At 40.9% G+C, this 288,358-nt stretch overlaps 8 protein-coding genes and 1 long non-coding RNA gene across 11 annotated transcripts in view; 3 read left to right on the top strand and 6 right to left on the bottom strand.

Moving 5' to 3' along the window:
- igsf9a (immunoglobulin superfamily, member 9a) overlaps positions 1 to 44,267 on the bottom strand; it is an 80,866-nt gene extending 36,599 nt beyond the window's left edge. Inside the window, 7 exon segments of the mRNA XM_039780455.1 lie at positions 2,034 to 2,175; positions 5,394 to 5,505; positions 7,702 to 7,850; positions 10,978 to 11,124; positions 32,251 to 32,451; positions 32,611 to 32,705; positions 44,005 to 44,267. Of these exon segments, the coding sequence (XP_039636389.1) occupies positions 2,034 to 2,175; positions 5,394 to 5,505; positions 7,702 to 7,850; positions 10,978 to 11,124; positions 32,251 to 32,451; positions 32,611 to 32,671 (812 nt within the window). The 5' untranslated portion in view covers positions 32,672 to 32,705; positions 44,005 to 44,267.
- A 1,105-nt stretch (positions 44,268 to 45,372) lies between these two features.
- tmem230a (transmembrane protein 230a) lies at positions 45,373 to 58,747 on the bottom strand. Its single transcript, XM_039780670.1, is given in 5 exon segments — positions 45,373 to 46,866; positions 51,861 to 51,892; positions 51,895 to 51,982; positions 52,640 to 52,751; positions 58,605 to 58,747. Coding segments are annotated over 4 exon segments (363 nt in total). The 5' UTR covers positions 52,742 to 52,751; positions 58,605 to 58,747; the 3' UTR covers positions 45,373 to 46,725.
- Positions 58,748 to 72,545: 13,798 nt separating this feature from the next.
- adra1ab (adrenoceptor alpha 1Ab) lies at positions 72,546 to 89,195 on the top strand. The gene is made up of 4 exons (XM_039778871.1): positions 72,546 to 72,666; positions 74,318 to 74,434; positions 78,058 to 79,328; positions 87,585 to 89,195. The coding sequence occupies exons 3-4, from the start codon at positions 78,410 to 78,412 to the stop codon at positions 88,055 to 88,057; spliced, it is 1,392 nt and encodes a 463-aa protein (XP_039634805.1). The 5' UTR covers positions 72,546 to 72,666; positions 74,318 to 74,434; positions 78,058 to 78,409; the 3' UTR covers positions 88,058 to 89,195.
- An 11,309-nt stretch (positions 89,196 to 100,504) lies between these two features.
- LOC120545915 lies at positions 100,505 to 102,766 on the top strand. The gene is made up of 3 exons (XR_005636756.1): positions 100,505 to 100,600; positions 100,725 to 100,784; positions 102,063 to 102,766. It is a non-coding gene; the product is annotated as an uncharacterized LOC120545915 (long non-coding RNA).
- A 33,474-nt stretch (positions 102,767 to 136,240) lies between these two features.
- Positions 136,241 to 173,603, bottom strand: dpysl2b (dihydropyrimidinase like 2b). 2 transcript variants are annotated; one of them, XM_039779780.1, is made up of 14 exons: positions 172,880 to 173,603; positions 158,957 to 159,045; positions 156,197 to 156,381; positions 152,213 to 152,377; positions 151,812 to 151,873; positions 148,999 to 149,079; positions 148,599 to 148,667; positions 145,901 to 146,021; positions 145,436 to 145,592; positions 145,167 to 145,308; positions 144,605 to 144,775; positions 139,827 to 140,006; positions 139,368 to 139,539; positions 136,241 to 136,969 (listed from the first exon to the last, which is right to left on the bottom strand). In XM_039779780.1, the coding sequence occupies exons 1-14, from the start codon at positions 173,153 to 173,155 to the stop codon at positions 136,878 to 136,880; spliced, it is 1,962 nt and encodes a 653-aa protein (XP_039635714.1). In that variant the 5' UTR covers positions 173,156 to 173,603; the 3' UTR covers positions 136,241 to 136,877. The 2 variants fall into 2 exon arrangements, with proteins under 2 accessions (XP_039635714.1, XP_039635715.1); XM_039779781.1 differs by lacking the exon at positions 172,880 to 173,603 and adding an exon at positions 169,783 to 170,104.
- Positions 173,604 to 186,988: 13,385 nt separating this feature from the next.
- bnip3lb (BCL2 interacting protein 3 like b) lies at positions 186,989 to 200,974 on the bottom strand. Its single transcript, XM_039779908.1, has 6 exons — positions 200,658 to 200,974; positions 196,480 to 196,711; positions 191,239 to 191,317; positions 190,651 to 190,754; positions 189,546 to 189,695; positions 186,989 to 188,056 (listed from the first exon to the last, which is right to left on the bottom strand). Exons 1-6 carry the CDS (start codon positions 200,713 to 200,715, stop codon positions 188,008 to 188,010), a joined length of 672 nt encoding a protein of 223 aa, XP_039635842.1. The 5' UTR covers positions 200,716 to 200,974; the 3' UTR covers positions 186,989 to 188,007.
- Positions 200,975 to 201,610: 636 nt separating this feature from the next.
- On the bottom strand, positions 201,611 to 240,394 carry LOC120545852 (serine/threonine-protein phosphatase 2A 55 kDa regulatory subunit B alpha isoform-like). The gene is made up of 14 exons (XM_039780473.1): positions 240,278 to 240,394; positions 228,969 to 229,037; positions 220,847 to 220,926; positions 219,794 to 219,922; positions 219,068 to 219,118; positions 214,850 to 214,939; positions 214,381 to 214,546; positions 213,626 to 213,738; positions 210,095 to 210,272; positions 209,214 to 209,378; positions 205,197 to 205,366; positions 203,534 to 203,625; positions 203,338 to 203,361; positions 201,611 to 203,266 (listed from the first exon to the last, which is right to left on the bottom strand). Exons 1-14 carry the CDS (start codon positions 240,330 to 240,332, stop codon positions 203,023 to 203,025), a joined length of 1,626 nt encoding a protein of 541 aa, XP_039636407.1. The 5' UTR covers positions 240,333 to 240,394; the 3' UTR covers positions 201,611 to 203,022.
- Positions 240,395 to 241,908: 1,514 nt separating this feature from the next.
- Positions 241,909 to 267,224, top strand: gsna (gelsolin a). 2 transcript variants are annotated; one of them, XM_039779917.1, is made up of 16 exons: positions 241,909 to 242,065; positions 250,307 to 250,507; positions 252,594 to 252,748; positions 253,097 to 253,258; positions 253,816 to 253,965; positions 254,043 to 254,132; positions 254,898 to 255,030; positions 255,705 to 256,009; positions 258,602 to 258,735; positions 259,307 to 259,397; positions 261,987 to 262,157; positions 262,880 to 263,054; positions 265,069 to 265,190; positions 265,708 to 265,785; positions 265,891 to 265,951; positions 266,368 to 267,224. In XM_039779917.1, the coding sequence occupies exons 2-16, from the start codon at positions 250,312 to 250,314 to the stop codon at positions 266,535 to 266,537; spliced, it is 2,193 nt and encodes a 730-aa protein (XP_039635851.1). In that variant the 5' UTR covers positions 241,909 to 242,065; positions 250,307 to 250,311; the 3' UTR covers positions 266,538 to 267,224. The 2 variants fall into 2 exon arrangements, with proteins under 2 accessions (XP_039635851.1, XP_039635852.1); XM_039779918.1 differs by having other exon boundaries at positions 241,911 to 242,065; positions 250,304 to 250,507.
- A 3,153-nt stretch (positions 267,225 to 270,377) lies between these two features.
- stom (stomatin) lies at positions 270,378 to 281,105 on the bottom strand. Its single transcript, XM_039780748.1, has 7 exons — positions 280,926 to 281,105; positions 279,524 to 279,633; positions 279,227 to 279,299; positions 275,895 to 275,977; positions 275,455 to 275,658; positions 271,750 to 271,884; positions 270,378 to 270,597 (listed from the first exon to the last, which is right to left on the bottom strand). The coding sequence occupies exons 1-7, from the start codon at positions 280,996 to 280,998 to the stop codon at positions 270,409 to 270,411; spliced, it is 867 nt and encodes a 288-aa protein (XP_039636682.1). The 5' UTR covers positions 280,999 to 281,105; the 3' UTR covers positions 270,378 to 270,408.
- Positions 281,106 to 288,358: the final 7,253 nt, after the last annotated feature.

Raw genomic sequence — 288,358 nt, 5'->3', positions numbered from 1 at the left:
TAGATGTGTGCTGGCCTGTAAAATGAATTCTGTGAAGCCAAAGGTTAACTTCAGGTTACTAGAGAAATTATAATTTACATCACTCATTGTTCATGTGGATTAATGCAGTTCATGCTGACGTCCATTTAAATCAGCCGTCTCCACCCCTGCTCCTGGAGAGCTACTGCCCTGCATGTTTATCGTTCCCTCTCTACTCAAACACACCTGATCCTAATTATCACTCGTTATCGAGCCCTTGATGAGCTTCAGCTGCTTGTTAATCAGCAGATCATTCAAATCAGGTGTGTTCGAGTAGGGAGAGGGCAGTAGTTCCCCTGTATAGGGTTGGCTAAGGTTGGATTTTTACAATTCCGATGCTGAACCGGTACTTTTAAAACGATTCCGATTCCTAAACAGATTCTTGAAAAACTGAAAAATGACATCAAAGAAAGGCTTTTACATCCGTTTTGGTGAGCCCAGAGGGAAAATATGGCATTTCAAAAGAAGCCTACATTTACGGTAGCTCGCCAACGGTAGACTACAGAGAAAGTGTGATATTTTTACGTCCGTTTCGGAGCGACAGAGGGAAAATATTTCAGTCGACACATTAAGTGGAACCGAAATGAGGAACCGAAATTTGCGTTCTAATCCGGTCCGATTCCTACCGGTTGCGTAGGAATCAGTTCCATAGTAGAACCAGGTTTCGGTACCCAACCCTACCCCTGTAAATGTCTTACTTGTACCTAGTTGTACTGTGGCAACCAAAGCAGAATTCATCATAGACACTCCCAGGACACACACACACACACACACACACACACACACACACACACACACACACACACACACACACACACACACACACACACACACACACACACACACACACACACACACACACACACACCTCCGTCTTTGTGAATAACAAAAACACATGGAGTGCTGTGTATTTCTCCAGGGAGCCATCTTTGCATTGCAGTAGCATCAGTAATCAAGCTTTTACATTTTCTTGCTAGGTGTGGCCATTTTATTGCAAGCTAAAAGTGAGTTAGCAAACACAGCTGAGAGAAAATAAATCATGCATGGAGGGAACATGCGAAGAACAACATGAGTATGAAGAGTTTCATGAAGAAATTCACTGTAGCTGACTATTTCATACCTGAGGTGCACGTGTTTTGACTGCGTAATGAATTATTGAGTAATAATAACGTCGAAAATTGATGGTTTTGGACTCAAATTACTGGTGCTGCCTGAAAAAGGTCTTTGACTGAAAGCTCGCTAAAGGATTTCTGCACATATTTGAGAGTGCGGATGCTTTTCCATTGACTCAAATGAATGTACATTGGGTTACTCCAGCTAATGCAGAGCAGAGTCTCCAAATTGGCCCTCAGTCACCAAAGTTGTATTCAGAATGTAGCAACACGTGTGCAAGACCTGAAGCAAAGCAGGTATTGCACCTGTTTTTTTTTTTTTTTATAACGTCTCTTCACTTAATCCGTAATAGTTTAGAAGCACATCAAATATGACATGTAAAAATAATTCAGTGAACCGGCACATGAGTGCATCCGAGACAGGCTTTTAAGAAATGTCTAACTAAGAGCCGTGAGGAGGGAGATTTTAGTTTCTATTGATAAGGAAGCAGATTCTAGCGTGTGTGGACATGAAGTACATTTTAGTCTCTATAGATCTCATCTGTGGTACAGCCTTGACGAACAAAATGTGGAGAAAAAATGTTTTATCTGTGTATTCACCTTTAATCTCACTGAATCTTACTGAATGCCGTTTATTTATTTCACATTTCCCGCAGTGTTGATTTGATTTTTTTTTTTTTTGTCTCTGTACCATTTTGTTTTGCAATCTTCCATTAAAGCTCAAAGCCAGATTTTAACAGAGATGTAACAGCCACTCCTGTGCTCCTCCAACTTTAAAAAAGAAGCCCCACAAAAGGTACCGTTCTCAATCATTTTTCGCTCCACCTGCTGAAATGCACTGCATAAAACATCAAAGGGGTGAAAATGGACTGCTCAGGAACAAAGAGTAACGATTGCACTCACTCTATGTGATGGACGTTCTCTCCACCTTTCTGCCACACATAGGTCATGTTGGGGGGGTCAGCCACCGCCTGGCACTGGAGAAGTGCATTCTGGGACTTGTTGAGAGACGTGCTTTTGGGAGGGACGACGATAACAGGCGGACCTAGTGGGAGGCAGGTTACAAAAGGACATGGGTCACAAAAATTTACAAAAACAGCTGCAATCTATCGATTATTTTTTTAATCATTCGGTCTCTAAAATGTCAAAAATAATAGCTGAAATATTTCTCTAAAAGCCCTTTATCTGAAACACTGTTGCAGTTCAGAAAGCATCCGGAGCAATCACTATTTTACATGCAGAGAACACCGTATTTTCCGTGCAACAGATGGTCACTCACTCAAAAACATTTCACTCGTGTCAGAACTAAATAACCTTATTTTTGAGCGCATTACTGCCTTCACAATGTTAGTCCCATTATCGTTGCTTCAGTCTAATGTCTGAGGAACTGGCTCAGTGTGGCAGAAAACACTAAAATTGTTTTTCTTTGTCATTTCTGGTTGAGACTTCAACACCGTAAACCCAATAATAGAGTCCAATATCTTCTACACGCAACTGAATATAAACGATTTTACCTTGCCCCTACTGCATATATTATATGCAGTTAACAGAAATGGGGCTCATGGCCATTTAGCCATCAAGAAGAAATAGGAAGAAGATCTTGGTGAGAGCTGGGGAAAGATGTTGAAAGGCTCGCAATCCATTCTTACAAACACAAGACATTAATTCATCCAGCTTAATCTCTAACATCGTACTCATTAAATGGATGGTAAATGGACTAAATGTGATTTTATAGACTCCCGAGCACTCGCATCCACCCATTCGCGCACATTTATGCACGGATGGCAGATGTTGGCGTGTAAACCTGCTCATCAGGAGCCAGCGGTTAGGGGTTCAGCGTTTGGCCTTAAGGACACGTTGGAACTCTCTCTGGAAGAGCCGGGGCTCAAACCATGAACCTTGCGATTGCTATACCACCGCTGTGTGAAATGTGATGGAAGCCAGACTTTCGCGTTCAGACTGCCTGCGTCGGCTGTCTGACAAAAACGCAGGTCTTTAGGTCAGGTATTTATTTAAGATAATTTTTAGGCCTTCATTTTCACAGGACAGATGAAGACATGAAAGAGGAGAGAGAGAGAGAGAGAGAGAGAGGGGGAATGACATGCAGCAAAAGACCGCAGGTCGGAGTCGAACCCGCAGCCGCTGCTGTCGAGGAGTAAACCTCTATATATGTGCGCCTGCTCTACCAACTGAGCTAACCCGGCCACAGGTCTTTCAATTCATTTTGAATGAGGGTAGAGACAGACTCAACTTTTGGACTAATGCAACCCCACAACATGGTGTGGTGGCCAATCATGTAACCGGCGAATCAGATATCTCTCTCTCTCTCTCTCTCTCTCTCTCTCTCTCTCTCTCTCTCTCTCTCTCTCTCTCTCTCTCTCTCTCTCTCTCTCTCTCTCTCTCTCTCTCTCTCTCTCTCTCTCTCTCTCTCTCTCTCTCTCTCTCTCTCTCTCTCTCTCTCTCTCTCTCTCTAAAAGGAAGCTGCCTTCAAGTGCTGTCGAAAATGTCGAAATCTATAAACGATTTCTACTTGTGCTTTCTTGGGGGGGGGGGGTAAATCGCCAGATAGCTGTTTGGTGTGAATGCCATGTTACCCGCCACACAGGTAAATGCGATAAGTCGCACTGAAGCTTGAGGATGAACACATTCTGAAAATTCACTTGTTATAAGTTCTTGTGGCTTTTAAATAAGCCAAAATGAAAAAAAAAAAAAAATATAACTGGGAAACATCTATGTTTGAAAGGTTATGATGATTCTGTGCAATAATTTTGCACGTGAGGATGTACACAATGAGCATGTTGATACATGAGCGTTGGGAGCAACACAAACCGAGGAAGCCAGTGCCTCACTGGGTTAGGCAACAAGAAAAAGCACACTGTGTGAGACAATGAGCTGTGGATGTGAAAATTGCACACCGTGTTGAGAATCCGGATTTTCATTTGACAATACTTGCAACGGAGAAAAGCTGTCAAAGAAAACCTTTTCAAAAACAAAACAAAGAAAATAATAATGTAGTAATATGACACTTTCCTTGAGTCTGTGCTGTCAAATAAACCAATGTAATCTCCTTGGAAACTAATCGCATACAGCTACTACAACGTGGTGCTAAAATGTATCTCTTCCCTCTAGCGTGCCAAACACAAACACGTGTGCTATTTGCAAAGAGCTAATAAAGGCGCCGTGACATACATACCACATGTCCCATGTATAAATAACCACATGATCTCCGCAGCAGTTGTTACGGATTCGATTTATAACCTTAAAAAAAAAATGCTGGATGGATACATGCATGACTGACAGTTTAGAGGTTACTTAAGGCTTTTAGGCCGACTTCATCCAGATCAGCTATTAGTCTCCTGTAATCCATACATGTGGCAACGCTGCACATAAACACAGCCAAAGCTCGGATAATGTGACTAAGACTGAACAGTATTAAAAGGCAGTATGTGCTCATGATGATTATTATTTAAAATGCCACCGCTGCCATTCCAAAATGAAGTGAAACCACAGGGAGACATTATGCCAAAAACAAAAAATAAGTCCCCATGCGCCACGCTGCTGGTTCTCCGAGGAACATCAACAGTAGGTGTAAGAGTAGGAGTACAGGAAGAATACAGAAATAAATTCCACAATGTATTATGCAGTGCTGTGTCGGTGTAATCCTATGATACACAGTAGCATATTTACATGTTCTACATGTATTTGTCCTTACATTGGAGAGTTACCTTTGTAAATCTGTAGCCTGAAACCTTCTGGGAATCTGTCCATTTTGAAAACATTACAACTCATGTTATATATTTTTGACCTCATACCTCAAGAGAAATCTTTTTTTTTTTTTTTTTATTCAAACAGGAACATTTTTAGAAAATTTGTGCCAGATATATTTCATTTCACGCAGCTACAATAGCCTGACAAGCTCAAAAAAATTGTCACGTCTCTGAAACGCAGCCTTCAAATCGAGAAAAAAAACACAAGGCTATATCACGACAAAGAAACTCCCAAAATTCCCAGAGGAAGTCCTGTTTGATATCATGATAGCAATATTAGCTACACAGGCACAGAATAAGAGTTCAATTCAGTTTGAGTTTCTGTTACCACTCTGTCAAATGATGCAATAACGAGAAACAGAAATGTAAATTTCGGTGGCTCCCAGCCAGTCAGGCACACAGACATCACAGAGGCTGAAAGAACTGGCACACAGTCACGCAAAAAGAGACAAACAGACAGACCGAAATACAGACAGACAGAAAGACAGAAACTGACCTTTGATCTTCACTTTGGTTACGCGGGTCACGTTTCCCTCAGAATTGGAAGCGTGGCAGGTGTACTGTCCTGCTGACTGCATGCTCACTGCTCGCAGAGATAACGCTCCTTCCTGGTAAATATATGTCGGATCAAGTGAGAGGTGAATGGATGCAAATAATACATAGAGATCAATAGATAGGTATAGAATATATAGACAGACAGGTGCACATACAGTATACCGTACATGTAATAGATACAGAGTGGTAGATAAATAGATGTGGAATGTAACTCCTAAACTAAAGTACAATTTCAAAGTACTTGTACTACTACAGTTACATATTCATTTGCAGATTAAGATTTTAAATGTTTATTGTTACAGATTAAACCACTGTTTTCTGACGTTTTGAGGTCGTGGCCCCTTATGAAACGCAGTTTGTAGTTGGGGGTTCTTGTCACATTTCAGATTTCTATGAGTCGTTACTGTAGCAGTTCCACTGATTTCCACTCTACACTTTATTTAAATAACTGTTCAAGTTATTCAATATTTCAAAAAAAAAAAAAAAAAATAAATGATCAAAATTTTTAAAAACACTTTTTTCAATTGCTTGGATACAATACACATAAACCTAAGATCATTTGTGCATTTAACAAAAATCACCTGTTCAATTTGACACAACTTAACATCAAAGTACTACTATTTCAAAAGGCAATTCACACATTACATTTCAGATGATTGTCTATTCATTTCATTACAATCATCTAACTATCAATTGATACAACTGCTCAAAATGATAAGTAACTGTTGCATTACTCTTAATGCATAGTTGTATGGAAACAGACAAACAATATACCATGTTTAGATCATGAAAGTTTCAAGATAACGAGATTCATTGTCACCAATTAGCGTGGAGCATGAACCAATTAGACTACATTATCTATGGATGTAATATTTCATCATTCTTTACTGTAATGTACTACTGTTTCTATGGTCCCATGTACCACCTTTTCAGACTATTTACAGTATTGACAGTACTGCACTGTATCGATGCAGGCCCTTGGAACTGCTTGTCCAATTCTGCCAACTCATTACTGATGATTATATCTATCTATCTATCTATCTATCTATCTATCTATCTATCTATCTATCTATCTATCTATCTATCTATCTATCCATTTATATCACCTATTTTGTACTACAATATTTAATGATTGTACGAACAATGACACAGTGAATCTATGGGTAGCTTGTGTGTGGGTGATCTAAATTAACGTTTCAATGGTATTTCACAATCGATTAGTTTTTTGAACCAATGATTGTGCAAGTGCAAGATTTATTTAAAGATATGAATGCACAATGCAATGTTTTGAACATTTGACAGTCTGTGTTACAAGTGATGACTGTTTTGAGTTTTGTGGTAGGTAGGTAGGTAGCAAAGCCCGTCTACAGAAATCCTTTCCACTCCCTATTCAGCCCCATTGTACAGAGTTTGGTTGCAGTTCCAGAGTTCTACTGGGGGTGATCGCAGGCGAGTGCAAAATGAATGGGACTCTATGGAGCTAGACGGCTAAATCTGTCTCTTTCGCCTGACTGTCGAGAAATCTCAGATTGTAGTTTTTGCAAGTTCAACATGGATTATAGGTTGAAAATTGAATAAACGAGTACTAATGTCCGTTGGATTTCTTACAGGTTACGTCGTTGTTGCCCACAACACGCTAGCATTCTGCTAATGAATGCTGATTGGTCAGTGAAGGACTGATTACGACCAGAGATCCCGCTTGACGACATCTGAAGCGGAACCAGCATGTCAGAGTGAATATTTCGGCGTGGCCTTTAAAACATTAGCAATCGCCTTGTTGCACGTGTACTGACAGTGAGAGCCTAACCTGTCAGCTGTGCTGTCGATGCCTCGCGAGAGAAAAAGGAAGCGACTCAGAGCTTGCCGTAAAGCAGCATCTCCGGCCGTATGACGTGTAGGACGTCTGTACTGACATTTTAAAAAGGCTTTTTAGAACAAAAAAAGCCACTTTTAAACACAAATGTAACAACCAGCAGTGTGTATTATCTTAGCCTCCCCTTCCGAATGCAACATTGAAATTACCGGACAAAAAAGGTTATCCTGAGAAAAGTGGATTTTGAGGGGTATAGCTCCATAGAGTCCCATTCATTGTGAGCACCCCAAGTGGAACTCTGGTGTGGAGAGACAGAGAGAGACAGAGACACAGACACAGAAGAAAAAAAAAAAAAAAAAAAAAAAAAAAAAAAAAAAAAAAAAAAAAAAGAGAGAGAGAGAGAGAGAGACAGACACACACAATTGTATAAACATACCTGATAATTTATTCTTTGAATTACACTGCCATCTTTTAGCCAGGTGATGGTTGGAGTAGGGTTGCCATTAGCAACACAGGCAAGAGAGAGGTGACTTCCAACCAGAGCCTCCATTACAGCAGGCGGGGCTTGTGTGAAGGTGGGTGGAGCTATGGAACAAAACCTTAAGGTAAACATTTAACTCAAAATGCATCTATTCCATATCTATATATGGAGGAAACTACCTACAGGGTAAGATACACAACACACAAGTTTCTAGAACAATACACCTAACTAAAAAAAAAAAAAAAAATGTGGTTCTTGAAATAGAGGTCAATTTAGGTGAATAAGATCTGATGTCAGATATGGACACGGTCTACAGCAAAAGAGAAATCTAAAGCAAGATCCACACAGTCTTCAAAGCAGCAGCAATAAGAGAACAACTGCAAAGAGAAAAGCCAGACTGCCAGACAATAAGTCTTTTGTCTCCCTCGTCACATTTCTTTTTTAGCAACTTATACGCAGTATGACAGCAGCTCGGCCTTGTTTGTTAAACAGCATCAGCCTGTGTTCAGTTTACTGACACCAAGTTCCATTGTTATTTTACATACCGCGGTGAAAATGTCACTTACGCTGTTTTTTAGATCTGCTAGCATGAATGTTTTGCTGCCACTTAAAGTCTCAGATCCCATCAGAGCACATACAGACAGCCTTTTCTTTTGACGTCTAACTCCAAACATAAACTTGCAACTTCATCATTTTATTACAATTTCCTGGGACTCATACCCTTATTGTACTTTTGTAAAATAAATATCCAGAGAACTTTAGAGGATTACAGGTTGAGAGGTTTGTTTATTGTCTGTACACAGGAGGGACCTGGCGAAACTCTGGTCTATAATTAGAAAAAGACCTGCCAAATAGCCATTTACTCTCTCTAGTCCCTGATAAATGAGCTTTTGCATGTAAACAGAACTGGTTCTTTGAGCTCTGTATTTCCAGCCTGTGGAGGCCACTGACTATGCCTTATGTTGAGGTACAACAGTGCGAACAACAGCATGTGAAGAGCGTACCTGCAGGGTACGTCAGTGATGTTACATCCAAGGCCTCAAGTACACAGTCATCATCTATTATAATTCTTATCTCTAGACCGGCTCTGTGACTAAATCTGGGAAAGTGTCTCGCCTCGCTTTGATCTGCAGCGTGCACTGATACTTTGTTCTGTATGTCTGTGCGTAGAGTCATGGCAAAGGTTTTCCCAAATACGGATGAACTTCAAAGCACAAAAGAATAATGATTCGTATTTCATACTTAGATTTATTATTCAAAACCATCAATATGTATAATGATAACTCTAGTGTGTGAAGAAAGTCACAAGTTATCCAAATCCCCTGATCTGTTTAGAAAGTTTGACAAAAAAAAAAAACAGTTTAGAAATAGAGGTTTTTGAAAAAGTTTAAGTTTAAAACAAGGGTTAGGCAAGGCTATAAATATAGCAAACAGGCAGTGCTTTACAGGTAAAATGTAATGGAAGACAAGATGTGGGGAAGATGGTATGGAGGAGTTTTAGTTCAATAAGTTAACGGCATAATGAGGCTGAAAAACAGAACATCCGCATGTATTGAGAACACAGAGATTTGCATTATTTGGCCCAGATATGGACAGTTGCTAAAATCATGTCATTGTATAGGAAGTGACAAACTGAAATATAGGATCTTACTACATGATAACTGGATCAGAGTCTTGCACGGGTCCAGTTTTGCTAAAACCCACACCCACCCAAACCCTTTAAAGCCCAGTACTAGAACAGGCCTGTTACCCTCAATCATCTCAAAGTCAAATTTGGACCCGACCTGTTAATATAAGTATCGCGGCCGGACCAGTCACCCGTGAAGTTTTTGAAGCAGCGCAAACTGACACAAAGATAACTGATTTGGCGGTGATCATCTGTCCGCTAATCTCAACCAACTGCCCCGTTGCTATCAGTCCGCTGCATGCTCAGCACCGGAATGATGTTTTATCAAAACGTCCTCCACATATTTTGTCACTCTGTGTAATTTAGTTGTTGGATCAGGCGGAAGCTGCTGAGCATCCAAACTGCCACCAATGTCAATCAAGTCTTGTGCCAGTTTGTTTGAGAATAATAATAAACAATCATTTTTATTTCTGAATTCTTCAGAAAAAACAAAACATATTTTTGTTGTCACCTGCTGCCCGCAGGCATTTAGTCATGTCATTTAGGCATTTACTCATGCTCGTGATATTATATGAATATATATATATTTTTTACCAGCGGGTACTTGACCCTGTGCTGGACTCTGAACTGGACAATAAAGACTTTTAAGGAGTCTTGCCATCATCACAAAGGGGCCCGTGAAAGACCTACAGATAACGCTAACTAAACCCCACTTTCCTTTCTAGAAAGTGGGAAGAACACAACGTTGTGTGTGAGCTGCCGATGACTCAGCAGGTGTTGAAATAACACTACATGTATGAAACGGATAGCAGCGTAGGCTACAGCGCTATGACGTGCTTTAGCCAGTGGCGCACATTAGGAGCCGACAGTGGGTCTCCTAGCAACACCGGGCCTTAAGTGTCAGTCAAGCGACTGCCATGGGAAACACCCACCCAGAGGCTTGCAGCTTAGACAATGTTTCCACAAATACATATAGAAAATGTATTATATTCTTTTGAAAGATGGAAAATGTCAGTATATTTATAGTTTATATTTCCTTACACCAAAATAGAGGAGAATTCAAGTTTCATTTACACGTAAAGGGCCCATTCGATAACATTTTTGAACCTATAAATTACAAGTATATTTAATTGAAAGGTGCGACCGAATACAAATTAAGCATTTCTTTTCTAAAAAGGCCTTGTTTTTGCCAAACTTCTCATATAATAAATTTTGTCTAGAAACAAGCAGCCGTTTTTTATACTTTGTGTTACAGACATATTTCAGTTTGTAGCAAAAGGTATTGAGGTTCAATACCCAGCCCTATACACATGCCTACTTGAGGCTGGCCTTTCTCTGTTGTTTGTAGTTGAATTACCACTGAAGAGTAAGTGATCAATTCTGACTTCCTGCGTTTTGATTGGCACAGGCAATGGCCATCTTCTATATCCAGACCAAATGTGATTTATTGTTCCAACAGGTTTCGTGCTTTGTTTACATTGGGATCCTTGATTTTGTCCTATGAAGCAAGAGAAAAAACAACACCCACGCATGCATGCACGCACGCACGCAAACACCCACCCACACACACGCGTGCACACACACACACACACACACACCCTCACCGGTTACAGAAAGCTGAGTCCAGGTGCCATTTTGCAGCTCATCCGTGGGTTCATCCAGTAAGAGGATTCGACACTCGTACAAGCCCTGGTCACCCAGCTGCAGGTCGCCCAGCCTCAGGTCAGTGATTCGTACCAGAGACACCCGCCCTGCAAAAACACAGTGCAGGTAAACAGGTGAGGGGACAGGCGTGAAGGCCACGAGACAGACCAACTGCACATGATGATGATTTCACTTGTCATCTCCTAAGCCTGGGCTGTGTGAATCTTCGTTATACTGGAAAAGAACACGGTCCTCAAACGTGCCTGAAGGTTTGTCGCACACACAAACACCTAGCGCATGCGCGCACACACACACACACACACACGAAATGTGATCTCCTGGTTGCCAGGTGACGGCTCCCTCGAGCTGAAGCGCAGCTCGCAGCATCAACTCTTTATCTGTCCCAGTCTGCAGCCCACATCTTTCTGCTGTCCTTCGAGTTTTTCAAACTTTATCAGACAGGCAATTGTGCAGCGACCTAACAGCACGGAACAGCCTGGCTGAAGAGAAACTGTCAATGAAAGCATTATTGAGGGCACACAATCTTCTCTCTGCACCATCCCAGAAATAAAAACAGGAAGACGGCAAACACAGTGCAGCGTGGAAGCCTCAGTGCCACTGGGATGACGGGATGTGTGGCGATGGTAATTATTAACAGAGGCTCTGATTTCTGGTGACTGTGGCAGGGTGGGACAGTCAAAACGAACCAGGAAGTTGGAGTTAGGTATGTTGGCAGCGATAACACACCTTATTTACTTTCCAAGCTGCCAAAGGGGACTAAATCCACAGGGGAGAAGAGGGAAGGGAGGGTTAAAGTAGAGCTAAAAACACATCAGCAAACATTCGGGGGGGGATTAGTGCATTTCAAAATCCAAACTTTGACCCCTGGCAGTTCCCCCCCCCTCCCCCTCCCCTTCTCATGTTTACTGGCTCAGTGTGATATAGGTCAGTATAGCACCTCAGAAAAAAAGGTTGTGCTGAGGCAGGGATGGTGTGGAAAACGTGACTGGGAGTCGTCTGATAAAGAAGGGTGGAGGTGAACTACAGAGCAGGACCCAACGCCATAACTGCTGCCACATGAAAAATGCATGATTGCGAGTGGCTTGAATGCGATGTATATTGAGTGGGAGAGGGAGAGCAGAGAAAGAAACAGGGAAATTTAGATTATGTATCTGTCTACGTCTCTGTGTTTGCGCTGTGCATGCCTAAGAGTGTAGAAACAAGTGCATACATGCATTCAACACATGCTTCGCCGTGTTCCTCGGTGTTCAAACAACTCACGATTGTAGTTAACTTATGCAAATGTAGCTTTGAATTGTTGCTGTAAGTAAAACACTGTTTCCCTATTCTCTTTCAATCCAAACTCACTCCTAGTCAAAAATCATAAAAATAGAGCGGTAGTTCTTGGAATAATTTATATTTTTTCCCTTAATCAATTAATCAAATTGCTCCTAACGATCACAAACACAATGTAATCATTCAAAACCATTATTTTGCACATTTGGCAAGTAAACTCTTATTTGATCTTGTGTTCTGAATGAAAAAAGAAAGTTCAAAACGGGAAAGTATTAAAGGTAAATTTCACAGTTCAAGGTGTTTTCACTTTTGATTTGTTTAACCGTTTCACTTTTTTTAAGTTCAATAAATGCAACATCTTTCAAAAAGTCAATGAATAATCGTGTTAAATAATCGTGATTATTATTTTTCTTTCCATAATCGAGCAGCCCTATGTTGTATGTTGTTTTTGTTTGCAATATTGATTGTAATGTATTGCAGAATTTGTTGCAGCACTGCAAATGGTATTACTAACTAGTATTGTATTTCCATTTATGTATTTAGTTGATTTTAAATTCACCCTTGTATCGTTTATTTCCACATATCATTTGCACATCAGTGTTGGACCTCACAACCTCTGCAAAACAAGTGGAGGCTTTAATAGCAGCATGTTAATGGCCATGGTTTTGTAATGAGGTGGTTTTAGCCAAATAGTGTATTTGTATTTAATAAAACTGATCTGAGGACCCCTGTAGAAATAGTTATTGCCATTGAGAGTTTAAATACAAAACAATTACTCTCCTACGCTTGATTTTCTCCAACCTAAGTTATCAAACACCCTAACAGATGTGCTGCTTCAAAATGTTGTAAAATAACAAAAAGCTCTGCTGAAACAGAGACTAGAACCGTTCCATATATGATGACGCAGGTAACCAAATAGGGGTGAAAAACATACCGACAATAGGTAGAAGATAGAAGCCCCACCCCCACCAATAACACACTCCTCCTCTGCCACTCACTTTTGGAACAGTCCACGCTAAACAATATAATTTAATTCTCACACACACACATCCACATTGACACACACACACACACACACACACACACACCCACATTGACACACACACACACACACACATCCCCCACACACACACATCCCCCCAACAACACACACACACATCCCCACACACACACACACATCCCCACACACACACACACACACACACACACAAAAAGGCGTTGTACCTCAATACACTCTCAGGTGACAGAGAAACACAAAACCATTCAGCGCTGAGACGAAATACAACTCTTTACAAATGAAAAGCTTCAGTCTGCAGACTCTGCTGGTTTTGAAGTATATTAGAATATTAAATGCGGGGGTCATCATCTTCCTTTCAAAAAGAAAATTAAAACTAATCTGCATTCAACTGAAATGTGAATTTCTAACCTGTGTGTGAAGTCATTTGACAGCATTTTGAAAGGAGATCCTTTACTGAATCTTTGAAAAACACATCTTAAAACTAATTTTGGGTATAAAAAAGAAAGCTGTCACCCATTCTGCGTTGATAAAAGGTTTATTGTACTAAATTACCCAGAAGTCTTAGAATGCACAGGAAGTGAACAGTGTTTGGCACGACGAGTGGGTAGCCTACATGTGTTGACGAGGCTGTTAAAGTAATAAAGAGTTCTCATAAGTAAGCATGCTGCCGCGCCCAGTTTGTCGTACATAAGGAACAAACGTAACATGGTGTCAGAAGAGGGATTGTCGCTGCAAGAAGAAGCGGAGTTCTTAGCAAAAGAGGCTAACGCTAGCAACGGGTGATCGCTCATCAAGCGGAGAGAAAAAAAACATGGATAAGCTAAGTCGACCGACACCTATGCAGCTAACGGGAAATCTGGCTGACAACTGGAAAAGGTTTAAGCAGAGATTCAACATATATATGGCTCTAAGTGGATGTGGTGAGGAAGACGACAAGATAAAAGGGTCAATCTTTCTGCACGTCATAGGTGAGGATGCGATAGATAGATAGATAGATAGATAGATAGATAGATAGATAGATAGATAGATAGATAGATAGATAGATAGATAGATAGATAGATAGATTTTAGGTTTTGATCAGTATTTAGCTAAGCTGCACACGCTGAGTAAGACGTGAATTTGGAAATTTGAGAGACTCGCTAATCAGAGATAAAATCGTCTGTGGCATAGCTGATAATGGACCCAGAGAAAGACTACTGCAGGAGCAAGACCTGTCATTAAACAAAACAGTGCAGAGCAGCAGAAACCACATGTGCTCAAGCCAAGGAGTCGTGCAAGGAAGAGACAGTAGTGCATGCTACAAAGACAGGAGAACACAGCGGGAACATATTTTCAGTTGGGGGTGCTGACAAATTTTCGAGAGTGGCATTTTCAGCCAAAGTCCACCACCACACACCACACTATCCATCACAACGCTCCACAAGCGGAAAAACAAAAACAAGAATGAAATCCAAAATCCAAGACAGGGCAAAACTAGACACGGGTAACGCAGGATATAGGGACAAAGCTACGAAGAAATCCAAAATGCGCTTTCGTGCCATGTTATACGCATGCTAACTTGTGTACGGTTGACCCGACGGGAAAGTTTCCACAACTATCTTCACTCATGAATGACTGTCAGAGGCGCGCGGCTCACCTCGCTCTTGGCAAAATTGGCAGATTCATTCTGATCCAATTATGCGTTTATCCCTTACCAACCAAATTTTTAAATCAAATGACATGTTATTGTAATGAAAGGGAATAGGTTAATATAAATAATCAATTCATTAAAATAAATGTATGCAATTTTTTAATTATGGTTGTAGTTTGTCTACCTTTCGCTAAGGGGGTGCTGCAGCACAATCCGCACACCCTAGTTCCCGCGGCCATGGGAGAACAGCGCTTTAAACGCCCAAATAAATACAAGTCACAAAGAGAGACTAAAACAGACTTTATGTGTGGAAATGTGATTGCCACAAACCAAGGTCGTGTCCAGCATATGTCCAGCAGTGTCATACCTGCGGGAAAAATAACCACTTCTCAAAATGCTGCAAAGCGGAGGCCTTTAAGAAAAAGAAGGTGCATGCAGTTGAAGAGGAACCTGAGGAGCCCTTTGTGGATGCTGTGCATATAAATGAGGCTAAAAAAGGAAGAATGGATAGTGCCATTGACTGTTAACAGGACTATCATCCCATTCAAACTGGACACGGGATCCTCTGTGGATGAGTATAAGAAACACTCACAGTGAAGAGCAAAATATTCCCTGTGAAAACAAAAGTGAGTGGCTACACAGGAGAAAAAGTGCCAGTCAAAGGAGGCTGGCATTGCAACATTCCAAATAAAGAAATGCTGTGGATAGTTGATATGATTTACGAGCCAATATTGGGATTACAAGCATGCGAACGGCTGAACCTTGTAAAATGACTTTTTGCAGTCTCATCCCAACCTGCTAACGATCACGATTCACTCATGAAGGAATACAGTGACTGTTTCTACCAGGGGAGGACAAAATACAAGTTGAGGAGAATGTGACTCCAGTAGTTCATCAATGCAGAAAAATACCATTCAAGCTGAGGGGAAAACTCACAGAGGAGTTTAATAGAATGGAGAAATTAGGAGTGATAAAGAAAATCAATGAACCTACAGCATGGGTACTGGTACTGGTCGCTGTGGAAAAGCCCAACGGAAAGCTGAGAACCTGTTTGGATCCAAGGGATCTAAACAAAGCAGTCAAGCGGGAACACTTTAAGTTGCCGACAAGGGACGAGATCATGGCACAGTTTGGTGGAGCCAAGTGGTTTAGTAAACTGGACGCGTCGTCAGGGTTCTGGCAAATGAAACTAGACGAGGAGGGCTCAATGCTATGTACTTTCAACACGCCGGAGGGAAGTACAGGTTTTTACGTCTACCATACGGGATCCTATCAGCGCCAGAAGTCTACCACAAGAAAATACGCATGATCTTTGAACACATACCAGGGGCCACATTTATAAAACCTGTTACACAAGAAAAAGTTGCGTAAAAGTCAGGATTTATAAAGAATTTCCAATGCGTAAAAATGTGCCCAGTTTTCCGCAACCTATTGACCACACGTGTGATCGTGCGCAACGCTCCCACGGTTTTGTAGACTGCATTTTAGTGACCTCCAACGGTAACACCAAATATCACATGGATAAAGTACTCTGGATACATAGCACACAGCCTGCATGTGAGCACACTGTTATTTTTCGTAACAATCAATTAGGTCTATCCATGAATTATAACAATGGATATTTATATCCAACAAATAAATCTATGTATTTGTGGTGTTCGGGTCTGTGGGACCAGTTTTCAATGTTTGCTAAAAGAAACATTATGCTATTTATTATTTATTCTACCTAAAACTCATTGGCCTTGGCTCATTTTCTGTGAAGAACATAAAAAATAACTTATTTTCAATGACTGCACGAGGTACACCCCCCGCCCTCCCCCCTACACATAACTATTACATATGAGGTGTTCGGGTCTACTGGACCCGAGTGTAATAATTGTAGGTGCTATGAAACTTAACTGTGTCCTCCTCCTAACTGGGCCTGCTGTGTGTGTGTGTGTGTGTGTGTGTGTGTGTGTGTGTGTGTGTGTGTGTGTGTGTGTGTGTGTGTGTGTGTGTGTGTGTTGTCTTTCTGCACCTGCTATTCCCACACAGTAACAAAATTGTTACATTTCAAAAAAAATCGTGTTTCTATATTATTTTTTTTTTTTTTTTTTATAATTGAATCTCCTCGTTTTCTCACAAAAAACGAAAATGATCATATGACCATAAATGTGATCTCACAGGGGTAAATGGCAAATATGAACCATAAATGACGTATATATATATATCATTGGTAATTGAGCTAAATCTAAAAAAGTATTAAGGCCGTGTAAAAAAAAATGAACACCACATCGATCTCACAATCACTGAATGGTGTTTTTTCCCCATTTTTCCGTTTCATGATTGGTCATCAGGGGCTCCTTTACAAGGCTGCTATTCATGGATTGATTAACATGGACCTTATTAGGACAAATATGGGACGACCTTGGGAGGAGCGTGAGGCTCGTGCACGACCGCATAAGGTTAACGCACGTTCAAATTTATAACGAGAAGAGTGCGTACCGGTGTGCGCCGCAGGTGTTATGAATCAGAATTTTGTTTTTGCATACGAAAATTCTGACTTTTTAGCAGCCGAAATCTTTCAGAATAGAATCCACGCAGAGTTTTATGAATGAGGCCCCAGGAGGGTCGAAACCATGATGGATGACATCATTGTATTGGGGTCCAGTCGAGAAGAACATGATGAGCCACTGAGACAGGTGCTCGACCTGACACGGCAAGTAAACTTAAAAGTTAAACAAAGACAAGTGCCTGTTTGGAGTGAAGTCATTGACATTTGTGGGGGATGTAGTCTCTGAGGCAGGGATTAGTCCAGACCCAAGGAAAACGTCAGCCATCGAGAACATGGAATGTCCCAAAAATAAGGATGATGTCAGAAGGTTTCTAGGTATGGTCACTTACCTTGCAAAGTTCATACCTCAGCTGTCAACAATCAGCGCCACTCAGATGTCTCCTAGAGGAAAAAAAACTGAATGGCCATGGTCACATGAACAGGAAGACCGTTTTAAAAATCAGATGTGCTTATGTGCTTAAGTTTTATGACCCAGAAAAGAGCACACGGATATCAGCTGACGCGTCACAGTATGGACTAGGGGCAGTATGGCTACAGCTGCATGACAAAGACTGGCAACCTGTTGCCTACGCGTACAGAGTCTTGACATCAGCTGAGACAAGATACGCTCAAATCGAGAAAGAGCTATTAGCCAGCACTCTACGGATGTGAAAGATTCCAACAGTATGTATATGGTCAAGCTTTTTAGAGGTGGAAACAGACCATAAGCCCCTGGTGGCAATCATGTCAAAGCCACTCAACGACTGTCCTAGGAGGATACAACGCATGATGATAAGGCTGCAAAAATACAACGTGAATATGACCTACACACCAGGCAAGTACATGTTCGCTGCAGACACGCTTTCTTGTGCAGTTGACAAAAATGACAGTGCAGATGAAACGACACAAATTCAGGCTTATGTGGACAGGATAGTTTCCTCCCTTCCTGTTTCTGAAGAGAGAACAGAGCAGATCAGGAAAGAGACAGAGACTGATCAGACCATGAGAACACTAAAAGAGACAATACAAAGAGGATGGCCTGAACAAAGACAAACATGTCCAGCTGCAATACAGGACTACTGGATGTGTAGAACAGAACTCACTGTTGTGGATGGCATCATATTCAAAGGGAACAAGTTTGTCATTCCACCTGCAATGCGACAGGAAATTTTACTAAAGATACATGAAGGACATTTGGGAGAAGAAAAATGCAAACGGAGGGCACGCAAAGTCATGTATTGGCCAAGAATAAACACAGATATTAGCCGTACTACAGCTTCTTGTGAAATAGGTCTCACATACAGACCCAAAGTAGTCCCAAATGAACTGATAATGGACCACAGTTTTCAAGCTGTGAGTTTGATGCATTCACTAAAGAGTGGGGTTTTCGCCACAACACGTCAAGCCCAAACTACCCCAGGTCAAATGGACTTGCAGAGAGTGCAGTTAAGATCATCAAAGGACTAATTAAAATTTTTTTTTTAAAAAGTACACAACGGAAAAGAGGATTTTCACAAGTTTATTGATCTACTGGGCACACCACTGCAAAATGGCCTGTCACCAGCCCAGATGTTGATGGGACGTCGCATTCGCACTAATCTGCCCATGCACGACAACCTGCTAAAACCAAAAGGGAACAGTCAAGGTGACACAAGCAAAAGAAAAGGAGAAAGTAAAACAGAAAGAAAGGCATGACAAAAGTGCAAAACACCTGCCGTACCTGAAGCCAGGGGGACAGAGTCCCCCTTCTGGACTACTTGACAGGAATGTGGACACAGCAGGGACTTGTACAGCAGGAGGTTGCACCTTGTTCTTACCTCATCCAGACAGATCGCGGAGCGGCCTCGCGTGGACATCCGTCTACAAACTAACAGCTCAGAGACTGACACACAGCTACCAGAGGTGACAAACAAAGTAACAAGGACTGTCAAAGTTCCCTGAATACCACTGACCCTGGTCAAACTGTCCCCAGTTCACCAGCTGTGAAACACAGACCCAGCAGGATGGTTAAACCACCTGAGAGACTGATAGAAACCTGCTGGAAAAAAAAAAAAAAAAAGTATCTTACTGTAGTTATGGCAGTATAATTAATGTTTGGTTATGAATATTTTATATTGAGAAAACCAAGTTTGATGCTAATGGTTAAGCTAAAGAAGAAATGAAACAAATGTGGTTTATTTGTTGTTTCGTGGTAATGCACTAAACAGATCTTATTTTTTTATGAATTTGTTTAGAAAGAAAATGCTTTACTTTTAAGAAGGAAGGGAGATGTGTTGATAAAGGTTTATTGTACTACATTACCCAGAAGTCTTAGCATGCACAGGAAGCGAACGGTGTTTGGCGCGACGAGGCTGTTAATGTAATAAAGAGTTCTCATAAGTAAGCATGCTGCCGCGCCCAGTTTGTCGTACATAAGGAACAAACGTAACACATTCGTTGCCTACAAAGCAGCTCTAGACTTTATACTTGACATCACTAGTGTCAGACTTCTGACTCTCTGGTTTCGAGAGAGTAACTCAAGTTCACAAATACTGATTAAACTTTCCTAGGCCATGGAAATAACATATTGGAATTCTTAATTTAGGTGGTGTTCCTTGGTAACTACTGTTTTTTTTAACCTGGATATTGACTGATGGGAACAACAATCTTTGACATTGGTCCAGTATTAAGCGAGATCGCTGCTGTTGGCAACGGCGAAACAAGCTACGATTCAAGGTAATAGGGCAATCGTGCAGCTTGTATTTACCTTCACAAAAGTGCCCGTTTTGCCGCCGACAGGCTCAGATTAATATTCTAAGTGTCTGACAACATTATGGAAAGGATTTCTAAGGAGGTTGACCTTTCTGTTAAAGCGTAAGATCCTTTTTTTAAACATAAAAACATCCTCGAAAATTGCGTTTGCTAAAGCCACCAGACTCCACTGCAAAATATACACAGGGTATATACAGAAATCCTGGAGATAAATGCAATACCTTTTAATAACATTTTTAATACCTTCTCAATATTTTTTAAAACCAACACGCCATTGAGTTGCAGGTTTATACGGCAACACATTTCTAACCATTTAACAGAGAAAAAAATAAAAAAAAATAAAATAAAATACACCCTCTAGGCCAGTGTTTCTCAAATGGGGGGTACGTGTCCCCCTATAGGGGTACTTTGGACGACTGCAGGGGGTACGTGAGATATTTCACAAAATGTTTAATAGTTACAAGGCTGTTGTCCAGAACATTGTTCCTCTTTATGTAGACTTTTTTTTTTCCTACCAGAAATGTGACATTTGTGTCGCCTTCTTTGGACCTAATCTTGCCTTCCTTCCTTCTACTTTTTACAAGTTTCTCGCTTTTTTCTTCTTATGTCACTGTTTTTGAAGTTTTTGATACCATTTTGATCTATTCTTGCCTTACTTACTTCCTTCTTTGTACCATCTTTTTCCAAGTTTTTGTCTCTTTTTCTCATATAAATGTTTGTTTTTTTAATTACAAGGCTGTTTGGTAAATCTATCGCTGACATCGCTGTACTGTTCCTGTTTATATACACTTTTTTTCTACCGAAAATGATCAGCGCTGGTCAGGGGTTACTTGGCTTAAAGAAACAATTCCAAAGGGGTACATTATTGAAAAAAGTTTGAGAACCACTGCTCTAGGCCAATAGAACAACGCAGATAGGGAAAGTCAACAGAATAGATTAGACTCACTGACTTTGGATACATCTTGCAACCCTAACCCATCTTGCATTCATTTCACCTTTAGAATAAAATTAATAGATTAAATAAAATGATAAATTAAAGCAGTTCAAAGAAACAAGCATTCACTGATGCCATTATAACCACTTAAAACTAACTGAACCTTCTTCTGTATGTACAGACACGCAAATAATACACATAGAAAATATTCCATGAGGCAAGTGAAATACAAGAAAACAGACATACAGACACGCATGTCATTCTAACCATTTGAAACTAAATGAACCTGTGATCTCATGGTAAGTGCTTCAATTGAAGTGCTTTTTCTTCCCCACTAGGGGTGCATACCGCTCAAAACCAACATGAAAAACGTAGCTAATGTTCATTCAACGTTCTGTTTTGTTGTTAAACTGTGTGTAAAATGAGCGGTGACTTTAATCACCGGTTTCAGGTAACGGCACCGTCTATTTGCTGGATGGTTTTAAGCCAACGGTCAGTAGCTAACGTTAGCAGATAAGCCCATTGACAGCGACATTATTGTTCATATTTTGGCACAATCAATGTTTCTGACCGTAGTAGTAGTGGTAATAGTGACTGAAAGTGTGATGTGAGATGCTAAAAAGAATCTACACGCTGGTTTCAGGTAACGTTACTTTTTGACGTTCAACACCCCCACCCCCGCTACTGAAAACAATTCTAGAGGAAACACTGTCAACCATCACAGCATCTACATCGAGAGCTAGGAGTAGATAGATTTTTTCAGAACTTGTTCAAATAAATTATTTACGTAAAAGCAATGACACTTCCACACTGTTAGGAGAATGCACTGATATCGGTAACACTTTTACTGTCCCTATACAATATTTTCTTACCATGCTGAGATGCCACCTGCTTGCCCTGGAGGAATGTTTGCACTATACTCCTCATCTGTGCGATGCACCACTCAGGATCTCTGTTCATCTGTGCGGGATACAAACAACTTGAAAACAAAGAAGAGCTGCTGCTGCTGGCTAACAGTGGTCTTTGGAATCGGCTTTGGCCGCAACTCTGGAAGACTTGGAGTTAAGCTTTTCTTTGAGAAAAGAACAAAGAACGGCACTGAAGTCATTCTTTAAAAAGACAGATGTGCCCGGAGTTTTGCCGACCCGATACGGCAAAAGTTGAATCTATTAACTAGCTCCGCTATCTTCTTCGTTGCTCTGCCTGGTTGTAGCGTGCAGAGGGAATTTGAAAGATCCCGCCCCTCGGATTGAGCCCTACCAATGGGGAGTTCACAGACCCAACATCTTGATGTGGGTCTGGCTTGGCAGGCTAAAATAAGTTATCACCCGATGTGAGATAGGATATAATATCAAACTAACTTTACAAGATCAACTTAAATAGACATAATAAAACAAATAGACCACTCATAGTTTGCAAAAAAATCATACGGATACCTTTTAATACCTTTTAATGGCCTTAATTTTTACTAATTTGATTAACTACCTTTTTAATACTTAAAACCGCGCGGACACCCTGTATACAGTCATTTTAGCATCATAAAATATACTTCATTCAAAGTCGAAAAAACTAAATAAAACTATGAAAAGCCGTTTTGGGTTGTCTTTCCACTTTTCCAACCACCACAACTCTAGTTTTGGTTGATATAAACACACAGTTTAACGATTTACATGTGAATTAAAAAAAAAAAAAAAGGTTTTAAAAAGGTCTCTCTCTGTAGTGATGTTGTCAGACACTTAGATCAATAATCTCAGCCTTTTAGTGGCAAAAACAGCACTTTGGGCACATTGCAGCCCGGTCTTTGGCTGCCGGTCACAGCTTTCATGCTTTCAAGATTGTTGTTCCCATCAGTCACTTAGACACAAAAACATAGGAAAGTAGGGTCCAGGTTGAAAAAAACGGTAGTCACCCTTTAATGTTGTTAATTACTCTGTACCGCTTCCATTTCTATGTTATTAGCGCTTTACTAGTGCTGTCTTTACTAGATTGTATTCCTGTATTTGGGTTTTCTATTGTCCATTTTATGTAAAAACACTGAGAATTGTGAAGCGGATCATGCTTTGATGTGCAAAACTACTTATACACTAAATGACAAACAGAATCAACTATTCTTTTGAAATGAAAACAGGTTCGTGATGCTGCATAAAGCTCACTGAGAAGCAGGCCCCTCTAATGGCAAAAGGAACACTGTATTTTTTTCCTCAGTTTTATTCAGAGTGAATGATGCACGTGCCAGAGATATTGATTTCCTTTCTCCCAAAATGGATATGTAACAATTTGGAAATTAAGTCTTTTTAAGTGACAAAAAAATCTTTTGGAGAACCATCTAGAAAGTGACTTGTTCGGTTTGGACAGGGCTCTGTATGGAAAATGATTTCAATTCAATACCTCTTTGTGCGACACCGACGTTTATGTCCCTGGGAATGGGATATCCACGGGCAGGAAGCCCACATCGTCTCCGAGCGATGTCGTCAGTGCATGGCAAGACGCACGGAGGCATTCAGGTTTCGGTTAGAAAAAGGAAGCAGATAAGGTTTCACTCCTCGCTGCTTGTTGCTTTATCAAGCCCCCCGCTGTGTGGTGGTGATCCAATTTGAACGGAGAGCAAAAGCTACTCGCTTCTGTAACGTAACACGAGCGATCCAAATGCAAATGCTCATGTTTGTCCATGTGGGAAAGGAAGCATATCAGCCATGTTAACGGTGTGTAATGTGTTACGAACGCACACACCCTCTGCTCGTGCTGATTGTGATGGGATGTGCATGGGCAGAGCTTGCAAACAGCGCCTTTATACAGCTGTATTTACGTTTTTTTACAGAGTCAGCAGCTGTATGTGTTGAGGGACTTTCGGTCCTGTTCACAGAGCAGACACTAATCCTTTGATCTTTACCGTTCTATTACAACAAATACGTGTAAACCCTTTTAGCTCTTAACACTCCCAAAGGAACAATCTAATGGATCTCACACTGTCAAACACAAAGCACATTAATGGATGAAGTGGCCTGAAATCAGAAAAGTTTGATTTTTATCCTTTTAAAAAAAAAAAAGGTGACAAAGAGGGAGGACGGGATGAAAAAAAAGAAAAAAAGAAGAGCCTCCACATAGTGAATCACTTGGTTAACTTGGGCAGCCATAAGAATCACGACAGCTTAACAACAGTGGGACTCTGGGACCTAAAGCCAAACGGTTAAGACACCCGAGAACATTCGTAGCCCGAGGAGGTGAAATCCACACCGCTCGATCCATCTCTAAAGGGTGAGTTTCCCATGCTGCACCTGTTACTCCCACACCAGCCAGTACCTGCGAGAAATGCCGAGCGCAGCATCAGATTGGACGAAGCAACTTTTTCAAATCCTTTTGTATCCGTTGAAGAACAGCAGCTTTCGGTTTGTCACCGGAGAGGCATGTGATTAGCATACCTGTCCTTTTCAAACTAGGTGCTTTTTCGGTGCAGGATGCTTTACGGTTGAGTGAAGTGTACAAGAAGTGCATTCACAGGCCAAAGGGTAGGCAAATTTTTGTTTGTTTTTTAACCACGAGCATATTGCCCCGCTGCTTCTGAAACTTACAGTGTAATGAAGTGTGACATCAGTGTATGTTGAAGGATCGTCTTCACAGTCCGTGACAAAAGGCTACTGACTTTTATGAGCCCGGGCTGGAATTAAAGCCTGCCCTGCTCACACTTACGATAATTCATCAGCCAAGGTTCACCCTGACTTTATTGCTATGTAAATGTCTGTATCGTATTTCCTGCTCGAGTTGGGTGAGGGAGTGGCATTCCACTCAAATGAGAAAGACGAACCTTGGCTCAGCTGAAAGCAATTTTGGATCCTTAGACAAACACATACCTTAATGGAATGATTACTGCTATTTACTGTATGTCAGTATAACCAATGAATCTGCGATACCAAAACGTTTTCTAAATTGTACTCCTATAGTGGCCTTAAGGATAAAGCTGGGAATAATCTATACTTTCATTATTGTCAACAGATCCTAAAAGCAACAATGAATTGACACTGTCATGAACACATGACACTGTCATAAACACATGACACTGTCATAACACATGAACCCTAACTTGTCATGACAAAAACCGCATGACACTTAATGACAGAAGCGCCATGTCATAAACGTTTATGACTTGTTTATGTTTATGACCCGTTCATGACAGGGTCATGTCACTGTTATGTAGATACTTTCAAGCAAAGTGTAACTCGCATTTTCTATTTAGTCAAAGTCTGATATAGGTTTTTCCTTTGTGCCATAGAGCGCCATTGTTGATCAAAAACTATTAAAAATGTGTTAATGAGCCACACTGTTGCAGCGCAGCTAAAAGTAAACTCTAACAAACAGACATTACTTCTGTTTAAAAGGTGCTCTTAACTGTTTTTTAGGCTACAACATTTTTTGTCACATACAGCAAACATCTCCTCACTATCCGCGAGCTGCCGGTCCCCTGAACACACTGTCCCGTAGACAGTGAAATAGTGGGTTGTAAAAGCTAAATTGGTTAATGTTTTAGTTTAAATGTCAGACAAAAAAAAATAAAAAATACAATAGCCCATTTTGAGTTCCCAGAGCCCAAGGTGAAGTCTTTTCATTGCTTATTTTGGCATGAATAACAGTTAAAAAGGCAAAGGCAATCACTTTATAATGATAGGAGATTGAGAAAAGTTCCAAATTTAATTTAGAAATGTGTAGTATTTTTTATTTCGTAAATTACCTGCCGATCGACAAATGGGTTTTCCCCACTTTTATTTTCCATAATAGGGATAGTTTGGATCTTTTGGTTGTTTAGGTATTATTAGTATCATTACCTACAGTAGATGGCGGTTGGCACACCTTCATTTAGGCTATAGGCCTACAATGTTTACACTGGATGAAATATTTCAACCTCCATCAAATCAAAAGTATTCTAGAATTCTTTAGCATCACTGAATACAGATTTCCCCAAACTTCAGCCTGACATATTTGGTCTTTGGAAACTTTGGGATCTCCACTAGAATTTAAAATCAAGCTCCGTGGGCTTGGGCAATGTTTAGCTGCGCAGCATGCATTTGTAATCACGCATGATGCAATAGTGGATAAGTAGGACTTCTAAAGGTTAAAAGTTTAATTGTTGTATTGTTAAATGAAACGTTGAACCTACAGATATTCAACTTGCTGAAAAAAAGACTAAGTGGTAGGGAGCTGTCTGCTCTCACCTGAATATAAAAAGAGTAGGAATTTGTTTCACTCTTTGAAGTGGTATCAATATGACTGCTGGGTTTATTTCTAAAACTGCATTTTAGTCAAAACCCTACATGGCGCTCCAGCAGATATTCCAATAGCCTTTGGAAAGGTCGATAGGTTGAGTTTCTCTTCAGGGAGCTCCATGGAAAATAAAAACGCCTCTGGAAAAAAGGAAGATCTGAGCCACCCAGACATGCTTTCCTTTTGTCCACAGTAGTCCCATTGTTTGTGACTTTAAAAAGGATAACAGGAGCTACACAAAAGGTATTCCTGGTCTATTGAGGAACCTTTCCCCCACAGACTCTTTGTTCTTGGAGCTGTGGGCAGAAAGTGCACAAAAGATGATGATGCAATGCGAGAGTATTAGGTCCTTTAAAAGTAGCTCCCACTTGAAAGGGCATTAAGGTGTGGTACTGAATATACTCTGTGTCCCATATACTGGTTACATTCTTTCACAGGAAGAAACTGGGACTGAAGCATGGCGTAACCATCTCATTCAGATCGTTTTCAACCTTACTAATTTCTGTTATAATGACGACCGATTTTGGTTTAAAAGAAAAAGAAAAAAACTGCTTCACTCTCAGTTTTGGTTTGCAATAAAATTGAAGAGCCAAAAACGTATTAAAGCACAATGAGACCTGCACCAAGATTTGCATACATGGTGGCTTTAAGATCTGTTACTTTTATTATTGTGGGGTATTTAGCAAAGTTTTAGATGATCTACTAGACTAAGAGTCTACAACCTTGATATTGGCTCCCTGAAGCTGTATTTTGGCAGAGTGATGCTTTGAGCTAAATGCTAACTTAAGCATGCTAACATGCCAACAATGAATTATTTAGGCCTATTGAAACTGAAGGAATTATTATTTTCTGCAAATGAATCGCCTTTTTGAGGGGCTTACCATACGGTCGCATCAATTCTGGTGAAAAATGTATGTATTTTAAGGGTTTTGGGAATAGGTGCACAGAAATGGCTCGCTAGCGCCCCCTGCAAAATTAAAGCAATTGAGCCCCTGCAGTACGTTTAACGTAGACTCACGAAACTTGGGACGCATATGAAGCATGTCAAGACGTACAAAAAACGTCATTGGAGCCATACCCTAAACCCAACAGAAAGTCTGCCATTTTTAAGTGAAAGTTCAAAATTAGTGCGATTTTGGCCATTTCCACATCGTACTTTAACAAACTCCTCCTAGAGATTTCATCTGATCAACTTCAAATTTAGTCTGTGCCATCTTAAGACATTAAAGATGAAAAGTTATTAAAAAGAAAAACGGTGTGGGTGTGGCGCTCATTATGAGTGTTTAGCGATGAACGAGAAAGGGGCTGAAACTACAGTGTACATTGTCATATCTGCTTGAAATTTCCCACAATCAACAAGGGTCCAGGCCTGAGCACATATACAGGCCAATACTGACTTCTGGTCATAGCGACCCCCCCCGCTGGCAACAGGAAATCAGCCTTATGACAAACCTCATCCGATTTACATGAAACTTAGAATGTGTGGTCTACTTGTGATACTGAGCCGGCCCCTATACTTTAACCATGCCCATATACTCAGACCACGCCCCCTTTTATGGCTTTTGAACCATTTAAAGTAGAGTCTTGGTATCATTGACGATCATTGCCGACGTTGTACTATGCCTTTTTCTAAAACCAGATTGGATGTTAGATAAAACATTATTACTGTTAAAGCGCCCATATTTTACTCATTTTCAGGTTCATAATTGTATTTTAAGGTTGTACCAGAATAGGTTTACATGGTTTAATTTTCAAAAAACACCATATCTTTGTTGTACTGCACAGCTCTCTCTCACTGCTGTAGATGCTCTTTTCACCTGTTTTCTGTTTTAGCTACAGAGTGAGACCTCTTTTCATCTTCTTCTTCTGTACTATCTTTGATTGCACTCGCACATGCTCAGTAGTTCAGATGTAGATCATGTCAGCTAGCTAACTCTAGAGACAGTAAAAGAAAGCCTGTTTCTCCAACTTCAGTCAGTTACAAGGCAGGATTAGCTGGGAGACTTCTAAATGAGGGCGCACATGTAAGTAGTTCTTTTGTAGATTATGGTGAACTTGTGTGTGTTGTAGCAGTGCTTTGCTATTGAGAACGAGTACCATGCTAGTGTTAGCATTAGCGTTAGCATGCTAATGCTAACGCTACGAGCTAACGGTTGCGGTTAGCCAGCTCATTTCGGATTGTGACGTCACAGTCCGAGCCGATTTTGAACAGCTCACCAGGAGACTGAAGGCAGGACACATTCAGAAACCGTATCTCACTCAAAACAGCATGGATGGATTTTTTTCAAAGTTTGTATGTGTGTGGAAGCACCAGAGACACAAAAGAACACCCAAAATACCAGAAAAAGTGTTTTTTTCATAATATGGGCGCAAAAAAAAAAATCCTTTAATTGATCACTGACAAGGGATTCTAGAACCTTGACCAGGATAGACAGTTTAAAAGTATGTAGTTATTTAAGATAGAAGGGTCATCACCTTTTAGCAGGGGAACCACAAAGGCTGATTTCCAAATTAGTTAAAGGCACGGCAATACAATTTGCTGCTAGCTTTAAAAAGTAGGGATCCAGTTTATCAGGGCCTGCATATTTAGTTGTGTCCAAATGCTTGAGGGCTTTATTTACGTCTGAAACTCTAATAGGACTGAAACTAAAAGACTGACTAGTCTCAACTGTAGAGGAACACTCATGTTGAGGATTGAATGACTCAAATAAAAATCCTGATGCTATGAAATGTTCATTGAAACAATCAAGAATTTTGGCCTTGTCAGTAACTTTTTGAGAGTCTATCACAATGCTAGAAAGAAGCTCCTGGCCTTTATTGTTTTCTGATGATTTGATAGTTCTCCAAACTTTTGATGGATTATTCAGGTTATGAGTGATTTAAGAAAGAAAATGATCAGCTTTGGCTTTTCTAATTTTGAGAGTACATGCATTGCGCAGTTGCCTGAAGACCAGCCAACCAGAGTTCTGATTCGATTTTCTGGCTTTTGCCCATGCCACGTTGCGCTCACGGAGGATCATTTTTGAAATTAAACCTTTTACCGACCTCAGTCCGTGAGGCAATGATGTCTGTGACATCAAGTTACGTCGTCATTTATACCTCATGCTGAGGTAAATAAAAAAGTCATACATTTTGAGAGTCATTGACAACCAACCTATTCTGTCGTTAAGGTGCGAGAATGTGTTGTGCCTTACACATAAAAGAATGATCCCAGTCACTTCCACACAGGGAGGCATAGCGCCTATTAATGAAACACTGGTATTGGATCAGTACTCTGTATCGGCAGATTCCCAAAGCCCAGGTATCGTAACGGGGTTAAAAAAGTTGGATCGGTGCATCGCCAATTGTGATACGGTTTGTAAAGTACTTCAGATATGTCTTTGGCATTTCTTTTACGCAATTATCTTGTTACTTTGCGGCCAACATTAGATATATACAGATGCCTATACAGATATATCTATGATAAGATGGCAGTTTCTGATAATATTTGCAATGCCAATGTTTCAATCAGGATCTATTTGCAAGTTAAAGTGTTAAAATCCCACTCCCCCTCACCATCTTTCCACATGACATGAACACTAGCACCAAGCTGAGTAGTGTGTAAGCAATGCATAAAAGTACAAAAAGTTTGATTAAGAATAAAATGTTATCAAGCCATATAAAAGAAAGCCCAGGTTCAACATTGCCATAATTATCCTTTACATGTAGAGCAGGCATGTCGCCCATATGCACGCAATATGCTGCTTCAGTCAATGGCAAACAATTATACTGCCCTACAAAGGCAAAGTGCAGTAACTACGCCAACACTGAAACTGAGAAAAATGGCTTCAAAGTTTTCATACAGGCCAGCCAAACATGTTGTAGGTACAATAATGTTGATACTTTTATGTAATACCTTTACAGGAAGGAAAATGTTATACATAAAAAAAAAGACCATTGATATGACCTTTGACCCTAAAAATGTAGATACTGCACTCTGCCTTTGTCTAACCTCAAGCAACTAAAACACTATTACAAAGGCAGAGTGCAGTATCTACAATTGAAATGTGTTAATCCAACTTTCTTTTTTTTCCTTATACATTTTCTTTTTTTAATTGGTTTTATGTTTTGTTTATGGATGTTTATAGGTTGAGTGTTGAAAGTGCTTGTTAGTAACCTTCATCCAGTGTATTCAAGAATAGTATTTTGTCGTAATGTCCCTGTTACATTAGTCTTAAATGATTAAATTGTCATTCTCATTATTTCCCCCAAAACATCCTTATAATTTTACACACAATCAAAATGCTGGTATTTTGGTTTGTGTTTGATTTTATGTTAATTGAAAATTAATTCATTAAATACCAAGGTTACTTATAAAACGGCACTTAAAAATTCATATACATTTAACAACATAACTCAAACAGAATAACAAGAGTGTGTGTGTGTGTGTGTTGTGTGTGTGTGTGTGTGTGTGTCAGCTAGACAACATTATAAAGCAGATGCGTTAGGCACAGTCACAGTATGCTGCCTTACTTTATATGAAAAATTGTGTTGTTGCGTGAGACGGTGTGCATATGTCCATTTCGTGTGTCACAGTCAATTTTGCGAGACATTAAAAAAAAGATGTTTTACTCTGACAACTGAAAATAGATATTGACATATTAAAAATATTATTTAGAACGTAGCCTATCTCCATATAAAAAAATACTCATAAAATTAAATGAAACTAGTGTAACCGAGCGTTTCTTATATTGTCTCACTGTTTGGGCTCTAAAATAAAGACACAAAGACGGCACGTCTCACTTAATTCAAATGCTGACAACGGTCAGAAAATACAACGCTTTTTCCACTTCCCTTTTCCCGTCAAAATAAAAGCTCTATGTTTACAACTTCCTCTTAAGCTTCAACTGAGAGATTACCTAATAAAATACATTACAATAGCGTAAGTAATGAAGACAACAAGAAACAAAACAGTTATGACAGCGTTTCCAGAGTGGATAGATGCTAACGTTACTGCCTTCAAGGGGAGCAGGTAAGCTAAAATGGTTTTATATGCTGGCGCTTCGCTAGCAAGTGCGGCAATTTATTGATTTAGGTGTTATTTGCCAGGTTAGGTGTTCATATTTTACCATGTTCCTTACCACTGTCTGGATACTTGCATTTCAAAGCTAGAGACACTATAAGTTTTCCCCGGAGTTGTTGCCATGTTTCTCTGGGTTAATGATGTTGGCTTGTTGGTGGTCTGTATCACAGGGTCACCTCGCACGGCGTTCCTATATAACAGACTCTGTGATAAGGATGCTGTGCGCGAGGCGAAGGAATTGGTAGATTTGAATGTGGCTACAGAGGCAGACCGCAGTATCTACCGCGTCAAAGTCGGGTAAACAAAGGCAGAACGCAGTAACTTCACTTACTGCGGTTTGCCTTGGTACTAGCTACCGAGTCAAAGTCGGGTAAACAAAGGCAAACCGCAGTAACTTCACTTACTGCGGGTTTTGTATTTGCTACCGAGTCAAAGTCGGGTAAACCAAGGCAGAACGCAGTAACTTCACTTACTGCGGTTTGCCCTGGTACTAGCTTGGATTTTGTAGTTACTGCAAATTTGAGATAGTGATTTCTCTGAAACGGGATACAGTTGAACCAGGAGTTTTTGTCACAAGACGTAGGGAGATGTTACAAAGCCCATTTCCACTCTAAACTCAATTTTGACCAAATATGTAGTTCACTGCGTTTTGGCTTTGTAACGCGCAGTATAGTAATCAGTGCAACAGCATGGATGCATATACCATTACAATTTTCAGTTGGATTACGTATTGTGATCCTTTCCATAGATGCTCACCCTCATATTGTGGATGGAGGCGAGGCGCGTACGATCCAAATTTGATCAGGACGGGGATGTCGAGTCCCTGTCGAACCCATTCCACCACGTGCAGGGAGGCTGAAGACACGGCAGCTGGCTCCGATGGAGGAAAACTACACTCCAACTCCACCACACCTCCGACCTTTCCAAGCACCTCTGGCCTTGCACCTTCAATAGTCACTGTTGGGTTTGTCAGACGTAAAAAGGAAAATTACTTTACTGCTATATGTGATGGGATGATTCCTTTGGACAAAAGGTGTGCACATATCATGGAAAAGTTTAGTTGAAATGAAAGTGGGATGCAAAATATCTTTCTAATCAAACGAGGGAGATACTTACAAAATAGGCAAAAAAGTGCCACCACAGTGAAAATCCGCAAATATGATCCCGCTGGCCCCATATCTGTCACTCATACAACCTGCAGCATGTTCAATCTGTTGGCAAAAGAGACACAATTGTTAGAATCACATTTTTTCCTTGGCTGCATTGCAAGAAGACAGCCATCTGTGACAGATTTTCAAACTAAAAAGGCTTCAGCGGAGCTACCGCTTCTGTCATAATTTTATAGACAGGAGGAGAGGAGCGCTTAGATTTTATACAGCTTTCCAATAACTGGAATTCATCCCATATCATTACACAAATGGCCAGAGCTGCCTCTGCTGCCAGAAAACTCTCTGGCCCTATATCCTTTTCTGAAAGTAAATGTCATGAATGTCACATAAATCTCTTGAGAGTCACGTGTGGAGCGACATCTAAGGGTTTTATTTAGAGCACATCAATGAAGACATTTGGCTGAGGCAGCCAGGAGACTCAGCACTCAAGGACAGAGATGAGCAGGGCTGGGTATCGTTCAAAAATGTTCGGTACTGGTACCGATACTTTAATAACTGTTCCTAAACAATACTTTTTTCGATACCAATTTTATAAAACAAAAAGAAATGACAACATTGTACATTATGGTACAACTCTTTTTATGTATTTTTCAGCTCCTGAAAATAAAAGCAACACAAACTTTGAAAGAAGGGACAAAAATCCTACACATTATGGCACAAACCTTTGTATTTATTTTTCAGCTCCTACTACGTGAGCTATCCCTTTTGTTTTTCCTGCGTGGTCTCTATGACGTGTAACGTTTAACAGCCAATCACAAACATTATTAGAACTTGGTAGAAGCATGCTGCATGTTTATTGGCTCACTGATGAGATTTAATCCTTAGGTATTGAAATTGAGTGTTGAATGACGAGGCATTTTTCAAAACTCGATACTTTAGAGGCATTTCGATCGGTGCCTAAAAAGTAGTGAATTCGGTACCCAGCCCTAGAGACGAGTTGAGCTGATGGTAGCAACAGGCTACACCAAAGCCCCAAGGAGTGCAACATAATGTCAAGACGCTGCGACCGATTCATCCCTGTCAAAACAACCACTGCTTCCATTTGATCAAATGTGTAAACCAGAGGAGGAAATCCACATGACAGGTCACATTTAAGATAAACACACACACAGTTAAAGAATCAATCATCACACAACTGTAGGAAATGTCTCTCTAAATTAGTAAACGCCACACATGCTGATGGGAGGTCTTGTATCCTACGGAGGGCCACAACTGCTGCTGCTGCTGCTGCTGCTGGTTAAGGTCAGATTTGACAGAAAATGGGCCGATATAAGCTCTATAGCCCCACATCAACCCAGGCTCGCTTGCTTTCGCCTATACCTAGAACATCTCATTAAGCTGAGTTAATTACACCAATGTAAAGAGCAAAGGTTAACCCGTCTACACCCTCATAAAAAGCAAACATCATGAAGTGTGCCAGATAAGAGCAAGCAACTGGCTCTCTATTCCATGTACAGTACATAAAACAATCAAACTGTGGTATGAGTTTGTGGTTCATTCACTCTGGCACAGTGGTCAAAGCAAGACTAGGTAACTTTTTCTGAACAACAACAACCACTGCAGCTACAAATGACAATAACTATCGGATGATGCCGAATGTAAAACTATCGTTAGGCATTTAGCTAAAACGCCAAACTACTGTAACAGCAGCACAAATGGAGAGGAGTCACGAAGTCAGTAAACTGACTCATGTTTGTTAGCTACATTTAGCTAGGCCTAGGGCTGCAACTAACGATTATTTCATATTATTGAATCTGTCGATAATTTTCGTTATTAAAATCGATTTGTTGTTTTTGGTCTATAAAATGTCAAAAAATTATGAAAAATGTTGCTCTGTTTTCCAAAGCCCAAGATGACAACCTCAAATGTTTTGTTTTGTCCACAACTCAAAGATAGTCAGTTGACCCTCACAGAGGTGTGAAGACAATTGAAAATATTCACATTTAAGAAGCTGTAATCAGAGAATTTTCTTAAATCATTTCTCAAACTGATTATTCAGTTTCTTAATGTATTAAATAGTTGACAACCAATAGATTAATCTATTTATCTTTGGAGCTCCACATTTAGCTAAAGCTTGCTTTAGCTAACAATACAGCTACATTTAGCTAAAGTTTGCTAACATTAGCTAACAGTGCAGCTACATTTAGCAAAGCTCGCCAACATTAGCTAACAAAACAGCTAAATTTAGCTAAAGTTTACCAACATTAGCTAGTAGCATTGAATTAAGCAACAGTGTGTTATGTTGCTTATGAATTTAATTCAAGTGCTCATATTATGCTTTTTGGCTTTTTCCCTTTCCTGTATTGTGTTATATATCTTTTTTGTGCACATTATAGGTTTACAAAGTGAAAAAACCTCCAAACAGCTCTATTGTAGTCCAGCCTTTACAAACGCGCATCACTTTGTAACACACGTTATAATGCTCGCCTAGCTGCTAGCGTAGCACGCCCTCATACTCTGCAACTGACTGGCTAACACTGCTGACCTAGCTGCTGTGCATGTGCGACTCCCAACAAAGATTGAACAGAAGTGAGATGCCTCACTCTGTAGCTAAAACAGAGTTCAACACACAGGGTGAAAAGAGGAGCTGCAGCAATGTGCAGTACAACAAAAATATGGTGTTTTTTGAAAATTAAACCATGTAAACCTATTCTGATATAACCTCTAAATACAATTATGAACCTGGAAATGAGCATAATATGAGCACTAGCAATACTGCAATGTAAAAATACTCTATTACCACTAAAAGGTGTTAGCTATAAATAATTTTACACATTTTGTTGAGCTTATCATACATTGTCTCTTCTGAAATATAACTTTAGCTACAAATGTAATAAAGTAAAAAAGTATAACATTTCCCTCTAAAATGTGTTGGACTGAAAGTGTAAAGTAGCATAAAATGAAAATATTAAGTACAAAATTGTTCTTAATAGCAGTACTTAAGTAAATGTATGTGGTTACTTGCCACCAATGCCAGTGTAGTGGAAAATAACTGTTCCTCAAGACACAGCAGGGAAGTGTTGGCAGAGATGCATCAGCTCCAATGACAGCTCATGAAATAAGAACCCCCCCCCCAAAAAAAAGACACAAATTTTCCCCTTGAGGGAAAAAAATAACTCATCCTAAGTGAAGATCTCTCTTATTAAATTACAATGAGTACAGTTTGATTGACAGCCCCTGGCTGGTGTCAGTTCTGGCTGTAAATAGTAACGTAGGTCACATTAATTTCTTGAATGCAACCTGCCACAGAGTGCAATGCCAACATTAGCACATAGAGTACAATACAATGCAGCTTTATTGTCCACCATCGTGGTAATCTGTCCTTGACTACACTCCAGCAGTATAAAATATTGCAACATAAGGACATGATACATTACAGGCAACAATAACATCACCTAAGGCAGTGGTTTTCAAAGAGCGGGTCCAGGGACCCGAGGGGTCCTTGAGGGGGTTCCAGGGGATCCTCAGCAAAAGGGGGAATCAATTATTTTCACTATAATTCCATCCATAAGTAACTCAATGACAGAATGTATGGCTATTTTTAATCACAGCATTTTATACACTTTCTGTAATGAAACATCTAAAATCAGAAGGGGGACCCTGGGACAAATCTAACAAAATGGGGGTCCATGGTCTAATTTGTGTCAGTTTTGGGGTCCTTGACGTAAAAAAAAAAAAAAGTAAACATGGGAAGGTATGAATGTCATCAAAACTCATTTACAGCCAAGTGACTACCGCTGATATGCAAACTAAACGGCACTTTATATTTTACTTTGTTGGTTTGAATTTTGGAATTCATTTTTATTGTTACTAAAAATGAAATTAAATGAAGGTTGATATATGTTGGTTTATTTTTTTGAACTTTCTTGTGCATAGTTTTTATCTATATATCTAGTTCTATAACATGGTATGCGTTTAAAACCTTTTATATACAGGATAAAAAGGTCCATTACAAATGACAAGGTTGACTTTAATATGTTGGTATGGTCCAATAATGATGTCCTTGTCATCCTTAGCGATCTCTACACTTCCCGAATATGAACAGTAAACACACCCTCATCCCGGCAGCCGCGCAGGCCGTATCTGCTCTCCCTGACCATAAGGCTTTTATGGGCTTTTTCATTTCATGGCTGGGGCAAAGTCTGAACCGGTGAAAAACAATTACGCTGGTTGTCAACAGCTGCAGTGCAATCGTTCCAACACACTCCCATGCTTCAGCAAACAGCACAGCATACACAGATTTCCCACAAAATCAAAGTAAAAGTCAAAAGCAATCCTCAATCTGCGGCACGCCGTCCCGCTGAATGCCATCCATTCCGAGCAAAACAGAATTCCATTCCCCGCCCTTCACCCCAGTGGCTCCATGCAAAGCAGCACAACAGAGAACTCATTACGTTTGAATTAGGCATCGAGGGTTTGCTGAGACTACACACAGTGGGCGTGGACAAAAGGGCAGCGCACACGCACAAACGAACACTACCTGTTGCCATGACTAAGCAGCGGCGACTCTTCCCTGTTTGGCACCTAATGAACAGATGCTCAGCATCTTCTCCTCGCTCTTCATCGACTGCCTCTTGTCTCTTGTTAACTCCGATGAATGAAGATGATATGGATTGAATACCCTGTAATGGCGTTCATCAGGTCACTGATTTAAAGAAATATAAGATAGCTACAGATGAATAAAAATGTTGTTTATCGTTTTATTGCTCTCACAAGGTGAGACTTATTTGTGCCTCTGGCGAAATAGCAAGGCAATAAAGTAGAACAACAGTGATAATAAAAAAGAAAAATGTTGTGGAGAGAAAGAGAGAAGGGAAAGTGTGGCAAACGCAAGAAGAAGAAAGATGAGAGGTGAAAGAAATCTCGTTAAGCTGCAGGACATTGTCTGCCATTAAATCTGAACCACAAACTTCACAGAGCTGCCGTACAAAGAGGCCTACACAGGTGAAACGCTCAGCCATGGTAACACAGATAGTCTCTAGACATTTCCCACAGACGTACTTTACCTTCCTCTGACATCGCATGCATACAAACAAACACAAGTGACAGCACAGCACTCGGGAAAATGTTTGAAGCTATAAGAAATGAGCCGGTAGCTCACAAAAGAAAGTGCCCTGTCCCACGCAGATTTATCAGCTGACAGAAATAGAAATGTCAGTGACAGGCATGCTGTTGAAATTCTGCGTTGTTGCCATTTTAATCTGCAGGAGGATAGAAATGGGGCCTAGCTGATTAATCGCGACCGAGGCACAGACACAGATTTATCAACAGTTCTGCCTCCTCTTACCCCGCCACACTTGAAAGCAAAAGGATAATGGACTCCTACACATTTGTTTTCTGATCAAATTCCATTTCTTTGGCGTGAGAATTTTCTTGGTCCATTTTTCTTTGTGTCTACGCTCAGAACATGTCCTTTATAATGTCCTGGGTATTGACTTAGACAGCTACAAGTACTGTATCCTTAAGGGAACGTGAAACACAGGATGCTTTGTTCAGTGGGTTAGGAAGGTTTCGAGGCTGTTTGTATCTGCCAGTAAGCTAAATTGGACCCTCTGAACGGAGTAAGAGCAAAGAGAAAAAAAAAGGGTCAAATTCCTAATGTGCTGCCACCTAAAAAGGATAGACAAAAACACATAAGAGATAACGGTCTTTTTAACTTTAAACTAACAAAATCATACACATTCCTCCAAAAGGTGATGAAAAAATAAATAAAAAAAGATACAAATTGATGCAGCAGAACCATCTTTTTACTCCACACTTTCTCCTTCCTTTGTTCCTTCTGGTGCCTACGTGATCCACAATGCAACTCAATCCCCGACTATTAACGTGCGTTCCATTTGTACTCGGAACTCTGATTTTTTTCGAGGTCAAAGTCGGAAACACGCCCCCCCCGACCTCGGATTTCCAGTCAACCAGTGGCCCGAGCTAAAAATCCAACATGGCCGCTCCGTGCATCAACAGTTGTAAAAGCTGTAGTAACATACAGTTATAAGCACTTCTGTGTCGTACACGCAGTGCTGTCCATATTCTATCTCCGGACATGTTGTTACGCTGTTTGTATGCACACAAAAAATAGCGAAATGCATTGTTATAAACTGGTATTGCTAACATGGCTAACCTGGCTAGAGCTAACGAAAACAATGAAATATGACTTGTAAATGGAACGCATTCAACTCTGGTGTGACAGCAAATGTCCATCAAAAATGTTTAAAGCCCAAGATAATGTCTTCAAATTATCTTGGTTTTGGTCTATACCAAAGATATTCAGTTTAAAAACATGTACTAGGTTCTCCAGTCAGTGTCCTTAATCAAGGCACTGGCTCAGATCTGGAGCTGGTCCCCGGGCGCTGTGATTGGCTGCCCACTGCTCCCTTGAGGGATGGGTTAAATGCAGAGAATGAATTCCGCTACATCTATGTGTATATATGACAATAAAGTACCTTTACCAGCACATATTTACTTTGGTTCCCTAAAGATTGCGACTTGAAGTCAAAAATATCAGCTCAAAAAGTGAGGTTTTACCTGTTAAAAATCTCAGAAAAATAAAAATGAGTGAGGCAGTGACATACAGGCCTTGAATGGTCTGACAGCTTAAATATTTTAGCGTTAGACATTTGCATTGAAGTCCTTTGTCTCAAATAAAAACCATATCAACACAGCTTTTAAAAAGGAAATTCAGTGATCTCAAAAACCTGCGATTGACTTGAAATTTGCTTATAAAAGACTTTGAGACTTGGCCTAGACTTACAATTCTATATTTTGATAAATCTTACCTATAAGTCCTCCATATTCAGATCATTTCCACTTGCAACACACACAGTTCCTCTTTGCCAATGTCATTTCATTAAACTTTTCGAGACCGTTCTTTCTGACAACATATTTCTGTAGTCTTTTTGTACACTAGCTCGTCGGAGCTCGTCAGAGTGCTCCGCTCACATCTGAAAAATAATTATTATTGTGATCAAGTTACTTCAAGTTCCTTTCCACAAGATGCGTACATTATTTTGTCTGGCCCCTGTGAATGTACATTTTATTTTTAAAAAGTAGATAGCTTGCACATGGCTTAGAAGAGGCCATTTTCAAATTCTAACACAAGCTTACCATCACAATAGGAACCCTCTGCGTGGCTTGGTTTTATGTGCACTTAAGACAATACAGGACAGACTGAAAAGAGAAGAGAGAGAAAAAAAAAAAAAAAAAGGAAAAATAAAGGAGGTCTCCAAGGTGTGTGGGTATTGCATCTCTACGCTCAGAGTACAAACATTAAGCATCCTTTTGTATGAATCAGAATGCAGACAGGCAAACGATGAAATATACCTTAGTCTTATACAGAAAAGAAGGGACCTCAGGGGTTAAAAGCATAGCGGGGGCAAAGTAAAAAATTAAGCAAAAACGAAGACTTCAAGTCAAGTCCACGTCGCAACTTCTTCTTTAAGCACTAAACAAGTTATTAGAAATCCTTCGCCAAAATGAATGCCACTTCTTTTTCTCTTTCTTTTTTTTTTTAAGTGTTCAAATTGGTTTAGTTTTTTGAGAGTCCCAACATATATCACAATCAATACATAACAGAGTGACAGGAAGAAAAAAAAAATAATAATAAAACTAGAAATACAATTATCAATACGACAACGTACACACAACAGGCATTTCTTTATTTATTTATTTTTTTTTTAAATGCATAAATTCATCAAAACATTACAACCACTAGGTGGCCAAAATGGCCAATACCAAATAAACGGTAGAGTGTGAGTTAATCACCATCTACAAATCGGGTATGAACATTAGATATGAACAGTAGGTATAGGGAATGACGGCATTACAATGATAGTCCATCTCAAAGTGGGAAGACATGACATTCTTAAAACGTACCAAATATTGAAGTTGATCTTATTTCAACATGTAAATTATTCCAATCTGCTGGAGCTTTAAACTTAAAAGCCCTTTTGCCAATTGTTTTCTTAACACGAGGGACAGCGAGGAAGAACTTGAGCAGAGGGCCGAACTTCTTCGTTTGAGGTAAAAAGGTACCAGATACTGTAGTAAATAAGGAGGATCATTAAAATATAGGTTGAAGCCCATGAGTGTGTCTGCAAACACTTGGAGATGGCCATTTAAGTGCATCATAAATAGACTAAGTGAATAGAATAACAAAAAGTACAGAAAAATGAATTATTTAAAATAAATGTGCATCACTTTCCATTAAATTATTAAAAATACTTCTGTTCAATTATCTGTAATTTCTGAGCCAAATGTTTTGCATGCTGCAGTCTGTTTTTTTTGTTGTTGACAGCAGCGGAGTCTTTATATCTGTCTGATAATTGGAGGTATCATCTGCTGTCTGCCTGCTGCTTTTCAACTGCCAGATGCACCTTTCCCTAAAGATGGGAAAATGCGATTGGCTGCTGTCAAATTAATTCAAAGTACATCTGGTTTAAGAAAAATTAATTGCTTTTACAACCTCATTTCATTTATTTTTTTGGTCTTGGAGAGGATATCAAATCATTCCGACTCAAAAGTCCAAGTGATGTTGACTCGAGTCCACGCCTTTGTTTAAAAAGTTACCGATTTCCAAGACAGGAGAGTGTTCAAAAACAGCTCTAACCCAATATTAGGATGGTGCTTTTCAGTGTAAAGCATTTAAAAGTTACAACCAAGTCGTTTGGTAAAGCAGAACTACATTATATTCTTTACCTTTAAAAAAAAAAAAAAAAAAAAAAAAGGCACTGAAAACTCTTTTTCTCACTCCGATCCTTCATGAACACACTCTTTTCTGACAAAGTTCTGAATTTTTGGGTTATTTCACGAGAAATACAGTATCTGTTCTTTCGCTGATGCTCTTCTCACTGGTTTGAAGTCGTTGGTGCTCATTTGGAAAGGAGTGATGTCACGCTTGCGCACCAATCAGCATTTAGCAACATTTGAATCCAAATCTGGGGCGCGTTCGGCCCAGTCAAAATGAAGCAAAAAGCGTATTTAAACCGAAATCGTAGAGCCTTGACCACAACGCACTGCCTTTTTAATACCATCAGTTTACATCCACGTCGCTGCTGATTGGATTAGGCGTGATTTATGCTTCTGTGTAAAAATCGACGACGTGGCAACGTACGTAGGTACGTGGAGCCACGAACCCTATGCCAGACCCTACGCCATAGCCTGACGTGCACCTCCCGAAAAATGTAACTACATGTCGCGGCGACACGTGTCGCTCGGCTATGGCTTGGTAGGGTTGCATTTCCCCCTACTCATTTCCTGGTTCTCCTTCTCCGTAAACAACATGAAATCAAGGAGAGCACAATGTGAATTTGCTCAGCGAGTCACTCTGGCATCGAGTGATGATGCTCATTAACTATGCCCTTGTAGCCAGGCTGCACCAATCACATCGGTGTATCTAATATAGGCAGGCCAGAGGCGAGCTAAACAGATGACGACAGTTTAATCTACCAGTTAGCTCCGCTGGTAGCGAAGCGTATGGGGCTCTGGATACGTCACCCGGTGTATTGTTGGGATTGGTCGTAGTCTTATCCAATTGCGTGCAGGGAGATTTTCAAATGCATGCTTGGTGCCGCCCCTCGAGTTGGGCCATTTTCATTACTCAATGCCAGACCCTTCCAGATCCAAAGCTAACCGCTGTCACTCTCACACACACACACACACACACACACACACACACACACACACACACACACACACACACACACACACACACACACACACACACACACACACACACACACACACACACACACACACACTACTCAAGCTTAACACGTCAGACACACCCACAAAACAGGGAAAACGTACCTCAAAGCCTGTTGCACACCGTTTCGATGAAACATGTCGCTCAACCAGGTGCGACGCACCAAATTCCGGACCCTGTACATAGGCATTCTCTACGGGCCCTTCCCTGCATCCACGACTATTCATTCTAGTAATTTTGTGGGCCCTCCTCACATACTCACAGCCTTAGTCCCCACATTCTGACAGTTGTTTTTTACATTGTTCATGCCATTACAGTTTTACAGAGACTTTTTGGGCCTAGATAATCCATCAGAGTGACCATAAGGTCTCCTTTGAATCTCCCCCCCATGAACTATAGTCTAAAGTAACACTACGACAGGCCTCGGAGTCATGAGTAATGCACTAAGACACAACATGCAAAAACACTGGTATGGGTTTAATAGTGCTTTGCCGGTCATAATTTGCATCTACTTTAGTATGACATTTAAATTGGGTTTCCTGCATCCTCTCCTTCACAATAAAGTCCTTTCCCCTTGCCTCCCCTCCGATGATGTAAACTTTATGAAAAATGTCATACTGTGAGAAACTGCACCCATCTGGCACCTTAACAGACTTAAATCAAACCAGAAGTGGAATTTAAAATGATTAAATGAACCTTGTCTGGGTGAAGTTATGAGACTGTTTCTCTCATAATCTGTGAAATAAAGAAAGACTCTGATCTCCATACAAAGTCAACAGCACAAAGAGATGAGATTTCATATTATGTCTCTGACTCTACATATCGTTGTAGTAGTAGAAATAATATCTATCTCCTTGTTCAATGTACTGAATTTAGATAAAGAAGAATATCACCTTGGACTCCTCTTTGAACCACAAACTAGTAGAATTACTGAATGGAAATGTATTTAAAATAGGCATACCTTTTATGATTTTAATAAAAATACATGAACCTGTATAGTTTGTAATCTTGCATTTTTTAAAGTCCTGAATATGATTTTAATTGAGATATTTTTGGCAACTTTTTCAAGTAACATTTCCAGACATCCACTATCATGTTTTACCAGGTATAAAGGGTTCAATAATCGGTTAAAAAAACAAAAACAAGGTAGTCACACCACTATAACCCAATTTAAACAATACAAGCCGGGGGAGAGAGAGAGAGAGAGAGAGAGAGAGAGAGAGAGAGAGAGAGAGAGAGAGACACACACACACACACACACACACACACACACACACACACACACACACACACACACACACACACAACAATATAAGCCAACAGAAGTCGTTTGAGACTGACACAGACCTATAGTCGATATTTGGAGGCTTGAACTGGTCGGGAGAAGTGACTGTTGCTGCTGAGTTCAAGCTCCACAGACTTCCTGCCAATTTCACAAGTCACATCATATTGAAAAGCTCCCATAAAACTGCATTACACATGTTTAAATGCACGCCGCCGTTCAGAGGATTAAATGGAAGTTCGCACACCCCAGTATGGGCTCAGAGCATTCACTTCTCATCCCTTCAAAGCTGCTGGAAGTCAGAAACACTTTCAAAAATATATTTTATTTTTTTTGTAATTTGTCATTTGAACTGATCCTACCTGTAGCTCGGTTAATGTCGGCGGCCGCTGTGAGATTTCCTTTCAAAAACACATCCCTCGTATGTTCCTTTCCGGGCAAACCTGTGCCTCAGTCGGCTCCGTGTGGACCTGCAGCGAGGTCACTGTGTGGCTAACTGAAAGCAGGCCTGGCCTGGAGCTTTTGTGGCGTTGCAAACTGCCTGAAATATGAGCGTTTTTTCTGTTTTTAAAAACCGCCCCGGCAACAGGTGTTCATTTCACGTACAGGTAACAGTGAAGCGTCGAGGCACTCTGCTGCTCCAGAGTCCATCCTCTCCCCCCCCTCATTCCTCCTCCCATCCCTCCCTCCTCTGGCTGCTGCTCTTATCGGGTTGTGTTCAAAAGACTCATAAAAAACACAACAACCAAAAAAGACCACATTAAACTGAAGTTACTGCCACAGCCATGTTAAGCCCTTTCATGTTAAAGCCAGTGCAGATTTAATATAATAGTTTGATGGTGCAGGCAGAGGATTAAAAAAAGGCCATTTCTTTAGCCATTAATCTCTCCCCCCCCCCCCCGATGGCACCCAGTTTAGTGGTAACCACAAGAGGGGGCCCTCTACCAGGTATCGGTGGCCAAACCAGGAAAAACAGTGTGTGTGCGTTGAACCTATGAGTCAGAATAAAAATGCATTACACACAGAGAATGATTCATTTTGTTACTTACAGAGTGAATCAGTGGCTTCTAATATTATTCATAGATGTCTTCCAAAAATACCAATGAAGTAAAGGGCTCCTAGTGTGACTTTTATACTGGTTTAACGTGGTTGATGTGTGTGTATGTGTGTGTGTGTTTTTGGCACAGTGACACAGTGTGTTTGGTACTGAGGCAATTTATTTGTGATTCCTCACACAAAAAAAAAACCTTCAGTTTGTTTTTGTAAATTATGTCAAAAATTATGCAGGAGTGATTTTTTTTCCCCTCTCAGAACAGAAACAGTTTGCTTCCCTTACTTTTTGTTCTATATTCAATTTGAACTGTTCTATAACTACATTTTTATTACTTGAGACAAATCTATTCATTCAAAATGAATTTTTCTGTACTTTTAAATCTTTGTATTTAATTTTTTTTTTTTTTTTTGGTGTGTGTTTTTTTGTCATACAGTACCGGTCAAAAGTTTGGACACGCATTCCCATTCAAGTGAATGAGAAGGCGTGTCCAAACTTTTGACTGGCACGTTATATCTTCTTTATGTAATGTGTAAGTATCATAAATGAACAAGTCCTCCAAACCTTACGACGATACGGTTGTTTGCTACGTAAATGGCTTAATTCACCATGTACTGTGTCTTCGTAGTCTGCCATCACAAAGGACTTTGCAGAGAATAAGCCTGACTGCAATCAAGAATCACAGCAACAAAACTTTTTTTTTTATTAAGCAAATGTATGTAAAAATACATCTTTCTTTTAGAATTAAAACAAATTGCATATATTGGCAAACAGCAATACTTCATACAGTAATACAGTAAGTTACACATTTCAGTCAAAAAATATAATAACTGTACTTCTACAAAGTAATCAATCTTTGGATAGTTCTGCAAATATAATCCTTGAGGAGAAAAATAGCCCCCCCGAGCTTTGCATGAAATCATATAGGCTGTGTAAGAAATTGCATACTAATATACTGCCTACTGCATACTGCATAGTGTGTATACTGCATACTGCCTACTAAATGAGACTGTCCACACTGAGGAAATGCGCAAGCAAGCTATGACTAATGTCAAACATGTGCAAAAACGTTGCAGCAAAATTACCAAACAGGTGATATTTGGATAAACCGACCACATATTGGGAATCTAAAAGGTTACTTTCTCACCTGAAGAGCAATGGGCAGTGTGAGAAAGATACTGTGTTTTGTGAACGTCAAAGCATGTAAACCTTTTCTTGTGGACCCTAAGAACACAAATAGGACGCTGAAAAAGGAGTACAATAGGACCCCTTTCAAACTTAATAAAGTGACACTATTAAGAGCTTTTAGCCTAGCTCAAACTCTCGGCCACTGCAGTCTAAAGACACGCAATGCATTGTGGGGCAGCTCAGTAAATGCACTAAGCTCACGTCTCATACTTCTCTAAATCTTGTTTAAGTAGTATACATCTGCGGACACAAAATCCACACACACACACGACTCGCTTTCACGTCATACTTAGTAAGAATAGTAAGTTAGTAGGCGATTTCAAACACAGCCATAGGCTACAGTCACAAATACAGTATTTGTTTAAGATGCACTATGAAACAGCTGTGCAACTGTGCAAGGTTCTAGCAGTAGTCAGTTAAAGGCGTCCGTGTAGTCTCCAAAAATATGTCACCACTCATCCCAGGTTTGCAATCGTTTCTTGAATGAGCCACGTGTTGCTGCACTGTTGTAGGCAAAGCAACAGGTCCTCTACTCATTAAGTTATTGGTTCATTGTTTGCAGCAGATGTATATATATATACATTTATATATATAAAGCTCTAATGTTCATCGAGCTTTTGTGTGGAGGATAATACCACACATAGCATCGAATAAACAACACAGAATCATAAAAAAAATAATCAGCAAGACTTTAAAAGTCTCTCACGGCAGAACAGCGATAAAAGGTTCGCCTGATTTGCTACATGCATTCAGAAACTCAAAGTAAACAGCAGGCACCAGTCTCAGGGTGCACAGCGTGGCAGGAGGAAGGGGATTCTCCACCAATCAGCAGCTTTCATTTGGGTCAGTCGCCGAAATCTGGGATGTCGTCGTAGGAGTAACCCCGGTAACCCTTTGCGGCGAAGTAGGCAATTCTCAAATGGTAAAATCCAGGAAGGAACACGAGTAGCCCTATGATGATGACAGGAATGGTGCGGTCTGGATGCTGAAAATATAAAAGAAAGAAGAGGAGGAAAGAGAGTTGGGGGTGAGAACCTGTGATAAGGAGCTACATGTCTACTAAAGTAGACATTTCTCTGTATTAAGGGATTTATATACGACACAAAGCTTGGGAACCACTATTTACTCACAAACATATACATCATATACATACTGGAATATTGTACTTGGTAATGAGGTGCTGGAAGAGGCATCACAGAGTCTTTAATGTACTCATCAGGCTTTAACGTGCTTGTCTCTGTCGCCCGCCAGCATCAACATAAACATGCTGCGAATGAAAAGCGTGTGTGCAGGAGGCCCACAGACATGATGACTTCATCTGTCTGAGATCTGGTTTCATGTAGATCATGAGTCATTCCACATACACGGCAGCTAACCACAGGCAGTCCTTGCCGACGCCAAGTGAAGGGTTTCATTTCACCACCAGATGGCAGTCTTGTGCACTGAGTTACTATAGCCCTCTCAATGCTCTTTTTTTTCTCCTTTATTTTTTTTTTTTTAAAGATGCAGTGCTGCATAATCCATTGCAATGTCTATCATCTTGTTGCAGTTGTCAACATTTTAAAGGTCCCATGACATGGTGCTCTTTGGATGCTTTTATATAGGCCTTAGTGGTCCCCTAATACTGTATCTAAATGTAAATGGACTGTTTTTATATGGACTGTTTTTTATTCTAGTCTTAACTACTACTCAGAGCGCTTTAACATAGTACAGGAACCATTCACCATTCACACACACACATTCAAACACTGTGGCCGAGGCTGCCGTACAAGGCGCCACCTGCTCATCAGATAAACACTCACACACATTTACACTCCGATGGCACAGCATCGGGGGCAACTCGGGGTTCAGTGTCTTGCCCAAGGACACTTCGGCATGAAACTGCAGGGCCAGGGATCGAACCACCAACCTTCCAATTGGCAGGCAACCGCTCTACCACTTAGCCACAGCCGCCCTGGCTCTTCTATCTGAAGTCTCTTTCCCGAAATTCAGCCTTGGTGCAGAATTACAGCCACTAGAGCCAGTCCCACAATGAGCTTTCCTTAGTATGTGCCATTTCTGTGTCTGTAGCTATGGACCTTTTTTCACAGCAAACATGTTGACTTGTCATAGTAGGAAAAGCCCAGCTGAAATTGATAACCTTAACGATGGCTCCATTCCATCAAGTGTCCCAGTAAGCGATTTCAGTGAGTCAGCATGTACAATACCAGGGCCTCTCCTGAGTGGAATGCAGCCATCAGTAATGGTTTTGAATACACCTGTGCTTTTCCTACTATGAGCTGTCAACATGTCTGCCGTGAAAAGGTCTATTGAGGAGGCAAGGGGGAAAAAGGTGGAGGGTGGGGGTTTGGCCTTGACCAACTGCCACTTTGCTCGTTTGAAAGCCATGATATCTCTCTCTCTCTCTCTCTCTCTCTCTCTCTCTCTCTCTCTCTCTCTCTTTCTCTTTCTCTCTCTCTCTCTCTCTCTCTCTCTCTCTCTCTCTCTCTCTCTCTCTCTCTCTCTCTCTCTCTCTTCATGGGTGGGCCAAATTCTCTGGGCGGGCAAAGCAGAGAAAGGGTAGGTAATCTTCCTCCTTATGACATCATAAGGAGAAGAATCCAGATCGGCCCATCTGAGCTTTAATTTTCTCAAAGGCAGAGCAGGATACCCAGGGCTCGGTTTACACCTATCGCCATTTCTAGCCACTGGGGGACCATAGGCAGGCTGGGGGAACGCATATTAATGTTAAAAAAACTCATAAAGTGACATTTTCATGCCATGGGACCTTTAAACATTATGTTTGTACATGTTTGATGCACGTCATTCCCCCTCTCTCTGCCCTTTCAAGTCTAAGCTGTCCTATACAAATAAAGGCCTAAAATGCCCCCCCCCCCCCAAAAAAAAAGATCAGCGATCTAATGTCTGGGACGCTTCAAGACCACGCCTAGTGTGACATGTTCTATGACGTGTTCCTTGACATTGACCAATAGGAAGGCACACATATGTAAACATGGCGAAAAGGAGAGACGCTACTGCTGCTGTCTGGTGGAGGAAAGATACACACAGTGCCCATATATAGGCTTTTTTCACGGCAGGGATCGCCCCGCTTCCCAGCATTGCACGCTAGTGGGCTAGCCGCTAGCAGTTACCTGTTTCTCTTCACTTTGACCACTGACAAGCAAAGAAAACAAGCTATACCCTCCTACAACCGCGATGGCTGCACCTGATTGGATGAACGCTGCAGGTGGGGCTCCCGGATTTCAAAACAGACCTTGGTTACAGGTTGTTTGGAAAACGATCTCTTATTTTACAAAATAATAGTACACCGAAACGTGTTTCTGAAAACATTTTAAGTGAGAAATAAGCTACGCAGTTGCTGAATCTGTATTTATTTAAACTGGCCGACAGCGGCCAGTTTAAATGATTTTCGTGAGTTTTCGAGAAGCTGCTGCTCCACCAAGGCGTCGACCTATGAACTTGCACGTGATGTTCACGACAGCACGCGATAATCCGTCTGGGGGCTGGTCGGTGTCATGCTTGTAGTGTTGCCACTCTTCTGTCCAAGACACAGCAAGAATTTTTGGCAATTTGTCTGTCTAGTCTGACATAGTGACTGTCGTGAAAGACAAAAACTTGTGTAGTCTGATCCTGGCATTAGTGGAGGTTTTTTTACAGAGCTTTCAACCTCATCCAATGGTCTTCATCAGCCAATGGAGTATGCCCAGTTGTCATCAGTAGACTGACTTTCCATAGACGACAACTGAGTAAACTCCATCCACTGATAAAGATTAGGGCTGCGTCAGAAATCGCATACTATGCACAACATACTCAATATGTTTACTATCGTTGAACGTCCTTTTGTGTTTGAAAGTAAACAGCAGTATGTATCTTTTTGGACGCGCTGAGTTGTAATTACCAAGTCACTTCCTTGCCAGTTGGAGATGTGTAACCATGGTAACCCCAGCTCTACCAGCATAACAATTCTCAAATTACTGGAAAAGGTAAACAACTGGTCTAACAGTAGCAGGTGACATTCTCTGATATTTAATATGCAGAAATGTAACACACACACACACACACACACACACACACACACACACACACACACACACACACACACACACACACACACACACACACACACACACACAAAATAAAACAATACAATTAAACAACTTTCAACCCAAAACTCTAACATACTGCTGCAATATAACCTGCCTGAATCCCACCTTTCATTTATTCATTGCCTGAACCTTGTGTAATTTGTGGTATTAGATACGCTATTTCAACTTGGCGTGGGCTAATCGGCAAGTAGACGGCACAAATACACGAATGCTGCCTTCATGTCAGATCAAATTTTCTGCAAATACAATCTGCAGACTGGAAGAAAAAAAAAACACATTCAAATTAACCTCCTACTGATAATTACAAATGTAATATATGCAGGCCCAGTTATCTCCCACATGGAGTCAAGAAGCACAAACTACAGCAGGGGATCGACCAAAAGTTGGCACTCCGAGGCATAACATATCAAAATGATTAGTTTTGTTTAAACACACACAAAGCCATTGTAGCCAGGAAAGGCAGTGCAGCAGAACACTGGCCTCAAGGCAATAAAATGTCAGGACAACAGTTAAATTACAGCTATTTAAAAAGCAGCATGTTTTATTTACCGCATGAGTTGACATTTTGGAGGATGTGTCAAAGCTAGGGCTGGGTATTACACCGCAAGACTTTTCTGGTACTGACTGAAATGTTTTTATTCCGGAAGAATAGCTGCTGCAATGCAGAAGCTAATGAGGAATTCTAATTAAACAAACCAACAAACAATGCTGTCAAGTACCGAAAGCTGGCTTTCAATTGCTTATTCTTTAATCAGATATTTCCTGATTTAAATTACAAATGTTGCCGATGTGGCCGGGTTGGGTCAGTGGGTAGAACAGGCGCACATGTACTGAGAGGTTTATGCCTCGACGCAGAGGTCCAGCGTTCGAGTCCGACCTGTGACGATTTCCTGCATGTCTTCCCCCTCTCTCCCCTCTCTCACCTAGCTGTCCTGTCAAATCAAAAGCCCCCAAAAATTATCCAAACAACAAAAAAGATTTTACGATATTTCATTGAGTCAATTTACTCGTACGGCTGCTCATCTTCAGACGACATTTAACATTTGATTTAACACTGAAATTTAAGAAGAAAAGACATGTTTGTATTCCTCAAATTAAGGTATTGTATCGGTACTGAAACTCAGGTATTGTATCGGCACTAGTATTAATACAAATGATAACCAATCTTGGTCAAAAGAGCATCAGCATCTGTAAACTGGAGGAAACCCTGTATCATTATCTGTATCATACCCTGTATTTTTTTTTTTTTTTCTAAATGAACACAGTCATCATGATAGCAAAAGCCAAAGAATGTAAGTGCCACGTTGTTATGTCACTTTCTTGCCTGGAGTTAGATGAGAAGATTGATACCACTCATAGACATGAGAGTGGTATCAATCTTCTCATCTAACGCTCAGCAAGAAAGCGAAGAAGCGTATTTTCCAACATGTCAAACTTATTCTTTAACATCAAGACACATCCAAGGTGAACTGACTTGATAAATCAAACTGCCTTCAGAGGTGTCTGGAGACACATTTTAGTTCACGTATAGGAGCGACACAAAAAGAGATGCATCTTCCAAGCAGGAATTACACTCAGAACAGAGAGGAGGCAGGCAGCTCAGACAGAAACATTTTGGTCACAAATGGATTTCCAGGAGAACAAAGCTGACGGGGTATTTACTGTCCGTTTTAAGGAAGCGAGAATGTGACACGCTTCAGCGTAAGCTCTTTGGCAATAGGAGAAGAAATTGTATTTAAGTTAATGTACAGTACTGGGGACACATTTCAACTAGTGTCCAACCATACTGACTCCAGACAACATCTGGACCTGACACCCATCTATGTATTTTGCCATTGGAACAGATTTCATTACATTAACAGACCAAACTCACCTCGACCTGTATGGTTCCTGACAGAAGAAGAGCCCGAAGATGATCAGTAAGGAGCCAATCAAAAACAGGAATATTGCCAGTGCAATCGCCTTGTATGGGACCTTTGGTGGGCTTTTCTTGAACTGTAAAGTGTTCAATTGTTGGACAAAACACAAGACATTTAGACAGGACAAGTGTATTCTTTCATATGAATATTTTTTTGATTAATCGATTAGTTCTTTGGTCTATACTGTCATGAAAACGGTGAAATATGGCGATCAGTGTTTCAGTGCCCGAGAACTAGATTATATTCACATTAAAGAAGCTAGAATCAGAGATTTGTTTTACTTTATTTTTTTTTCATAAACAAATGACTCAAACCGATTAACCAGTTATCAAAATAGTTGGCAATTCATTTAATACAATACAACAAACAACTGATCGATTAATCAATTAATCGTTGCAGTTATACTCAACATTGCACTTGAAGAAGGTACTTTATTACTGGCATAATAAATAATAGAAGTTTTTCAGTTCATATCAAAACAAAATTAGCCTGTGTTCATCCCTAAACAGAAACAGAAGGTTTATCAGACTCGCAGCTACTCATATCTCCTCTGGTATAATCCCAGAAAACGTTGGAACATTTCCAGGAAGTCATTCATTGGGCTCGGTCATTCATCTCTAATTAATTGCCTGTGGTAGGAAACATTTTCCTAATTACCAAGCTCCTGGACAACCCGTAGAGCAGCATGAGGCATCGGAGACAGGTCTGGAGAGAAATAAAGCAAGCCTCTCACCTGCAGGTCTATGTAACCGTCGTCATCAGCAGCCAGCCGAGAGTACTTGACCTTGTTGTTGGAGATTCCAGCACCTAACATGTTGCTTCTAATTGCCTGCATTAGAAGCTGTCTGAAAATAGAGACACAGAGAGTTAATTAGTTATAATATCTACACAGTAATCTTTAATTCGGTCCTGTACTCTTTACAATAAATAGTTTGACAGGTTAAGTTATAGTGACCCCGGTATAAACAGTAAGTCAAAATCTCAATCATGGTAGACAACTTATATTACCCCACAACCCTGCTTATCATTTTTATTTATTTTTTTACTACAGTACACCTTGAGACTGAGAGGTTAGTGAGAGTTTAATTTCCACAGGGTCACTTCTGCTTGAAAATGTAAAACACTGAACTAGGGCTGCACGATATGACCTAAAATATAAATCACGATTAATTGCACATTTCACCTCGATAACAATAAATGAACGATAATTAATCACGTTGTTCTAAATCATCTTTTCTGAAGCCAAAATGTTTCCAGACGACGGACACTGCAGTTTTTTTGGGGGACACAAGTTGCTCAGTTTACTTGGACCCAGTGTTTGAGTTATCCCCCATTATGCTTTCCATGCGGCTGACTGGTCACGTGACTACACACGCGGTAGAATGTTTTTAAGGAGAAAGTAGGCCTATCAACAGGAAGAAATTAGCGTCATGAGAAAAACACGTCAATAACAACTTCAGAATTTCGACGTCCAGCCCTACACTGAACCGCCCTTTTCATTCAGGGTCTGACACAACTTTCCAGCATTTGCTTTCACTGTTAAGAGAAGGCCAAGGTCACCGACTGTCTCCGTTTCAAGTGGTAATTAGTCAAATGAAATGTTTTGCAGCACACTGTCTAAGAACTTAGAGGTGAACTTTTGATCTGTTTTCCCACAAAACTTGTTTTTCTACAAAACCTGCCTAGAACTGGGACTGAATGACTACTATTTCTAGCATTTATTCCACACATGCCAGTCAATAGTTAATAAGGACAATTTATTTACTCATGGATTTAACAGATTATCACTTTGTCATCTGATGTGGCATCCACACACAAAAAGAGAAAGAAAAACATCAAAATACCACAACACTGATCTGCCCCAGAGGGACTCGGAGAAGTGGGACTACACATGTGGTCGGATCTTCCTCAAAGCCTAAGTTTTGTTTATGTTGGAGAATTGAGCTCTGCGCACACTTGCACTTGAGCCCCCCCCCCACGGGAGACTAAATCCACGAATAAAAACTGTTGTTCCCGCTTGAACAAAGAATGTAGGTGCTTTTAGAAACATTCTGTTATTTGGCTGGCAGCTGTCACTTCAACTTGCCACAGAGCCTCTCTGATGGGGAAAGCTCCAGGTTATAGATGTGAAGTTACAGCACGTACTGCCAAAAGGGAATACTGTGGATTTAGCACCAAAAACTAAAATAAAAAGGAGGAAAGTGTTGAGGAGAGCATTTCAGGATTATTCGAGAAAAAAAACATTCTCAGCTTTGAAAGAAAACTAAAACTACAAATATGTGGGTGAATATTCATTAGTATTCATCTGGATTGGTTTCAGAGGGAGAGACGGAACCTTCTGTCCAAATACATATTTTTCAAAAGAGCGTTTTGTTGATGAGCGGCATTCTTCCAAAGGATATTGCCTAATTAGTTGTTGTTGATGGTGGCAGAGAAGCACTGTCGAACAAGTTGCTCCAAAAACTCCCATAGGTGTTCTGCTTAATGTGTGCTCCTGCTACAGACCTGGATGTACTCACCGACATTGTGACACTGTACATCAGATTTTGGGAGGACGACATGCAGACGGTTTTAGTCAGCACATAAAACAACAGTAACCCTGGGTTACAGCAACACTCACGCAGCTCCATTACGCCATGGAGGAGGCCCACAGAAGTGGGGACAGGATCCTCTACAACCAAGCCAGAAACCCACTAACAAAAAGCAGAACAGAATAGCAAAGAGGAAAACCTAAAAAAAAAACTGTTTTCCGGTCAACGACCCTGTGTCATGCTCCATTCAAACGGGAAATGTAGTACAAGTAGACTTTATATTTCACAATTACTGTTTCCCGTCAGATCGTTTATAGACGTCAACGTTTCTGAACGCACTTGAAGGCAGCTTTATTTCACAGGAAAGAGAGAAAGAAAGGAGACGAGCTTGTGTTTCGTTTTTTTTACCCCCATAGTATTTAAAACATTCTTGTGGCAGCAATAAAGGCAGTGATGTTTCCGGTTTACTGTACGGGATTCTCACAGCGCATCAAACCATAGCTCAAAACACACGACAAGTCTGATCCCGGGTTACATGATTGGTCACCGCAGCATGACGTGGGGTTTCTCCAAAAATTGAGTCGGTCTCAACTTTTTGTTGCAGGCACGCTGCGGTTTTTTTGCGTGTCCCCCGTGCGGCGACCCCTGTCGCAGCCTATGCACTACCCCCACTGAAAATGAAGGGAAAGACCTTTGTGTTTTTGCCGGACCGGCCAACGTAGTCTGTGTGAATGAAGCCTCAGTGAGAGGCCTGCAGGACATCACCAACTACAGGTGACACTGAGAAGCATCAATTGCCCATCACTGTAGGTTTGATAAACCCGCATTCGCCCAACCAACTGCACCCAGTGTTCAAAAATGAACACCATTTACCAGTCAAATGCTGGTAAAATATGCAAGTGGCTGGTAGATTTGCTTCACTCACCAGCCAAAAAACAATGGTAATCCATTGGTAAACTTTGAACATCCACTAGCCATTTGGGTGGTAGACAAAACGTTAATTTTGAACCCTGACTGCACCCGCTCACCCCTTCCCCACCGCCCACTGCCCCCCAGGATCTGTGAAGAGGATGTGTGTCAGCTCTTTCAGAGGCAGAAGATCAAGAAGGCACCAGGCCTTCTTGATCCTTCTGTCACCCTCTAAAAGTCTGTGCTGACCCACTGGCCCCTATCTCCACACAGATCTCCCAACAGATCACTGGAGCTGTGTGAAGTCCCCTTCCGCTAGAAAAGCTCCACTATCATCCCGGAAAGCTTCCTCTACAGGATAAGATGACAGGTCAGTGAATGATGCAGTCAACATGGGACTGCACTACATCCTACATCATAGAGCTGGGTGATATAGAGAAAATCAAATATCACGATATGATGATCAAATACATCCATATTGATATTGTGGCAATACTGTTGGGTCGACTACTGGTGCTTTCACAAAATATTTACACAACATTTTTGATAAATAAATCATAAATAATGTGCATGTAATGACTAGGTGGGTAAAGAAAAATAATAAAATAGCTAGAACAGTCTGGTAAGTTCAGAAAATTACATCACTTTACTGTAATGTAGCCTTTAAAACCAGCAAAAGACAACACTTACAATGTATTTTGCGATATTCAAAATGTAAGACAATATCTAGCCTCATAGTTTGATATCGATATAATATCGATATTTATTGACCAGCCCTACTATAACATACAAGGGACTAGAGCTCGGCCGATAAAGGATTTTTAAGGCAGATACCGATACAAATATTTGATGATTTAAAAATCCGATGTTCGAAATATATATATATATATATATATATATATATATATATATATATATATATATATATATATATATATAGTACGTACCCAAAAGTTTGGACACACCTTCTCATTCAATGCATTTCCTTTTTTATTTTCATGACTATTGTAGGTTCTCACTGAAGGCATCAAAACTATGAATGAACACATATGGAATTATGTACTTAACAAAAAAGTGTGAAATAACTGAAAACATGTCTTATATTTTAGATTCTTCAAAGTAGCCACCCTATGCTTTTTTATTAATAAGGGAAAAAAATCCACTAATTAACACTGACAAGGTACACCTGTGAAGTGAAAACCATTTCAGGTGACTACCTCATGAAGCTCATTGAGAGAACACCAAGGGTTTGCAGAGTTATCAAAAAAAGCAAAGGGTGGCTACTTTGAAGAATCTAAAATATAAAGACATGTTTTCGGTTATTTCACACTTTTTGTATTTCATAAGTACATAATTCATAGCATGTGTTTCGATAAATTGCAATGTAAATAGTCATGAAAATAAAGAAACACATTGAATGAGAAGGTGTGCCAAACTTTTGGCCTATACACTATATATAATTATAAATTATAAATTTTATATATATATATATATATATATATATATATATATATATATATATATATATACATACATACATTGATGAAACACGCTCGTTCAGAAAACAGATTTAGTTTAATTCCAAATCCACCTAGAACATGCATCGAGACTGGTGGACTGGTATACACCTGGCTGCGTCATATACCTCAATCTTCAGGTATCAATCATTTTCATTTCGGCCATAGACACAATGTCTTTGTACTATGAATTCTTCAGGACAAGTAATAAATTCAAGAAAGGGAATATGGCCTAATTTGATCCTACGGAGTGTTACTCTGCACTTGCTTTTTGATTATAACAATTAATAAAGCAACATTTTCATATTTTCAATAGAAGATATACTGTCTCTTACATCACATTAATTATAAACTAACAGGTGGGTGAGTTTTTTTTTTCTGTCTCAGTATTGACTGTCTCTCATTTGGACTCGGTCTTGACTTGGATTTGAACCTCCTTGGACCTGGTCTTGGACTCGACAAAGGTGGACTTGACTACAGCCCTGATCAGACCAAAGGGTTTCTTTCCACAGGCCGCCACTACGACGAACACTTAATTAACAACAGTCACATAGTGTCCGAAATAATCCCATTGCCTATAACCTTTTAACCTTAATCCCTGTGCAATAACCTTGTTACTTTACAACATCCACTGTACCTGTAAACTCTATATTTAATTTGATAGTTTAAATACAGTTTTAACATGTAAATGTCATCACTGTCAGATATAAATCTGAGCATGCTGTATACACTGCATTGTCATATCTACATACCTCATAAATATAAAGCAACATGTGACATCAATCATTCCATATTTATTCCAGCACCCTTTAATGTCGTTAAATGTAACAGGTTTTCAAATGATGAATACACAATGCAAGAGTTTAGTATTTTTACACCAGAACTATACCCTTGAAACTGCATTTTTAGACCATAATGAAGACATTTATAAAATATATATATATAATTTACCACTTAATAAAACAACAAGGAGGAGGGAAGATAACCCAAACTTCGTAGGGGAAGGGGTATTTGGATTTATGACGCAGTATCATTAACTTTACAGTCTATGCGCAGCATCTAAAATCCTGCCTAGCCTGGTTCAGTTAAAACAGATTACTGCATGATTATATGGTAGTTTTTATACTTAGGACACTTAAACATTTTAGTTCAACACTGTATTCTTTGTGAATGACGTGTAATTTATTAGCATGTAGCTATGTGCCGGGGTGTTATTCTAGTTCAATTAGCTATAACGGTAACGTTACATGAATTCTGTACTTTTTATTTCCTGCAACTGTGCCATGTCTTACAGTGTCGTCACCTAGCTAATTAAGTCGTATGCTATCAAATTATCAAAAAAAAAAAGTAAACACAAAGTTTAAATTCACAAACCTCTACTTTTCTAGCTAGCTAGATTAACCCCAACCCCCTAGCTAACATGCAGGGATTTAAATCCCTGCATGTTACACGGCTATTTAACGTTACTGTCCATGATATACAAGTCGCTTCTGTGCATTAATAACATTATAGCTGAGGCTTTTGTCAGCAAACACGTAAAAATGAAGATGCTCCAGATGCTGAGGTTACTGCTTAGTTAACCTGCCTTGGTTGTTTATGTCTAGCTAATAACCACTCACAAATTACCTAATTAGCTGGAGCGTTAGCTTCTTAGAAGTTTCGCTATCAAAAGCTAGCTAGCTAACGTAGCCTGACATACTCTTGGTTTTAAACTGGTTTCTTCTCCTCGTTCCTCTCTTACCTTTACTTGAGGTATAATTAACACCGTCAATGTTATCTGGCGCAGACTGCTCCTCTACGGTGCCACATCTGTTGTTTTCATTGATGGAAATCTAATCTAGCTACGTCAACTTCCTTATTTTCGAAGATTGCGCATGCGCACAAACATCTTATCCTGTTGCTTGTCCTGTTCACAGTTCACAGGCTTCATGTCTAAATTGTCAATCCATATATTGGCTTTTTAAAGTGAACTAATGATCCAATCATACAGCGTAAAAGTATTTAAAATGTCACCTCATTAAGGGTACAGAGGTTGTATCAGCAGAATAGACTCATTTACTATTATATTATTGGTTTATTATTAGTATTGGATTATTATTGTTAGTGATAATGAAAGTCATTTATTGTTGTACCAGGTCGAAGTGGGACTTATTTTAATGAATTTATACACTGTTTACGGCAGTTTAATCTAAAACCGATAGATCCTGTCCTTGATTGTTATTGGCTGAGCCTCATTCAAAGTCTGTAAAATACTGTGTACAACAATTCTTCATGCAGTCTTATATAAAATGATACAAGTATAAATTCACAAAATTGAAACAGTTGGGTAAAGTACCTCAAACCCTTATTTAAGTACAGTAATTGAGTAAATATAGGCTACTTTGTTACATTCTACCAACAAATTGTGATTAGTTGGTTATCAAATATTTTATTCCAAAACTACAAGAATACTGCAGAAAGAAGTAGCCTACTTGTTGCAACACTGTTACATCAATGAAATAGCCAGATAACTGTAACAACTGTGAGATATGTCTTTTATCCTATAGACCAGGGGTGTCAAACTAATTTTCACTAAGGGACACACTGGAAAAAGAGAATCACACCAAGGGCCAGACATGTAGGGCCTTATCTTGCACTCAGCGCAATTGCCTTTGTACACCGACGCATGTATCATTCCTAGTTTGCACCCGACGCACAACGGACTTTTCCCTCCACAGACGCACGTCGGTAAATTAGGGAATGTATTTGCGCTCCCGGGGGCGGTTCAGCGAAAAGAGGAGGCGTGTTCCGGCGCAAACGTTCCCTGGTGCTATTTTGCAGTTTCAGAAAACAATTCCGCCACAGACCAGAAAAAACCCGGTCTAAAGTCAGTGGCGCTAGTCTAAAGTCAGTAACGCGTTATTGAGATGCTATTTTAGGGGCGCATGCTTGCCCATAATGTAGCGTGTGCACAACGCATACACTTAGCTTCTCTCATCTAAACGGATGCAGCAGTTCCCATTTTTGCAAACCATACATAAATACAAGGATAAATATTACTGAAAAAATACTAAATACTGAAAATGCGCTTCAGGTGTCTGGATAGATCAGGAGGCACTTTACAGTACAGTCCTCAAAAAGTCGCAGCATTCTTTGTGGCTTGTTGTGTTTTACATATTTCCATGAATCATGGATGTGTTGATGACATAAATGAGGAAATATTAGAGGACTTAAGGAGACGTGATGTTGAACTACGGTGGGATTGGACACTCCGGCAGAATCTGGTCCAGGAGTAATGCGCAATGCGCTCCTGGTGGAGCAGGTGGACGGAGGTGGAGTGGGGGGAGGAGGAAGGGGCACAACAGGTGCAGGTGGTGCGTTTGGAGGCCCACGCTCCATGGCTGCAGCAATCCTCTCCAGACTTGAGGAGATGCGCCTGAGAGGCCGCAGCAACATCGCCACCCGGTCAAGACGGGCATTTATTACTTTGCTCTTTTTTTTAAACATTATGGTAGTTTTTTTCCTCATTTTTGTTGTTTTTGTTCTGACTTTTTTGTGGCTTTCTCAGACATTTTTCAACTTTTTGTACATTTTTTGCTTTTCCGACATTTTTGTACTCTTTTTGTCGCATTTTTGTTGACATGAAGCCCTACAAAAGTCATCAAAAGAATTCCTTAGCAATCATAGAATTTAGCAAATCAAGCAAAACAATGATAATTTTAAACAACCTTTTTCACAGCCTGAATATGAAAACTCTCTGCTTCTGGGGGAATCTCTGAGTCTCAGAGTCGGCAAATCTGCCATATTCTGCTTGTGTCAGGTAATTGCAGCACTTTCCTGTGTTTTTGGCTTGTTGCAAAACTAGGTGGGCCAAAATGTATTGTGAACCCAAATTGATATACGGGCCAGTTCTAAATCTACAAGGGGCCTGATTTGACCCGCGGGCCTTGAGTTTGACACATGTGCTATAGACATTTGTACGCAATGCCTTTTTCTCTGTCCTTACCTTTAATTTTCCTGAACGTGTTGAGAAAGCAGCCATATCTTCTTCACCCGTTCTGCAGTGTATTACAGAACATTGACAGAGATGAGCATTTTCAGCAAAGCCCTTTTTTTTCTAAGACCCTTATCATAAACTGAAGTGTTGCATGATGTCCTAGCTTGCTGTGTGTGTTTGTCTTCAATATATGTAAGGTCACAACGATTTCAAGTCAAACAAAGGTAACTGAAGAATAAGCATCTTCACCCTCTACTCTAAATTCCAGGCATGCAGTCCTCAAAAACACTTCATCCTTGGGTTTGTCAATGCTATTTTTCTTCTGTTAAAGTTCCATTACACTCTTCTTTATTTGTACCTATACTTTTACTTTCAACTCTATTCCTCTTTGTAATCACATTCCAGGCTATTTGCTGATTGGCTCTGCAACTGTGTGGTTTCGGGGGAAATGGATGACACTGTACTTCCAGGAAAACATGACTTTGAGCTTTTTATAAAGTGGATTGCCTGCCATGACGGTCAGTCAAATTATTAGTGTTAAACCGATATGGAAATTTGAAAGCTGATACTATCACTAATGTTTTTTTGTTAAGAAGTTGCAAAGAGCTGCGATTCTCCAGAAATACATTTCTTCAGTATTCCCAGCAGATTTATCTTCTTTGGACTGTGACAACTCAATTTGTGCAAAAGAAAGGACGACTCTCTCGTCAAACCCACGCAAACTGTTTGAAGCTCTGTGATAGAAAACGCGGCAACCTACATCATCTTGTAGTAAGCCACTTCCCACCCTTGATAAGTGCATGCAGTGAATGTGCATCAGCACACAGGTATTATTTTGGGATTTTTTACCATGTTATCATGGTGTCAGCAACAACAAGCAACAATCTCCACTTGAAATTTGTTCCTTGTTAGTGGAAGTGTCAATTGAGAGTCCATCATCTTAAGTTACGGTCATTTAGATTTAATAATGCTATAAACATTTATCTATCGGATTTGGAGTGTGCAGTATGTTCCACTCAAATGATATTAACTGATGAATGTTATTAATAATGGTTGCTTCACTGCAGTTTTTGCAGACTATCAACGGCTATCAAACTATCTTCTATAGTGGGAGTAAACATCAGATAGGAAGAGGAGGAGAGTTCACACAGTTCAGGAAATCCTGATACAAAACAAAAAAAAGATAAAATAAATAATTGATCTTTCACAGACTAGCCATTAAGCTGCATCACAGACATAAGGTACTGTACATTAGTCCCTTGTTGTGTACAAAAAAATGTGATTCGGATCGGTTCTTCCTTGGCCTATGCTACACCCTTCCATGATGTTTTCATGGAAATTGGGCCAATGATCCTGCTGACAGACAATCAAACCCAAACCGAAGACATAACCTCCGTGGCGGAGGTAATAAAGTGACACCTTTAATAATAATCACTTTGGAAATAATGACATATTGCATGCCACAATCTGCTTTATGAAAATCCAAAATATATTGTAGCACTTTTAATCAGAGTGAACATCTTTTTGTTACATGGACACATCCAAATAACTCCCTCACAACCACATTCATGCCATTTTGGAAAGAAGCTGGCAGTAATAAAGACTAAAAAGTGTATAACTGGAGGGAACAGACAGTCTTTTTCTACTAATGACAGGAAAGAAGGGCCCTTTGCAGAGGACTTGCTGTGTGCAACTATGAACTCTATCATAAAAGACAACAAACTTAATACTTCACTACTTTGATCATTGTGAAAAATCCAGACAGCCATGGGCGAGTCAAGTAAAAAGAAAAATCTGTCATAACCTTTACCTCAGTGCTAACAGAATAAAATGCACGCACACTTCAAATTACTTATGAGCCACATTTCTTTCTATCAAATACTGCACCACCAGACCCATCTGAGTAATTTATGAACACTATTAAAGTCAGGGAGCCAACTAAAATTGAAGTGAACTCCTCACCAGATATAAGAGAACCCCAGGAACAAACTTTTTGTAGAACTCATGTTTGTTTTTTAGAGTTTTACAAACACCTCTGGTCAACTATATTACTATACATCGGTTTTTTAAACTTAGTCCCAAACATTCCTCATTATTCAATAGCCAGTCAGGTGCACTTAAAGGTGCTGTAGGTAGGATTGTGAAGATCCAGGAGCCAAAGAATTTGAAACTTCTCAGTCCCTCGCCCCTTTCTGCTGAAGCCCAAACGGTCTCCTAAGCCCTTCCCCCCACAAGGGAGAATGAATGCGTGTGCATGAGCAGTGATTGACATGCAGTTAGAACCCTGAGGAGGATCTGAACAGGGAGCTGTTGATTTTTGCAAATTGCACTACAGATTTTTTTTTTTAAATTACCTGCGTAATGTAGTTCTACTCAAACATAGGGTCAGTTTAAGCAAATATGAGTTTAGTTAGTTAGTTTTATAAGTCTTACCTACTGCACCTTTAATAAAATAGATACGATCAAATGTACAAAAAGTCTTGAGGTACACAGTGCACATGCAGTAAACTATCAATCAATTGCCCTATGGCACTCTAATAAAACTAAATAAACTAAAACTCTTGGTATTTATTTATTGTGTATACGCTGCTGAGTCTGGGTAACACATTTTGTTCCATGTTTTTAACATGCTTGAATGACAATAAGCTATCTGAATCGGAATAAAAAAAAAAAACTGTTTCAGTCTACGGTCATCAGAAAGTGCTGAAAGGTTCCTGCTGAAAATGAACACCAGGAGGTGCGCCTGCTACCACAGAAAATCTCCCGTGACCTGCTCCATTATATCCACAGGATGTTTACTCCTGCTGCTGCTCCAGATGTGAAATGTACACAGTGCCACGCCTGCGGTGGTCGAGCTGACCGGACATCCTGCTCACATCTACGGGCCCGAAATGTACAGTACGTGTGTTGTGTAGTTCAAATGAACGAAGAAAGACTAAATACTAGAAACTCCTCTTAGTATAACACAATGTTATTCAAAACCACTAAAATAACCATAAAGTAGAATTGACACCTCCTTAAAACAGTTTCAACAAAAATGAGATGAGACTGACTTTTAGCGTTTACCTAACGTACAACTAATAAATATGTCCCGTGCATCTCAAGAACTCGCACTTGACACTGCCCTTTCTTGGGTCATCAACAATACACAAGAGTCAAATCGATCGGAAGACAGACAGAGAGAGACCCCTTCCATTTTATTTGGAATGGAGCCACCAGAGTATTTGCATTAATCATTAGGACTTTCCTCAAGCTGGCTTAACCATGTCCCAGGCAATAATTGCATGCCATGGGCCATCTTTCCATTTCATTTCCATTTGAGTTGTTTCCTCTTCATGCCCAGACTGTTGATGTATCCATCCTGGTTGTCTATCAAGCCCAGCGGCTTTATAAGTTAAGGAAACAAAAGTGCTCATTTTAAATTCCCTTTACCTATTTCTAAGTGCATTCCATGATTAATTGGTCCCACCGTATCCATTTTCCCTAAACAGGTCCCCTGGTGTATCACAGGCATCCGCCAGCATCTCTGCAGAGCCCTGCCCAGCACAGGAAATCAAATTAGGATTGACATCATTTCTGTGAACCGCCTACCTTGCCGTGTCTACACAGGGATGGAAAACAGTGCGTCATACATTTGATGGATGTAAGTGCTCCATCAGTCTCTCTTTAAAATAATGTATCTGTGGTCTAAGAAGGCTGCGAAGGTATGCGTGGGAGTTTCCGTATCAGAGCTCAAGCTTCTCTTCCCGCCTGTGAGACAGGCAGCAGGTCAGGACAGTACACACAGGTTGCCGAGCAGGCTCGGAAAATGATAAGGCACAAGGCACCTATAGTAACACGTGTAGGATGGTTGAATTGAATCATTTTTAAAACTGCATATCATCATATTAATCCTTATTTTCTGCAACCCAATACCTTATGAGATATATTTAGTTTGATCGTTTTGACCAAAGATAACAGCACAGGGCTAACGTACAAATTCACCACATAGCGTTAGCTATACAGTAGCTGCTTGAGCAGCGTTAGAAGACTCATCTAATGATCAGTTAGCAAGTTAACGTTATGTTAGCTTAGGGTGACCAGACGTCCCGGTTTGACCGGGACAGTCCCGATTTTGAATTGCTTGTCCCGAGTCCCGACAAAAGCCTGTCGGGACGCTAAAATGTCCCGGTTTACACCAGGAGCAGCTTGAGCCGAATTTGTCGGGTCTTCAGCCCCAAATTTTTTGAGTTTAGCCCCAAATGTAACTTTGTCCAGTTTATTTTTCTGAGGTGAATAGAACGGGCAGCTACGTGCGGGGTCTGACCATCATGCCGTATTTGTTGCTATCACCTAGCAACCGTCTCTAAGTGAGGAAAGTTTTCGGAGGAATCCTAGCCAAATCAGTATAATACATTGATGCCATCAACACAAAGTTTAGGAGCGCAATACTACTGATTTAGTTTGAAGTTCCTGTGACGTGACGTTTCCAGTCTACTTTTCAGACTCAAACACACAGAGCTGAAACAGACCTGTGCGTCGCTTATGCAGGGCAGCTTCAGGTTAATGGATGCGCTCTGCTGTTGACATGCTGTGGCAGATGTGTTGCGTTTGTGCTCCGTGTATTTCTGCAGCAGTAGTTTCGGGTTTCCACCTCCGATGTAGAGCAGCGTACAGCCACTTCCCAGCTAAACTATTTGTCTCATTCAGAGACCAGAGACCCAAACGGGGCTCTGTGTCTGTCAGAAGGTCTGAGATCTACCGTATCAGCACAGCAATCACATAATGCACAGCAGACTATGGTGCAGGAAGCCTATAGATTATTTTCTGAAATATAGTGACTTTATTCTTGTAATAGCCTATTATAACTTTATTTTTCTCAAAATATCACGACTCCTCCAAATCACAGAGAACACAGATATACTGTATTTTGAATGTGCACAAAGTTCTGGACATTGCTCAAACACATCTGAAATATTACAGTCCAGAGGTTTATTAATACATTAACAACAAAAGACGCAAAACAGGAGGGAGGAGTAAATGATGCCTAGGCTACATGTGTGCTGACAGATATAATTAGAAAAGTCAATCCAAAGGAGAATAAATAGCTGAAAGCAATACAGAATGCCTGAGAGCCTTACTTCAATATATTCCATTATGTTTGGATTGTAATCTGTGTTTCTCTTTACATAAAGATATTTGCAGCATACATTGATTCAGAAAAATTTTGAAATAGCTGCATAAAAATTCACCAGAATGCAGGAAATTAAGTGTTTAATATAAATCTCACACTAAACTGAAAAAGGCTGTTGCTGCAATTTTGTTAATTTTACAGGAAAAAAACACTGTTATTATTAGATGAGGAGCCTACGATCAAAATAATTAAGTTACTGTCTGTGTCTATGTCTGACCTGGGCTGGGACATGTTCACGTTAAAAAGTGTCCCAGTTTTAGCTCCCGGAAATCTGGTCACCCTACGTTAGCTAATGTTAATTTGTTGCTATTTCATTAGAATGAAATTACATAAAGTGAATAACCCTGACTAAACGCAACGTGAATACAACTTTTATTAAACAACACTTGTCAGTGAACATGTTTTCTGCCCAAGTTCGGCTGGTTGACCATGACGACGACGACAACAAATCCCATGCTACGTCACGTCATCAAAGTCCGTCAGTTTTGTTTTTGATTTGATTGAGAGACCCCTAGCGGCCAAAAACTACATATTGTACGTGTAAAGTGGCATTGATTGAGTTTGGCCTCCAGGGGGAGCCAGGTAGTTAGAAACAAAACCAAAACAGTGAGCTAAAAGAAGCTAAAATGTCGAGTTGGGAGCGACCGCTTTCTCATTACTTTAGTCATTTGATTAAATGTTAATATAAAACTATTGATTAATGCAGATTTTTTTTTTTAAACACTTGGATGCTTTTTGCAGGCACTTGGCATTAAGTCAGAATATAATTAGCATATAATTCAGCTAACTTTTTGGATTGCTTTTGAGTGTGGCAAACAAATATCCATCCACTGCAGACAGTAGTGCAACTGCAGTATCTCTCCCGCTTCCCATAACTCTGTGTGCCGAGCTTTATTCAAGGCTGACTCACAGAAAAAGCCTCAGAGCAGTTAACCAAGAGCTCCATATGTGTTTGTCATCAGTGGCAGCCAGGATACCAGTTTGCCCTTTATAGCAATAAGCTGAACCTTGAAAAGACCAAATAAACACGGCTGTGATATTTGTGTAATGTCTCAGACATTTCTGGAATTTAGAATTTGTATAATGTTGTGGGCAGTGGCATGCCCAAGGACTTTTATATGTGCCTTGACAGAATAAAGGTTGAAAAAAACACCACATTAAGTAATACATGGAATATTTGCTAATATAAAAATGCTTTGAGAAAGCAAAGAAATCTGCATATTGTGGAGGAGTATGATAAAATCTTTATGTATCTGCTGGAGCTCGAAAACCCATGAGACATTAAGGTTTTTCGAAAAGGTGCGAAGTGCCTTCCCCAAACTTGATGTTTAGGTTCCCTGTCATTTTTGCAGTCTGCGAAGTTAGAGGTAGCCATCTTTGCTTAGCTGAGTACATTAAAAGTTTAAGTAGCTCTGGAAAGTGTTTCTGAATGTCTCGTCTCTTTTTCTCATTAATTAAATCATCCTGGATGCTGGTATTCAGCCAGCCTCGCTCCTGAATTCAAGCAGCAAACTGGATGAACAATTAGGTGCACTAATCTCACGAGGGCAAGCCTTTACCTCCCTATGAATAATTTAGCATTTAACCAGCTGAAGCTGATAATAACGAAATGTATTTCCCTCTGCCAAGCGGAGGCTGCAGCCGCGTGTGTTTGCCTTCCACTGGCAATGTAAGCAGAGCGTGGGCTTTTCACAAAATACAATCACTTACTGATGTCTGAAGCTGAATGTGAGAGGACATCAGTTGTGAGAGGATGCCCTGAGCGCTACAGTGCAGTAATGGCTCACTGAGATGCCTGTCTGCCTAAGATGAGGAGCCTGACCTTTAAAGTGAAAAGTTTTACTTTTATATATTTTTTTGTTTTTTTTTAGAAAGGTAACAACAAGACAAAAACTGCAGGCAGGAGCTGAATAGCACAATCAGAAACATTTGGGTCTGGGATAACTGACCAAGATGGACCAATTTCAGGACAACAAAGTCAAAATGTTCTGTTGTTACATGTAAGCACCAGTGTGAGTGTCCTTTTGCAAGCAACAATAATTGCACCGATCAAGGAAAGGGAATAGAAAAAAAAGAGGAAGAAAGACTTTTCTTATTGATGTGAATGTTGGGTGTGTGAGTCATTCTCTAAACGTTGAAAATAAACTGTCAAGCTGTCATTTTAGGGGAGGAACACACAACTCCTTATAGTAAACATCTGATAGAACTTCATGACCTATGCAAATGAGCAGACAGGTTCAGGGAGAGGATTTAAGACGAGCGCATCTTCCCAAATAACTGCCTTAGGTCTCTCAGATCTTCCAACTTGCAACTTGACACATACCTTATACGTATCTGGAGACCAGGTTGCTTTTATATTTAGTGGCACTTGTTTTGTAATGTTCTTACTGAGAGATTCTCTTAAGAGTCTACAGCCATAGTGGCTCTGTGAGGTTGTAGTTATAGGTGGTATAAAAAAAAAAAAAGTGGGGGAAAAAAAAAAAAGGGGAAAAAAAAAAAAAAAAAAAAAAAAAAAAAAAAAAAAAAAAAAAAAAAAAAAAAAAAAAAAAAAAAGGAAAAAAAAAAAAAAAAAAAATTTGAAAAGGAGGTGCTGCCGCACCAACAGGGGGTGCTGCAGCACCTCCAGCACCCCTACTTCCCGCGTCTAGGGGTCAGTGGTATTCAGGGAACTTTGACAGTCCTTGTTACTTGTGGCGTTTGTCACCTCTGGTAGCTGTGTGTCAGTCTCTGAGCTGTTAGTTTGTAGACGGATGTCCACGCGATTTCTCCTCAAGGCTGCTTTGCGATCTGTCTGGATGAGGTAAGAAAAAGGGGGGGAACCTCCTGCTGTACAAGTCCCTGCTGTGTCCACATTCCTGTCGAATAGTCCAGAAGGCGGACTCTGTCCCCCTGGCTTCAGGTACGGCAGGTGTTTTGCACTTTTGTCATGCCTTTCTTTCTGTTTTACTTTCTCCTTTTCTTTTGCTTGTGTCACCTTGACTGTTTGGCAGGTTGTCGTGCATGGGCAGATTAGTGCGAATGCGATGTCCCGTCAACATCTGGGCTGGTGACAGGCTCAAACTCACAGCTTGAAAACTGTGGTCCATTATCCGAAAACAGTTCATTTGGGACTCCGTGTCTCGCAAAAACATTCTTCAGAAAAGCTATGACGGCTCTGCTGGATGTGGATTTTTTTTTTCCATTGCATTCGAACAAATCCACTCCAACCTTGTAGTATGGGTACTTGGGCACCGGGTGTGGCATCAGCGGCTCTGCGTGCTGTTTGGGTCTGTATGTGAGACCTATTTCACAAGAAGCTGTAGTACGGCTAATATCTGTGTTTATTCTTGGCCAATACATGAGTCCCCCCCCCTTTTTTTTTTTTTTTTCCTTCCTTCATAGTTTCTTTACTCAAATTTCTTACTGTAGTAACATTGCCGTGTTGCGGTGGAATGACAAACTTGTTCCCTTTGAATATGATGCCATCCACAACAGTGAGTTCTGTTCTACACATCCAGTAGTCCTGTATTGCAGCTGGACATGTTTGTCTTTGTTCAGGCCATCCTCTTTGTATTGTCTCTTTTAGTGTTCTCATGGTCTGATCAGTCTCTGTCTCTTTCCTGATCTGCTCTGTTCTCTCTTCAGAAACAGGAAGGGAGGAAACTATCCTGTCCACATAAGCCTGAATTTGTGCATGTGTTGTTTCATTTTTGTCAACTGCACGAGAAAGTGCGTCTGCAGCGAACATGTACTTGCCTGGTGTGTAGGTCATATTCACGTTGTATTTTTGCAGTCTTATCATCAGGCGTTGTATCCTCATAGGACAGTCGTTGAGTGGCTTTGACATGATTGCTACCAGGGGCATATGGTCTGTTTCCACCTCAAAAAGCTTGACCATATACATACTGTTGGAATTTTTCACATCCGTAGAGTGCTGGCTAATAGCTCTTTCTCGATTTGAGCGTATCTTGTCTCAGCTGATGTCAAGGCTCTGGACGCGTAGGCAACAGGTTGCCAGTCTTTGTCATGCAGCTGTAGCCATACTGCCCCTAGTCCATACTGTGACGCGTCAGCTGATATCCGTGTGCTCTTTTCTGGGTTATAGAACTTAAGCACAGGTGAGTATTCTCTTCTGATTTTTAAAACAGTCTTCCTGTTCATGTGACCATGTCCATTCGTGGACCCTAGTCCCTCAAAACAGTCACTGTATTCCTTCATGAGTGAATCGTGATCGTTAGCAGGTTGCAATGAGACTACAAAAACTCTTTTTACAAGGTTCAGCCGTTCGCATGCTTTTAATCCCAATATTGGCTTGACAATCATATCAACAATCAACAGCATTTCTTTTATTTGCTTACCGCTGTGTTGGAATGTTGCAATGCCAGCCTCCTTTGACTGGCACTTTTTCTCCTGTGTAGCCACTCACTTTTGTTTTCACAGGGAATATTTTGCTCTATTCTAAATAGCCAAAGTTATTACAAGGGGATCACAAAGGTCTGTACAAAACTTAATAGCAATCCATCCGATAGTTTCTTTATTCAATAAATTGTCAACTTCACAGTGCCACTACAGGAAAAGTCCTGGAATCACAGAGGTCATGAGGATACACCGTCTGAACCATGAATGTCAAAATGGTATGCCAATCCGTAGATGTTGAGACATTTAAATGGATAGTTGAAAACTTTGACCTGCTTGTGGCGCTAGGTAAAAACTCAGGGGGATCACCAAAGCCTTTAGGATTCATCCTCTGGGGACCATGAATGTCTGTACAAAGTTTTATGGCAATCCATCCACAGTATATTTCAGTCTGGGACCAAAGTGGTGGACCGTGTATGCTCTTAGTCTTAATGCAGTCAGGTTGAAGTCACAGAACAATTAGCCAGCTGTGTGCTCATGCAAAGTATTTTAAAATACCAGTTGCTTCACCAAATGTACATCTACAAACTGTTGTGTTCCTCACGCGCTCTGGGGCGGTGGGACCTGTGCAGTATCCATGAGATGATTCTAAATTCTTCTTCTTTCTGTTCACTGTTCTTAAAGTCAGGAATAAACATCAGTTTACTGAATAAAGGCAACACTCAGCATTATCATCCATATGTTGATGAGCTCAACATTGAGTGCTACACCTGGCATATCTACCTCTGTTCTCTCATTTGATCAGAGGTGAAAGAACAAATCAAAGCGAGTCCATCCGTTTTTAGGCTTTAACTATTACCACTTTCTAAAATCTATGTAAATTCCACAGACTCTAAACAATAAAAAACCTTTTTACTGTATACTCAGACCGGGGTATCAAGATGGAGACCAGTCTAAGGACAACATAAGGACAGCCCCAAATGAACACTGAAAGATGAGATATAAACCCAAAGACTAGAAAAGATCCATACACTGACTGGATCAATATACACCCGGGGGGCAGCAGACTCTCTGTCATTTGAAGATGAATGCGTCGCCCTGACATTCGAGACAGAAGTGAAAAAAGAAACTCAAAGTGAACACTGCTGCCATGGCCCTCGGCGGCATCTGAGACACCTGTGGTCAGGTCACGGAGCCATGAATAACTCAACCTGAAACAGTAAACCGATAAAAGAAATAGCCAATTTGTCATCCTTGAGGTATGATGTCCTGGAACAATCCCAACCCCCGTTTAGAGTCTGCGTCCGTACAAAGTCCTGCAAACAGCGCGCTTCCAACTTTGGGGCAACAGTTTGGCCCTTTCCTATCAACATGACAATATCCCGATCACCGGAATAGTGCATTATATAGTGTGTTCACCATTTTGTAGTGGTCTTCGAATTCTCAGCGGTTAATTTAATAGTAGTAGTAGTATAGTCCACTATAAAATAGCCCAGTGCACAGCTATTTTGAGCGCATATACAATGGACCCTACATTTTACTCCCGTATACCACAATGCAACGCGGTCGTGTTTTCCCAGTGAAGAGTAGAAGCAGAAGGACTTGTTTGGTCATTTCCTACATAGTTCACTATTTAATTAACATTATAGGGAATAGTGAGCGAGTGAATGAGGGACTGGTTTCGAACACAGCTAATGTGTCCGTGCACAAAGCGAGGTTCATAAAGAAATGCTTTTCCGTGTTTGATGTGTAAGAACTTGGCTGGCCTGTGCAGAGCCCCAACCTTAACCCCATCCAACACCTTTGGGATGAAGTGGAACGCTGACTGTGAGACGCCCGACTTCAGAGTCAACCTCTCTTATGCTCCTACCCGCTACACCTACTAAAGCAGGAACTACCACAGAGGAGTAAAAAAAAAAAAAAACTTGTGATAAATTTGTGATAATTTGCTTTAACTATCAATGATTATTAATGTACAGTAAGAGCATGATAATAGCTTTGTCTCTTACCATGTCACACAGTAAATAAATGAGCAGGGAGCATGGACAACCTCTAATAAAAAAGGTGGGAGCCGCTCGGACAGGGGGGTGGGGCCTGGGAGGATGTATGTATGTGTGTGTGTGTGTGTGTGTGGGGGGGTACTCTGTGACTTTCTTTCCCACCAGAGGAGGCAGGAGGATGGCAGGCAGGAAGCAGGGACGTCAGTTGCTCTGCTCTCCTCGCTGTCTGTGGCCGACAGAATGACTGCTTTCACAGAAAATAAGCTGAACTGTTTCCCCCCCCCACTGTGCAGTGAGATGTGTGTGCGCCCTGAAAAAGGTAAGGACTTTCTTTTCTTCTCCCTTCATCCTACAGACAGGCTACTTCACTGGCTGAGTGACTTCTCATTTCCATAATGGATCGTTATGATTATTTCTGATTATTTTTAATCAGGCAGAGGATGTGGTGATTGTTTTTCTTTAATAGGCCAGTGATGAGCACGTTGTGAAAATTGCTTTATTATCACCATCAGTTTGTTATGCTTATTCATGCAGCCTATGTTCAGTAATTGTTTATTTCTTTGCCTATTTCAAAAGTATTCAAACGTGTTAAAAGTGAAAGCAACATGCTATTTGTATGAGCCATAAAACCTATATTGTATTTATAATTAAGAAAATAATAGGCTTTGCAGCCTCATTTAGATTTATTTTCAGAACATTTCACTTCAACAGGTTGGCCATCTTAATCTAAAAACAGATGGGGAATAGAGGGGTATTTTATGAATATAAAGAAAATGATGGAATGATTATAGCTGCAAATGCTCATGGTTTGAACGCTTTGGAAAATTACACATGATCATTCTCTCATATGGATCAAAGCGCAAGACTAAACACTTAACAGTCCTTTCTGCAGGGCAGTGTGCGGCTCGTGTTCAAGGTTGATAAAACATAAATATTTATTTTCATGCAGCTTTTGAATGATAACCCCCGCCAGAGAGTACAGCTTTTTAGAAATGGGGTTCATATGTACTATAATTCATCATGGTAATGCACTGCTCCAACACAAACTGTTGTATTACAGTGTTTGTACAAATAAACAATGTATGAACTCGACAGTGGGCTGCACTGTCAGCAGAATAGATCACCATGTGGAGGAGATTCATGGGTGTTCTTGAACAAGGATGTTGGATTGCACTTGCTTAATGTCGCCCAAGGGAAATTAATTGTCATCAGCATTTAAAATCCAGGAATTAGTCTTATCAATCAATCAACATTTATTTATATAGTACTTTAAAGTAACCAGCAGTTATCCAAAGTGCTTCATATCAGAAACCAAGAATAAAACACACATCATATAACATATCATACAATAAAAAGAAGGAAACATAGAAACAGTAAAATCAGAAAAGGTTACATAGAAATACGAGGGAAATTGTCACACCACTACTAGGTATTAAAAGCCATTTTAAACAGATTTTGAGTTTTGAGTTTAGACCTAAAAAGCGCTATACATCTGTAGCTTGAGTAGATTATTGCTTGAGTTGCGGAGAAATATTTTGATATATCTTATTTTATTATATCTTTTAATATGAAAAGTGATAACAGCGTGAATCTGTGAAGATTTGTTGCTTTTTTTTTCCTGTTTTACATCATTGTAAATGAACCTTTGGGGAATGGGTTTTAACTGTTTTTTGGACAAAATATGCAATTTGAAGGTGTCCACATGGGCTCTAGGAACTTGTGAATTACATACCAACCTATTACAAGTAATACTTCCGATACTGCCTAAAATGTGGATATCGGTGTATCAGTGTAGTAGTAGCAGTAGCTGCTGTTAAATCATAATAATATATACAGTATATGCTGTATATTTAACGCACTGGTATCGGATCGGTACTTAAGTTCAGGTATTGGAATCGGTATTGGGAAGGTAAGAATGGTATCAAAACATGTCTTCTATTTTTTTTACATTATTTTTTGGGGCATTTTAGGCCTTCATTACGACAGGACAGTTTAGACATGAGAGGGGGAATGACATGAAGCAAAGGGCTGCAGGAGTCGAACCCACAGCTGCTGCAACGATGACTGAGCCTCTGTATATCTACCAGGTGAGCTACCCGGGCACCCCATCAAAACATCTCCAATGAAAAGAACTGTTCCAGCCCTTTTGCACAAGAGACAGTGATAAACCAGGTGTGTTACAGAAGAGCAGGTCAGTCAAAGTGCTGCTGAAGCTTCAATCTTTTCTTCTACAACCTTGATGATGAGTGTCCCTACATATAATGAATGTATAGAGATCCGTGCAACACAAAGCAGAGACGTTTCTATACGTATCGCTGTTGGCAGTGATAGCAAACACAAACAGACATGCTGTCAAAAGAACACAAACTCCTGATCTGCTGCGTAGAGTCGCCATAGACAAAATGTGATCAGGAAGGCTAATGCTAATATTGTGCACAGACATTACCCTTGGTGATAGTAATGCTGTCCTATATGCCATGAGCTGTTCTGATTGAATATGCCCATGGTCAGGCTACATTAAGCCATTTAATATGCACCCTGATATTCTGTCTCCTAAAACAAAAGCCTAATTATTATTCCAATAGGAGATTTAATTGGCTGCCTTGCTTCAGTCGTGTAATGGCCACTCAGACTGAGCAGGCTAACGGGAAAGTTTCTTCAAGGGCAAAGCACCATCTTTCCATAAGTTCCACTTAATGCAATAAAATGAGCGGTGCACATTTGAAGTGCAGATGTAAATTGAAGTGTAATGATGCCTGCTGGTAGCTTTTAATCAAATATATTAGCTGCAGGGAATGAGAGATGTATACAGTCTCACTGTTGGGATGAGCCGCTGGTCAGCTGAAGGAAAATGCATGTAGGGATGCAACTGGTGATGGTTTTACTATAAGCCCATCACTAGTTTTTAAATGGCTTTTTTTCTGAACAACAATTCAAATGTCCAAGATATTCAAGTTACTAGAAAAATTGAGAAATAATAGAGAAAAGCAGCATATCAAAACATTTGAGGAGCTGAAATGAGAAAATATTTGGTGATCTTTCTTGATAATTGACAATAAATTATGACATCTTGATGCCCTGTTTCCTTTAGGACAGATGTAAAAGGATTTGTGATATTTTAGTTAACTCCTATACAGACTTACTCTACATTTGTAGGTCAGGGTGTGAATCTTCACTGGTCTCATGATTCCATTACAATTATCCTGTCAATGACTCGATATCCCTTTGCATCACGATGAGTCACCTCCTCAATATTATTATATATTGCTACACATGGTTTTCATCGACAAATTCAAGCTGTCGGATATACATGAACTCCCCTTTTTATTGAATCTGCTCTTTAAAAAAAAGACACTTCCTAAATGTAGCGGCTGAACACAGCAGACAAAAGGCAAAGACAAAAAAAAAAAGCAGCGACCAGAAAATCAACAAGAAACATCATTAGGCAATAATCCATTATGGTCTGTCGCTGCATCGATAAAGAATCGTCTAGGTCCACATCGCGATGCATCGATGCAATGATTAATTTCAACACCCCTACAGTTTACTCACCTGACGCGTATTAGAGGACTTTGTTTTTTTTATCTTTTTGCTTCAGTTTCATATCTGGAGAAATGCACAGGCATTACAGTTCCTCCAGATGTAGGAAGACGTGTGTCTGTTTCAGACTGCTCCTGTGCTTTGTTCAAAACACAAGCAGCTCGACAACTTTTGCATTTTGTCCGATTATCCTCCTTTCATCCTGGATGAAGAAAATTCTAAATAAAAAAAATTACGCCAAAAAACTCACAGGACGGGGCTGGCAAGGGTAGAAGGCAGTCAATAATTAAACAGATTCATAAGGTCATTTAGCACATCTTACACCACTTCATCATTTTGTCACATTGCTGCCATCGTCCTGCCCCTTCCATGCTAATACTGTACATGCATGAATGAAACATGAAGCAAAAAGACACGTGGAGGAGGTTTTGTGCTTTAAAATTAAGCTACGTTTTTGGGACGACCCCTAGCTCACCTAGTAGAGCGTGCGTCCCATGTAGGCAGAGTCCTTGACAGTGGCCAGGGTTCGAATCCAACCCGCTTAAAGGCCTAAAAGCCCCATTTTAATTTTAATAAAAATTAAAATGAAGCTAGATTTTCAGCCTCAAACAGCACATGCAAATCAAATCTTGAGGACATCCATGTGTCACCTATGTTCCAGACTTGGTGCTGTGGTTTTCAACTTCACGAAATACTTAGGCCTACATGCAGTTGTCTTTAAATAGGCCTACAGATTACACTGTATTGATACATACAGCACAGTGCTGCAGAATTTAGGAACACTGCATGACATTTTGCATGTCCCAGAGTAATGTACCTGTGTTGAATTGTTTCTACATCATTACCTCAGGTCAGTTGTAAATGTATTTCCCGCCTGACACTGTTCACAGTAATATTATAGTCCTCAAACACAGGCAGGTTAAGGAAATACACTTTTTAGATACGGTTAATCTCTTTTGCACAGGCACTTCACCACACCGAGAAATCTCATTACAACCAAAAACAAATTCCAAATATCACTGCGTTTAGCTTCAGCCATCCTGCTGAAATTTCATTTCAATTCCCCCTCTGGCTACTGATGCGGAAATCCCAGCATTGAGCGTTTAGTATATGGGTGGATTTTGTCATGTGGCGGCATGTGTGGCGAGCGAAAGCCTTTGATCCCGCACCATTATGTGACAAGCATGACCCTGCTCTGTGCAAAGGCTTTATCGCAGCTGCCTTTCCATTCTTCCTTTTTCCTCCGCCGCTGTTTATCTTGCTCAGTGACATCCCAGATCTCGCACACGTACACTCAGAGTGGTACTATCAGCAGGCTCAAGCCTTTGCCTCGGTAATATAGTGCCCTCCTCAAGGTTCAATTCCTGGCCCGTCATCCGCCATTTGAGTTAGAGCCCAGCTTGCAGACACAAGACCTTCAAGGAAGCCATCACAGGCTCCGGTTGAATGTCTGCTCTTACATTTTTTCATCTCTGCTTTCATTTATCTTTGTATTCCCTGCATGGCTGGCGGGTTTTCTCATAAGAATAATAATAATGCCATTTTTGGCCCCCCAGGATCATTATTGCCGCTGTGATGTCTTTACCCCTGTTGTTCTTGAATATGTTTCTATTTTAACACTTCCCAGCCCTACTGCTCACAAGCTTTATTATACCTCCTCACAGTAAAATCAGATTTCCCTTTAATCGACCTGTCTGGTTAAATAAAAGGTTAAAAAAAAAAATTAGATATTAGTAACGGGATGTTTTATGGTTTTCAGTTGTATGCTGGCAGAGGCAGAAAGACAAGTAGGCTGTAATGTTTTTAGGATGAAAAAGGAAATGTAAATGCCACTTAGTCCACTCAAGCACAACCCCCATTTTCTCTAATGCAGCTGTAATGAGGGGAACAAAATTTGCAAAAAGAGGGACTGTATCCTCCAAAAACTGACTACTGAGTGATATTTTTACCCTTTAATCATAACTAAGTGCGGTATGGTGATTTGTTTTTGGTGCAATTTGCAATCTACCTTTAATACGTTCTATTTTTGTGAAGTTTTGATTAGTTCCCACACTGCCACACACACATAAAGAACAGCACTTTATAGAGGTAATGAGCCTGTTGCGGGTATTTACAAAAGCCTTGGATTATGCACGTGTTCTTAATGTACTTTTCTCTCTTTTCAAAAAAGGTTTCCTGCAATGAAGCCTTTCGGCTTGGCTGAACGTCACATTGCGACTGCCACCAAAAAATATCTGTCATTTGTATTAAGATCTTCTGGGTTAAATATGACAAACTGTTGCAGTGTTTCGCTTTCTAAATATGGCATTCTGCCAAGGAACCCTGGCAGAGGCTATATGATCGGTGGAGCGTTGGCAAGACTCGCTGCATCTACAAATAAACTGGAAGAGCTTTTATCGTCTGCGTTAGGAGCAGCAGAAACAGGCAGAGGGTTGAAGCTGTAGTAATTGAGGAACAGAAGTGGCATGAATATTATCAACCTGCAAGACGCTTGCACAGCTTAATGCACCCGACCGATAGCAATGGTTCCTGCTGAGAACGCAAGTGTTTTCTCTGCAGCGGATCGCTGTCCCAACTGCAGCGCTGCCACCCACCCAGGGGTGGATGTAGCCAAGGTGGTGGTTTTGGGGATGGTGCTGCTGGTGTTTGTAGTGTTCGGGGTCCTTGGCAACATCCTGGTCATCCTGTCAGTGTTGTTCCACCACCACTGGCGCTCTGTGACACATTACTTCATTGCCAACCTGGCGGCGGCAGACCTGCTGCTCAGCGCCGCCGTCCTGCCCTTCTCCGCCACCTCCGAGGCTCTCGGCAGATGGGTGTTTGGCCGGTCCTTCTGCAGCGTTTGGGCCGCTCTGGACGTCCTCTGCTGCACCGCCTCCATCCTCAGCCTGTGTGTGATCTCTATCGACCGCTACCTGGCGGTCAGCTACCCTCTGCGCTACCCTGCCATAGCCACGGGGCGGCGAGGCCTGACAGCGGTGGCTGCTCTCTGGGGACTCTCGGCAGCTATATCCGTGGGCCCTCTGTTTGGCTGGAAGGAGCCCGACCCAGAAGACGAGACGGTGTGCCGAATCACGGAGGAGCCCGGCTATGCTTTGTTCTCGGCACTAGGATCTTTCTACATACCTCTGGCCATCATCCTGGCCATGTACTGCCGCGTGTATACCGTGGCGAAGAGAGAGACGAAAACCCTCAGGAAGGGCAGTAGTGGAGAAGGGGTTGAGACAGAGGGGGTGGTGCTTAGGATTCACAGAGGGAGTGCTCCTCAGACGGAGAAGAAGGAGGAGGACGACGACGGGACCCCGACACATAAACGCAGAACCTTTTCCCTGCCGAAGCTGCTGAAGTTCTCGAGAGAGGAGAAGGCAGCCAAGACTCTTGGCATTGTTGTCGGGTGCTTCATTCTGTGCTGGCTCCCTTTTTTCCTGGTTTTACCAATCGGTAGGTACCTCCTAACCCCTTCTGCTTTTAACGTAACATAACCCCAGTTTGTGCCTTTTAATGTATTCAAGTCACAAAGCTATGGGTCTGTTTTTTTTAATTGTTAAGTAAACACTTGCAGAAAACGACCATATAGGTCAATTGTGCGAGCAGCTCATAACGACCAATATTTACATTTGCTGTTAGATGCCGACCTCTCGTGGTTGTAGTAATTATCGCAGGAGCAACCAAGGAAGTGAGGTGACAAAAAAATGATTAAGAGAGCCAAATTCAAACAAACACATGACTTTCACTTAGAGGACCGGGGTTCGTGTCCCGTGTGAAACAAAAACTCAAGAGTCACTTTATGAAATTACTTAACATACTTTTACGGACCTTAGTTTGTGACGCAGTGATGTCTGTGATGCATTCTCCTCATTTCAGTAGTTGTACGTGACTCATTTTAAGCCAATCCCTGATGTTTTACTAACCCCAAGTATTTGTGTTGCCTAAACTTAATTAGTTCTGTTTCACAATGTGTTAAAAACAGCAGCTGTTGTTGTTGCGAGTTCAACTACTTTTAGCTCCATTTTTGGGCTCCACCAACTCCTGAGGGACAAATCTGGCTCTTTAGCTGCTAAATGCTCCACCATGTTCACCTGCTAGTCTCTTAACTTTGTAGTAGTGTACAGTACATTTTAAGAGCTTTTTGTCATTGAAAACAGTTACCTACTGTGACCAAAAACTACAGTATGAGAGCGGGGAGAGTGAACCAGAACAGAAAAGTCGTGGGCTGGACAGCTAAACAATGAGCTGAAACTTACTATAAAGCTCTTTAAATAAGAGGGGAGCTGCAGATTCAAGTGATAACATTGTCAGTGTTTCACATTGTCATTATATAAATATTGATTACAGCCGCTTAAACGAAATAAAAGACGGTAGCTGTTTTTTTTATCAGCTAAATTAATTTTAAAAGTCTAATTTTTATTCACTATTGCAGTGATGTGGAATGGTGCATCAGTATGCAATCACTGCTGGGTGTACTTATAGTTGCAATAAATTTGAAACTATCAGAAAGCGGACAGTAAAAAGGTGCTTTTCAGGCCAGGTAGAGATAAATGTACCTATGATAAAACAGCTTGTGAGTTGCAATTTAGCAGAAGAGTTCAAATCTTTTATACAATGCAGCAGCTGTAATACTTAGAAGGCCAGACCCGGCAGGCAAAAACATGCACTGGTCAATTTTGAGATTGCAGGCTGTTTTAAAGGCCATTTTCTCAAAATGACTTTTTTCCTTACTCTGAGCCAGAAATCTCCACTTCAATAGCACTTACATACACCACACTTTCCAGTTTTACTCTTATCACATATACTATAACATATCCTTTAACATTTTATTCCTACAAATATGGTGAAAATAGACTTTTTCCAGGTCATTATTTTCTGATATATGCAGTGATAAAAAGATATCCTCTGTGAAAAACTAGCATTATCTTATCCAATGTTCAGATTTGGAAATGTATGGAAAATAGCACATATTTAATTACATAATGTCTGAGTTGCATATTTGAACATAAAAACAATAAAAAAAGAAGTGTCTTAATGTAAATTATCAACTGGGGACATTACATGGTGATATCTTTTATATACAAATGTTTACCCTATTTACCAGCAGTGTCTTGCCTTAAACAGCCTACTGAGTTTTTGAAAGGCTGCCACAGATGTGTTGTATCTTTCAAAAGCTCTTTACAGTAGCTCTTTGACTTATAGGGGAGCACAGCCTAAGGGAAAATGACACAAAGAAAACCAGCCTGATCTCACAGAATTCCGTGAAATGATCACGAACTGTTAACAGCTCATTACGTGGTGGTGGCCCGGAATGTGTGAAAATTCCGTGTGGCCATCACAGAAAACAATGCCAAAGTAAAGTCAATGAGAAGATGACATAGCATTAAGAGCGACAATGCTAGCGATGAGTACGAAAGCCCAAAATTCCTCTCAGGGAGACCGGGGATCGTGTCCCGCGTGTCACGACTCCTAACCCTAACCGTCCCATTTTTCTTTTCCTAAACCCAACCCGTCCGCTGTATACGGCCGTCCCGTCCTTTTCCTAAACGCAACTTGTTGTCCCGCCCACCCACAACCTTTTCCTTGACTTAAGGGGCCGTGTTCATTTCACGGAATTCTTCCGTGGGCCCATCACGGAATTTTCGGCGACTCCGTGAAACTGCCACAGATTTTGAGTTAAGGGGAGTGTTCGTTTCACGGAATTCTGTGAGATCCAGCTGAAGAAAACCTTAAAATGATTTATCTGCTGTACAGTTTAAGGAAATAATATATTCACTGAATCTAAGAAAGGGATTAAAATTATTCAGAAATGAATTGACGTCATAATGAGAGCTTTAATGATTTCTTGTAGAGGCCTCCTTAATTCCGGAAAGTATATTAAAAAAAATGGTAATTAAAGTTTAAGCAGAAGACAAACTGAATAGAAATGAACTAATTAAGGATTAGTCTGCTATTACTAGTCAAACGTCACTGTAGATATGAGCTTCAGTTAACAATATCGGGAACTCAGAAAAAAGGTAAATGTCCACTAAGACAGATATTCTGAACTCTATCTTCAATAAATTAGACTTTCATTTTGTCAGACTGTCAAAGGCGGCGATGTTATCATGGATGTAAGAGAGGACAGAAACCGACCATTGTGAAGCCTAATCTAAAATCTTAATTGCATCTGAAAGAATTTATGGCTCAACTGAGATAAGTGAGTGCCAGTGTGTATTTAAGGTTAATAGTCTGTCAGCAGTGACCTGGCAGGTCACAGATGGCGAGATTATTTCTGAAACATGTATTTTGTTACACAAACTGTAATCTTATAGAAGCAACAATCTATTATACAGGATGGAGGAGACGTGGATGAAACAGCTTTGGATATACAGTATATTATGAGTTATCTTTGCCTCTTTTTTTGCCAGGGTGTACATTCATACCCAATGAAATGCCCAATGTTTAATCAAAATGTTGCTCTACCAATTACTGGGAGCTTGTTTTCAATTAACAGGTCTTTTAACAATTAACAACTACATATAAGTTATCACAGTTTGTCTTTAGTTAGACTTTCATGGTTACGTTATTATTTCCTGATGTTATTAAAAGTTTTACATTAGGGCTGAAACATTTAGCCAAAAGGGCTTTTACACGGAAGACGTTTCGCCCCTGTCCCAGTAGAAAAATCACAGGTGTAAATGATAAAAATTAATGAAGGGTGAATTCCATTTAACTGCCCCAGTTTCAGGGGGGTCCTGGTGTTATTCATGCTGGCTCAGGCTGTCATGACTTACTGGGACACTTGAATAGTATTGAGCCATCGTTAACGCTGTTAGTAACACCTGGGCTTTTCCTACTATGACAAGTCAAAATGTCTGCTGTGAAAAAGGCCTTTTAATCAATCATCCGTTTCTCAAATGGGAAGATTTCCTGCTTTTTACGGTTCTATATCATTGTAAATTGAATATTTTGCGGGCTTTTAGGAGAGAAACTCAAACAATGTGTGAAAATACCTGAAATGTACACAGTACGTTGAACACCACTAGGAGTCTACTCTACAGCCACTTAGCCGCTCTGTGAGGCTGTACTTGGGCACAGCAGTGCTTTGAGCTAAATGCTGATGTTAGCATGCAATCCATTTAAAGGTCCCATGGCACGAAAATTTTAAAACATTAATTTGAGTTCCCCCAGCCTGCCTATGGTCCCCCAGTGGCCTTATGATGTCATAAGGAGCAAGGTTAACTCCCCTTTCTCTGCTTTGCCCACCCAGATAATTTGGCCCACCCATGAGAAAGAGAGAGACAACATGGCTTGAAAACAAGCAAAGCATGGCAGTTGGTCAAGGCCACACCCCCACCCTCCACCTTGCCCCCCCTCTGTCCCCCTCAGTAGCATTTAAAGCTACAGACACAAATGGCACATCCTAAGTAAAGCTCATTGTGGGACTGGCTCTAGTGGCTGTAATTCCGCACCAAGTCTGAATTTTGGGAAAGAGACTTCAGATACAGTATTAGGGGACCACTAAGGTCTATATAAAAGAGACTTCAGATACAGTATTAGGGGACCACTAAGGCCTATATAAAAGCATCCAAAAAGCAACATGTCATAGGACCTTTAATACTGTAGTTGTCATGGCATTTCACTCAGAACCACAAATGTCAAACTCTTGGTGGCACTACGGGAACAGTCTGGGGATCAAAGTCATTTGGATTCATCATCTAGATGAATCAATAGCAAAATAATTGGAATTGATCCTCTGGACCCCATGGATATCTGTACCAGACTTAATGGCCATCTATCTAAAACAAAAAAAAAAAAACTTTTGTCATTATTTAACATGCTTGGTAAAACCACTAAAAGTTAAGAAGGACCGTGCATGGGGTTAAAATATGTACATCTAAGTGACACACAGGACACAAATGGGACAGAAACCCCAGGTGAAAAACTTTTGTTGTTTGACCCATCCATCACCCTAATTTGCCTCCTGATGCGGTGTTTCGGTTTTTAATACTACTCCCTGCCATTGTTGCTCTTCATACTAGGTCATCGGTTGCTCTGCCCGGTGTCTCATACAGACACTAAAGGGTGCCGAGTTGGGAGTAAGAAGGGCTATCAGGGCTAAAAATACAGACTAAGCCTTTATTATGTAGATGTAACAACCCACCTGTGGTTCAGCACAGTAGCTATTGTGATGCAAAAGCTGTGGAGGCTTAAATAATTTGTATAATGTTGCTTGATATGTTTTGTTCAATGAACACAACATCAGGCAGGACCTTTCTCCTTCCCCGCTGTACCCCAACTCTACTGCTCGAGATTCTCAGAAGGGACTTCAACAAATTCAATTACAAGCAGCCAAATAGACCAAATAAAACACTACACCGGAGTAGAATGGGCTTCTACTGTGAGATGAAATGGAATGAAGCAAACTATTGCTCTCTCCTATGAAAGCTATTATAGATAACAGGCACGAGGCTTAATGGGCTGTAATGCTAGGAGGCATCTTCAGTCACCCTGTAGCCTCCCAAGGCAGCCAGTCAGCAGAGAATAGTTATGCATTTCAATTGAGAGAGACTTTCAAGGCTCACAGCGCAGTGCTCATTCAAGCTCAGAGACAATGATAGTCTGAGATTTGCAGACTGAGGGTTTGAAAAAACATTGAATTTTGTATTTTTCCAGAGCACTTCAGATGGAAAGCCTGTTTTTCTGCTGAAGCACTTGATGGCCGCCCGCCTTTCACTGCAGCTGCACAGAATGCATACTGATTTAAAAAAAAGAATTGATGGCTGCTGCTCATCAATGGTACCATATACTATACTGTAAAGCCCCTGCTTTTGTAGAAATTGGTTTTGCACATTGATTTATGCAGTTTCCTGAAGGTGTGTAATGGGGTTGAGGTTATGGCTCTGTGCAGGCCAGTCAAGTTTTCCCCAAGAAACTAAGAAACCATTTCTTAATTTTTCCCAAGAAACTAAGAAACCATTTCTTTGTGCACCTGGCTTTGTACACCACTTGGACAAACCATAGTTACCAACTGATGCGATAGGAAACTCGAAATATAGGATAGATAGATAGATAGATAAATAGATAGATAGATAGATAGATAGATAGATAGATAGATAGATAGATAGATAGATAGATAGATAGATAGATAGATAGACAGAAACACACACAGGTGCTCATAAGTTTACATACCCATGCTAAAATTGACTAAAAAGAGGAATAAAAAAAATCATCTTTTGGAAATGTATCTTAATGCTTTAATTAAAAAAAAATTTGAAATATCCGACCTTTTAAAGGACACCAATTTTCTTTGTGAATGAATAATGGATCATAAATAAATAAATGGTCTTCCTTAAAATACAGGGGGCATAATTATACATACCCCTATGTTAAATTCCCATAGAGGCAGGCAGATTTTTATTTTTAAAGGCCAGTTATTTCATGGATCCATATATTTTCCTATTATTTTTTATATATAAAATAAATAGAACATATAATAAATAGAATATTCTCAGTTCGCATAATCCGAATGAAATCATATTTTTTAAAGTGCTTGAAGACCCAATAATCACTAAAGCATATGCCATGCAAGAGAGACAACAAAAACTAACTGAATGGTCAAAGTTGTGATATGAACATTTAAAGGGTGTGTGGATTATTCAACATGCAAGAAAACATTCCACCACTAAAAGTTGCTGTTAGCGGCCGATGATAGCCTTTGAGCTGCACAGTGAATTCAATCACTTTTTCTCAGTCTATAGCTGGCTAACTGTTAACTAGTTAAGATGACAAGGCAGCAAAACATATATTTTTTATGTGCTAGTTGACTAATATATGTAAACATGCCACCGTAGGAACTGTAGTTAAATGAACTTTAAAAACGAGCCACAATTTAACCGTCATGGGTTCGTTTTAGTACTAAACAAATAGCACTACAAATAGCGGAGGTTAGTCCCCCAGAGAGGGATGGCAGAGATAACGCAACAGACTCGCTTTTCAACTCAATCGTGTGTGAAGCGGCGTACTGTTTTGTCTGCTTTGTGCTAGCGCTGCGAGTAAACAGTAACTATGATTCCTACGTTACTGTGACCGTACAAATAGGGATGGCTGAAGTGAAACTGATGTTCCGAAGCTTTGCCGAGATCCCGAAGCGCAGATGTTTCGAAACACTGATCCGGAGCGCGATTCAAAACACTGATGTCACGTGACTACGGCTAAATGAAACACCGGAGTGTTTCACTAGTGTTTCAACAGGTGGCATGGTCCGCCAAATCAGCGTTTGATTGACAGGGTCGGGAACACACATCGCACATCAGTATTAAAGTGAAGTCAACGCACCTTGACCTCGTGGGTTTTTGTGAGATGAGTTTGATTTTGAGATAGCGGATATTTGGTGATATAGTGACATTCATAGTGCGAGTTGTTTAGTTATATTTAGGCTTACATTTAAATTTACACATTGACTGATACACTGAGACAGACAGAGTATAGACCTACATACAGTGACACATTAATAGATAGATAGATAGATAGATAGGACAGGACAGTTTATGGGAATGTTTTAATGATTGTATCCGTAAAACCCAGATTATACATAATGCTACAACTGAAGCCACAGTGGAAGTGAAAAAATACCACAACTATGCGTTTTTGCCCAGAACTCATGATCCCCTAACTTACTGGAAAGAGAGAGCAGTAATCTTTCCTCATTTGTATGTCCTTGCTAAAAAATATCTTTGCATGCCAGCAACAAGTGTCCCTTGTGAGAGGATCTTTTCAAAGGCTGGAGAAATTATCTGTAAAACACGAAGTAGGCTAAGTCCTTCCACAGCAGAGAAATAAATATTTTTGAATGAAAATCTATAAAAATGAGACATTGTGGCTTGATTTCTTTTATTAATATTCATTTTTTATGACCAAAATAGCATTATGCACAGTGAGGAGTCTGCAAGCCTTACAAGCTTCACATATTAGAAAAATTATACAATACAATAATACATTTTTTATTTTTTGAATGGCTCGTTATCAAGGTTGTTTCAGATCAACACCTGCAAGTGACCACTAGGTGTCATCGTTGAGACGGGTGTCAGTTTGTTTCGAAGCCTCGACACAATACGGCACATTTGCTTCAACTGTTTCACTGTTTCACGAAGCCTCGATCTGCCCACCACTACGTACAAACAAAAAAAATAGCGATGACTACAGACGATGAACATATGTATATGCAGGCTTACAGGAAGGCAGGCAGATACAGGTCCCAGGTTCAGGTTTCAGAAGCTCGAAAGAAAAACCACAAGGCAAAAAAATACAAAATAAACATTGCAACACTTTGATGAACTGGCTGGAAATAAATGGACATGGGCCGGTATATGAGCTGGGAGGCTAATGAGGGAATGAGATACAGGTGAGCGGGTGAGGGAAGTGGAAACAGGTGTGCGGACAGGGAAGGGCAGTCAGGTAATGGGGAAAGGGGAAAGTCCGAGGGCATCTGGTGGATGGATGGAATATGGCATTGAAGGGGCCTGAGGAATAGGGAATGTGAGAGGAGGGACAGAGAGACAGACCATTCATTTATTTAAACACTGTAAATTCAGACGATTGTTCAACCTTGATAGAGCAACCATAGCACTTTCTAGTTCCAACTGGTACTTATTAGTCTTACTAGTAGTGTACAGTAGTAGTGTCTTCCCATTCCTATATTGAGATGTTTGTGTGTGTTCTCTCTAGGATCCATCTTCCCATCCTGTAAGCCTTCTGAAACCATCTTTAAGATTACTTTCTGGATGGGTTACCTCAACAGCTGCATTAACCCCATTATCTACCCCTGCTTCAGCCGGGAGTTCAAGAAAGCCTTCCACAACGTGCTCCGTGGCCGCTGCCTGAGAACTGGGGCGCTGGCTGCCAAACCGCAAGGACACATCAGCGCCCACTCCTCCAGTCCAGTCCCACAGTCTAACACCTCTGTTCCCGCAGCCCAACACCGCGACACTGCTTCGTCATGGGGTTGCTGCAGGGCGCTGTCCACCTCCTCGTCATCTGTCTGCGGTCCAGAGGCTCAAAGTGCACAAATCCAGAGGAAGAGTCTACTAAAGGCGTGGTGTCTCTCAGCAAGTGGGACGCCGGTCCCACAGAACCCCTCCAGTCGCAAGTCAACCAAGGTTTTACGCCTTTCTCTCAGCGTTACAGGAGAGGCTGTTTGATTGTCAAGTTGATGCAACGGTGGGATTTGTATCCAATCTTGTACTTTGATTTTGCCTCGAGGAAATACTTCCAGTATGTACAATTTTGCATGAATATTTATGCTCCCCAGAGGCATCAGAGTGCAGGGCCAGCCAATAATGAGACTTGCCTCCAGAGCAGACAGAAGAGAACTCTTTTGCCTTTAGGCTTTATGTCAGTGTAAATGCCTGGAGTGTCAAACAGAACATGATTTGGGAAAGCGAATGAATATTATTGTGTCTACAAGCAACAGCCAGTACTGAGCTGCTATTGAACACAGCACCACATGTCAAAACTTTCAATAGGAGCTACTTAGAGATCAAGAAGAAAAATACTGGAGTGTGAACACACAGCAAGACACCTTTGGAAAGACAAAAGCCATTTTTGCAAGGTCAGTCGGGATCAACACATGAAAAGGAATAAAACATAATTAAAATCTAATTGAAATGACATTGTAAAATAACTCCAGAGACATGATTTCATTTTGACATTAGTGGCATTTCTGCAGATTGCACAAAAGCCCTTAATTAAGGGTGAGATACTCATAAATATTGTCATAGTAAGCATTCACTGAAAGCTCTGAGAAAGTAGAAGCTGGTGTAGGAGTGTGTGTATTACATGAGTGGCCTCTGCTCTAAAAGGGACTAAACAATCACAGGCATTGATTTTGAAATACCTGTTACAGAAAGAAAAATCCACCATCTCTTTCCATACTAAACATACATCAAATCAGCCTTTTTTCATCTAAAAAACATTTTCAGACTCCGGCCATCACTCTCTGACTCTGTGGCAGAAACCCTCATTCATGCTTTCATAACCTCCCTTTTGGACTACTGCAATGGAGTTCTGTCTGGGGTCCCCAGCAAAACCCTAGACAGGCCACCAGGGTCCTCACCCACACCAAGACCTGGCAGCACATCACCCCAACCCTCATCCACCTTCACTGGCTCCCAATTAAGTCCCGCATCACATATAAAATCCTCCGACTCACCTACAAATCCCTGACAAATCCAAATGCCCCTGGCCCCAACAGTACCTATCCGACCTCCTCCATCCATACACCCCACCCCGAAACCTGCGGTCCTCAGACACTGGCCTGCTCTCCATTCCCCACACCAGACTCTGTACCTTCGGAGACAGAGCCTTTGATGTTGCAGCCCCATCCGTAAAATGCTACATCCCTGGACATTTAAAAAAAAAGAAAACTCATGAAACACCACCTGCTTACCACAGCCTACAACCTCCTTTAGCTTAGCCACAGTAACTCTGTAAAGTGTCCTTGGGTTTCATGAATGGCGCTATATAAATAAAAGTTATTATTTAAAAAAGAAAAGAAAACTTTTCAATACAGTGCAGACCCAAACAAAAGCCCCCATTCTGCCCCTCTGAAGCTTTCAATGTTCAATTTAATTTTTTTGTCAAAGCTGTATCAAAGATGTGTTAAATCAACTTTCGATGTTTGACATAATAGCGCGTGGTGTTGTTCAATAAATGAAAAGGTGTCAGGTGGTTTTCTCTCTATTTTGCTAGTGCATTTCACCAGTTGTGTTTTCCCCGTAGAAACTAGAAAATGACAATTTCCTGATGTTTGAAACGGGTTCATAAATAAATTCAAGCAGCGCCTGTCTGATATCTTTCTTCTTCAACTCAAATCTGTATGTTGTCTTTAAAGCTGCAGTTTTTTAAAATGTTTGATCTAGGAGGCAGAAGCACTCTAGATCAAGCTGAGAGACACACAGCTCTGACATGTCATCACCTTATAAGCCTGTTATGGCTAACGTGTAAGAAAATGGTTGTCTGCTTTTGCATCCAGCAGACAGAGCAACATTATAATACAATATATCCCATTTGAGTCGTGTTTGTGTCCATGTCCAACATTCACTCTTCTTGGATCTCCACTAGCTAGCAGGCTCTTTAGCTGCTAGATTTTCCACTTTCTTCACCAGGTGCTTTATTCTTGGTGTTGGTCAGGTAGTTGGTCAGGTAGTGTAGGCTACTGTATGGACTTATCTGTGCTGTAAAACTAAAACACAGTTTCAAAAGACCAGAGGTGTCAAAAGTATTCACATTCATTACTCAAGTAGAAGTATAGATACTAGGGTTTGAAAATACTTTTGTAGAAGTTCAAGTATCAACTCAAGCTTTTTACTTAAGTAAAAGTGTAAAAGTACTGGTTTCAAAACTACTTAAAGTATAAAAGTAAAAGTAATGTAAGGCAGAGATCTTCAACAGGAGGTCCTCAGAGTCATTGCAGGGGGCCTCCAAATTGTTGTAAATTTTCTTTAAAAAGAAAAAAAAATAAAAATGCCTTAACATAATTCCAATATATTATTAGCAAATATAAATTCCCACTGATGATAGGCTTACTGGCCTATAGGTTAGGTAGTCACTAAGATATCAGCCCACAGATACAGTTAATCCTAGATTTACTGTGCCACATATGTAACATTCAAATATGATTTATAAAATCATGCCAACAATTAATATTTTAATAGCTTATGAAAAAAGGGTATGTAAGAATGCTTCAGGTTGCCCTAACAGTTATTGTAGGCCCAGTTTAATATGCAACTTAATTTCATACAATATGTAGTAGGGGTCCCTGCTACATCTCACTTTAAGTTAAGGGGTCCTTGGCTTAAAAACATTGAAGACCCCTGATGTAATGCCATTAAGGACAAAAGAAACTTAAGCGCCCCAAAACGTGGGGACAAAACCCCAATTCCACAAAAAACATTTTTCTCAAGGCCATAATGACTATAATAGCTAAGGTTATATTAAAATCATACCTGCAAACTCAGAAGGGGCGGAAAAAGGTGACACATCTCTTCTGTGTTTTTCAGACAAGGGCAGCTACAGTCTGGTGTTAGCTAGAATCCTCTCCAGTGAAATACAGACACACTTTTACACCGTTTAGCTCTCAGCATTTTAACCGTGTTCACTCCAGCTGCTAGCTAACGCTAGGCTAACGTTACCTGCTGCCAACTGTAGTGTTAACTAGCGTCCCGTGCGGCGATGTTTCCAGTCTCTAACGTCCGTTTTCAGAGCATCGCAGAGAAGCGCAGTCATTTAAGTGGCACCTAAATAAGGCAACGAAATCCGCGTTGCTATTCGGTCCGGTAGATAACGGTCGTTAAGGCAGCGGTGCCGTATTAGCACCGGGTCTGTGCAGGCGCGATTGATCGCGTACAAACCAATAGGGTGTCGGAATGGTATATGTTTATACTTCCCATCCAACCACAGTCACATTCACTCTCTCCGGATGGAGCGATCGGGATAGTTTTTTTTGTTTTGTTTTGTTTTTGAACGATGACAAGCCGGATTGAAAACAAGCCGAACTGAAATGTGAGTAACGAGGCTATTTTTAAAAATGTAGCTAAGGAGTAGAAAGTACAGATAATTGCGTGAAAATGTAAGGAGTAGAAGTAAAAACTATGCTGTAAAATAATTACTCCAGTAAAGTATAGATACCCAAAATTTATACTTAATTAAGGTAACGGAGTATTTGTACTTCCGTTACTTGACACCTCTGCAAAGACCAAAGACCTCTGTAGCACTGCAGAGGTGGTGGGTTCATCACTATGAGCGACCCCTTTCGCATTTTAACACTCATTTGAATCACTGTTGATTTAAAAAATGTTGATTAATGGAGCTTTAAATCTTGCTTTTTTAGTATCCAAGGCTATTTCTTGCCTTATGACAAAATGGAATTGCTGTGAGGTTGTTGGTATTCAATTCCCATTATGAAAAGGTAATTAACTTTGAATAAGCTGAGGCCTAGTCCACATGTACCCATTTTTGAAAACACGGTTTTTCCCTCCTTTGTTCTCAAAAAGAGCATGCCAAATCAACAGTCGGTGATAAAACTAACCCTAAAGCAATGTTGGCTATCACTCAAAGAAAAAGAAGATGTTGGCCAATCAGAAGCCTGTAGACAAAAACAACAAATTAAGAAAACATCTTCATTAATTTGACCACACGTGGCGCAGCATTTAGCAAATGCGCTGCATATACACACAACACAACCAAATACACAAACAGAAACGATGCAAAATGAAAAGCACAAAACCCCAAAACAAATGCACCAGAAAAACGCTGCATCAAGATTACACAACGGAAGTTCTCCAGCCTCTAGGGGAGCGCCAAGTGGGACATCTTGATTTTCGACCCCACGGGAGAGAGCGCTGCTGCCTTAGTTTACAGACTCTGCTGAGTGGGGATCACCTGTGACCTGAGCCATTAAACTAGAGACACACCCACCAAACGAGAGAAAAGATATCTTAAACATAAACTTAATATTTACAGTCTGTGATCTCAAAGCAGTTGCACAACGTTTCCCAACGGTGAGATTGAACGTGCCCCAGCTATCCTTTTTTTTCTCTCTCTCTCTCTCTCTCTCTCTCTCTTTCTCTCTCTCTCTCTCTCCCAGTGGGGTCGAAAATGCAAGCTGTCCCACTTAGCGCTCCCCCTAGAGGCCTGGAGAACTTCCGTTGTGTAATCTGGATGCAGCGTTTTTTGTGTTGCATTTGTTTTCGGGGTTTGTGTGCTTTTCTTTTTGCATCGTTTCTATATTTGCAGCGCGATTGTGTAATTGGTTGTGTTGTGTGTATTTGCAGCGCGTTTGCTAAATGCTGCGCATGTGTTGTCAAATGAATGAAGATGTTCTCTTAATTTGCTTGTGTTTTGTCTATTTGCATGTGTTTCATTAAGTTGCAGTGCGTTTGCCCCTGTCGGCCTCCGTACTTTTGTAACGCTTTATAAACGCGCGCTTTATAAATCTCAAACATGCTTTACTCAAGTTGCACGCACCCTTTACGAAAGCAGTACATGCGCTTTAAATAAGTCGCAAATGCGCCCGCTGCTGCCAGTTACGTCCACAGAATGATCCAGCCTGTTCTTCGAAACTCCTCTTCAGAGAGTCTTTTGTTCATAGAACAAGTGAAAAAAGTTAAGGTGACAATATTAAAATAATTTGACTGTTTTTTTAATAGGCCTATTCCTTAGCATGAGAGGAAATAACCTTTCCTAACTTCTAATGCACACTGAAAGCAAAACATACTGTACAAGAAAATGCTAATCCTAATCTTCTATTACCTGTTAATAGTGAATGAGGGCTGCATCAATCATAGAAATCATCTTAAGAGTTCAGTACTCATCACACTGATTGTGTGTTTGTGTGTGTGTGCATAGTTATATTTACAGTATTTCAACCAAGGCTTTCAGAGCAACATGTACATTTCTTCTGAGCATGCGTATGATTGTAGTCTCGCATTGCCAGACCTTTCTCCAAAGTGCTGTGGAGGAGAGTCTGGCAAGTCCACACAGCATTGGCATTTCTTTAAACCAATCACAATCGTGAATCTTGAGAGCCACAGTGCTTCTGCAAAATAGCCTCAATAGAAGGAACTGGTTTTGATGGAACATGCACCTATGGTCTAGCTAGCTGTCTGGATTTACCCTGCAGAGATCTGAGGAGAAATTAACAGTTGTCATCATAAATCCACCGGAGTTTAGAATGCTAACACAAAGAAAGCGGAAGGTAACAGACAATTGGCGAAAGGAGTGAAATCCGGCGGAATTTTTGGCGGCAACAGAGCAATCCCGGAAGTGGAACGTCGTCGATAGAGACTAGTATGATTGTGTCTCAGAATGTGCTCTGGAGCAGACCGCAGAAGCCTGTGGGATGTTTGTCATGGCAACAGAAGCTTTGGTGTGTTAAGCAGAAGTTGGAGTAGCAACACACCTCCAGAAAATTGTCAATAAAGTGTCACAACATCCCTCAACAAATAAACCTTACATTTTATATGACCTGTAGATGCTTCTAATCTTGTATGACACTTACTGTACACTGTTGTAATAACCAACGCTGATCAACATATCTATATTCAGTCAATATTATCAGTTCATGAGTCAGCCCAGCAGGCCGAGGGCATGCTTTTCACTGAAAAACGGTTGCTCCAGTACCTTCTGTATCTTGGTCTTCATTGCAGTGGGGATAATGGCAGGAGAGACAAACTGGAAAGATGGGGCAGTTCTGCTGGGGTAAACACAACAGCAGCAGTGGTGGAAGACATACTGTACTCAAATACTTTACTTCAATAAAAGTAGCAATATCACAGTGTGGAAATGTTGTTGTTGTTGGAGGTAAAAGTCCAGCATTCAAATTTGACTTAGTACAAAGATACTTAAGTATTTGGATCAAAATATACTTTACTTTAAGTACTAAAGGTCCAAGTACTCCTTATGCAGAATGGCCCATTTAAGAATAATGTACACTCACCTAAAGGATTATTAGGAACACCTGTAAGATTTCTCGTTAATGCAATTATCTAATCAACCAATCACATGGCAACTGCTTCAATGCATTTAGGGGTGTTGTCCAGGTCTAGACAATCTCCTGAACTCCAAACTGAATGTCGGAATGAGAACAAAAGGTGATCTAAGCAACTTTTAGCGTGGCATGGTTGTTGGTGCCAAACGGGCTGGTCTGAGTATTTCACAATCTGCTCAGTTACTGGGATTTTCACGCACAACCATTTCTAGGGTTTACAAAGAATGGTCTGAAAAAGTAAAAACATCCAGTATGCGGTAGTCCTGTGGGCGAAAATGTCTTGTTGATGCTAGAGGTCAGAGCAGAATGGGCTGAGTGATTCAAGCTGATAGAAGATCAACTTTGACTCATATAACCACTCGTTACAACCGAGGTATGCAGCAAAGCATTTGTGAAGCCACAACACGCACAACCTTGAGGCGGATGGGCTACACCAGCAGAAGACTCCACCGCGTACCACGGGTGAGTCTACAATTTGCACAAGCTCACCAAAATTGGACAGTTGAAGACTATAAAAATGTTGCCTGGTCTGATGAGTCTCGATTTCTGTTGAGACATTCAGATGGTAAAGATAGAATTTCGCGTAAACAGAATGAGAACATGGATCCGTCATGCCTTGTTACCACTGTGCAGGCTGGTGGTGGTGGTGTAATGGTGAGGGGAATGTTGTCATGGGTCACTTTAGGCCCCTTAGTACCAACTGGGCATCGTTTAAATGCCACAGCCTACCTGAGCATTGTTTCTGACCATGTCCATCCCTTTATGACCACCATGGACCCATCCTCTGATGGCTACTTCCAGCAGGATAATGCACCATGTCACAAAGCTCGAATCATTTCAAACTGGTTTCTTGAACATGACAATGAGTTCACTGTACTAAAATGGCCCCCACAGTCACCACATTTCAACCCAATAGAACATCTTTGGGATGTGGTGCAACGGCAGCTTTGTGCCCTGGATGTGCATCCTACAAATCTCCATCAACTCGAAGATATGGGCCAATACTTCTAAAGAATGCTTCCAGCACCTTGTTGAATCAATGCCACGAAGAATTAAGGCAGTTCTGGAGGCGAAAGGGGGTCAAACATGGTCTTAGTAGGGTGTTCCTAATAATCCTTTAGATAAAGATCGTTAGATAGATAATTAGATAATTATTGATGCATTAATGTGCAAACATCACTGTTGCAGCTGGTGAAGGCAGGGCTAATTGTAACACACACACACACACACACGTATATATACATACACAAAATATATATTATACTGTATAATATAAACAGTAAACATTTAAATGGTCTTTGAAATGTGGTTTTTGGATATTTGAATTTGTCTGCTGAAAGCTTGGGAAACTACCTATTTAATGTTGTAAGCTATATACTGCATGTCGTATTTGTTGTTTTTGCTACTTTAAAACTATTAAAGGTCCCATGGCATGAAAATTTCACTTTATGAGGTTTTTTAACATTAATATGAGTTCCCCCAGCCTGCCTATGGTCCCCCAGTGGCTAGAAATGGTGATAGGTGTAAACCGAGCCCTGGGTATCCTGCTCTGCCTTTGAGAAAATGAAAGCTCAGATGGACCAATCAGGAATCTTCCCTTAATGACGTCATAAGGTGAAAGGTTACCTCCCCTTTCTCTGCTTTGCCCACCACCCACAGCCACCCAGAGAATTTGAGCCCATGAGGAAATAGAGCTACAACTGTGGCTGCATATCTGAATGCTTTCTCAATACTGAGCACAACCACCTGTGCAGAGACATGTGGCCTCCGTCCTTTCAATGGTCACAAACCTCATAGGTCAAAAGGAGAAAAGACTAAATAGAATTTCCTGTCAATACATCTTTGTAAACCTACAAATTATTATTCAGGTGCTCTGAGATGAGGCGACTGATTTTCATCTGTGTTGAGGTGGCATATAAATGTTATATGTGGTCAAATTTGAGCTTATTTAAAAAGGTAACAGAAATAATTCAAAAGAAAAAAAAATTAAGTTGATGAAGCAACATGAAAAATTGTCCACAAGGGCTTGTTAGTTATGATTATTGTAGCTTTTTGAACAAATGGTTCATATGAACAGGCTGGATTATTTCTATTTATCAGTTTTTCTTTTCATGGTTATCACAAACTAGCAGACGTAAAAGGAACCTGGGACGTTTCTCACTTTGCCTTGTTTTAAAAATGAACTTCTCGTGCTTTTTTTGCCTTGGTGATGGACTTTTTCCTTGACCTTTACATGTGTCATCACAAGACCCCTTCCTCCAGAAGCATCAACAGGAAGTGGTCTGGAGGAGGCAGTTTTTTCAGGCCTTTATCTCGAATTCATCTACATGTTCACTGTGTAAAAGATAAATATTTACCAACTGGAATTTAAATGGTTGACATGATTACCTTACAAGTTGAAAAAAATACTTATGTCAAACATTTTGGCTGTCATTCACGTGAAACTGAAAGACAGCAAAGCACATCCCCAAATAACTAAATAACCCGTAACCATCTTGTGGGTTTGTTCCATGATGCTTAGAGGTGTTAGAATGCAGCTTTACCACATTGCTGTTCACACCAAACCAGTTGCTGACAATGACTGCTTACCGGTGGATTTTCCTTTTAGCCCTGTGCTTTATGTGTGTGTCTTCACATGGTAAGTCCTTTTGTGACATTAGAGAATGAAAATATAATTTATATATAATATTCCATGAATAAGACTTCACTTGCATTTGTACATCACAGTCAGTGAATTTAAGTTCCTTGATCTTTGAAGGATAACCCTTTATAATAACCATCATTAATACATGGTAAATTGATAGTTAATTACACTTTAGTTAATGGTTGTTTCACTTTCAAACAAAATGAGTTATGTTTAATTATTACTAACGCTCTAATTCACGTTATCATAGTTTAGCGTATTGTAAAATAATAAGATTATAAATGTAGGGGGATAATTAATACTTTGTCAATGGTTTATTGTTTTGTAAACCATCTATAAATATTATAGCTAAATATTATTTGGATGGCTATTATAAAGTTGCAGCTAATGCTTACTAGAATTATTCTGTGATTATTAAATAGTTAATAAAGCATCAAGTAACATTAATTTGGCCCCATTAAATATTTTTTTGGTGATCTATAAAAGAGATGATTATATGATTCTTGTGTGCTGATAATAGCTATCTAAGTTATTTTTATAGATGCCTTACAAAGTTTTTATTAACTATTAAAAAGGTTTTATAATCATCAGTTGCAATGTTATGAAAGCCATCTAAGTAGGATTTGCAAACAAATTCTTAGAGGTTCACAAATAATTTGGTAATCATTAGCAAATACTTGAATATATTAAATGTTATGTGTGCAAAAATGACTGTCACATAAATTATATCATTACTAATCATTAGTAAACATGAATTATTGCATTGTAAAATAGCCATTAACTAAAGTTTAATCGACTATACTTTTACCCTTTATTAGTGATGGTTATTATAAAGTGTTACCTCATATTATATTTAAATATATTTAATTATTCATTTACACTTTTAAAAACAGTTTTTTAACTAATCTAGTAATATTGGGCTAATTTGTAAGAACCTTTGGGCAGATATGGCTTTTTTTTAAATTAGTTTTAATCAGTGTCGTAAATAAAGTTTAAATTTTTATTTTAAGATAAGTGTTATCCAGTTACATTCTAATAATGTATTCTCAGCCCCGACGGTTAATTTAAAGATATCCAGACAAATGTGTTGAATATCTACAGTAATAAGGAGGAAGAGTTTTTACTGTTGGTACTCTTGGTTATTTGAAGATGTACGGAAGAGGATTAGAGCCACATGTGAAAAATGTATTTGAGTTCTGAGTTTGAAGTCAGAATTCTCAGAAATTTAATTTAATCTCAGAATTCTCATTTTTTTTTCTCTGAATTCTCACTTTAAACACAGAACTCAATAAGAAATGTTCACGTGGCCCTAACCCTCTTCCGTAAATATGAGATCAAACCTAAACTTAAATTTTTTTCTTGTATTTCTCTTTTCCCCAAAGAGCCTTACTTTGCGAACTCCTGTGGGCAGAAATCAGTTTGTGAGATGCACACACTCAGCGTTCCGCTTGGCTCCTCTCTGCTCCTGCCATGCAAATTTGCAACAATTAGACTCGACTGGGTGTCCTGGACCCACAATTTTGGTGTGGGTGTGGTCCTTATCAAAGCTACAGGTCATTTTAGGATCCTGGACCACAGGTATGGTCGGCTGAAAGTCATTCCAAACCACAGCTCAAAGGGGAACTACTCAATCTTCATCGATGATCTTAAAAACTCTGACCTGGGCTGTTATTGCTGTAAGCAGGGACATGATTGTCTTCAAGTGGAGTTGGTTGATGGAGGAGGTAAGATGATTTCTGTTTTGAAAGTTTTATTAGTAATTAGGGCCGCACAAGATATTGTTTTTTTATCGTCATATCGTATATCCAGCATGTTCTTATGAACCATACGTTAGAAAAGCTACAAAAACGTAAGCACTGTATGATTTCCACGTTTTTTTTTTTTTTTTTTGCTGCGCACACCACATTGACTGCTGCTGTATAAGAATGTGGCTGGCAGCGTAGGGAGGTTTTCGGGGTGATGGGTGGGTGTTAACACACAGGACTTTCAACCCAGAGAGCGGAAAACAAAAGCCTTTCACCCAGGAAATACGTGTTCCTTGGGAGTGTTTTAATACAAACCATGATCTTTTTCCTATACTTAACTAATCGTTTCGGTGTCTACTGCATTTCGCTGTCTTTGTACTTGTACACTGCACAATGACAATAAAGTTGAATCGAATCTAATCTAAAACCTTTTTATTTATTTTTTTTATTTTACCTTTATTTAACCAGGAAGAGACTCATTGAGATTAAAAATCTCTTTTTAAAGAGTGTCCTGGCCAAGACAGGCAGCAGTACAACCACACATACAGTACATCCAAACACAAAATACGCAAAAACACCAAAAACATAAAACAACTGACACAGTAAATCTTTCAAAGTCAACCACAATCCTAAACACATCAGGCAAAACATCTACAGCCAGATGTGGCTGCCTCCAAGTCAATCAACATCCTCTTAAAAGCGACCAATGAGACCAGCTCATTAAGTTTTATGGATTTCTGTAACTTGTTCCTTGTAGGGGGAGCCGCAAACTTTTTTTCAGTTCTAACCTTTGGAACAGACAGAAGGAAAAGATCCTGGGAACGAAGATTGTAAGTCCCGATACTATTTACACTGATATAGGTCAGAAGGTAGGATGGAAGGAGACCTAAAATAGCCTTGTATATGAAGATATGCCAATGTTGAAGTCTCTGTGTTAATAGAAGGCCATCCAACACGTTCGTACAGTTCACAATGGTGAATGAGGGCTTTCATACCAGTGATGAACCTCAGAGATCCATGGTATACAGTGTCCAGTGCATGTAAACTTTGAGATGAACCTTGCATGTATAAAACAACTTATACGTGCATGTCGCTGCATAACCCTCACTTTTTCTTGCCTTAACTTAACCGTAATCTTCACCGGAATGACCGGCAGCTTGCGGTGCTCTGTACCCGACTCACAGTCACCTATTCTCGTGCAACTGAACCACCAACAATGACCGGCAGCTCACGGTGCCCTGTAGCACCGTAGCTGTTGTCGCAGAGCTCTGTATTGGCTAAACACATCTGCCGCTGATATGACCGAGCTGTGACGGAGGTCTGTAGCCTGCCTCACAAAGCTCTGTAGCGGCTTAAACAGCTAGCAACTGCCGCTCTGTAGCACGGAGCTCTTAGCAGATGTCACGTGACCAGCCTGCGGTCTCCTAGTTTTCGTATATCATACGTTTTAGTGTGCATAACTTTTCGTACGATATCATACGAAACCATTCATGAGAATGCGTTGGCACATCGTGAAAGATTCCTTGTATCATGTCGCCCTAACGGTAATGCTTTCTCAATACTGAGCAGTAGCCTGTGCAAAAACAATCGGCCTCCTTCCGTTCAATGGTCAGAAACCTCATAGGCCAAACACATGACAGAGTGTGTGAAAGAGCTAGAGTTTCCTGTAAAATACATCTTTGTAAAACCACAACTTATCATGCAGATGTTCTGAGCGAAGAGATGAGGCTACTGATTATCTTCTGTGTCGATGTGGCTGGTTCCATCCTGCTTAGCATCGGTGGCTACAGCTGCATGAAGTGCATTTGTAAGTATTTGCTCAGTCTGGCACTCTCAGTCCACACAGATGACAGAATAAAAGAGTGTTTTGTACTTCATTTGATGGATGGATTGGGTGGTTAATTAAAAAAAAGTGTTTACTTTTATTTCAGCACGCTGCAATAAAAGGAAAAAGGAAATTACGAACAATCATGGAGGAGCACGTACTGAGGGTAAGCTATAATTTATCATTTGCATTAGATCCATCTGTAGAATATTTCTTGGTACACAGTTACTTTTACATTAGAGCACAGGAATATTTAGTAGGCCTACCGTACAGTACTGTACAGTACAGCCAGTTAAGGCATCTTAAATTCAAATTAAACTAATTTTTTTATGGAGAGTTGCATCTTTTGTAAGTTATTTTAAGAGATACATCATGCACAGGAAACCAATAATGTACAGTACACAACACAGCACATTGGCAGAAGACAATGAACAGCATAGCAAATAAACACTGCACATCTTTCTTTCAAAAGAATAGTTAGTTTTGGCAAACATGTTTATTCACTTTATGGTCGAGGAAATTTATGTATGTACACTTAATGTAAAGCTAGAGCCAGGAGATGAGCCATCTAAAAAAAAAATATTTTAGTATGCTACAACGTCGCAACTTACGCCCAACTTTAGCCCCAATAGAGCAGAAACTTTGCTCTGCTTTTACCCAGTAGCAATTTTAAAGTGCATCCCTCTACTTTTTCTTAAATCTGCAACACTTCTTAAACCTATCTCCTCCCACATTTTTGTTAATTAAAAAGGTTATGAAAAAGTAAAGTCAGAGTCTCATTGTTAAAATACTTACAGTACATAAATGCCATAACATTTAATGAGTTGCCATAAGGTTTTTGAAGCAGGAAAAAGTGTGGGTAACACTTTCTATGAAGCCTTTCTCTATAATGCATTATTTACACATACATGTGTTAAAAGCTGCTTATAGCACTGTATAAGTATAGTTATAAGCACTCATAAAATACTTATAAAGCATTTTATAATGACTTATAAGGCCAAGTATCATAATACTCTAATTGCTCATTACTCACAGACTACAATTTTCTTTCCAGGATCATAGTGTATTATAATTCTTATAGTTTTAATACATTATAATCATTTTACAATGCATATCTACTGCTATAAGGCATTATAATGTGATTATAAGTTACTCTAAGTGGAAGTTTAAGTGAAATTACTGATATAGGTAAATATAATAGCCTTACAAGCAGGTTATAAGTCACTATAAGTGGTCATTGTTTATGGCGCTGATGGCGGCATGATGATGGCATGATGATATAGGAATGATGTAAATAGCATAATGCACCTAACTCTGCATGAAAACCAAGTTGAGTCTGAGTCATGCATGCTAACCCATATAGCCACAAAGAGATGTCTCTTGGTATTCTAGAAGCTGCCATAATAACAATTGTACAGAAAATAGCTAATAAATGCTTTTGCAGTTATATATTCACAGAAAAAGCAGAAGGAGTCTGAGGAACACCCGACACCTCCAGTCCTAGAAGGTGAAGTCTACGTCAAATGCATCTATGCTAAGGGCCGGGGGGGCCACCAAGGCCAGTGCCTATACACCCCTACAAGGTTGGCAGAGTACGGCTGTTAAGGGTATCATCTCCAAACAACTGAAGGAAGCGGCCGGCAAATATAGCAACTTCTGTCAACACATCTCATCTACTGGAAGAAGAAACTACACTTTAGTCACCTAACACATAATTGAATTTGGCCATACAGCACAACACCTATTTGAATTCAATTGTTAGTTCAGAAAACTCACTAGAAAAAAAATGGAGAGTGATCCATTTGATTCTGCAAAATAATAAGTCCTTAGGCTATATATAAGCATCACATAGTCAATAAGTAGCTGGGACAAAGACGAAGACTTGGAGGACGCGCACTGAGGAATCAACGAATCAATAGAAATTGAGACTTTGAAACACTAGGTGCTGCATGACCTTCGTTATCAACTGTGTAATTCATGTAATTTCCATGTTTGTAAAGGTTCATATTAGCTTGCTAAATATACATTATCACCAAAAACAGCATATTCTGCATTGAATATAGGTCTTAAACCTATGAGTGATTGGTTATATATTATCTGTGTGACAAAAGTATAATTAATATAGTTTAAAGTTTATTTCATTTTAGTTACGACATTCCACTTTTACTTAAATCTACAGTACTTTTAGTAAGTTTTAAAATGTGTTTGCTAGTTGCTTACTGTTTATTTTTGTTTAAATTTTTGTACAGCAATTACATACATACATTTTGTGTTATATCTCAAGACTATTATTGCATGTTGTGTAATTTTAAACTTACACAAGGGGGCTTCGTAGATTATAAAGTCTTATTCTCTTTTATACTGTGTTTATTCTTCTTGGGTAGTCCATGAATAAAAACTAAGCTTTACAAAGGGTACTTTTTATTGCAATGCGATTATATTGGATTGCACTATACTTTATGAATGTGTATGGTGTGCCAACCCACTTTATTGAAATGAAGTGATTTCATTAATTAGCTAAACAAAGCCCACCATATCACACAAATTCATTAACAAACATTGTGTGGTCCAGTGTCAAGATAATGTGAGCGTTTCATAAAAAAACATGTCATAAACATTGATCAATAGCTTAAAAAACATGTTTTGGTTGTCTGAACTTCTTTAAGAAGTTGTCACATGTTTTTTCTTAGCTATTAATCCTTTGCTTCCTTCCGTTGCAGAGTTGTTTTTCTTTGCTGTGATGGGAATAAATAAATAAACAATTATTATATTAAAGGCATTTGTTTTACCCTACAAGCATCGAAACATTGATGAATACCTGAGAATGCTTATCTGGGAAATGCACCTTGTTTAAGACTTTCTAGAAGACATATGATTTGTCATTTTACAGTCACCCAAGGTAAGGACACAAGAAGAAGAGTTGCCTTCATTCTGCATTGCTGTTGTACTTACACAGTGACATTATGTTGGCGTTCAGGAGGATAATGTATGTGTTTAAACACTAAGATTCCCACACTTTACATTGTTGGAAGCGTCTCGGACAACCAATAAACATGCAGCACTCGTTTTCTGAGATTATGCAGCCAAAGGCTCAATTTTACACTGCGTTAGGCAGCAAGCAGCGGAAGGAGATGTGTTGACTTTTAATTTTCAGAGGCATGACTGAATGTAATATCTAATCAATCACCCCCAATCCGTCCTTGCTTTTTCCTGTTTGGCTAAAATTCACAGCTTAACGCAGCAGATGCTGCCTTCTCTCAGCTTCCAAAGAGAAAAAAAGCTTTAAAACAAATTAAGCAGTGCCTGAATTGGACCAAAAAAAGGTGCCACTACCCTAATAAACAGTTGCATGACATGTGTGATTTAGATATATTTAATTTCATACATACATCTTGTATGGGTGACCCCAAATAGTCAACTATTCGACAATTGGATCCAAGGAGCGTGATTCGACTGCCAATCTCACAGTCGAATCGCCGCAGTATCTAAAAAATTTGGTCATGAAAATAAGGATTTCATCTGGATATATGGGGATGTTGAATGGCTGCTATTACATGTACAGTAATTCCTTGGGTTTTCCTAATAAATCATGATATATAGCCCATTGTTGGTATAACTATCAGCCTATTAATGATACTGTTACTAACAATTAAAAGTAAGGGTACTCATGTGGACAAAAATCAGAAGTGGCGATACTCAGTACTGGGGAATACTGGCCCATTTTGGGCAATGGATACATAACAGATTATTAGTGCTAAAGGGACACTAGTAGAGGGGCTGTAGTGGAAAGTATTCAGATCCTCTACTTAAAGTGATGGTTCGGAGTAATTTACCCTAGGGTCCTTTGCACCATGACCTCGAGCCAAACACCCCCCCAGAAGCTTTTTTCACCTGGGTCTAAACACTGAAGTGAGTTAAGCGTGGAATAGCGTTAGCCGCTGAGTAGCTTAGCGCGGGGCTAATGGACCCACGTTTGTATCTCTTAAATGACCCCACTAATAATGCCCGAAATGATACCAAAGGTCTACACTAGTATATATAGGTTATGCTCTCATAAAACGATGGATTGGAAAGTTTGTAAGCAGTGTTCGAACTATACTGTGGCCTTCGGGGGAGCCCACTTTTTTTCGTGCGCTTGCAACTTACAATGACTTACAAAGATACATAACAGCTACAAGTGTATGCACTACAGGATTTACCCTATCATACTTTATCGACAGGAATAGATAGGGCAAACAGCCACCCACAAATATATAAACAATAAGAAGAATACCAGAATTCCTCCGTTCAATTAGACCATAGCGACGCACCCCAAGCTTCCATCCTTAACAAACAGCCATGTATATGGGCTCTTCCAGGCTCTCCACTGCTGGCTGTTCCAGTTTAACGGGAGAGAGAGGAGCCAGAGGGGTTAGGATGGTGACCAGGCCTCTGACGAGCTGTTACCACCACCATCTTCAGCCAGAGAGGACATTATTTCTTCAGCTTCTTCTTGCGTTGTCACCCCGGTGGGAGGTGTGCTAACAGGGCTTGCAGCAGGTGAATTAGTCGTGCTATTAACGTCATCGCTACACAGTTTCTTAGTAAAACCAAAATTAATTAAACTGCCTTGTTTTCTTTTTGCCATGGCTATATGATGCTTACTGCAGAATGGATTTCAAGGACTTCCCGATTAATGGCCTCCAATGTTTATATTTTTTACAATCTTGAGAACATGTAGCCTACTAAACATGAGTTGGTTTGCGCCCGCGCCTTGATGCTCATAACAAGAATAACATGTATAGTTTCTTTATTGAAGTGAATGGGTTTAAATCACCATCACGCATGAATTATATTTTTCAGTTTACACATTATAATCCAATGATCACATTACACAAAACTGAAATTGCACGTTAAAATACACATTGTCAAATTAGAGCCCCAAAATTTCACAATCGTTTCAGGGGAGCCCATGTCTTATTAAGGAGCCGAGTCCCCTAGCTCCCCGTGGTTCGCACCCTGTTTGTAAGTACACCAGAGTTTTGAACAGCCTGCTCTCTTCTGCTCTGTTGCTGTTGCTGCTGCTGCTGCTACTCAGTTAGACGAGGTGCTTAGGCTGTCTATAAATTACTACACTGAAACAAACAAAAAGATTGTTCACCCCGCAGTTTTCCACTTATTTGGGGCAGCAGCACCAACAAACAGCAAGGTTATTTACTAACTTCTTTAAACCGAGGGATAACGTATACCTTGATTTTATTAGGGTAAGGACACCCGTGCTTTCCTACCTCTCTTACCATTTCTGGGTTCAGAGTAAATTACTAATACCACACTGTGAACATACTCCACTTACATACTTTACTACTTACTTAAGTAAAAATATAATTTTATATATATCATATTCTAGAACATCATATTTGTATGTAGCGTCGCTGTGAGCTGAAAAAAGTCACTTTTCATGGTATAAGCAAAACAGCCCTGTTTTCAGTATGTGTGTGTGTGTGTGTGTGTGTGTGCACATCATAGCCCATCATGATGCTGATCATGATTAATAATAATAATCATTATATGTGACAACAATGTTGAGCAGGTTGAGAAGTGAAGCAGATGACAAGAATTTAACTGTGTCTGGAAGTCAAAGAGGCCTCATTATTTGGGGAAATATGGTTGGTGTCAAAACTTCTTCTGACAGTCCTCTCTTCTCGAGTTCTTCCAAATGACTGAGCATCAATTTGAAATTGCATTGACATTCTCAGACGCTTGTAAGCGTATGTGGAAAAGCAATGGGAAGGTAGTTAGAGCAAATCCATCCACTGCCTAATGCTTAATGAAACTCTCTCATATGCAAATTCTCCTCAGGTGTAACATCATAACACAGGTGTCTGCACTGATGTTTGTGCAAATGTGCTTAAAGGAGTAGCTTACTTGCAAATGCAACTACTGGCATTAGTGTTGCTGTTAAAGTTGGCAAACTTCCCCACTGTGTTGTTTACTTTAATCATTTTCTGTGTCATTGAACGCTCAAATGACATGTTGTAACACAAGAGGTGGCTGACTCTTGTCTGCCAGCAGAAAACAAATTAGACGTTTTATTTTATGGTTCTGCATTTATCTGTTCCAAGTGCTTCTTAAGTTTTAGGCAAAGGACAAATGTTTTTTTATTATTTTATTTTCTTCCTATTAATATTTACTCAGTTGGATGGATTGGTTAACAGTCGCATAGAAAATTGGAATATGACAAAAATGTATGAGAATAACTCAACAGTTTCATTTGTTGTAATGTCCTTTCATCTTTGGCAGCTGTAGGAATTTAAGTCATTTTCAGCCATGGAGGGCAGCGGGCACTTATTAATATTATTTAATGAACCAATATTGACTCAACCAATATTAAAGTGGACATATTATGCTTTTCCGTATTTTCTGTCATATCTACAATGTTATAATGTCAGATTTTCATGTTAAACAAGGCCAAAAATCAAGTTAAATAATGAGGTTAATGCATTTTAGAGAAATCCCTGTGAGCTAAAACTGGTTTCAACAGTTTTTACTACTCTTGGCTAAGTGTTACGCAACTCTAAGCCGGTCTTCTATGATTGGTCATCTGCTCCAGGTAGGCAGGACTGGTGTGTTTTTTTTTTTAAGCTACTGCGGTGTTAACATTGTCGCATGTAGCTACATGCTAACGGCCGACAACAATCCACCGAGTGCTGTCCTGTGACTCCCAGACACTGTCCTGTGACTCCATGACTGTCTTGTACACTGTCCTGTGACTCCCAGACACTGTCCTGTGACTCCATGACTGTCCTGTACCCTGTCCTGTGACTTCAAGACACGGTCCTGGGACTCAATGACTGTCCTGGGACAGTCTATATGTAAAGGATAAACTACAGCATGGTTTTACAGTCTGTTAGTGTGTTTGTGTTTGTGTGTGTGTGTGTGTTAAGTCAAGTTACCTTGTCACACCTTGACAATGTTTTATATCCTTTGCCTTTTCCCCAAGAGGATTGAGGAACAACGACCTCTTCTCTAATGGAAGCATAACCTATTGTACAAAGGGGAAAAGTAAACTTTGCTATTTTCCCATTCAATAGGTTGTCACCCTTTTCATCCAGATGTTTGCAAAGTTTGTATTCATGCTACGCTATAACATGAAAAGGCTCAACAGAGGGAATATTGAAATGCAGAGTCAAAAGCACAATTTCTAACCATGACACTTTTTTAACTCACCATCAACATCCAGTGGTTGTTCTTATTGACAATGCCAATGATTGATTTGAACATCTGTGTATCAAGCTAAAATTAGAAAACATGGGTAGAAAAGGTAAATGTATACATCACTTGGAAGGACTAACTCAAAGATGTTTGCATAAATAAATACTTGAGTCTATATGTACTGTAAAATCTCCACATACGTTTGCTTTTATTATTCCAAATATGACCAGGAGCTCCAAGTAGCCATTAATTACCTGAGATGAAATGACATATCAAATAGGATCCGTTTTCTGCATATATAACTGCATAAATTCCCTATGTAAACACCAATTTACTGTACCTCCCTCTCTAACTGCATATTTGGGGCTGTTCTTGCAATATCTGCATAAACCAGTTTGTAGGGCCCAACTTTGGAAAGAAGAATGTATGGATTCTTTCCTTTCCATGCATCCATCACACCTAGGAAAAATAACATAATACATAAGCACTGCATATTGAATAGTGCAATATTCATCACATCATTTGCAATGAATAGATGTCATTACTTACGAGTATTTCTTCAATGCACATACATTAAAGCTTTAGTGCTTAACTTTTTGATATTAATGAATGTCCGTTACATTCAAGCCATTGCCAAATGAGTTGCTACAAAGCTAATTAAGAATATCAGCTCCACACAACTCTGTGTTCAGAAGATTTTGTCATCCAGTGACTTTCCCGCGCAAAAACTCAAGTAAAGATAATTACCTCTTCTGAAGAGTCCGTCATGTTTTTTTAATCCTTTGTGTCCTCCTTGGCTACTAGCAACTGCGTGGAGGAGGGGCGGGGGCGGTGCAGTCACAGAAGGCTGTATTATGTGGATGCGCTGACAGTGTTGTTGTCATTACTAAGAATTCCTCATGGGGACAACAGAAACTATGCACTATAGCTTTAAATATAGGTAAATAAAAGAAATAATGCTTCTTAGCTAAAAGTACTGACATTGTACTAATGCCAAAACAATTGCCTTTCTATAAATTCACATCGACAAACTGTTTGATCAGGTGTCACTACTGTAGAGTAAAAGAAAGACATACATTTATCAGTGGTAGCTGATACAGTGTAGCTCACGGTTGAAGCAGGAGTAGAGGTGGAAGCAGAGGTGGAGGCAGGGATGGATGTGGAGTCAGAGGTTGAGGTTGAGGCAGGGGTGGGAGTGGAGACCATAGGTTAAGGTAGGAGTAGAGACTGAAGCAGGGGTGGAGATGGAGGCAAGGATGGATGTGGAGTCAGAGGTTGAGGTTGAAGCAGGGGTGGAGGTGGAGGCAGGGATCGAGGCAGAGGTTACCCCTGTGGAGTTGGGGATCTTATGTGGTATTCTTTCCCTTTCCTCAAAGTGTATTTTCAGGTGGTCGGTGTTGATTTTAGGAAAAACACGACCTCCATCACTTTCAGCACTCTTGTCCTGCAGTGCTATGACTGTGAAAGGGCTCCAACTTTCTGCCCTTTCGCTGCTGGCTTCTCACATTTGGCACACACTTTGTCACCCACCTTGAAATTTGGAGCCAGCGCTGAGCTATCATTTTCTTGGCCGCGGTTGAGCCGGCTAGCCAAATTTTCTTCTGTCTCCCAAGCAGATGTAATCTAGAGTCGTCATTAAGTAACAAAACAATCAGGTCAGTTTAAGTCGACATCCTATCACATCAGATATTTTTTATTTAGTTTTATTCCAAAACTCATGCACCTGTTCACACTCCCAGACCATGTGCAGGAAAGCTCCAGTTTGTTCAGGTTGGCAGAACGTGCAATAGGGAGTAGGAATGACTTTAGAGACGTATCTCTTCTGAGGAGTCCAATGTGTCCTATGGCATATGTTGAAGTGGATTTGCTGGTGATTTGGGTTCTTGGAACAGTGGGAAATGTTGTCCCAAAATGTCTCCCAATTAATTATGTTCCCCTCCGAGCTCAGCTCTCGCTCCCATTTCTTTACTATTGGGAGTTCTCCTACGGATACCTGCATCAGTTTAGCATAAATCCTGGACACCAATCCTCTCACAGGAAAATCAACAAGCCATTAATGATTGGGTGGGTCTCAAGACTGTTTCCCCATGGTACTCCATAACATTTTAGGGCTGACCTTAAGCGAAGGTAAAGGAAGAAGGATGTCCTAGGGATCTCAAAGCTAGCTCTCAGGTCCTCAAAACTCAACATACCTTCATCATTGAATAACTGGTCTAGAGTATACCCAAAAAAAAAAAAAAAAAAAAAAAAAATTTTTTTTTTCCCAAACCGTAGTATTCAAATGTCAATCTGTTTCGTCTGTAGCAGTAGTTGTTTTTTTTTCCTCCATGGATTTAAAGTGGTGTCCACCTTTTAAAAATAATATTGTATACAATGTGTCTATCTTAACGTATTGCATACATTCTTTCAAAAAGTCAAAACAATCACTTGCAACAAAAAATACCACGTACTCCTCAGGGATGGGTATCTGGCTTCCCTGCCAAACATCATATAGAATGGCGAAAATGTAGTGGTTGACTGTTTTTTGGTCCGTAGACCAAACATCACAGCATCTAAATGCTGGACCCATGTGTCGGGCCTCTGCCCACCAAGTTTTCTCAGAGCTCTGAAAAGTGATAGCGAATATCTGCATGCTGTAATATAAATATATAGAATGAAAAAAATGTACTCTGTATCTATTTTTTATATATATATATGTTGTTTGAATATATGGTTGAATATGAATATATGTTGTAAAAAAAGGCCCATAAATAATTAACTGCAGCTACTTATGCAGTCTGGGAAGATTTGTAATGCTGAGTGCATGACCAATTTCTGCTCTAATCCCTCTGGTATAGTGTAGAAATAACTTAAATAGGGGCGGTATTTCTTGATACAGGTTCACAACTCCCACCCATTTTGCTTACCTTTGTATGGTAGCATTCATTGTCTCAACAAGACCATTGGTTTGAGGAGGATAAGGGGCACAAAGGCTTCTTTTTATCCCAAGGATCTTGAAGACGTCAGTGTTGATCTGAAATATATTTATCTCACTTTACAAACAATGAATTTTCAAGTGACTGATGGTATTTTATTTCACCCCCCCAAAGTATTCTTGGGAGCTACACTGCAAGTAGTTTTATTTTACCTGATTTACAAACTCCTTCCCCTGGTCTGTAAGGATCCTCTTGGGAGCCTCAAACTGGTAAAAAAAATGTGAGGATGCAGCCAGATACCACTTCAGCCGTTTTTGTTCTAAGAGCATAAGCTTGTGCCCATTTGCACAGGTAATCAATCATTACACAGATGTAATTGTATCCCTCTGTAGTCATAGTCAGCTTCCTTATCCATGCCAACAGGCTCAAATGGATGAGTTACCTAAAAGACATATAGGTGACAGTCATATTAACATCAAGAACAAGGAATAGGACATGAATGGACAACCGATAAGTGGGATAAAAGACAGAAATTGTGGCAGCCTCTGCAGGTCCACACATCATCTCTATGGTGTGTTATTTCTTCTTGTAGAAGAGTTTTCCATCTTTGGAAAAAAATAGGCTGTATTTCAATCAGGAGAGACTTCCTTGTAATTATGAACATATTTAATGTACAGACAAACATGTAAATGTACAAGTCTCTGAAAGATTGGACTCCATCGAACCCAAATGTCCTAAAGGGTTAAGGAAACCCAAACAAATCCCCCGATGGAGTCCAGATACTGGTGGTGGTGAATGAGCAGAGGAACCATCGACAGCCAAGCACAGACGAACCCAGGTCCGAGGGCGTGACCACCGGTGGCAGAAGGGGAGGAGGCGGGACGCACTCTATTTCCCAAAACGACAACTGCCAACCACGGAAGAGAGAGCAGATTTAAAGCAGGAGGTCATGCTGTGATAGGCTCGTGACAAATGGCCGACCCTGATTGGTTTAACTAACAACGACACAGCTGCTCTGATTACTACTGACAAGTGACATACCAACCAGCTGATCGTTATGAGTGATGGAAAAGGTATATGAAGTCTTCCTTTAAGAATTTACTCTGATCTTCATTAGTTTGGATTATAAAAAAAAAATAAAAACGTAATAGGTCTATAATAAAGAGATCACAGACTTGGTGGTGGCTATTCTATATAAACACCTGTAAAAAAGTTGCCTTTATAAAATATTAAACTGTACCGTAAAATCACAATAATCTATGTGATATTGGTGCACTTCATAGCTAACATTACTCAGTGACTGTGCCTGTGGGGTGCAGTCGTATTTCGGCAGGCGTTCTGTTAATTAATTACTAACATGATCTGTTATTGCATTACAGCAGATCACACATTCAAATATAAACTGATCAATCTATAAATTAATAAATGCGTGGTATTAATTACTAACATGATCTGTTATTGCATTAGAGCAGATTACACATTCAAATATAAAACTGATCTATCTATAAATTAATAAATGCGTGGTGGTTGACAATGTATATGCAATGCATCACAATGTCTTCTTACCTTGCACATCAAAAGTGTTGGCCTTCCAACGAAAAAGAGTTTTTTCATTCCTGGAGTATCCCTCTGTATACTCACCACTTGATAAGTATCGGACAGTAGCCTACCTTTGTATATGTCTTTATCCATGATAAATGTGTGTATGTACAGTATGTATGTAATGTAATGTATGTCCTACAAATGTGTGTATGTATGATATCTAATGTATATCCTATCTGTTTCTCGTGTAAACTCGTGACACATATTTCCCCGCTCAAAAATGGGACAGGTATTTTCACTTTTTTAATAACATTTTATTTGCTCTTGGTTTGGATATCAGGACAACATGGCCAACCTTGCCCTCTAGCGGCGTGCAGTCATATTTCGACAGGCAGTCTGTTTTCGGCACAATACCAGCCCCGGTATACCCCGGCAAGTATGAAGAAGGAAACATTAGAAGTTCTTTGACCACACGTATTCAAAATCCAAATTTCAGGAACAAGAGTCTTCTTCGCCCAGAAAAAGAAAAAAGGATTTTGAAAAGAGCAAGAGACCGGCGTCATCAGAAAAAAAGCGCGTAGCTGTAATACGTACTTTGAACTGCGTGGCGCGAGAGAGTTGATTGCGATATATGATCTCAACGCTAGATGGGAGAAATTCCCACACATTGGACCTTTAATGTCAAAGGGGACACTCACAGTGATGAACTCGTAGAGAATTATCATGAACTCTAGTAAAGCATTTCAGAAAAACCCACTGTACAATATCCGCCCAGCAACAAACAGACAAAGTTAGCTGGAGTAGAAAGGGAAGAAGTTGCAGGAAAGGTAGGCAACACTTTTATTTAAACTAAAACGGGGGTGCGTTGAACACCTTGGCGCAAGGGCTCTGCCTTTTTATTACTACGTACGACATTACAGACACGTCTCTGCTGATGAACGCTAACACCTGTTTTATACAGTCTATGGGTATATCACCTATGACAAGGCCACTAAACGAGAGACACACCCATCAAACGGGAGAAAACATAGAAACTGTAGCAAAACAGTGCACACCGTTTCGAGGTTGAACCTGCCCCTGATGCACACCGTTTTATATACCGTCTATGGTTTTACACTGCTCCGAGGAAACATGTCGTTCAACACACCGTTTGGCTGTTGAACGTGCCCCTGGTGTGAGCAAATCAGCAGGTGCAGACATTTAGTAACCATGGTGACCCAATCTAAAACAGAGTTCACTTAGTCCATCCCAAATAAAGAATGCAATCAATAGGGGGCAACCTCCCCACGAGTAAAAGGGTGACCTCTCAAGACAAAGAAAAATACATTAAAGCAATAGTAAAGAAAAAACACTGCCATCAAGAACTGATCAAAGGGAAATGCAATTGATTAAGATTTCATTCTAATATGTAGACAAAATAATTTTAACTGAATTGAGGATTGCATTGAAACTTTGCATATTGACTTGTCAATTGCAAAATGCATATTCAAATTGCATGACAACATTGCAAATTGAATTGACAATTGCAAAATACATTGCCATTTGAATAAAGAGGCCCAAAAAAAACTTCCATAGCTCACCTCTTCCAAACTTCAATGAGCAGAGGTCCAACGGCTGTGCAGGTCCTTGCGGTTCTTACGGAAGAACACATCCTGCAGCTGTAGTGAAGCAGACACCGAGTGCTCAGTGCCAGGACCATACATACAGTGGCACAACAGGAAAGCAAACACGTTTTCTGATCGATGTATTTCAGCCATGAAATTAAGTGATTTTATTGCAGCTGTTTGAGAAAATGAAGCGGTTGCTTTCTTACATTTCTGTACTACTTCTGAGCACACAAACAACAACACAAAATACGCATTTGAATCAGTCCACACATTCACTGTATAAATGATTCAAATAAGTTACCTCTTCCTTTTCAGTGCTGCAATTTGGAACCATTGAAGCTCAATATGTGTGGGTACCTGGCCTTGAATGATGACAACCATGAATGAAAATGAATTAGAAAAGACTTACAACCTCTGCATGTGAGAAGGAGCTAATTCCATGTAGGATGCATTTAACACTCATGTCACTAAACATTTGTTTAAATAGCAATCAGCTGCCAGCTGGCATATTGACTTCTCTTTTCTTGTTCATTCAAGTTGCTCTTGACTTCCATAAAAAACACATTTTACATTTCAGCTATTCACGCATTGTGCCTGGACATAAAATCTCAAATTTTGCAGCTGTCAAATTTTTAATAACATAATTTCACGGTAACTAAGCTGAGTGATGGACTTTTAGGTCTTGAGTTTTTTTCAGCAGAAAAGTAATGGCTCTGCCATAAAAGCTTAAAAAGAATGCTGTGGTCTGTATTGTAGCCACAGTTTGACTCTGGGCAGCAAACAAGCACAAGCCATGTTTGTTTGGACTCGCTTCTAAAAGTCAGACTGAGCTTGAAAAAGGTCAGTACATTTGTCCGGTCAGTGCCCCATCTCGTCTGATAGCGCGCACGGAATCAGGACAGCTTAAGTGTTAGATAAACACTGATCTGACGGTACAGCAGCAGCTTGGTGTCTAAAGTTCATGGCAACCTTGCCATGCCAAAGTAATTCAATGCAGATCTTTTCTTTGCTCAGAAAATCAGAGGAAGAAGAAGTCAACATTGTAAAATAACACACCCTCACACATAGTGGGATACTTTATGTAAAGAAAACAATGTTAAGATTTAGGAATATGTTTAATGCTTGGATTGATTTGTAGAAACATTCCTCAGGTACATCTGTTATCAGGTCTTTTAGTATTTTAAAGCTTAACCTAGATTTCCATCCATCCATCCATCCATCCATCCATCCCTCCATCCGGATTTTTGTATGTACAGGTCCTGGTCATGTGTATTTATTTAAGGCTTGTGTGTAATGTGTAACTAACAACAGAGTGAGAAAAGAAGTATTTTCTTCTTGCAGAATTAATAAAGTATGTCTTTTTCTTCTTCTGTCCGTCCATCCATCATTTGTAACCGCTTATCCTTTAGGGCCATGGGGGCAGGAGCCGATCCCAGCTGACAATGGTGATGCACACCCTAGATAGGTCATAATAGGGGGGTTGGGGGGGGCAGTCTAATTTCAGGTGCCACCCCGTGCCCCCCTTCTAGCCCCACCCCTGGAAATCCCTACTGTCCTACAGTGGAAATAAAAGCATTTAGCCATATTTTGTTATGTGTCACTTTAGGAAAGTCTCTCTTTGAAGGGGTTCGTGATGTTGCACTTGGTTGAACACATAAAAAGTGGCAAAAATAGTTCATGTGAAAGACAAAATAAGGGATCTTGAGAGAAACTTAAAACCTACTTTCTTTCACACCTCCGCACAGCTGGCCAGTTTCTGTGTAAAGCATTTCAGAGAGGGCTTTTCAGACGGGCCCAACTTAGACTTCAAACTGAGTTGTCACAACATAGTAGTGAAGCAGAGTATGACTGGTTGGCTGTCTAAAGGTGTCAGCCCTGTGATAGACCTGTCCCTGTCTAACTGAACAGGGAGCATCATCACCTCTCGCCCAAATCTGGGATGAGAAAGGCTCGAGCCCCCCATGACCCAACACGGGGTAAGTGGGTATAGGATATAAACGGATGGAAGCTATTGAAATGATAGTGAGATGAGAGAAACAGTCAATGTAAAATAAAAAACTTTGACTTGCAGCTTGTGCGCACCCTACTGTGTCATAGATCCCTGACTTGACATGAAACGGCCACAAGAAGGCTCTGTATTGCATTACTGTACACAAGAAAGATCACCATGGTGATACACTTCTGTGTAACACAAACACACTTTTTGAAAATCGGCATGTGGACGGAGACCACGCCTGATAAACATCATAATATGCAGTATGTAATTAAATCATTTAATTGATGAGAAAGAAGGCTGATGGCTCTTTATGAAAATACAGGTGAACTGGACTTTGGTTTTTAACATGTAAGACAGGATTAAACCCAAAGAGAAAGAATAAAGAAAGCAAGAGAATTATATATTTTTGTCACCTTTTCTCAAATTTTTTTGATGATGATGTCAAAAATGCTTTTATGTTGGTTAGAAATAGTTTCAATTAAGTGCAGAATATGGTTTTTTTTTCACTCTAATGCTCTTGGGAACAGGCCTGGCGGGTGGATAGTTGGTTACCACTTATTCCACATTTCAATTCCGGCTAATTTTGTATCAATCCAACATGAATGTTACTGTAATTGATTAATATTGTATTATTTAGGCTAGTTAGTGAATGTACTAACAGGAACCCACAGACCATCTAACTACTGATATCATTTTCCAATCATGAGCTGGAAAAAAAAGGAAACCCACAAGACAGCAGCAGAGTAAGCAAGGAGTGATGAGTGAACAAGATCACTAGACAGCACTGCCACCTAGTGTAGAAACATATAATGCATCCTCCCGGTATTGGTTTACTGCATGCAGTAGGTAGTAACAAAGTTCATGTGATGTTATCAACCCGCTGAAGTGTTTTCAAGGCAGACATAGAGACTGTAATGGTTAGAATTACCATTTTTTTTGGGACCTGGTTGTCCTGTCCATTTGGAGACTATCCCAGCATGCACTGAGCAGGGGTAGACCCTGGTCTAGCACAGGACTAACAGACAAAGGCAAACGCATTAACACCTACATGCAAGTCAGCCTTTTCTAACCTTTATGAGGCCATCAAAGGAAACACACTTGAACACTGGGGGGGGGGGGGACATATAAACTGCACTCAGAAACTGTCATCAGTGCTTATCGTTTCATTCAGTTCGTTGCAAAAATAAAAGCCTCAGTATGCTTCAAACAAAGTGCTAAACAGTGTCTGAAAATCCCTCTCTGAATGCTTTACACAGCAATTCAGTCAGGTGTGTGGTGTGAGAAGAACTTTTTTTGAACTTCTCTCAAGTTCTATTTTTCGTTTTTCACATGAACTATTTTTGTTTGGTATGTTCAACCAAGCGCAACATCAAGAGTCCCGTCAAAGATAGAATTTCTTAAGAGTGAGCACTGCTTGTAGTTGTCGTTAGCCTAGCCTACTTGCACTATTTGCCAGTAAACCAGTCCCGAAACTTATTACACGTAACTACAGTGATTGCGTGTTGGGCTATTCTGTGCATGAGAGACTGTCCTCCCCCGAAAAACGGCCATAAGTCGTTTGTTCAAGCAGCAATTACGACTCATATTTACATTTATAGTGGCAGTGCCCTCTATGGTCATAGTAATTATGACGAGAGCAAGGCAGAAAGTAAGGTGACAAAGAATTCTAAGTTCCACAAAATGAGGAAGGTTGGGGTGGTGGTTGGGTCAAACAAACACAGGACTTTCACTAAGGAGACCGGGGGTTCATGTTCAGTTTGAAAGCAAACAAAAGAGATTTTTTAACTTTACAGAACAAACTGCATCGTGCATGTATGATAAGTCCGTAACGTCCGTAAAATTTTAACCCAAACCACCATCTTTTTCTAAACCAACCCGTTCTCATGCCGAACTCGTAAAATTAGGACGTTTGGACAGTGGCTGTCAGCGTCTGATGCGACAAAAAAGGCGCCCTTCAGCATGTTTGTGTAACGCACCGGGGAGAGCCACAGTTAGATAGGATTTAGCGAGTCCATCCATCCATCCATCCATCCATCCATCCATCCATCCATCCATCTTCGTCCACTTATCCGGTATCGGGTCGCGGGGGGAGCAGCTCCAGCAGGGGACTGTAGAAATATATTGGGTTTAGAATAAGAATGTCCTGTAGCCTGGGATGGCCTCGCTGTCTCCTCCTGTCTGGCATGTGTAAGATAAGACGGGTTCAAATTTAGTGGAGCAAAAGTGCTCCTCATTTGTTTAATAAACAATTGGAACAGAATGCACCTAATGAAATCTCTTAAAAGAACAGACTATCTCTAGCGCACAACTTCTCTATCTTCTCGGAGACAGAAAGTCTGAGTGATATCCAACCAATTGGCGGCCCACACGCAATGACGGAAGGAGGAACCTGAAGATGAATAAAAGAATAGGGAAAAGGAAGGTCTGGGGTCAGACCCGGAAAGACTTTGTTGGTGGTTAGGGAGAGAAAGTATCGAAGGAGCGGCTGATCCATATGCATATGAAAGATATGTTTGCAGTATCATTTTACTAAAGATTGTTATAGTTTAACTGAACGAATCCTGAGTATTAATTTCTTGGTCTGCCTTTCAACGAACACAATAAGTAAAGGGGAAACTTTGAGAAGTGACCGGTGGTTCTTAAAAGACTCTGGCTTTTTGAGGCAGAGTAGAATCGGTCGCTTTTTTTTCCTACAGGACCCCAAACTTCCCTTTCCCGAGCCACATTAACCAGCTCCGACTGGGGGATCCCGAGGTGTTCCCAGGCCAGGTTGGAGATATAATCCCTCCACCTAGTCCTGGTTCTTCCCCGAGGCCTCCTCCCAGCTGGACGTGCCTGGAACACCTCCCTAGGGAGGCGCCCAGGGGGCATCCTTACCAGATGCCCGAACCACCTCAACTGGCTCCTTTCGACGCGAAGGAGCAGCGGCTCTACTCCGAGCTCCTCACGAATGACTGAGCTTCCTACCCTATCTCTAAGGGAGACGCCAGCCACCCTCCTGAGGAAACCCATTTCGGCCGCTTGTACCCTGAATCTCGTTCTTTCGGTCATGACCCAGCCTTCATGACCATAGGCGAGGGTAGGAACGAAAACTGACCGGTAGATGGAGAGCTTTGCCTTCTGGCTCAGTTCTCTTTTCGTCACAACGGTGACGTAGTGTGTAAGGGAGAATTACTGCTTAAGGAGGTTGGCTGGGGACCCGGGTTCGCGTCCTGCTTGTCACGCTTGCTTTTTGTAGAGTCGCTTTTTTCTTTCATCCCGCGTGTCACAGAACCGTACGCCCACCCACGACCCTTTCCTAAACCCAACGGTCCCGTTCTTCCCGCGTGTCACGGAACCGTACGCCCACCCACGACCCTTTCTTCCCGCGTGTCACGGAACCGTACAACCTTTTAATAGTCCAGACCAAGTGCGTCAAAAGGGACGGCAATAGTGCCGACCAAGCGCGTTCACCTGTAGCGCTAAAGGGACGGCAATAGTGCCGACCAAGCGCTGAAGGAGACTTTTAGCGTCAATGAGAACGAGAAAGGCTCCTGACCAAACGTCCTTATTTTACGAGTTTGGTGTGAGAATCTGTTGTCTAAACATAACCAAGTACTTTTTGTGCTTAAACTTAAACAAACTGCGACCGTTTCACAATGTTAATGACGCGTTTCAAACCGCGAGTTTAGATGCGAGAACAAAAAACGCTCCCGCGAGTCGTGTTTCCTGCCACCACTGTAGGGGCGCTAACGTATGAAACGATCCTGTGGGTCGGATTAGAGAGTAGGACTAAACGACCTATATGGTCCTACCGTTTGGAGGACTTGTTGGTGCATGAACGCATCCTGTGTAAACACGCTGGTAGGACTAAAGCTGCTGCTGCTCATGCTCTCCCGTATGCGTAGACAGACAGTGAGTGGTCACCACCCACCAACGTCAAAGTTCTCTATTTTTAATTGGTGACAGCAGGGCCAAATGCTGCCACAGCACGTCCAATCCTACCAGCCTGTATGCCTAATGTTACATCTCAGGCTGCTGCTATCCACCTAATTGCCCTCACGCAGCTAAACCGTATCATAAACTTTATTTTATCTTTATAACTTTATTTTGTCTCAGACCAGCTAATCTGACTGTGATGTTGCTCCCAGACACTTTCTCCTCATTAATATGTCTGCTCTGTGCTGCTGAAGGGTTGTATCCATCAGGGAACTCACATTCCAGTAAAATCAGCTCCTGTTTTGTTTCCCCTCTCTGGTTTCTGTGGTTGCCATGGTCACAGAACGAGCCGCGGCTGCAGGCAGGCCTTTTGCCCTGCCTTGGAGTGTAGCCACTCAAAATAAGTTTGCCTTGTGAGGTGTATTGTCATCCTATTTTATCTGATCATTCTATAATTTGTATTTAGGCCATATCTGAACTATCTATATGTAGCTAGGAGTGATGAACTTTACTCTACTTTTGGGGGATACTTCTATAGGAAAAGGGCCACAGGACACATCTGGCATGCATTATCAATGGGCCCCCAGGATGTTGAGATAGAGCCAGTTGGCATGAAGCCATTGGTCAGTTATCGAACCCACCCTAAGTTATGAAGAATAGATATACCATGTGTTAACAGCAGAACCTCAGAGTGACTTTTGAGAATCTGGGAAACTGGTCGCTCTCCGGGCTCTTCAGAGCTTGTAAATTGATGCTGAATTCCTTGTTGTAAATAAACCTTTATAATCAAGAAACAGTGTCGGCAGATTCCTCTCTACACAGCAACACATCATCGATACCATATAAACAACAAATCTGGCGACGAGGACTTTGGGACGTGATGTGGGCCGGTCTCAACGTTCCAGCACGGGCACGGTCGACCTGATTTCCGCTCCATTGGCTGATAAAGGTGAGCTTTTCTCACAAACTCTGGAGCGCTGGTCAGTTCGTCTGTGTCTCTGTGTGTGTGCGTTGAGGAGGGGCTGCACCGTTTCGAACCCATGTGTGTTCTATGCTGTGGTGCTGTGTGGCTGGGGTCTGTTTTAAATTGTACTTGCGTTGTGAGGCAACGCGGAAAGGGGGAATGGAGAAGGTGTTAAGTGAGGTGAAGGACAGAGGAAGATGTGTACATTAGCCTAATTAGTAACGGGTGAGCTACGTATAACCGTGCAAGAGCGAGACAATGGGCCCTCGGACGCTCGACAGTAGGCCACGTTAAGACACTGCGTAAAAACTAGGCTTTTTGGGGTCACATTGGTGTTGGATAAAAAAAAAAAAGAGGAGGAAACAGAAACGACAACACGGGGGAATAAGAGGAAATACAGGAAAGAAGAAGGAAATAAGGATGATAACGCTGCTAATTTGATAAATGCTGATAAAAGCCCTCGACGAGACCCTCGTGAGGCGATGTTAGATGGGCCGCAAATTCCTGAAAATGACTAGGTGAAGTTTCAGGTCAGTTCTAGGAACTGGGGGTGTAGAATAAACTGCAATGGAAATTATGGATTTCATGGGTTGACGAATTTATGTCTGAAGTAATCTCGCATTGTAGTCTATACCTCAAAAGGTAACAAAAATTCAAGAAAAGGAAACGGCGGAATCATGCTTTAGGAATTATAGGCCTATAATTAATGCATTCTGGTTGCTGGGTGTGTATGAGAGACAGAGAGTGTGTGTGTGTGTGTGTGTGTGTGTGTGTGAGAACAGCGGTGCCTCTGCGGTGTGTGATAAACTGTGTGTGCGTGGCATATGTCATGATGATGTCCTGTTTATTAGATATATAGATACATATGTTTCGGTTGGGAATGGGAGTTCTAGTTACGATATTGTGGTTATTACGGTTAAAACTATGACTCTCTTTTGAGAACGTTTCCAAAGTTTGTTAAAGAGTTATGAGTCTTTCTTTTGAGAGAACGTTTTTGTTAAAATCTGTTAAAACCATGAGTCCCCTTTGGAGAGAATGTTGAATGTGTTAAAATGTATGAGCCTTCTGGAAGGACGTTATGATCTTATAGAGAAGATATGTTTTTAGATAAAAAAAAAAAAGTATAGGTTGGCAGATTAGGGTAAAATAAGTGAAGAAGGAAACAGAGAGAAAAATAGACTATAGTCAAATTAAGAAGTTTCAAAGTAGGATTTGAGTTGTATGTTTTGTGTTGTTTGTGTTGGTTTGTGTGTTTTGTTTTGTGTTGCTTAGTTGGGAGTGCGATTTTGGAGAACTTGTCACTCTGAAGTTGCACTGGCAACTGAAACTGCGCATGTCTAGAATTTAAGGAATGTTAGGGTCCACACACGTTTAAGCCACTCCCTGCCTGCACTGGGGTGCTGCAGCCTGTGCTGCAAAGATGAGAAAGGGGGAGACTTTCAGACTTGAGGTGCAGTATTCTGTTTGTTAAAGTAGGTGGTTGTTTGACTATGAACTACTATTTTGATTGAGATCCATTGAATCTATAAATGAGAGTTATGTTGACAGATATAAAGAAAGAAAAATAGAAAAATGTCATAAAACATCTACAGAAATGGCATAATAATTTAAAATGTCTTTCTAATTAGGAAACCTTAACTATGCTTGCTTCTGAAGCATGAAAAGAGAAAAATTGGGAGAAAGATTTGAGGGTAAAAGTAGGCATGAACAAGGCTCAGGCCTGAAGAGAAAAAAAAAGGGGGAAGGAAAGAAAAAGATTAACAGCTGGCATAGGTGATTTGCGTCTGGAATCCAGACCAGTGATTGATCACCCTGGAATAAGAAAATTCCAGCCTCTATACCTCTATTGGAAGTAAGAGATGAGAGGACTGATTGATGGGCTCCAGGATTGTCACCTCTGCCATTCTAAAATGTTGGACCACTTGTTTTGAGTGGCGAGACATCTAAAATCATTTTACTTTGAATAAAATAATTCAAAATTTGATAATTTTATAAGGTTTTTGATTTTGCTAAAAGTTAACGTTCCCTACTGTCACATGTGGTCATGTCATTGTGCTAAGGAAATGAGTGACATTTTTGAAGGTGGGAAACAGAGCGAATGAATCTGATTCCTGTGAAGAAACAGTGAGTTAATTCAATTCTAATGAAGCCTTAGACTGCGTTGGTTCATATACTCTGTATATTAAAGGGGTAACAATTGTTACCAAAGATAGTCAGGAAAGTTGAGAGAAAATGGTAAGCGTATGTTGCAGAAAGGGAAAACAGAAAGGAAAAAGAAAGTTTTATGAGACAATAGAAAGAAAATAAGGCATGACTTTAAGGGAAAGTTAAGGGTACAAGAATGTACTAAGTTGGTTAAAGACAGATAGAGAGTGTTGTGAAAGTGACAGAAAGACAAAGAAAGAGATGAATGTATTTTTGAATTAGGATAATGGGGTTCATATTAATATTGTTGGTACAGAGATAACTGCAGTATTTGGGCTCCAATCTACAGGAGGGTAAACGTTTAGATGAGGATAGTAAAGACTGCTATATCACAAGCACCAAAAACCTAGGAAAAAGACAAAAATTAGGTAATTTTCAGGATAGACTAATTGTAATTTCAAAGATGAATTGCTTTGAGACCTTATCGTGATCTGACATATAACTAAAAAAAAAAAAAAAGATTTAGGATTTGTGTAGATAGAACATATGTTTATGAAAATATGATGTCTTATTGTTGTTAAACTGCCCAATGGAATATAGGCCTACAAGTTTGGTTGAAATGATTACCTGTTTAAATACTTAGTTGATTGATAGAACTACTGTGATCATTTCCAGTTTAAAAATGTGGGGACTTTTCTGTGTTGTTACTTTTAGTACTTGAAGTACATATTTTTATGATACTTTTCTTACTTAGGTAAGATTTTTATAGCAATATTTTGAATCAATGGTGTCATAGGTTATAATGTAGGAAGAGAATTAAGAAAACTAAAATGAGTATGATTAAAGTAGGCTAATGCCTCTTGGAGGAGTTGTGTTTTGTGTTTATTCAGTGTGCCTCGATGGATGTCAGAGCGGACCTGTCTCACTCCCCCAACGAGCTACAGAACTGGTGACGGACAATACCAGACCCTGAACTACAGGACCTCAATCCAACAGACACAGTATTCAGCGTTCAACTTTGGTCCCATCCCCCACATACTGGCACCAGAAACACATCGGGAGTTGGAGCAGCAGAAAAGGAGGGGTGACAGATTTGCAACTGCCCATGATTGAGTGGTTGAAGCGGACACCCAGATGGTTTTCAGGGCATGATCAGAGACTGACATTAAAGAAGCAATGTCATACATGCCCACAAAGTACTTTGTTGAACATTCACAGATGAACTGAAGTTTGAGGAGTTCAGCCCAACTTCACCTGGACTCAGAAGATGTATGATGCTGAAAGTGATAAAGACCTTTACAGATCAGTGCTGACAATAGAACAAGGCAGTGAGGCAGTGATCACTCAGGAGGGTGATTATTGCATCAGTGATGAAGATGAACGAACAATAGAGAGAAGACAAGCAGAAACGACCATAAAGATGAATCCAAATCCAAAAGTAAGAAGAAAAGACAACGTCTGGAAACTAAGGGAAAAGTGAGGTTCAGAAGGATGGAGTTTGATGATGATGATGATGGTCAGGGTGATTCAGAAGAGATCATGGATGGATATGATCCTGTGATTAGAAGGAGGCTGGCCAGAGCGGAGAAAAGAGGTGATGAAGAATGGAGGAAACGAAGAGATACAAGAGATCACACCTCTGATGAAAGTAAAGATGAAGACAGTGATGAAGATTTGGAGAGGAGAGGAGCTACGGGATTTCATCCTGCAGCGTCTAGCATAGAAGAGATTGAAAGAGACATGGAGCGATTGGAAGAGCAATACGAGAAGCTGAAGATACAGAGAGACAAATTTCTGAAAAAAGGATCCCAAAAAGTGGAGAGAAAGTCAAGAAAAGGGAAGACAAGTAAGAAGATGCTTCCAGTGATAATTCGAGAACAGAATATGTCAGATATTCTTGATAAGTTACCTGTTCTTCAAGATGGAGCACATCCTTGGATCCTAAAGTTGGAAGAAATTATGGTGGGAAAACAGTATGCCATGGGAGATATTAAGAGACTTTTGACTAATATTATTGGGGTTCCAGCTATGGAAGAAATTCTACAGAAAGCTAGACTTAATCGATATGTGGGAACTGCTGTACATGATCCTGAGCTGTTGGCCGCAAGTAGAGGTCGACTGTGGAGAGCATTGAAAGATATGTTTCCAACAAATGTGCATCCGGACAATATCCAAATTGAGCCACTGAAACAAGAAGAAAAACCAAGAGCTTATGTGTCGAGAGCTTATCAGGTGTGGAGAAATATTACCGGAAATGATCCAGATGTGAGTCAGATGGAGCAGTCAATTTTGCGAGCCAAACTACAGAAGGGGCTGCCCGCACCAGTGAGGAGCAAACTGGAAGAGGTGGTTGGACTTGGAAGCATGGCAAAAAATGTCTATGCAGATCATGTAGCTCACCAAGTAGAGCTATATAGGAAAAAGGAACATGAGCAGAAAGAACAAGACCGAGAAACTCCCAGAAAATTCAATCAAATGCAGCTGGTGGAAGATAAGAATAAGGACAAGAAGCAGGCACTGGTTATGCAAAATCAGTGTTCACCAAATCAACAGTCACCATTAGTGATTCCAGTTATTATATACCCTTCTGGACAGATGCAGAACTGGAGAGGAAGAGGAAGAGGACGAGCTGGAAGATATGATCCATATTTTATATCTTCACAAGCGTGTTTCAATTGTGGACAGGATGGCCACTTTGCCCGTGATTGCAATATACCAGGATGGAATCCTAGAGGAAATTACAGAAGAGGATTCAGGGGCCAGTTAAGGCCAACTGGAGGACCGATGAACCCTCACAGGAGTCTGGAGCCAGGATTCTAGAGGTGCCCAGTTGATCTGAAAGGAGGTGTCATCAGGGCTGGAAAGAAATCCAACAATTGAGGACAAGGACAGTCACAAGTTGGTACAGATCCCCACAGATGAGCGTGGACATCAGCAGACTGACCAGAGAAGGAGGGGAGAGAGACCGGATTTGCTCTGACACATCGACGCATCAACGCATAACGACGAATAGAAAGGAGGTAATGCACTGACAACACACATTTTGAAAATACATATACTCTAAAGAAGTAATTTGTTCTACTTTTAAAATAGAGCTACTCTTATGTGAAAACATCTATATGAAGGGTTAAGACATGCCTCTAAATTAAGTAGACTTGGTATGAAAATCTTACATTTTGTCAGTACCTGGTGATATACATTCTACTAAATTTGAAATGACCTGTGACAGCTTCTAACAAGATTAGTGACAGACATGTTATTTCGGTTGTTGTGTTAGGAAATGTTAAAAGAACATTTCATCGTTTTATTTTATGCACCAACAACATAGGCAACTTTTGAATATGCTTTTATTATTTGAGTGCTGCTCAGATAATCTATTGGGAAGTGATCTCATGTATACATTTTAATTGGATTAATGTAAAGTTGTTAAAAACAGCAGATTGAGAGTGCTGTTCTCAGAAGTTCATTAAAAATAAGCTTAGAACAATTGTGTGACTGTTAGCAAAAACAGCCTGACATTAACATCAGTAAACTATTCTTGGATGTAGTTTGTAAATGCACCTTTATCTTTAACACAAAAAAGGGCAAGGTGTATCACGAGTGTCATTAGGACCATATGGAATACATGGAAATAGTAATAGTAATAATGTGAGACAAGATAAGACAACTTCCACTCACAGATATATCTTAGTCAAATGAAAAGTTTTTGCATTGGTTAATTTGTTGTTTACAGTGTGCCAGTAATCTGTTCATATCATTCTTTTTAAGTACAGATTCACAAACAGAAATCAGTTATTACAGCCCAATGATGAATCAGCATCTTTTATTGTTCATATAGAGGTTTAGAAATCAATTTCACTATTCTGCATTAGTTGCAGTGGTGTTACTGAAGCCTGTAGGGTTAGAAGGTAAAATAACTTACAAAGACTCCAGAGTGAAGCTCTGCAATTCATTGAATTTTGATAGAGATTACAATTTTGGCTTATTAATTACAGAAACAATGTAATGGAAAGGAACGATTGTTCTGCACATTACATTTGCGAGTAGACTTGGTATGAAGAGTTTAGGATAAGTTTCACAGTTCAACATGCTACACTGATGTGTTGAAATGTTAGTTTAAGTATTAGTCTAAATTTCAGTTAATGTTTGCATTGAGCAATTGGGAATTCAGTACTGACTAATATATGCATGGTTATAATTTTATGATGTGGCAAGGTGGCTACATTGCTTTATGCTAGTATATTGCTGTGTGTCATGTTACATTTCGGCCTCAGTCCAGTTTATACAGGAATGTCAAGTAGATGAGGTTGAAAGAGGGGGTGTCATTTGTTGGTGTTAAATAGCCTGATGCCTGTGGGGACAAAGGATCTCCTGAACCTCTCTGTCTTACAGTGCAGCGAGAGCAGTCGCTCACTGTAACTGCTCCTCTGTCCAGCCAGGACGTTGTAGAGGGGGTGCTTGTCATTACCCATTATGGCGTACAGTTTGTTGCATGCACGCCCCTCTACTACAGTTCTCAGTGAGTCCAGTCTTCTGCCCAGCACTGAGCTGGCCTTTTTGACCAGCTTGTCGAGACGTCTACTGTTCTTGTCTGTCATGTTGCCACCCCAACAAACCGCCCCATAAAACAGGACACTCGCCATCACAGTCTGATAAAACATGAGCAGCAGATCGCTACTAATGTCAAAAGATCTGAGCCTCCTGAGAAAGAAGAGACGGCTCTGTCCCTTTTTGTACAGAGCATCTGCATGAGTTAGCTTGTGTTGCAAAAGGAGGGAAGCACTTGTTACAGCTCAACCTGATTCTAGTTCTGGAAGTAGAGTGTAGAGAATTCATTAGTAATCTTGAATCCTATCATTTGAGGATAAATCTAACAGTATTGATGGAAAGTTTTCCATTTTTATCTGATTCTGCCATCATTTTCACATTTCTTTGAATATTGTTTAGTGTTTTTTATTTATCAAAGGGGGAAATGGAGTGTGATTCATGTTCATATCCATATTCATATTATTTTTGATTTTTGATTGTCATATTATTTTTGATTCATTCATAGTAATTTTGATATTTCATTTGATGTTTTCTTTCATTTATGTGTTGTTTTGCAAAGATACTGGTTTGTGTTTTCTTTTCTTCCAGAGCATATGGGGTAATGTGCAGAGGGGATTCAGATACTTGAATATGGACAATAAAATGTACTGGAGAACTCTGAATAAGGATACAGTGATGAATGTTCAGATTCCATCGACACTACACTGAAAGTTTGACACTGCAAAGGAGCTGCAATGGATATATACTTTGTGTTATATTTGTTTTGTATTAAATTGTTTGAAGAATGTTTTGATGTGGGATACACATGGAGACCTCAGATGTTTTTATGTTTTTCTTGACGCTTAGGGACAGCGGGGTCTAGGTAAGGCGAGGTCCTTTTACAGATCCGATGATTTGATCAGTCTGAATTTGGACATTGTTTTGATTTTATTTTGATTTCTGAGGCTGCCATATGTATTTGAGTACACCAAGATATTACATGAATTGATAAAAAGATTTCTAATTGATCTGGAGTACTGAAGGTGGTCGCCTGGGGCAGAGGGACCGTGAGAGAATTTTCCTGTCTAGATTGATTGATGGATATTTGGAAAGAAGCTGCCAGACAGGTTTTTCGCTCTTACACTCCATAAAATGTTTGTTTACGTTTCCTGACATTGTTCACACTCTATGAAAACTTTTGTGATTGCTAAGGTTATACTACAAGAAACATGATGTAATGGAAAGTGTTATTTTGTACCAATCTTACTCTTTTTGTTTCGAGACTTAATTAGTCTCGAAGGGGGGAAATATGAGGTGTATTGTCATCCTATTTTATCTGATCATTCTATAATTTGTATTTAGGCCATATCTGAACTATCTATATGTAGCTAGGAGTGATGAACTTTACTCTACTTTTGGGGGATACTTCTATAGGAAAAGGGCCACAGGACACATCTGGCATGCATTATCAATGGGCCCCCAGGATGTTGAGATAGAGCCAGTTGGCATGAAGCCATTGGTCAGTTATCGAACCCACCCTAAGTTATGAAGAATAGATATACCATGTGTTAACAGCAGAACCTCAGAGTGACTTTTGAGAATCTGGGAAACTGGTCGCTCTCCGGGCTCTTCAGAGCTTGTAAATTGATGCTGAATTCCTTGTTGTAAATAAACCTTTATAATCAAGAAACAGTGTCGGCAGATTCCTCTCTACACAGCAACACATCATCGATACCATATAAACAACACTTGACACATGGTCGGACAACACGTCAACCTCGTTTGTTAGAAGCGTACTAACTGGGGATTTCCACCAACTGTAGAACGGCTGCGGACCGGCTCCGCTGCGTTTCGGCTCCGCTGCGTTTCGGCTCCGTGCTCCGCCGTCCGTCAATACCCACCAGGTCCGGATTTGTTGCGTAACGGCTGCGGCCATGACGGACAGCTGAAGTCACGAGGACCCACGAAATCTCGCGTAGAATAGAACCACAAAACCAACAGCAGTTTGTTTCCATCCAGCGGAGTAGAGGGGAAACAACAAGGGGAAATATGATCCGCCGTGAGCACGGTGTATTTTATTTTGAAAATTAACCGGATGTTTTATTTTGTTTCTGTGCTCGACTTCCTGTTGTGCTGAATTGCTGCGGAGCTCTCCGGCGTCCGGCAAAAATAGAAGCTCTGCGTATCTGGAGCTGGGACGCAGTCGGAACGCAGTCAGTGGAAATACACACACTAACTTTAATGGATAACTATTGAATCCGCAGCCGTTCCGGAGCAGATCCGCAGCAGTTCTGCAACCGGTGGAAATTGCCTGTAAGGCTTAAAAAGAGGCACTATGCAGTTTTGGCCATTTCTTCACTGTTTTCTCGCTTTTTGCTGGCAGGTTTCTCTATAGAGCTCCCCCTACAGCTTCAGAATAGATATTTGGCAGCTCCTATGTTTACTCGTGTCTGACTCCTCGCTCGGTCAGTCATCCGTTTCCTCTCTCTCTGTTCCTCCGACAATGCTTCCCTAGCTTTCTGCTTCTTTTTTCGGCTCAAACATGACGATAGTGTGAAAAACTCCATCGCTACCTTGTTAGCCGGTTCCTGGATGACTGCATGTATGTATGCAGTGCCGTGAAGCAATTTGTTACATCGGGAGATCTGATATCGCACGATACTTCGGCTTTCGGCTCACCGGCCGAAAGTTGCAAGGGTGGTTTTTCCACTCACAGGCGCTAGGGGGAAGTGAGACGACCACCACTCAACAGGAAAAAGTCATATAACCATTCCAATGACTCTGAAGCTGTTCAGTTAAGGTAAATTAAGCTAAAAAAAACCTGCATAGTTCCCCTTTAAAGTGGGCCTATTATATAGCATTCTTAGTTTCATACTTCTATTTTGTGATTCTACTAAACATGCTTACATGCTTTAATGTAAAAACAAAATGATTATTGCTTCTAAGCAAAATACTACACAAATGTATATTGACGAAATTGGGGAGAAATGACCAACATTGGCCGCCAAGATTACAGCTATCCGTCTTTAGCACGCAGCTACTGTTGTTAGCAGGGACACTAATAGAATATAGCAGCACTTTCTACCATCATAAATCGCAGATAAAGGCTTCTAAACCAAATACTACATAACCGGAAATGTTTCAGGAGTAATGTGACCCGAAATTGGGGAGAATTTAACAACATTGGCAGCCAAGATGACATATTTTACTGCCGTTGGCATGCAGCTACATGCAACAAACACCGCATGTCGGTACACGATCCGTTCTGCCTGCACGATCCGTTCTGCACATGCGCAAGATAATACTGTTTTACCGAGGATACGACCTGCACGATCTGTTCCACGCTAGCCTATGGCTAGCCTCCACCGGGAAGCTAACGTTAGTTTAGCTAACCGCTAATTCGGCTAACCACTAGCTGACAGCTAGATTCAGTCTAAAATAACGAAACTTAATGGGAAAAGCAGGCCACAGCTAAATTAAGACTTTACAGTAATAACAATAAAGACAAATATTGAGTGATTGTATTTTAAATGAGCACAAGTAAAGTAGAACTGACGTAACAGCTGTTATATATGTTAACGTTTATTTTCAAGTTTTATTTTGAGGGTCTTTTTAAGTTATTACATGCTGTCTCAGCTAGCGGTTAGCCAAATTAGCTGTTAGCTAAACTAACGTTAGCTTGGCTGTCGACCGGAAGCGTGGAACAGATCGTGCAGGGTGTCACTACCCAAAGTGAGTAGAGTGCAGATTTGAGTTGCGCATGCGTCACTTTGCGACGAGTACAGATGTGAGTTGCGCATGCGTCACTTTGCGACAAGTAACCTACAAGATGCTAACGGGGTTTAGTAACGTTAGCAATCAAGTAGCCTACTAGATGCTAAGGGTTTGAGCTAACGTTAGCAATCAAGTAGCCTACTAGATGCTAAAGGCGTTTTAGCTAACGTTAGCAATCAAACAATCATAGAGAGCTAAAACGTTTTTGAAATGACTGCTAGCTACAAGTTAGCAATCAAACACAACATTGGCTGTCACTTGAATGGCGTTTTGAGCTAACGTTGCGCAATCTAACAATCATAGAGAGCTAAAACGTTTTTGAAATGACTGCTAGCTACAAGTTAGCAATCAGACACAACAAAGGCTGTCACTTGAATGGCGTTTTGAGCTAACGTTAGCAACCAAATAATCATAGATAGCTAAAACGTTTTCAAAATGATTTCCATCTTCTGTTATTGATGTAAAGAGAAAAGTTTATTATTTTACAGATTTCACAAATTTCAGTAAGACACGTTATGCCGGAACCGTTTAAATCTGAGCATGCGAACCTCACATTTGCACTCGACCAGAGCCGGTCTGACTCGGCTAACATCGGGTATGACACGTTATGCCGTAAACCTTTTAAATCTGAGCATGCGCTACTCAAATCTGCACTCTTCTCACTTTGGGTAGTGACACAGTGTCGTAAATCCTCGTACAACAGCGCATGCGCGAACAATTTGCGCATGTACAGAACGGATCGTGCAGGCAGAACGGATCGTGTACCGACCTATGGTACCGACACCGCAGTAGCTTTAAAAAAAACAAACAAAAAAAAAAACACTCCAGTCCTGCCTGGCTGGAACAGATGACCAATCATAGAAGACCCGCTTGGAGTTGCGGAACACTCAGCCGAGAGTAGAAAAAAACTGTTGAAACCGGCGTTCAGATCAGTTGAAAATCAGAACATTTTAGCTCACGGGGATTTCTCTGAAATACGTTTACCTCATTATTTGAAGTTTGGGCCATGTTGAACAGGAAAATCCAACATTAGGACATTATAGATAGGACAGGAAATATGGAAAAACATAATAGTTCCACTTTAAGCCAGTTTAAATACCGTTTATAAGTTTAGTTTTGCAAACTCCTATATGCTACAGTTATCCTATCATTCTGCATCCCAGCTGAGTTGACAATGGCAGTAAATAGAGTAGAGCTCCACTACTCTTCTACTGATTCAGTCAGTAAAAATGATGATTCCAGACAGAGCTTGGCGTTAAAAGATTTGCATGTACTGTACATGTACGGAACTCCTACATAACTTTTTACTTCTACAAGAAAGTGGTCCAAACGGTTATCATGTAACTGGACTAGAGATGTTCCGATACAGATACCAGTATCGGTATCGGCTCAAATACTGCCTAAAACGCTGGTATCGGTAATTACAGGAGTTTATGCACCGATCCAACACCACGTAATAAAGCCCTAAAGAAAATCTACATTAAAGTAGTTCATTTATCTTCTTTTTCCGTTATAACTGACTGTCAAACTGAATAATAAAAGAAAGTTCTGTAGCATTCATCATTTGTGTTTGTTCATGTTTCACAAAGAGTTTAACCTGAGCAGGCCGTACAACAAAGATAGATAAAGAAATAATATCACATCCATACAGGGATAGTAGTATACAGTTAGTAAACATAATAAAATATATGACACACTGGTATTGGATTGGTACTCGGTATCGGCCGATACGCAAGTTCAGGTATCGGAATCGGTAAGCAAAAACTGGTATCGGGCCATCTCTAAACTGGACCCTCCAAAAACTTTGCCAAATGTCCTTCCAGTCTTCTTTGATACAGTCTAGGAAAACCAAACTAAAAGTAATCCTTTAAAATGACTCAACGTATTTTTTTGCTTTGGGCAGTTCACTACAAATACTCTTGCAAGTGTAGTTATGCTTTTCTGTTTTGTCTGTGTGCTTGTTTCCTTTGTCTGTATTTCATGGCACACACACACACACACACACACACACACACACACACACAAAAGAAACAGAGATTGTATTCTTTTTTCCCTCATTTTTTTAATTCTTTGAAGTCCTTGTTTTTTTGTTGTTTTTTTTTACATCACCATCTGTGGGATTTGACACTTTATCCATAATGAGCAAGCATCCCAGAAACCCCACAGCCACCAAGACAAATACCATCACACAGTTTCACTTTCACAAGGGGGAAAGGCTTACAGAGGGGGACGGACGGACGAGAGGGTTCAGGGGGGGCAAGGGAGGTGTTCAACAGCATCAACAACCTCAGAATGGAAGGAAGCTCCTCTCAGCCTGCAGCACGTTGCGTACATACATATCACTCATATATCATTAGCATAATATGGCATAGAAAAAGCATCCAAGCTGACAAGAGCATTAAAGGAGTACAAGTGTGTGTTTTAGTGTGTGTACATCGAGGAGGCATGGGACACGGCGAGGATGCCAGCGTTGAAAGCTGTTTTTTGTCAATTCTTCAGGCATGGATGCTGCATCACAGCAACGGCTGTTTGATGAGTGTGTTTGAAAGTGTGTGTGCGTTTCTTCTATAGTCTGTTGGGTGCTGTCAACTAAGTTCTTTTTAAGCAGCAGGGGATTCTGGATTCCACGCAACTTAGCACAGGATTATGTAGAAATGGTGTTCTCACAGAATAATTATAAAAGTGAGTGTGTGTGTGTCTCAATAGCACCAGGTCAGGACGGGTTGCTATTAGCAACCTCCAATCTGACAAGCGTTGCCATGACAAACAAAAAAGCAGAACCCTGTGAGGGTGGAGAGGTCTGTCGCCTCGGCAACAGCCAGAAACAACAAAAGAGCCAGAGAGGGAGGGAGGTGAAGAATATATATGAGAGAGAGAGAGAGAGAGAGAGAGAGAGAGAGAGAGAGAGAGAGAGAGAGAGAGAGAAAGAGAAAGAGAAAGAAGAGAAAGGCGGATAAAGACAAACTGAAAGGAAGGAGTGACATGGAAAATACTAAAATACAAGGAGCAAACTGTCTCACAACAGCTACGCTTGCTGCCAATTAGTATTCGTGTTGGGGACTTCTGTTATGGGACATTCTCCCATCTCTTCTACCACATACTTTCCCACCTGACGTAACAGGAGGGAGTCATACAGTGTAGTGTGTCTATAAGAAGAGAGGGCTACAAGTACCAATGCAATGTTAATTAGGACGAAAAAAAAAAGAAGAGGCAACAGTAGGCCACTGTGAATGGAAGAAATACTCGTCAGACACACGGGGCCAAATTCCGCACGGCTTTGTGTGATGTGTGCAAGTTGCTGTGGAGATGGAGTTTCCATTTCCCATTCCCATCTTGTCTCATCTTTGAATGTTTCAGACCCATTTCATTCGCCCCGCTTTTGGATTCCTTAAATACATATACCATTCGTAACGCTGACAGACTTCTATATGCTTCCAGTTAGACCAGAGGAGAGAAAGCCTGAAAACTGGGTTTTGAAAGTACAAACACAGAGGTGATGTAGTGCGTATGTATCTACATTATATGCACGTGTGAGACCAGTTGAATAAGCTTAAATGTCACAGCTAACTAAAGCTAACGCTATAGCTCTTATGTGCGGCTACAGCAACAAGTAGGTCTTCGGTGTTAATATGAATGCAGTACGGTCTACATTAGACTAGTCTAAATAACTGAAGACCAGTCTAAAGCATAGACTAGTCTTACTCTACACTTATGTAACTGGTCCTTATGTCAGGGTGAGCTTGCTGCTCCGTGTTGAGTCATGGGGAAGAAAAAGGCTGCAGAGAGATGACTGGTGGCCAAGACCTCGTTGACATAACAACTAACACAGGAAATCAGTTGCTTGGCTTAATGAAAACCAGATCATGCAAAAAAAAAAAGAAAAAAAGAAAGAAAAGGGAGGTATGAGTGCTCAGCACAGCCCGGAGCAATGTCACGTCAACAACAGTAAGGAGCGCTGTACAGGAGCCTGCTGTGCGTGTCCCATCCATCACATCAACACTGCACACTAGTCAGAAATACATTAGCTCATTTCTACTTCCAAGCGTAAATCAATAGTGCTGAGCCCTTAGGCACCTAGTTACAGAAAGACACTAAAAAGCAGTTGGACAACAAGTTTAAAAACTCTAAAACATTAGAACATTTTTAAGATAATCGAGCATTTTCCGTCTTTACAGGGGCTCTACCGGCAGAATAGGCCCTATGAAAGCGCAAAATCTGGCACCTTTGAAATCGGTTTATCCTGGCTATTTTACATCTTCCTCTTTTTTTTTTTTATCTTACATCCTTCACTTACCTCAATAAGAACAACAAAACAAGAACAAACCAAACTATCAGTACAACTTCTGTGGGTTCAGGCACATAAAGAGTAGAAAAGAAAGAGGGATTTTGATGAGTATAAAACAGTCACATTTGGAGGAGGGGAAAACATTCTGTGTGTAAATGCACTGGTTGGTGATGGGACGGTTATCAGTTAACAGCCGTCAATCGAAAACCTTTATGGACCTTTAGGATTCACAGGAACGCAAACAAAACCGGAAAAATATGTAGCTGCAGAGTGAATGGCACCTTCCCCGCACCGCTAAAAGTTGTCTAATAGGACGGCATTAAGAGACAATAAGGCAAGGAAAGGGTGAGTTTGAAGTGACCGTGAGTACAACTTTCTCTTTCCTCCCTAAATCTTCCCTTCAACTCTCCCACTTAACGTTGGCCAAGATCGCTCAGAGATGAGGCATTACGCTTTATTTACTACATGCCAAAGCTCCTTCTGCTAAACAAGCTCTAAGGCAGCCGCCAAATATGGAATACGGTTATCAACTTATGTACCTTAGCAAAGCCACAGGTGGGAAAGCATGAGACGAGAGCCAGTGCAGCCAGAGTCTATAATCCTAATAAAAGATTGTGGTGTTGTTCAATTTTTCAAACCTTAAGGACGTCCTCAGGGCGAATAATCAATGGTATATTGATTACAGCAGTATGTGACGGATGGCGATGCACTGGAAAGCGAGGCAGTTGAAATGCAACATAATACAAACCACAGACAGCTTGAAAGAAGTATTCTATTCTTGTCAGCTGAATAAACTGTAACAGGGTTCAATTTCAAGCAACCTACAAATTGGCCTTTTTTCCAAGAAAAGCAAGAAAAGAAGGTAAGAAATGGTTTTGTACCCATGCGCCATTTAAACTACTCCCCAAAATGAAAAGGAAGAATGGAAATGCAATAGACATCCTGCATGAAAATGTTCCTCTTCTCTTAACGGTGTTAATTCAATTTAGTCACAACTTGACGGCTCTATTAAAACAACAGCAAAACAAACATCAAAAAGATACATGGCAGGGAGAAAGTACGGTATAAAAAAAAAAAATAATGCAGTCAAAAGTGCTCAAATAAGGAGTGTTGTCATTTTTTTTTTTTTTTTTAATCATATGAGGCAGACCCTTTTTTTTCCTTTTTCTTTTTCTCTAACCGTGTCCTCTAGGATGGGGTTTTGGGGAGGAGGAGCGTGGGCAGGTGAAAGGCGGCGAAGGAGGAGGTGAAAGACGGAGGCTGATGGATGGCCCGGTCAGGTGCTGCGAAGGGTTGCGGCTCCCGGTGTCGTGACGTGGTTTCTCCACCCTTCAGCTCTCGTCGGCCGTCCGTCCTCCGATCTTCGTTTCCTCCCTGGCGGCCGAGGGCAGAGCTCTAACCCAGGCTGGTGATGTTGGCCCTGCCGCCAGGCGGCGCCACGATGCGCTGGGTGTTCCGGCGAGGAATGTTGTCGTCAACCTGAGCGCCTGCGAGATCAAAAAGGAAAGTTGGCATTTCAAGGTTGTGTTGATACTTGGGCTGAGTTCCAAGTTGCATACTTTTTCTCTTTACTTTCAGTATGTACTGCAGCTGCCCCTTACAATGTATGTACTGTTGCATGCAGTAGGCATACAATTGGGACATACTTCTTCATATCATTCAATTCTCAATGTATGTTCCAAATGTTTAACACTATTCATTATATAAAAGTGGATATTGTTCACTTTTGAACTATCATTGGACTACTGCTGCTACTACTACTTGGAGTGAAGCTGAATGTTTCAACCGTTTATCCATTACTTTTAGCTAACCATTTCAGCCGCTGATGCTGCAATACTTTTAGCTAACTATTTCTACCATTTATTCATTACTTTAACTAGGGCTGGGTATCGTTAAAAAATATTTAATACCGATACCGTGACTTTGATACCGGTTCCTAAAAAATGCTTTTTTTTTTCCAATACCAATTTTAAAAAAGAAGAAATTACATTAGACATTACGGCACAAATCTTTCCATTTATTGTTCAGCTCCTACTACGTAAGCCCCGTCTCTCTGAGTTTTTCCTGCGTGGTCTCTACGATGTGTAACGTCAGACAGCCAATCACCAGCATTATTAGATCTTGGTAGAAGCATGCTGCATGCTCATTGGCTCACTGACGCTGATGAGATTTACTCCTTAGGTATTGAAATTGGGTATTGAATGACGAGGCATTTTCCGAGACTCGATACTTATGAGGCTGTGCCTAAAACGTATTGAATTCGGTACCCTGCCCTACTTTTAGCTACCTGTTTAAACTTCTGTGTTCAGGTGTTATAGCGGATATATTCTTTAATAATCATTGATTTTTATTTTGTTTTTATAAATGAATTAAGCTGCTCCATAATCTTTCCACGTACACCCTGGCAACAGCAGAAGTACCCCCGGGGGGCGGGGGGGGGAATCACTGGGATAGACAATTAACATGTTACAATGACTTCTATCACCAGCAGCTCAGCTTTTACGGATTCTTTTTACACAAATACCCTAAAATATCATATACACCGGTGAAGTGTCAGAAAAGTATTAAAAAATAGGTCAAGCCTATGTGAGATGGGGCGTGCCTTGGCGGAGGTCTGCGCTCTCCGAGTGCCCTTCTAGTTACTCTTTGGATTAATTATAACTATGATCCCAGAGGCTTAAAAAGCATTTCCGTTTTGTGTTTGACCTAATCGCAATGTAGTGTCTTGTGACCAAACAGGCAGGGAAAGAGACAGTAACACACACTGAGTATGCACTGGGTCAACGGCTTTCACCGGAATGAATGGGTGCCATCTTGGTACTGGATGAATATATAAAATCTGTTGTTAAAAACTGTTTGACTTGTGAAGTCACATTGTTGACCACTTGCAAAGTTCACCTAAGTTGAAGTCTGATTGCATTTCATGTTCAAATGGATTGAATTTGGTGCAAAATTTCACTCAGAAATGCAGGTGTGGTTTGGGCACATTTTATGAATGCTGCGCTTTATGTATCTGCGTGCAGCTCGAAGACATGCTGAATGGTGACCTTGGCTTAATTTATGGATGTCTGTGGCATCGAGACGCAGCACTGCTCAAGCGTAGAAACATGCACCTTCTCCAATGCTGAAGATTTCATGCTTTGCACGACTGTTTATGAAGTAGGCAAATCGGGGGCAAATGAGGTTTGTTATTCCCTCGTGTTTTTTACATATACATACATTGCAACTTATAGTTTGTCAACCATGTATTTCTATAGATGCATAAAAGTGTATTTGTCCATTTTTGAGAGGGCCATTTACGTGATTGCACAAATTATCAACGATAATGAAAGCTCCCTGTTCAGCAGACGTTCACACTGCATGCAGAGAGATTAAATAGGCCTCAATGGGATTATTTAATTATGTGTATGAAGGGCAGAAAATGTATCTTCAGAATCAAGTATTAAAAGAGTAGTAGTCTATATCCTCAACGTTCCACTTCTGGGATTGCTCCGGTGCTGCAGGAAATTCCGCCGGATGCAAGTTACCTTCTGCTTTCTTGTGTGTTGGAATTTTAAACTCTGGTGGATTTCTGAGGACTATGGTTAACTGCTCCTCAGATCTCTGCAGGGTAAATCCAGACAGCTAGCTAGACCATCTGTCCAATCTGAGTTTTCTGTTGTACGACCAAAACAACTTTTGAACTTACACGGGCTATTTCGCAGCAGCTCACGATCACGATTGTGATTGGTTTAAAGTAATGTCAATAAACCAGAGCACGTATTTTCTCCCGGAATGCTGTGTGGACCAGACCAGACCCTCCTTGGCTCCGCAGCATGTGGACGGTCTGGCAAAGCGAGACTAAAAGAGTAGTAACAATGATAATGGACTAATGTCTTCACTGACCGGATAGGCTGAAACCGGACTGGTGCAGGTTACGGACGGGCTGGTTGGGCTGCTTGGCAGGTGAGGTCTTGGCAGAGGAGGCAGGGGTCATGGTTTTCGGGGTGACTGACACAGACATCTCGCAGACCGGGCCGTCATACAGTCCTCTGGGTACACCCCTCAGCTCAGCCAGCTGCATTTGGGGAAAAAAAAAAAAAAAGGAAACTGACACAATCGTCATGGCAGTGAAAAAGAACAAGGAAATGTACCATCCCCTAAGAGGGAGGCCGGTTTTGAACACATCTGTAACACGCTGCGTCATTCCTCCACATTTCCACAAAACCATCAATAATCATTATACTGTATAAAAGGGCTGGGTGTGTGGAGCCTTCCTCCAACAGCAACAACTTCACTAGACAATATCAAATCAGCTAAAATGATTACAACAGAGATAATGGCAGACAAAAAGCGGCGTTGTACCCTGCTGCGAGCTTTTATCCTCTTGTAGACGTAGTCCGGGAAAGGTTTGCGGGCCACGTAGCGTCCCGAGCCCTCAGTGGTGTGGAGGTTCCCTTCCTCCAGGACGATCTTGCCCTGGCTGATCACCACCAGAGGCCCGCCGCGCACCTCTGTGCCCTCAAAGATGTTGTACTCCACAGTCTGTAGAGGAGGGCAATGATATAAAAGTAACTGAGAAGGAAGGCTAAGTACGAATAGTATGTCCAACGTCCAATACATACACAGACAAATACACGTACAGTACAGGCCAAAAGTTTGGACACACCTTCTCATTCAATGAGTTTCCTTTTTATTTTCATGACCATTTACATTGTAGATTCTCACTGAAGGCATCAAAACTATGAATGAACACATATGGAATTATGTACTTAACAAAAAAGTGTGAAATAACTGAAAACATGTCTTATATTTTAGATTCTTCAAAGTAGCCACCCTTTGCTTTTTTATTAATAAAGGGAAAAAATTTTCACAAATTAACCCTTAAAAGGCCCACCTGTGAAGTGAAAACCATTTCAGGTGACTACCTCATGAAGCTCATTGAGAGAACACCAAGGGTTTGCAGAGTTATCAAAAAAAGCAAAGAGTGGCTACTTTGAAGAATCTAAAATACGAGACATGTTTTCAGTTATTTCACACTTTTTTGTTAAGTACATAATTCCACATGTGTTCATTCATAGTTTTGATGCCTTCAGTGAGAATCTACAATGTAAATAGTCATGAAAATAAAGAAACACATTGAATGAGAAGGTGTGTCCAAACTTTTGGCCTGTACTGTAATTGTAAACATCATTTCATGATGAAAAGGTGAGTAAATTCACTTTACGTGGGTTTATTATTATTATTCTCCTCAGGTAGGGCTGGGCGATATGGAGAAAATCAAATATCACAATATTTTTGGCCAGATACATCAATGCCGATATTCCGGTGAATAGTAGGGTTGACTATTGGTGCTTTTACAAAATATTTAGAGAGTTTTGATAAATAATCACCAATTATATGGCTACAGTGACAATGAAAGTGGGTAAAGGCTAATGATAAAGCTGCTAGTAAGTCTAGTAAGTTCAGGAAATGACCACTTTACTGTAATGTAGCCTTTAAAACCAGGAAAAGACAACACTTGTGTCATATCAAGAGATCATGTCATCCAAAATTTAAGATGATATCTAGCCTCTTATATCGATGTCGATATAATATTGATATATTGCCCAGCCCTAATCTCAGGTACACATTTCTGTTTCGGATTGCCGTCTCCAGCTGTAAACTCACTCAAATTTAGCGCCTTATTTATTTTATTTCAGGTTTATTTAAATCAGGGACAATGCACACGAATAATACATAAAAGTAAAATGTGCCAGAATTAGCCTGGAGGCTATTTTAGATCTGCTGTCCCTGGACTGGTGGAAAGAGGTCACCCTAAAAACAGAGCGACCTCTCAACAATTAGCAATTATTTTAAGCTGCATTTACACTAAAATCAGGTGCTGCGGCGATAAACGCAGGGCTGTGTGGAAGTGACCCTTTAAATGACGCATTTGTTGTCCCATGATGCTAGCATTGAGCCAGCCATTCTGCTAGTATGCCGGGTCTTACGAGCGATTGTCTGTCCGCATCAACAGATTCACATTTACAAATTACATTTACTTTCAATAACTAACCAGGATGCGAGGCCTAATGTTACGGTGCGTTTTACACTGGTGAACAAGGCCAAATTGAGTGACAACATGTGAAACATATAACGTTGCGTTTTTGTCTGATCGCCGTTTGGCCACCCTCGGACGAGACGTTGCATTGCGTTTCTTCAAAAGTTGATTCTCTTTCAGTTGAACTTTTCCCACCGCCGCCTGAGCAAACTACCCACATTCAAATGAATGGAAGGACTGAACCTTTTATTCGGTGCTATTGCAGCATAAGTTAGTCAGAGTTTTGTGTTCAAACAAATGTCTCACATAGAGAAAATCTCATGTCAAGTGTGTTGACGCGTCACAATTCATGTAGCTTTTCCTGATTGATGTTTTATAGTCACCGTGGATGGCAGCCCTGCTGGATAACAGCACTGAGCTGGGAAAGGAGGACAACACAGAACAGAACAAAAGAGCTCTGAATTCTTACACAGACTGCCTAATTATGGTTTTAAAATTCCTTTTGTTGTTGAAAGAAAGTATATTCTCTCAACTGGATTTTTGTGAGCTTGCCAAAAATGTTGTCATTCTACCCCATCGGTCCCAGTGGTGGGACTGATAGGGGAGAATGTTAATGCTTAATTGAGGCTTACGTAAACTGATTTGTGGATCCCTGTGGACATATGAATATCTCTGGATCGTACAGGCAAAATCAGTTATCAAACTTGGTTGTAAGCCCTTATTATTTGTTGTTACAGATGTCCAGGAAACGGGAATGCATCAGAGTTTGGATGTGTCCCATTCTACTGCACTTAGAGGCTGTAAATACTTCACTAAGTAGTTGCTTTGTTTATTGAATCATGCTTCTGTAAAGGATTCACATTCCTGGTTCTACTTTATCAATTTCTGCCTGATTTATATATTGGTGACACGGCTGCTGTAAGCCCATAGTAGCTGCCAGTTCCACCAAAAACCTCACAGATTTCAATCATTAGCTGGATTACTGTTAAAATGCATTTAGGTGAACCTAAAGTCTACATAAATTCAACCAAATAACCCTGGTTATCCTGACAAAAAGAAATATGCAATCCATCCATATTTGAAGCTAATAAAATACTTTGAGAATTAGATAAATGCAAGCTGCATTTTGGGTTGGAGTTTTCCACTCAGTTAATCATATAATTATGTTGCACTCTCTTGGCTTTTCTTCACTGAACACATTGCAACATCATCCATGACATGGGTGCTGTAGATATGACATATCCGACAATGATTTTTAGTTTGTGTTTTTAGATTCAAGGCAGGTTGAAGTTCGACAGCTGTGCGCTCCGGCGATGTTTTACTACAGCTGCTTGTACCTCAAACAACCAATGCAGATACATCAAATCCTCCCAGAAATACCTCCACAAGTAGCAGAGACACAATCTTCTCCAGCGGATTTGCTACCATCATAAAGATAATGTAACCTCATGCTGTATCTGGGAATGCTGCCGCTTTAAATCACAGATTTATGAAAATCTCACTCAGTCTTTGTCTGGAAACTTGCCAAAGCCATCTTGATAAACTTCCAGTTTGTGTTCACACATGATGCCAGCATGTAAAATTGCCAGAATGTTTATGGATTAAAGTGCACTTGTGAAAGGAGCTTAACTGATTTACTGCGCACAGAGTTGAAAGTGTTCCCTCTGGCTTCTAAGGCTAATAAAAGAGAGCAAAGCTAATAGTTCTCAGGCCAGAGGAGGAGGAAGAAGAAAAAGAAAATGAAGGAGCGGGTAGTCTGAGTGCTTTGGGTGTTTGGGTGGACAGGGGAGGGGGACTGGAGGTTGCTGTGTGACGAATTTGGAAGCAATATGACTGCTCTCTCCTAAAAGCTACTGGAGCTGAGGTCATGGCAATCTGGTGGACTCTTAAAGCCTGAAATGAGATCACCAGTAGGCTGGGCACACACACACACACACACACTCACACACACACACTCACAAAATGAGCGGTTTCTCCCATGAACATTAGTCTGTCATTTTTCTGACCAAGCGGAATAAAAAGAAACCCAAGAACATGACGGGATTGAGCAAACAGAGTCCAGGATCATACACAGCAATAGTCTCTGTATGTCACACACAGACACACACACAGACACACGCCTGCTAACAATCAGAAACGATGTGTTCCAGTTCTCTGCAGATTTTAAGGATGACATCACTCCCTCGACGCTGCATGAGGCCCACACCCTGAACTGTTCAACAGTCAGATGGCCATACAACAAGAAGTGGACTAATAAACCAGTTGCTCTGGCTGTCATCAATTACATTAGCTGAATTATTATCCTTAATCATTATCACATAGTAGCATTTTTTGTATTAGTAAGATTTATACATAAGCTGTATGTCATGGAAAACCACTACCTTGCTTGTTATTTTAAAACCTCTTTTTAATCTGACTTTTAATTTGGAGTAATGTTACCTTCCATGTTTACACTATATGACAAAAGTCTGTGAACACCACTGTTTACAGTACCTTGTGGTCTGGGGGCTGTTATTGATGGTTTGGGTCCCTTCGTTTGACACACAATGATTTTTAGAAAATAGTGTGATTCAAACTTGGCGGCAGCTCGCAGTTTGAGGAAGACCCTTTCCTGTTTTAACATAAACAATAAAGACGTCCATAAAGACGTTTTTGTCTTTAATTAAGTCCTTTTTTGTAGATTTGCAGTTGATTTCTTAACTTTTTTCTAGAATCATATTTCTGGCAAAAAAATTGTTCCTAATGGTAAAATTGTTTCTCGTGTTTAAATAAATAAACTAAGGACTCAAAAATTATTTGACAAGATGGATCTTTTTCATTTGACGTTACAAGACCTAAGATGTTTTCTTTTGGGCATTTTGGTTTTTTTTAGCCGTTTATTTTGACAGGACAGCTGAAGACATGAAAGGGGGGAAAGAGAGGGGGAACAACACGCAGCAATGGGCCGCAGGTCAGACTCAAACCGGCGGCCGCTGCGTCCAGGAGTGAACCTCTACATATGTGCGCCCGCTCTACCAACTGAGCCTCCTGGGCGCCCTCGAGGCGTAACTCTGATCAAGATGTAACTATTATCAGTTATGAAGTTGAGTGAAGTTGGTACCGAGTTGTGGCTCTTGGCAGAGATAATCTTCGTGACGTCTGGGTCCCACAGCACCAGGTCGGCGTCTGAACCGACAGCGATGCGACCCTTGCGCGGGTACAGGTTGAAGATCTTGGCGGCGTTGGTGCTGGTCACTGCCACAAACTGGTTTTCGTCCATCTTACCGGTCACCTGAAATGAATCAGAGCTAGGATTGAGAATAGTACAGGGGTCACTTTTTAGTTTGGACTCACTTGTCTTGGATCTTCTCTGTGCCTTTCCTTTTCTCGCATGTTTAGTCAATCATTCTTGCTCAGTGTGAAATATTGTGTGTTTTACGGTTACAATAATTTGCTTAGCCTATGTGTGTTATGATGGATGTGCATTTTTCTGTGTGCATGGTTTTAGCTGCATTTTTTTTCCACCCTGTGCCTGCGTTCTGTTAGTGGTGCACGTGTCATGTCAAGTTTCTACACTCCTGTATAAACACTAGCATTTAGTCAAAGCTAAATGCTAATGATGAAATGTATCCATATGTCCCGACCCTAGCTCACCTAATGCTTCGATTGATAAATACACGTACCACACACTTGTCCCAGATGATAGACATCCTCTCCTCAGTACCATTGACGCCTTCAGGAATCAAGCTGAAGTCGTCTTTGCCCACAGCACGCTGGGAAGTGTTGAAGGGACAGTGTGCACTTCCTGTCACCTGCAGGTCACCACTATATAGATGGTCAAGGTGTAGAAAGAAGGATAGATGGAAGTGATGTTGTGTTCATTGTAGAGAAAATTAAAAGTTGTAATATTTTGCACTGTATGTCCAGTTTAAATGTCTGGATCATCTCTTACCAGGAGAGCAGGGAGTTGAGATAGTCTGGTGTGGTTGGGTCGGGGCTCAGAGCAGGGGAGGTGACGTAGGCAGCTGCCTTGGCCCAGTTCTTGCTCCAATAGTGAGAACCGTCTGTTCCCAGGCTTGCGGTGATTGGCTCTCCGTAGACCACAGTGCCTGAAAGTCCAATCACAATTAAAACCCCAGATAACAACGTGGTTCTGCATGAATACACTTGATTGGAACTGAGCATATAAAGTAATGTTCAGTCATTAGGCGTTTTCTAATCCAAAACCTAAATAGAATTTGTGGAAACCCACAAATTGAAATATTTATGTCTGTGTTAGTGGGGTAGACTGAGGTTTTGTTTCAAGTCTCATCTCTGTGGTTTCTAGTTTGGGGAAAAGAGACATTCAAATGCTAACAAACTGTGCAGGAAATGTTGATTTAATTAGCGCAAGATGACATGTATATTAGAGACTCACCCTTCTTCCTGGCCTGGGCGATGACATCAGCAGCACTCTTGCTCATCACCTTGGTGACATAGAGAGGGCAGTTGGTCTGATTGGCCACAGTCACCGAGCGGTTTACAGCCTCTGCCTCCACCTGGAGAAGAAAAAGGGACGATAGAAAGTAAAGGGCTGGCATTAGTTTGACCCCCTTTCTTCTTTTCTCACCACTGACCACCACATGTCCATCATTTCGTACTAATATTACCTCCACAGCTCTTCAAATTTTTTTTTTTGTATAAGAGCAATAAGATTTAAAACTTTGGGAATGGGGTTTTGAGTGATGACATAAAAGCTAATAGTCTCTCAGACTTTTTATAGATACAATAAATTATACACAGATAAAATGAGAAGATAATCAAAAGACAATCAACGCAAGATAAACAAATCAACTTGATCACAGCCCTTGGGAAATACTCTTAACAGAGTAGGGTTATACTGAAATGGAACAGTTAAATCATTTTGGACAGTACGCTAATTTTCTTTCTTGCCAAGAATCAAATGAAAAAATTAATACCACTCTCAATCTCATTTATTAAATATAAAGCAACCAGCAGCTGGTTAGCTTAGCATGAAAAAGCCTTCCCCACGTGTCATTTTACACTTTGTTTTTTGTACAGATAAAAAAAACAAAAAAAAGATATCATGTGTTATTTAATGAGCTTTAGAGGTGTTGGTAGGTGGATTTTGCCAAGCAAGCCGCCCCCCCACCCCCCAATTCCAGTCTTTGTACTAAGTTTAGCTAACCAGTTACAGACAGTGGCTTCATATTTACGATACAGACGTGAGTGGTTTCAATCTTCTCATCTACACTCGGCAAGAAAGCAAAGAAGCGTATTTCACAAAATGTCAAACTATTTCTTTTGATTCGTTGCTGCTTTAATGTCCTTAAGATGTGTTTTCCATCCATAGCAACAAAAACAAGGTAAACCCCTTGAGAGAACCTTTGCAGCTTTTTCTGATAAGTGAGATGGCAGGATTGTGATATTTCAATGACTAACAATAACAAAATGTTCCAAAAAGAGAGAGCACGGTCCATTCCTCATCCCGTCTTCAATTGGATCATTTTGCATTTTTTCTTCCTTTATCCTCTTTCTTTTTGCCTGAGGTTTTTGATAACCATTCCATAAATCACTAAATAATAACAATTTGGATTAAAATCAAGATTTGATTCATGAGAAATCATTCAGTATTTAACCTCACTGTAACTTATTTGAAGCGTGTAATCACCATAGAAAATGGGGGTCATGTCCCCCTCCAATATATATGAAAAATGGAAATTTGTATCATCACCAACTTCCTCCAAAAAAGGTAAAAAGAAATGCCATTTTCTAAATTATTTTTTGTCTGCCCCTGCCTTAGGAAACAGATAATAGGAACGAGGGAATTTTAGAGAAAAGGAGGTTTTAGCAATAAATACAGCTTGCCATAAGTCATACTTCCAATTTCATTCTCTACTTTGTTCCCACATCTGGATGTTCATGAGTAACAACAATGATTTATTTAGAGGATCTGTCATGCCTCTGGGGTTCCCACATGAAACATATGAAGGTGAATCTGAAGAGGGTGTTTAGGTATTTGCCAAGGCAACGAGACGCCCACGGCTTCAACGGAAAACTCCCAAACAACCTAACAGCAACAGTTGTAAGGGCTGGAGAAGTCTAATCCCCTAAGCACGCAAAGGACTTCTGCAAATACAACTCAGAGAAGAACTTACAAGCTGGTCCAGCTTTTTACCTAAAACCCAGACAGGTCAGTCAGTCACTGTCCACAGAGTCTATGTCCACGACATTCCACTTCCGGGATTGCTCCATTGCCGCAGGAAATTCCGCCGGATGTCCCTCTTTTTGGCCGACTGTCCGTTTCCTTCCGCTTTCTTTGTGTTGGAATTTTAAAGTCTGATCGATTTCTGAGGACTATGGTTAACTGCTCCTCAGATATCTGCAGGGTAAATCCAGACAGCTAGCTAGACTAGAGCTGTAATCGGCCCGAGCCCGACAAGTACATTTTGATTGACAGCTTTTTAAAAGCCCGAACCCGTTTACAGCCCGACTGTACAAAAGGCCGTCTATCAGCAGTGATTAGAGTGCATGTCACGAAATACCGAAATTCACACCGCGAGCGGGCACATGCCCCACTCGGTGGAAAAGGGGAAAAAAAAAAAAAAAAGAGACTGCGCCGCACGCACACAGCTCTTTTGTCTTTCGTCAAGAATGAGTCATTTATACATGTTTTAACACCATTTATTCATGACTAACGGAGGCTATAGGCCACTTGGAAGTTGGAACAAAGAAATAAAATAAGTCCTCCAGAGGCCAGCCTCTGTTTCACCTCCTCAGCAACCCGTTGGGTTTGGGCAAAGATCTTCAGCTCTAAGCTAGACTATCTGTCCAATCTGAGTTTTCTGTTGCAAGACTAAAACAGCTTTTGAACGTACACGTTCCACCAAAACAAGTTCCTTCCCGAGGCTATTTTGCCGCGGCACCGGGGCTCCGTCCAGCGCTTAGCGCCGCCCAAGACAATTGTGATTGGTTTAAAGAAATGCCAATAAACCAGAGCACGTTTTTCTCCCATTCCAGAATGCTGTGTGGACTAACCAGACCCTCCTCCACAGTGCCGTGCAGGAAGGTCTGGCAATGCGAGACTAGTGTCCACAGTGCTGAAACTGTCTTACCTCCTCAGGACGGCTCAACACGTGTCCCTCAGGACCAGTGATCCCCTGCTCCAGCATCCTGTGCTGCTCCTACACACACACACACACACACACACACACACACACACACACACACACACACAACCACACACCCACACACACACACACACACACACACACACACACACACACACACACACACACACACACACACACACACACACACACAGGAGATGTTGAGGAACAGCCCTGGCAGTGAATGTGTGGCGACGAGCAGCGCCTTGAGACACTCGAAGCTTAGGGCTTCATTTTACCATTTGATGCCAATTTTAAAAAAGGAAACATCCAGCAAAATTAAAAAAAAAAAAACGTGTCTATTTCTATCAGATCTCGGCTCTTCTACTGGAGTGAAATGTCGTACCTCAGCTATGATGTCTCCGTTCTCAGCGTGCACCTGGGCGATGGCTCCCAGATCGCGGATCACACTGAACACCTCGTACACCTGCAGCAAACAGGGAGACAGGGACAGGTATAATCTCTGAGGCAACCTGTAGTCTGTCAACACAAATCTTGAATTCTACTCTTTACTGTCTAGTATCACACTAGACTAAAGAAAACTTTGGATATCTGACATGTTATGAATAAGTGACGTAGGAAAAAAAAGTTTTTAAGTGTGCTTCTAGTGAGTGGGTTGTCTGATTGAATGCTTGACTAGTTGGGATAGACATGAGAGTATGGCCTTTGGCTATTTCATGAGAAAGCATGTAAGGTGGTTACATGATGGCGATTGTTTTCTCTCATCTTATCTTTCTTTGACCAACTCTTTTTCTGAAGGACAAATACAGAATATGTTGACTGTGTCTTCCTTTGGTGCTAAAGCTGTCTTTCATCTAAAAAGTTGGGTTTTTTTAAAACTGAAATATCATAGGTGAAAATTCTGTTTTAATCCCAAGAACCCAGCTAAACAAGTTTTTTAACAGATTTAACAGATGTCTTTGTCAAGCAAAAATGCTGTCACATCACAACACTGATGAATTGTTAAAGCTTATATTGTCCATTTGCATTTTAAAAACATCCACAGAATTAAACATTACTTTCATAACCATCTCTTTCACAGACTCCACTGTTCTTTGTCTCCGATTTAGTTGTCTTACACTCAGATATGCTATCCTAAACAATTTCAGAATTTTATCAGCTCCAAGGCTGCAACTAACATTTATTTCTAATTCTTCTTCTCGAAAATACTTCTCATAATTATTTTTTTGATCGTAAAATGTAAAAAAATAAATAAAAAGGGGTAAAAACAGCCATTGCAATTTCATTGCACCAAGGTGGCGTCTTCAATTTGCTTGTTTTGTTCGACCAACAGTCCAAAACCCACTTCAATTTACAGTGAAATAAAACGGGAAGAAGCTGGAACCATAGAAGGTTAGGCATTTTTGGATGGCGGACACTGCAGTTATAATAATCAGACCATTCATCACAATAAGATTAATTATATCACTTTACACTTGCTGTCACAGATGAGAGGTTAAGCCCCAAATAATAATGTAAAATCAACCAGACAATTAATCATAACCCTCAGAATACTTGGTTGGTGAAATGAAGCATTGGACCGTGATTTTCACACAGTACGCGAGTCTCTCATACTCTCGTTTTGTTTCTGAAGCTACGCGATGACCTCACGGACCGAAGGGCACGGCGTGTAGAGCGAGTCATCATCACCTCCCGGCTGCCAAGCGCACAACAGCAATGACAAAGAGCTGCCAAAGTTTGACATGAGAGGGAAACTCATCCCTCACACAGGTGCAAAAACCACCAAAACAGATCTGTTTGAAACCAGCTTTCAAGTGTGATTCATTCGTTTGAACCATGAGTCAGAAAGAGAACTTGGACGGAGATGTGGCTTTCGTTATCCAGTCACTCTCCCAAGAGAAACACACAGACGGTGGGTACGAAAAGACGCCAAGACAAACAGATTCACGCTGGAACTCTCACTGTGGGACGGAGGGCCGTGATAGGACTTCTGCGTTATTATAATGTCAGGCTTATTGTTGGCTACAAATCTCTCTGCTGCCGGTTTGTTGTCAGACAAAACCAAACAAAAAAAACATATCAAAACGTAATGTGGTGAACATCTTGGCAGACTGACACAAATACATTAAAATAAAAGTTTTTGGTTGGACCGTAATTGCTTTTCTGGCCGAGCTGTCAGTCTGGATGTCGGCAACAGTAAACGAGTCCTGATTTAGTTGTTATTTTGGTTAATCCAACTATTGCTCCCACAGTAAACAGCATCCTCTTTGTCTGCGTTCGGTCACGTCTCATAGCCCACGCAGCATTGATGTCCGTTAGGCTCGCTGCTATTAGGACAGATCAGATTGGGATTTATGCGCAGCATCAAGTGTCACGTTCAAGGAAAATGTATAGTTTAATTACATTTAGTGTGGGAGAAGCTGCGTCTTAATATCTCAATATTTTCAAATTAGTTCTTTATTTTATTTTCTTCTTTTCTATCTCATTTTAGTTTAGGTTTGTTTTACAACCGTTTGCTAGTTTTTGTTTAGTTCCACATTTTCAGAAAGGTTTTTATAGGTTTAGTTTTAGTTGGTATTTGTTAGGGCCAGGTATAATGTCTCAGAAGGATGTAGCTACATATACATACAAAGCACATGGCTGGAGAACGGCCACGATGTTTAATCTTTAGTCTTTGCGTTACTTTAGCGTCCGATGTGAAGAAATGATGGCACAGCGCCATCTCAAGTCAAGTCCGTTGTGGTTCAATGTCACGAGAGTTGATGGAAATTCATGCAGTCTCCCCCCCCAAGGAGTGAAATATTATAGCTAAAAAACTAAAACTGAAACTATTTAAAGTTCATTTTTATTATTTTTTTTATAAATTATTTAACCTGGTAGTATAGTTTTAGTTTAGTTTTTTTCCTTGAAGGTTTTAGGTTCAATTTACTAGAAAATATTTCTCACTGCTTATTTTGGTTTTTGTTTACTGTAATAACCCCGGTCTCTATAAGGCCAATCAGTGTCCTTGTTAACAGTAGAATACAGTGCCACAACCCTACAGGCTCCATCCAAATCTAAGATATTATATTTGATCTTTAATATAGCATGTATCATTATCATATCAAATTTTACAACCCAGTGAGAAAATGCATTCTTTCTCATCAACACATGGCATGACAAAGAATGAAGTGACAGGGAGAAGAGAAGAAGGCCAACCTGAGCGTCCGTAAGCTGGAAAACATCCTTATAAGCCAGGTAGACCAGAAAAGAGTTGACACCTAAAAACACAAGATGTCCGTGTGAAAACCACCAGGGAAAGGGAAGATTAAAACAGGAAAATACAACAGACCACTATGACCGAGAAAGTAATAACAAGAGTCAAATGTGAACACACTTAAATGTATCACAATGAGCCGAAAGAGGACACACTGGAAAAGGCATCCAGTTTATTAGAAGAGTATTAGGTGGCGTATTTAGCATTTTACATTTCTTAAAAGAAGAAAAAGTGTAATATTTTGTTAACTGTGGGGTGTGGGGAACAGTACATTACGCTCTTGACCCAATGCAAATTCTTCAAATTGCGTTGTTGAACACAAATGCTTTGGGCGTGGTCGTACCGTGATCCTTGACCAGCGCCTCCATGTCTTCCTGGATGCCTTTGTGCCACTCTGTGATGTCCACATGCAGCGAGTAGTCGCAGCACGACTTGCTGTCGGCCCATTCACGCCACTGCTCGAAGGCCGCGATGAGGCTGACGCCAGGCTCGGGAACCACGTGGTCAACTGGACACACACACACACACACACACACACACACACACACACACACACACACACACACACACACACACACACACACACACACACACACACACACACACACACACACACACACACACACACACACACACACACACACACACACACACACACACACACGATATCTGATATCTGTTTTCAATAAAGGTTGGACGAATAATCGAAAAGAATAAATATTCAGGACAGACGTAATTTTCCATGTCTGTTCGGTTTTTAAATTCTTTTAACACTTTCCCCACTGTGTGTATTCATGTACACTACCGGTCAAAAGTTTGAGGTCACTTAGAAATTTCCATTCCACTCCATTACAGACAGAATACCAGCTGAGATTGTTTTTTTAATCAGGGCAGCAGTTTTTCAGATGACATTATGTGCTTACATAATTGCAAAAGGGTTCTCGACTGTTGTAGAAAGAAGTGGCTGATCTTTAATGCAATATCTACATTGCCCATTATCAGCAACCATTCATCCAATGTTCCAAAGGCACATTCTGTTTACTAATCTGATATCAGTTTAAAAGGCTAACTGAGAAAACATTGGAGAACATGGCAATATTTAAAATGTATTTTGTTTGCACAGAACTGAAGTTATTTATTTTATACTTTAGGAAACTTGCTTTTTACATTAAAACTACAGCATGTACAAGTTTTCATTTCAAGCAATGTGTGCTTTAATTTCAAATTGTTCTAAATATTCAGTAAACCTTTAATAGTTGAGAATATTTACAGTACAAACCTTGTCAGTGAACTATGAGAGCAAAAACTAAATTATAATAATCGTTCATTAATCATGTTAATTAAAATGTTCAAGTAATGGGGATTTTAATTTTAGGTCATATCGTCCAGATTTGAATGATTATGATGTGTCTAGACCAAACCGAGACAGATTTAGTTCACACCTGGTCGCCAAATATGTTCCAGATTGGTCTCGAGTGGCTGCTTATTATTGATCGTTGTACCAGACACACGACTCCTGTCTCTATACGAAGCAGAGCTTAAAATACAAACCATCATCCGCTCCATCTGCTCATGGGTTCCACCACTCAAAGACAAACTCACAGTAAATGGGCTCAAGATGTTACTTTTGAAGAGGTTACTTTTCAGACAAGTATGAGTGAATATAATGTCTCACATCTGCTGACGTGTGATCCTTCAGCGCGGTCAGGAAAGAATGTGCCATCACATTAGGGCTGCAAATAACTGTTATTTTCATCCAATTCATCAAGTCTTTCAAACAAATTATTTATTTATAAGAAGGCGGCTGTTTGTGCCGCTACGCGTTGGTTATGGTTGTTACTCAGTACTATTGTAACATGTACTAGTAATTTATTCTTTTTTTTTAAGATTATTTTTTGGGCATTTTGGGCCGAATTGCAATGCAGATTTTGGTGCCTCATTTCGGTGCCAATTAAATGCCTTTTGCGCTGCAAACAGACGTTAGAGGCCACATGAGCATCGCTGCACGTGATGCTAGTTGACACTTCATTTGACAGCAGGTAACGTTAGCCTACTGTTAGCTAGCAGCTGGATTAAACACGGTTAAAATGCTGACAGCTAAACGGTGTAAAGTGCGGCTGTATTTCACTGTAGAGGATTCCAACAGCGGGACGTTAAGCAGTCTGCAGCTGCCGTTGTCAGAAAAACAACACAGACGTGGTGCGTTCACTTGAAACTAGTAAGCCTCGTGGTGCATTCAAAGTTATGGTAAAATACCCTATTCCCCTATTTTTTTTTTTTTTTTTTTTTTTTTTTTAAGTATTGGTTCAGGCACCAGCACAGTTAAAAATTTCGTTTTATACCCAACCCTATTTATATAGGACAGCTGAAGACATGAAAAGGGAGAGAGAGGGGGAATGACATGCAGCAAAGGGCCGCTGGCCGCTGCGTAGAGGAGTAAACCTCTATATGTGGGCGCCTGTTCTACCAGGTGAGCTACCCAGGCGCCCTGTGCTAGTAATTTCAACATGTAGCCATCTAAAATAAGGCTTTAACTTTTTGCCATTAGAGCGCATTGGAACTTTTTCTTTTTTACTTTTGAGTTCCCTTCCAAAGAGCACCTTCATTATTTGTTTGAACTTCTAAGCACTCCGGACCTTTTTCTCTTCTAATCATTTATTATTTAGTTTGCGAAATGTCAGAAAATACTTCAAAAATGCCCATCACTATTTCCCAGAGCTCAAGGTGACATCTTCAAATTGCTTCAGATAGCAGTTCAAAACCAAAACATGTTCAATTTACCGAAAATTCGTCATATTGGACAAGCTGAAACCAGTCGATGTTGGGCATTTTTCTTGACTTAAGAATAACATGACGAATAACAAATCACTTCTTAAACTTTGTGTTGTTGTATTATATACACATGTGGTCACAAGTGTTTCTAACTGCCTCTATGTGAAACGTGAGTCTTCATGTTCAGACTGGCAGCTCACATCGGATTTTTGGCATATCTAGACTGGATTCAGATCCGGTAAATTAAAGTCCGGACCACACGGAACATGAGATTTAATCTTGAACACTCGTCTGTGGTTTGAAATCGGATTCAAATCCAAATGAGTTTGTGTCTGGCATCTGAAACAATCTCTCCGTCACATTCCATTTTAGGCGCAGTCACACATCTGTCCACTTGTGACCTGCACTCCGCTGACATTCCAGTCACCAGGCTTCTCTGTGCGTTACGTCTCCGTTCCAGACCTGCCTGAGCCTGCAGCAGTCAGCGTTTTGCCCGAGGTGACGACACGAGTCGCCAGAGAGTGTTTGTTCTACTGTGAGGGAGAGGAGAGGTCAGCTGGGGAGTCAGCACAGGGGAGGGCCACAGCTTCATTTAACTTTGTTATCTTTTCACGTTACATTAGCCGTTTTATCTTTACATTCTTGTGTCTCTTCTAAAGAACAAAAAGCCACTGGTTGAAGATTGAGAGTACATAGATAACAGCAAGTAACAAATTAGTAATATTAGTGAATTCAAATCCCTTTTTGTTTTACCAAATCTATTAAGGTTCCAGCTATTTTAAGTATATAACAAGTAATACTCAGATTCTTGAGTTTTAATCTCTTTGCTTGGATGTCAATCTTGTGAGTATTAACTTGAAACTGGATCCAAAATGGATCTGACATTCAGAACCAAACCCAGGAACTGTTGCGTGAAATAGTACAGGGACATAACAAAAAAGGGGCATTGAATATAAATCCAAAGTAGAAAAAGAAAACACCATGAATAGTCACCAGTTAAAGGGTAACTAGGTTTAATAATAAAAATAAGCTTTAATATGCCAGTAGATGCTACATTGTGAACTAATACTGATAATCCTGTATTAGGAGAAGAATTTTGAGTTTCCAGCATGACTTTGGACCGTAAGAGGAAACCCAAACAAACCCAGGGAGAACAAGTGGACTGCACACAGGGGGAAAAAAACCAAAACAGGACTGCAATTTATATAAAAATTTTATTTTTTTTTTTTTTAAAAAAAAAAAAAAAAAAAAAAAAAAAAAAAAAAAAAAAAAAAAAAAAGGTTTTTTTTTAAAAAAAAAAAAAAAAGCCCGGGGGGCGGGGGGGGGGCCGCGCGCCCCCCGGGGGGGGGCGGATCCCCGGGGGGGGGGGGGGGCGTTTTTTTTTTTTGGCTCGGTCATGAACAGGCCTGGCACCCGTCCTGCTCCCATTAAGATATTTTCAATTAAAGCCAATCAGTGAATGAAGAACCAGTGCAGGGAAAGTGGCGAAGGAAACATGAAGTCGCCGACGAATCTTTAATCCCAACCAGGAGGATCTTTCTGCTGAGTCACTTACTGATCATGGTGCTGCCTCCGGCCAGAGCAGCCTTGGTGCCCTGGTAGAAGTCATCGGCTGACACCATGCCTCGATCGGGCATTTGGAAACGCGTGTGCACGTCGATGCCGCCCGGCATCAACATGCGGCCGTGGGCGTCGATGGTTTTCACCCCGCCGGGCACGATGAGATTTTCCCCGATTTGTCTAAAGAAACGGACAAAAGAAATTAAAAAACAATCCTAAGCGGAACAGATAAGCACATAAGAAGCTGGGTCCGGACTAGTTTAATTAATGATAGCCAGACAGACTCTTTTAAAAAAGGATGGAAGAATGAAGGGGTGCCGTCAATCCAGGAGTGGGCTTGTGAGTCTATACTAGAAAATAGGGAAAGTACCAGAGCTTTCTGGAGGGCTCCTAACAAGCTTTGTGCTTCGGAGAGAAGTGTATGATGGGCTTATGGTGTTGTCATTTATACTTATGTTTATTTGGTTTATTTTGTTACTATTTTGTTAAATGGTCTTGAATATTGTAGTTACTGTGTCATCTTTTCTTGATTTTTGCCTGGGTGGGTAGTGATGATGAGGTGGCGGGGGATATGTTCATGTTGCAAATTGTATATTTTGTGTTCTTTGTGTTAAAGTTAAATAAGAATTGTTAATCATAAAAGAGAGAAAAGAAAAAATAATCTATAACAAACTAAAACTTACACAAATTACAACTTTACATCTGTTAAATACATTATTTAATGAAAGATTATCGTCAAGACATCACAATTATATAGTAATTACAACAATATCATGGAAATGAAAAACAAAGAGGCAGTAAAGTGATCGATCTATCTATCTATCTATCTATCTATCTATCTATCTATCCATCCATCTATGAAAGATATGGCCTTTTATAGTACACCCTGAGCTAATACATTTGTATTTACAGACCTTTAACATCATTAGGAAAGGCTCCCCATATACATCTTTGATTTCATACTTGGTAGATTTTAAATCACCAAATCATGTACAAAGTCAAACATAAGTCTAAACTTGAAAGTATCCAAAACCGGTCAAAAATGAAAGAAAACACAAAATTATTTAAGGTATTTGATGATTCAAGGAGTGTTTTTTATTTATTTTTTTAAAAGGGTGTGGACAAATGTAAAAACTGTACTTTAAGTTTAGTAAAGTCATGACCCAGTTGTAGTAAGAAGCTGAAAACGTGTAGCAGACTGCAAGTTTAAAAAAAAAAACTGCTTTAAAATAGTTTAATGAACAAGTACAAAAATGCAGGATCAGAATGGCATGTTGCCATTATTACAGTAGGGATATTGTATTTTTTGGCTGACTTTTGATGCCAAATAGGCTGTGTATTGTACGAAGGGCGTGTGTAACAACCTGTAGCTTCAGTCTACACCATTTCAGTCTGTAGATTATCTTTTCTGTTGGGTTGTCTTCTACTGTGGTGTTTTGGTGGAAGTAAATGCCTACTTTGTCAGGGGTTTGTATGTACGCTGTGTGTCCTGAAGCCTGTACTACGAAGCAAGATCAACATGCCCTGGATTTATTTCCGTTACCCGGCTTCACCAAACCTAACAACCGCGGCAGCCATGCATAAGTTGTGGTTATCAACCCGTTCAATTCAACCCAGGGTTTCCCAATCTATACGACGAGCGTGTTCACATAAAAGAGGCGGTGTTTGCACCATACGACCAATCGCAAACATGGACAAGTCTACCAGAGCCGCATATTTTACACAAGAAGAGCAAACGATAATCCTACAGAAATTTGAAGAACACGGACATGTGATACAGGCAAAAAGCAACACGGTCGCTGCATCTTAACCCAGGAAGGAAAGCTGGCAAAACATTGCCTGTAAACGCTGTAAACTCGTAAATTACAAGTCTTATCAATACCACTGCCCCATCAGTCAGGTACAAGATCTGACCATAACCTGTTCATTCCATAAACTTTCGTTGCTGTAGCCTATTCTTTTAGTTGCAACCCTGGCAGTGGTAAGAGATCCACTTCCGGGACTACCCCATTTCCACCGGGAATTCCGCCATATGTCCTTTTTTTTTCGACCGGATTTCCGTTACCTAACGCTTCCTTTGTGTTGGAATTCTAAACTCCAGTGGATTTCTGAGGACTATGGTTAACTGCTCCTCAGATCTCTGCAGGGTAAAACAAGACAGCTAGCTAGACTATCTGTCCAATCTGAGTTTTCTGTTGCACGACTTAGAACAACAACTTTTGAACGTACCGTACACATGTTCCACCAAAACAAGTTCCTTCCCGAGGCTATTTTCCAGCGGCAGCGTGCAGAGCTTAGCACCGCCCAATACGATTGTTAAAGAAATGCCAATAAACCAGAGCACGTTTTTCTCCCATCCCGGAATGCTGTGTGGATTAGCCAGACCCTCCTCCGCAGCGTTGTGGAGGAAGGTCTGGCAAAGCGAGACTATACCCAGCCCTACTCAAGACACATGCGGAGACGCATTCTAATGCCAGTTGTTAACTGATGTACCGAGAGATGTCCACTTGTGATCAGATTACCAGAGATGCCTGTTAATGCAAGGTCTGAACAATTTTTTTGGCGTGAAATAAATTCCAATTTCAATGTGTCTGTAGGGCAAAATGGCAGCATGTCTAAGGTGCAGACTGATACACTGTTTTTTTGTATTTGCAATAAAAAAGGAGAGACAAGTGAGACACGTTTAGGACTTTGTAAACTTGATGAAATCTGGATTTTACTGTCTGAAGCTTGAGGAAAAACCCAGTAAACTCACTTGATGACTCCATCCTCCATATAGATGTCAGCACAGAAGGACTGGTCATCGTTCACGATCTTCCCTCCTTTGATCAGGAGACGATCACTCTGGAAAACAATAAAGATGATTAGTCGCTGCACATTTAAACACTACATTAAATATTTCATAAGGAAAAGCTGGCGTAAAGCTGTAAGAACAAGACACTGGTCTGGGGTTTTATAGACACCTATAAAATATGCTTCTAAGGGCGAGTTTTCTATTTGGCTGGATTGGATGCTGGATTACGTGCATTTGACAAGACCTTTTGGGAAATGTCAAATAAAAGAGCTGCTGGATTTACATAGCAGCCTCTGCTTGGCCTCTTTAGGATGAATTCTGATAAGGAACCCATGGCTGTCCAATGTCTTTTAACAGATGTTGGGCTTTCTTCATCTTCCCACAAACACTCACACAGATACCCACAGAGAGCACTCCTAATATTAATCGGGTGCATGGTTGAAGGGGGAAACAGGCGATGACACAGACAACAGAGAGCTGTGATGTTTGGATCAGAACCAGGTTTCTGTGCAGACGTTTTAACAATGACACGCTTTATAATGTGATGGGGGGGGGGGGGGGGGGGAGAAAGAGATTGATAAGAAAAAACATGCAGAGGGAGAAGATAAAAGGCGAGGGAAAGGGAGGTAAGGAGTTGGAATAAAACCTGGCGTTGGATCTGAGGACGAGTCGGCAAGTCTGACTTTGTGTTATTTACTAAGTGACATTTACCAAGTTTACAATTTTTTATTTTGTTAAAGAATAAAGATATTAAATGGTAATAGAAATAGATACATTAGGATGACCCTGAACCATAACAAATCAAATGTGTTTTTTTATTTCTTTAGGTGTTTTTTGCACTTTGTAGTGTAAACTATGTATTTTATGGTTGTTGCCTCTGATAGGATAGATAGATAGATAGATGGATAGATAGATAGATAGATAGATAGATAGATAGATATCTATCTATCTATCTATCTATGGAAAGCAGTTTGTGTGAGTGATTTGTCAAGAGTGTGTGACAAAATATATTTTCATTTTTAAACTTTTATTCATGTAACCTGGAAGACCCCCTAAAAAACGAATTATTGGCTGTAGGGAGTCTTAGAGAAAATGGTCACAAAAGTGTTTATTGGTTAGTAGCTGCAACAGTTCAGTGGTGCACTTCTTCAGAGCAGCAACAGTAACTGTTCATCACTGCTCCCCTTTCTTTATTCCAGCTCTGCTTGAACAACAAAATGAGGGGTAAAGTATTCACTGTTGCAACAATGAAGGCAGGAGTCCGCCTCCAGACACGCCCCTCCGCCCTCTTCATGTGGTTGAGCTGTCACAGGAACGGACATGAGAGAACCAATCAGAGCACAGACTGTGTAATCAATCATCCATGCCTGCTGCTGTGCCACTTGTCTCTGTGAGGGGAGAAAGGGGGGTCTGCCACCTCCACAGCCTCCCACCCTGAGCCTCTCACCCTCACCCTCACCCCCACCACTCCATCCCTCCATCAACTCACCCCGCCGGCTCGGGTCCTCTGTCCAAAAGGGAGTGGCAGCGCTGGTCACAAGGACTCCAGCATCCTCGGCTAACAAAGGCTGCTCTGTTCGAGGCACTGCCGCACGCTGCAGCCCGGCCAGCAGCTCTGGCTCCAGACACAACTGCTGCTGCTCTGCAAAGGCTCGCAGTCAGAGCCCCGCCCCGAATCTGAACCAGCACATACACAGCTGAGGCACTGCAGAGTCCACTTTTTCAAATATTACACACGTTTTAACAGCATGCCAAAATAATCAGAGCACACAAGGGCAAATTGCCTCCTAAATTACCACATGACCGGTTACAGACAAGCATTTCCGACGCAACCACTCCACATAAAACCACACCGGGGCTACATTCACTTCCAGCTAACTTCACAGAGAACAGAATCATCAATCTCTTTTATCCAAATATTCTCTGTCTAGCTAAAAACACTGGATCTGCAGCACGTTACCGCGTCGTTAGAGAAGTCGTTGCAGAAGTCATTTTCGGCTTTGGGAAATTGTCATTTGTCACTAGTTTCTGACATTGTTTATACTAAACGATAATAAACAGATTCATCAATAATGAAAATAATGTTTTGTTGCAAAAGTAATCTTAGAGTACTCCAGTGATTTAGCATTGCACACTTATAACATTGTCAGACTCACGATGGATGCAGCAGAACCAGAGATATTGTCTTTTTATATTTGTCTTCCTTGTCAAAACCTGGGGCCTACATTACCCACAATGCAATGTGACCGCCAACAGTTTAGTCTGAGATTTGGGTGCATTATGCTAGTAGAGGCTGATGTAGCATTGAGCCTCAAGCGGAGATAAGAAGCGGGCTACAGGAGGTCTGCTAAGCTCACTACCCCCAGATGGTTTTCACTTTCTAACTTCTAGTCTTCGGCCCCAACCGATGCTGACTTAAGTGACGTCACACAGCTCCCTCTGGAGACACAAAAGGCTTCAAACTACTTTATTCACATTTGCAGTTGAACTCTCCAACCCAACACCTTTCAACACATTTTGTAAAATTGGTGCACCTCTTCTTTGATCCTTTGAAGCCTTGATCTATGGATTTGTCATGTGAATGGATAAAAAAAAAAAATAAATAAAAAAGATGTATTATAGGAACCAAGTTAGACTCTAAAAAAAAGGTACAGTTATTTGTTTTACTCCTGTTTTGCCAGTTATTTTAAAAGAGAAAATGTTAGTCTTGGAATATAAAATAGTTGCAGCCCTATCCAGGTATAGTGCCGCAATATTGTGCATCTTCGTTCTCACAAGCTGTACAGTAACCAACAAACACATGGATGGCATTTATGGGACATAAAGTCCTATCCTCTTTGGATAACTCAGAAACATCTTCTCTTTTAAGATTATTTTATGGCATCTAGGCCTTTATGATAGCCCAGACATGAAATGGGGGGGGAGAGAGAGAGAGAGAGAGAGAGAGAGAGAGAGAGAGAGAGAGAGAGAGAGAGAAAAAAAAAAAAAAAAAAAAAAAAAAAAAAAGAGAGAGAGAGAGAGAGAGACATACAGGAAAGTGCCGCAGGTCAGAATCGAACCCGCAACCACACATATTTGGTCCCTATATGAGGACCACACTCACACTCACACTTCTGCTGACTGCAGCAGGTCTGGAAAATGCTTTGCAGTTGTCATCTGAAAGGTGTGGCAAGTCGACGCTCTGACAGCGCTGATGGAACGAGTGCAAATAGATCATGTGGTAATCTTCGATCTATGCTCTGGTGGAGCGCCTGGTGGCCTGCTTTCATCCCAACAACTGCTCAGAAATATGCCGTTACATCATGTGCCTCATCATGGCTGTCATCATCACAGTGCTCACAGGAGTATGCCAAGAGACCTTGGTTCTCAAGTCAACGCTCATATTTTCACAGGCCTAGAGGCTAAATTATCTTTTCAGAAACTATTACTCCTTTTTGATCCATAAAGAGGGGCTAGTTTTTGGGTTACTTAGTGTGGGAGAGGCAGATGGTTTGTAAAACGTCTCACTAAAAAAAAAGGTGCTTTTTGTCTGAAAGGGTTCCGTCTTTTTAGCTTAGATGCAGAACAAATTAGCAGAACAATTACTTGCCCTGAAACCAGACTGTATAATCCTCCGATTGTTTTGGAGCTCACAGGGGTTGGAGAGAGAGTGTCTGATTGTACTGGCTCAGAGCCAAACATGACAGTGACCTTTCCTTCATGGGAACCTCTCACAGCCTCACAAACAGGATGTGGACAAAGCTCAATGGGCTCACTGTCGCTGAACTTACGTGTTTTCATTCCAGACTACAATGCGTCACCCCGCTAATGTAACGGTCATACCAGCTAAACGAAATGTGTCGAGCATTAATGAAGAAACCACTGCTTTGAAGCTAATTGCACAATGTTCAATCATGTATTAATTATTTTGTTAAAAGGCAATAAACTTTCTTTAACCCCACATCCTGGTTCTTCTAAAACTAAGGGGCGTAGAAGCATTGCAGGGGCCAAGGGGTGGCCTGCGTGACCACGAAGAAAAACGTGGAGTGGAAATAAGGCTGAATTAATTGGTTTTATGTAGGAAAAATAAAAAAATAAAAAACAAGTCTGCTGCTTTCAAGCTTAAAAGGCTAGCAAGATTCAGGTTAGCATGATGTACCTAGACATATAAACCGATGGATCACTACAAGGTCAACAAAAGAGTTTTCTCTGCTTCACCTTTATCTTGATGAATAGAATTCAATTCAGCTTTTTTGTTCCTAACTGCATGCTTGAAAAATGGTTTAAAAGGAAGGTTGGGGGCAAAAGTTGAAGAACCACTGCTGTAATCTTTAAAACTGCATTGACTGATAGTTTTGGCCACTTGGGGGCAGCACAACAAGCTCTATACCATAGACTGTATAATATTAATGGACAGAGCATGTGCGACGTCACCCATCGGTTTGTGGAGATCTGCTGTCAGTCGTCGAGTTTGCCGTTACGGGCGCAGCCATCCTGGTTGGCGATGTGACGATTTTAGACGAGAGGGAGGAGTGAGGGAGGAGCTGCTTACACTCTACATTACATTACACACTTTCACTGGCAATCACATCATAGCCACGCCCTAAAACACCCCCTGCTTTATTGCCGATTTTAAAATAAACGAGACCATAATTAAAAAAAATGAACATCATTTTGTGTAGCAGAAGACTTAAAACTAGCGATTGAGACCATAAATTCATTATGAAAATGTTTACTGAGGTCATAAATCAAGTGAGAAGTGGGTCACTTTCTCATAGACTTCTACAGAAACTGACCTCCTTTTGCAACCACACGTGTCGCACCCTGCTGGAACTCAGATAGACTGCAGGTTTAATATTAACAGTCTATGCTCTGTACAAAACGGACATGTTATCAACTAATGGCTAACATGCTAGCAAACAGTCGCGTATCTACACATCCAGCAGACGCGGAGCAACATTAGCATTCACTTGGAGTTGTGTTTCAGGTGACCTGGCGGATATAATTCCAATGTTCGCTCTGCTTCTAGCGGTTTTACTCTGCACCAACTCCTGAACAGAATATCTGGCTCTTTAGCCGCTAAATGCTCCACTTTCTTCACTAGCTAGTCGCTAGTTTTGTCTGTCTGCCTTTTGGTGCTGGGTAGGCCGCCCACAGTGGGTTTATCAGCGCTTTTTTCACCGAAAACCGCTGCCTTCTGCATCTGAAAACAGCGCTGATGAGAGCAGTGAGAGTCACCCAAAACAGCAAAGTTGTTGGCTAATCCCACATTTCCACTGCATGGTAAGGTTTGGCACAGCTCATTTCAACTCGTTACTTCCAACAGGTTTCCTTTTTTGGTTTTCCATTAGCAGAAGTTGTGGATGCGGCATTTTTTTTTAGTAACATCTCGGTCGAGGTTCCAAACGAGCTGAGCTGACACTAGAAGGTAAGGTTAAAATTCTGCATTGGTCAGAGAGAGAATCGGCATTTGCGTGACACGAGACATCCTGCACAAACCCGCCATTTCTTAATAGCCAAGCTACCGTCTGCAGCGACGGCAATTTTATTATTTAATCAACCCAGATATATATATATATATTTTTTTTTTTTTAAATGGCACTCCCACAAAACTACGCCGTACAACTGACAAAGTGCAGACCTTCCTCCGTTCGGTTGCTGATAAAAAGGATATCGGCTGAGAATCCCGCCTACACAGTGGGGGTACTATCTGCAGTGGAAAAGAAATAGCGAAAAGGACCTGGTACCTGGTACCAAAACTGAGTTGAGTCAAGCCGAACCATGCCGTGAAAATGAGGCACTAGACACTCCGCTGACCTGAGGAGAGCTGCAGATTCACAGGCGGGAATTCTGTGGGCTCGCACTTTCACATGACAGTCATATGACTGACTAAACAAACATATTTAAAGAAGTCTGTCTAATGCAAAAGGCCGCAGAGTATAAAATAGACTACTGATGAGGGACTCTGGGAATATGGATTACTTCTGTTACAGCCAGTCAGATCAATCTGTTGGCTCATATGGCTCCTGTAAACTATGATGATTAATTACATATTTTGTAAAAACAAAGCCACACAGGTGAAAACTAAAACGCTCAGCAGAGGAAAAAGTCTTATGAAATCAGGACGAAATCCATTTGGGCGCTATGAAAATGCCTGCCAGTGTCGGACGTAACCCGGCAACGTAGTGTGTTGTTGTCCAAATGGAAAATACCCTGGGAACATTTGTGAAGTCAGGTGGAGAATGCTGCCAGGTCAGACTTTCAGCACAATGATTTATGTGTGACCTGGATTATTGAAAAACCAGCCTGCTACTAAAATCATCTCCATACATGTTCAGACATCTGCTTTAAAAACACATGTTCCCTATTCATTTTCTTTTTTAATCTAAAACAGAACACTTGCTCTTTTAGCAAAACCAGCTAACCAACAGAAATTAAGCTAATTCCCAGAGGGACAAATATGTCTCTTGACACCTTGGTTCGCAAAAAACTGCACAAACTATGGATACAAAATATAAGTTAACAGTGATTTTTGTGCATTTATTAAACGGATATTGGGCAATTAAGATACAGTGTGACCCGTAGAAGAGTAATCCATAGGTAGAGGCTTCAGAGGATGAAGATATGACTTTTCATTCAAACTTAAGAATAACCTTAAATTCTCTCTTTGACAATAAAAAAAAATCAGTTAAATTCGCAATTCAACTGAACCTTCCCCCACAAATTCTCTCTTTAGCTGCGAAAAAAAAACTCTTCTTATTGACCTCTTTCTGTAGTTCATTGAAGATATAGTGCAGCTGAAGGCACCACGATCCTGTTACAGATTTTACTCAACACTAATCTCCTTTGTTCAGGCGCTGATTAATATATAATAATAAAAAAAAAAGTTCACTTTCTCTAAACACAAACACATTGCATATTCTCTCAGACTTCTGGCTTTATGAATGGGGGAATTCAGGATCATTTTAAGCATGAAAGAAAACAAGGCTGTCTGTCTGTGTGTGTGTGTGTGTGTGTGTGTGTGTGTGTGTGTGTGTGTGTGTGTGTGTGTGTGTGTGTGTGTGTGTGTGTGTGTGTGTGTGTGTGTGTGTGTGTGTGTGTGTGTGTGTGTGTGTGTGTGTGTATAGACAGTGCCCCGGGCTACTGTGCACTGTGAGATAACAGCATGAACACACTAAAACTACACACACACACACACCACACACACACACACACACACTGAGCTGCCACAGGGGACAACTACTGTACTCCAGGTATACTAGCAGACAGCCTAATGATCTCTCATCCCCTGGGGATTGTAGTCTTTAATCCAGGACAGTCTTATTATAGCCTCAGTCTATTTTTACCTTCCTTTAACATAGACATTAGAGCTGCATTTACTCAAACATTAGCTTTGCTGCTTTCATCTGTATTTCTAGCCTTCTCTGTCAAGACACACTACTCTTGTTTGGGGCATATTTATTTTGGCTTGACAGTTTTGATAATACATTCATCTTTTAGGTTATTTATGAAGAGAAAAATGCCAAACATACTCTGTTTTAGCTTTGCCAAAGTGAAAATTTGCTGGTTTTCTCCATTTAATATCATTAAGGGCTGCAAATAATAATTTTCTTCATCTGTTGATTAGTTGTGCTTAGTTGCTTAGGTGTTTAGTTTTTGAAATATCACAAAATAGCGCAAATGCCCATCACAAGTTTCCAGACTCCAATGTGAAATCTTTAAATAACTTGTTTTGTCCAACCGACAGTCCAAAACCCAAAGATATCTAATATACTGTACAGTGAAGTAAAACTAAAACACATGTGAATCTGGGAAAGTCATCAGGGCTTAAATACCTTATCAATTCAACTGAAAACTGAATGTATGAATGGAATGTCTCGGCTCTGGTTTGGCTGTACGCATCGGAGATTTGGAGAGCACAGAAGCTCCTAACCCAGGTGGTGAACTTGTGAGGGTTCATTCATATTTGATGAGATCTGCCTTAAGTACGTCCCTGCCTGTGCAGCTGACCCGAGACTCCATCTGTCCAACACAAACCAGTCAGCTCTACTGTTCTACAGACTCCAGCACTCCACCCCTAATGACCGGGGATGGATGGATGGATGGATGAAACGTTTGAATTCCGCATTTACGATCCAAACTCTAAATTCGATTGGCTTGTTATGCAGAGACAAATGCAACACACAGGGTTCCTTTGTCCATGCTGCGCCTCTCCCGTTTAGTTTTTATTCAATTTACCCTCATTCATTTCCTCTCCAGCCTTCGTTTGGTTTAATAAGCTCATCTACTCTTCACCCCGACGCCTGTTCAGTGAAGAAGCACAGTGGCTACAGAGGTAGTGAAATCCACAAAGTCACCAAAGACACCCAACACATTCATCAGGCTCAGTTCTTATGAAAAAAAAAACATGTTAAATTCTGTCCCTGACCCCCTTTTTCTGTTCAAGAATAGGCAGTCGATCCATTTAGGTCCGACTTAATCACTGGTGGGACTACAACCCCTGCTAATCCTCTGAGCTCTCCACCAACCGGCTGCTGCGCCTCAAACGCTCTGCAGAGAGGCCAGGGGGAAATGATTCACCTGAGAGACTGCCGTTTTCACCAGAGACACCATGATATATTAATCGGCCATTATATCATAAATGACTTGACTTTATAAACAATCAAAACACGCAATAAGTTAAACTAGCCAGTGGAAAGTAAAAGGTGAGACTTTTCTCTCCCTGATTGGTTTTCTCCACTTGCAATAAGATTTTGGGAGTTTTTGGGGTATAATTTCATTCATTTAGACAAATCTCAGCTTCTGTTTCAACATCTCTTCTCCTTTGCACAATAGGGCTGCAACTAAGTTCCCCGAGTCCAATGTGACATCTTTAAATTGCTGAATTTGTCTGCCTAAGAGCCCCAAACTTAAAGATATTAAATTTACAATGGTTTCGAACAAAGACATATAGCAAATCCTCCAGAAAATGTTTGGATTCTTTGTTTGACCAAACAATTATCACAATTTTTATCAATAATTTTTCCATCAAGGCTGAACGTGTATCCCCAGGACCCACACATAAGCAAACATGCACAGATGTTGTTGGGACACCTTTTCGGATATACAATGGTGTGTTTTTTGTTTTGTTTTTTACACATTTCAACTTCTGACAGAAATAGTGCGATATGCAAGGCTGCAGGACGGATTGTTGGGATTCGGGAGGTGTGCACTTCAGCTTCTCTGCGAGTCTCTGAGGCCTACAGTTACCCATAACACCCCTCTCTGGGTAGAGCCACAGAGACGCTCACACATGTATCTTTGCAGAACTATGATTCCAACTTAGGACGCCTGCATGAGCATGGACACTGTGGTGCCAACACCTGTGTCATTGGCCACTTTGGCTGCACTGTCTGACTTCCATCAGGTGCAGAACGGATGGAGGTTTAGGCTTCTTCTAATACAGTAGAAATAAGAATGAATGGATTTACCGGTGATGGGCCCCCCCGGGCGCAGATGTCTAAAAAGTCCCCTCGTCCTTACTAGCAGCCGCCACCCCACCCACATCACGTCATCGCCCTAATTATAGTTCATTATAGTAAGTGAATTAGATTTTTTCAGAAGGACTTTTGACTGAACCAACTGAAATGTTAACATCAGGCACCTAACATGGAGGCTATAGCTTAGGGGCCACCTGAGAACCTTTGCACCCCTTGGCTTGTCCCTGGTAGGCCCTGTTAGACACTTATCATAAGCCAAAAGATTCATTACAGTAATGCATCTTTCTATCTGCACAGTGCACACAACATTGACTCCGATTTGTACCGAGAGCCCAAAATATGACTCGCAGGCAGCTCCCTCCATATGATTTTTGTTCTGCATGTTCTGAGCCATCTTTGACAATTTAACCCAATTACTTCCCTTCACTCACCAACATCAGCATGGCGGTACAGTGACCTCCTTCCTATATGTATCTTCCCTTCATTACACAGCTGTGAGAGAGAGAGAGAAACATGGAAGGAAATAGGACCCACCGTCCCCTCCCTCCCCTCCCTATTCTCTACTTTCCATTGAACCACCACCATCACCAATGCAGCTCCGCTATAAATTCAGGGAAATAATCTGCCCGACACTAACGTCACAATGTGCCCTTAGATGGCTCCTGCAACTCTAAAAAGATATATGAAATCAAAAAGCCAAGCTTCTCCAAAGTTAAAGGAGAGCTTGAGAAAGGAAATAAACCCAGCCGGGTACTGGGTGTTAACAGCGGACGCAGGGGAGCATTTGCCCCACCAGTTGGTGTGCAGTGATACCCGGGACTCCCAGACACACCGTGTAACAAAGACCACCGGCGTGAAATCTCAACTGTCATGCATACCGTGCACAAAGAACGGCAGACCGAGTGGGAACCTGCAGCAGGCATTAATCTTCGAAAAGGTTAAGCGGTCGGTGGATGAGCACTTGTCGCAAAGATGCTGCAAAAAAAAAAAATCAAATTTTGTTTCAGCCTCAGCACACACTATGGGGCGGCCACATTGATTTATCGATGCTAACGAGCGGTTATAGTCTCCTTAGTTAAGCAGATTTGACAATAAAACCGATATGCACGTGCGAAATATTATTTCAGAAAGCAAACGTGCGGTCATATCCTTCAGCTCCGAGCTCAGATTTAGCCGGAGAGAGGGGAAGCGACACAGGCACCATGCCGCCCCGGTGACATCCTGCACCCACACCCGCAGGCCCATGCACCCGCCCAGACCACCGGCGGACACCCGCCTGCTCTTCGCCTATTCTCTGCTGGGTCAACGGTAAAACAGCCCAACACTCACTGTGATGCGGGGGATGTTCTTCTTGCCCTGATAGCCAGACATCTTCACCGGTGGTTCGTCTCGCTCTGCGCCGTGGACCGCAATCAATGCGACGGGATACTCTACACGGATTACCGCTGCTCGCTCGCCGGAGGGCTGGAACAAGGATGCCGATGAAGGAGAAGCTCGCAGCTCGATCCTCACGAGGCCACAAATGTCAAGAATCAAAACTATAGCTCTCAACTCCGGATCCAGTCCTGGCAGCCTCCAGGTCTCCGAGCCTGCATGCACCAAAGCCTTCCTTCCCAGACGGAGTCAAACAAGAAGGGGAGGGGGAGGGACCGCTCGCGAGCCTCTTCCCATTAAAAAAAAAAAAAGAACCACACGGAGCATGCGCAGAGCCTCGCCCTGCTCCACTGACAGGAAAGAGTCACTAATACCATCAATTGCTCTCCTTGGATTAGTGAGAGGCAGGGGAGTGCACCAAGTGAACAAATGAAGAAACACCGAGCAGCCATCTTAACTCGACTTCATCTGCTGGGTCTCAAAATCCGAATTGTATTAGAATAAAAGAAACCTCAGCCAGTCCACTCACCTGTTCCCAGCTCTAATGAACTTGTTTCTGCGCTTTTCTTAAATCAGGTTTTGTTGGTGGGTTAAACCTTCCCAAGATAGTTTCAAGGTGTGACTAGAGACAGGAAGTGACCCTTGTTGGGATCAGGCTAGGCAGCATGTAGGAGTACGACATGGGATTTATCTTTTCCCCTGCAGAAGCCTGTTTAGAAGCATATATTTGGTCTGTGTTGAATAACAGGGTGGATGCCCCAATTTATATCACGAGAGTCAGAATAAAGTCAGATTGACAATAGGTCAGTGTAAATGACATTCAGTATCCGAATGCTTCATGGACTCCATCTTTCCTCCAAACGTTAATTATGGAAAACTGGCTTTTTCATTTAAAGTGAGAAATATATTCTTACTTCTTCTTATGCTTACGGTACACAAGTAGAGAAGAGTCATATTGCCAGGAAACGGATTCAGTAATGTCAGTTACAGAGCGACAGAAAGTTTGCTAATATTAGCTAACCACTAGACCTGGTTACTCGGTCATAGACCAACAAAAGCTGTGATTGCAAAACTATTGAGTGTGTTAAATTGAGAAAGTGCATTTTTATTTCTTATATATTCAACTTTTCATGTATAAGCGGAAGCATGTGTAGTTCTTTAAATAACCTGACTAACCTGATGCTTCACAGGTCTGTATGAGGCAAGAGATTGTTATCCAAAGTTTAACCTGTAATTATCGCTGCATCCATGTGTAAAGATGGGGATCATTTTAATGACCTAAATGTCCCATATATTAAAAAGTTAGATTTCCATGTCTTTTTTATAATATAGCAGGTCGAGGTGCTATATAAATACTGTGAAAGTATCAAAACGCTCAATCCACTTAGGCACACAGCCCGTATTCAGAAACTGCGTCTTTAAATGAGCCAACAGGACTTCTGTACGGTTGTGATGTCACAACTATACTATATATAGGTAGAAGGTGTCATTAAAGTGCAGGTACAGTCATTCCCCGGGTGCATTGACGGTGCAGAAACTGAGTGCTCAATTGCGGAAGACCAATCAGAGCAGACTGGCGCTAAAATGGAACGTTTCAGACAGAGGGTGAATACAGGTATATTCAAACAGACAGTATATGAATAATAATGTGTTTTTTTTTACATTAAAGCATGTAAACATGTTCTAGTAGAAACCCAAAATACAATCATGAAACTGAAAATAAGCATGATATGTCCCCTTTAATCTACTGCTGGCCAGCTTGAGAATCTTCCTACAGAGATTAAAAAAGTCTTATTTCATAATAATGTATTTATAATTTTATTTGTTGATTATATGTTGTATTATGAATCTGAATCTGCTAAATAACTAGTAATTTATTAAATAAATATAGTGAAGTAAAAAAGTACAGTTGCTTCTGAAATGTAGCAGAGTAGAAGTATGAAGTAGCAGACAATGAAAATACTTAAGTAAATTACAAATTAATTTAACTACAGTACTTTCAGTAAATGTACTCAGTTACTTTCCAACACTGCAGTCTGCTAATGTGATGACCAAGCATGATCCTAAGATGTAGGCTAGCTTTTAAACATCCCATCATTTAATTTGATCTCTCTTTGTATTAATATGCAAGAACAAATCCATTCATGTCAATGTATATTCTTTTATCAGACGAGGTCAACTACTCTACATCTAAGACTTGAATAGATATAAGAGAGAGATAAGAGGGAGTAGGTAAAGAGCAGATTGTGTGGCTAATGCAATCAATATGTAACATGATGCCCAGCTCCCCTACACAAAGCGTTTAACAGCATCTAAGTGCCTACATATTAAGTAAAGGAAACGTGAATACTGTTAGTGCCACCATTTACCACCCAGCTGTGAAAACCTGGATGGGGAGTTTGAAATAACAGCAGAAAAGTTGTCAGATTTTCTTGCAAGTCATGCAAGTCAGAGCTGCCGTCTCTTGTCCATCAGCTCCACACCCAGAATTCTGCTGTTAGAGAACCTAAACACACGGGCACAACAATGCAGCAGCCATGCATCACATCATGTGTGTGTCCCATTTAGAACCCAGTTAACCGTATTGCTGTTCCCCCCCAATTCAGACCTGTTAAAACTGCAGATGTTTTGCTCAAGGACACTTCAGCATTTCAGTTGATGAGCACACACTCTATAGTGTTTTACAGTATGTACTATCAGCTGTATTGTGCAGCAGACAGGCTAAAATGAACACTAATGTAAGCTCCAACTACACAGGAGCCACTCCCTCTGGCAGCTCTGCATGGTGGGCCCTCTCCTTCTACTCTGTTACATCACACAGCTTTCTGGGAAATGTAGTCAGGGCAAGTTGCCTGGCGTACATTGTCTGCAAGCTTAGACAAACTCAAATGAGTGGCAGAGGCTGGAATTGGAACACTTTTAGGTGAAAATGGTGCAATTGTTTAATTTTTTTTTGCACAGATCTGAATGAGCGGTAGAGAGAAAGACGACAAAAAGATACGTGGATTGAAAAACATACACAATATACGCATGCAAAACACAAGAAAATTACCTTTTTATCATCCAGGTTCTGCAGAGCTTCTTTCCCTGTGCTCTCCCGTATCTCCACCTTCCTCGGCTGGGAGATGTCGGTCTGCCGGTCAATGACTCGCCCGTCACTCTTGCTCCTGCACGCCGAAAGCGCATCAAAGTCCAGCGTCTTGCTGTCCGAGGAGCCTTCCACCGGGCAGAACATGCCACAGAATTTCTGCCTCGGCCTGGCGGGGCTGTCAGAGCCCATGCTCTTGAAGAAGGCTGGTACTTCCCCGGCGGTCGACATGCCTTGCATGCGGGGGGGCTGTTAGGTTTCTAGGGGAGTAGCTGGGCACAGATGCTCAGAGTCTCAGCTTCTTCTTCTCCTTTTTTTTCAGCTCCGCACGCCTGGACAGCCACCGCCTTTGCCGGTTTTTCAAGCGCAGGTGGTCGCACTGTGACAAAAGATCTGTTGGGCTAATGCTGCATGAAAACACTCCCACTGTAGAGAGAGAAATGCACCATAAAGCTGCGTAATATTATGAGATATTAGGGAAGGATGAGAGAAGATCTTCCGCTGTTCTCCCAGTCTATAATCCCCCTTCAGATCAGCAAACAGTTTTGATATGCTTACTCATGAGTGTATGTTAGCTTCTAGCCTCCAGCCAATATCCTTTTGCGATTTCACGAGTCACAAGTCAGCATATGAGGGAGAGACCTACTGTCTAGCTATGTCAAAAATAAAGATCCAATAGGCTAAGGAGGAGGATGTTTCCCGATAAGGGATTACCTGTAGCCTCTGTGAACCCGTTTAGAGACTGGCGGTGCCAGGAGCGCATCACATCTGACTGTCCGGAAGTGATCGGTCCTTTCTTGTCCAAAGTAAAGACTTGATCTACAAAACTCTAATCCATCAGTGGTGGTGCTTTCAGTGAGTTTAAAAGCTGTGTGATCAAATAGGTGAAGCATGCCATGCAGTTGTGTCTGTGTGTGTGTGACTCAGAAAGAGTTTTCTGGCAGAAAGTGTGAGGTCAAGAAGCGATCAGCACCATGGAGAGTTACCCAAAGTCACACCCAGTCCAACATTGAAGGGCGCTGTCCCTTCAGCACCACACGGCCAGATGTCTCAGCAGCCATACAGCACACATGTGCTACAGGACAGGTGTAGAACATGTTGAATCATAAACAGATTATATCTAGTAGTAGTAGTGACATGTTGGTATAATGGACAGAAAACGGTGTGCAAAATAGCAAGTGGCACATTTAAAAAAAAGTATTTTAGAGGAAAGATTGTACCAAGATATTTCACATTAACTTCAGTGGTTCCCAAACGTTTTCATGTAAAGGGCCCCTAAACTGATACAAATAAGACCACCGTTTGATTAGATTTTGTCCCAGGGTCCCCCATCTGATAGGAATTTTGCTTTTAGATGTTTTATTACAGAAAGTGTATGAAACCGAAGACCAAAATAGTCATACATTCCGTCATTGTGTTATTTAGGGATGGAATTATAGTGGAAACTTAAAACAGTTCCCTTTTTGCTGGGGGACCCCCTGCAAACCCTTCAAGGACCCCTGGGGGTTCCCGGCCACCACTTTAGGAACCACTGGTCTAGCTGAAGTTTGTCGGCCCTAATGACGTAATCAGGGGGTATCTGCGTTTGAGCTTGGAGATAATAATAACATTCTAAAAGTCTGCATTAGTAACTGGGGACATGGAGTTTGAAAGAGGAACATAGCCGCTAGGGACAGTCAGATTACATGATGCCTCAGGTTGCATTATGGGCAATAGTGGAAGAAGTATTCAGATCCTTTACTTCAGTTAAAGTAGTAACAGTGTAAAAATACTCTGTTTCAAGTAAAAGTCCTTCAAAATCTTGTGAAAAGTACAAAAGTATTAGTATCAAAAAAAAAAAAATCCAACAGTAATTATGCAGAATGGCCCATTTCAGAATCATATGTATAATTAGATTATAATTATTGAGGCATGAATGTGTTCATAACCTTAATGTTGTAGCTGGTAAAGGTGGAGCTTATTTTAATTTGGTTACTTTATCTACTACTGGGTAGCTTGTAAATGTCACCAAGGACATGCATGTATTCTTATCATTATTTATAATATGACATCATCATTTATTAGTTGATTTATAAATTTGTATTATTAATCTCAATCTGCAAAGTAACTCAAGGTATTAAATGCATTTAGTAGGGTGAAAAGTCCAATATTTACCTCTGAGATGTAGTGGAGTAGAAGTATAAAGTAGCAGAAAATTCTCTAGTACCTCAAAATTCTACTTAGGTACAGTACTTCAGTTTTCAAATAAGTTTATGAGGGACGCCCGGTTAGCTCAGTTGGTAGAGAGGGCGCCCATATATAGAGGTTTACTCCTCGACGCAGCGTGTCCAGGTTCGACTCTGACCTGCGTCCCTTTGCTGCATGTCATTCCCCCTTTCATCTCTTCAGCTGTCCTGTCAATAAAGGCCTAAAAATACCCATAAAATAATAATAATAATAAAAAAAAAATTGTTTATTAGGATATACCCCTTGAGATGGATCATCTCATTTTGTAGGGTTCCCAACACATTTCACAATCATTACATAACGACAGAGGAATGACAGAATCAAAATAAAATAGAAAAAGAATTATCAATATGAAAACATACACATAGGCAAAAAAAAAGAAAGAAAAAATAAACCCCATACAAGTACATATATTAGTAAATGTACTTACTTACTTCCCACCACTGATTATGGGAAATGTAGGATCCAGTTTGACTCATGCTAAGACTAAAAGAAATGATATCTCGGCTATTATTTTTGACCAATCCCTTTTTTTGTCTCTTGTCAGTCTCCCAACTTTATGACTGGAGTTCCCCCTGTAGTAGTCAACATACTGTACCTCCAGGTAAACCTCTGCTACAAAAGGCTTCCTTTACTATACGGTACTATTCTATTGGGGCCATGACGGCCCATCACTTCAACATTATACACTGAGTTTCATTTCCACCCTACTTACTGAGTTTTACTGCTGAAAGCACCGCCACTGAGAACGCCTAGACTATCTCACTATGCTATCACTATCTAGTCAAACTGTAAACCTCACTACACCCACTTTTATCCTTATTTTGATTGTTTCCCCTGCAAAGTCCTGCACTGCAAACTTCTGCTTAGATAAGTGTTTTCAGACTTTGCAAACGTGACACTTTTTAGCATCAGATTGTTTTTTCCCCCACAAGGTTATACTTCATCTGATGCATTTTACCCTCTGCTGTCTTACAGCAGAGTAATGCATTGAAAAAATATACACACACACATATACATACATACATACACACACATATATATATATATATATATATATATTTATATACACATACATATATACATATATAATAATATAATATAACATATATACACATATATAAAAAAAAAAAAAAAAAAATATATATATATATATATATATATATATATACATACATCTGCAACCACATGGTATACCACACTGCAGTTACAGTTTACCAAATGCTTAATGTATTCAGTGTAGAGTTAGTTATATATGTCCCTGCCCCTGTATTTCTTTCAATTTTAACTATGAGAAAAACACATTCAACTCCATCAATATGTCAGCGACAAGAGTGACAAATTACGGAACATTTAATGTATTTGGTGTTAGTGAAAGTCTATTCATTTTTCAATAAGTTCCTGCTCTGCATCCAAGAAAGTAAAAGACAGGATCACTGACCTGTGATACCCTATGTTACAGTGTGTGGCGTGTGTCCTGTATTAATCCAAATTCTCAAACTAATGTATTAAAAGTATGCCAGAGGCTCCTCATTTCTGCACACAACTCTGTATTTTCAACCATAAATCAATCCTAACAGAAATCTCAAGGCTTGTCATTCTTGCTGCGACTGTAACACTTTTTTAATCATTGTTTTTAACGCCCTTCAAATCATCAAGCACCCATTGTGAGCACATTATGAATGATAGCTGGATCAGAGAATATTATAATGTACTGTATAAACACACATCATAAATCTGATGTGGAAAGGTCATGTGACTGTAACTGGAGTCTTCTTATTGTATTTATTTGCATCAACACATTATAATGCTTTTCTAGTTTTAACAACTAGCCTACTCAAAGTGCTTTTACATAGCACAGGAACCATTCCCCATTCACACACATTCACACACATGGTGGTGCAGCATCATTCAGTGTCTTGCCCAAGGACACTTCGGCATGGAACTGCAGGGCCAGAGATCGAACCACCAACTTCCCGATTGGCAGGCGACCGCTCTACCACCTGAGTGTACAACCGCCCAATGAAGTTAACCGTCCACGCATTACAGTAACATAAACTGTTTAAATAAGCTGGAAACATGGTTAAATGCAATTTGCTCTTACCAATGTATCGCCATGTGTACTTCGTCCATAACAATCCCCCACCAATTGGTCCCAAAACATCCCAGTTACATAGCAAGTGCCGTAAAAATAGTCTTTGTAAATCTTTACAATCATTCCCCAAAAGAACCAAGCAGGCCTGCCTTGTTGCACGATTCTATTTTTTAAAAACTTGCCATTACACGTAGCTTGCTCGCTCGAAATTTGTTGTTGTTTCCCGAAGTGAACGGAGTTTATGAATGGCAACACACAGAGAGCGGAAGGTTAGACACAACCGGTATCATCGTTTTACAACGTTAAGACCTGTCTAGATATGAAAATGGAAAACGCTCCTGTGGGTTGCATTTCCTGCCACCGGTAGGGGCGCTAGTTTATGAAACGGTCCTGGGTCATATTAAAGGGAGAAATATATATATATATATACAGTACAGGCCAAAAGTTTGGACACACTTTCTCATTCAATGAGTTTCCTTTTTATTTTCATGACTATTTACATTGTAGATTCTCACTGAAGGCATCAAAACTATGAATGAACTAATTAACAGAAAAGTGTGAAATAACTGAAAACATGTCTTATATTTTAGATTCTTCAAAGTAGCCACCAGCTTTTTTATTAATAAGGGAAAAAAATTCCACTAATTAACCCTGACAAAGCACACCTGTGAAGTGAAAACAATTTCAGGTGACTACCTCATGAAGCTCATTGAGAGAACACCAAGGGTTTGCAGCGCTATCAAAAAAGCAAAGGGTGGCTACTTTGAGGAATCTAAAATATAATACATTTTCAGTTATTTCACACTTTTTTGTTAAGTACATAATTCCATATGTGTTCATTCATAGTTTTGATGCTTTCAGTGAGAATCTACAATGTAAATAGTCATGAAAATAAAGAAACACATTAAATGAGGTGTGTCCAAACTTTTGGCCTGTACTATATATATATATATATATATATATATATATATATATACATTTATTGGGTGATGAGGTTATCAAGACAAGTCTTGTATTAACCACTGGGACCTGTGCATTTCATTATTGTAGCAGAGATTTTATGCATATCATTAGTTGTGGAAACTCGTATAAGAGGGCTGCAATTCAAGTAGGCCAATACATGAACTCACCATGTACTCATAGGAAAAGAGCCATGGCAACTAGTAATATCCTACACATGTAGATCTACTTTCATCAACTTACCATGTTGCTCACAGGAAAGCCTTTTGAAGAATTATTTTCTGCATTAATTATGAATTGTAACGGACGTGTGTCCATTTTAAGTTGAGCCTCGTGGAGAATAGATGGCTGTGAGGCATAAATAAATCAGTGGTGCATGGTGATCAATAAGAGGCAGCAACAGCTTACTCTAACACACACATTGTTCATTGCTGACTCGCGTTGTAACAGACAAAACCTCTCCTGCACAAGTGGCCGTGGAAAAAACATTTCAGTCCATGCCGACTCAGTTTCCATAACAACCTGGTGGGCAGCAAATGGCTTTGCTGCTACTATTTCCTCTCCCAGAGGGGTGTGTGTGTGTGTGTGTGTGTGTGTGTGTGTGTGTGTGTGTGTGTGTGTGTGGTCATCTCTGCAGGAGAGGCCAATAGTCTGAATGTCAGAGGTGGATTCTGAAAAGTGAAAATGTCGAAGGTGCAGCCACACCCAACGGCTGAGACAGCGCTCTAGCTGTTGTTCCACACAAAAAAAGAGAGAGCAGAGACCGGAGGGGGGGTGTTAGATAATTAGAGGGGAAAGTTGGCAGCATGCCCGATAAACAGTTGGAAGAGGCAGCGAGAGTCTGGTCTCTCCGGCCAGGAAGGGCACGGTCCTGGCATCCAGAACAGATGTAGGACATGTAGTGAGATCAGCAGCATGAGTGGACTCTCTAATGGGCTGCTCCTCATACAAACATGGTGGAACTGCTTATTGGATTAGATTACTGGCTCTGTTCAGTTCAGTTTACGCAGCTATCTGTATGAAGCCAGTTTAATGTTTGCTGAATTAAGCGGGAATACGGATCCAAACCTAGAAGAACTAGACATGAATCAGCATGCATCATGAAGCCGCTGCTAGTGTTCCAAAAGAGGCCAAAACCGAGAACAGTAAGAAAAGTTTCACCTTCGTTTTCCTCCCTGAACACAGCTGGATTAACACTCTCCAGGGCCCTGGGGCCAAAAATGAGCTGTGGGCCCCCAGTGACTATCGTATCGAATTACCGCCCATACAACCGCCTGACCAATCGCAAGTCACAGCTGTCAAACATGACTTTTCCCCCCTGTTTTTATCGCAAAAAAAAGAACTAATAAAAACTAAACTTGTTAGAAAAATGAACACTTAAACAAACATCAGCGTGATAAGAACTACCCAAAATGACAGAAACCATCTTTGAGGAAAAAATGTATTTCACCTGTACTTTTTTTTTTGGTTTGGCCCATGTCCCATCTGCTAACATGGAGGGGGCGGGATATATGACCTATAATGCAGCCAGAAACCAGAAGGAGATCAAGATGTTTGGCTTCACTTATACACTCTATGCATCAACCCCCTGCTTCACAAATGTTGGCACGCTAACATGCTAAACTCGCATTAGCACTAACATTACAAGCTAAACCTCAGCATGTCAGCATTGTCGCTGCAGCAGTGCACACAGTATGCTAGCGTGTTGATGTTAGCATACCTGCTAGCATGGCCGCAGACTTTCTCTCAGTTTCACGCCCGTTTACGCCTGCTGTCCGTCTGTAACCCTGTCCGAACCAAAAACTTCTTCGCATATAGCCGGTCAATTAATTTCATTTTGTGTGAATTAACTAAGCGACATGGCTGCTGTGTCACCGGGCTGACTTCTTTTGGGCGGATGGAAGTGATTTGAGTGGGAACGTTTGTTCCTTGTAGACAAGTGGAAGTAAGTGAGAAGAGGCAAAACAAACCCGCCTGCCAACAGAGAACGGCATTTCTGTCACACGCTTTATGCCACTGACATTGTTTCATAAATAAACATAAATGACTAGAAGTAGTATTTCTATATTTTATGGCTCCATGTGTCTGCAATTTGTGCTGTGCCGTTTGATCATCTGACTTTCTAAATAAAGCATGAACACAGCTGATGTTTCACATTTACGACAGCTGTTTCGATTTGCAAACACAGCACCCAAAGAAGCTAATCTGGCACACGAGCACTCTGGATTATTACTGATTATTGATGGAGTGTCAGGATTGTGATTTCTTCGTCTCACTTGATCACACAGTGTGCCTTTATCCGGCAGTGAAAGCTGCTGCATTGGAGTGGAGACGGGGAGGAAAGTCTCCTCACCAGAGGGGATGGAGATGGAGCTGGCCACCACCCTGTAACCCATGGTAACGCCATCAGCTGCAGTGGGAGGAGCTACGTGTCTCACTGTGTCTGGATTGGCTGGGAACAGGTGTCCTGAGGTTCCATATAGGGAAGATGGAGGAGGAGTGGAGGAGGCATTGTTGAGGAGGAAGCAGGACTCAGGAGTGTGTGTGTGTGTGTGTGTCACATAACTCATTGATTTATTTTTCACTGTTTTTTTTTTTTAAACTTGGATTTATGTGAACTTTTGACATTTAAATCTATTGTATTAATTAGGTTAACTGAAATGGCCATTTGGATTATGCATATATCGTTGTCACATCAACCTGATTCAATTTAACATGAAGTGGGGTTTTGAGATTTTCTGGAGGATTTCTTCCATTCAGTCAGACTGTATATTTGACTGAATGCTCTGCCATCAATTAATGTCTCAATATCGTTGTTTTACCGTTTTATCTGCATGTGTGTTCGAATGAGAATACCAAGGAGCTTCACCCGCCTCTGGATCTGTTTGATAAAGAACATTTGTTAACCTCTTTGCACAACTAAAAAGTATAATTCAAACTCTTAAAGGAAAAGTTCAACATTTTGGGAAATATTTCAGTTTCTTGTTGAGAGTTAGATGAGAGGACAGATACCACTCTCATGTCTGTATGGTTAATATGTAAGTGGAGCCAGCACCCAGTTAAGTTAGCTTAGCATAAAGACTGGAAGCAGGAGGAAACCGTTAGCCTGGCTCTGTCAGGAGGTAAATATCTCAGAACTTCTAAAGCGGCATGCTTGACTTCTCTTCTCACATTTGCTTGGCTTTAAGTCTGGTTGTCAGATTGCTTCCTTTCTGTTTTTTCTTCTAGAAAATTGAATGTGGTTTTAGGTTGTCATCCTTTAACTGCTTGTCCTGATTGTCTGCTTAACATTGCTGGGTATTAATTGCCTCTGTTTTGCATGTCCTACTTTGCATGATGCTCGCCTTTCTCCCCTTACAAATCTCTCATTTGACTCTCGGCAAGAAAGCTAGTAAGCATGTTTCCCAAATGTCAAACAAAGACGTGCCTGTAAACAATCTTTCTTCTGCCTGATGCTTTGTCTAATTTTATTATCCCGTCCTATGTATGTTTTTACAGCACCAGCAAGCATAAAAACAACAGTCCGGAATATACAGTATATACTATTTATATATTGTTTTTACTGTATAAGCAATTCATAAGCTCAGGATATGTTTTGTATGCTATCTGTGAAATAACTAGTCATCAAAGAAATGTTGTGGAATATAAAGTACACCCTTTCTCTCTCAATGTGGAGGACCAGAAGTATATTTCAATCAGAAATGACACCATGAGTGAACAATGTGCAGATGCTTGATTTTAATAAATCTACTTTGGCGAGTAAAATCTAATGGCTACTATTTATTCAGAGAGGGAGAATTATAGATGGGGGTCTAAGTGTAACCACTAAGACATTGTGGTGATGAAAGAAGAATTATACTTAAAGCTTCATAAAGCAGCAGAAAAGGGGGGGAAAAAAGCACATCAACTAAGTAGATGTTCTTCATATGGCAGCACTAAAGTCAGTTTCTGGAGGAACTATGGGTGTAGATCGTGCATTATTGTGAGAAAGAAATATCTAAAAAAAAGCATGGGATGGAGTTCTATCATGCTTAATGTAAGGCCCCAATCCAAATGTTTACCAGCAGTATTCTTCACACTTATAATACTATTTAAACAAGGACGTAGAGGAAGATGGCTTCCTACGTGACTTAGTGTTTTAATGCTGATGCATGGCACTGACATTTTTGCAACATCAATACATGCAAGAAAATATGGGAGAAAAACGAAGTTCATGTTAATTGTGGGGAAACATTTTTAAGGAAATAAGAGAAGGCGCCAGTGACAGTCGGCACTGCAGAGCGTCTGCCACTGGAGTGCAGTGCTGCCCCCCGGACAGCTCTGTACAGCACATGCACTGTTGGGAGAGACCGAGGCGCTGTGTGTGGCCTCACTGAGCAGCTTCAGATACTGTAGTTAGCGTAGTCAGCGCTGACGTGGTGTCTCCCTGCTCTGGTTTCAAGCAGCTGAAACATCCAGGTCTAGGTCAAAGCATTAATGGGGGCAGGTTCTGCGAAGATAAACTCGACACTTCTAGAAGTTCTGTATTTGACAGGAGAAGCGTTGAACGAACAAGGTTTGCTAGAGCAGGTCGACTGAGGACCCATAAGAGACGACAATCTCACACCCAACAAAGGCGTTTCTGACGCCTTTTTTGTTTTAGCTTTTTCCAATGTTTTATATTATAACATTTTTCTTCTTTACATTTTCAGCGCTTATTTATACGCCCCATATCTTCGGATATAAAACAAAAATTGAAAACGGATCGATTTGACCCTAAGTCAACACAAGGGTTAAGAGCCATTACAATGCATCATTTGCAAATATTGCAACCTAAATGTAATGGATTTAAGCAATCCATGGTCTAATAAATACTTTTAACTTTAAAAGGCGAGCTCAGCGTCTCCTCACCCCAGCTGCAAAAATGTCCTGAGTGTCTTCATACTGCAAGTGTCAAGCAGAGCTCGTAGGAGTTTCCAGCCAGTTCAGAAAGGTCTTGAGATCACCTGAGAGGCCCGATGATGCGTCAGGTCTCAGCTAGGGGGTTCTGCTGCTGCGGACTTGAATCCCGGCCGGAACATCGGTTGGGACGTGTGGCAGCTGCCGAGGGCGACAGGGTGTGGAACCAAGGAGACGGCACTTCATTCAAGACACGTTTTTTTACAATCAACACTTGAAATATTGAAAAGGCACTTGCAAATGATGATGGTTATACAAAATGTAAACCATATTTTGGGCATTACATTTACTTAAACTCTTCCTCAGCAGATGGAGTTTGCCAGTTGTAAATTATAAAATGTTAATATTTCTATTTTTCTGTCCACTTTGTCTTCTGTGGCAATGCTGATTCGATAAGTTTGAGATTTGGTTGCTTCTAACAGTTTCATATCATAGCAAATTGAATACTGGGGATATTTCTTGGCATGCTGGTCAAATGACACAAACATTTATAATTTATGTTATAGATGAATCATAGAATAATCAGTTTAAGGCCTTACATTACACATTTTGTCCCTGTGTCAAGTGTCTGTTTTTAATTTAGTTCATATTTTCTGTTTTATTTTGTAGGTTCTCCGTTCTCCCTTGTGTTCTTGTTTTACTTCCTGTTGTGTATTTTCCTGCCTGTGTGATTACCTGTCCCCGCCCTAATGTGTTAGTGTCTCATTGTCTCCCCTGTCTTGTGTATTTAAGTTCTTCCCCTTACCCCAGTGCGAGATAGTCTACTTCCCTGTGTTCGGCCTTCAAGCCGTTTTCCCTGTGTCCTGTTATCCTGAGTTCCTGTATTCCCTTGGATTTTGACCATTTCCTGTTTTCACGGATTTCTCTTTTGCCTGCCATTTACTGGACACTGTGGCCTTGCTTTATTAGCTTGCTAATAAAACATTGTATTTTACGTACCCGAGTTGCATTTGTGGGTCCATTCTCTGTGTGCGTGATACATTTATGCATAAAAAAAAAAAGTTGATTTCAAGGTACTTCAATTTCAAAAAATAAAAGCGGCATTTAGCGAAAAACAAAAAATCTTTTTACAGTTTTTACATACCCAATGATGTACTAGAATGGTTTAAATTCCCCGTTGTGTTACTAATCATATTAAGCTATTCAGTAATAATAATGCCTCTTTAAATGACTGAAGTATTAAACACACTCAGTGAAAAGCTTCATTCAGGTCATCTTTAATGACAAAATGTTTTATCAATTCTTCCAAGGTAATGGGGAAAAAGAAAATCAAAGCAAATGCATTATTACAATAACTACTGTTAGACCATCACAGCCTGAGGGAAGTCTCTTTCCACACTTCACACTCCTATATTCACATCAGGTCCTGCCATCAACAATAGAGGTTCTATTTTCACACTTTAAAACTTGACTTCCGCTCTGTGCGTTCACAATCTTTTTGCAACATCACGGGGAAAAAAAACAACAACTTAAAAACAGACTACTTGAAACAAACCAAACAGGAAAGAACAATCCAAAATGCCGCTGTCAAACACTGCATGTACAAACACAGGCACCTCTGTGGCTGAAACAGAGACAAAACCCCAGTCATTGTTGGTAGTTAATGAGTCGTACGAGGGAAAACAAAAAGGTAACGCGTCCTGAGTCGACCTGCTGGGTCAAATAGCATTTGCAGCTTTTATTTATTTAAAAATAAAATAAAAAGGAGGCCAATTCTACTTTAACTTCAAGTAGATTTTTCAGATATTTTCACATCTATGCCTTCAAGTGGGGTCGACGAAAGCTAAACTAAAATCTTCCTCACAGTTGTGACATACATTGATTTTAAAGACTGTCAGAGCTCATAGAAGTTACTTCTTTAAGTTAAGTTTTTCTCTCCGGGAAATGTAACACTGAAATGGAAGTTATCAGAAAATAATTTTTTGAAAAGGCAACAAAGTAACGTCAGGCGGTGTAATGCTCACCTTTAAAACTGAAACTCAATGTGTCATCCTATAAGTAAAAACCTGTACATTTGTCAAAGTAGTTAGCAACAAGAAAAATAAAAAAGCAGAAAAAAACCCTCACTTCTAAATCAAATATTACTTGACCCAGGACTGGCTGTGGAAGGTCCACTTGGGACAAAACTGACCACAGTCGATGTCTGATATCAAGCTTTTTAATCATGCTGTGGACCTTACTGAACATGCTAGCCAAGTACCTGGTGTTTACACCTAAAGTAGTAAACCTCCCTGCAGTCGATTAGAAGTCGCTGCACATCTGCAAAGGTCAAACTGAGGACCACGTTTGGCCTGTCAAAACCCTGGAATCAGTTCCCTTCATCTGCAGCTTGATGAAGTATTTCTGTGGAAATTTTGGCAAATGTGTTGGAGTGTTAAGGGAGCAGGGCTGGCTATCACTGGACATTTTTTAACAAAGATAGTGGCGTTAAAAACAATTCTCCTGATCCAACCAATATCTTTAAAGTCAAAGTCAATGATTTCAAGCTTAATATTTAACTCATCTTTCAGAAAATAGTTTAAAAAATTAAAAAAAAAAAAAATGTATATAAGCAGCATTTTCCTAAAAAAAAAACAATTTATGGTCTAATACACAAATAATCCCTCTCAATCATTACTTATGACCCACTAGAAGTGTGTGGCGATGTCTGTATCTGCCCTCTCTTGTTATTTTGCTGCATGTGGGATGTTTCTGGGCATCAACCATAGTCTTTGGGCCCCACGTAAGTGTGTAACGCCCAGCCAATAACAGCACGCAGAGTGTGCAGCCCGGTCACCTCGCTGTCGCTGTGCTGTTCGACAGACACAGACACACATGCAGCGACAGGATGAATCTCTGCATTCACACAAACCTTCCCGCTGAGGTGTGCGGAGGTGCAGGTGTGTTTAGTTGCGCTTTAGAATGTAATTGCCGTGAAACAAACAATCAGAAAACAACGAGTTATTCCCCCGATTCACGACTTTGTTCTCGCTGGTGCCACTCCCTTTCTCCATTCACTCTCTAGCTTGCTCGTCCGCCGCTGCTTTCTCTCTCTCCCCTAGAGGAGGGGAACGCTGTGTCTCTACAAACCGACCAACCGACAAATCCTGCTTAGTATACCTTAACTTTTAAATAAATCTACTCAAACATCCTTGAAACAAATGTCAATAAAGCAAGTTCTCTTTATTTCAAATCTCACGTTTTTAAGCTTTTTGGTCGGAAGCCTTCTGGATATGACCACAGTGGCGTGTCATAGCCAGCCCAATCTGGAGTAAAAGTAAGTGGGACCTGAGCCGTAAGGATCAAACCAGCTCTACAATATGTTGCAGACATACCAGGAAGCTCACTGGAAGAACAACGTGGACGCTGAACATTTCTGGACCGTACAGTGGCGTTACACTAGCCTGGCTCCACCCTCCTACGTAATGCCGCTCAATTTTAATTTTCCTTTAGTACTCCGTCTGGGTTTGCGGTATATTCGCGGGTTTTCTCCGGCCAATCTTTACCGGTCCAATCAGCGAACAGAGGGAGTGGCTGAGAACGATGGCATTGAGACTGTGCGCTAGTTTGAGTTGTAGTTCCGTAATGGCGGCGGAGAAAGATGCGAGCGAAGCCATTCGGCCCGTTGTGGCAACATTGCAGAATATCCAGAAGTTAAAGCCCGAGCAAGAACAATCATTGCTGAGTTGTGTTGGTGGCCATGATGTTGTGGCCCTCCTCCCCACGGGGTTCGGGAAAAGTTAGATTTTCCTGCTCGCTCCGTTAGTGGTGAAGGAGTTGGCTAAGGCAAACGCTACCGATGCTAAGCCGACGTCACGACCAAACGTTAGCGATTGGTTATGGCAGATCCAGAGTGGCTCTGGGCAGATCCAATAGTTTTAAACTTCAACAGAGTACCCGCCTTCAAGGAAGTTAACACTTGTCAATGGAGAGTGGCCAGACTCTCTGGACAAAGGAAATGTCCCAGAGTCTGGTAGGACCAGGCTAGCGTTACCCAAGGCCCAACCACAAAATACTGTTAGTGTACACGCTGAGAAGGACGCACTGCCTGCCTGCCTCCACAGCACACATCTACACTCTGGTTTCCAGTTATTGTCACTTTGCAAAATATTCATTTGGATGCAGAATTGAATAGATTTTCATATCTATAGTTTCCATCACAGAAAAGTCACATAAATCTCTCTTTATAAGCCAGAGACTTCCCCAGTGCAAATCACGAGCGTTTGTGGTTTAGGATGGCCACTATGGTAACCCCTGTCATCGTTACACCTTCTCAATAAACCACTGTTGTAAAATAACAATACAAAAAACTATATTAAAAGAAAATTAACAAAATGGCTACTTTCAAAAAGGCATGATTACAATTCCAGTTTGCGAAGCTAACTCTGAATTTGGTTGAATCCTTTTAGAGATCTGAGTGTTGGGCTACTCATGTAGGTGGCACAATCTGTGGTCATTTCTAAAACTGGACAGTCCTCCCTTGTTGTCAGATGATCAAGGGGTAGTGTGTAGTAGAAGAGTTTGGTTTGATGCTGCAACCCTCCCTGAAAACCCACCCGTTATAAACATTAAACCCAAATCGCTGGGGAAAAGGAAATATGGGACCTTATTCATTTTTTGAAAAGCTTACATAAATGAGTGAAGGATATAAGGCAGGAGGAGGGGGGGAGGGGGGGGGTATCTACAGAGAGTCAGAGAACAGCCAGTCAAGAAATAAAGGGTGGGGAAGGATGCATTTCTCCTGAGAACATGTCATATCTCAGGGACGAGGAGGGGAAGTGGGGGGCAGGCGGGACAGAGGGAGAAGACACGGGCGTTTTTTCTTCTCACGACAGCAAAACTTTCTTCGACAATTCGTGGCCACTTCTCAGGCACTTTTTCTTCCGTTTCAGGCTCAGAAGGAGCTGGCGGGTGGCGTGGTCAGCCTCTTCCCGATGTAGACTCTGTCGAGAAGAACAAACACAAAAAGGAAATCATTATCAACATTCTTTTATTGGACAAATTGAACATTGAAATTATATTTTTTTAAAAAGGCACCACTAAAAAAAGAATGACCGTTACATTTTAAAGTGCCGTTTTCTGCTGATATTTTCTTTCAACGAACACAAAAAAATCTTAGTGTCTTATGCGATATGTTGCAGCCTTTCGCAATATGTCTGTTGCGCAAGTTCATATTGCGATGACGATTAAAAAAAATATATATATATTGTGCAGTCCTAATAGAAATACATAGTTTTAGTTAGATAATAAATAGTTGACTCTCAACATGTGAGATGAAGTGGCTGCAATTCATTTTCAGTTGGATTTTTATCTGTACAAAAAAATAAAGATTTGTGTGTGTGAGAGAAGGTGCTGTAACTTGGGGCAGTTTTGGAGAAAAAGTTACATTTATTAAATAGTCAGTGTTTTATTATGAACATCCAATTTAATGTTCCATTAAAGAAAAGTTAAAAAAATGTTTGGGTATGCTTTTAATAATTAGTTCTTAAAAATAAAGCAAAAAAAAAAAATCGGCAGGCCAGAATTTAAAACCAATCCGAATCGGCCAAGAAAATTGCAATCGGTGCATCTCTCGTTGTACATGTCCCTTTTCACTGCATTTTGACTTGTCCTTCACGGGTGTAACGAATGACATCAATTGCTTCATTGCAATAATGGTGCAACAGAGCCATCATTAGTGTTATTAGTTCAACTTTAACTTTTCTTGCTATAGACACATCACAATAGCCATGTTTTGCACATTTTAAACACATTTCTAGAAAATGTGGGAATATTATAACCAAAACCCAGCATCATAGACTAACCGGTAACTTTAAAGTTCATATATGGAGGACTGTGAAGGACAAAACAGAGTTCAGTGAGAGCACTGCAGTGACTACTTATGTAACTGTATAAACTCCAGAATGGCCAACAGAGACGCTGTGATGATGGCAGGTTTGTTAATGACACCCATTGCGTAGTATGCCACATCAGGTACATGAAAAGCCTGCAGTCGGAGTTATCTTTGATGTAACATTATCTGATTTGAGGAGCCAGGATTATTTTAACACGTGTTATTGTGAGCAGAAAGTGCTGCTGGGAGTGCCGGGGCTCACGGAGACACAGCAGGTGTGCAGCCTCTCAGCCAGCAGCTGCTCTGCCAGTTTGGCATGCAGATACGAAGGCAGGGAGGACACGGCTGACTCGTGTCTGCGGCCGTACAGCTCCCCCTAGTGGGGATTTATGTACAATAAAAAAATAAAACAAGTTTAATAAAAAACGGTTTATAAATATAAAAATGCGAAGAGCTTGAAATAATCAACATAAAAGCCATGCTGATCGTTCACTGATAAAACAAAGTGGAAATGACTTCTATACATTTCATGAAACTACTGCCAGGCTTAATGTTCACTCTGTGATCGGAAAGGTTATCTGTGGTGTTTTTTTTCTTACCCCACCCCCAGAGCGAGGATGTGTGATAGTAGCAGCGAGGGGATGAAGACTTTGAGGAAGTCGGCGGAGAAGATTCCTCCTTTCTTCATGACCCCGGTCTTCCTCATGCTGAGTGTTACGGAGCGTCGAGGGTGACGGAAATGAAACTCCCTGCAAAGATCACAGTAATTTTAGACCCAGCACAGTTGTCGTGGTAGATATGTCCCCCAGACATCTTTTTTTTTTTTTTGTTTTGAGAGAGGGGTGAGCTTTAATTTGAAGTAAATACTTTAGGAATCATTAGAGGAGCTATATCTTTAGAGGACTTCAGTAGTCAGTTATGGTAGCTGCTGCTTGAGCAGATGGAAGAGGAGGAACCTGTTCTTATTCCTGGCCTCGTCCCATATCCTTTATGTTTGAGCCTTTGGCTGCACAGAGGGCTGCTGATTATGTTGGCAATACTGTTGCAAACTGACAAACAAAGACACCCACCTGTTCCAGGTTTTTGCTGCTAGCCCTTAGCTGACTGGCTATGAAAAAAAGCTATAGGTTTTATGTTTGGAGAATTAGGCTGGATCGTCCCGAAATCCATGACAACATTTGTGTATACCAGTGTGTGCAGCAAAAGGACTCCTAAATCTAAATTATTTTGTTGACATTTATGATGCATATACAATTATATCTGAAAGAATAAAGACACCCAGGGCATAATTAATGTCTGGATGACCAGAAACAAGTTAATCAACAGGTTACATGATTGTGCACCAGCAGAAATCGTGGCTGCGAGGCATTAAAGAAACGTTTATATAAAAGGGGTAAAAATCATGAGGATTTTAAATCAGAGATGGTCTTCACAAGACAAAATATGAATAGCTTCGATTTTTGAGAAAAATTAAAATTAAAAAAAAGACAGATTTGGAGATTTAAAGCAATTAAGCGTTAACTCTCCAAAGGATGTCCGCCTCAGAGTTCCGTGCACAATTTCTGGCAGCTGGTTTTACATGTGTGCTTTTAACCAACTTCATTACAATAATAACTAACCACGTTCTCTGGACAAACAGGCAGCTGTGTGTGTGTTCAGTTGCCATGGAAACCTTGCGCTGATGTTTGCCGAGTTAAGACTTACTTGGGGGGAATGTTTTCCGGTCTACTAGACCAGTCAGCAACCCAGTCTGCGTCCTTCATCAGGATGTCCATATCCCTCTCCTTGTCCAAGACGTCCTCTTCTGACTATACACACACACACACACACACACAAACACACACACACACACACACACACACACACACACACACTTACTTTAGCTACGTCAGCCCATTGTCCATGATGACCATTCTTTAAAGACGGTGTGTGTCATGGACATAGAGATTCATTTTCAAATCAGTATAGAAAATGTTTTCACAAAAGTTTTGTTTGCAGAGTGCTCTGCCTGAGAACAAACGAGAGAAAGGGTGAAGAAGAGTGAAGAAGAAGGGTGACAGTAATAGTGACAACAATTGCTGTGCCAAAGAAACAGAAATCCACACTGGGCGCGGCAGCCATCTCCATGGAAACTAAAGGCAGACAGCAGTTGTCATTATCTCACACACACACACACACACACACACACACACACACACACACACACACACACACACACACACACACACACAGTGGTGTAGGTTGCCATGACAACAGACTGATGGAGAACCTGACTGGCACACAAGCGCTTACTAGACTGTCTCTCCTGCCGCTCACATCCACGTCAAAGATGATCTGTCCGTCAGCCTGGGGACTGTGGGGCCGCGGGGGGCTGTGGGCAGAGTCAGAAACCACAAATCAGAGCAAAACCAGGGCTTCTTATGGCCTTCGCCTCATCCTGGAAGATTCTCAGGTGAGACAGGCTTTATACCATGGGAATGGAAAATATGTTTCCGATTGACCGGCTGGTAACTAGGGCTGGGTATCGCTCAAAACATTTGATAACGGTACCGATACCAATACCATGACTTTGATACCGGTTCCTAAACGATACATTTTTTTCCCCGATACCAATTTTATAAAAATTCAACATTACGGCACAAATCTTTGTATTTATTTTTCAGCTCCTACTACGTGAGCCCCATCTCTCTGCGTAACGTAGAGTTTGTCCTGCGTGGTCTCTACGATGTGTCACGTTAGACCGCCAATCACCGCATTATTAGATCTTGGTAGAAGAAGATCTGCATGCTTATTGGCTCACTGACGCTGATGAGATTTTCTCCTTAGGTATTGAAATTTGGTATTCAATGACGAGGCATTTTCAACACTCGATACTTTAGAGGCAATTCGGTCGGTGCCTAAAAAGTATTAAATTCGGTACCCAGCCCTACAGGTAATTGATTCAATGGTGTGGCACAACACTCAAACTCACTCAAACAGTGTTGTGAATAGGTTACATTCCATTGTGTAAAAGCCTCTCTCAACGGTTTTAATTGTTACACTGTTTTCTTCCCTCAAGATGTATTTGTTTGAACCAACCTTGAGACAATCCTTCTGTCCATCCCGTGTCTCTCTTATCTTACCACACGTCATAGAAGTGAATGGAGTGATTGTTAGGAAATGTGTACATCCCTGTGTGTCTCATTAAACCTTTAGAACGTCGTTTTAGAACCCTGCTTTGTGTCACTTTGTTCTCTGAGCGCTTGCCACGGCTTTCAGTCAAGCCAGGGGAGGATAGGCTACAAACCACAAAAACAATTGTAGTCAGATTGTTTCATAACACATAGTTTAGGTCATGATGATGAACCATTCCAAATCAGGGCACAAAAGATATTAAACAACAAGCGACCTCAGCAAGTGCTTTGAATAACCATAGGTCAACTGACTAACCAAAACGCATTAAGTCCAAGCGATAACAGGTCAAAGGAAGTGTGTGGGGATACGGTTGGTGGGTGTAGTTCAGTCGAAAGAAAATAGTTCCTACATGAAACTGCTCACAACCAGGTCAGTGGATTGCTGTAGGTTTTTTTTTGGCGCTTTGAGCTCCACAAGTGGAGTGGAGAGACACCAAGACTATCTACCAGAGATGTTCACAAGTCACTTTTTGGATGTCCAAGTCGAGTCTCAAATCTTTGAGCTGGAGTCCAAGTCAAGTCTCAAGTCTTTGAGGGGCAAGTTCAAGTCAAGTCTCTGGCCATCTGATCTGTCCCCAACACTGTATTGTTAAATCTTATGAATTCAAAGCATGTCCTGTAGCTACCATCCGCCTCTAGCCCTTGGACCTGGTGAAATAATAACCTAAGTCTGTCACATCATATGGATACAACTATAAAGATACAATTTGCCTGTTCCCAGCATTAGCACAACATTTTGTGATGGTTAGCTTGTTACTGACTGAAGTGACTGACCTATCTGGGTGCATTTTGAGATGTCTGATGAAGTTCGACGTTGTTGATCCGGCATCATTGATCTTGGTGCCACACACCTTGCACGTAGCTGTTTGCTTACTGCCACCGTTTACCAAGTTATTGAAAGAAAAACTAATGACAAAAGGCACAACTCCGGGAGGACTAATATGTCAGTGCGCGCACATAGGCATAGCACATGCGTTACGTTGCACATATGGCAAAGGGCAGGGGACATGCAGCTCGTCATACGTTTCCCCAACGTATATGCGCCAATAAAAGAAAATAGAAATACATGAATAAAACAGGTTGTTGACGAATCCCGAAGCTCGAGTCGCAAGTCAAGTCTGAAGTCTTTTGGGTCGAGTCCAAGACAAGTCAAGTCTGAAGTCACTGTTTGTACGACTCGAGTCTCAGACTCAAGTCCCCATCTCTGCCATCTACACTGATAAATAGCACTACAGGTAGGAGGAGAAAAAATCTTTTTGAGTTTGGGGTGAACTGTCCCTTTAAGTAATTTATCAATAAAAAAAAACAAACATACATTATCCAATTAGAGTGGTTTTAAGTGGCACATTTTCTCCATTTTGCACCATTACAAAATGTTTAGAGTTTTAGCGATTGTTCAGAAAACATAAAACAATTGTGGCATATGTGGCTCTGGAAACTTGTACTTCTTTTTATTTCCTGACATTTAACAGACAGCAATTAGGAAGAAAAGACAGTAAATGAAAAGAATTAACATTGCTAACTCACAGCTCTCATATTAGCCCTCATTGTCATGTATTAATGGCAACACATTTCATCCTGAGTCAAATGTGTTCTGTCAGGAAGTAGGGCCGATGCCATCCTGTTCGGTTTGGCAGAAGCAATGCCTTGTTGTTGAGATATTATTTAAAAGCTTATTTTAAAAGATGTAAGGAAGAATTTAATGGGAAATTAATGTTGCTGTTTTATGGATATTCGTCCATGTAGTTTATTCCAATGACTCTGTGACTCCTGTAATTTAATAAGTCAACTTTACTTCTCAATTCATATTTGGGATTTTGTGTCGCTACATTAAATTTTGATGTGTATGGTAGAAATTGGTAAAAAAACATACATAAATGAGCACCAGGTCTGCTTTGTTATATTTATACTAACCAGTATGTATAGGACATGACAAGTCATTTTGACTTATTAAGTTTCACTCCAGTGAGTCTTCCAGTCCTTCACCGAGCTGCTTCTGTACTCTGACCTCTCTGATGACATGTTCACTGGAGTGTGTGTGTCTTGGCAGGAGAGGAAAACATTTTCTTAATTCAATCTGTGTAATATGACACCCAAGTTGTTCTAAAAGTGTTAGGACGGCATCATGTTGACGTTTGCGTTTCAACTTATTTCGGAGCAGCTTGTTGATACAAACATCTTCCCAAACATCCTCAGGTGACTCACTGACAGCTGACTGCCCGGCTCTCTGATAAGCTGTGCTTTATGGCAGCGGCCTTCCACGATTGCACACAATCACAATGATGTGGCTGGGAATTTAAGGGTCATGAGTTGTTCTAACGGCACGCTGTGAAAAGGGCGTCATTTTATTTCCAGAAGCCAACTCAACTCCTAAGCAGCTGTCCAGTCAGAGTCAAAGCTGACTCAGCATGTTGAGAGCGCAATTACGAAAGAGAAGCCACTCCTGATTTCTGGGCCATTTTCAGTTTCCCTACAGGAATATCAAGGGTTGAGGGTTTTTAGAAGCTATGTGACCAATATTAAAACGACTTAAAGTTTTACTTACAGTGAGCTTTTATCGCGTGGTTCGCAGATGGAACCATTTGGCTGAAAAGTTATATTTCAGTCGCGCTACTCAAGACGGCCATTTTCGCAACATTTGAACCATGCTACAATTACTGGTTTTATACAGATTTTACTTAATAAAACACCCAGATTGGTTTAAATGAGCAAGACTGGACGAAGACGACTTCCTTTAGATTTTACACACACACACACACACACACACACACACACACACACACACACACACACACACACACACACACACACACACACACACACACACACACACACACACACACACACACACACACACACACACACACACACACTTTTTTTATTTAAATATGATTTTCAACTGTAGAACTGCAAGTTCCCTTTATGACCAAATGTATTTCAGCTAGAGCCTACACAGAGCTTTACCAGTAAACACTCATTAGATTGCTGGTAAGACATTGGTATCCTAAAGATTACATGCTAATCCCTTGAGTCCAATTTCACAAGCACACCAGCAATGGGAACAGAGGGGCAGGTTTGGGTTTCATTTTGAGTTACCAATTTCACAGTCTGTATCGACGACGTTTGATTTACGGGATTGTTCCGGCGCCGCCGGAGGTTCCGCCAGATGTCCCTCACCTTCGGCTTGCTCTGTGTTGGCATTCTAAACTCCTGTTGATTCAGGAAACATCCACTGAGCTAGAACCAACATTAAAATTATATTTCTCTCTTTTTTTTTTAGTAACATTTATTAGCCATTTTAATTCCAGAGCTCACCTCCCTACGTGTACATGTTCCACCGAAAACAAGTTCCTTGCCGAGGCTATTTTGCAGAGGCACCAGACCTGCGTACGGCCCAAGACGATTGTGATTGGTTTAAAGACCTACCAATAAACCAGAGCACGTTTATTTCTCCTCTCGGAATGTTGTGCAGACTAGCCAGACCCTCTGGTGAGGAGGGTCTGGCAATGCGAGACTACCAATTTTATAACCCCACAGCTTTACACTGGCTTTGTTAATTTATGGGGACAACAAGATGCTAACAACAGGTTTCTTAACATCCTCAAGCTTTACATCAAATCAAGCGTTATAACCATCTCAGCATACCGCATGGGGGAGATTTAGTTTCAAAAACACCTAACTTCTGAAGCAGGCTCCTCTAAACTGAGTGAAAGTGAAGAGGAACATTAGACAGGATCCAAACTCCCCCACGTGCCCCAGATCTTCCACAACTATAAACACAGACTTGTATGAACCCAAAACTGAATTGAATTTTTTTCAATCATGGTGGAAATTCCAGTGCCTTTGGCATGTAATGTTAAGATAAACCTTTATTTTGTAAGTTTGTAAGAGTTATAGAATTTCTTACTTTCGTGTACAATGTTATTTATGCAGTCTGTTTGAATTGAATTAAAAAAACAAAAACAAAAAATAATCAGCAACAGCAGCCCTGGAGCTACTGGGGACTAAGTATCTTATCAGGAACCCTTCAGCAGGGCAGCAGCTGCATAAAAAAACAAAAAACCTTAGGATAGGATTCTAAAAAGAGTACTTCACCAATTACGCATTGCACTCCTATAACATGGTCGGATTCATGTTTGTCACATTCTGTGAAGCAGAACCAGAGATATAGTTGTTTTCTTCGCTCCACTCATTCTTCTACCTTGTTAAAAAGTTGGTGGACAGATCGGAGATTCAGGGTGTGTTGTGTGCCAGTAGTGGTTAATGTAGCTTTGAGCCACTTCTTCCTAACTCCCCCCCCGTGCATTTTTCACTTGAAACTTTGACGTGTAAAATCGGTGGAGCTCCTCTTTAGCACTACCTGTCGCAGGAGGAGTTGCTGCGGCTCGACTCGTGCTGGGCGTCCAGCAGGATCTTCTCCATGTCTCCGTTGTGGATGGAGGACGAGGACGGGACGTGCTCCAGCCCCCCCACTATGGCCTCCTCTTCCTCCACCTGAGGGAGGGGCAGCAGGCCCGGGGCCGGGCCATCTGTGGAGGGTGACTGGGCCGCTCCGGCTGTGCCTCTGTTCATCCCCAGCTCCACCCAGGACCCTGGGAGAACAAACGGACAACTTTCATTCACTCACCTCTGTCAGTGCCGCGAATACTCAATGTTTTTTTTAATGATTTTCACCAAAACTGATTTTTTTTTTTTTTTTTAAATGGTTGGTTTAAGGTTGGATTTTTCAGTTTTTATGCCCCCACCAGTGCACTCAGACGTTTCATTTCCTGCTGCAACAAAACGCTGACCACCATAGTTTATTACGCAAGGTTGCAAAAAAGTTTACATTCCTGATTTGTCCCCCCCACTTGATCTCAATATTCCAAAAATAAACAGATTTACTAATTCCTGGACTTTCTCATTAAAAATAATGAGCTGTAAATAATACCAGGCAATTTGGATAAGAATAAAGGATCTATTATTCTTATTGTGGTAGAGAACCATTATTAGGAGGATATTAAAAATGTAAGCAAAAAAGTGCTGACACAAACTTTTCAATATTTGGCATGGCAGTCAACTATTCTACAAAGTAGCGCTTTAACTGAGTTTATGTAAACGAGCTGGACTGCATGAGTGCGTTACAACAGATAATATACAATTTTGAATTGCATGACCGGATACAAGTGTCTGGATCGGCTGAGAAAAGAGAGCCAGTGTAGTCATGTTAATAAACGGATAAGACAATATCCTGCTCAGCAAGATCGGATATGCCCCGAGGAGCAGTCTATTTGCTTACCTTGGCCAATAAGATTATAAAGTATGCAGATGGGAAGCGTCATTTAACGGTGTCCTTTTTCATTTTGGTGAATATCACCACCCCTTTGGTAACATTCCCAGAATAATAGCCTGCGCCTCTACAGCAAGGCACAATGCACTGCCTAGCTTTTCTTGTTTTGGTACAGCCACTGATATTTGCTTTTTGCTTTGTGCACTTTTGATTGTATATGCACATCAGAAGCTTTGACAAATAACTTCACTTTGGGTAAGCAAGGGGCTTCCAAAAGGCTTTTTTTTTTTATATCAGACATTTTGACTTCATAACAGGACAAGCACAGGCAAAACTAATGTCATTAACGATGGTTACATTTGTGTCCCAGTAAGCAAAGCCACTGAGCAAACATGCACAATAACTGGACCCGTAAACTGACACCTAAATTAAATATAACCATCATTTCATTAATTGCAACTGTGCTTTCGCTGCTGTGACATGCATGCATTACATCGGTTGTGTAAAATGCCCACCCTCCTCTTATTGAATACTAAGAATAAACTGATTTTTATGTGTAGTGATAAGATTCGTCTTATTTTCTTCATCTCCACAGAGTGACACATTTCTGACATATTGTCTGTTAGTTACAACAGGCGTTTGACTTGTCATAGCACGACAAGCACCTAGGGTCAACAAAATTAATGGTGGCTATTTTAAATTGTTAGTGTCCTGGTGAGCCAGCATGCAGAAAGCAGAAAAGTGGCACATCTAAAATGGATTTGCAAAAATCATTAAAGTTGTTAATTGCATCTGTGATTTTTCCTGCTATTTCCTGATCTTACGCTGGGGAGGAACAACTAGACAGACAGTCTGAGCCCATCAATCAGAGAAGTTTCAAGAGCCAAGCTCTATTTACTGCTGTGCGATGAAAGGGCAGTAAATGCCTGCCCGTGTATGTGCTGTGGTGTCTTGTTGGCCGTGACTGTGACGGGACGCGCCCCCCCACTGGTTACGTGAGCTGAACTCTGCCATGGCCTGTCAGCTGAGAGGAGGCACAGCATGTCAAAGGTGGGTTTCAACTAAAAAGGTTAGCAAGGGCAATGATTTTGAAGGGAATATCACTCATCGTGCAGCTTTGAAAAAAAACTTTCTCCTTCTGCCACTACAGTAAGTAAACACCATGGTCACATGAGCTTTCAGGAGGACTGAATTGGAGAGTTCAGGCATCAGGCCAGTTATACCCACTACCCAAACGATGCACGCACCCCTCCCCCTAAATCAGGCTTCGACTCAGCATTTACACTCATCCTGCGGATTACACAACGGACTGCGAGCCAAGCTGCTGGTGACAGCCCATTGTCTCCGCGTCGTAGACCAAAACCACACGGCCATGGCAACGCTGAAGCTTCCGAACATTCTGGCCAAAGAGCACTTATCAGCTGTTGCGGTGGGTTTAGATGAAGCAGACATGATGTGACCTGTTTGATCTACTGATTCTGGGGCGCAGACAGGAGGGAAGAGGGCCTCTTGCCTGAAGATCCCAGGTATTCACATAAAAATGACGGATGGCAGAGCTCCAGGAAACCCCCAAAAAAACAGTCTCAGATAACAGAGCCCACTGCTGGCCTCTCCTTCTGATCAGTGTGAGGTCTTATTGATCCCTGAAGTCGTGTCTCAGCATGTATACTACAAGTCTAATATAAATGCCACCAATCAAAAATCGTCTGTGAATTTTATCCTTCATAAATTAAGTTATTCTGGCTCACTCATATGGAACTACGGTGACCACTAAGTTTATCAGCCAAGTATGAAAAAGTAAGTTTAATCAAAAAAATAGTGCTGGGTTAATGTTGTGGTAGCAGGGATTATGGGGCCCCAGATAAAATAAAACATATCTGACACTTCTGAAATGTTTATGAGCGGGGTTTTTTTGTATTCTCCTATATTTTGGCATAACAGGCAGAAACAAAAAGGTGGACTGTTCTGATACCAGACTTGGACATAATAACAAGACAGTTGCTTTTGAGCTTATACAGATAGAGATATAGCCAAAGTACTTTTGAATGTACAATTACGGTGGTAAATCAGGGCAGAACAATTATTATCCACCAGCAAAATGCTAGCGATGGTAACTATCCATCACTAGCTACCCAATCCTATATAAAAATTAAAAAGAAAAAAAAAACATCTATATGTGTCTCTTAAAATAAGAAAATTGGCTGGAAAGTATGATTCCTGACCCGCCTGCCTCCTACGCTGAAGTGTCCAAAACGTCTGTCCCCTCACTGTGGCCAGAAATAGCATATCAAGTCACGCCCCCCCCCATAGTGTGGTAAAACTTTAAACCACAGAAGCTCTCCAAGTAAGCCCCTGAGTCAGTGCAGCAGGGTAATAAACACGCCTTTGTTTACGTCTCTATGGCTTATACAAGTCGAGGTCTTGCATGTATCCCATTTCAACAACTGAATGTTCGGGTGATACATTTCCACACGTAAAGATGAAGTGAACGTACTAATGTAGGCCTGGTTAATTTATTTTTAAAATCCCTAATTACTTTGAAAGGGATTCTTTTTAAAAGGGATTCAGTAAGTTAGTTTTCTGTACTGTTTGTTTTTGCCTTACATTTGAAAATGTATTACTGTATTGTAAATATTACTTATCTTTTTTTTTTAAAATTGTATATTATCTTTCTTTCTTATTTGTATATTACTTATCTTTTTTTAATCTTTATTTGTAAATATTTATCTTCTCTTCTTGCTCTGTATGTCTGGCACATACTGCAAAATTGACAAATAAAGTTGACTTGACAGTAAAAACGAATCATGCCAACGTTATACGCATCTGTGAATGCAATACATAAAAAGAATGAGGGAGGGTATACACGTAAGAAATGTTATATTGGTATGTGTAAAGTACAGCAACTAACGTTCTGCCCCCATTTTTTATTTTATTTTTGCCAGTTAAGGACTTTTTCCATATCGCCTTGTTGACAAAGATTAGACCCATTTCCACCCCTTAGCGTGAATCGCTGATTGGCTTACTTCTTTGTCAGTCAAGCCCGTCGAAACGCAATTGGCGCTACCACTGTCAATAAACAGAACATATCGTTCTCACGTCTCCCCCCGAAAAAAAAAAAAAGAGAACGGGTAGAATTAACTATCTTTAATGATTAAGAACCCACAATGCATTTATTATAAACCTACAGCCGTGCACCCCGACAAGTTCCTCGGAGAGAAGACACACTGACATGCCGTTACTGTTCAGAAATGTGGAAACATTTAGCTTACCGTTTAGCCCGGAGTCTCCGTTGTTGTTTGTAGACGTAGTGTTAGCAGGGTCGGACATGGTGGTGGTGCCTAGTGAGCAGGGCGGGTTGCATAAAAGGCTCAAGTCAGTGCAGAAACGCGCCCTACCTTATCTGCACACATTCAGACGTGCGATAGCACAGCTGACCCAAGTGCCCTACTCCAGTTTTTCAGAGAGCGGCTTGCTAAGCTAAAGCTCCGCCTGCAGTTCGTTTTTACCCGTCGGCTGGTCTGGATGGAAGCTCTGCAGCCGCGAGCTGCTCAGACCTTCCCGGAGCTGGGTGATGACGTCAAACTGTCCCGTTGATAACAAAAGAGGGAGAGGGAGCGGAATTACATAACGAGCAGTGGAAAAAAAAAACAAAAAAAAAACACCCGCACAGGTTACGGCATGCATTAGCTATTAGCATAAATTATTGATCGAAAGTACAAATTCAAATCAATGCGGCATGTGGGGATTGTTGTTAGCTCAATTTGCCCATGTAGGGAAGAGGCGTGCGTGCACTCACGTACACAGCACCAGTCGGGAGACACGAGGCAGATGTGTGCCCAAGTATGTCAGCCAATTGCAGTAGCTTCAGTGGTCGTCAACTACCAGAGCAGGTGGTTTTCATTATGTCCCATCAGTGAGATCAGGGACAGATTTACAGCTGGGCTACACCTGGACTGCCGGGCGCTCGCAATTTGGAATGCTTGAAAACCAGCAGGTACACGAATGGAGAATCACTGCACTTCTGAGCCTCTTCTCCAGCTTGAAGGTGTTCTAATCAGTGGAATCAGCTGGTCCCGTGTTTGTTTATAATTTAGCAACTGATGTACAACTTTGAGGATCAGATTGTCACAGTTACCCGAGGCATCAACTTGGTATGTCACATTGCATAAAACCAGAGCACAGTACTGATGAGATCTCAACAACGATCAAGCAATCACAAGGGTGCAAAAAGTAGTTGCTTTATTATCTTCACTGTCATAGATTAAAATTAGTAGTTATACATTACTAGAGGCATCAATATAGTCGGAACTGTCCACATTTTAAATACGTGTGGAGACATCAACTGCTGCAAATCCTTGTGCAGCTTATTGAACCATCACAAACAGTAGCAGCAGTAATAACGTCTGCAGTAGTTTATACACTTTTAGTGACTTAATGCCTCAAATAATGTTTCCTTTAAACTTACAACACATCCAAGTACTTTAGTTGGTGCAGCAATAAGTCCAGTGTCAAATCAAAAAGGTTTTCCCTGTTGTGAAGTAGTGCTTCAGAGTGGTGGTACACCATGGGAAGACAAGACTTAAGACCACTCAAAAAAGATGTGCAAGGTCCAGTTTCATTTCACAAAAATAGGACGGAACAAATCAGGTGACGTTTTAACGGTTTTTTAATATAAATATGACCATCATAATATTTATCTTTGAATAGGCTAATCTCTTATACCTGACTATTGTCGAACACAAACAAAAATGAAGGAAGAGGAACCAATGCACAAAAGATGTCAAGATGGCGCCAATCCAAAAGAAAATCTCTTCTGGAGTCTGGACCTATTGGACCACCCAGAGCCTGAGTGTCAGCAACAGTGAGCGGGACAACTCCTCACTGGGCCGGGCTTTTTAAATCTGTGAAAACACACTGTACTCCTCAAAACTCCCAGAGGCAACCGCGGAGGTGTTGCTGTCCTGTATGTCTGAGCAGCAAGTGTGTAAAGAAAACTGTAAGCATACATGTGTGACCGTTGAGTATGCATGGTTTAATGAATGGAGGGGAGACATGTGAAGAGACTGAAAGAATACTATTGACAGTATAACGGGTGAATTAATAAAAGGTGTACACAAAAAAAAAAAAAAGATGGCAAACATATATATATATATTTTTTTTAGAAAAATAAACACTACAATGGCACAGGACAATAAAGGGACGTACTAAATAAGTGTTTCTCATTTTTTACCACAGAGATTTTGGGGGGGAAAAGTTATAAAAATAAGTGTGTCTGTATTCAGAATTTTAAGGAAATTAAACTTCTTACCCATGTTACCCCAAGGGTAAGAAAAGGGCAGGTGGGCTGGCAAAAAAATAAAAAATAAAAACGCCATATCAAAGGGAGAGGGGGAAAAAAAAATTGGCACATCACTTAAACTACAAGGCAGGTGTTACTCTGCCACAGACAGGCTGATGATGGGCAAGAGCGAGACTTCCTCTGTCCACATCTAGAACAAAGTGGCAAAGTCTGGTCACCCAGTAGCGACGGACAGGGATGCTGGTTGTCGGCGTTACCACTCTGAGTGAGGCTGCTGCGAGGCTGCAGGTGCGTGATGTCACCCACGCCAGATCTCACATAAGCCCAACCCGGTGTTAGTTCACTTTATCTTGGAATATGTAGAGGTTGTTGGTCGTCGCCACGGCGATGATGTTGTCCTGGGGATGCCAGGCAGTGTGAAGGATCTTCTTGTTGAAGTCCAAACTGTCCACGCTGATTTCATCCTTCTTGCGCTTGCCGCCTGCGCACACTTTGCGAGGCTTGAGGACCTGCATGGGCTTGCTGTTTTCACGAGAGGCCTCCAAGGTTACGTCCCGCCTTTGGCCACGGTCAAAACCGGTTTTTTTTGGTGGGGCCCGGGGGTATGATATTCTTAACACAAAGAAAAATTAAAAATTTTTTTTGAAGATTTATAAGTAAAAGTCAGTACTAGGCTTATTGTAAATGCCCCATCGGTATGTAGCAGATAATAAAATTAATTTAAAGTAACTTATTCAAAATTACCAACACATTGCAAGGCTAAAAGAGCTTTGCCCTCATTTGCAGGCAACATTAGTATAAATAAATAAATACCATGGAGGTGTTATTTTGTCTGCATGTCCTCACCTGTCATTGCCATTCCAGCAGCATTCAAACTTATCAAAGATGCAGTCATTCTCGTACAGCGAGCACAGCTTGCTCCTCAGGTACTCATGAACCTAGAACAATCAGAGGCCGGGAAGAAGGGCTACCTTAAGACTCACACCCACTGTAAGCATCGTACACACAAGTCATCAACGTGGTCTTCGTATAATCTAGAAGCTTATCACAATGGAAACAATCTTTCTGTTCAAACGCCAGTGCACTGCACAGCAACACCACATTCATGGTGACGCCAAGTGGCCACTATGTGGAATTACAAGGCAAGATTCAAAAAAAGGTGTGGCCACTGTTGAGAAAAAGAGCTTTTCTTTTTTCTTCTTTAAGCACACTACACCCATTAAGAACTAATGCACATTGGCTATTGATTTAAATTTGAAATGAGAATAACATGTTATTTAGTGTTCCATTTACGGTGTGTAAACATCACATGGACAATATAAAATAACTACCAATAAATACTACAGTAGTGTAATTAGTGTTAAGACTTTAAGAAAACAATGCATGATCTGACTTTTGAACAATGTTAACTTTAGTCAGACACTAGGTTAAACAACAGTCTTTCCCTGTAATGAAAATGCTAAGCCTGCAAGGCCAAGTGAATTTAGAGAGGTGAAATTCTGTTGAGTGGTGTGATGCATGAAGCGGACATCTTTAACAGTGTGGTAAAAACATTTGCTGTGCAGTACAAAGTAAATTACCTAATGCTGTTGATATTACAATATCACTAACAAGTAGGGGTGGCACGGTTCATGAAAAAACATCCGAAACCGTTCAGTCCGCTTGTCTCGGTTCGGAGCGTGTGTACGTTGCACGATTCGTCAGTACACTGTTAATGTGCACTAACCACTTACTGCCGTAGTGCCCACTTTCAACACCCATGTTAAAACACTTACTGGAAATGACGAGGGGGAGGAGCGTGACGAACGCAACACATGGCAGCTGATTGGACGAACGAGTCACGTGGGTCTTGCTGCTCCCGAATTTCAAAACAGACTCTAATGGCGTCTCGTTCTGAATACGATCTCGTATTTTACGAAAATAGTTCACCGAAACGTGCTTCTGAAAACATTTTAAGCAATAAGTAGGCCGCTCCTCAAGTGGAGCGTGGAGTGCTGCAGGTCACGTCACGTGTAGAAATGGCGAGTGGGAGAGATAAGGAAGGCTGTCCGGAGTTGGAGGATGCGCCAGCGTCGTATATAGTCTGGTGTGTGGGAACATTTTGGATTTCATGTTACCTGTGATGACAGCGGAAATAAAACAATAGATAGAACTGCCACTGTGTGCAAGCATTGTGCAACATGCATTCAATATGGTAAGTATACTATTTACGGAGTGTCAAGATTAAAAGAAAAATAAGAACCGTACAGAACCGAAAACCATGACCCTAAAACCGCGATACGAACCGAACCGTGGGTTTTGTGAACCGTACCACCCCTATTAACAAGTGACTCTTAAAAGTTAGAGTGATCGGGGTCTGGGTCAGTGTTGGACTTTGCCTACTGCTGTAGACTTAGTGGGGTCTGCAGCAACAGGCCCTCCAAACGGTGTCCATTCAGTGCTAATGATAAGACGCTCATAACCTGTTTACACTTGCATTGCAACAAACCGGACCCATTGTCAGTCTTACCTGATAGGTCTCCACAGGCCTGTTCTCCATGTTCAGATCCCAAATCTTTACAGACAAGTAGTCTCTGGTCATCATGTAGCGGCCATTGTGGCTAAACTTGACATCTGAGATTGAGGATATGATCTCAGAGAAGAAGGAGCGATTACTGGGGTCTTCTGGCTCCTCAAACACTGGACAAGAAAAGCAGGAAGACGATACACACATAAGTAAGATGAAATATAGTCTGACTGCAGCATTGGCAGGTTTCTGAGTGACATTAGAGAAATGGTGTTTCTCCATTACATGGTACCTGCTCGACTTTGTTGTTTTTCCCATTCTGAAAAAGAAAAGTACCTGGTACTAGCTAACAGGTAAAGTTTTTTTAGTATCACCTCCGTCGAGGTTCCAAGCGAGCTGAGGAGATACCAAAAGGTGACGTTAAAACTTGCAGATTACTGATTGGTCGGAGAGAATAGTCACTACACACAAACCCGTTTAAAAGTTTAGCCAGCAGTGTTTTTTTTTTGCTGCCTCCAGCTTCTTTTGAAAGAAAATTTGTCTTCTGGCTGTCAAAAACAACACACCTTCGACGTTCTGTGTGTGTGTCGTGTTAGATCACGGCAGTTTTCTGCGGCGGCGCTATGACGACCAGCAACGCTCGCCTCACGCATGAGGCGGTACTAAATCCGCAATGGAAAATGGCGAGTCGAGCTGCTACTAGCAGTGGGTACACGCCATAAGATGTACGTGCATTAGAGTGCCGATCGGGACGCATTTTTCTGTCCGAGGCCGGCCCGCGTCCGACAGAGCAGTAACCGAACCCGACCCGAGCCCGATTTTTCATTAATTTTTTTCCCTCATACCAATGACACATGTGCGTTTGTTTGTGTGGAAAGCCCGCTTTTATTAAGCAACTGTAGGAAGGCATTCGGAAATGTCAACAGATGAGCGCACACGGGGCAACAAGCGCATGTTAACACAGGCGTGCAGTTGGCTAACTACATAATAAGCTTTTTTTAATTAAAAATGCCTTACCGCGCTGATGCGAGTGAGCCTGACCCGAACACGAACATTTCTAAATATCTGTCCGAACCCGGCCGGCGCCGTCGGGCTCAGGTCGGGTATCCATCCTCTAGCGTGCATGCAGGGGGGTTAAAACAAACCACGGAGCGCTGAGAAGACCCACATGAGAAGGGTTTGTATGCCATAAACAGCATCACAAAAAGGAAAGGGTGGAAAATGCTCATGATCCCCAGGATAATTTGTGTGGCTGATAAATAATACTGATTCACTACTACTACTACTACTACTACTTGTTGATGTCTGGGACACACAGTTCATTCCTCTTTGTGTAGCGTTGTGCAGTCTAGTTCAGTGGTTCCCAAACTTTTTTTAGACCACGGTACTCATTCAAAGGAAACGCTGAGCCACCCAACCCCAATATAACATGCATATATGTACACATATGCTTATTGGTTTTAGAAAATGTACTACGTTATATTATGTAGGGCTGGGCGATAAATCGATTTTATCAATTAACTTGAATGTGTAGTTAACGTCCATTTGTTTAAATGAAAATCGATTTTCTCCTTAACATCCGCCGACGCTCCCCTCTGGGCTCCCGTAGCTCCGAACGGGCTCAGCCCTCTTTTGCAGCTCAACACATCTACTAAATGCCGCTGATATGACCGAGCTGTGACGGAGGTCTGTAGCGGCTTAAACAACTAGCAATCGCCGCTCTGTAGCACGGACCTCCTCTTCGACGTTTGTTTTTACTGCTAGTTACTATGAAGGAGCTTGCTACATGTATGCTACATTCAAGAGACCATGGGATGTTAACGTACATTACTCAGCAACAGGTGAAAATAGGGTCAAGGTTGCGAAATAACGTTAAAATGATTTTAACTTTTAGCGAGGAACGAGAAGTGAATTACCTGTATGTGTTTATCTCAGCAGCTTTATCTCACGCATCCGTTTTGTTGTTGTGAATATATAGCCCTGTGTGTATGCGTGTGTGTATGAGTCAAAACAAAATGTGAAAGTTAAAACTTGTTTTGAACAATTTCTTTGTCATCTGCAGATCGATTTTTTTCTCCCCCTACTTAAAATCAATTTAAATCTTAAATCAGATTTTCTTTATTTGTTTTTTTAAATCGGGGATTTTATTTTTCGGCCATATCGCCCTGCCCTAATATTACGATAGGTCAATAATAGTCCCATTCTCAATCACTCACAATAAAAGCCAACAGCTGCTCTGCAGATTTAAAGATAAATATTTAACTTAAATATAAACAATGAATACAATTAAATATGCTCATTTGTTTCATTTTCTTCAAAATAAAATCAGCTTTAAGTTGAGGTGTAGCAATAAACAAATCAAATTGGAGTGCTGTCCTAGTAGCTTTATTTATGATTATTCACTTTTAGGATCCAGCATCCAGCCTTCAAAGCTTTCTAAGTATCTACGTGAGTTGAGCCCGTTCAGTCCTATTTATTATAGTTGAGGAGTACAATGGCAAACAAAGCAAAAAAAAAAAAAAGGTTGCAGGCATTTTTTGGGACATGTGAGCCTGATGATAATGTTGGGAGAGAGGAGGCCCAAGCTGCAGGCCAGACTCCACAGACCGGCGCTTTCATGTCTTGTTTTCATGAACACCAGGAATGAGAGAGCCACATCACACTTAGCTTGCCGCGGTAGTAGTCGGTGTTACCAGTGTTAGGGCATACACGGATTACATTTCTTGCCTACCGCCTCGACTGTAGTTATACTTTTGTTAGTATATATCAACGATGTTTGGAAATTCCGCCGGATGGCCCTCATTTCGGCCGGAGGTCAGTCACCTTTCGCTTTCTTTGTGTTGGATTTATGAGGACTATGGTTAACTGCTCCTCAGAGCTCTGCAGGGTAAATCCAGACAGCTAGCTAGACTGTCCAATCAGAGTTTTCTGTTGCACGACTTAACACAGCCGTTGAGCGTACACATGTTCCACCAAAAGTTCCTTCCCGAGGCTATTTTGCAGTGGCACCGTTGCTCCGTCCGGCGCTTAGCGCCGCCCAAGATGATTGTGATTGGTTTAAAGAACGGCACGATTTTCTCCCATCCTGGAATGCTGTGTGGACTAGCCAGACCCTCATCCGCAGTGGTGTGGAAGAAGGTCTGGCAATGCGAGACTATGCTTTTGTAAATAGAAATTAAATTAGTTCATTTCTGCATATTAGCACCCATGTGAATGTATCTGCTCTGCTCCGTATAGCAGCAGCGCAGAGCAGCAGGAGTCAGATTTCACTCATAACGTGAGGAGATCAACAGGACGATGAGGCGAAGGATTTGGTGTCAAAGTGAAAAGCAGAAGTGCAGAATCCGATCATTTATATCATAATAATATAGTTATATCATTTAACATAGGTCATCAGTGTGTTGTCTTGTCAGATTGGTGGATGAATGAGCTATCAATTCAGATTCAGTCAAGCTGATCGCTAGTCACTTATTTTCTGACTGCTGAGCTCCTGAAAAACTCCCGGGCCGGAAAGCATGATGTGATAACAACCAGCAACTGTTAATTGTCATGGCTTTAGCTGCGGCATTACAGTATATATTTATTGCCCTTTTACTTTCGCTTTGATAGGTTCAAAAATGTTACATAAAACATTGTTAATGCGAGTGTTGCCGCGGTTTTAAAATGTGATGAAAAGTTAAAATTGTTTTAAAAAAAAGAAACAATAACTGAACAATGATACAATCAATCTTGCCGCACCCTTGGCCCTTCCTCAAGGCACCCCAGGGTTCCATGGCTGAATACTGGTCATACTGTTCATATATAAACAATCATTACATTGTGGCAATGGCTTTTCTACCTCACTGCAGTGTGTGCATCCTCAATTGTTTATAAATGGGAAAAACATCTCTATTCTCCAAAGATATAGTACGAGATAAAATGTAGTTCAATGACAATCAGGAGGCTTAGCTTAACGAAGCCAGTACGTAAGCCACCTGTCGAAGAATGGGGATTGAAAGTGACCTTAGCGTAAGTACTCACATTTGGAGTGCTTGTCACACAGTGCTGATGCCCTCATGTCACACAGACGGAGGGTTCCTTTGCTGCTGCTGTAGACAAAGGTGTTACACTGATGAGGGTGGAACTCGGCTGCTGTGATCACCTCCGTTAGCTCCTCCATGTTGGCCGGTTTAATGTCAACAATATCTGAAGCGCACAGGGTTAAGGAATAAACCTTTCCAGGGATTAGCAAGACGACTCGCACGGTTGAAGTACAATGATAAGGTGTACAGTGCATTTTAGTAGCACAAAGATATTTCCTAAATCTTGCTCTGAAAAATTCTATCAAGTGTCAAGTTGGGTGACAATGTCCACTAGGGTTGTGTATCGTTTGGTTTTTTTCTGGTACCAGTGCTAAAACGATACTTTTAAAAATGGTACTGGTGCCTAAAGTGATACTTAAAAAAACAAAAACAACAACATGTCAGCAACATTAAAGAACGGCTTGTTTATTGCTAATGCCATGTGGTCAAAATTGAATGATTTGTTAAAAATGTAATAACTTACTTCACCAGTAAATTGCTGTTAAACAAAAAAACACTGAATGGGAAAAGGGTATTTTCCCAATCACTTTGAATGCACCACAAGGCTTACTAGTTTCAAGTAAATACACCATCTGTGTTTTTCCCCACAGCGGCAGCTGCACACTGTTGAACGCCCCAACCCTATTGTCCACTAACGTAACTAACACTAAGAAAACATTATTAAACATAATAGACAGATGTTTATTTTATATATAAATCAAATATCTGAGTCTCAAACCTAAATCAGGCTGTATGAAAAACATGTTTGCTTCCAGCTGACACTGATGTTGCCATTAGATAATCTCATATTGAGATGAGAGGGCATGTATTTAAGGATACTGAAGCTGCGGTCGGTGATCTCGAGGTGCCAGAGGTTGATGCGGAGGTCATCTGCAGACAGGTACGTCTCGTCGTCACTGTTGACTGAGATAGAGTTGATATGGTAGGTGTGAGCGTTGGCAAACACCCTCCGTGGACTGGCTTCCACCATGAGGTCCATGGGTATTAAAACCGGTACCTGACAAACAAACGGAACATAATCTGAAACTCATAAAGACAGGAATTCATTTTGAAGCTCTGAAAGATCCTTTTTGCACATTTCTAGTCCGTCACAAAGCTCTTTGTGGACTTTTACTAACAGAGCATGTAGCCATTGGGTATACCAAGCTCTGGTATACCATGCATTGGGTACACCATTCCAGTATACCATTTATTGAATTGGCTCGATGAAAAAGGAAGCACTAACACCATCCCCATACAGGATGAATTTTAGATCAGATTGTCCCATCTAATGAGAGTCTGATTTGCTTATTTATAAATCAATACAGCAGTCTAAACAGGGCATAAGAGAATAACAGATGTCTGTGCTGCACCTATTGGGTGCAGAGTCAGTGAAAAAAAAAATCTTTCAAAAGTGAAAAATGCCTTTATTAAAACTAGGGATCGACAGATACTGTTCTTTCAAGGCCGATACAGATTATTAGTAGTTAGTGAAACCGATAACAGATTTTTGGAACAGATATGCATTTACAGAGAAAATGAAAATCTTCCAAGTCAAAATTAAGATTTTGGAATGTTACATACTCCAACACTAAACTTGTTTAAATGCTTTAAGCAATTATTTAACACATATTAAACTTCCAACATAATACACAGTAAAAGAGTGAGATAGTGTTGTGGGCGGGACATTAAGTCAGACTCTGTGGTGAGTGAAACCGAAGCTGAGTAGAGGATGGATACCCGAACAGGCCGGGTTCGGGCAGATATTTAGAAATGATATTTGGATCGGGCTCGGTCACATCAGCGCGATAAGGCATTGAACATTTTAATTTTAAAAAGCTTATTATGTAGGTGCCTGTGTTAACCTGCGCTTGTTGCCCCGTGTGCGCTGATGCGCACATCTGTTGACATTTCCGAATGCCTTCCTACAGTTGCTTAATAAAAGCGGGCTTTCCACACAAACAAACGTAAATGTGTCATTAGTATGAGAAAAAAAAACAATTATTTAACTGTGTCGGGCACGGGTCGGGCTCGGACATAAATATCTTAACGCCTGTCGGGCTAGGGCCGGGCTCGGTTTCTGCTCTGTCGGACGCGGACCGGGCTCGGACAGAAAAATGCGGCCCGATCCGCACCCTAAAGCAGAGGGACAGACACAGAGTTGCAACGGAGCCAAAGTAGCACACAATAATTAACTTTATCGGTTATCAGGCAAATAAAATGCCGATACAGATTATCTGCAAAATGCCAAAAAATCTGCCCGATAATCGGCCTATCCCCAATTAAAACCAAAATTATTGTGTGCCTACATGGAAGTGTAAAATGTAAGCGTTTTGGCTGAATGCCTCAACTATTCACACCCAGAAGGTGCAGGATTCTGACAGGAGTCCATAAGGAGGAGCAGCTGCCGAGCCAAACCGGTAGCCCTCCCTGACTCGTAACACACCCATGTTTAATATTTGCATCCAAGTTTGTCTGATTTGGAATTACATGGTATTCAGATTGAACATTTAACATAAGAGTATTAGCTTCTCCTCCAAGTTAAGAAGCACAACCATTTATATCTTGTACATCATACAAAGCTATTAACCGGTGTAGATTCACGTTGATAGGTAAACAGTACCCACAGTTGAAGCCACCACACACCTATGTTACACCCACAAAAAGGTGTGTTGTCCATTATTTGGGCCAATTAGACATCTCAGGACTGTGTGGCATAAAGATTTAGCTAGTCCGGTTAGATGACTCAGTTTTGTCACACCCGTTCCTGTTAGGGCAGAAAAACTCTGATATAATTCTTTGAATATATAATGTGGTGACCTCAGCTAACAGCCAGCATAGTTTCACCCATGTTCAACCTACAAACCGGTGCTATCAGCGAGAATTGATTGATACATTTGAATACATTCCATCTACCGTAACCATCAGTATAACCATATGTATTGTTTTAATGTAATAACCATAGGGCAGGAGATCTGAGCAGTCTGCATTACCCCACAAAGCAAACCTACTAAGCTGGGCAGCAATGCTTTCTCAATATATCAGGTATGAAATACATGTGTAGAGATTATTTTAGTTGTGGGTAGAAACTAGGGCTGCACGATTTGGAGAAAAAGTCATATTGTGATGGCGATGTACGATGCTGCGATTACAATTGCGATTTAACAGTATCATGAGTTTTATTTACTAGATTATCAAGGAAAATGCGGGAAAATAAGATACTAAAATTTTGGAGTGGATTTTTTTTAACTTGAACATACAATGAGCATAAGAACAAATACATTCGCAAAAATGTGCAAAATGAAATAAAAATGTAAATTCTTATTAAATGCATACATTTTGTATGCCCTTATAGACGATGACATTCAAGATGGGTGCAATATAATAACTAGTTATTACGTTAAATATATTTTGTACAACCTCTTCTTACAGTCTGCATGCTCTGAACACACGCGCTGCTGCCTCAACAGACTGACACTGGTCACTGGTTACCTTTTGTGGGCATTTGATGCGAGGGGCGCGCTTAAGGCAGATTCAACATAGAGTCAACACAGAACCATAAATCAGGCATTAGTCAGAGCGAGAACGTCAGGCGAGTGAGTGATGTCAGAGCCTGAGTGGTGAAGCGAGGAGAGCGAGCGTCTGTGAGCGGCGTCTGACTAAGCGTTATGGGTGTGCATTGGCACTACCCTCACAATTCGATTACGATTCACCAGGTAACGATTCGATTCTACGATGCATCAAAATTCTACTGCACACAAGGCACAAGGCAAATTTTTCATCAGTCATGAGGCAATACAAGCAGTCAGATATTGAAAAACAGATTTTATTGGCTGCTATGTGTGTATTATCACTCTCCTGTATCTTTGATACAGAAGTAATTGAAACTTCAACTTTATTGTCCACTCAAGGCCAGAAAATAAACAGTGACATAATCGATTATGGCACTTTGCCGCATCGATGCTGAATCGTGCATGCCCCGCATTGCGATGCATTGCCGAATCGATTATTGTTGACACCACTACTAAGCGTAGCGGCTGTATGAGAAAAGACAGAAAGAGACCGCAAAGACGATGTAAAAGGAGTTACCAGAGAACACCAAACACCTTAAGACACGTTGGCTTCATCGGTTGTAAATAGTGTTGGTAAAGCGAAGGGTGTTACAACGTGGAGACGTGAAGTGCACACAGAGTGTCACGCACACCTTTTTGTTTACTCAAAGCGCGCAATTTTTGCAGTTACGTAATCGCACAGAGTGACATCGCGATTGTGATTAGCTTGATCGTGCAGCCCTTGTAGAAACCTTGGTCTGTCAGAGTAATCCCACATCTTAATATACCAGTCAGATGGTGTTTAAATTCAGGGACTGACCCGCAGTGACGTGATAGTGTTGGGGTCTTTGTAGCGTCCATCCTCCTCTTTGAGATTATAGCCCTCTGGCCTCTTGTCTCGTTCACTGATTTTCCACAACTTGATTGTCTTATCTGACAAAAAGCAAAAGAATTATGTTAATAACAATAACATCATGGACAATGGAACAGTCTTAGCAGACACTGGAGAGGTCAAACAACATGGATCTGTTGCTCATACCTTGGTTACATTTCAGAGGTTTCAAATAAAAAGTGTGATTAAAAAAGGAACCTTTCAGAGTGTGATTTTTTTTATCCAAGTTTGCATATATCTGAGAACATAATTAAGAGTTTGAAGTTTATTAGTGCATTCTTTGCATTTTTTTTTTAATAAGCACTAAAAAAGGTCTTTAAGACGCTGGGCTACAGCCACAGATAGTACTAAGCTGTTTGATCTGCCCATAAGCCGCTGTCACACACAAACAGTTACGTGTAATAACTTTCTGTGCAGTGCTATCTGTCATTTATGATTTTTTTATGATATGAAAAATGCCTTCATACATGTTAATATGGTCCAAGAAAAGTGAGGAAAATTGGGGATTCTGCAGCAGAGGAAATCACTATTGTGACAATAGGTATAAGTGTGAAAAGCCATGTTTAGTTTCTCTGTTGAAGATGGTTTTAATGTCACCCATTTGCATTTCAAATTAAAGTCACCACAGATTGCTGTTAAATAAATATCTGGGTATGCGCTTGATTTATAAAAAACTAACTTACCGTTAGTTGACAACAGGAACTGAGCGGCATTCTTCTGGGGAAGCCAGCGAATCTTGTTGATCTTCTCTTCTATTTCCAAACTCTTCAAGTAGTCAAACTCTGGCTCATGGCTCTGGAAAGTGCTGTAAACATTGTATTCACTCCGGAACTGAGGCAGATTCTTATTCTGCCGGGAGCCGGGCAAAATATCACATGAAGAGATGAAGATGAAAAGAGCAGATGTTAGACAAGAACAAGCTAGCTATGGCCATTTTTGTTCTATATGTGATAACTTTCATTCCAAAAAGACATATCCATCTTTTAAATAAGTGAAGGCTACTTTTGGACGTAAAGCACAGTGTACTCCTTGCGTGTTTGCTTACAGAATTCAGTTTTTTAAGCTTTGAGAAATTTACTTCAGGGAATGACCTTTTCTGAAATGGATTGTGTGTGGGAATAAAACTCCACAGGAGCAAACTTGCAGCTGTACCTCGATTTCCTGCTGGAAAATGACTACACGTCCACCCTTGTCTCCAGTAGCTAGCAGCTCCCCTGTGTGGTTAAATTCAACTGTGGATATCTGTCCTCAATACCAATTTTTTTATGTTTTTGTTTTTATTTTTTCTTTATTTGTCGTTCTGCTCTTTTTATTTCTTTTTTCTTGTATATTTTCGTTTTTTTTCTTCCTTCTTTCTTTTTTTCACTTTTTCTTTTTATTTCTTCTACCTTCTCTCATTCTACTCCTTTTTTTTATTCTTACTTTCCTTCTTTCCTTTCTTTTTCTTTCTTTTTATTCCTTTCCTTACCACACACACATTTTTTTCTTTTTTTTCTTTTTTTTTTTTCTCTCCTTTCCTTTTTTTTTTTTCTCTCTTTTTTTTTTTTTCTTTTCTTTATTATTTTGTAATTTTTTTGTTTCTCTTTTTTTTTTTTTTTTTTGTGTTTTGTTTGTTTTGTTGTGTGTTGTGTGTGTGTTGTATGTGTGTATGTGTATTGTATGTGTATATATGTATGTGTATGTGTGTGTGTGTGTGTGTATGTATGTATGTTGTGTGTATGTAGTGTTGTGTGTGTGTGTGTGTGTGTATATGTGTATATATGTGTGTTCTCTGTCCCCTCTGCGTGTTGTTGTGACACGGCCGCCTGAGGTCGGGTTACGTCCCCAGATGAAGCAGATGACGTGGTTTACATTTAAGACCTCATGCGGACAGCGTTGGACTCACAGTATTATATAATGGGCCGTCAGGATTCGTGGGGGTTAAACTTCCTGAGACAGACAGGCCCAGCAGCATTCTCTAAACCCTGGTGACAGACTAACAGGCTGGAAGTTGTAGGGAAGGGTCATATTCTACACCCATGGGAAGCGTTTGGGTGGGGAAAGGGAGTTGAAGAAACAACAATCCCAAAGCAAAAACTCTCCGTCTCCCCTGTGTATCACACAATCCTACGCCGTGTTGGCGCGTAGCCAGTTAAAACATACATTTCGCGGCGCATACGCTCCGCTAACAGTCCGCGTACGTTACGCGTTCAATGTAGCAAAAGTTGCGCAACCTTGCCCCCATTTTCAACGGTTGCTAAATAGATGTGTGATATGAATGTTGTTTTTAATTTATTTTCAAAAAATATGTGCACTAAACCACAATTGTGCAAGTGTTTGGACACCCTCATAAATAGTTGTGTAAATCAATGTTATTTATTCAGCAACACCACCACTCACAGCACCCCAATAGCGGTGTAGCATTGTGCAAGGTCTACTGGTTCCCTTGCATTGAGACAGAAGGGGAAATCAGTGCTTCCCATACAGTGATATATTTGTGGCGGTCCACCACACAATCAATTCTCTCTCCCTCTCTCTCCCTCCTACTCCTCCGTGCAGATTAATTAATGCCAATGACGAAGAGCAGGAACAGTCAGACAAACTGTAGACAGCATTTTATTTCTCATTAAAAGTCCAATATGTAATATATTTACTATAATAAATCCAAAAATGACAAATGCCTCATTAGATATTAAGGAAACATGCTATGTTGAAATACTATCTTTTCTGAAAACAATGCTAATGCCAGTATTTTCTCCTTCTGAAATTTCCGTTCCGTGACGTAATTTTTGTTGTTTCTGTGTTTTGGCCTGTGTGTCGTTATCAACTGCCCAGTTTGACAGCCAGGCCGGGTTGCCAGATATACCTGTAAAAAACGTAACGTACAGCTGTTACGTTAGTACAGCCATGAAAGCAGCAAACAAACAAATGGGGTCAACGGAAATAGATTCTTCCCTGACCTAAAAACACAGCATGTTCCTAACAGTTGCGTGACCAGAGACTTAACAAACCCCGGGTAAATATTGGAGATGTATTTGAAAGATGGAGACAGCTTAGAGCCCAAAAGGACGCTGAGTTGGCCAATTTCCTCCTGAACAGGTAGCTAAGCATTAGCTTCAGGCTAATTTATCACGGCTACAAGAGACAGGCATTTTATGTAATTTCAACATTGGTGTACTCACATTGAATTATATAGCTAGAGTACCCGAGTTGGTTACTGGCAAGAACAATTGGGACACAGCCATTAAAGTGATCCCGACTGGTCTTGGCCAAGCCCCCAGGAAGAGCGCCATTTCTAAAAGCCACCATGGGCTTAGCGGATAACGGTGGTACTGCACCCCATGGCCCAGAAAGACTTTTCACATAGACATTGCATGGCGAAAGAAACTTCTATATTTCAGCGGATAATTTGTTTCGGGGTATATCAACCTACCAGCCCGAACACTGAAAGGGTCCTTGTTTAAAACGTCACGTTTTTAACATTTTTAACATTCACTAGAAGCGAAAACAGAATTATTAAATTCGGAATGATGAACGTGCATAATGGACACGAGCAGACCCACGGGACTGCGCACGCCCGCTCACGACTGTTCTCCCGAGTTCATGTAGCTAGCTGTAATAATGGATATAGCTAATGGTTGTAATTCACGTGTTCTATTAATACGTCCATGGTATTATCTTATGAAGTTATGATACATCTGAGGGATGTATGTATGTTGTAAAGCCTGTTACGTGGATGTGTCATTAGTGTTTCCCAAACTGGCGGGGCTATCGGCTAGCTAGCTAGTTGCTAACATCAGGGGTAGCTAGCATGGCTGTATTAAGATCATGCTTACAAAACGTTACTACAGACATAGTGATTACATCGCCTTGGTTCTCTCTTATGATCCATCTGAGGGCTGTATGCTGTAAAGCTTGTAACATGGATGAGAGATAAAGCCATGGATGAGCTCTGTTCACGAAACTGCAGGCTAACTGCTAGCCCTAGCTAGCTAGTAGCACAACATAATGATTAAATCTCCTTGGTTGTCTAGCTAAATACATATCGTTTATTTAGCTAAGCATGTAAATGATCGGGAACAACGAAAACACGTTTAAGGTTAGTGAATATTTTAGACAAAGAAAACGGCGAGTTCATGAGTTTGCCACTTGTAAGAGACACGAGAGATAAGCTCATGAACGAGCATGTTGCTACCGGTTGCTAAGACAACACAAACAAATTGTTGCTAGTGCGCGTGTCCATCGTGACGTCACGGGCCAAGAATGCGGAAGATCCAAGCTCCATGTTTGCTTTATGCGCTTTTGAGCACTCTCATTGGAACGTACGGGGCTTCCCGCCGAACACTGTATCCAGTTCTCTTAACACATCCATGGTCCTGGCTCACCCCGCCATGCGAACTGCTAGCTAATGTTACCGGAGGACCAGGCAAGCGGGCCTCGGCTGTTTACAACGTGTAGCCTGGCAAGCTCAGTGAACTTCGAGTCTGGGGCGGGGGGGATGACTCTCCCGTATTTTGAATTTGTACTGCAGTAACTATTTTAAACACTAGCTGTCAGTATTACATATTGCACATTTAAACTTTGTTTGCAAAATGTAACTAATTAACACAGAAGATGTTGCTTTTTCTGACATCAATTTCCCCCCCCCCCCCCGCAGCAGAAGACGGCTAGAGTCAATCCGGAGTTTAAAACCTCTTAAAAAACACTTGAAATTCCATGCTTTTTGGTCTAAATGGCATACCCAAATAAAAAAATTGTACAGCTCCCATATACTTTGACACTCTGGGATGTGCTTGATATCATTGGAAAGGTAACCCTCTCAAGTCTTTCTTACAAGTGTCAGGGTGATTCTAGGCCTTACTGACACACAGTTACAGAGGCTAGAATGGAGTTTTTTTTATTTCCGTCCAAGTCATACAGCTTTAACACTAGAAGTGCCGGAATTCCATAACAACTATAACTGCCGTGAGCGGTCATTTTGACAGCCAGATTCCAAACTCTATAATCTCTCATGATAAATACCTAATTGCGAGATTGTATTATGTATTGTGTTAGGATATCTTTAGAAAAACGTAATAACACAAAAAAATATACATTTTAACGAGTTTAATTATACATTTGTTTAGTAATAAGTGTTTCAATAATTCATATCATGGCATAGTAAACCGTAATAATTTCATACATTCACATCCCGAAAAATATGGTGTGGAAATTCATTCAACTTAACTCATAACAGCCAAATAACAATTAAAAGTATCTTATTTGAACATTTAGCTGTAACCTAACCTGGCACTCTGTCTCGCGCTGCTGGTAGGGTTAGCTTGCCTAGTGCAGCTTTCAATACACAGCAGCAGGAGTTGGTTGGGCTTGATGTGCCGAGACAGCTTGTACACGACCCAAAGCCTGTCTGGCCTCACGTGGTAGGAGGCTGTAATCCATTACCTGGAAGACAACAGGGGAGGGAAGAGGACTAACAAGCCAACTCCAAAACATTCCCTCAAAGGTGGGGGTTGGGCGTGGGACCAGCTACTCCACCATGTAAAAAAAAAAAAAAGCCTTCAGCTACAGGAACATCGACGAAAATCTAAAAATCCTCAAGCCTTGGGAAGGAAGCCTCTGCAGCGAACCAAGCTAAAGAAAATATGATGGCGTACATGGAAAACCGCAAGGAGACTGTACGTTTGAAGCGGCTTTTGACCTCAAAGCGACCCACCACCATCGCAACATGGAATGTGAGGACCATGTATGCTGGTGGAAAGGCAGCAGTGATAGCAGAGGAGATGAGGAGGTACGGGACCATAAAACCTACAAGTGGTACAATGCTACGCCCCCACCAACGACACAGATGATGACACAAAGGACCAATTCTACAACCAACTATACACTATTCTACAGGCCAGGAAAAGGAAGGACGTCATGATCTTGATGGAAGACATGAATGCAAAGATAGGGGGCAATAACAACGGCTTTGAGATAGTTATCGGAAGAGAAGGACTAGGGACCATGAATGAGAATGGAGAAAGGTTCGTAACAGCTTGTGCAGACAACAACTTGGTCATTGGTGGGTCAGTATTCCAACAAAAGAACATCCATAAAGCCACCTGGGTGTCTGCTGACCACACCACAGAAAATCAGATAGACCACATCTGCATAAGTCAGAAGTTTAGACACTCTCTGCTGGATGTCAGAGTCAGAAGAGGAGCAGACGCAGGATTTGACCACCACCTCCTCACAGCAAAGATCCAGCTGAAGTTAAAATGCATGAAGCACAGGGAAGAAAGGGTCAAATTCGACACACAGCAATTTCAGGATATAGGTACATCCGAACTCTACAAAGTGGCACTACACAACCGGTTCAAAGCCCTAGAAATAGAAACCCCAAGCAAAGTGGAGGAGATATGGAAAGGTCTGAAAAACTTGTGGAAAGACACATGCAAAGAAGTAGTAGGGAGGAGGAAGACAGACAGCAAGCCCTGGCTATCCAGAGATACAGACAGCAAAGTGAGCGAGAGGAGGAAGAAAAAAGAGGCAGTAAACAGAAGTAAAACTAGAGCAACCAAGGCAGCAGCACAGAGAGAATATGCAATAGCAAATAAAGAAGTGAAAAGTGTAAGGAGAGACAAGAAGAAATTTATTGAAGATTTAGCACAACAGGCAGAAGAAGCAGCAGGAAAGAACAACCTGAAAGACCTATACCTAACCACAAGAAAGCTCACAGGCAAATTCAGACACGCACAGGCACACATTAAAAACTCACAGGGTGTACTCCTCACAACCAAGGAAGACCAGGTGAAGAGATGGACTGAACACTTCAGAGACCTGCTCAACAGGCAGCCTCCTCAATTGACAGCAGAAATCCCAATAGCCCAAAACCCATTGGAGATTAACTGCAACCCCCCCACCAAGACGGAAATCAGAAAAGCCATTAAGGCCTTGAAAGGAGGGAAAGCAGAGGGACCAGACGGGATTCCAGCAGAAGCTCTTAAGGCCGACACTGAAACCTCCACCAACATGCTCCACCATCTCATGAAAACCATCTGGGAGGAAGAAAATGTCCCATCTGACTGGAGAGATGGCCACATCGTGAAAATCCCTAAGAAAGGAGACCTCCGGCAGTGTAAAAACTACGAAGGAATAATGCTCCTTTCAACACCTGGGAAGGTGCTCAACCATATCCTGCTCGAGAGACTCCAGAAGGGGGTCGATGAGAAACTGAGGGAAAACCAGGCTGGCTTCAGGAAAAATAGATCCTGTGGAGACCAAATTGCCACCCTCAGGATTATTATTGAACAGTCCATCGAATGGAACTCGCCGGTCTATGTGAATTTCATAGATTTCGAAAAAGCCTTTGACAGTGTGAATAAGGAAAGGCTGTGAAAACTGATGGCTCATTATGGGATCCCAGCAAAGATTATTAACATCATAAGGAGCATCTACCATGGGACGAGATGTCAAGTCCTCCATGAAGGATGTATATCAGAGGCATTTGAGGTCCTGACTGGTGTGCGGCAAGGGTGCCTGCTCTCACCCTTTCTTTTCCTCCTTTGCATAGACTGGGTGATGAAAGAAACAATCAACAATAGACGAACCGGCATACAGTGGAGCCTGACAGAGCAGCTTGAAGATCTCGATTTCGCTGATGATCTGGCACTACTGGCTCACACACACCAACAGATGCAGGAAAAATCTGGAAAACTAGAGGAAACAGCTGCTCTGCTTGGTCTCAAAATAAACTCATCAAAAACTAAAGTATTGCGTATCAACAGCAAGAACAACACACCCATAACCATGGATCAAAATGCACTAGAGGATGTAAACAGCTTCACATACCTTGGTAGCATCATTTCAAGGGAAGGTGGCACAGAGGACGATGTCCAAGCCAGGATCGGAAAAGCAAGGACAACATTCAACATGCTAAACAGTATTTGGAAGGCAAAAAACTTGTCACTCAAGACCAAACTGCAAATCTTCAACTCAAATGTAAAGACTCTACTCTATGGCTCAGAAACCTGGAGAATTACCACCACCATACTCAATAAGCTGCAGACCTTCACCAAACGGTGCCTCAGACGCCTCCTAGGAATATACTGGCCTAACACCATCTCTAACGCCAACCTGTTGGAACTCACCAAACAAGACCCAATAGAAATGCAAATCCGGAGGAGGAAATGGAAGTGGATAGGGCACACACTCAGGAGAAAGAAATCAATCACTAAACAGGCGTTGACGTGGAACCCACAGGGCAGGAGGAAGAGAGGCAGACCGAGAAACACCTGGAGAAGAACCACAGAACAGGAGATGAAGAAAGAAGGGCTGACGTGGCAACATCTGGAGCGGAGGGCCCTAGACCGGAGAGGATGGAAGAGCTTCGTCGATGGCCTATGTTCCTAGGGGAATCTAAAGGCCTAAAGTAAAGTAACCTGGCACTGCCTCCGTTTTGGTGTCTGCTGCGGTGCGCAGTGCTGTTTGGACCATGTGCCGCTGCGCTTTTTTCCTCCATAAACTCCGCTCTCAGCTCCTCTGCCAGCTGTTGCATGAACTTCCTCCAGAACATTTTACAGCTGGTGCACTCCTTGGAGAGGATGTGTGCAATGATTCCAGCCAGTTGTAGCATGTATAAAGTTATATCAACACATAGACAGCCACTGGCCATCTATGTGTACCGCGCCTTTCACAGAGCGATCACCCGGCGCTTGCCTTCTGATTCAGAACAGAGTCCATCCACGCCGTAGTAGCCCACGTTACCGACTCTGGCTTTGCCTTCGGCCCATCGGCGATGCCCACACTTGTTACTCGAGACCGCTAATTACGTTTCTCTGATAGCGACCATGGTAGTTACTAAGCAACCAAGATGCATCTTCAACCGCGCGAAAGATTATAAACAATACCGCGAATCCGAGCGGTCAATATGACCTCCTCTGGCTGAAATAGGTACAAGTGAGTGTATTTTCTTTGCCTTTTGTGTAATGTATGTAAAAACAATTTTAAATTAAAATACAGACTATTTTAGGAAAAGTCAGGCAGCAGCAGGATTGTATTTTTTTATTCAGCAAAGTTATTACACATAAATTTCAAAATGACCGTCATGGCTGTTCTAGTGTTAAAATGACTAAAATACACTGCTGTAAACACATCTAGGTGAGATACAGACTAAGGCATGGATACCCGACCCGAGGCCAACGGGGCCAGACGGTACCCGACGGGCCGGGCCGGGTTCGGACAGATATTTAGAAATTATGGTCGGGGTCGGGTCGGGCTCGGTCACATCAGCGCGATAAGGCATTTGTTGTAAAATGGTGCTGCAGCTTCTTTTGGTGTGTGTGTGTGTGTGTGTGTGTGGTAAGTGGGCAGAAGAGAGATAGAGGAAGCAGACGTGTTGTAGAAGCAACCGGAGCAGAGTTAGTGGTTGGGCTATTCATGTTATAACGTCGGCCCTGGAGGGAACGAGTCTCCCCCGGGTTTTCTGATCACGGTCGGAAACGAAGCGATCAGGAAAGGTTAACACACTGAACATTTTAACAGCTTATTAACGTGCGCTTGTTGACCCGTGTGCGCTGATGCGCTCATCTGTTGACATTTCCGAATGCCTTCCTTCTTAATACCTGTCGGGCTCGGGCCGGGTTCGGTCACGGCTGTGTCGGACGTGGGTCGGCCTCGGACAGAAAAATTCGGCCCAATCCGGACTCTAATACAGACAACACAAGGCCATAGCCACATGTCAGCTTACTGCAGAAAGAATCCAAAAGCCAAAAGACTCAAAAATGGATTTTATGTGAATTTCTTTCTACAGATATGTCTGTGATTTTCTTCGGTCCATTTAAAAAGTGCAAAGAAAAAAAGCCAAAAATGTGCAAAATACAAAACTTCTCAAATACACCCACATCAATCACACATAAACTTGAAATAACTGTTTACATAAATATATAGAAATAAGTCATTATAAATTGGTCAGGGTGTGCTATGCATTATAACAGGCCCTGTTTTTGCTTTGACACAGCTACAGCCATCACAGGGTTAAAATTTCAGTGTAAAGTTTGGTGTCTATTGACTCGTCTCCTTATTGGATTGGCTCATATGAGGTCTCTTTGGATTCCTAAGACTTCAGATGATAACAATGACACATACTGAGCGTTAGAAGTCTCGCGTGAGACGAGACACGATACAAAGTACGGAAATGAAATACTGTTTACCGTTTTTCCGTTGTAATTCAGCCAGAAACTTCAAAACTGTGAGGCGAACAGCTCGTTTTGGATAAAATGGCATGGATATTCCATTTCCTTGGACTGTTTGCGAGTTATGAAAAAAGGTTTTTGGGACAATATCACAGATGTGAATAAAGAAAAAAGGTACGAATACACACTCGACTCTAGACACTAGCTGCACAGTCTATTTCTCTATTTTCTTTAACTTTATTACAGTTTTATAACTGCTATAAATCATCTTATGCTTTGTGTGTGGGCTTAATTGAATCATGAGAGGCCAAGCTTTCAATTGTTGTGTCGCATGACCGCGTATTTTGAAGATTTAATGCTTTAAAGTTATAACAAAGTTTATGAGTGGAGGTAACCGCGACACCACAGCGACGAAGAGTCCCATCCACGGTACACTGTTACCTACGAGGTAGAGATGCACCGATTGCAACTTTCTAGGCTGATTCCAATTTCATTTTTTCTAACCACTTTACAGCACACAGAAATATTTATTTTCTGTCTTTTCTTTAATAGAACATTTTGCACAGAACATAGACCATTTTTGGAACATAATGGATCACTATAAAATAGAACTATATAAATTACTCCTGATGTGGGAAATTCATTCACATCTAAAGTTCAATGTTAGAATCATTTCCTTATTTTCACATCCAATATCCCCAAAAAAAAAAAAAGTGATTTGGGTTTTTGGTGTTGTCCCTTAACGCCCTACTTTGTCCTTGCAGGTGTTGCATATTGCAAACTTGTCATCTTCTGCACACACGCTGAAGAATTTCCAAACAGCTGACATGTTGCAGGTTAATTCACGAGGTTCCCTACATGTGCGAGAACAACGCGGACACGCGCTTCACACCGCGAGCCGCGGTTACGCGCGAAACACGGCGGAAAAGTCGAGCGAAAGGAAAAAGAGACTGTGCCGTCACGTACGTATGTGCGTGCGTGCGTCCTTGAGAACTGTAACTCGTATAACTTATGTTGTCAGTAAATTGTAGCATTGACCGGCATAAAAATGGAATATGTAAGACTGACCTGCCGGTCATGATCGAGCACGTAAAAACCGGCCAATTCCGGTCGCCGGCCGGTCTATTGGTGCATCTCTACTACGAGGTTAATGGTTAGGATTATGAAGTAATTACCAGTATTTATAGCGCGGTGACTAGCTGCTCTGGGGACCGGCGCCGCAGCGAGAAACCACTGCCGACAGACGCAGAGCACTCCATCCGCCGGAGCTCCGACTGCTGTCGGTCTGTGCGGTGGGCCACGCTGCTGTCTATCAGTATTAAATTGTTTCATAACCTGTAAAAATAAAAACTCCTCGTTTCGCATTTAATACTTTTCCCCGTGTTTTGGTCTAGTTCATTTTAACACCTGTGTTACCCTTGAGTGCTTTAGCGGCTTGCCCTGACTCTCTGAATATGCAGAGATGTCGTCTTGCTCCGACTCTCTGCTGAGGCCCGTTCACATAACAGCAGCAGTTAAACTGTATTTCACACTATGATGGTTACATTTGGAATAATCTGCGGTTTACATGCATGCCAAACTGTAGGGGCAGTCTGTTTTATTTACAATTTATTTATCAATATTTCAAAATAGAAAACATTACACTTCATAATGTTTTGTATTCATAACACTATTGTATTATTGTTCAAATTAGCTACAACAGTAATAGCAGTAGGGTTTTGACTCCGAACTTCGTTATTCGAATATCATTCGAATATTTAAAAAAATAATGATATTCGAACGAATATTAGCCAGCCCTTAATATTCGAACCTGTTATGGGCATTATTTTTTGTAAATGCGTTTGCTTGTAAACGTTTTCAGTTCAGATTACGAGGCTTTTTCACGCATTTTAAAAATGTAACTACACGTCGTGGCGACGCACATCTCTCAGCCGTGGCTCGGTAGCGGTGCATTCCCCCCTAATTCTCAAAGAAGGCTGGCTTGCCCAGGGCCAGGCCAGCTCAGCGTTCCGCTGTCTCTCCTACCTACACCGGCCCCGCACCCTGTCCCTTCTCCCCTTCCTACCTGCCTGCTCAGTGCTGATGCACGAGGAGAGAGCACAGAGGGGGGAGGGGCTGCTCCTCAGTCACACAACAGAAGAGAAAGGAGACTGTTTCGGCGGCCACAGGAGAGAAATACATTGCGTGCTCGCTGGACAATACTGGCGACTCTTTTTTATTTTACAGAAAGTCGCTGTCTTTTCTACAGAAAGTCGCCAGATTTGTCGCTAGTCGCTTTTGTGAAAAAAAAGTCGCTAAGTTGGCAACACCGCCCACACACACTGGCTCGACACACACACCAGCACACGAGTATAAACATCAGACCACTTACGTAGGCTACGGTGAAAGCTCCGAACTTCCTGTCGAAAGCATACTGTTTGTGTTTAATCCAGGGTCTGACTTTAAATTTTTTTTTTTAAACTGAAGGCATTTAATGGTCAAAATATTATTAATAAATATTCGAATATATTCGAATATTAATAAACAAACAAACTTCGAATATGATTTTTGGGCAAAAGTCAAAGCCCTAAATAGCAGTTACGTTATGCAAGTCAATCCTTACATTTTTTTCAAGTGAGGAGCAAAATATGCTCCTGACTTTGTTGTCAAGTGTAGTCCGATGCGAAAGTACAATTAATATAAGAAGTCTGCACCTCCTTCTGTGTGTGCACCCCCAACCCTGGGTCAGCTACCACCACAAATCTAATTCTGTGGGAAACACTGGAAATGATTGCTGCCGTGATAACACTCCAGAAATCCTGTGACTAGGCATGGGCCGGTAACCGTTTTGACGGTATACCGCGGTTTGAAAAAGTCACGGTTTCAAAACCGTTCCTAAGGTAAGAGCTGTTTTTTATGAGAGGTCAAGGAAAAGAGACTGCAGTTTAGTAATCCGTCTCCCTGCCAGTGTGCAATGTGTTTAAAAATAAAATACATTGTAATCAATGGGGAAGAAATTTAATTTTTTTTACCCAGACATTTATAAAAAAAAACAAAAAAAAAAACATTTTAAAGCTGTTATTGCAATACCGCAATCCTGGGAAACCGTGATATTTTTGCTGAAGGTTATCATACTGTCAAAATCTTATACCGGCCCATGCCTACCTGTGACTAATGGCAGTAAACTGCTGTACTTTGTTTAGCCTTCAGAATCATGAATATGTCTGTCCATTTCCAGCCAACGGGTCTGCTGAATGCTCTGTAGCAAAATGTCCCTAGTTGGTAGGGTCGGGTACCAACCACATTTTTATCGGTACCGGTATACCTGAAGTTCGGTTCTGGTACCCAACAGTACTTTTTTTCGGTACTTTCCCTCTGTAATAAAGAAAAAATTTCAGTTGTAAAAATAATTCCAAACCTCTCATCTATCCTTTTTAGTTAGAATATTTTTCTACCTTGAGGTAGGGCTCACAGCACAGGGCGAGGCAAAGCACAGCGCGATACATCATCATTGCTTCCGACTTCAGTTGCGCCTTGAAAGATCAGCGGCAATGAGGTCAAGTTTTAAAACGCAGCGCTCGGCAGCAATTCCAAGCGGTGCGTGACACCAAGGGTAGCGCTTCCTCTGTCTCCAGCGCTCTCCCCACAGGAAAACAATGGCACAGCCAGGGCAGAGCGGTTTTACCGTGAATCGGCTGTAGGCGGCTGTACGGGGGACGGCAGAGAGACGTGGCCTCTGCAACACGCTCTGCAACTTCTTCAGTTAACAGGGATAGCAATGTTGATAAAGCGGTTGAAACTGTGGTTACTTTTCAAAACGGCACATAGAAAACGCTCACTGCAGTTGCAGGCCCGCTGCTACTCTTATTTTATTACATTGTGTGTGTGTATATATATATACACATATATTTATATATTTATACTTATATTGTCTGTTCTGTTAACCTGTTTAACTTATTTTAGATAATGTGTGACATGCACCTACGACACCAAAACAAATTCCTTGTATGTGTAAAAAATGTACTTGGCAATAAAGCTTTTCTGATTCTGACATAATGACAAGCAGAGAGTGGCGCTCTGAGGCCCGCTGTATCATGTGCTCCAGTAACAAAGACAGAAAGACAACAATTTAAGACTAAATGTAGGAAGGCTCATGAGAGCTACTTGCCGCCACATCTGCAAAAAAACAAATCGTGGAAAATCCTAACCTTAGGTTATTCGCACACATGGGCCTAAATACATTTTAAAGTTCGCACAAATCCATTTTTGGTTGCAAATTTAGGTGAAACGGTCGCATTGTCGAGCCCTGCATCATGCCGGCATAGTACAAGTGGCACCTGTCATCTGATGCTCTTCATCTACCCAGCTCACTGTGGCTGGTTTTTCTTTTACCATTCCTTTCTGAAATACTAAAAAATGCTCTGAAAACAAAGTGCTTTTAAAAAAGTCCATTTGTTTAGCTGCTTGATTCAAAATTGATCTATACAAGAACTTAGGAGTCAGTCATTAACCTCACTCACAAAAAAGGTTTGCACTTCCTGTAGAAATCAGAGCCTTCCAGTGGAAAGCTTTTAATGGGATGCAGCAAGAGGCACTACCTAACCACACAGCTCCAATACAACCATGGATTTAGGCTGCTGTATGATACAAGTAGAAACAGAATGTAGGAGTGGCACCAGGAGTGGTCTAAAATCATTTGGCCAAAGGACAACAGTTGAAAATTAGCCGGCTGGCTAACACTGGCACATTTACAGAAATGTTGATTAATGTGTGTTGTCCTTTATAAATAAAGAATAAGAGAACTATTTTACATTGGAGCTGCAACATTTCTGAAAGTTTCACATAGTGAGCCTTTTAAAATGGGCACTTTCTCTCTAGTCTTCTACAAGATGGTCACACATGGTGAGCCGATAAATCGAAAGTTGGGGTTAAGCCCCATTATTTTACTGTCCTGCTGCAGGGAGTGCACAGTTGAAATGCGTGGCATCACAGCTCATCACGGCTAAAAATGCTATATCTAGCCGATGGGAATTGAACTAATGCGGTAGAGCTACTGCCTGCTCACTCACCGAAAGCTGTTGTATATACTTTCCCATCTGTGCTTTACGCTTACTAATGCTAGTTCTTGGCAGAGCTCATACCTTCAGCTACGTCGTCATCAATGGCTCCTTTCACCTGAGAGAAGCACCACTGCATGTCACCTCCAGGTCCTGCAGAGAGAGAGAGAAAAAAAAACATTCAAGTACAGTACTGGCAGGCTAACTACATACATTTTAATTTCAAGCCTCACAATGTTTCCCACACCTAAACTGTATTGCGCTGGGCATCAACAATGATGTACAAGTAGTTAAGATAAGATGGCCAAGTTTCATAGTTTTGACTGATAATCAAACGGAGTGCCTCAGCAATAATTAACTACATGTGTTTGTTTTTTTCAAAACCATGTCGCCTGCTAATTGCGTGTTTCCTTGCACATGCATGCAAAACGCTGCACCTCTATAAAGGAAAGGTTTTGTTTGAGCACATTGTCACTCTCACACAGCGTGGGATAATTTAAATGATTGGAACTACAGACGGTAGACTTGTTGTGGAAATATTTGCCCTCATACATGTGCACATTCCCTTTCAAACCTTGTCAGTCTATACTAAAAAAAAAAAAAAATTGAAACCACACAATTCAATCCCTCTAAAACTACACTCAAGACATCCCTAACTGTTCCACACATAATACTTGCACGACCCATTATGCTATGGGCTCATTAAGAGGCCAAAGAACTACGGTCATAAAAACACAGGACCCTTGGTTGTCAAATCTTTCAACACTGAATGAGTTTAACTGTAAATGCATCAACTGAATCAAAAACCTGATTTGAGCCTTAGTTGGTATGGTGGTTTTCTCGCATTGAGAGAGTTTGAGAGTTGATTGCAAATAATGTTCATCAGTACTGACTAACTCCAGATCATGGCAACAGTAGGTGAATATAGTCTCAAAACATCTTAAGCCTGGGCAACTGTTGTAACGTTACCAGAAAGAGATTCTCTCACGCCAGGCTACTATGTTAAATAAAACAAGAAAAAACATGCTGACTTGTTTGATAATGACCTCCATCACTAGCCTCAACAGGTTCTGCCGCAACATAGGTCATTGCACAACATAGCTAGTTAAATTCCACCTATTTTTTTTTTATTTTTTATTTTTTACACGTGACCATTTCTGTTATTACACAATGCAAACTGGTCTGATTTGTGGATACCACGTACTGGAACAGCTCTGCAGAATAATTGAAGACATTTATGAGTCACCCTGGCTTCATCATACATGTATTCGGAGATGAATTATGTTTTAAAACCAACAGCCAGGACAGGGTTGGTACTGGCACACTCATAGATTACCTGCATTCCTTGCATAAGAAAATGCACATAGTAAACTAGGTGTTTAACTGTTGAAATTATCTCAGTCAGTCAGTTTCAACAAAAAGGATGATGTGCAATGTCTCTGTCCAAAGACCAGTGTCATTTCCCCGCCCAACTGGACCAAATGCATGTACTAAATATGTCAGCAGTGACCTCTTTTTTCTAAAAGGATAAATAGCCATCAATCTCAATCGGCTACAATGCACTTGAGTCGCATATAATTTTTAATAACGACTTTGTTCATTGAAATGTGAAATGCTAACGTTAACGTCAGGCTAAAAAAATCGTGACTATCTGGGTCTTATTTGAGGAGAGACTATTTCCACTTAGCTAAGCTTAAGCATATGCATGTCCTCAATACAGGCTCTCTTGACTCTTTAGTCCTTTCAGCCAGACATTGCACAGACTATTTAACAGCTTGTTCAGTCTGCAGCAGGCCTGGATTACTAGCCTGCATGTGGGCAATGTCAAAGTTTGAGCTAACGTTAGCTAGCCTGGTTTGTCAAGCCAGTCATGGCATGTTTGAGAAATGTGTGCACTGGAGTGGAAACCGCCTGTTTTACCTCTAGCTATTTGCTTTGTTTCAACATCAATAGCAGATCAGATATATTCAATTAGTCGTTTGTCAATCTCGTGCAGAAGTCTGAGAAGCAGCCGTTACTGCTACGACAAGTTAGAAGCGTTAGGTTAGTGTAGCGGATAGCTATGTTTGGCTATTAGCTTGCTGGTCTCTGGTCCGGTGATAATGGTAAACAGCTATCGGTTGCTAGCTTGCTAGCAGCAACTGGCTAGCTAGCTTTAGCCGGCAAATGCAGGCCAGATAGACGGGCGATGACACTCGAGTTTGCTGGCTAGCTAACGTTAGCACTAGCTAGCTAAGTTTAGTTAGCTACCAACCGTTAGCTAACCTGACACCAGCTAGGTTGGTTAGCGACATCCTGCAGCCGTCAAGGCGGAGACCTTGTTGGACCGGGGCCGGCCTGTTCGTGGTGTTTATGTGTGTAACGTTAATGGTTAAACTGAATTACCTGCCATGACGAGACAGACAGTGGAGCTTGCCTCAGTCAGTCACGATCCTGCTTCCCACTCCCACGCGCTGTTTCGTGGGATCTGAACTTTTTCTTCCAGTGTCTGAGCAAACCTGAATGTCACGCGCTAGCTAAATTAACCGTAAAAACGGGTTGTTTTTTGCTATCCTCCTTTTCTTTCCCGCTCCTCTCGTCGCTGTTGTTTCACTCTCTCTGTGTCAGTCACTCTCCCCTCTGTCTCTCTCTTGCCGCATCCCACAAGTCACTGCTTCCCCACCCCAGAGTCTTTTTCCGCACGTGAACCAAAGGGTTGTTATAATGCGCGCGCACACAGAATGGCAGATGCACAGGCACGCGCGTGCACATAGGTGAAGAAACACAGGGATGGAGCAACTGTCCTACTCAGGCATAGCCTACTGCAGTGTTTCTCAACGGGGGCGGTACCGCCCCCCAGGGGGCGTTCAGAAGATGATGGGGGGCGTTGGAAGCAATATTTTGGAAAGGGGGGCGTTGAGGTGCCCTTGGGGGGCGTTTGTTTGAAAGCTAGTTTAAACCAAAGATTCACAATAACAATACATGTTTACACTTAAACTACTTGCAAAAAACTGTTTTCTGCAACATTAAAAACCTGCCAGTTCACGGCACTGCAACTGGACGAGACGGTGGATCATTGTTCGGCGCAGCTCCGTGCTGCCTTCAGGAAACGGGAAGTCAGAGCATCGTCTTAAATGAGCTCCGTATTTCAGCGTGAAGCTGCGTTCAGAAAAAATAGCAATCGCCGCAGGGTGGTGCGACGTCCTGATGTATTCTTTAATCCCCCCAATGTAGCACAAGTAGACTTTATATTTCACAGTAACAGTTTTTCGTCAGATCTTTTATAGAACCCAACGTTCCCTACTGTACCTGAAGGCAGCTTAATTTCACGAAGAAAAAGAGAAAAGAGACGAGCGAGAGATTTTTTTATTTTTTTTACGAGCGAGAGATATCGACTGTGCTTTGTTGTTTGGCAAACATTTAGCTGTCCCCCAAACTCCCGGGCAATTCAGGGCTTGTGTTTGCTGTTTTAACTTTTTCTTGTTGAAGCGATAGAGGAAGAGATGTCACTGTTTACTGTACGGGACTCCACCTCCTCAAAACGCAGCGCGATGTGGGGTTGCGCTTCTCCAAACGTTTTTTTCTGCTATTTACTCGCAAGACAGGCGATAGCAAACCTAGACTTTCAAACCTAGACTCTTCAAACCTAGACTCTTCAAACCTAGACTCTTCAAACCTAGACTCTTCAATCCTAGACTCTTCAAACCTAGACTCTTCAAACCTAGACTCTTCTAACCTAGACTCTTCTAACTTATACTCTTCTAAGCATTAACAAAGGGCTCTCACTAACTTTCAAAGGTTGTAAACTTATTTCCATTCGGCAGTAGGTGTCGTTCTTCAAGTCGTTTGTCATCACCAAAATGAAAACCTTGTTTCTGTGTGTGTGTGTGTGTGTGCGTGTGTGTGCGTGTGTGTGCGTGTGTGCGTGTGTGTGTGTGTGTGTGTGTGTGTGCGTGCGTGTAATCCTGCTTTTACCCCATGATAAGTGCAAGCTTGTTTTCCGTTGGAACAATTTGAATGAAAAATAGATTTGAATGTTAAATTGCTAGCTGTTTCTGATTGGCTACTGTTAGTGTTTGTAATAATAATAATAATAATAATAATAATAATACATTTTATTTAAAGCGCCTTTCATGACACCCAAGGTCACTTCACAACCAAAAAGGACATTCAAATTATAGTCATCTTATAAAGGTGCGCTGAGGTTCACACCATGCAGCAGGCCTTTTGATAATACCTAATTATAGTTTGAATGTTACATATCTAGTAGTTCTGATTGGCTGCTGTTATTTAATTTGAATGTCAAATGGTTGCATTTAAAAAAAAAAACTGTAAATATTTCTATTCACATGGCTTTTTTGATACCTGGGAAACTAATACATGTGTTGTTTGTCATTCAATGATTTGATTTATTGATTATTTTTAATAACAATAGTAACGACAATAATAGGCCTATATTAGGGCGTAATCATTAATATCCAGGGCAATTAGCCTACATAATATTTGATGGGGGGGCGTTAGGGACCTGGATAATGGATAGGGGGGCGCTGGCACAAAAAAGGTTGAGAACCACTGGCCTACTGTTACTCGATGCACATTTTACTTAAGTAGAAATATGTCTTCTGTTGGAAAGCACTCAAGAAAAATGACAATGTAGTTATTGTTGAACATTTGGTCACACTGAAAGGACCAACGTGGCATCTCGAAATATCCATTTCAATGTGACTAGGCTTACACCTAATCAAGCAACCATCTCCAATTCAGGGATGCTCTCCAAAGTTCTGTTATTAAATTTATTTATTATTAAAAGCTTTCTCAAAGTGTATGGATAACGTCTGAGCTAGTGGTTCTCGAACTTTTTTATGTCAAGGACCCCTAAACTGACACAAATTAGACCCCATTTTACAGTATATGTTAAGGGTGCCCTGCCACACGTATTTCATTACTTTGTGGTGATGTCTGAAGTTCTACCATGGACTCTGTAACATTTTTTGTGGAAAAAATGCCTTGGTTACCTTGTTTCAAGCCATTCTAGTTTGGTATAGAAAGCCTACAGGAAGACTCAACTCGATTTCTGCCAGTTCTCATTAATACTCAACAAGCTAAGGAGAGATGGCCCGATACCATTTTTTGCTTCCCGATACCGATTTCGATACCTGAACTTGTGTATCGGCCGATACCGAGTACTGATCCGATACCAGTGTGTCATATATTTTATTATGTTTTAACAACTGTATACTACTATCCCTGTATGGATGTGATATTATTTCTATCTTTGTTGTCGGTCTGGCTCAGGTTAAACTCTTTGTAAAACCTGAACAAACACAAACAATGAACGCCACAGAACTTTCTTTTACTATCCAGTTTGACAGTCAGTAGATTTTCTTTAGGGCTTTATTATGTGGTATCAGATCGGTGCATAAACTCCAGTACTTCCCGATACCGATACCAGCATTTTAGGCAGTATCGGAGACAATACCGATACCGATATCGGACCATCTCTAAAGCTAAGCTGTTTGAATCTGATTGGCTAACAGCTAGCCAATGAGAGCCTGGCTGTCAGCATCCTTTACCCAGCGCAACTGGACGAGCTCATGAATAGTAATGAGCTCAGGCAACATGATGTCAGACTGACCAGCTTTTGTAATTGGTCTGATTTCTCTGCTTATTTCTTTTCAGTGGCTAGAGCTGACAGAGGAGGAAGCAGTTCATTTTCACATTCACAACATAACACAAACACATATGGACCTAACATATTTCAAAAAAATACAAGGAAAAACAGTTTTGTGTGGCAGGGCACCTTTAAAGGATAGAGAGCTTCTGCAAACTGGAAGACAAACCTTGTATGTGTCAACATACTTCAGTTTACCCTGATTCAAAATTATTTTCTCATGAGGGGAAAGAGTACCATATTTAAAACTAATTTAAAAAGAGAATCTTCCCGACTAATTGAAGAACACTGAATACTGTAATTCTTGACTCTCCACACATAGCTGAAAAGTACATAGCTGAAAAATGGATTTACTGATTTTAGAATGTACTGAACCAGTACGAAACCAGGAAAAAGATACTCAGCAAAATTAGTGTTTGCAGTCAGTTACTTTCATCCTTGACACACAAACATCAATCAGAATCATCATCGAGAGACACGGATACACGTCAATCTGCTCATTTCAAGAAGGATGTTGCTACACACATCTGATAAAAAAAAGGTAGGCTATCTAATATGTCACAAATTGGACACTGTACATGCACAGATTGCAAGTGAACAACAAAACTGCAAAGTGCCTGTCTGTCATATAATAGCAGTATTAAAATATAAGCCTACTCACATTCTGAATATTTTATTTCCATGCATGACTTGCAATCCGAAATGGACCACAGCTGTGTCTTTTATTGCCAGAATTGATTGATTGTCAGAATTTCTAAACGAGATATCTATCTTCTCCTCACATTATTTCCAGTGAGTCATGTACACTGTAAAGGAACCGCAGTATGTTGGTGGACTCTGGAGGGGATTGAAGAGCTTTGTAAGATGTCTCAGCACCACAAACACGGAGGCCTTAAGACGTGTAATGATAGTTTTACCACCTACATGGATGCGTCAGATCCTTCATCCCGTTCAGAAGTATGCCCACTGAAGAAAAGAGAAATATAGCATTCCTAAGTCACAGCTTGCTAAGAAATACAAGAATGTGAGGAATACGTCAAATAGCAAGCTGCACAAGATAAGAAACTAGATGAAGCTTGTTGAGTTGGAGTAGAGCTATCACAACTGCCAACTGCAATATCGTATTAGACTCAGTGAAGCTGTCAATTCACACCCAGGCACTGCTTTCTGACCCACTTCACCTGTCAATGATTTCAAACCCTTTAATTGACTTTTCCAAAGACAAGATCCCCCTCAGTCTTCTTAAAACAGCCAGCAGCAGTGGGCCCCTCATGCTGCCCCTCATCACAGAGACAGGCAGCATACAAAAAACCTTCAGCAAAGAAGTAAAAGGAAAACAGATAGGGGGTATTGGGCACCCCCGTCGAAAGCCTCAGATTTTGCACTGACCAGCTGGCGACCTGAGTTTAATGTATCCATCCTTGAGCGTGAACCGCAAACCTCGCTGTCAGCTGTTTTCACTGGCACTAGTATATGTCTTGGGTCATTTCTAATGACAGTTGTTCACCGTGCGGTCTGTGGATTATCCATAACCAGGGCAATGTTTCCAGAAAGACACATTCATTTTTTGAATGTAATTTTTGATGCTTTTAAGTTCACAAATCAAATACCATTCAGTGTGCACAGTGGTGCTTTGAAATAAATGCTAACGCTAGCATACTAACTAGCTACTAACATCCTCACAAATGACGCTAACCTGCTGTATTTGTTAATTAGCACTAAACGGGAAATACACCTAAGGCTGATGGGAATTCTACTAGTTAAGCAGGTTATTTAGTCATAAACCAAAGTATTGGACAGATAAGAAATTTGAACTGATGATGGCACCAGATAAAAAGTTAAGGAATCACTAATACAATTCATCCTGAGGGGAACATGAATCTATAGATCACAACCGCGTGACACACCATCCAATAGTTGTTGAGAGACATTTCATTCAAAAACCACAAATGTCAACCTCACGGTGGCACCAGAAGAAAAGTCAAGATCCCAGTCATTAGATTTCATTATCTGGGAACCATGAATGTCTGTATAAAAAGGTTGTGCTAATCCACTGAGTTGACGTTAAGATATTTCATAAGATAAGTGAAAACCTTGACATGCTAATAGCATTTTCATTAAATGTTACTAAAAAAACTAAAACGTCAACCTGCTGAAAAGTCAGTTGATCTCCCCCTCAATCAACACTTCACATTGCTACCATCCGGTTGGAGATACAGGACTTTAACATGGAGAAGGGCTCGCTTCAGCAGGAGTTTTATCTCGTCTGCTATAGCAGCCCTAAACAATCTGATCTCTATGTGTTTTTGAGTTGTCTTGGCTGCGAAAGCAAATCTCCCTATGGGACAATAAATCTTAATCTACCGCAGTACGATTCATCCTCTGGGGACCACAAATATCTGTACAAAATGTCATGGCAATCCATCTATAGCTGCTGAGATATTTGAGTGTTGACCAAAGACTTACTGACTGACGCTGCCATACAGCCATGCTGCTATAGCATTGCTGAAAACTAATAAGAAAGCATTCATTATTAGAAGAAAAAAGTAACAGACTGTTGCAATTCATACAAACTAATTAAAATGCTGTTTTAGGCTGGCAAATTATCTGCATGACTACCAGTAGGGGTTCGTGGGAAAATATGTTTTTCGTGGTCGGGGTCAGCTCAAACTCATCTCCAAGTCTGAAGTCTCAAGTGTACCGCTCTGCCTATTGAGGCTTGCTGGACTTCCTGCCAGGCTGAATGCAGCTTGTGTTAATGTCTTAAACAGCAAGACGCAAAAACAAGACTTTATTGTTGCGCTGTTTTCCTCCATGACTGGAGCCTTTCAATGTGTGCATCAATTGAAGCTCATAATTTTAGAAACTGCTTGACTGACGTGGACAATGTACATCAGTGATCAGTCATTTTAAATATACAGCATCTTTTACGTGTTATCTGTTATGTGATTTCCATAAACCTGTTATCAACATTTTGTCCTCAAGGAGAGTAAAATATTTATCTGCTGCCCCTTATGCGACATGTTGTTATCATATCGCCTATCGTGATAATATTGTCAAACACTTTACCTTTTTTACAACTGCTCGTTGCCACAGCATACATTCATGTTTAAAGGTCCCAAGGCATGAAAATTTCACTTTATGAGGTTTTTTAACATTAATATGAGTTCCCCCAGCCTGCCTATGGTCCCCCAGTGGCTAGAAATGGCGATAGGTGTAAACCGAGCCCTGGGTATCCTGCTCTGCCTTTGAGAAAATGAAAGCTCAGATGGGCCGATCTGGAATCTTCTCCTTATGAGGTCATAAGGAGCAAGGTTACCTCCCCTTTCTCTGCTTGGCCCGCCCAGAGAATTTGGCCCACCCATGAGAGAGAGAGAGACATCATGGCTTTCAAACGAGCAAAGTGGCAGTTGGTCAAGGCCACACACCCCACCCTCCACCTTGCCCCCCCTCTCTCCTCCTCAGACACAGAAATGGCACATGATAAGGAAAGCTCATTGTGGGGCTGGCTCTAGTGGCTGTAATTCTGCACCAAGGCTGAATTTCGGGAAAGAGACTTCAGATACAGTATTAGGGGACCACTAAGGTCTATATAAAAGAGACTTCAGATACAGTATTAGGGGACCACTAAGGTCTATATAAAAGAGACTTCAGATACAGTATTAGGGGACCACTAAGGCCTATATAAAAGAGACTTCAGATACAGTATTAGGGGACCACTAAGGCCTATATAAAAGAGACTTCAGATACAGTATTAGGGGACTACTAAGGTCTATATAAAAGAGACTTCAGATACAGTATTAGGGGACCACTAAGGTCTATATAAAAGAGACTTCAGATACAGTATTAGGGGACCACTAAGGCCTATATAAAAGAGACTTCAGATACAGTATTAGGGGACCACTAAGGTCTATATAAAAGAGACTTCAGATACAGTATTAGGGGACCACTAAGGTCTATATAAAAGAGACTTCAGATACAATATTAGGGGACCACTAAGGCCTATATAAAAGCATCCAAAGAGCACCATGTCATGGGACCTTTAATATAGATATTATACAGGAAGCAAAACAGGTCAAATACATTATGTAATTGACAGTTGCTACTTTTCTACATCACTCACATCAAATGTCTTGTAAAGTTACACCAGCAATCAGCGTTTAATGCTACCTTGTTTAACTTGTTCAGTCAACGGTCTCATATTTGTATGCCAGTGGTGCAGGATGAGCACAGATCACCCTCTGTTGCTCTGTTTCTGTATTTTGTCCACTAGAGGGCCACAAAGATTTGAAAATATTGTTTAACAGTAAGGTAAAGGACCACCGGGTTTATGCTGGACGTTAATCAATTTCCCTCCCTGTCACATTCTAAATGTTAGTATGTTATTAAAAAAGGCCAAAAAGAACATGCTTAAAAAAAGACAATAGAATTTGTGATTTGATTGATTAATGCAATAGATGTTTGCCGTTGAATACCACAATGAGGAATTAAAGGAGAATCCCAGTGCAAAATGAACCTAGGGGTTAATAACACGTGTGTACCGAGTCGACCATTCTCTGGGACATGTTTTCATGCTAATCGAATGTGACCAGTTTTAGCGCAAACTGCTAATTAGCTTATAACGCTAGTCGTCGGGCCACTGGTAAAGTAGAAATCGCTATTTCTATACCACTACACAATCCAAATTACGCACAATAAGCAGTTTGAACTCATTGATGTAATGCCATTTATTAATTAATAACACACACACACATACACATAACAGCAGGTGAAAAACAGCCTGATATAGCCTAATGTGTATCCCCTCTGTAACTTTTGCTAGAAAAAAGCAGACGTCTCCATATTATCTCAGGTTGTTTATTGTGACCTGGTAAAGACAGAAAATAGCACACATGATGACAGGACGGACAGACCCTTATGCATGTTAGGGGAGAGGATACACAAAATATCAGGTGAAAAAACGGCCTGATATTTTGTGTATCCCCTCTGTAACTTATATGGTAGAACAAAGCGGTTAATTGAAAAGCCATATTAAACAAAATCAAATTAAAACAGAAATCACGTCAGAGGGCAGCCAGGGAGGGATGGGTCAGCAAAGACGAGGAAAAAATATTGTTCATAAACCAACATGACTCACACAGTCAGGCCTATCAGTCAGCCTATGTAGCTATAAGGTGCATGTCAACGTGGAACTTTGGAAAACACTGTCGATGAATCCACAATAATAAACGAAGCATTAAGCAATTTACACGTCACCTTAATGTAACGGACAAATAAACGTATTTATGTAGATAAATGAGACCCTTGTTACTATGGAGAACCCTGTCGAGTCTTCCACGTCGCCATTTGTTCCATTTAAGAGGTGAATTCGAAGTGCAGCAGTTAAACTCCGCTCTGAGTGCACGCGCGCTCCCGCGGCCAGGGGATACAAATCCTGGCGGGGATAAGCACCTTGGCACGACACCGTGTCCACCTTGTTCACTTAATAGCCTACAAATCATCCACGGGATCAATTACGCCACACATGAGTTTGCCCACCCGACACAGCGTTTCTCCCTGGGGACATGGATCCGTGCGTGCCGCCTCCTGTGCGCCATGGATGTCTGAGCCTCAGCAGCTACTAATTATAAAGATACAGTTAGCCTGTTCCCAGCATTAGCACAACACTTTGCGATGGTTAGCTTGTTACCTGTGACGATATATGCTAAATGTAACGTCTCTTTCACATTAGCAAGTGACTGACCTATCTGGGTGTGCTTTGAGCCTGATGAAGTCCGACGTTGTTCATCCGGCATCATTGATCTTGGTGCCGCACACCTTGCATGTAGCTGTTTGCTTACTGCCACTGTTTACCAAGTTATTGAAAGAAAAACTAATGACAAAAGGCACAACTCCGGGAGGACTTGGCGTCGCCATCCTCAATGCATTTTTGTATATGTGAGTGCGCGCACATAGCGTTAGGCTTTATAGCGCATGCGTTACGTTGCACTTTATGGCAAAGGGCAAGGGACATGCAGCTCGTCCTACGTTTCCCAACGTAGGCTATATGCGCCAATAAAAGAAAATAGAAATACATGAATTCAATTTAGATTTAAAAAGCAATAATTGCATGAAAAAAGGTTGTTGACGAGTCTCGAAGCTCGAGTCGCAAGTCAAGTCTGAAGTCAGCTGTTTGTGCGACTTTAGTGCGACCCGAGTCCGAGTCTCAGACTCGAGTCCCCATCTCTGTGTTTGAGGCGCCTAACTTTTTATACAATACTATTTTCTTCATACAATTAAAATAAATGATATTAATTTGAATTCTACAGATTACATAGTAACTATCATTAGCGGTAAAAGTTTTACATATACTGTATATTGTCCATGCACCATGCCAGTGCTGGGTTTCCAAAAAGACAAATCTTTGTTTTTAAAAGACTGAAAACATCTCCCCTATAACTTTGGTAATTAATGGTGTTTGAAGGCCTAAAAACTAGTGTTTTGCGCGATAAGCTTTCAGTTGGAGAATATCAGTCACAATTTCATACTTTTTTAAGAACTGTCGGCAGGTAGGACATGCAAATAAATGCATTTTCTTTGTACAGAAACCAGGATGCCACTTTGGATGTATTTCAATATAATATAGTAGCCTACACACCACTGATAACTGTTTTGATTTGTCAGGCACATTATTGTTAAATGTGTTACATTTAACAAATTAGGAAACAGATTACAACCTTGCACACTAAATTTCTCATGAAGGTGAGTGCAAATGCATGGGGCTTACCTCGATACATTAGTATGATAGGTTATTATGATGTAACCGCTGTGCATTAATCTCCTTTTCTTAAAAACAAGTTTGAATCTCACACCCTTTGCCCAATGACAAGAAGCCTCTGACTCTCTGTGAAAACAGTGAGCACGCACAGTCTGCATACAGTGTGCTAACAAGGTGGTAGAGCAGGACCAGGCAGGGGCAGTGTTGGTTAACATGTAGGCCTACACTCTGTTGGAGACAGGAAGTGAAGACTCAAGTCCTGGCATATCTTGAATCCACCGCCCCTGCACCCATGTATTGATTTTCTCAATCAAGACAGCAACATTGCTTGATTCAAAGCTGTATGTCTCATTTTGAAGCAGTTATTTAATGTATATTATCAAATGTCCAAATAACATGGACACTTTGAAATTCAGTCCAAGACGCTATCTTAGAAAAAAAGATCATAGGGCAGCATAAGCTTCACAGTGACTGCATCTTAAACAGAGTCACTGTTTAGACAGATTTAAAGACGAGAGTTAGACAGATTGATAGCATGATGATGACATCAGTGTGCATGTGCGCGTATATATGTGTCCCCCCCCCCCCAAGGCCAGGGGAGTGTCATAACGGGGAGTGTCCCGGGCCAAAAGCATAAACAGCGGCTCTGCACTCCGCACTCCGCCGACTCTCTGCCTCTCTGCTCCCGCTGCAGCTAGAAGCGCTCACCGCGGCTCTCTCAGGTCTACACCGTTCCTTTAGCAGCCCGTCGCCGATCACAACCTACACATTCAGGTACGTTCAAACCCACTCTCTTCAACCAAACAATATACAGCCCGTAGCACAGATTGCGGGACTGTAATTTGATGCCCTGTTAATTAGGGCTACAATAAACTGAACACTTATTTCCACGCATCCTGGAACAATGGTTTGATACAATGGTTTACCTGAACCTGAGTTCTTTACGTTTATAAGCCTGTCATCTAATGAAGTGTAAACCCTGCTTTTATTGTGAAAAGTGCAAAGCTGCTGCCATATATGGATAGGCCAGTGGTAACCCTGGATGATGACTAAACGTTCTGTGTTTTCACTTAACAGGCCACAGGTTTGCTCATGTTTTTCCTGTTCCTTTACTGTTTAAAGTGAGATAGGCTGACGTTGTGCTAACCCAAAGCAACATTTACCATGCAGTGTTTGCTGCATTACAGTAAAAAAAAAAAGAGTCATTTCCTGGAGCATCTCAGTCAAAAACAGTGTCACATTATCCTCAGAAGCAAATATGCTCGTCTCTATTTTAAGGACATCTGTGGTTGCCATAGAAACACACAACCAAATAGTAACTGTTCACTAAGGAAGTCAGTCACAACATCCTGTATGTGGTTATTAGTTACAGCAGACGTGTGTGTGTGTGTGTGTGTGTGTGTGTGTGTGTGTCAGATCCATACTCAGCTGTCAGCCAGACAGAGATTATGGGATGCCTGAACCCACCGACTGTACTACACCCCCACTTCAGATTTAAACTAACAGTTGTGCACGCTTTCTGCCAGAGAGGTTAGGACAGCTGATGTGGACGTCTGTATGGGAACAAATGCTCCGTATTTACTTTTAGTTCTCAAAATGGCTCAAAATAATGTCTATGATGTCACAAAAAAGGTTGCTAATGGACATTTTGAAGCCTAACAGTCCAGGCTTCCGCTCATTGTTATGTAGCCCACGTCGGCCACTGAAGCCAGAAAATCCGAAGTTGGGAGACTGTCCTTAGACAAAAAATGACAGCGTATAGTCTTTAAACTATTTCATTGTAAACTTAGGTTATGTCTACACATAATAAGCACCCTCTTGCGGTTATGCAGTCATGCAATGACTGTCCTACATGTTGTCTCGCAGTAGCGTAAGTAGAGTTGGCGTGACAATAGAAGTTATTGGGAGGAGGTTGGATGGATTTGGCTTACACACCCAGCAAGCATTGATTTCAAGAGGTGTTTGGTTTAAAACTGGAGCTGTGTAGAACTGTTGTTCTTGCATTTAAATCACTGTATTTCAGGGTAAAGCACGTTCTAACTACATATCGAAATATAGCATAATGAGACACTGGCTTGGTTTCTTCTAACAATGAATGGAGTCTTTCCCTACCCTTACCCACATAGTTTCAGTTGACTAAACACAACCAGGTCTTACACGTTAGGTCATGTACTCATGTTCCAGACAGTTAGATGGGTCGTTGTTGGGTAGGGCATTCGCAATAGACCTCAAACATACCCTTCTTTATCTTTGGATATGTAAAAATTGCACTGGTTCTGAATGTAAATGTCAGTTATACTTATGTACCTGCAAAACGTATTAAACAAAGTGGGGGGAAAAAAGAGCACAAAGCGACAATTGTTGACATTACAGTAAAAAAACAAAAACAAACATACCTTTAAGCCTTAACATATTCTTTGTATGACAGCAAATCAAATATCTAAAACATACAGTGGAAGAGATGAAGTTAGCAACCAAGACCATAAAAAGGCCACACCTCTTACTCATTACTCACACGGTGAGTTCTAGCTGCTTTGCATTTAGGGCAGGGAAATAGTTTAGAAATTTTGTATGGTTATATCAATTGTAACACTGCTATATTAATATATACTACCACATCTGCCCAAAGTTAAATCACATGTTCAATGCATAAACCTCTGTTATAGGGCTGGGCCATATGGCAATTTGTTTTTATCCCATTGAGGTCATTTCTTATGTCGATAACATTATATATATCACAATACATCATGTTTTCTGGTAATTCGATAAAGAAATAACCACATGGTAAATACTATTTTTGTATACTCCTGTGTAAGTTAACTTGACAAATGAAAGAGTATTTTTTCATTTTATTAAGAACTTTAGTGTCAAATGATGACCGTGCAATGATCAGACCTAAAAGAGCCGTCCAGCCCTATTTATGAGATTGTATTGCATTCTCATTGTCCGTCAAACAAGATGCCATTTTGTTAGAAATATGAGTTTACGGTACATGCCTGACATGATTAATTCAGCAACAGAACTGGTTTCAGCTAGACTGTTCCTGAAACAACCATCTCATATCCTTTAATAACTGTCCATATATCAGGGTGGTTATTTACTAAGTCATAAACAACCGTTTCGATTGTCTTTAGCCTAACGCTCTGTCAGCGGATGAAAGGGAAGCAGAGCAGCTATTACAGAGTGTTGTCTCTACTGTGTGTCCTGAGCGAGCTGGAGGACAGCTGCAGCCCTCGAGAGGCAGAGAGCGGCAGGGTTGGCGTGGAGAAAATGAGTCATCAAGAATCCCTCTTCTGAGGGAAGAATCTCAGCACACAAGCACACACATGTAAATTAAGATTTTCAAAGACAAAACTATATTGTGGGCTTGTTTTTGAAGTGGCACACCAGCAGATTAATCACGAGGGCTTAATACAACTCTTATCATATGACTCCACTGTTGCTATCTGCACAGCTGATCGTGTTTTGAGGCCTCAAGGGAAGGCAGACACAAAAGAGAGGCTGGTAAAATATGGGGGAGGGGACCAAATAACTGAGGTTGGAATGACATGTTTACACAGAGGCGAGGGGGGCGGACAAAGAGCCGGCAGTGAGGGGGGCACGACCTAAAAAAATTCCTCCGACTCTGCAGAGGTGTGGGGTAGCCTGCAGACACCATATGCTTTTCCCAGCATTTTTTTTTTAAGCTTGTAGCCGTGTGTGTGTGTGTGTGTGTGTGTGTGTGTGTGTTGAGTCATTCACAATACTCAAACCACCCCTCCGCGAGTCACTTTATCCAACCTGCAGCTGTCAGAAACATTTAATGGTTAATGTTGTTTTAGTCAGCTGTTGCCCTTCATTCAACAAAAGTTGCTGCACAAAAATATTCTAATTCATAATTCTAACCTTCTCCCTCATTCCTGTTAGATTATGTTTTGTTTTCTACCTTTTGTCACAGTTGTTATCACATATTTAAATACTGGCCTTTGATTTTTCAAAGTGTGAGGTGAATCAGATGCTGTGTATCCCACTCTGATGTCTGATTTATGAAGTACGAGTGGATATAACGGTGGGAGAAAACAGCTTTGATGTGCAGAGGCAGAAAGAACATTTCTCTCCATCAGAGGGGAAGATCACAGTCAAAGGCAGTCATATTTATTTAGTGCCACAGAAACAAAAGGCCTCCCGAATACAAATTAATATTTTCAACGGGTGATGCGTTTCAGAGTTAAGGTATTCGGCTGCTGTTGGATGAAAAGACTTGTTGAACGAGTCGGGATTAAAAAAATAAATAAAAATAAAAAAGTAGCTCTGTTTTCAGGCAATCAGAGAGCTACGCAAGCATCATGTTTTTGGAAGTTTATCGTGGGGATTGAAAGGGTTACACTGGTACTTTTGTCATAAAACTTACACTAGAAGCAATAATGTAAAATTCCACCTCAAGCTTAGTTACAAAGTGAAAACTGAAGTGACAAGTTTTCCTGTACTGTTTGCGTCATGCCCACAGTTTGAGGCATTAATAATGGGCCCTGTGTTACCTCCAGGGACTTGGCTTTTTCCAATTAAAAGTGAATGTCTGCCGTACAGCCTTCTCTGTGTTAATGAGGATCCCCATGCTCCGCTCCGAGCTCTGCGTGCAAGCTGTTTTCATATTGCTGGGTGTGTCCGTTTAACTTAATGAATGGCCGTGGGCTACCGTTTATCAACTCGAGCAGAAGTTACTGATTTATTATTATGTTGTTTGGGAAGAAAAGGTTATTGTATTCTCTCGTCGCTGTTGTTTTAGTTGGCTCCCATACAGTATATTAATGAAGTAGCAGTTTGGGAGGATGTAGTAGCAACCCCCATTTAGATGGTTTTCTTTAGCATTCTAGACGTTCAAAACCATTTCCCTGTTTCCCTTGCTTTCAGTCTTAATGCTAAGCTAGGCTAATCACTTCCTCGCTCCAGCTGTGTGTGTGTGTAACACACGGACGTGAGAGTGGTTTAAATCTTCTCATCTGACTCTCAGGAGGGAAAACATATTATTATATAAAAAGTGTAAATCTTGAGCTGTTCCTCTAACTGGGTGCCTCTTCTTTAGCAGACATTTGTGTCGAGATAACATGAATCAATTCTACAGTATTACAGACAATATACAGAATATTTTTTTTTTATTTATTAGTTTATTTTTCCAGAGACAATGCAACAGGTTACAATAATTTGCTACCCCTGTTCCTGGTTAGGCATTTCTACTTAAAAAAAGGTCAAAAGATATGATCATTACCAAAAGTACAAAACTTGATTGAGCATACATAATAAACACTAACATTCTTACAGGCTATACGTGACACGATCACATCATATCACGCTACCTATATACTTCGGACATCCTTTGGTGAAGCATTGCGTACTTTAGAGTGAAACACAGATTCAAGTTATCTAAAGGGCTGAACCTTAACTTATCTTGACTTTTCAGTCCACTCTGTCCAATCACCGGCCTGAACAGAGATCCAACAGGAACTTTCTCAGATTGGACTTTGATAAACACGACTCTTATGGAAACCGTACCAGACTGAGATGCACCGATACGCCGGATCGGTGTGGGTGCAGGCTTGCATATAAGCCGGATGATCCACCATCCACCACTGTTTCTTAGTCACTGCTGTTATGACATGAAAAGATGTCTTTACAACATGACAGCCTCTGTCTTGGGACAGCTGAAAACTGTAATGTCAAAGTTTCCATATTTGATCAGTCCAATGTCTGAAAATACTGCATGAGCACTCACTTTTTCCTCATGAAAATCCTTTGTATTTATCGGTGTAAACCTATTTCCCTTAAAACTGCTATTTATCTATTGGTATCTTTGTTTTCAGGCTTGACAAGTTAGGCATTAAACATTTATGATACCCGCCTGAGGCTTAGTTAAACCTCGGGTGGCCACAGACGCTGCAGATTTGCTGTCTGACTTTTGTAGCATTCAAACTTCTCCGGGATGGAAATTCCACCAGACTACTTTAGAGCCCAATGTAGGAAAGTTAAGCTTTCCACCTCCTCCATCAAGCTCTAATGATCCCAGTGGAATCACCCAGCAGCCCAGGTTTTATCTTTTTCTGGCCGAACCCAGACGCAGGCGCTGCAGTGTCGTGGAAGTTCAGGCAGTGCTTGACCTCGTATGACTCCCACATACCCAGCTGTTTTGGCTACATTTTCGGTGTTTTGACTGGGTGCGCTGTCCATTTTATGTTAAGTTGAAAGGAGCTATAAATGAGTAAGTTCTAGGGTTGGGCATCGTTTGGATTTGAACGATTCTGATTCCTATTGCGATTCTTCCTTTTGATTCCGGTTCTTATGGATTCTCGATTCAGATTATTTGAGGGGTGGAGTTGAAACGGGTCACATGCCTATTTTCACAAATAACAGGAACGTTTTATTTCGATTCAATGGTGGTTTGCAGTTTGACGGGGCTTTTTCAACGTAAAATAAAGCCACACTAGAGCGCCGCTTATTGTGCTTCCAAGGCTGCAACACAACAAGCGCCTGGCCGCTTCGGAAACCAAAACTTGCGCGTGTTAAATTTGGAACCCATGATCGGATTTGAAACCAAATCCTCTAAACAATTCCAATAAAGAAACAATTCCACTGGAATCGTACATTTTGAAACGATTCCAAGTAGGAATCGGCTCTCAATGCCCAACCCTAGTTAGGTCTCTACATTCCGTCACCTGAATAGATTTGTTTCCTTTCCTTACAACGTGAAATATCTATCCAAATCATTCAGCTTAGAGAAATCCACCAGCCAGCCACATGTGTTGACATGTGCCACGTTCAATATCAGGAAAGTCGACTGTGAAAGTGGTTCTTTTCAACACGATCCACTAACTTTTCAATGCCGAAACATTCCAGAGCTACGGAATCATTGCAGTGACTCTGGCTTAGGATAAGAGGAAAGCTGAAATGGGGGGGAAAAGGAACCCCACATTTGTTGGCCCACTTACGCGAATTCTGAGCCACTTCCCTCTTTCGGGGTCAGGAGCAGATTCCTGCCATGTTTGTGGGCAGACTGCGGCCTGAAAGAATGGGCGATTCTTGCTCCAATGTGGACGGTAGTCATGCAAATTGAGAGGCTGCTGGTCCAGCATTCCTTTTGAAAACTGGATTCTGTGTTCACTCTGAACTACATGACCTCCAGTTTTTAGATTTTTTTTTGTTGTTGCAATATCTGAACCGGAGCTTCCTTAACTTTACAGATAACAACATTGAGGGTTTGACTGTCCTACGAGCAAGCATCATTGAAATGAATTAGTAAAATGAAGAAGAAATGCACCATGAAGGCTCACAGAAGCCCTTTTTTCAGAGAGGTCAGGTTCTAATTTAAGAACACTGCTTCACTTCTGAGAAACTGTTTATGCCCTCTCTGCAGGCTTTTCTGTGCCAGCGATTAATAGGTTTGGAGTCAGCGTGGCTTTGCAAAGTCTGCTGCTGAATCTTAGAGGACACTGTTCACTTTTGGCTATTTCATAAAAAACGATTGGTTCAAGGTTGTTATCTGACTGTCAGAAACTGTGCCTTTAAACGAGCCGTCAGGACTCGCGTATAGTTGGGATGTCACATCTATACTAAAATAAAAACATTTGCGTAGCCAACATCTGGGAGAATTTGAATAAATACTTTTATTAAATACTTAATATAGTAGTTTTTCTTGAAACACTGTACTTACAGTAAGAGTTCCTTTCCACCACTGAAACTTTCTGTTTTGAAAGTCCTTGCACAGAAGAACCCTACACCAACTTTTAAAATTCTCTAAGATAGACATCTGAAACACGTCCACGCCCACAGAATCAGCTGATTAATTCATAAACGGTTGTTCTGCAAACAGCTTCCTGATGCCCATAACAAAGATTTTAACAGGATGCTCAACTCCCACCTGAGACATGTGAAACATGCCGCTGAGAGGCCGGCGGGTTGTAATCCAATGCTGCACAGACACATACTGTACTTGAAAGTCTTGTTTGGGCGCCACATGTCTTTTATGCTCTCAGATATGGCTGAAGTGTATGGTATGTATGTGTGTGTGCATGTGCGTTTGGTTCAGTCCCAAGCAAATTCACTCAAACCCAAAGTCTGACTGCTGATATGTACGTTAGGGCTGTGCCATATGACACCTTGTACTCTGAGACCACGGAGATATGGGTGACATAGGGCTGTGCAAGTAATCACATTTGGATCACGATTTCGCCTCCTGACGATAACAAAAAACAATGACACACGCACTTTCGCCCCTCCCGAAGGCTAAACTTACTCAGCCAACATTTTTATATATTTTTTTAGATTATTTATTTTAAGGGGATGTCAAAAAGTTCAATGGGAAACGTATTAAGGGAAGTTTCACAGCTGTTTTATCTATCCCAAAGTCAATGACTAATCGTGTTAAATAATTGTTATTCAATATTGACCAAAATAATTGGATTAGGATTTTTTTCCATAACCGAGCAGCCCTAGGGTGACATATTTAAGGAAATGCCAAAACCAAGATTACATATGCTGTGATAGATTTTCTCCACATCTCCTACCCCTAGTGTCCAGATATTTGTGCTTGCATGGATAAAGTTATGATAGATTGATGAGCAAACATGTCCAGTCTTTTCCTATATCTAACTATAAACACGGGTTCCTTTGCCAGTTATGACTACGCCTGAGTCATAACTGTCAGGAGTTCCTCTTCCTGCTCAGAGGAAACACCGAGACCACAGGTCATCAGTGACTCACTGCTGTACCATTAATATCTAACTACAGTATATCCATAAAGCTACTGTGTAGCCATGGCAACACCTCAGCCTTAAAGGGAGTGGCTTTCCAGAGCAAAGATCTCACAAGTAGGGAGTCCCAGTCTCACTTATAAAGGTTATTACACAACTTTACAGCTCTTATCTCTGCAGTATTTGACCGCTGATCCAGAGCGTAAGACCACAGCTTGTTGCCAAGGGAACACATGTATGTTTAGGCCTGTAGAGAAGAAAAGCACTAAATCTGAGGTGTGTGATTTCCCAGCAGGCAGGATGGCAGCGCAGCACCCAGAGTTTGATCGGGCCGGACAAACGCCGGGCCTCCAGGTGTGGAGGGTGGAGAACTTTGACCTGGTGCCTGTTCCCGAGAACCTGCACGGGGGATTTTACACTGGAGACGCCTACCTCATCCTCAACACCATCAAACAACGCTCCGGGAACCTGCAGTACGACCTCCACTACTGGTTGGGTGAGTGCAGTCAGACGGAGGTTATGATGTGCTAGAACAGAGAAATAAGAGGAGGTAAAGGGAATATCTGCTATATAAATGCTAATCTACAAGGTATAAGAATGCATTTTTCCTTATTTGTGATTATTTTCTTTTGTAAAATCAAATAAAATCTGCATACAAGAGATACAAAATTCAATTTGTGTGTCACAGTTAAGAAAAGACACTCATGAGAAAAAGGCAGCATATTAAAACACTCTTTTAAAGCAAGAAGAGACAATCATTTCTGAATCAATTCTGCTTTTTTAGTGCGCAATGTGCCAATTTGAATCTGGGAAGATGAGAACAGAAAAACATGTTCGGCAAAAGCCTTCTGAAATAACAGACGACGCCGCACGTTTTCAGACAAAGCTGTGTTGACTGCTGCTGTTGTGGTTTGCGTTTCCACTGCGTCTCACCCTGCTCACTTAGATCAGCCTCGTAAAGTGTGACAGGCCTCATTTCATTGGACAGATGTGCTTTGTGATCGAACTAGAAAGGCTTACAAGGACACAGCAGAGTTTCACAGCTGACATTTTTTTCAATGATCAAAAGCCTCATACGGTACATATGATGTACTGTTTCAGTACAAGGGGATGGTCTAGACAGTTTTGCAACACACACAAAATGGGTGGCTTGAGAATCAACACATGACATAGAACATTGTAAAAATGTTCCATTACAAGTGAAAGTTCTGGATTAATAATTCGACTTAACTAAAATCGCATCTTATCTGCAAAATGGTATCAAAGCGTAAAACTACTCATGCAGAGTGGCCCCTTTATAATCCACTAAGATTTGGTGTGTGTAGTGGATTAATATCACTGATGCATCAACGTCTAAGCAGCATTTAAATGTTGTAGATTGTAGAGCTAAAGCTAATTTAAACTGCTTTATTGTTGCTTTATTTCTCACATGCTGCCTTTTAAAATGGTTTCATTTTGTATATTTGTAGTATACTGTATATTGTAGATTTTACATTGCTTAGCATTCTGTGGACCGCAAAGGAAGAATTTCATTGTACAGGGAAACATGTTTCCTTACTGTGTATATAAATGTACAAGTACATGAAGCATAAAAAATAAATAAATGTACTCAAGTACAGTACGGGAGAAAATGTTCTAACAGTAGTGACTTTCTCCCTCTATTTTGTATAATGTAGAACACGCTGACAGTAGCTAGATTAAAAAAAATCCCTGCACCTGTAGGACATGTTTTCATGTATTGATCCAGACAAAAATATAGAAGTTTTTTTTTAACCTAAGATGTAGGATAATGGGGGTGGCAGTAGCACAGTCCGAGACCAGACTTGTCTTGGGAACCGGTTGCTGGTTCAAGTCCCCACACAGACCAAGTATGAACTGTAGACCAGTGATCTTCAACAGGGGGTCCAGGACCCCTAGGGGGTCCTCAGAGTCAATGCAGGGGGGCCTCCAAAAAAAAACAACAGAATGAAAAACATTTCATTTCCCTTGTGGGATTAATAAAGTTGACCTTCTTCGTTAATTTTTGCAACCCATTAAAGTGAATTTAATCTTTCAACCGTGTAATCATCAATTTCATTTTCACTTTTTAATTAAAATCCAAATTGATGTCAGTGTCTAGTACGGGGTCAAATAGGTATTTGGATCAGCCAAAGCCTAAAAAATGAGTCCTGGAGATGAGTACTGACAGAAGACAGAGTGCGTGACTGGGTCATTTTTTAGGATTTAGTTTAAAGCAAACAGGAAAGCGAGAAGCTGAAGCGTAACTTTTTTTTTTATTGATTTCATGTCCTTTTAGTCAGCTTGATTGATCATGGAAACAGCATTTACCAATAAATAGGGTCCGATGGAACCCATTGACATGCTGCTGAACCTGTGTGTGTGACCAGAAATAGAATAATGTTGCATTTATAAAAGTGTTTGCTGGGACCTGCCCCATATCGATCTCCTGACCCACTGAGTCCTCAGTGAGGGAATTCGTCAAACACAAAATGAGGCTCTCTGGGTAGATGTGCTGTATGACTGCTGAGATAAAACAAGGACCAGGATTTATATGGAGTACATTTGTGGTTCCTCTGGTGCAGGCGATTCCTGCACCCAGGATGAGAGCGGCTCGGCGGCCATCTTTACTGTCCAAATGGACGACTTCCTGGGGGGGAAACCCATCCAGTACCGCGAGGCCCAGGGATACGAGTCCAAAACCTTTCTTGGCTACTTCAAGTCTGGAATCAGATACATGGTAATTTGTCATGTTTATAGCTGCAAAACATGTATACACAAGGAATAATATATATGTGTAATAATATATATGTTTTTTTTGTGCATTTTAAACCTGGGATTAAGGTAAAGTTATTTGCAAGTGAGATTTCTGCCTGACATTTTTAAGGGTATATTTTTATCATATTTTAAAATATAAACTGCATTTTATCATTCGTAAAAAATAGAAGATCCATTCTGTTATGACAGCGTCATTTTGTAAATCTTGTCAACTTCCCAACATTTCAAAATTCTTTCTTTTTTTAAATTGAATTCTGTCAAGGTTGGATCCACCTTTTCTTAAAAGTGTAATGCATCTCTTATCTTTCAGAAAGGGGGCGTGGCATCTGGGTTCAAGCACGTGGTCACTAATGAGGTGGTCATGCAGCGGTTGCTGCAGGTCAAAGGTCGCCGTTCTGTCCGGGCAACGGAGGTGGCGGTCAGCTGGGACAGCTTCAACCAGGGAGACTGCTTCATCCTGGACCTGGGAGCTGTGAGTCACACTGAGCAGATCAAGCACATTCATATTAGATATACATAATAATATCATGTGATTAGAGCTGCAAAGATTAATCAATTCATTGTCAACTATTAAATGAATCGTCAACTATTTTGATCATTAATCGGTTGAGTCATTTTTTCTCTGATTCCAGCTTCTTTAATGTAGATATTTTCTAGTTTCTTCACTCCTCTCTGACAGTAAACTGAATATCTTTGAGTTGTGAACAAAACAAGACATTTGAGCGGTCATCTTGGGCTTTGGAAAACACAAATCAACATTTTTCACCATTTTCTGACATTTTTTAGACCAACCAAACAACCTTTTAAAAGATTAATTGACAATGAAAATAAGTGTTAGTTGCAGACCTAGATGTGATTGTCAGTGCCGCAGTGAGGTCTTTTTAGTAGACATACACTACAAAAGTACAGATGTTGGTGTCTGTTTAGCAAGCTCTAAGGATTATGGGAAAAGTGGTCTCAATTTTTGTAAAACACAAAATGTTGAGCACCTCTTTTGTAACCTGCTCTTCTCTTCTTCTCGCTGTACAGGAGATTTACCAGTGGTGTGGCTCCCAGAGCAACAACTTTGAGAAGCTGAAGGCAACTCAGGTTGCCAAGGGTATCCGTGACAACGAGCGCAGTGGGAGGGCCAGAGTTTATGTCTGTGACGAGGGGATGGAGAGAGAGAAGATGATAGAGGTGAGATCTGTGAATTATGAGAATAAAATGAAGAATGAAAATGACTTCTGTGTTGAAACGGCTGCGTCTGTCCTCAGGTGTTAGGTGATAAACCAGATCTGCCTGTCGGAGCCGCGGATGACATCACGGCTGATGTTTCAAACAGGAAGATGGCCAAACTCTACAAGGTGAGAGAACCGGAAACCCCCCCAGACACACATGTTGTCTTTTCTCTTTAATCTCTCATTATTTTCTGTTGCAGTTATGTAAAAAATAAAATAAATAAATCAATAGAAATCTGTAATTTCATCTGGTTTTATTGTAAAGGTGCTCTAAGCGATGTCACGCGTTTTTTAGGCTACAACATTTTTTGTCACATACAGCAAACATCTCACTATCCGCTAGCTGCCGGTCCCCTGAACACACTGTAAAAAAACGGTCTCTGTAGACAGCTCAGGCTCCACAAATGGCAACAAAACCAAAGTGGCCAACCTGCACCACCAAACATAACAAACAGTGTTCCAGCCAATAACAGACGAGAAGGATTTGGGGGTGGGGGTTGAGGGGTTAGTGAGCGGAAGGGAGGAGGATGGGATGAGGAGGAGGGAGGGGCAAGCTACAATACTTTGAACGTCAACAAGAAGTGACGTCACCCAACATCGCTTAGAGCACCTTTAAATATCTAATCAGGTCAAAAATTCAATTCAAATCAACTTTATTATCATTACAGTTACGAACAAAGAGACTAGTCTTGCAATTCAAACGTAGTGCAACTTGCTAGAAATAACTACATGACAACCATGCTACCTTCACAGTTCTACTTATTGATCATTTCTAACTGACAGTGATTTTATGAAAAGCCCAGGAGGAGGCCGTGAGGCCTTTTTCTCTCGGATTGGTAATTCTCAGAAAAAGTGACACACCTCTCTCTTCCTTCGCCCCCCCTCCTGCAGGTGTCCAATGCCAGTGGGAGCATGGCCATCGCGCTGGTGGCAGCAGAGAACCCGTTCGCTCAGAGCGCCCTGGAGTCCGGCGACTGCTTCATTCTGGACCACGGCTCCAATGGCAAGATCTTCGTCTGGAAAGGTCAGTGCAGGGTTCTGCAGAGGATTCCTCGTACTCTATGTTCATTTAGCAGAGCTTCGTCTTCACAGCTGGAAACTTTATACCTCTGCTGAATAGATATTGTGTGGTCAATTCTGAGCAGGCATGCTGAGCCCAGGCTTTACGAGGGGTTATGTCTATGTTTTGGCCAGGCGCAGTAACTTCCTGGTGTCTTGTCGCCACCTTAAGGTTGCCAGGCAACTTGTCTGTTTTGTACACTTTTTGTATGGATAAAACAGACAACATATTAGGTGTTATTTATTGAGTTATTGAGTTTTAGAGGTGCTGGTAAGCAGATGTCTGTACCTGTACCTGACAGAGCCCTGCTTCCGACTTCCATTGATAATGCTAAGCTAAGCTAACCAGCTGCTGGCTGTAGCTTCATATTTACCGTGCAGACATGAGAGTGGCATTAGTCATCTCATCTAGCTCGTCATGAAAGACAACAACATTTTTATCCCCTTTAATCCAAACTGTCATATTTCCATTAATATAATCTCAGCTGCATTCATGACATTTTTTTTTTTTTACATTTTAGCAATGAGAAAAATTTGATATTGTTAGAGTGATATGAGTCACTCCCACAGTTAGCTTGTCATACAACTCAGAAACTATTATTGGACACTTTCATTAAAATACTTTTCTCCTGCGTACAGGCAAAGATGCCAACATGGACGAGCGAAAGGAAGCGATGAAAGCAGCGGACCATTTCATCAAGAAGATGGGTTACCCCAAACACACGGAGGTCCAGATTCTGCCAGAGATGGGCGAGACGCCGCTCTTCAAGCAGTTCTTCAAAAATTGGCGGGACAGAGATCAGACAGAGGGCCTGGGCGTCGCCTACATCTCTAACAGCATCGCCAAGATCGAGAAGGTGCCCTTCGACGCATCCAGCCTGCACGACTCCCCCGCCATGGCCGCCCAGCACGGCATGGTGGATGACGGCAGCGGAGAGAAACAGGTGAGAGGACAGAGGCTGGACATCTGTAACACTTTATATAAGAAATCAGGCTACACCCTCCTACAGCGCCTGATTGGACGACCGCTTCACGCGGGGCTGTCTGCTCCCGAATTTCAAAACAGACCAACACCGCGGCTCATTTAGAAACGTTCTCTTATTTTACGAAAATTGTTCTCCAAAATGTGTTTCTGAAAACATTTTATTCGAGAAATAAGCTATGCAGTTGCTGAATCTGTCTTCATTTTAGATCAACAGTTTAGAAGATTTTCGTGAGTTTTTCGAGAGGCGGCGAGTCGAGCTGGTGCTGCTGACTTGCATAAAGTAGTCTGTATTTAACTTTATGCAAAAAACAGGAGCGGGCAACTAGACACCCGCTTCTCGAAAGTTGCCGCAAAGCTACCAGAATGCATTGCACGGCTGCTCACATGAGCATGGAAATGACGCTTCCCGGTGGACACGTACTATTAGATCTCAGCTGCTGCTGCTGCTGCTGCTATTACCTTCCCATGTAAATAGAGCTCAACAGTCTCGCCCCTCCTCCGAGAGACCTTGGGTTCCGGAAGTAAAATTTCCCATTCATTTCTCCCATTGACATCTGGAAAAATCTGTGTATAAAGAGTTTTAGACCATGCCTCATGCTAACCAGCTACGACGTGACTCATAAGCATACACCATATCATTTCAAGTGAAAAAACAAAAAGTCATATGGTACAAGACTGTGTACATATTTTCATTATCGAGTGAAGGAACTACTCATCCCATAAACCACCGCGCACCACTGAATAAAGTAAGCTAACGTTAGTTTAGCTAACAGCTAATTTGGCTAAAACTTTAAAAGACCCTCAAAATAAAACCTGAACATAACCGTTAAAATATATATCGTCAGCTGTAACCTGCTTTTCCCAGTGTTTAGTTTGAGTTAACATTATTTTCGACTGAATCAAGCTGTCAGCTAGCGGTTAGCAAACTAACGGCAGAAGCTTGGAACAGATATTGATTCGTGCAGTGTCGAAATCGTCGTAAAACAAGATTATCATCTTGCGCATGCCCATGACGGATCGTGCAGGCAGCTCGCAATATTACGAAAACCACTACGGCAACGCTAAGACCCCCCCATCAATAGCATTTATTGGCTAAGCGTCCATGAGAATGTAAGGTCACGTAACCCCATTTGTTCAGGTCCTATCTCCTGATCAATTGGCTATCCTAACCTTAACCACTCAAGGTGAAATGCCTAACCCCAACCAATCAAGCTGCTTCGTAGGGCGGGTCTTAGTGGGATTCGTAATTTCGCCGGCAGCTTCCCAAGGGGGTAAGCCTCTCTCCACAACAGGTACCTCCTATGGCGGCATTTTGATGCTAACAAGCACTCCAACGCCGTTAGCATCCCATTAACTGCCATTCATTTTGACGTCACTTTGACAGCGAATAACTTTACATCTGAAGCGTTTAAAGACTCTATTTGTCCACTGTTTACTTCTAAAGAAACACGACAATGTATAAAAGGCTCCATTACGTTGTATTTCACGTTATGGCTCCGTAGCAGACGTTTTTGTAAAAATAGGCTAACGATTGTGTCATAACCACGCGACTTACTGTCGCATAGTAGAGGAATTACCGTATAGTCAGGAGAAGCTGTTATCTCCTTACATATACCTACACTCTCCGTCTCTGCAAGATTGGGAATGATTGAGATTTCTCTTGGCACAGCTACCAGAAGACTTACAACTTTCAGACAGGTTGCTCACGTCACATCTATGTCTTCAAGCTCAGTTGGAGGCTGCGCAGTAACGCTCAGCCCTCACCAGAAAAGGGCTTCTAATAGACTTCACTGGTCTCTGTCCAGAGCAACGGGATCTATTGGTCAATTTAATTTACTGTCTATGGGCAGCTCCCCCTCCTCATCAGCATGAGTTCCACCAATCAGAGGCATCATTGTGGGATTGTTCAGGATTGTGGGTAATGAAGTACTTATCCAAGACATAGCGAATAAAAGACATTTATCTCAAAACAAGGTTGGTGCCCCATGAACTTTTGGCATCTATATGAGCATATACAATCGCTTAGTCATGTCGTATCGTAGCTGGTTTTAAGTCTACCATCGACGGTTACGATTTTGCATTTAACCCATCCCTCAAGGGAACAGTGGGCAGCCAATCACAGCGCCCGGGGACCAACTCCAGATCTGAGCCAGTGCCTTGATCAAGGGCACTAACTGGTGAACCTAGTACATGTTTTTTTTGATGGTGGGGGAAACCGGAGCACCCGGAGGAAACCCACGCAAACATGGGGAGAACATGCAAACTCCACACAGAAAGGCCCCGGAACGACCTGGATTCGAACCCAGAACCTTCTTGCTGTGAGGCCACAGTGCTAACCATTGGGCCACCATGCTGCTTTTTTTTTTTTTTTTTTTGTGAAATTGTGAAATACAGAGTGATTTCCACAGGGAGCTTCGCATTTGTAAAATGTTATAATTTACATTACATTATACTGTAGATTATATGTTATGTAATATCTACATGATTTGTAGTAAATGGGATAACACATTAATTACAGTAGTCCCTAAACATGTTTTTTCTTTCTTGACAGATCTGGCGTATTGAGGGATCGGACAAGATGGCCGTGGATCCGTCCACACATGGACAGTTCTACGGAGGAGACAGCTACATCATCCTTTATAACTATCATCACGGAGGACGTCAGGGACATTTAATCTACATGTGGTGAGAATATGATAGAGAGGCTAAGCTGAGATAATATTTAGGTCTAAAAGATATTCCCCCTCGTAACTGCCTGAATCATAAAGCAGGGAGTCATTAAATGAAAATGTAATGACTGATATTCTGTGTTGAGAGGAGTCAGAACTCAGTGCTGGAAATGTGCGTATAATATTTTATAACGGAAAAAATAGAGTGTATATTAAAGACGTTAACATCAACAGTGTTCAGTTTGGAAGTTAAAGGTACCCTGGGTAACCTCTAGTGGAGCAAAGTTTTCAGGAGTGGGTCTTATACCTTGTAGATTAAGGCTTTAAATGCAAAACATACAATAATCTCCTATAATAAATATATATATATATAATGCATTTTTAGAAATAAAATGGGGCAGTTCAATCAAAAGTTAAAATACTTCTTAGAATTTTAAGCATTGATGATTTAAGGGACTGGTCTTTTAATATAGTTGATTTTCATTCAATAGTTACTGCTAAAAACATTTTTTTTACCTTTAAAAGAGCCCAGTCTGTGCCTCTTATTCGGTTCAGTGTAATGATGCTGCATTCACACGGTCTCCCAGGCAGGGCGCAGACTCCAGTCAGGATGAAATCGGGGCCTGTGCGCTCCTCGCCACCCAGCTGGATGATGAGCTCGGCAGTGGTCCTGTGCAGGTGAAATACATTGTTCCGTTTAGTGCCTTTTTGTTCCCATGAGCTTCTATTCATCTCATATGTCAAGTTATCAAAGTCTCTGCTGCCCTCTGGCTTACTCAGCGCAGTCACCTCCTCTCTAAAATGTACATCCTCTTACTGTTTCTCCTATCCCTGATGGTTTCCCCGCTGCTGCTTCTGTTCTGTCCTCCTTTGGTTTCCCTCCTGTCTTTAGGTTGTTGGTGCTCCTATAACCACTCAGGTATTTCCCCTTCCTTCCCTGCTCCGTACCCTCCCAAAATGACGATTTTTGTCCAGAGCCAGTGACAAAAGAAGCCACATTTTCTTATTTTCTCACCTTACTGATAAATATGAATATCTTGATTTTAAAAGGGGCTGTTGTCTTCATTGTTCTGGCTCCTTTAAGACTTCATGAATGTGATAATGAGTCAACACAAACAGGACATTCCGATGTGGATGTTACTGGGAGGTTCCCTCCTCCTCCTCTGTCGCCAACTCTGTTGGCTCCACATAAATAACAGCCCTGTTTCCAAACTCTACTCTGACCTGATTTTAGATAGAACATCGTGGTGCTGATGTTAAGAGTTTGGAAATAACTGTGGAGATCATTCTGTACGCTGTAGAGTTGTTTAGAGTGAGTCCTGGCTCTGCACTCATGTGAGTCGTCATTCTTCCATTTCTGTGTTCCCGCATTCACACTTCACTCCTCATGCGTGTCTTCACTTTGCATGTACATTTATGCTCATGTTGTGTGTGTGTGTGCTGTGGCATGACCCTGTGTGTGTGTATTAAAGGATATAGAAAGAAGAAGATATTCACTTCACATTGCTGAAGCTTTATATTTACTTCAGTTAAACTTGGGAACGTACTTTCATGCAGAATGAGCCTTGATCCTTTACGGTCAAGCGTTGGAATCCATGCATTGTGGGAACTTCTGCAGATGTCACGTTTTTTTTCAACAGATGTTTCCCTGCTCTCGCTGTCAAAGTAGAGAAAAGCTGTTTTGCACACGTCTTGACACTTTTGGATTCACAGTTTGTCAAACTCTACTTGACTTTAATTTACCTGGCAGGAAGAATCTAGCACTAAGAAAATACCTAAGTTTTGGTACAGACACTGAAATGATACTGTCAGGAATATAGACAGATTTTTCTACAAAACCCTCTTTTGATTTAAAGGTCCCATATTATGATCATTTTTCAGGTTCATACATGTATTTTTGGTTTCTACTACATGTTTACATGCTTTAATGTTCAATATACTGTATATACAATATATACAATATACCGTACCTGTATTCACTCTTTGTCTAAAAACGCTCTGTTTTAGCACACGTCTCTTTAAGCCCCCCCTCCCAAAACAGCCCAGTATGCTCTGATTGGTCAGTGTTTCCGGGTCTCCGCATCTGCACTCACCTCATCTCTGCACCGCCATTGCAGCCGGGAAATGACCGTAACAGCACTGTAGAGGCACTTTCTACCTATATATATAGTATCCTTGTGACATCACAACCGTACGGAAGTCCTGACGGCTCGTTTAAAGGCACAGTTTCTGAATACGGGCTGTGTGCATTTCTCTGTGAGCGTTTTGATACGTTCACAGTATTTATATCGCACTTTGGCCTAACAAAAAAATATATGGAAATCTTTCTTTTTACAATATGGGACCTTTAACAAAAGAAGCCAAACATCTCAATAAATGTCTCCGCTCAAAAACTTTGCCTAAATATATAATTGGTAAAATGATACTGAATTTTCAACTTTTGGAATTTGATATTGGAATTGGAATTTATTTTTGTGGTTCAGACACATTGTTGTCATTGCCATTGCCAACAAGGTATTGAGGATTGATGCCTGGAGAGAGAAGACCTCAATTACATATTAATACCCAGAAATAGAAGTTATAACAACAACAACATACAACAAAACCATACTTATCCAAAGATCCTTATACTGAAGTAAGATAACAAAACTAAAATACAACTTTTATGCTGTTTCGAGACGACCAAAACTGACAAGTAATCCTGCTGACGGACAGACAGACTGTTATATACAATATAATAATATAATAATAATAATATACAAGAGGATGCACAAAGACTAGGGACTGCTGGGAATGTTTGTAAGTTTGAAAGTGTTTGACTGTGGACTACCCATGAATGATTATTTACCATTTCTCTATTCTCTCAGGATTAGCATAATTTGCTGTGATGATTGGTTGAGGAGAAGAGCTGACAGCCATAAATATTTATGGGAAAGCGGCAGACCAAAGACACTCATAATACTATGTTAGACCTAACCTGCGTCATCGCTCAGCCTCCTAATTCCACAAACCTCAACTCTCAGCATCTTGTGGCACAGAGGGTGCCCCATGCTGCCATCTTGTGTCTGTAGTCGGTATTGCAGCAGCCGTGTTTCACATATTGTTGATGCATATTTCACAACACACAACAAGGGAGGATGTGTCTGTTGTGATGTGGTAACACCACCTGGGGATAATTCACATCGTCCAAACACATGAGGTATTTTGAAGTACCGTTAAAAAACATCTTACCATGCTTGAGTTTTAACTTTGCCATTTGTGTACCAGGTGAGAGTGGTCCAGGGGAAAGAGCCGGCCCATCTGATGAGTCTGTTTGGAGGACAGCCCATGGTAGTGTACAAGGGAGGAACGTCCAGGGAAGGAGGTCAGCCCGCTCCTGCAGAGACTCGACTCTTCCAGGTGCGCTCCAACTCTGCAGGACACACCAGAGCTGTGGAGGTAAGAGGACAAAAGTCATACACTTTCTAACTTCACCACTGACACAGGTGCTTTTAAAGGATAAGACTTACTGTCAACAAACGATGAAAAAAACAAAACCAACTACAGTTTGATCCTACTAATAGATTTGTGTGTGTATCAGAGACTGATGTATCTTATTCCTCTTTGCCATTGAGCCCCATTGTTGTCCAAAAACTGTTAGAAACAGACACACTGTTGCACTAGGTGACATGTAACACACACACACACACACACACACACACACACACACACACACACACACACACAGTAGTTTATTTTTGATTCAATCAAAGATACACCGGTCTGCTGCTGGAAATACTCACTAGAACAGAAAGTGTGTATTAATCCGCAGCTGAAAATAGTCCCCAACAAAGGCACTTTCTTACTCCTGTTTCAGTAATGTTTTCTAAAACTATAGTATATATATATATATACACACACATATACAGACAGGGTAGAGAAGTTAAACGGACTAAAGCATTCATTTTTTGGGCTTTGCATGGGATTATTTTGACAATAACAAAAAGAAAGAATAACACCAGCCTCTGTTGGTTCTACAAATTCATTTCACTCCATTGGCAGTTACAACCTTATATGATCCTCAATAACAGTCTGGTTGCTGCTTAATACGAACCAGCATCACTACACAACATGTATTTTTGCCGCACATGTTAACCTACAATATCTCTGCGTCCATGCAGCTTGACGCAGCATCTTCCAACCTGAACTCCAACGATGCTTTCGTTCTGGTGACCCCTGGAGGCTCCATTGTGTGGGTGGGCGTGGGTGCCAGTGACACAGAGAAGCAGGGAGCCCAGCAGCTGTGTGACATCCTGGGAGTGTCAGCCTCTGAGCTGTCTGAGGGAGGAGAGACTGGTGAGGAAACGTGATGAACACAGAATAACAATTACTCTTTTTTTTTGTGTGCCTTTGAGTCAAACTGAAACCCAACACCAGTTAACGTACTCCTGTGTCGGCTATGAACTGTGTTCAAGCTGTTAAAAATAGGCTTTAATGCGAAGCTTAATGGTTTTCTTTTTGTATCTCAGCTAAAGTAAGTGCTTGTGTTCATCTATATTAAAACAAAGAAGATTGGATTGCATCACCCCTTTAGATGTTACCAGTAAGCTTGTGATTTGCTTTCAAAGCTCACAAAGAAACTGGCTTCTTTGCTAACAATTTCAAATAGAAAACCTCAGGCTAAAACATAACAGATTCAATTTTTTATAAACACCTTGCTTTTTAAGGACTGGCCTCAGCCGAGGGCTGCTGGAGACAACAGAACAGTAATTCGACATTTTATTTATTTATTATACATCTTTCGCTGATGGTTTATAACTTTTCCTACTAAAAATTCACACAGTAAAATGTGTGTGAGAATCATTTGTCACAGGGTAAAGTGATGTAGTTACCTTGACACTTTTACAGATTGTAATTCAAAATTAATATTAATTAAAAAACAATACATTTAGTATTTTCTTTGTACGTCTTTAAAGCTGCACTAATCATTTTTTATTTATTTATTTATTATAAATCAACAATGGAATCACAGGGTTTCTCCAGAAAAATTGTTTAGCCCAGTGGCAAGTGTCTTTTTTACGAAGACGGCCTGGCTCACAGACTGACGGCAGCATTAATGTAAAGTCCAATAGTTTCTGTGATAACAGAATCGGGAAATTGAGAATTTAAAAAAAGCTATAAGACCGATGCCATAGGGCTCTACGTTAAGTCAGTGCTAAAAGCTAACTAGAGATTTTGAAAATATGACTGTCTAAGTTTCCAGCCGAGCCACCCCACGGCAACTGTAGTTTAAAAATGTCTTAAAAATACATTACAAAATAATTCCCAGTGACTTAGGCCTGGTGGGGGGCAACTTAGGCTGGGTGGGCTACCAGGCTTGCAATACACTGGGAGAAACCCTGGATCAAATGACCCTGTGTAATGTGAAAAGGAATTGCTCATAGCAACAAACCCAGAAAGGACTGCAGCTTTTTGGAGCTTTTATAGCATCTTTTATATCATAGTTTTTGTTTAACCACAGACGTACTATATGGTTCACTCTCATCAAGCTAATACGCAGCCGCAGCAGGATGCTGTTTTCAGCTAAATGTTCTGATCTGTACACTAACTGCCCAGCACCAAACAGAAACAGTTAGCTACTAGGTAGTGAACATAGTGGAGCATTTAGCAGCTAAAGAGCCAGATAGCAAACCAGAGCTAATCAGACACAATTACTCCAATACTAATGTTGCTCTCTCTTTGTATCTGCTGGGTGAGTAACTAGGCAATCGTTTGCTAGTGAGTTAACGTTAGACATAACAACTTTATAAGGTGGTAATATGTCAATTTCAGTTTTTTTTCGCGTCCCTAAATGGCCCAAAAATAATAATAATCCATGAATGCGGCTTTAATTATCAATCAATGGTATGACATTTTGGGAAAAATAGTATTAGCTTTCTTGCTGAGATTTAGGTGAGAAGATTGATACCACACTCATGTGTGTCCGCTAACTATGGAGCTAATCATTAGCCGGTTAGCTTAGAAATAGTCCAGCACAAGCCCCCAAAAAACAATTTACATTTACGATTACGATTTACAGATTAAACAAAGGAGATACACCTTATTATCAGTGAGCTTTAGAGGGGCTGGTAGACACAATTTTGTTTTACCTTCAGACAGAACTAGGCTAGCTGTTTCTGGTCTTTGTGCTAAGCTAAGCTAACTGCCTCTTGGCTGTAGCTTCATATGTAACGGACAGACATAAGTAGGCTAAATAAGGATATTTCCCAACATGTCTAACTATTGCTTCAATCTCTTTAGGTGTTTATTTGCTTTTTTCCCCTGTTTAAATATATAAAACTATAATAACTTGAAGTGTGCCTGTCCTCAGATCAGTTCTGGGAAGCTCTGGGAGGAAAGACAGACTATCGCACTTCTACCAGACTCAAGGACAAGATGGATGCTCACCCACCTAGACTCTTCGCCTGCTCCAATAAGACTGGAAACTTCATCGTAAGTCTTTGGTTTGAGCTACCTCTACACTCGGACCCTTCTGTTAAATTACCTTGCAGATAGTTACAGTAGTGGTTGAGATAAACACTGCTGATACCTAGTACTCATTAACAACTTGCCTTTCCCGAAATAATGACAGTTACTCTGGATAATTCATGATGGAAGCCCAATGTGATGAAAATAAAGGTCCTGTAAGTCATTATAATGAGAAACATTCTCTAAATAATGACTTGGTATCTCAAAATAATGGGAAACTTTTTAAAATCTCAAAATAAAATGATTTTAAGATACTAAGTCATTCATTTGAGAAACTTAGAAAAGTCATTATTTTGAGAAAGTTTCTCATTATTTGGAGAATGTTTGAGAATTTTCTTCTTCTAATGACTTGCAGAATATTTTTTCTTCATCACATTGGCAAAAATGAGCTTCCATAATTCTCAGAACTTAGTTAACAGCTTTCATCACAAAAAATGTCCAACATCAATACAGCTCCACTTACTCGTTGTCCTCCGCTCAGATTGAGGAGGTACCCGGGGAGATGACCCAAAACGACCTGGCCACTGATGATGTCATGATCCTGGACTCCTGGGAGCAGGTAAAGAAAACCAGAGCTTTGATTGCTCTATACGTACCAGACAGATTCAGAGCTGAGTCACTGCAATGAAAGGAACAAATACGCAATAAAGTTTGCCATTTTCAGGTATTTGTCTGGATTGGAAATGAGGCCCAAGAGGAAGAGAAGACTGAAGCGATGGCGTCTGGTAAGGACACATGTGGGGAAAAAAGCTCAACATCGTATTATTAAGATAGGATATCTATCTGTATAATCATATCAGTGAAAAAAGGAAATGCCCTACATGTATTTCCATTTTATTTCACAACAATCCTTTGGCATTCAAAACTGACTTTTCGGATTTCTGTTTAAAGAATATTTATAATTGTTGTGACCCATCAAACATAATCATTTGCTTATTCAAAATATGAAACACCTCATGTAATATTTAAATTTGGGACATCAAGACCATATTCACACTACAAAAAAAGAAATATTTTATTTTGTTTATTAAAGATAATATTGTCAAACACCATAGCTTGTTAAGCAAATGCACATTATTCTGCTGTGCATTTGTGATTTAACTTCTAGCACCAATTCAAGCTTTTTCCTTGTCTTCGTCAGCGGTCCGTTACATCGAGACCGATCCGGCCAACAGAGACCGCAGGACGCCCATCGTCAAGATCAAGCAGGGCTTCGAGCCGCCCACCTTCACCGGCTGGTTCCTGGGCTGGGACCACGAGTACTGGGCCAGCAACCCCCTGGATCGCGCCATGGCTGAGCTGGCCCTGTGAGATCTCACCTGACCTTTGACCCCTCTTCTCCGCCGCAAGCACTGAGCTCCAATCATGAGACTTTCTTTAGCTGGCAATACTCCCAGAAACCTTTTTTTACTTGTTGTGTTTATGAGGGCTACAGGTCGATGAAGCCGTGTTTTAATTCACTTTGTCTCGACCAATCGCAATAGAGCTTTAACAGATACACAGGCTTCCTCTAGGGTTTGCACTAAATACAGTCTGCTGCTTTTACTGTAGCCAATTTTTCACATTTATTGTATATGTTGACAATAAAACATGTTCACTAGTGAAATGTAAGGAAAACAAAGTCTTTGTGTGCGGCAACATTGGAAAACTCACTGCCAAGAAAAAATGCTTATAAAAAGCAATACAACCGATGCCTTAATAGTCTTTCCTAGTTTACAGGCAATCCGCTTTTTTAAAAAAGGTACTGTTCCAGTTTAAGGATGCCTTTATAGATAAAGTTGTTTGCACATTCAGTTTAGAGGGCTCTTATATTTATTTTTTAAATGTCACAGATGCATGCCCAGGAAAGCTCGTCAAGCTCATCACGTGTGATGCTACAATAGCCAACTTTAAATGGGAAACCAACGCTTTGCTGTTTTACAAACCAGTTATGTCTTCCGTGACACTTTCTAAGGTTTCCCCTGTTATAATTTCAATAAAAACAAATAAAATGTGAAATGTTTTATGCCTATGCTTTTACAAACACTTGCAATACTGATCTAATACAATGAGTTCCATAGACAAAAATGATTTTTGATAGCATCTTTATTTAAAGTCTTTATAGATTTGTATTATGTCAAGATAAAACTATATCAAACATTAGCAAACTGTATAAAAAAAGAAACTAACTTCCCAAAGAAAAGGTTATAATTGATGTGTGTAACATTTTTCACAAGACAGGAACTTTAATACTACTTTGATTTAATGAGCAGGGCTTTTGTGGAAGCCAAATGATTGAGGAGTGAGTTAGAATTTTTTTTCTTTCTTTCTCTGAACACAAACGCTCGGTGATCAGCAGCACTATGTCATGCTACGTATAGTATGTAACCAGCTCTTCTCTCTGTAACTGAGTTCAAACTCTAAAGCAAGTTTACCCAAGATTCTTTGCTATCTAGCTGTAGCAAAAATAATACTCTCTCTGTTGTAGCAACTCAAATATACAGGAGTTACCGTAGTAAAATTCTGCAACAGTCTTTGTATTTCACAACAAAAATAATAATAAAAAAAATGTAACTCACTTTAAACTCAGTTGTGACCAACCTGAAACCCTGTCTAGTCACAGCAAAGCTATAATTAACTTCACATATCTGCAATTATATATATATAAATACATATATAGTAACACTACTAAGTCAGGCATACTTTAACAAACATTTACCAACACTTCTTTATATGTTAAAGGGAGGAATACAGTACATATAACAACTACATGTCAGTTTAAAAGATAAATACATTACAATAATACAACTATTTGGCTTGTTTGCACAGGGAAAGAGCGTATGTGATAGAAATATCATTTTTGTTGCTTAAAAAATATTGTTGCTTAAATAAAATAGGTAAATAAAATCCATTAGTTAATTTTGTAAATGCATAGAAATATGATATTAGGCTGTTGAAATGAATTAATGGCAGTAAGTTAAGGCTTTTGGCTTTGCGATAAGTTTCTAACAGTCTCCGCTTCTCTTTATTGGTAAAGCCAAAATAATAGGAACAACTGACATACACACAGTACCACTAGTGTAGCTGATACTGTTGCAGAGTCAATGCTATGGTAATTTGAGGTGTTCCTAATATTTTGTCCATTCTTCTAAATGTAACATATACTGTAAATGAATAGAAATCATACTGTAAACATATACACGTAACATCCAGCCTGAATTGTCAACCTCTCAGCCATGACAAAAGTATTGGCAACTGGAGAAAAAGGAGTGTGTCTGTGTCTGTGTTTCTGTGTTATTATTTGCACGTCACTCTGGCCGATCCCTACTTTGTGAAGGGGCTATTTTAACACCGCGGCCTACCTCCATGCTAGTTAGCATGGGATACAGCAAACCAAAAACAATCCACCAACATTAGGCCATTGCAAAGGAGGATCTTTATATAATCACAATGCCAGTGTTTTTTTCTCTCACTCTCCTGATGACAATCAGAGAGAGTACAGTATACTGCACGTCCTGGTACACGTTTGAACCTTCACGGTTACAATGCAAGTTTGGTGCCGAGGTTGGAATGAGTTTTATACTAAACATTCATTGAAAATGTTCAATGGCGCAGATAACATATAAAAAAAAAAAAAACATGTAGTTTGGTTTTAGGGATTGGGAATAAGGCCAATAGAGCCCCCATATGGATAGCAGGAAAATACTTTAGTAAAAAATTATCAGAGCACCACGATGCTGGCATTGGTTGCAGTAAAGCCACAATATCAGGAGATATTGTATGTATGTATGTATGTATGTATGTACAGTGCAGGCCAAAAGTTTGGACACACCTTCTCATTCAATGTGTTTCTTTATTTTCATGACTATTTACATTGTAGATTCTCACTGAAGGCATCAAAACTATGACTGAACACATATGGAATTATGTACTTAACAAAAAAGTGTGAAATAACTGAAAACATGTCATATTTTAGATTCCTCAAAGTAGCCACCCTTTGCTTTTTTGATAGCGCTGCAAACCCTTGATGTTCTCTCAATGAGCTTCATGAGGTAGTCACCTGAAATGGTTTTCACTTCACAGGTGTGCTTTGTCAGGGTTAATTAGTGGAATTCTTTCCCTTATTAATAAAAAGCAAAGGGTGGCTACTTTGAAGAATCTAAAATATAAGACATGTTTTCAGTTATTTCACACTTTTTTAAGTACATAATTCCATATGTGTTCATTCATAGTTTTGATGCCTTCAGTGAGAATCTACAATGTAAATAGTCATGAAAATAAAAAGGAAACGCATCGAATGAGAAGGTGTGTCCAAACTTTTGGCCTGTACTGTATAAGTAAAGTAAGTATGTGTGTGTATATTCAGCATCCATCCTTTAAAATGTTTGTTAAATGGATGAGGAGAAGGTTTGGGCATTCGTGCTTCTACCTTGCCTGATTTCTACATTTGTAGCACAAAAAGAGAGAAATCAAACGGCTGAGTGAAAGCTGAACCACCTGCTGCACTATATCTGTCTAGTTAGTTAAATCTCAACCGGGTTACATTTCATATTTTCATCTTCTGCTAATCTGCTTAAGCTGTCTAATTAACCTATAAGGGTTTTAGATTTTGTATGCAGACTACAGCCGCGTTCCTTTTACCTCGGGAGTCGGAAGCCGGACCTGGGAATGACGTCACACCCAGGTTGACCGCATTCTAGTACAACAAGTGAGAATTAACTGTTATTTCAGTGGGGTTTGCTCTAGCCAGGTTAGCCACGGTTAGCAATACCAGTTGATAACAAGGCATTATGCTGTATTTTGTGCATACAAACACCGTAGCATCAAGCCTACAGATAGAAGTTGGACAGTACTGTGTGTACGAATTTAATCAGACACAAATAAGACAGAAGTGCTAATAATAAAGAGTACGTTACTACAACTTTCACTAGTGTTGATGTACGGAGCAGCTATGCTCTTTGAGGTGCGATTCAAATATAACAATGGCGAGGCGATAAAAAGCTGTTGTGGTAGTGAATATAAGTTCTTTGAGGACAGCTCGGTGCAACATGAGCCACAAGCACAACTTCCTCAGCGTTACCATAGCACTGCTGGTTCAAAGAGACATGCTTAATAGACACAGAGGCCTAAATATATGTGTGTAAGTCATGGGTGTTGTGTTGAGTGTGTGTGCATGTGTAACGATGTGATTTGAGACTCCTACTCAGTTTTTCATGAAGCCCTGCATCATCTCCATCGGCAGCGGGAAAATGATGGTGGAGTTTTTCTCGGCGGCGATGGTGTTGAGGGTCTGAAGGTAACGCAGCTGCAGGGCTGACGGAGACTCGGAAATCACCAGGGAGGCCTCCTTCAGCGCCCGCGACGCGTTCATCTCTCCCTCCGCTGCGATCACCTTCAGAAGAAAACAGGAGGAACAAGACTGAAGGTGAGGCATGTCTGCACAAAAATCAATACTAATATTTAGACATTTTCAATGAATGTGCGATTTTCCAGGGGGGGGGGATGCATGGGATTTCCCCCTTTCTGGTCTGCATATCCCTGCCTCTGCTGACTTATTTTTTTTTATCCCCAGAGGGGACAATATGTATCCCCACTGGGTAGCGCTGTAACGTGAACACATGAAATAGAACGATAAAATCCGGGCAACAGTTGCTGGTTGTATTTAGCAGCTACAGAGCGCCGGGACGCCGGCCACCAGCGGCAGTAGTTTAGCCGCGAAGAGGTGACTGTGAGCCGGGTACAGGCACCGCCAGATGACGGTCCTTTCAGAGGCCGTGGTAGTGGGGTTTAGCCAGAAAAAGTTAGGGTAATGCGGAGATGACAGTTACGTTTAGGCACCAAAACGACTAGTTAAGTTTAGGAAAAAGATCGTGGTTAAAAGTATTTGATTTCGCTTTGAAATAAACTCCGCTCTCCGGCTTGAAAGTGCTGTATTTTATGTTGACAACGAGTTGTGCCATTTCATTTTGAGATAATTTTCCATTTGATATTGAAGTTCATAAATAAGCGTTTTGGCATGGCTGGACGAGTGGCTCTATATCCATCGTATTGAAAGAGGGATTTCATTCGTCCATGTTTTTTGTTGTGCATGATCTGCTTTTGTCACAAATCGCACCCTGGGTGTAAATATTAATCCATTTGAGAGGATGTCCCAGTGTTGAAGTACTCAAGATTGGGCCTTGGTCTTGAGACCGGTCTCAGGACCACATTTTTGAAGGTCTCGGAATCAAAAGCATTTTTACTCTGTCTCGACTCAGTCTCTGATAAAGAGGACTCTGGATTTAATTTCAAGACCGGTCAAGACCACAACTGCAGGGAGATCCCTAAACTGATTTATGTGTTGACATCATTACTGTAGTTGGATGAAAAACGTTCTGCTTCAAATGCAACTAATAACTTGACTCATTTCTAATGTGTTAATGTTAACCCCCTCTCGCCGCCCTCCTTAACATTTGGAGATCTTGGCTCTTGGTGATGACTTTGTCTCGGCTTAGATGGTCTTGATTACAACACTGGGGTGTTCTACTGAACAGAACCACCTTACCTTGGCTCTGGCCTCACGGGTGGCCTCAGCCTCAGCAGCCATGGCTCTCTGGAGCTGAATGGGCAGCTTGACGTCTTTGATCTCCACCCGCTCCACCTTGATCCCCCAGTCGTCTGTAGCATCATCCAGAGTGGACTGAAGGAGACAGAAAGTGTTCAACATGTTTTCTCTATTGAAATAGCTCATTTTGTCAGCATTTGACAGAAACTGGCAACATGTCTATATATCAGCACTGCAACAATTTGATGTGATAAAAGCAAAAGAAAACTTCCTTTTCTCAAAGACCAAGATCAGTCCAAAACACCCTCCTCTTTCAAAGCCTCTTGCATTTCTCAATTTGTCCAGCAGATGGAGCTCAAGCTGAGCGCATGTTTCCCTCTTGCAGAAAGAAATTACATTAAGAGCACAGTTGGTGTAACAAATCTAAAATTACACACGCAAACCTGCAACCACTACGAGCATCATAGTACTGCAGTATTTGTCTATTTTCAATTGTATGCATCAAGTATTTCATGCAGTATGTTTTAAGATCACCAACTACAGTACATATTAGGAGCCTTGTAACAATAAAAACAGATAGGTCTCTGTACTTAGAAAGGAGCTTTGTTCTTGTTAAATGTAATCAAAAAAGACAAAGCCTCTGACAGCGAAAGCAAAAATTTAAACGTCTGTGGCTGTGCTCTGTGCTGCACGCTTGTTGAATCTGTCTATAAAAAGGCCACTGTGTTTTATGTTTGTGCTGTAACAACTACGGCTATTGAACAGAGATTCACTCGATTCTCTTAATGCAGCAGCAAAGGAATCACTGTCAGTTCACAGGTACAGCTTAAGCAATCAAATCACTACATTATAATTCTACAGTAGCCTGAAAACTGACCCACGAAGATGTCAACTGTGTGATTACAGTTGATATCCAAATAGCTTATCAATTCAGCCAGATGCCAGGGGCCAGATGATGGCAGCAATGCACACTTTGCCATTTGAGTTTTGGGCAAACTGGCTCTAAGCAAGGTGGCACTGTAATCCTGCATTCTGTTTTCCCTCAGTCTGTGTTTTTGGAGTCTCGTATTATTGCCTACATTTATTTTTACTGACTACATAATGTGTTTTCTGCATAATGCTTTAGAGTGCATTATTTCAGGGTTCCAGCCTTTTAGTTTCTCTCAAAAACAGCACATTTACAATCTAATATCTGCCTTTCTAACAATCATAGAAGTGTATAACAGTGAAGGAATGTCAGCACATTGACCTAATGACTCAGAACTGTAGAAGGATTGGCATCATGCCATGTAAGAGACTAGGTTTTAGCAAGACGGATCATTTTTTTAGTGTGATTGCAGAGTTGGGTGATCGTTTTCTGTGGGTTTGTCACCTTAAGAGACACCTTTGAAATTACATAATATTAAATATTTATCAGTGCAGCTTTAAATTATACTTCAACTTATATAATATGTATTATTATTCTAAAAACAATGTATAGACTTGTAATTTATTTAACCCATTTTGCTCTTTAGAGAGCATAGGTCATTTATGAACTTTCTCCAGCTGGTTCAGTGTTGGGCAGTCTTCTCTGCTTCATTTCAGGATTATGATGTTTTTCTTGAGGTCTGCCTACACAGACCTTCTCCAACTGTTCCTGGGTCTTCCTGGCTTTCTTTTCCCTTGTGGGTTCCAGGTTAAGGACTGCCTGGTCTTCTTGGAGGGTGGTTTTCTCAGGGTGTGCCCAATACAGCTGCATTTCCTGCGTTTGGTTTGTGTTTCAAATTGGTCATTGTTTAGAGCTCTTCATTAGTTATTGTGTTTGGCCAGTAGATTCCCACGATGTTTCGTCTGCTATCTGGGAAACTTTACCGGCTTGGTACATTGTTTGGATCTTCCAGGCGCCAATCTTTGTGGTGTGTTTGGTTGCAAGGAGGGGATCAGCTGTGCAACTTCCTTTCGGCTTTCATTATGCAGCTTCATGTTTGTCTGGGGAGAGAAACCTTCCACTTCCAAACCTTGCTCTATATTTTTTTCATGAATGTTTTTGTGATGGTTTTTGTTCCACTAAGCGGATGATTGGTTCACCTAGCTTTACCAGAGCCCCGTTAGCCAGCATGTTTCTGGGTGCATCCAGGCTGGCTTTCATGGTTACCATAGTGGCCCGGGTGGCTAAACCACCCACCATACTTCGCCCTGCCTGGCAATCCCGTACATTACCTGTTTCCACCTCTCACGACTTGGACGAGGGGTTGGGTTTTGAGAGGCAAGACTATACATGAAATAGTCCCTCTTAATCATCACTTATGACATAGTAAAAGTGTGTGGTGGTGTCTGCATCTGCAGAGACCCTGCCCCCTGCCTGCATTTTCTCTTTTCTTCTTGAGTGTGGGACGTTTATGGGCGTCAGCAAAGAGCCTTTGGGCCCCACGTGGGTATGTAACCCCCAGCCAATAACAGTGCACAGGGTGTGCGGCCCGTTCTCATTCCCAATACTGCCGCCTTAACCATCAGCGTCTCATACCAACGCACGAGGCTAACTGACACAGAAACAAACAGGATGAACCTCTGCATTCACACAACATCCAGCAAAGGGGCACATTCCTGCGGACGTCTGTGTGTTTATTTGTGCTTTAGAACGCATCTGCCGTAAAACAATCAGAAAATAGTGTTTTTATGCCTCTGATTCACTGCTTTGTTCGTCGCTCCCTCTCTTCATTTGCTTTCTTTTTTTTATTTATTTTTATTAATTTCTGTGGGTCACCATTATCCAGTTCCAGGAAATATATCAAACAAGGCGAAACAACAAATAAAAAAATAAACAAAAAAGAAAAATCAATAAAAGACAGATTTCAAAATTTCTTCAAAATCAGTTTCGTCAAAATTTCAGTATACTTCCCTCAATCCTGATTGATTTTATCGACCCACCCCCACACTTTATTTGCTTTCTAGCTCACCCAACTTCTCTCTCTCTCTCTCTCTCTCTCTCTCTCTCTCTCTCTCTCTCTCTCTCTCTCTCTCTCTCTCTCTCTCTCTCTCTCTCTCTCTCTCTCTCTCTCTCTCTCTCTCTCTCTCTCTCTCTCAGCTGGGGAGGAGGGGCCAACTTTGAACGCTGTGCGATACCTACTACATATTAAACCTTTAATAATTAATTAGTTTTTTGACACTGCTCACAGACGTAAACCTCAGAAATGTCTACTGGAAGCAAAGAGGAGACTGAATGTAGCCAACAGGGGTGATACAAAGTCACATTTCTAAGGATCCTAACAAACACAACAGCTGTGGTGGCTGTGCATCCATGTGTGGCATGGATGTAGAAAAAGGGTAACACACCTTATATAGAATGTTAGATAAACTATTCTTACCAGCATACAATATGTACATACGTCTGTGGTCAGTCAGAGTTTCGTACGTGTCTTGCACAATTGACTTTGCTCCACTTGTTTGCCCGCTAGTGTCCTCCTCCATTTTATTTATTAGCTTAGTTTACTGATAGGTGAATAAGGCATGCAATAGGTAATGCAGATAGTGAATTCTAATGTGTATGGTCAAGAATTTCAGTCAGTATTTAATTTTTCTCCATGTTCGAAAGAAAGTGCAAATTTAGAATAAAAAAGGGACAGCCATAGTATGTACAGACTGACATTTCTAGGAAGCATGTTAGCGCTGGCATTTTGTTTTGGACCAAAATTAATATTAGTGTGTATAACGGCTACCATACTCTACCTGCATACTGTGTGCGATTTCTTCACGATCAGACAGGATCTCTGAGAGGTTCTTGGTACCCAGGACGTTCCTCAGGGTGGTCTGGGCCAACAGCCGTGTAGCAGCATCTGCATTAGTGATGTTAGCCACAGCCAGAGTAGCATTCTGGACCCGGTAGTACACCACACCATCAACACTCACTGTGACAGAGTCTTTGGTCAAAACCTGAGAGCAGGATAGTGATTTAACACACGTTAGAAAATAAAAAGGTAGAAATTGTTTTGTGATGTTATGAGGAAAATGTTCTATGGAACTGTTCAAAACATTTGTATTGTTTTATTTGCCAAAGAGTGCATTACTGGTGGGCTCTATCAATCTGCACAATTATTTTGATGTCCTTGGAATTACTGTGAATGTGACAAAGTATTTGTTTAATGTAATTGGAAGTGTGCATGTCATACCTCTTGCGGTGGGATGTCGAAGGTGATGGTGCGCATGTCCACGTTAATAAAGCTGTCAGTGCACGGCAAGATGAAGAACAGCCCTGTGGAATCACAAGAATGCAAATAGTTTTAACAAAGACTAAAGCCACTGTAAACACAATAATGAGGAAGCGTCTTCACAAATGTTTGAAAACACCGGGATGAATGAAATTCTGGCATGAGGCCAAGTCAAGCTCTCTCTTTATAAGACTGCAGCTGTGCTGACAGCCAGGCAAAGCTGTGGATATTTGCAGCTTTCATACGCCTGTTTCAAGTCACAATGATTGAATTAGTGCATTAAACAATACCAGGCATGTGCCTGAGTGAAGCAGACATGTGCTAGGTGTGCAATCATTTAGCAAACATTAATGCCACAACGGTTTGAGACTAGTGGGCTGCATTTCCTGTCAAGATATTATGTATTTAAATGGTGAGATCACGGCCATCTGTTCAGGAGGGGAACGGAAGACAACAGCAGTCTCCTCATGCCGTTTTTTTATAATGACATTTGCAGCATTCTCAACGATTACATTTCCTGTCAGACAAGTAAAGAGACCTCAGATGCTCTCACAACACACTCTGTAAACCATCTTGTTGTGCAGTGGAAAATTCCACAGACAAGCATCCTTGAAAAAGCTGTGCTTTCAATAAACATCTCTGTTTATGGCAGAAGAGAAGTGTATACAGATGCGAAGTGTACATCCTTTCCATTTTATGACAAACTATCCCGGTGAGCCTGTTTCAACCTTAATATACAGGGAAATGTTCAAAGTCACTAAATGTAAACAGCTGTAGGTGGAGAGTGAGCCAGATTATGAGCGTGAGGGTAAGGGGCATTACAGGAAACCAAATGCTGAATTCAACTTTGGCATTGGCTCCTCCAGCTCCTCAGGAATGTGACGTTTGCTGGCAGAGAGCTATTATTACTCCATACTGTCATTTACAGAGTCCCATGGCACTCTGAGGAGTCACATCTCAGCATTTTAAGAGGACACTGCCTGGTTTTTAGATCCCGTAAAACAAGAAATCAAAAGATAAAAAGACAGTTGAGTTATGAGATGTATGCAAATTATTGCTCATGGGAGTATTTTTTTACTTAAACAAATACACTGCCTTTCAAAACAGAAGTCACATCACTGAGAATAGAATGATTAAATAATTCAGACATTGAACAGAAGCATATGCAGTAGCATTGTCAGACATATGGCTCTGTGGACTGGGAGCCCACATAAATGGGACCCCCGTGAACTTGTGTATGTTGGTGCCCCTCTACTGTAAGTGGTAGCATGCCACTTGGTTGAACTTTGAGGAGGAATGTATTCTTGTTGTTAGGCCTACAAATTTTTAGGTTTTTAATTTTTTACCATGGACTTGCCTTTTGTCATCCTGCCCAGCAAGAAGGGGATGGGTGGGAGGGTACACTAAGGCCCCCCCCTCGTGTGATCCTCCCCATGCTTTCTTCTAAGAATTTTTAGCAGAATGGCTTTGAGGATTGTGGTTTTGAATGAAATGTCTCATCTACTATTGGATGGATTGCCATGAAGTTTAGTACAGACATTCATGTCACCATCAGGTTGAATTGTAATCCCCTTGGTGATTCCCTGACTGCTTCTCTAGTACCATTATCAGGCCATATGTTTTATTACCAATACCTTGGTTTAAGGATCAAATACCTGCAAAACTAATAATATTTTCATTAGTCTCAGCTGTACTTAGTGTTTAATAAGTAGCTAATGTTAGCATGCTAACATGTTAAACTAAGAATGTGAATATGGTCACCACTGCTTAGCATCACCATGTTAGCATTGCCATTGTGAGCATGTTAGCATGCTGATGTTAGCATCCAGCACAATGCATAGTACATTTAGGAATTCCTTGCAGACACTAACCACTGTAATTTAGGTTTAGAAGGTTGACAATCAAAAGAGTCGCAAGCAACAACGAATATTGCCCCCCAAGCCCACAAACTCAGTACAGAAGAGGCTTTGCGTATTCGGACAGTGACACGTTTATTATTGTTTGCTTTATACACCAGCACTGAAATTAAACAATGACTACGAGGTTAAAGTACTGACTTTCAGCTTTAAAGGGATGGTTGAGATATTTTGAATACACCGACAACTATGGATAAGTACCTCATATAACCCCACTTTAAAATATCCAAACTATCTCTTTAAGGGTGTTTAAGAGTGTTTATATATTCAAAGTGTAGGACAATTTCAGGACACTGATCCTAAACATACTAATAAGGCAGCCACAGAGCTTTCTAGGGCCAGGAGTAGAAAGAATGTCCAAGTCCGTCAAATATCCTCAATCCAACTAATCATGCGTTTCTCCTCTGAAGACTAAAGACAAAGAGCCCCTGGAACAAGAAAGAAATGGCTGCAGTAAAGGCTTGGCAGAGCATCTGCCAAGTTTCTGCTGATGAATCTGCATTGTTAAGTCTGTAACTGACTGGCTGGAGGGGGCGGCGAGCTGCAGTGCAGAGCCAAACATCAACAGTAAGTGAATTAACTGCATTAGAGACAAAGGACAGACAAGATTGGCAGAAGATCTGTTCATGTGACCTTATAGTCCTGTTTGTTCACTTGGGTTCTATGAAATCATCTTGCCATGAACATACAATCGAACAATGAGGGACTGATGCACTGTAACAAAGAATATCAGATTGTATTCAAAGGCTGGTTTATGCTGCCTGTAAGCCAACAGTTAGCCATCGTTAAATGCCTCCACAAAAAAAAAAAATCACTAAAAATACAAATACCATATAAAAGAGTGGAAACCTCCGATTTAGAAGCAGAAAACAATGCAACTTTACATTTAATGAAACCAGAAAAACTCAACTTAAACTTGTTAAAAAGCTGGTCCCAGAGATATTCTAGATTTACGTTCTTCTTCTATGAAGCAGATGTGAGAGAATGTGACATGCACCAACAACACAAAGACAAATTCCTTGTATGTGTAAAAAACTTACTTGGCAATAAAGCCCTTTCTGATTTTGATTCTGATGTTATAACGTAATAAAGTAAGACGTTGAACTCTTATTATCATCATCATCATCATCATCACACAATTCACAGTATCTTCAAGGCTCTGAACCAAATAACATTTGGTTTGTTGAGTTTCACACTGCCTATTCAGCAAAAGTAGCGATGGGACTTGTAAACAAATGTCAAGACAATGAACCTTTACTTAAGTGAAGATGAGTGTAAGATAATCATGTGGGACATACAGACACTGGAACCATGTTTGAAGTACATTTGGAGAGGGTAAACATGTATATAATAGGTGTATATAAAAACATTTCTGACCTGGACCTTTGGCTCCCCCTCGCAAAATGCGCCCCAAGCGAAAGATAATGGCTCGCTCGTACTCCTTCACAATCTGTGTACCGAGACAAAGACAAACCACATAAATGGCTCGTTACATACTCATTTTAATTAAAAGTAAATGAAAGACAATGAATACACATAATATAGGGGATGAGTCTACAGTACAAACCCTAGACTGAATAAACAGCAGGCCATCCCCAGTAATTTACTCCACTATCCCAGCCAGCTTTGCTTGTAAAGTAGAAAAATAAACTGTGCATTTGACCAGCAGCTGACCTTAATACACATCCATATGGAGATGGGCAGAGTAACCAGCATGAGAAGAATGGAGAGCGCGACCAACAGCCAGCCACACAAGCCAATGTCAGAGTCGGAATTCTCCAAAGCTGGGGGGAAAAAAAGACAGATAAATGCACTAAAATAAATTCAACTGATTCTAATCATCCGTGGAAATATATATTCTGAATTTAATAAATTTGTAAGCAGCAACTTCTGTCAGATGTGACTCTTAATTTTCTCTTGCTAAAAATACATTTCTAATCCAATCATGCATCAGATCAACTTTTCATCCATCTCTGAACACCCACCTTTTTTAATGTCACCTCCACCCACATGTACACAGACCCACTACTAGGCACTTGTTAGACTTGTTAAGACTGGCAGCTACATTATCTGCCATGCATGCAACATTTGCCTCAGTCAAAATCAGAGGGCGTGCAACCATTCAATGCATACGATCCCTACCTTCAACATCATAATCATGCGTGCTTGAACCTATAGACAAAGTTATATGTCAGGACTTACACTAGCGTTACAGTAGTTAGGCATAAAATAGCTGAATAGTAACATATAACGTTACATGGTATAAGTACTTTACTAATGAACTAATTTAAAGTTAAGGTAACAAGTTGCCATATTGTCAATCAATTGGCCTGGATTGTTGCTGATGCTGCTTTTCATCTCTCTAACGTTACGTCACCGACATAATCAATACGGATTACCACAGGGCATCACAAGCTGATCCCACCCTGTGACTCAGGGTATATCCGATGGATTTCAGCTAGCTACAAGGTTAGCTGTCAATTCCTAAACAGCACTAGAATTAGCTGGCGTTTCAGGATGTTAATGAACAGTTTTCCCCTAAAACGGACCCCTATTCTTATATCTTCACGGAATAAAGTTAACAATAAAGATAACCTCAAAGAAACAGAAGCTGCTTATCCAAAGCTTCTATGTTAATTTTAAAAACAGCCAGTGTGTTATTCTAAAAGTATCTTTGTTTCGAGTTGGAAAATGTACTCTAAGGACTGACACGTTACCTTTCACTTGCGTTATCTTAGTAATATTCGCTTTTAAGTTGAGTGGGCTAATTTAATTTAGCTTTTAGGTTGGTCAATGTCAGCTATTATGAGCTAACCATAGAAATAAAATGGAGCTAACATTAAATGCTAACGCTACGTTTGATATGTGCTTCCACACCAGGTAAACATACAATGCTAAGCTAGGTAACGTTAGCATTAATGGAAGAGTCAAATAACAATAGCGTTCACTTTCGCTTTGCTATTAGCTAGCTAGCTAGCTGAATGAATATTGATGATGCCCTCTGTGACCAAGCTGCCCAAAATAGCACACTTAACGTTAACGTTATAACGTTAAAGTGAGCAAGTGTTAACGTTACCTGCTTGACGTTCTCGTCTTCTGGCTTCTTCATTCTTCTTCCTCATTGCAACTCTTTCGTTGTCGGAATCCATAGTTAACGCCAAATAAAAATAACAGTGACAGCGAAAACGTGTCGCCCTGTGTTTACTGGACCGACCGTGTCCCAAGCGGTTGCTGAAGAAGGGGCGTGTTTCACCCTGAACAGTGTCTTGTAGGTGCTCTGACGCAGAAGGGAGTCAGTCTACATCTAGCTACATCCATGGAGCCAGTGGGCGCGGTTCAGCCTCCAATGTAGTAGACCAAAATCATACACAAAATTCATTTGAAGCAACATCGCGTAACTTGTTTTTGTCATCCCCAATGTACGCCCCAAACGCCTGTTCTGGCACTATGCAACTCTAGGGAGCAAGTACAATCAATGGATGTTAAAAAAAAAAAAAAACTTCCTCAATTAAAATTACCTGGATGATCGGCGTTGCTTCCGCATTATGGGGCCCATAGAGCAGGCACACCACTGAGACTTCTGAGCTGGCTACTTCCGGTTTAGAGCTCCACTAGTCTCACATTACCAGGCCTTCCTCCACAGTGCTGCGGAGGAGGGTCTGGCTAATCTACACAGCATTCCGGGATGGGAGAAAAATGTGCTCTGGTTTATTGGAATGTCTTTAAACCAATCACAATCGTCTTGGGCGGCGCTAAACGCCGGACGGAGCAACGGTGCCTCTGCAAAATAGCCTTGTTTTGGTGGAACATGTGTAGGCCTAGGCTATGTTCAAATGTTATTTTAGTTGTGCAACAGAAAACTCAGATTGGACAGATAGTCCAGCTAGCTGTCTGTCCTTGACCAACTGCCACTTTGCTCGTTTGAAAGCCATGATGTCTCTCTCTCATGGGTGGGCCAAATTCTCTGGGTGGGCAAAGCAGAGAAAGGGGAGGTAACCTTGCTCCTTATGACCTCATAAGGAGAAGATTCCAGATCGGCCCATCTGAGCTTTCATTTTCTCAAAGGCAGAGCAGGATACCCAGGGCTCGGTTTACACCTATCGCCATTTCTAGCCACTGGGGGACCATAGGCAGGCTGGGGGAACTCATATTAATGTTAAAAAACCTCATAAAGTGAACTTTTCATGCCATGGGACCTTTAACATTATTTTGTCAAATCTATAAGAACTTTACTGATATTAATGTATTCAATGTCTGTATTATGTCTAAACAATTCTAATAACGTAATCATTAGAAACAGCCCTCTTCTTCTAATGAAGATGAGCATACCTTAACCAGTGCTTGGAGCTTTAGTGACACATTGAACAATTTGTTGAGAATCATTGAATTTAAGCTGTGAATTAGCTTGGAAATATACTGTAGCTTATACATGTAGCGGGCACTAACACAATGCTCTGTGTTGAGGTCAGGTATTCAGTCCATTTTTAAAGACGTTCCCAAATACCAACAGTGCTGTGTGCAGTGGGGTTGTCTTCTCTGTGGCAGCTGGTATCTAAATTAGCCTGCACTTTAAACTAGCTGATATCAGCTGGCTATTTATAGGCCACTGTGCAGAATTAAGTCAACAGGTGAAAGCAGCTTCCATGTCCATAAGTGCAAACCAGTAGCCATGCCTGTTTCTATACAGCTTCAGAGCAGGTTTAACCCTCCTGTTGTCCATGGGTCAAATTTGACCCATTTTCAAAAAGTTTCTATATCAGAAATTTGGGTTTCTTTCAACCAAAAAGTAATAACGTGGATGGTTAGTTTCCTATAACGCTCTTCACAAGTAAAATAAATCTTCAGTTCACTACTTTCATTTAATTTGGGTGTTTTATTCAGTTTTATAACATTTGAAAATTGATAAAAGAATGTTGAAAAAAAGTGAGTAAAATGTTGGGAAAAAAACAACAAAAAGGTTAAAAAAAAAGGGCAGAAAAGTGACAAAAACATCAGGAAAAGTGAAAAAAGTGTCAAAAAAGACCACCAAGATTTAATTTAAAATTTTGACCCAGAAATACAAAATTGCATGATCGACGGAGGGACAACACAAGGGTCGAGGAAATGTCACGCAAATGAAGTGCTTTTTGGTTCGTCACTTGACTTGTGGTAAGTGAATGAAAACATTTGAAGAGGCTACATGAGAAATGGGGATGGAGAAGAATCAGAATGACAAGTTTTTTTAAGACATGCATCAACAAATAATCTTAAGAACACATGTGAAGCATCAACAAATACATAAGACGACAATGAGCACTGTAGTCATGGGAGTGACAAGGGGCATTACATTTTTTGGAGGTAGTGTAAGAAACTTTCACATAATGCGTGTTGTCATTATTAATTTGAAACTTAAAAGTTTCATTATTCATTTCATAACAAACCAAGTTTTTTTCCTTTCAGTTTCTTTTAATTCATTATGAAAATGAATTCAGAAATAAGTATTTGAATGGAAATTAGTCACCACTGGTGTCAGGATAGTCTTCTATGTGGCTGCCTATAAGTCTGTACGCTGGGCAAAGATTGCCCATGAACACTCCAGGCATACCTTTTGTAATGTGCTGAAAGAACAATGCTTGCAGGTTGAATTGTATGTTTATTTAGTTAATCCTAAAGTTATGTGGTTCTTCATTTCACTTTGTATTGTTTTCTTTAGTTTACATTTAGTTTACAATCTTTTATAATATAACTGAAATTGCTGTTTAATGAGAGAGTTGCCCTAAATCAAACTAAATTGTTGCAAATTTTAGGAGTATTTTCAAAAATATCACTGTAATTTAAATCACCATAGAAATCACCACAGCACATGCACACACCGATACGATACAAACGATGGAGGTTATAATCACAACGTATGAAATATACATAGATCGAACCAAAGCCGATTGATTTGGAGTGTATATCTGTAGACATTTGGGAATTGCTACAGTGACTTTTTTCATTCCATATTTGTAAGCCCCTTTAGTCTCAGCACCAACTATTACAGTGACAGACCCGTTGGTGGAGTTCAGGTGGTGGCCTGCACAGAAAATCCAGGCAATTCCAGTAAGTGTGATTATCCTGGGAAAGCGAAGGGAAGGTGGCAATGCATGTTGGAGTGGCCTAGAGCTCCATCCCATCTAATCCTCTTTTAATTAGGGTGAGAGAAAACGCGGGACCCCTCCTGGATTAGTCACAGCACATTGACAAAGCACCAAGCTGGGACCAGTGTAAAGGACTGGTGGCCAGTGTGGCCTGTTAGGTACAGCAGAGACCCTCTCAAGCATGAAAAAAAGAAGAAGAAAAAAAGCCTGCAGCTACCTGGAGCCTGGCCTTCCTGCTTCTTTAAACCAAAGTGTCTCTGGTCTCTGGTGAACTGGGAGGATAAGTTACAGCATATGATTCACTCATCTCCAATCCTTCCCCCACTTTTCACTCTCACTTGATAGGCTACTGTATCTGCGCGGTCACACTTTCTCCCTATTATCCACCCTTTTTGCTAATCCTACAGGGTACTTTGCCCTCCTCGTTATCTCACCCCATCCCTAACTATCTGTCTTCATGCTCTATCTGTCCATTTCTCCATCCCTCCTTCTTTTCTTGGCCAATAATGGAGGCTCAGCCTCATGCTGATGGGGATCGAGGTGAACAAAAGAATCAATTAAGAGCCAGATAGTCTGTGCGGTCCACTCAGATCTTTGAAAATGTACAGATGGGGTTTATACAAGCCAGTTTAATGTATCACAGTGCAAAGTAATACAATCAATACTAGATTACAAGTTATTACAGTGCTTAAGGTGCTTCCTGAATTTCCCCAAGGGGATAAATAAAGATATTATCCATCCATCCATCCATCCCCAGGTCTACATGCAGAAGCATTTGAATGCAAGTGGCACATAAATTAATCTATGTTCTGTAATAGTTTAAAAATAGCTATGAATCAGAGATGCTTTAGTATCTTCAGGATGATTTCAGGTAAATGTAGACACACCAATGGGAAAGATTTGGCTTCACAGATTTGCTCAAAGAACATCAACTGAGCATATAAAATTAATCCAATCCAAAAATAGAGAAAAACATGCAGCTGGCATACATAATATGAGTCTGTATGTGACATCTTTTCTGCAGGTGATGCTGTGAAAAGCATTTGGGGATTGATAACATGATGTATGAATTTATCATTTTCCCATGAATAATAACTGTCCAAGACAATTCCGCATACGGTATATTGTTTGCTTGTTTCCAGCTGTTTATTTCCCCACATAGCCAACAGTTGAAGTTCTGAATGTATGAATGCAGTATTTCCCTGACATGTTGTCATTATCAGATCAGTCTTGCTGGAGATTTTATAAATGGCACATACAAAAAAATGACTTTGACCAATCAGTGAAAACGTGAGATCCAGGTGTTGCGCTGCTCATTCAGCAAAGTTTTGAGTTTTCAATGCAGATAAATGCAATCTCAAGAAACTAATTGAATGGGGGCATGTACGTGTTTCCAAAATTTGGTGAAAATCTCATCAGCATCATCTGAGATACTGTGTGTGATGCAGCCCTGGTTCTAGACTGCTTTGAATGCTCCCCAAACTGTAAATGCAAAAGCTCACAGCGGTGGATACTTCTCAGCTCAGATGATTAATGCTGAGAGGATGAGGTGAAGTGAGGGGGCTGCTATCGGAAATGGACAAACTTCAGGAACCTTCAGCTCTTCCTGCCTCTCAGCCTGTAACACTGGGTGGCAGTGTGTCCCTCTAAACTAAAACCTGTCACCTTCTGTCTCCATCAGAGGAGCTCAGTCTGTCAGGAGTCAGGTTACTTTGGAGGATACCTCAACTGATCTGTCTGAAGAGTCATAGAAGTGAAATATCCTAAAAAATAACTTTACCACTGTCGAAATAACGGGGCATTATTTGTATTCACTTCTATGCATCCCGATAAGAATAATGCATCAAAAATGAACTTGCTTGCTAGACTTAGACAAGTGCAAAGAATTAAATAAAAATTAAAAATAAAGTGCATATACATTTTTAAACAAATGCCCGAGCCCAAAGTAATGACAACAAACATTTAAAGGCAGTCGCTATAAAGTTTTGTTTTCTTTAAACTTTAAAAAAAGTAAATTGTATAGAAATAAATCTTAATTTGTTGCAAATCACTGTGAAATGTGTATATATGTATGTATATATATATGTCCTTTTTGTAAAGCTACAATGGGTCTTGGGAATTCATTTAAAAGAACTATTATAAAGACTTGAAAAAATTGATTGTACCATTTCAAATCTGTTGTAAAACCCCCAAAACATGTTTGACATTTGTACTAATTGATTTAAAATGCATCAACAAGAATTTTAAACACCTTTGCATTTTAATCGTTTCATTGCAAAATCTAACGAGACAAAGTTAGTGGTTTATTTATTCTTCTTCTTTATTTTTATTTTTTTTACTGACCTTCGAGTGACATTAGCAGCAAGTGGTAACATTACATTTTGCATAGATGGCACATACCATGCACCAATTCACAATGCAGCTGTTGTTCTGTTCACCGTATCGCCCATATACGCCACAGTGTATTATAATCCAACAGGATGACAGTCACAGACGAAGCCGGAGGGATTTATCAACTCTGTATGAAGGAGCAAGTAGGGTCAATTATAAAATCACACTATATATTTCCTCTCTTTTCTGTTTTGATCAAAGCACAGTTCCACAACAATCAAATGCTACATAAAAAAAAAAAACATAAAAGAAAATCAATTTCCATTATGATATATAATACCAGATTATCCTGGAAAAGTAACAACAACTGCGAATAAGCCTCCCAACATATGATTTTACTCCAAAAGTTGACAGTGAAGATTGAGGCCAGAGAGGTCACGGCGAAGATAAGCTGAGAACTTGTAAATCCTGTCAATCTGTTTTCAAATTACTGCAGTAGCAGCATGCGAGGTGTTGTTTCCGTGTATTATGGTAATGTAATAGCTGAGGCAGGCCTTGGTCTGCAGCTCCTGTTTGTACGCAGGTACTGCGCTCGCTGCGTTTGGCATTCTGCTCCACTTCTCCCACTGAAATGAGTTCTCTCTCTCTCCCCCTCTAAACTTACAGAGGATGCGGCGCCCACACAGCTGTTCTCCCCTGAGCTGGCGTACATAAAACATAAAAGGCGAGCCTATATGAAAAATGCACAGAGCGCTGGAATATAATGTGCTTGATGCCCTGCTGCTGTCGGGCAGGCGAGAGATAAAGAGAGAGGCCTGCCCTGGATAGATTCCTTTTCTGCAGAATTCCTTTGACTGCGGGTTTGGATGGCTGCCTGTGCAAACATTTACTCACCGAGCTCAATCCGTGGATCACATTACAAAGATTGATTGTTCACTTGCCTCTCACCCTCCACTGTTTCTTTGGCCAATATGAAATCAAATGGGACTCTTGAAAGAGGCGAATCTGAGGGGTAGAGTTGTTATGCACAGAATAAGTGACTGTGCTTCTCAGGCAGACGTGAACGAGCCGAATGTGTGTGTGTGTGTGTGTGTGTGTGTGTGTGTGTGTGTGTGTGTGTGTGTGTGCCTGTTTCGAGCAAATTCCTCCCATTGTTCTTGTGCATTTGAGATAAATTGAAATGCTGAGTGTCAGGAAACAAATCAAAATTATTGTAACAGTTGAAAGAGTGGCACATCGCAGCGTGTCTCTCTCCCTCACTTCGCCATGTAAATTAGCAGAGCTGCCATGTGAACTTGCAAGGCAATTAACTCGCGACACACACACACACACACACACACACACACACACACACACACACACACACACACACACACACACACACAGGTGCCTTGCTACCGGCGCGTAATTGCAAAGTTGAAAAGGCGAAATTAAACAAGGGAAACACTGGATTGCGTGTGCTCTCTTTGGAGAATTTGTAGTCCAATCAAAGCAGTAGGTTTGAATTGTGGTGGCGCAGACACGGCATCCTGTGGTCGTGCCAAACCTTGGCTCATAATCATCATTTCAGCTCGAGCAATTGCCAAATATTGACTCAGTTGTATGTAGGGCCTCCGGGTACTGTATCGAGAAGCCTAACTAAGAAAACAATTGTTCAGGAGGCAGAGCGAGAAGCGAAAACTCATAACAAAACAATCCCGGGTCCCTCGGTGCGCCGCCGAGAACCAGATCGAAACAGACATTACTCTCAGTTCAAGGTGACCCGCAGCTTTTACCCCAGTCTTTTCCGACCAACTACACCAGCCAGAGCCAATCACATGTTCAACATGTCATTCTTTGCAGCAGGCGGACACGTAGGCTGGCCTCGCGTTTTAATCAATAGAGAAGTGAAAGCAGGTAAAAATGAGCACAGACGAGGACAGGAGGTGTTGGGGTGTGTCAAAACTGCTCAAGTGGAAGTAAAGAGGCAAGATCAGGTGCTTTGACCCCGGGGATGGAGGGTCAGCACACGGGACTCCCTGCTTTCCCCTCAGCTAACCTGCTTTCAAAATAACCAAAC

Source organism: Perca fluviatilis, chromosome 17 (assembly GCF_010015445.1).
Source record: "Perca fluviatilis chromosome 17, GENO_Pfluv_1.0, whole genome shotgun sequence".
Taxonomy (NCBI): domain Eukaryota; kingdom Metazoa; phylum Chordata; class Actinopteri; order Perciformes; family Percidae; genus Perca; species Perca fluviatilis.
This window is presented reverse-complemented; position numbering and strand designations above follow the sequence as displayed.

What these genes read in the sequence shown, in the direction of transcription:
- adra1ab (XM_039778871.1), top strand. Translation starts at nt 78,410, where the DNA reads ATGGTTCCTGCTGAGAACGCAAGTGTTTTCTCTGCAGCGGATCGCTGT. An exon ending in TTTCCTGGTTTTACCAATCG is followed by an intron (nt 79,329 to 87,584) that starts GTAGGTACCTCC and finishes TGTTCTCTCTAG; the next exon opens with GATCCATCTTCCCATCCTGT.
- dpysl2b (XM_039779780.1), bottom strand. Translation starts at nt 173,155, where the DNA reads ATGCAAGGCATGTCGACCGCCGGGGAAGTACCAGCCTTCTTCAAGAGC. An exon ending in CGGAGGCAGCACCATGATCA is followed by an intron (nt 152,378 to 156,196) that starts GTAAGTGACTCA and finishes GTGTGTGTCCAG; the next exon opens with TTGACCACGTGGTTCCCGAG. An exon ending in CTGCCAAGAGCCACAACTCG is followed by an intron (nt 140,007 to 144,604) that starts GTACCAACTTCA and finishes CCTCCTCTACAG; the next exon opens with ACTGTGGAGTACAACATCTT.
- bnip3lb (XM_039779908.1), bottom strand. Translation starts at nt 200,715, where the DNA reads ATGTCCGACCCTGCTAACACTACGTCTACAAACAACAACGGAGACTCC. An exon ending in AGCAACTCCTCCTGCGACAG is followed by an intron (nt 191,318 to 196,479) that starts GTAGTGCTAAAG and finishes CTCTGCCCACAG; the next exon opens with CCCCCCGCGGCCCCACAGTC. An exon ending in GCGGCAGGAGAGACAGTCTA is followed by an intron (nt 190,755 to 191,238) that starts GTAAGCGCTTGT and finishes GTGTGTGTATAG; the next exon opens with TCAGAAGAGGACGTCTTGGA.
- LOC120545852 (XM_039780473.1), bottom strand. Translation starts at nt 240,332, where the DNA reads ATGATGCCGGATGAACAACGTCGGACTTCATCAGGCTCAAAGCACACC. An exon ending in GTTCCTGTTGTCAACTAACG is followed by an intron (nt 213,739 to 214,380) that starts GTAAGTTAGTTT and finishes GCTTTTTGTCAG; the next exon opens with ATAAGACAATCAAGTTGTGG. An exon ending in TGCTGGAATGGCAATGACAG is followed by an intron (nt 203,362 to 203,533) that starts GTGAGGACATGC and finishes ATTTACAATAAG; the next exon opens with CCTAGTACTGACTTTTACTT.
- gsna (XM_039779917.1), top strand. Translation starts at nt 250,312, where the DNA reads ATGGCAGCGCAGCACCCAGAGTTTGATCGGGCCGGACAAACGCCGGGC. An exon ending in AGAGAGAGAAGATGATAGAG is followed by an intron (nt 253,966 to 254,042) that starts GTGAGATCTGTG and finishes GTCTGTCCTCAG; the next exon opens with GTGTTAGGTGATAAACCAGA. An exon ending in TCCTGGACTCCTGGGAGCAG is followed by an intron (nt 265,786 to 265,890) that starts GTAAAGAAAACC and finishes TGCCATTTTCAG; the next exon opens with GTATTTGTCTGGATTGGAAA.
- stom (XM_039780748.1), bottom strand. Translation starts at nt 280,998, where the DNA reads ATGGATTCCGACAACGAAAGAGTTGCAATGAGGAAGAAGAATGAAGAA. An exon ending in CCATATGGATGTGTATTAAG is followed by an intron (nt 279,300 to 279,523) that starts GTCAGCTGCTGG and finishes CTCGGTACACAG; the next exon opens with ATTGTGAAGGAGTACGAGCG. An exon ending in AGGGGGAGCCAAAGGTCCAG is followed by an intron (nt 275,978 to 279,226) that starts GTCAGAAATGTT and finishes GTGATTCCACAG; the next exon opens with GGCTGTTCTTCATCTTGCCG.